The sequence below is a fragment of the Haemaphysalis longicornis genome, unplaced genomic scaffold, assembly GCF_048455015.1.
Source record: "Haemaphysalis longicornis isolate Haplotype H1 unplaced genomic scaffold, Haemaphysalis longicornis Haplotype H1 scaffold_2, whole genome shotgun sequence".
In the NCBI taxonomy this organism is placed as follows: Eukaryota; Metazoa; Arthropoda; class Arachnida; order Ixodida; family Ixodidae; genus Haemaphysalis; species Haemaphysalis longicornis.
In genome coordinates, this window is record NW_027526295.1 from 72,474,461 (window position 1) to 72,762,818 (window position 288,358).

General features: G+C 48.3%; 3 protein-coding genes across 6 annotated transcripts in view; 2 read left to right on the forward strand and 1 right to left on the reverse strand.

The window, feature by feature from the left end:
- Window positions 1-23,025: 23,025 nt before the first annotated feature.
- Window positions 23,026-196,749, reverse strand: LOC144168987 (monocarboxylate transporter 14-like). Of its 4 annotated transcripts, none has more exons than XM_077697992.1 (11): window positions 196,619-196,749; window positions 109,522-109,796; window positions 45,811-46,755; window positions 41,077-41,220; window positions 39,805-40,141; window positions 38,648-38,831; window positions 34,765-34,875; window positions 32,834-33,123; window positions 29,965-30,350; window positions 28,399-28,524; window positions 23,026-25,523 (listed from the first exon to the last, which is right to left on the reverse strand). In XM_077697992.1, exons 3-11 carry the CDS (start codon window positions 46,157-46,159, stop codon window positions 25,252-25,254), a joined length of 2,199 nt encoding a protein of 732 aa, XP_077554118.1. In that variant the 5' UTR covers window positions 46,160-46,755; window positions 109,522-109,796; window positions 196,619-196,749; the 3' UTR covers window positions 23,026-25,251. The 4 variants fall into 4 exon arrangements, with proteins under 4 accessions (XP_077554118.1, XP_077554119.1, XP_077554117.1 ...); XM_077697993.1 differs by lacking the exon at window positions 196,619-196,749 and adding an exon at window positions 159,538-159,963; XM_077697991.1 differs by lacking the exons at window positions 109,522-109,796; window positions 196,619-196,749 and adding an exon at window positions 77,487-77,913.
- Window positions 196,750-279,125: 82,376 nt separating this feature from the next.
- On the forward strand, window positions 279,126-282,652 carry LOC144168063 (carboxypeptidase D-like). Its single transcript, XM_077697148.1, has 2 exons — window positions 279,126-280,135; window positions 281,898-282,652. The coding sequence occupies exons 1-2, from the start codon at window positions 279,126-279,128 to the stop codon at window positions 282,241-282,243; spliced, it is 1,356 nt and encodes a 451-aa protein (XP_077553274.1). The 3' UTR covers window positions 282,244-282,652.
- Window positions 282,653-287,651: 4,999 nt separating this feature from the next.
- Window positions 287,652-288,358, forward strand: part of LOC144168988 (4'-phosphopantetheine phosphatase-like) — a 119,264-nt gene continuing 118,557 nt past the window's right edge. Inside the window, exon 1 of the mRNA XM_077697995.1 lies at window positions 287,652-288,158. Within this exon, the coding sequence (XP_077554121.1) occupies window positions 287,987-288,158 (172 nt within the window). The 5' untranslated portion in view covers window positions 287,652-287,986. The remainder of the gene's footprint in view (window positions 288,159-288,358) is intronic.

The window sequence follows — 288,358 nt, forward strand, 5'->3', positions numbered from 1 at the left end:
TCATCAACGGAACAAGCCGAAACTGAAAAACCATAGTTAACAGCAGGAGGTTTTGATTGAGTGATTGTTGATGGTACCATTTTGTAATGGGGTGATGACGTGCCACTTCACCAAAGAGTCTGACATGTCTATGTTGTACTCTTCGTTTTATTCCAGCGTTCCTCTTAGGGCAGGGTCAAAATATATTTTTCCTGGTACAAGCGGTAGATTTCCAGGGCAATACTGCCATATGCTCATCTTTCGTCAGCATTCTAATCTTCTTTTAGTCATTTCTATAGGCTCGAAGTTTTACTCGCATTTTGCTCCGCTAAATCGTACGGCTTCCGAAGCCGAATATTTCACTCAGCCAGCAAAGTGAGTGAAGCTACCTGGCGGGCTACCCAAGCAGCACTATTCGAATATAGATCTTTTTGTTTTCTCGAATTCTCTAAAGTTCAAAAAGTTGGACTTAAAATTGTTTGAACACTGAAATGTGCTAACACAGGCTCTATGATCTGCTTAAAAATTTCCCGCTAGACGCACAATTTCTACGATATCCAAATATAACAAAATTTAGAGGAAAAACAGGAAACCAATCCCATTTCAGACGACCAAGCCACGTCACACTTCCTCTTCTCTCCATCCTCTACCCCTCACACTCGCCTCCACCCCTCTCAACTTTTCTTAATCCCCCTACTGACCCTCTCCCGTCATACCGATACTACCCCCCTGACTAAATCGTACCTTTCCTTCCTCTTCGACCCTTCTCTTCAAAACTTCCCACCCCGTCACTCTCAAATGCGCCTCCTACTTGCTATTCAATTTTTTTTGTTTCACTTATCTTATGCTCCTCCACGTTTTCCTCCTTCTTGTTCTCCCTCTCTCCTCCCTCTTATTGTCCTCCCCTATTTCCAACCTCCTCTCAGTCTTACATTTACTCTTCCCCAAATCTTTCTCCCTCTATGATACTCTCCTCCTCCTTCCTTCCCCTCCTACAATGTCACCCTTCACGATACACTCGATCCTCTCGCCCATACTCGCATTTCACCCTCATCCTCATATTACCCCTACCTTCTTATATTTTCGAAATCATTACTCCTTCCACCTATATCCTACCTCCCTCCACCTGTATCGATCTTCCCTTTCCATCTTTTGTTTTTCGTCCGTCACCCTCAACCACCTTGAGTCGCTCCTCCACCCACCCACCCGTCAATTTTACAGTAGCCATTCGGCCTTGTTAATATCTACCTCATCAACTATAAACTCTGACTCCCCTCTTCCACCACATTTTTTTCACTCTTTCGCCTTCTCTCTTCATAGTTTCCAATGTTCTTTTTCCCCTCTCGCTACGTTCTTCCTCTTCCAATATCTAATCAGATCGATATCTCCCGGCCCGACTCCCCCTCCAGTAATATTCCACCTCTTCAATCGCATCCTTCCCCTCCTCTTCCCCTCCGAGCGTTCCCCTCTTTTTCCCCTTCTCGCCACTCTTCTTCCTATCCTTCTCCATCCTCTCCTATTCCTTTTCCGAGCATCCTCTCTCCCTAGGCTTTTAGAATTCTCTTCTCCCCGACACTTGCCTTCTCCCTCCCTCTGTCTCATCTCCCCGTACCCATTCGAGAATCTTCTTCTAATCCCATTGCCAACTCTGATTCTCCGTGACTCTTCCGACGCCTACCCTTCAGGTTTGCCAATTACCAATCGCAATCCTCACCTTGAACTTCACTGCACCCTTCCGAGCCCTTCCCTCGCCATCCCTTCCCGCCGCAGCCTTTTTTTATCCCCTTCTCCATCTCCCCCTATATTCTCACCATTTTTCATACCCCACTTACCTTCCTCTCTTTATCTTCCTCATTCACTCCCCCTCTCACCCATTCCCAGCGGGCTCACCGGCCACGCCTTACGTCTATTTACGAATACCAAAATTTTCGCGTTAACGTAGTCCAAGAGAGACTATCACTTTCGGTGGCCTTTAAACTGCAGTCTTTAAAATTATACAGGCGTCTTCTCGCTGCCCTCGGACGCAACCCGCGTAAAATTGGGAAAACTGCAAAGTCAAGGCAAAGAAACGTATATCCACGGACGCGGTGAATATAAGACCCCAGCGTCGTTTAAGGGGGCATGGATAGTGGACGTAGGTGTCCAACTACTTCTACGGCTAACTTGGCTGCTTTTAAAGCAATCGGCGTGCATTTTTATATGTGTAATAAATATCTACTAATCACGTCCCGAATATCACACAAAAATTTTCAATAGTTTAAAAAATAAAATTGGAGTTTTTCGCTTTTTCCCCCGTAAAAGAACATTTTCAGAAATGTTTCACATGCACAGAGCTGAAACACTTTCCGTATATGCTAAATACCTGAGGCTTCCATCTAAACCAGAATAATAAAGGTGGAAATGACGGCTCATTTTTCTTTAAAAAATTTTAGATAGCACGAACTTTCATCATTTGCACAGAAGAAGTGCGAATAAAAATTTTTTTTTGTGAGAACACGCTTCTGCTGGTTCTGAATGTGGGTATAGCAATGCCAGACAACTGTAAGAAAATGGTATTGAGAACTCAAATAATTAAAGAAAAAATGTTACTTTTCTCAGCGGAAATGTTGTTTCAAAAATACAACTTTAAAGTATTTGTTTCCTTTTTTCAAACTGTCGCTTCTTGCGCGTATTCTAAGAAAAGCGAGGCAATCCTACTAGCGCAGTGGACTTCAGGCATAGATGGTTGCTCAGATCCGTCGAAAATGAAACGACTTACGTGCGCGCAAGCAGAATGATACACGACCGACCAGACGTTAACAGGTTTTTGAATGCATGCGCAATGTTATGATGGTGGTGGTGATGATGATGACTAGTGGGCCTCCCTTTGTGTCGGGATGTCGGTTTTCAGCAACCGATTATGTCAACAAACGCAGCGCCATCGCGGCATATACTGAACCACAGAAAAATGCAAGTAACTATCAGTGTTGCACACGTTCCTCTAAAACAGGAACGAAAGTTCGTTCCTCGTTCCTTCCCAATTTTGAAACGAGTTCCCGTTACAAGTTCCTTTATTGCGAAAGGAACGCGTCCCAGTTTCACTTCGAACATTATAACGTCTCGTTACATTAACGTTACATTTCATTTTTAAAATTAAAATATGGTGTCGGATTGTGAGGCGAAATAAAGTGAGAAATTTAAGACTCACAACAAACTAATATTAATAGGAACACCGAATAGGAACACCGCTGGCAGCAGATTACCTGAAGATAAAAAGAATCCAAATGAACGCTCCTAGACGAATTTTTTCATGGAGCACTGGACAAACTACAAACATATCTAAATTCAATTTTGTGCTCGTTTATTATGGGTGCAACACATATGACACTTTCCACTTCGGTCTAACCAATGCGCACTTAGGTAAGTGCGCTTCAGATGTGCAGATAGAAAGTTACTCCCATGCCGGAACATCAATAAATTTCTTGCTTATGAAACTGTGTCGAAAGGAACAGTACTTAGCCGTTTAATGAATGATTATTCAATACTGCAGGTTATTTAAAATACTTTACAGGCCCTTTGCAGGGAATTGAGTAAGTGAGGGTGTAGGCCCGTTCGTCACATGGCGTTTCGTCATAGGCCGGTTTGTAATAGGCCGTTTGGTCACATAGGTTAACAGGCTAGTTTGTCACTTAGCAAAGTTCGTCACAGGAACGGTAAAATAAAACTTTGACGTAAGGGGCATAAGGCATCCTTCATTATCGTTTGTACATGTTGCATAATGGTTTCTGAGTAAGGTGATTTGCAAGCGTTCTTCTCACCATAATTGGTGAGAAAAAATGTTACTTTTAATTAAAGTAATCACGATTTTAAAAGATCGTGATTCTCACAATCTTTTTTCAGCAATGCGGAGTTAAGAAGTTTTGTACTATATCTTTCCGTACCCGTGTGTGCATTTGTTTTTGAAGGTGAAGCAAGATAAGAAAGAGATCGCTTGTTAAACCAAAAAAATTAATTTCAACCACCACCTGCAAAGCAGCAAAGGGGAAGGCCAACCCACCAACTGTGAAAGAATCAACCTGTCACGAATTATCAGAGTTGAAGCCACAACAGCCCCCCCTCTCGAAATCCGCACAAAATGAAACTTCCAGACGAGATTTTCAAGAATGAGAGGGTCGGTGCTGCCACTTTGCCTATTACAGGACCACTTAGAACTAGATGGCTCTTTGACCAGTTTTCCCATGACGAGTCGGCTGGGACGAGTAGGCCTGTTTCCATGGAGGGTGCCCAAGCCGGCCTGAACACTGAAAAAGGGGCGCGCGTTCTTTGTATCCCGTCTTCCAAGAACTTTATTAGGCTACGTGCCTGCCTCACTTTTCTGTCTAGGGCTGTTGAAATCGTATCGATATTCTTGATCAACCCTGGTCACCCTACTTGCCCACTCTGGCTTGCGTTCTTCGCTGAACTTTGCCAGATGTTCGGCCGAAAAAAGAGAAAAAAAGAAAACATGTCTCGCTTCCCTCTTTTTAGTCGAACCATTCTTACTTACTTCTCTGAGACCCACATGCGTACAAAAAAAGCACGTGGACATTCGTTTTGTGCGCCTATGACGAACTTTCCCATTTATCGAACCGGCCTATGACGAATGACCCTATGTGACCAAACGGCCTATTACGAACCGGTCTACGACAAAACGCCATGTGACGAACCGGCCGTATCCCCAAAAGTGAAGATTTGCGCATCATACAGCACAAATTTGCGAGTAACAAAACACAGCAGAACAAGTGATGGCTACAAGGTCCGCAATTCTAGTTTAAGTCGGAAGACGATACCAACAAGAAAAAGTAAAAGTCAAAAGCGTAGTCACACATTACATTTACGCGCAAGAATTACAAAGTATACCGAAAAAAATCTGCGTAGTAGATAAAGGAAACAACCACAGATAGCCAAATATGTGGACGCGGCGCACAAATCAGTTGCTGTGGTGACAAATACGCGTAAGGGAAAAGCACAATAAATAACGGGGAGCCTAATCATGGGCGTAAAAAAACATTTACACCATAAAAAAATCAAAACAAAGGTTGAAAACGACACACCAAAGAAACTCTGCACGCTGGCCGTCCACGTTCGGGCGGCCTCTTTCAGGGGTTGTCCACATGGCACGCGTCGAAATAATGTCCAACAATGACGAAATTCCTGTCCTTTGTCAACACCACGCGTCCAATACAAAAGGAAGTCGCACTCCCGTCGACCCATTCCCGCCAGATCGGCGACAGACCGCGCCGTGACGAACTGCGTGCGTACTGTGTAACTTCAAACAGTCCAGCATCCCGAGACACTGCTGCGCTCCCAGCCCTATTGATAGCCGGTGACCCTTCGAATGACCTCACCGCGAGCGCAACTCTCAAGACAGCAACGCACCCGCGCCTCGCGCGCACTAATGCGGTAATTAACCTTGACAATATACAGATGTGGTTGTTTCATAAGGGACCTGCAGCGCCACCCCGCAGGGAAGAATTCTATTGTCCAGACGCGCATCCTGGCCTCTCCAGACAAACGATGAAAGGTGAAAAGCATTCTCGCGGCTGCGCTATTGACCCGTCGCACGCCGCGTAAGCTCAACCGACATGAAAGCAAGCACAAGCTGCGGCCCTGTGCGTGGTGATTCTTCCGCCTTAGACTTTCGAGGAAGCACGTTCCGCTAAAGGGCGAGGGCAAATTGGCTAGCTTGTAGGAAGAGAAACTCAGTAGCGACTTAGAGATTTTTATACTCGAGCCTTGGCATCAAAAACAGCCAAATCTTAGCAATGTAACGTTTGCAGAAGGAACGCCGTTGCTGCCGTTACTTCATAAACCTAACGAGTTACCGTTACAGTTCCACCGACCCTTAATGAAACTCTTTTCCTTTCCTAGTTCCTTTTTGGAGGTACTCCGTTCCTCCAAAAAGGAACTAGTTCTAGGGACGCCGTTCCTTGGAACGCCGTTCCGTACAACACTGGTAGCTATGCGCTATATTTGCAAGTAAAAATGAACGTTATTATGACTTTTTTGTAGAAAAATAACAAAGTGAATATCACTGTGAGTCAAACAAAACATGCTGTGACTAGGCGGGACCGCATAGAGGCGCGTTTGGTGCCATTTTTGAATGACTACCTGTGCGCGTATGGGGATTACATTGTTGAGGACGTTATAGAATAATTTTAGAATATTTGGCACTAAAAAAAATGCTCCATTTTAAGTCGGTTTTACCGTTCATCCCTCCAAAACGCCCAGCCTGAGCGCATTCCTTCTATAGCTCTTGAATACGTACAGCGCGATGCAATGGTGTAGATGATCATTTGTGCAGTTTGAATATTGCACCCTGAGAGTGGTTGGCAGAGACAGGCATGTTGTATCAGGTGGGATTTGCGGTCCCTCAACCAAAGCTTTCATTCTAAACACAAAAAGGCTTTAACGACGTGTATGTACGAGATGCGTGGCGAGGGATTGCTGTGACTGCATACGAGTATGCTTGTGTGTGCGCGTGAGTGTGTGTATGGGCGTGCGTGCGCGCGCGCACGTGGGTGTGTGTGTGTGCGTGAGTGAGCGTGTGTAGAATGTAGCACTGAACCCTTCGCGGTGGCATCCTACACGGGGTACACTCGAAAAACCTCTCCTTTAACCTTCCCATACCACCTCGACTCTCTGACGATAAGAAGAGTAAGCGAAACACGTGATTTGGGCGTTCTGATGGATTCGAAACTACGATTCACACCGCATGTTAACTACCTCGCACGCTCATCTCTTCGGACTTTGGGCGCTATCTCTCGTGCAACAAGGGACTTCTCAGGAGGTTCGTGTTTCCTTGCTCTGTACAAAGCCCTTGTACTCCCAAAGCTGGAGTTTGCATCGGCAGTCTGGAACTGCATGAGTGCGTCGTCGTCTTTGCGCTTGGAAAGGGTTCAGAAAAGGTTCACGCGCATCTTCTCTCGCCGCTACACCCTACACGAGAAATACGCTTACAAGGATGTCATCAAGCGGCTGAAGCTCGAAGAACTGCAATCTAGACGCACAAACCGCGATTTAGTGTTTTTGTTCAAGTGTATCCACTCCAGATTCGACAGCCCGAAATTAGTGAGCTCTGTTCGGCTAAGGGCACCGATTCGAGCTCTCCGCCCCCACCTTTGCTTTGATGTGACCACCTCAGAGATGCTGTCTCCAGTGTGCCGTGTGCAACGTGTGTACAATGATGACTTTCGTGCATCTTTGGACGTCTTTTCCGGCAATGTTAACTCTTTTAAACGCGCCCTGAAAAACGCATGCATTTGAAGCCGCTGTTGCCCATTCAGTATGGTATAGAAGTTATCTCGTGTTCGTGTTTTCCGTTCCCTTCCCATTTTCTACACTTGCACCGTTTGCCGTACACATACTCCCGTGTACCTATGTATGTGTGTCCGCACGTGTGTGTGCATGCATGCACGTGCGCATTTGCCTGCACTTGTTCACCTTCACATACCCGCGTGGGCATGCGTGTATGTATGTTTTGTTTGCACTCACGAGCGTATGTGCCGTGCATACATATAAATTTTGCTTTATATGTACTTATTTCCAGTATCCATGTTCCCCAGTAAGTTACGACGGTGGATTGTACTGAACTTGCGTGTATGCCAATGTACTTTGTAGTATACCTTGTCACAAGCCCTGTCTCGGCGCGTGTTAATGTACCTGACTGTAATCTTAATTCCTTAAATGTATAAATTGAGTGTGTGTGTGTGTGTGTGTGTGTGTGTGTGTGTGTGTGTGTGTGTGTGTGTGTGTGTGTGTGTGTGTGTGTGTGTGTGTGTGTGTGTGTGTGTGTGCGTGTGTGTGTGTGTGTGTGTGTGCATGCGCGCATGCGTGCGTGCTTACGTGTGTGTGAGTGCGTGTGCGTGCATGCGAGCACGCGCGTGTGCGGTGGTACTATGTACTTTGCGACCCCTGCACTTCATAACCAGTCTCCATATTTTACCGTTTGTTTATCTGTGTGTCGCCCTGTCCTTTTTGTGTGCACCACCCAAGAAGGCCTAGTGCTGTTGGTGGGCACCAACCAATAAACAACAATAAACAAGGGTTGCTCGGTTAGATAAGAAGCGTCTTCGGACCACATGCAACCAGCCGCGTGGCGGAGGACAGCGTCTCGGCGCAGTCTTAGCGGCAATTGGACCTCCTTGCTTGCGAACTATGCCGGGACAAACTTCAACCAACTTGAATCCAGTGATGGCTGCGCCCGCATCCTTTTTTTGTATCTGAATTTTCGGGCAGTAACATGCCTCTCAAAAACAACCCACGGACAAATCATTGTGCAGCTTTCCCGCTCATGGCAGTCATTTCAACAGTGATTACTCTGAAATTTTTTAGCGAAATGAAAAATTCTTTTGCACAGCTAATATTTGGGGTGAATGCTTGCTTTGTGCACAGTTTCAAGTCGCGCACGTTGCGCGACTGGGTTCCTGAGCCATGGGAACTATCCCATAGAAATGCATGGGGAGTTAGATTTGACAGCAAGTTACACAAAAACAAATATTCAGAAACCTGAAATGTTTTTTTAGTGTTTTAATCTTCACGTTGACTTCTAGCTTTATGCCAAATATCATTTTCCTAAAGTGATTTTTCTAGGTTCCCGAGAGGTTGTAATTTTGAGCGAGAAAGCGGGGTATCAGTGGCAGTTCGTGATATCTACATCTGTCGGAGAGGAGTGATAGGAGTCACGCTTACCCTAAGCTACCGGGTAACGAAGGGGAATGATGGAGTCCCACTATATTTGTTAAACCACTTTTTGCGGCTGTCATGTCCTCATTTTTTTACCGGTTTCTTGCAATATCGCCTTTTTTTTTCTTTGCCGTTTAGTCTCAATAACTTAGGGTTTTAGTATTATGTGCATTTTCTGTCAATAAATTGGTGTATTTTCAGTTATTAGACTTGGTTTGTCTCGTTCTACGTTTGACTTTGTTACGCCATTGGCTGACCAGTACTTTTGTGAATGCTTTACTGTGGTATTTTTTTTTCGCACCACTGTATTGATTGCTGTATTTATTGCATTGACTGTCTCTTTCCGCCGAGCTATTCCGACGCTGCTGAGCGATGCCACCTGTGGGAGCGTGGGGCTTTGTCTAGGTGTCCTTGAGACAGCTTATTCCTCGCGCTTCCAGTGTCATATGAACTGATTATAATATGACATAAACAAAACCAACTTCAACTTCAACTACAGTAGTGACGTAATATCACCAATTCATTCAGCGTAAGAATAATGCACAACTATTTCAGACCTCACCCAGCGAATTTTGTAATGCACATGACTTTCTGCGATCGTCCTCGTCGTTTTAGTCCTCTCGGTTATTTTTCAGAGAAGGTTGACTTTCACATTCTTGCGTTATTGGAGTTGAGAAAAGCTTGCCCCTGTCTCCTTACACATTTTGTCCACGCTGGTTACATCTGTATAAGGTGCTTGGCTTAACTCGCACGTTCTGCCTGAGACGGTTCAGCTGGCAATTGATTCCATCGCAGATTTCCTGCAAATCCCTACGCGTTCCTGCAGCGCCCCTCCAACGGCTTCAAATTTTCGTCAGTGAGTTCTCAGCGGGTCCTTTGGACGTCTCAGCTCACACTGCTATGGAAATCCCCATACCACATATCCCAACCCTAAATTTCTCGGTGACACTTTTATGTGATGTTTGAGCTGATCGAACCCGGTTCGTAGTTTGAGAGAATACTGAGGTAGTGAGAGTGAATGCGCTTTGCTCGCTTTTCCGGTTGCGTAACATGCTTCATGAGTTCGCTACACTACCAACAACCTGATTTCTTCCCACTCTGGGCAGTATATCTCACCTCTCTGGCAAGCATGCAGGCACAGATGCTCAAATTTTCGTCCGCTTCACCAACAAAACGACTGCAGCGGTACGGGCGCGTTTCGCCCATTTTGTTTCGCCAGACGCTAGCGAGGACATCCTCTCACTACAATGGTTTCTTATGAAGTGCATGATGTTCCAACCTTATACCGCCAGACTCCAGCGGCTCCTTCAGACCTGTATACATTGCTCACTTTTATTGAAAGGGCCCTAAATAGGCTTCCTAAGATCGCGATTTCAAGTGTGAAGTCGCTAGATTACGTGTTCACGACAACCTATACCAAATATTGCACCTCTGCGTAAAGCAGAGGCCGCACAAACACGCAGAAAGATCTTACGTTTTTCCTTGTTTACCTGTCAATCCTCGTCGCCATTCTGCCAGACTCGGATGTAAATTGCAGACTGACGCAGCTTCTATGACTCAGCTGACGCTGAAGACTACGGCGCCACTATTGGCGGGTTCTCTTAAATGCTGCAGCCAATCCCGGCTGGGGGTAAACACGGTGCACGTTTTGGCGGCCTTGGCGAACGGCACTCCGGCACCGCGTATCTTTGAAAGAACGAATGTCGATCGTCATCCATCACACGAGCTTAGCTGAGACAACGCCGCCTGTATAAACATTGCCTAACGCGTGAGCGAAAAATGGCCAAACAGCCACTCTCCTGTTGCTCTCTCCTACTCTTCCCCGCTCCGTAGCCTTCCAGCGTGCTTTCGTGTCCGCCAGCCAGCGCCGCTTCTCGGAAACTATGCAAAATAGTGGAAAGTTTGTTTAGCGTTCCCGAGGCGGCGCTCCTACGCCTTCTTGTTTTTCACCATGCCTATCTGTCTTGGTCTGTCACTGATAAAACTTTCTTTGTCACGAAGCAAAATCCCTTGCGCTGCCGCAGGCTGATGCCGGCTTTGCGCGCTTATCTACTCGGATCACAGGCCCTTAAATTCCTGAGTGGGGCATCCCACCTCTATCCCCTCCGCATTTAGGTATTGTTTTGACCCCGCTGTTCGCACTCCGCATCGGTACGCACTTCTAAAATTGAGGACTGTACTGTAGAAGCGCCCGGACAGCGTGGCGGGATCCCAGCTGCTTATCCTTTTGTTTCCTATGATTTCCTGAAGTTTACAAGCACGTGATATTATTGGAAAGTAATCGCAGAAGTGAGCGCCTGAACAAAAAACGTGCACGCAATTTTTTCTTCTCTAAATACTCCAGAAAGAAAAATATCAGTAAAATAATGGCTGCCCCATCCGAAAATATCGTTTTTCTGTTAGCTATATGTCTACCCGACAATCAGTATGTTCTTACAATATTTCAGTCCGCCTCCGTCTTTATCTTTGGAAAAATGCAGCAAGTATGAAGCGAGCGATACGTTGAACGAGATCCCCAGTGCGCCACAGAACTAGCGCCCCGTCGCGGCTAAGATGTAAGCGAAACGGCCCTTGAAGCCCAACAGGCAAGCTGACAGACACACGTCGTAGAAGTGGGTGCAGCGTTCGCGACTGGCGAGCAGTGACGTAAGGCGAGATGTCCGCCGGCACGCGCCACATAGCGGATTAGTGCCTGAACTAAGCGTCCCTACCCTTCCCATTGAAAAGCGCGCGACGCGTCAGGCAATGTTAATACAGGCGGCGTTGGCTGAGATTGAACGTCGTTTACGAAGTATGAGAAACGCTGGAAAACACGGGGCATATCTGCACGCAGAAACGCCGCTACACGCGCGACCGTGGCAAAAAGCATCTGCCTGCACGGCCGACAAGGGGATCACTGTGCGGGGTATGCAACCATTCGGCATACACCGCAGCATCTAAAAATTGTCACCGCTTGCCATAACGGGACTATTACTGAAAATAAGCTCATAAATGCGTGAACGGAACAGTGCAGTGAAAGATTGCACTGGTGTTCGTCGGCACAGTTTGGTAAAGCGGTGACTGAATAACTGCGGCGACGCTAAGCTTTTTCTGCTAGACCCAGCCACGCCACGACGTAACCTAATGCGGAAACGCTAGCTGGCCGCTGTAGTCGTCGGCAGTAGCCAGGCGGGGGGGGGGGGGGGGGGGGCACACCGGGCCCGTGCCCCCCCTCCCGAAATGTTTCGTGCTAGGCTGGGGTGTGGTTTAAGTAGCCTGAAGAACCGTCTGAAGTCGCCTGCAGGCGCGGAACCTTCAGTTTTAAGGACATTCTTGCTTATATAAACCTGAAAACAAGGGCTACGTCAACGTCTGTTCCCTGTGCCCGCTCCAGATGCTGTACATTTCAACGTATGCAGCCCGGCTGCATTTCGCGCCGGATACAACGAGCAGCGCCGCGAACCTTCCGCGAGCCGATTGAAACAGCCCCGCTGTTTCGCTAGCGGAACAGAACGGCCGGGAAATGGCGGAACAGCAGGAAAAGCCTCATATAGGCATACGTGTGGTCTGCACTTTAGCGTGTCATTTCTTGTCTTAACACTGGTACGAAGTATAATCCCATGACCAAGCATGTCACTGTATTTTGTTCAGTCAACTATCAATCCTTGATATGCTTATTTTTCTACCGACATCGCATTTTATTGACTATTGCAGTTCCATAATTTCTGCTGTATGAAAAGCATTGCTCTGCTCATCTTGTATTTCCTCCACCCCAACAAAACGGTTTGTCTTTTGTCACTATTCCATTGTTTCCTTCACCTCCCTTGTGGTTATAATCAGCATTCTGTATTTGTTTACCCGGAATTTTACTGAAGCATGGCTGTTCGATTTAACGGATAGAAATAGAATTAAATTCAAGAAACGTGCAACAAGCTCAACATTTAACAGCAGTACAATAAGGTGTTCCGCTAAGCGGAAGTTTACTATTCACGTTACAAGCACAAAAAATAACAAAAATTACACCATCTCCCCGAAGGGAACTATGTGGTGACGCAAACAGAATTGTTGGGGTCCATTCAGCTCATCGGACGGTGCACCATGTCTCAACCGAAGCAGCAACTGAGGAAGCGGGGCGCGGACCGGGTTTATTATATAGAGCAGATGGAGTGGAGAGGAGGAGCTGAGAGAGGAGACGCGCATAACGCTTATCGCGCAGCTAGCTGGGGTGTTCCCGTTATGTTGAGTGATCTGGCGTTTAGTAGCGAAAGAGGGAATTCCACGTCCGGGTCCACACCGGTGGAAAAGGCACGCAAGAACTGTTGTGTTACGGTGAGTAGGCGGCGGTGCTCGAGGCGTCGAAATTCGTCCATCACGTTCTTGTCGATGTTGTCGTCTCTGTGGTAGAATCGGTAGTCTCCGTCAACGTTGGTGAGGAAAAGGTTGTTGACGTTGGTGCACCGGCTGAGAGCAACGTACACGCCCTCGTTGTTGTTGTTGTTGTTGTTGCGCCTTTAGCTATGGCACATACCCAATCAGGGGATCGGCCAATCAACAGAGGATGGTTAAAATGAATGGAATTCTTTTCTAATCACGCGACTTTTAGGAAAGATAATTTAGACCGGTTTGAAAAATTTTTGAGGGAAAAGGAAAAAAATAGAAAAAAAAAAAACCCTGAAAAATCAAAGCGAGGGTGACCAATCGCAATCATAAAGAGAATCGTTTTGAATTTTCAATGTAGCGCAGGAGGGCAGAGCATACATCCCGGCGGCAGAACCCCGTTTCGGATGCCCCGAACGATAGAATAGCCGGCACTGTTAGGGATATCCCCAAACTGTTAAGCGGCACCTCCAGGGACTGACGTCTGACTCGGGAAAAACGTCGGCATGTCAAAAGGAAGTGATCGACAGACTCGTCTTCGTTGCAATAGCTGCACAGAGCTGTTGGCGCCAGACGAGACCTGTGCAAATACCTGTTTAACTTGGGTACTCGACAACGTAAGGCTGTAATAATCACCTCTAAGTTGCGTGAAGGGCACCATTCAGGTTTCCATGAAAATTTAAGATGATTGAAATCCCTTAATGATAATAAAACCGATTCTTGCTGTACTTGGAGTTTCAGCATCCTACGGTACCTAGCTGCTGTTATTAAAGGTGTCGGCTCTACGACGTCTACTACAGGCCCAGAAAGTGCTACCCTTGCTAGCGTCTTCGCAGCTTTGTCTTCTTCTCCTTCTTCTTCTTCAGCGGTTTCCCTACGGGAACATGACAACGATGGTGGTTGAACGCGAAGCTATCTCGTGATGGATTCTTTGGTTGGCCAATCCCTAGGGGCATCATGCCAAAATCATCATCAGAAGCGCTGCGGACGGGGCGAGAGCAACGTACACGCCCTCCTCTTCGCAGCTTTCTCTTCTTCTCCTTCTTCGTCTTCAGCGGTTCCCCTACGGGAAGATGACGACAGTGGTTGAATGCGACGCTATCTCGTGATGGATTCTTTGGTTGGACAGTCCCTAGGGGCATCCTGCCACAATCATAATCAGAGCGCTGCGGACGGGGCACGAACGCGGGACATCCCCCCGAGCAAGAGTCACTAACATCCTCCTCTAAAGTTTTCAGTTCGTCGTTTCTGTTGACGTTCAGCTTCGCGTGCCTTCGTTGTATCAGTAGCTTCTTGACGTTGTTTGAATGAGTCAAGAACATAATGCGCGTTCGTAGTTCTTGCTCCTGTCTCGGTTTTGTAGCGCAGTGTGAAGAGCGCCGCGTACCTCCCGTTTCGGCCAGAGAGTCGTGGGATCGAAACGGGGCGCCGCTAACTATTTCTTTTTTTTTAAGTGTAGGGAGAGAGGTGCGGACAACAGACGGACGCCGAACATAGCCCCGAGAAGAGATGCTTTGCATCTAAAAGGCGATTACTTAAGGACGAAGACGCACGTTTGCTAGCTTCACCACCATAATATACGCATTAGCCGCACGTACAGTCCACTGGTTTCGTTATCGTCGGCGTAGAAAAAAGCAACCAAGTCTGTGCTTGATAACATCGAATGTAAAGCTTGAAACCCAAAGGCAAGTTAGTCAAGTCAGTCATGCGGGCCATTGTTGCAGCATGTAACAGCCAACAAGAGAGAGAACAGTGGGAAATCTTGATTTTCATGGTTCCGAAAAGAAACTGTAGAACAGTGGCAGGCGTGACCGATCGATCCTGGCGCGATAACCTTCAAATCGTGCTCGACTGTACTTCAAAGCTGATAAGAAGACTTATTAGTCCCCTTACTAAAGAAAATCTAAAACACGCGAATCTTGTGTTGGCCTCCACTTCCGCCTGACGAACTTCGGTGACCGCGCGCCACTCACGAGCACACTCATGATCACGCTTACGAGCGCGTGCCCGCATAACCGGCTGCTCTACGGACGAACCAATCACCCGTGGCCTACCCATAGACCGGCGAACGGGAATTTATGTCATCATAATTATCATCATCATCGTCATCTAAGCTCCTTAATGGGTGCTTTACTGTTAGCATTCAGCGTACCGAGATCGCATGTTAAAGTCAGATATTTCAAGCTTCGTTTAAAAAACAACGCGCAACAAGCCGGGCCTACATATTTCCCCGTCCCATCTTTGGTCGACCATGGGCCCCCCCGAAAAAAATTCTGGCTACGCGCCTGGTCGTAGGTGGAAATCTTTAATTACTGTCGTGGCCGACCATGTTGTGTTTGGGACCCTGCAATCGTGACTTCAAACCCTCGTTTCCCCTGTTCTAAAACTTACGTGCCGACGCGAGGAGCCCGGCCAACCACCGACCGGCCCCGCTCGGCAGTAGCAGGCGGAGCATGCTCGTCGGCTGCAAAAAAAAAAAAAAAGCGTGACGTACCACCGAGCGGAGCCAATGGCAGCGCGTATCTGGAAGCGGCAAGCGCCTTTTCCTGTTTCTCTGTTGGTCTTGCGCCGGGTCGGTGACATCATAGCTTCCACACTGCTTCGGAGGCGCGATAAGAGCGTGAAAGCACCAGGCCTTACTGCTGGCCCCTTTTAATGAACGATAACTCGGCTAATAACTAACCCTTTAAACCCTTTCTGCGGCAGGCAGTTCCTTGGAAAGTGGCTCCAGTGATTGCGCACATAAAATCGCAACCTTTGGAGCCCTGTTGAGGGCCCCTTAAAGGAACCATGAAGACAGAATACAAGTTTGATTTATATCAAACGTTTTATAGTGCCCCCAGCGCTTGTCCGGCCGCAAATGACGCCGTATTCACTGAGAAATCGATCAATTTACGCTAAAATTTTGATTCTCCCGCCAAATCGTGGGTTTTCGTAATGTCAGCAATGACGTCAGAAGCGTGTGTATTGAAGCGAACTTCCACTGCGTCATTCAGGTTTGCGGCCTTGCTGTCCGTCAGCCCTCCCAGATTGCGCTGCTATAGTCATCCACGAACCGTTGTCCGCCGTTGCTTTGTTTTTAGATGCAACGCATCTCTTTAACTCGCCTTGTCGCGCGTTGTCGCGGCGTAGTCCGCATCCCTCCCCCATTTTCCTCGCCGCGGCAGCTGCGCGCTCCGCCGCTCTCACCGCAGCGCCATCTGTGCGTCAGCGCGGTCAGCGCGCAGCTTGCGCTCGGCTGCGCTCGTTCCCTTCGCCGTGCCAGCTGTTCTTTAGCGCGCAGCTTGCGCTCGGTTAAAAATTTACACCATCTTCCCGCGAGGGGAACCATGGGGTAGATGCGACGCATCGGGGGTGAACATGCTGCGTAAATAGGATACCCAACAACAGCAATCCCACGCTGACATCGCTAACATAACGGAAACGCAACGGCAACCCCTGATGCGTCGCATCCATGGTTCCCCTCGCGGGAAGATGGTGTAAATTTTTTGAGCGTATTTGCAAATGGCTTGTTTTTGTTACTCTAAGAAGTGATCCTCTCGTGTAACCTGGGATATGCTCGACAAACAGGGTCACGTAACACAACGCCGCTTACGCCAATCGGTCAGTGTCCTGTAAAACAACTTCAAAGCGGCGGAGTGCTGTGCAGCTAAAACAAGCATAGTGCGTCCAGTACCAACACCAGTGCGCATCGGTACTTTATGCTTACGTGCGTTTTCATAACTTTCATTGTTTACCGCACCATTCGTACTGCTGTAAAATGAATATGCGTTACACTTAAGCGCAAATAGTTCGTCCGGAAAGCCTTCAAGCCGTGCCTGATTTGGGTTTGCTTTTTTCGTCCCAAGCCAATCGCACCGCTAAGCTCATATGACATCATAGGTTCTGTTGCGGGAAATGAGATAGTGGGTCGCATGGCCATTCCGTTTTTTTCCCAGTTATGTACCTTATTTGAGCGAAGTTTGCGTTAACAGTGGTGTCCGTATGATTCTATCGAGGCAATCTTTCGAATGAACCGAACTTGTTTTTTGTCCTCATGGCTCCTTTAAAGATGTTCTATAATTATGAAAACGGCGAAAGTCCCTCCTTCCAAAAAAAAGGCGAAATTTCCTCCTTCTTCCTTAAGATTACTTAATTTAGAATTCACATACAATAAGTACTGCGACCACACCCGCATTAACACCTACGCCTGTGTATATAGCACTGCCTGTCAATCCTTTCTTTTTCCAACGGACCGCCAGAGACGCCTGGCTTGGTCGGTCATGCGCGGAGTGATTCGCTTCAGTTGGAGTCCCGCATTACGTCACTGACCGGCAAGGAACGCTCAAGGAAAGCGCCCGTGTGTTAGAGAGTTCGGCGCACGTGATAAAGATCTCCAGGTGGTCAAAATTAGTCTGGAGCCCTCCACTACGGCGCGCCTCATCGCCTGCGTTGCGTCGGCGCGTTAAACCCTCAAATTATTCAAGAAACGTTCAAGCTATTTTTCTGCTGCCCCTAAGCTTCGGCGGTGTGCCCCAGGACTACGCGCGACCACGCCAAGCCGCGGAAAGCTTAGCCACGGGGGATATCAGAAGAGGCTTACATGAAAATAGTTTCGCCATTTCCAGCTCACCCGACAGGCAACTCACCTCTTCCGCGAACATGTGGCGTTACTTGTGCTGACAGCTCTGTTTGAGCAAGGTGCTCTATTGGTATTTAGATTTCGTACCGCACTTCCCTGACCTTCAAACTCATTCCTGCTACGACCTCTGTGGTCGCCTTAATAGCAGCATTGCACGCTGCTTTCGACTTAATGAAGCAGCCAGCCGGCACGGGGGTTATATTCGCCGACTTGCGGCTTTCTCGCATAAAAAAATCCTCCTCTAAACTGCACGTGCACTTTGTCCCTCAAGGATCACTAATAATTCAAAAAATCGATTTTGTAGAATTCAAATTTGGCGCCCTTGGAAGACCGCCTCATAGTCTCTATAATGGCAGAAAGAGGGAGCCAGGAGTCCGCTAGAAGTAGGAGTTCCTGTATAAACATCCCCCTCGCGAGGGGCACGATCAAATGCAGAGCATTTTCGGGGGCGCACGACGTTAAGTAGTTTGCGTTACGTTAATGTTGTTGCACTTGTGGCAACTGCTGACGAGAGAGCGCTCGTCAGCAGTAATTTGAATGAGTCAACGATATAAGGCGCGTTAGAAGCGTCGCATTCTGTGTCGGCTAAGCTAGCGTTTTTTTTTTATCTGTTGCACGTTTTTGTGATGTCTGAAACCGGTAATAAAAAAAATTGTGGCGCAGTGGGTAGAGCACCATGTACATTGCGTTCCGCCCGCAGGGTCGAGGGATCGAAACCTGGCGCCGGATAGTATTTTCTCTTTTATATAGTAGGGACAACGACGGTGCGGACTACGGACGTCAACGCGGGTGACATCGTGAATTACTGAAATGCTCTGCATTTAAAACAGGTCAGCATCAGCTGCTCAAGATCGCAGCAGATCACATGATTTTTTAATGCAATTTAAAACAGAAGATGTTTCTTCCATCTAGTGATGCGTGATAGATACAATCCAACATTCCATAGTGGCCCATCCGTCGGAGCAGTACATGCTGCTTCAGTGCATCAACTCTGCAGGTTGAAGATGCATCTTGTGGTAACCAATGCCACGAAGCCGTGACTCAACGACTATATATCAATGCTGTCTATGGACAATACACGACGTCCTCATTTTAAAATTCAGCGGAAAAAAAGTTACCGCTTTAGACTACTTGCGCTGGGCTGCATGGTGTCTAATATACCAAGTGCGTCTGTACACAGCATGTCACTAGGATACTCAGAGCATTTCTGGTCCATGGACACACCTCAAACGTCGCGTTGAGCTACGCACTCGGCCTGTGATGGTGTATTATTTCACTGTGCTTTCCTTGTGAAGTTAAAGCAAACCAGGACAGAAAGGACGAGTTACCCTCATTTCAAACATCACCATGGGAGACCAATTACGGCAATGCGCAAACCGCTAACAATTACGTACACAATAACTACAAACAGAAAAGATTGATGTTCTACCAGCAAATTTCTTTCACTTACCCTATACTTTTCTACACTGGCGACCAACTGTATTGGCTAGCTCCAGTAAACACGATTGTGCGATTTCCGAAGCATCTGGTTGGGTTTGCCCTCTCCTCTGAATGGAAGCATGTACTCGCACCCTGAATACGCCCGTTTAGTATTTCACGAGAAACGGCACCACAGACACCCTGCAACGGGAAGTTTGACAGTTTGCAATTAGGAAACATCTGCCTGAGCCAGGATGGCTTCGAGTGAGTAGTCAATCGAATTTGCTTCAAACAGATCAAGGTTGTGTGTTGTCTACAGTCTCTTTATTAAAGAATGCGCGAAAGTCCTTTTCCGCCAATTATATTCCTGCTGACTTCGCTACCCGCCTGCGAAGCATGCGATGCGGCAGAAATCGAAAGTTAGCATCACGTGTGTGTGGCTCTTTAATGTATGATGCTTCCCTTTTCATGACATTTCAAAACGATTTGCTTCATTCACGTCTGGCGATCAAATCAATTGAACATCGCCAGCATCATTACAAGGCATTTTCTCACTCTCATTTTCCTCATATTCGAGAACCTCTACCAGCACTGCAAGTGCGTCCATTCCGACTCTCTGATCCCCTCTTCCCACCCCTGAGCTGTGGCAGAATCTGGTGGCCAGCGGCCATCTGGACGTCCAGCAGCTCCTGGCACCCAGAGCGAAGGCTTTCTGCTCACCTCATGGGTTCCTGGATTGGGAAACCACTTCCACTTCAGCAAGCTCAAATAAACATTCTCTCTCCCTTTTTTTACTCTCTGTCTCCCTCTCTCTGTATCTATCTATCTATCTATCTATCTATCTATCTATCTATCTATCTATCTATCTATCTATCTATCTATCTATCTATCTATCTATCTATCCATCCATCCATCCATCCATCCATCCATCCATCCATCCATCCATCCATCCATCCATACTCTCTCTCTCTCTCTCTCTCTCTCTCTCTCTCTCTCTCTCTCTCTCTCTCTCTCTCTCTCTCTCTCTATCTATCTATCTATCTATCTATCTATCTCTCTATCTATCTCTCCTGTTCCACTCGCATGCGACAGGCCTACCATGTGACCTAACCAGCCGGGAACTATAGTCGCGGTCTTGTCAGTCAACCCGGGGCCTACAGTTCACTACGTTGTTTAAATTACTGTTACTGCCGGTGGGCAGTCAAACCTCTTCTTTCGGAAGCAATTGTTGCACCCCCGTGGTGTTTCTAACCGGCTCCACCTCAGCCCTTGTGCAGCTTAGAACGGCCGCACCGTCTTCACGGGTGACGCGACCCGCAAAAATGCGTCATCTGAGCTTTTAAAGGGACACTGAAGTGAATTTGTCAAGCTCCCGTTTTTGCTTGCACTGCGTAGACTGGCTCAAATTAGCACACTTTTCATCGTTTATCCGGTTGACGAATCGGTAATTATTTTACAAAGCGCGAAAGAAGAAAAACTACCATGCGCGGTTTGCGGCGGCCGCACCAACTAAGGCTGTGACGTTGAGAGGAGGGGCGCCGTGATTGGACGATGCCCAAAGTTAGCAATCACACAAGTTTCGGTTTCGGTTGCGGTTCTGTAAAACATAACCAATGGCTTTGTTGGATGGGCATTCTCATTATCTCAGTAATCATCGTACCGCGCTTCTGCCATGTTGTCGGCTGTAAAATGCACAAGATAAGCCTCCCAGGACGGCTTGTAGTCGTAGCATTCACTAGCTGAGACCTACGCAGTGCATGAACGCCCTCCGCGTACCCGCAGACGCCCAAATGTCATGCGCTTTTCCCCCATATTTGGAGCTTGCCTCCCTCATGCCTGTATCGTAAAAAGCGTGTTCGCACCAGGCCAAGGGTCTGTTCATTCTGGCCTGTGCCCACTGCCTGCAAGCAGTCGGTGCTTATGGCAACAGCACGCCAACGAGAACTCGCTAGCGCGCCAGTGCCAGCCTGCGCGCGTTTTGTGAACTAGTTCGTGTAGCCATGAACGTTGCGGCCCCAAAAAAGGTGAACTCAATATACAAAACATCGGCGGAAAACAAAAAAGTTAATTTACAAAAAAAAAAAGCACGTACCCGCGGGTATTCGAACTCATGACTCGCAAAACATTTGCAATGAATTCCTAGCGCCTCAGACTGCTAGGCTACGAAGCGGGACGCGAAGGCCTTGCTAATATAGGGTATATATTGTACAACCGGTTTACACTTTTATTTAGTTTTGGCATTTCAAGCCGCTTAGGTGACTATTTGTTGTACTGCGATCGTGCAGTAAGCGTCGCCAGAGTTTCCACAGTAGCTCACGTCTAGCAATTGCATTTCGTAGACGGAAAAGCGTTCGCAGATGCGTAGTCGTGCTGCTGACCGCTGTGCTTGTTCGCCCAGCGCAAAAAAGTGCTTCCCGCGACCTAGTTTTACGTTGTACGGTAAAAATATCAGTTGATTTTATTTGCTTAGTACCTATATTGACTTCGCTGACTCTTCTCCCGCCTTCAAGAGGCCTTATATTTTCCTACTGGCGTACCAGCCAGCGAAGCGTCGCATGTGCAGCGCTTGTGTGAAGCGACCTTGACTTGGAGCTAGATACAGTGCACAAACAAACCAAGTAAAGAAAGGCACATTCTTCCATTCACAAACGTGTCCTGGCTTCGTTTCAACTAAGCGAACGAATTGCGACCAAGCAATTTTTTTTTAACCTCCTTGATTGCGACGACCCGCCGGCGGCCGGCGGACGAAACGCTGGGCCGACTGACTCTGTCGGCCGGGGAGCCGTGCAGTAGCGCAGCCGTGGCGCAGCCAATTGCCAGCTCATCCCCTCCTGACGTCACACGAAAACGCCACAGAAAATGGGCGAGCGTAAAGAGAGGAGGACAGCGTTTTCGAATTAGTTTTTCTACTGAATAAAATCGCGTAAACGCGCCTAGAGTTATCGAAACATGGCCTGGGGACTCCGGACTACAATTTGCGCTAGTAATCCCGCAATGTTTACATATCACTTCAGTGTCCCTTTAATAACAGGTGCGGATGCCTAATTTTTCGTGCTTAGAAAGGCAGTCCACTCCTAATATTTATATTTTCTCTGCCATTATCCGGCATAATCGTGCCATTAGCACTTACGGCAATGGTCAATTAGTGTTGCATCATGGCCGCCATGGTAGCAGTCGTAGTTTTATTTCACCCAACCGGACCAACCGCTTAGGCTCACTGACAAGCCAGAGTCGCTGTTATATTGATAGTGACGTTGGCTAGCCAGTGAGCGGAAGCGGTTTGTCTGGTTCGATAAAATCAAGAGACTGATCACTTGCAGTTGCGAAACGACAGCAGCGAGGATTGCTGTACTGGATGGGACAGTGTTTCTTGATTTTTACCGAACCCGCTAAACAGCTTCCACTCACTGACTAGTCAGCGTCACTATCAACAATAAACAATGACTCTGGCTAATCAGTGAGCGGAAGCGGTTGGTCCGGGTGGGTGATATCAACTACGACTGCTCCCATGGCGACCATGATGCAACACTAATTAGACCATTGCCAGAACTTGTATTGTTGAGTAAAATGTTTCCTGCATTCATTGATCATTGATTGTAGGGTTTAACGCGCCGACGCAGCGCAGGCGATGAGTCGGGGCGTAGTGGAGGGCTCCTGATTAATTTCGACCACCTGGGGATCCTTAACGTGCGCGGAAATCTCGAACACACGGGCGCTTTTGCTTTTCACCTCCATCAGAAAAGCGGCCACCGCGGCCGGGAATCGAACCCGCGACCTGGTTCTCAGCAGCGCAACGCCTTAGCCAGTCAGTCACCGCGGCGGGTTGTTTCCTGCATTCACACATACTTAAACCAGAAGCCTGAGTGCAGGAAAGAGTACTTCCTGTGGACGGTGGTGCCAACGCTTCAGAAGGCAATTAAGGAAACAGACACGATGGATTGCGGGTGAACTCTTTCAAAGTGGTTTAATAAGGCGCGTGAATACTATCCTCTCGCGCACAGCACACAAAAAGAGACAGGCGACAATGTCCTGCAGCTGCTCGAAGACACGCGTTCAAGGCAACAATCACCCGGCGAACATTTTTTTACGTTATCTTTTGTACATACCACAGTCCCTTACATCACGTTTCACCCCGTGGGCGAAAATAAAAACAAACAGAAAAACAAGAAGCGTTCACTGTGGCCACTGCTAGTGTGGTTGCATCCGCACTTTGGCTCGAGTAGCACCGCACACTGCCGAGGCTCCTGCTGTTCGACCTCACTACACCACAAGAGCACATTACTGGTCTATACACAGTGAAGCGAGCCGTTTGGTCAGGGGGGTCGCGGGCTCCACAGAGGGCCGCAAAACACGCATTGTCCTTGCAGGCGTTGGCATGCGAAGCGTGGTTGAGGCGGACACGTCCTTTGGTGGTCGAAAGGTCACTTGAGGCTTTCTATCAGGAGTGACGCTTGCATATTATCACACTGCACGTTATCACGCATGACACTAGGTGGTCTATCCGATGAGACCGAAATGGCACAAAGATAATGAGGGGATATTGGAGGTGTTGACGGGAAATGGAAATATGGGAGCGTAAGCATTGTCGAATTTTAAACATGAGGCGTATAAAAATAGCGAGAATAGAACTTATGAAGTTCAGAAATCCGCTAGCATTGAAACTAGCTCAGAGAAGAGTTAGAGCGACGTTTCCGGGCCTATTCCGGGCCTATTCAGGAGCCGTACTTTGTGTATGTGGCTATTAGGCTCCTATTAGAAGAAACCCACTGCACACCATCCTTGCCATAAAATATCTTCACGACAGCCAAACTCAGGAAAGCGGGGGAGTAAGGCAGTCGTTCTGGCGTATTGATGTACATGAGCCCGGAGGCCCTGGAAAACACTATGTGGACTCAACTGATCCACAGCTATACTCTTGCAAGCCATGCGCGAACAAAACAAATACTATTAGTACAACGCGGGGATTATGTTCAGCTCGCGGTAAAATAATTATCTAATAGCATGTTTTCCCGACGTGGCTGTCAAACGAAATACTGTCCCAGCCTCTTCCTCACTTAGCAGGGCGGGAGGTGGTCGGAGCTCGAAATGCGTGAAATGGGTGAAAAAGCCCGGGAAACGCAGAAAACATACGTGGTTTGGCGAAACGGCTATTCTGTCTTGCGGATAGAGGGTACAAAGGCGAGAAATGTTCGGAGATTGCTCCGCACACCGCCCGCCCAGATGTCAACGTCTGCCTTCTAGGGCACGTCTCCTAAGGTGCGTGACTTTAAGAGGCCCTGAAACTTGGTTGTATCGACATAAGTAATAGGGAACTGGAAAAAAAGATGTGACGTAGATGGTTTGTGATGATAACACCGTTTCTCGACGTAATTTTCTAATATAGACACCACACGACCAACGCACAGGCGCGGCCATGCAATTTAATACTTTATATTTCAATATGGTGCCGTTTAGAATATGATTAAGTGCTTCCACAGAGCCCCACAGCAGAGGCACTTCTGTCGACTGCAGCACACGCACGGCGAAAGACAGACCACGCAATCTGCCGAACAGCCCGACTCCCTTCTTCTAATGCCTGTTAAATAAACGGCGAAAGACGACGGCCAGCTCAGCAAACTTCACGGCCCTCGAGAGTTGCAGGCTGTAACGTTGTCATGAACTAAGCCCGACCCTCTCCGTCGCGGAGAAACCGTTGGAGCCTCGCCGCGTGTTTCCAATGGTCGGGCTGCAGTTCCTGAAAGCTCCTTGGCCCGTTTTCACTGTCAGCCTTCGGGTGTCTCGCTGGTGGAAGGGCAGCCTGCCACTTTTTAAGCGTTAGTCTCTCCACAAAAAGGCCACCAGGAAGCCGTCCAGCACCACTGCTTTCGCGCCCTTCATGAACATTAAGGATGCGGTTCCCAGTTGAGGGAAACAGGATCTTCTAGAGCTGTCCTCATGCAGCAGGTGGTATGCACATCTGTCGGATTTCCTCTTCTCTGGGATGCTTTCCCGCTCTTTCGCGTCTTTCAGCAACGCGGCCTGCTGCCCGGCGGAACTCACACCCAACCGACGAAACGTTGCAGCTCAAAAAGGTCGGTGACCGCTCACTACCAGGGAACGCCGCGGCGCTAGCCCCACCACGTCGCTTTCGCCCGCTCCAGAGTCGGGAGCGGGGCGGAATGCAGATGGTGGCGTTACACGTTGTGCGGACCGTTCAGCGACGAGCCGACGGTCAGGGAGCGGTCAATGCTCGAGTCGGCCGTGGTCTCCTCATGGGAAGAAGAGGTACCCGACTTCGTCCCGGTCGTTGTGCTGGCCGTGGTTGTGGCGGTGGTAGCGGTTGCCTTCTGCTCCTCGCAACTCTGGACGCACGGGATGAGGAACAGCATGACGCCGCCAAAAGCGATCATGGCTCCAGACAGAAAGAAGCCCGGGTCGTACGAGCCGCTGTAGTCGTACAGCCAACCTGCACAAGAGAACAATGGGGTTGTAAGGTAGGCGTTTAATAAACATGATACATAGACATAAACAGGATACTGAATACGCCGTATCATGAAAAACCGTCAGAAGATATAATGGCTGACGGAGACGTTAAAAGTCGTGTGTCTTTCGACGCCTGTTATGCAGAATTGTCTGTTGAAAAGTGCGACGTGTAGCCACCAGGATCCCATGCCAGGTAAGCAATATCAGGAAAGGCACGGCAGCTTAACGAAGGGGATGGCACTCGCAGGTAACCGGAAAAGCTGCGCCTCCAGCAAGACACTAGGGAGGAATCGGCTTAAAAAGTTCACAATTCCCGTGGTTGCAGAATACGCGCGTTATGCTGCTGGCTTCCGCAGCTATAGCATCGTTGAAGACCAAAGGGGAGAAATTTTTCGTAACTCCGAGTGCTTTATATTAGTCTTTCAGGCTTTCGCGGGGGTAATTCTGCCGGTTTGATGAATCTTTCTCACTCGATTTCGTGTAGGAATTACGTAAAAAAAGAATGGAAGCCAACTTGACGATGCAACCCATCCTGTAGCTGAGTGCAAATCGACAGTACTTTTATCTAGCTGCATCTTTTCACAAAGCCTCGCTTATGTTGTTTCCTAACCGACGCTTCAATGGTCCGTGCTTTCCCTTGGGAAAATTCAAGCTACTGCCGGCCTACAAGCTAAGTGCCCATTAACAGTGAGTTCGATAGAAACATTTGATTCAAACAGAACACCTAAGTGCCAAAAATTTGCCTCTAAAAACGATGATTTACATGTGCATGCGTCAAAGTGAGGGCATTTGAAGCTTCGGCTTGAGTTCACGTCTCGCATTTCTGCCAGAAAAACTCCTAAGTTTTCACTCGTGCCGGTGAAAACACGAAGATGAAATTCATCTCAGGACTTCTTTCGTTATGCAAAGGCGTTAAATGGTCCATTGAACAAAAAAATTAAAGCAGTTCCACTCAATCTGAAAGCTGTCCGTAAGGGCGGAGCCCGGCAAGAGGGGGCTGTGGAGCGCAATCTTGACTAGTTTTAGTATCAGCGTGACGTTGATACCGAAAGTAAAGGGCGCCGCAGCCCCATAAAAAAACCTATAAGGAGACACTCGATTGACTTCTCATAAATTTGGAGTAATGAATGCATTATTTCATAATTTTTGCTTATTTTATACTATTGTGTACTTATTTGCGGCCTAGCAACGGCAGCGTCCATGAAAATGGCGCCGCGCAAAGATCACCCCCTACACTTTGCATATGAGCGTGTGTCTCTGTAGCGCAACGGGATTGCAATCGGCTTCGCAACGCTAGGGACCCAGGCTCGATCCCGACCAGGGGAAGTGGTTTTGTAGCGTAAGCTACACTGGCTGAGGTTGAGCAGTTTCGCGTGGGCCGTTAAGGGCCGTACTGCGCAAGCGCGAAGAGCATGAGATTGGATTGGATTGGCTTGGATTGGCTTGGATTAAAATTTGGATTGGATTGGATTGGATTAAACTGGATTGTATTGTAAATCCAATCCAATTGTAGTACGGGTGTGTAGATAATTGGGTCTCCACATTCGCCAGCCTGCGCATTCCGGAGGAGTGACGTCATAGCCGCGGCAGGCGCACTGGAGCCGGTGCGTGCCCCGCTGTCGGCTCCGTTGCACAGTAGCCAAGTCTGTCACTGCACCGGGGCCGCTTGATAGCCGTTTCGCGTGGCTCCTGGAGAGCCGTGCTGCTCATGTGGGAGGAGCATCGAATGGATTGGACTGGACTGGATTGAATTGGATTTGAAATCGTTTTAGCGGCAGTAAGCATGATAATCAGCTAATCCTAGACAACCAGGAAACCTAAGAATAACCAGATGAACTTTAGCTCACGCTACGTGTATCCTGGCATAGCCAAATAAGCCACTGCTAATTATTCTTTACGAAGCGTCTGTTTGGGTGCTTGACGCCGGGCGAGCGACGATGACAAGCCGGGTTCCTTAAGTGTTCCGCGCTTAAAAGCCGGCGTTGGCGTCGGCTTCCACGTCGGAAGCAGCGAAACGTCTACTGCATAGCTGGAAGCCTTCCACAGTGGGAACTAAGACTGGGCAACAGTGTAAGTGGCCACCTACACCACTACACCGCAGATGAATTATGAGGGCAGGAACACGCAGTCAAGTGAACGCACAGACAGGCAGCCAAATCTGCCTTCGCCGATTCTTCCAATATACGGCAGCAAGGACGAGCAGCGGTGCAATCGACCAGGAGGTGGAACGAAGTTTTCCGAAAGAAGCGGATCGCGAAGCGTAGCATCTCAAGCGCCAAGAGAACGAAACCTTTCGAGAACGCGAGGCGGAAGCACAGGCTCTCAGGAATTCAATATAGGATTAATACCTCCGCACGTAAAACGCACAAGATGAGCTTAGCTTCCCTCGTAAATCTCTATGCTTCGTAGTGCAATTGTTTTCTCCACCCGCTTTTCCATTTGTGATACTACTAGGCGAAGAAATTTTCAGAAACAGCTACCATTCAGAGCATTTCTAATCTGATGGTCTGGGTAAAATCATTGATTACTCTCTACACAATGCTCTTCGCAGTTTTGCAGAAGTTACGGGGCAGAAAACACATTTTGCCTTTTCCGAAAAGCAATGAAAAATTAATGCCTCATCATGAAGTAGGCTCTTGTTTGCAGACAAATCTCTCCCAGTGTTTCCAGATATTTCTTGACTAGAAAATTGCATGCTCGCACTTTTTATCCGAAGCAGCGTCTCAAAAAGAACGGCTGCCAAGCCATGTACACCCCTGGTGTGGACATTTAGCGGTTGTTCCACAATCAGGAACAAAGGGAACATCTTCCCTGCGCGCACACCTCACGAAGCCCCATGACACCCGGAGCGCTCTCACCTGTCACAGGGGGTCCTACGAGCGAGGCCACACCCTCGAAAAGGAGCAGAAGCCCGAAGGCGTTGGTCAGGCGCTCGATTCCAAGGATGTCCACCAAGATCACCGATGTAAGGCTTACGAAGGCACCTGGAGAACGCAGAGGGCGAGCCAGAGATCAAAAGCTGGTAACTGCTGCTGAGGACGGCGGCTATCGCCACAAGTTAGCCCCGATTACATGGGCGCGATAGGAGCGCAGCCAATCCAGTTTCTGCCACACCGATGTCATTTAAATGACAGGATTCATTCGAAACGAACAGCAAAGTCCCTGCACCGGCAGGCTGGGACGCGCTTCCTTGCAGCGTGCTAGCTCGCTGCCATACTTTTTTGTACAACGATGTAATCGCAATGAATTTTGCTCTGCGTCTGGATGAAGTTTAAGACTATCTGCCCTGTTGAAGCAACACGTAAGTGTAGCAACATGGTAACACATACTATGCTGTCGCAATGTCTGATGATGATTGCGTTGTTTAATGACGCAGGGTTTACTACGGCAAAGAGCGCGAAGAAAATAGTGTTGTGTCTGGATAATTCTCTAAATTAACTGTCTAGATTATTGCAGGTTTCATTTCTGCCAAGTTCTGGGTGTGTATTTGCATTAGAAAGAAAAGAAAGTCGATTTCGATTCCGCGCTCGGCCCTGTCTTTCAGTTCAATGAACCTAATACAACTTGCCGGAACAATGCGCCCCAACCCCCTTGCATTCCCACTTACAGTTCGTGCAAGTACGGATGCACACATCAACCTCCTTGCTCGCTTCGGGCTAGCAATACATAGTTTTTTTAACAATAAGCAAGCTGATATGATCTTTTTACTTCTTGATTATTCCAATCGCATTACGTTTCTTAAATTTATATCTATGACCTCACAGCAAACGTGGGCCACTCCGCACAAGATAATACTACAAAGAATACGTTGCGGAACAAGTTGGTACTCAACTGCAACACATAAGAGCCGGCAAGGTGGGCCAATTAAGACTTCATTAAAACAAGCTGTTCGGCAAGTTGGTGCACATGAATAAAAAATTATAGGGCGACTCAGACAACGACGCACGGGAGAACTACGGGGCAGGTTCCTACGCGCAACTAATTTTTATTGAAACATCGTCTCGCATTTATACAGGCATGATGACTGGAATCATGAACCCTGGAATAAATTATGCATAAAGAAACAAATAAATGATAGCCACCATCAAAGGGAATTTTGCTAGAATTCTGCATGCCACTGAGTTTGAATTCTCGGAAACTTTACTTTGATTGTGGCTATCATTTGTTTTCTTCTTTATGCATAGTTTATTCCAGCGTTCATGCTTCCAGTCATCATACCTGTATGAATACGAGACGACGCTTCAATAAAAATTAGTTGCGGGCGGGCACATGCCCCATCGTTCTTCCGTGCGTCGTTGTCTGAGTCGCCCTATAATTTTTTATCAGAATTAATACTTTCAGACATCCTAGAAAAACGCTGTCTGGTCCACCTTTCGCGCTGCTAAGTGTTGTGTTAATGACAGCAAGAGTGCGAGGTCACCCACCAGAAGTGGCTCCAAAGATGACGCAGTACACGGCCATGGAGACCACACTTTGGGCCGCGTAGCTGAACGCCGTGGCCAGCCCGCAGATGGTGAGGTTGGCGTTGTAGAGCCACAAGCGGTTCACGCACGATTTGTCGCTCAGGTAGCCGAGAAGCACGCGGCCCAGCGTGTTGGACAGGCCTATGCAGGAGAGCAGCAGGCTGCCGGTCTCCTCGGGAATGTGCAGCTCCTCGACGGCGCGGTCCTTGGTGTACACGTAGGGCACGTTGAAGCCCACGCTGGTGAAGAAGTTCGACACGGCGAAAAGCAGGAACACGGGAGACTTGAGCAGCGCGAAATTGACCATCTCGCGCAGGGCAGCCTCCATCTCGCTCGAGCAGAGGAACCTGCGCGGGGCCACAGTCTTCTTAGCGTGTGGGCAGGGTGTAGGTCAATTCCCTTCTGGCGTTTGACAGCGATAGTCTGCCAAGATAGGGCATTCGGAAGCTTCCAAGCAATCAAATTAAACACTACAAAATAATGTCCACGACCACATTCAGAGCGCAATCGTTCTGGCTCGGAAAAGTGTTGTGGTATATTACGCCACGTCTGATATAATTTTGATGGAATACGGGAACAATGTACAGTGCCATGGCTCCGACACCGTTTTCAAGGCCGCTCGCGTCCCGCTCCGAGAAGGAACCAAGGGGAAGTACTGTCCGAAGAAGGATATCAGAAACAAATAATCATTGACTGGCCAAGCCTGTAAATAGCTTGGCATCTTCGATAACACGTTGGAAGTCATTCAATGGAAAAGATACCTGCATGAATTCTCCAAGGGTTTTGCCGTCTTAGATAGTTTCAAAGCCAGCATGCCATCTGTGGAAACGATGGAAAAAGAATGTGGTAGGGCCCTCCCCCATAACAAGATGCCCACTTTTGTCTGCGTGACAGAACTCCGCTGAGGTTACGACGTGCGAGTTGCAATCAAATGTGCAAGGCGTCTTGCTGCAAGTCCTGGATCCTGCAAAAATCTATCGTTACTGCCAAGCGTGTTGCTATAGGGACCGGTCACTGTTCAGAAGGCGCGACGAATAAACACACCCAGCGCCGCCCCGTGGAAGCTTAAGCAAACTTTGGGTCGGTGAGAGACAGACGGCGGCCTCGCGTTCGTATTTTCTACAACTCTTGGTTGTTTGTTTTTGTAATTCTGCAATTGTTTTAAAAGCTATCCCGTGCTTGAAAACTGCTCCGGCGAATAGCTTCCCCATGTCTCAAGTGCTTCTGTGAGGTTTCCGGACAATTATGGGGCTGGACTACTACTTGCGGCCTCGCGTACGCGAGAACTTAGATATTGTACGTTGCCGGGCACGCATACGCCGTGAAAGAAATTGACAGGACAGACATCGTTGCGAAGTGCCCATCTCAGCAAGGGAAAAGCGTATCTACGGCGCTTCTCTCCAGGTCAGTACCAATTATTTTGTGTATCGCGGCCTAATAAAATGACTCCAGCGTATACAACGGCGCCCCCAACAGCGACGTATTTGTGTTGTTTTCTCTGTTCGCGCGCCATCACACCACAGTTGCTTTTTCTCTGGCCCTTCTTCAACTCGGTTGGTGTAGTCACTCACTAACAACGCATTCTAAACGTTATTAGCTGACGACAAAGTAACCAAAACCAAGTTCCACCCAGTGTGAAATCTGCTGATACAGCGGATTGATCTGCGGGTTGTTTACGAAGATTACGTTTAGTTTCGACTTCTTTCTAGTGAGTAATGTTAGAGTCGTCTCAGCGGATAATTGTGATACAATTTGCTCAGGCCGTTCATGATTCTTTATAAAAGTATTTCATCCTCTTCCCTCTACTCTGGTTTAAAAAATAATAACGTCAACTTTCAGAGTACGCAAAACGCATTGAAGGAGTCAAATAACGCGTGTGAATGCCACCTTACTTTTGATATCTTGCCGCGGTATCGTTCGAAATGGCCGAACTATGTACACTTCGGGGAACAAATTAGGGCAGTAGGCGGGATGCGTCTTGACATTCTTTTTGGCACCACCCCCGAAGTGCAAGAGCATATTCTTGTGCTGCTTTTTGGCGTCTCTTCGGTGCCGTGAATGTCGCTTAAAAAAGATTACTGTCGATAAAACAGTAGTTGCAGAAACGTTAATACCTTGTGTTATGCAAATACTACTACGGCATGCGATTCACAAATATCGCAGTCGGCGATTTTGCATGAAACACTTGTAGCAAATGTTTTAGTTTTACAGTACTTCGCGTGTGCGCTGCACATAAACGGTAATCGTACTCACCATTTCAGTCCTACCACTGGCAAAAAAGGTCATGGCTTTCTTACTTGCTTAACTATTAGTACTGCATAAATCCATTTCTTGTGACGCTCCTTCTCCCACGGCTGCCGGGGAAACCAGTACAAAACGATGCCAGGCTGACCTTCGCGATTGTGGCAGTCCTTCACGCAGCAGAAGCGGCACTGCCAAAATTATTTCCTGCAGTATTTTGATCCTTTCGGACACTACGACTTGCCATTATAACCATGTTTCTAAAAAACTTCCGCCACGCAGCGTCGAACTACGCGCAGCGCGCGTGTTTTCACCTCCGCTGAACGGTCGGTCGCGACATCCACCGACCCAAAGTTGTTAAGCGCCGGCGAGAGGCGGCGCTGCAGTCGCGGGCAAACTTTAGTGTCATGTGCCTATATTCATGCGGCAGGTAAACCCATGTTTACCGCACAAAGCCAGTCAGTTGAAATAGTAAAGCAGTGCCAGATGCGACTAGGTAGCATGGGTGGTCCGAACGACATGTAGGCACGAAAACGAAGAGAACGCCAATCGCGCTCAACATAGTGCCCACTAAAGAATGTGGCAATACCTGTGTATCCTGCTGCGCTCTTCCGAGGTGGGCACAGTGACAGACTTGATGGTTCGGAGCGAGGCAGCGCTGAGCGAGAGCTCGCGCGACAAGAAGGACGACGAGCCGCGGTATTCGGGCGGCAGGTTCTGCATGCTGCCGCTGTAGAAGATGTCCTTTCGCACCAACAGGCTGCGGGAGGGATGCGCGGCTATCGGCTGGGCTGAATGCGGCGCCGATGGGGCCGTCGGGCTAGGCGGCGTCGAGCCGGCAATGTGCACGCACGACATGGACGTCTTCTCGTCCTCGAGCTGCGAACAAGTCAAACTTAACATGAGACTTGGAACAGCGCGCAACCCTGCACACTTCTATTGAAATTAATTTGGGGTACAAGTACTAGAGAACAATGGGCCTTCTTGATTATCAGCAAGGGGGCCAGTTTTACATTGAATGGCTAGCGGTCAGCGAGTTAATTTGATGGCTTGTGGCTGGAAAAAAAAACCGTGGCAAAAATAACTGCTCAGCCACCACACTAAAACCTACCTGTCGGATTTTACTTCAGAATATGCGGAGACGACACGTCAGTACAACGCCCATTTCCCTGAAATACTCGCCGGAGCGGTTGAATGTGTATATTTATGATTTCCACCATCCACAATGCAGTATTCAAAAGCACTAGTAATGTTTCAGACTTCCTTCTGTGAGCCTCGTGTTGGACTCCAACCACGCACCGTATTTGTTTTTGCTGATAATTTTATTTTGTTACTGCAATCCACCGCGGTGGCTCAGTGGCTAAGGCGTTGTGCTACTGAGCACGAGGACGCCGGTTCGATTACCGGCCGCGGCGGCCGCTTTTCTGATGGAAGCGAAAATAAAAAACGCTCGTGTGTACGAGATTTTGGCGCACGTTAAAGATCCCCGGGTGGCCAAAATTAACCCGGATTCCTCCACTATGGCGCGCCTCATCGCCTGCGTTAGTCGGCGGGTTAAACCTTACAATCAATCTTGTTACTGCAACCCATTACGTCGCCATTGTGCGCGCACTTTACACGCAATTGCGTGACTTAGCGGTCGGTAGCACACCTCCATTTTACGCATCAAACAGGGGTACAACTATTACCACTGATTAGTGTGCCGGAAATTTCTTCACGAAATTAGTTTTTCCTTTCTTGCTATATCTCTAAATATTTCTCATCTAACCATTCTGGATTACTAGTTGCTTCACATGTGTATTAACACAACAGCTATAGGTGGAGAGCATAGACATAATGACCATGTATAATCTGTAGTACAAAGAACTGTACTGTGAATGTACTACGAAACTGCGAGTGGCCGAGTTAGGGATTAATTGGTGGTTTTACGGTGGTAGTATAGGTAATATTTCGTAGAACTCTCGCCAAGTTTTCATCTGATACCTGTCTACATCTTATAAATCCGTCTGCACGTGAACGTAATCGAGGTGCAATAGGTACTGTTCTTGGCGTTTACTGCCTAATTGTCTAATGTCGCGTGTGGACAAATGTTCTTTTTTTATTTTTATCGTATGTCACAGACAGAACTATGATTCAAAGCGGAAGAGGAAAACCATTGAACATATATTACGGCGACAAGAGTAAGTAAATAAATTTTTAAATCCTAACTATTAAAGCAAATCAGCAACCTATTAGCGTATTTGGGGGATCAGTGGTCCAACGATTACGAATTACGAATTAATGTGCTCTAAAACAAATGAGAGGCTGAATTAGTAAATTATGAGGGACCCGCTGGGTAGAGTTGCCGAGAAGCGAATTAAAACCACGCATGTACGGCATTATAAATGAATGAGTGCATGAATTGTAGTTAGCATTTCTTCCAACTGGTTGCATTGACAGTTTCAGCTGTCAGCGTGCTGGGAGCGTGAGTAGGGGGCTGGTCTTCGGACGTGCGACGCGTGCATCCACCAGTATACCTACCACGAGGCAGAGTGGCCCGCGGTCTGGCGCAGAGCGCCCCGCCATGCCGTCTGGCCAGACAGGCGTCCATGTATGGCCTCTGTTAACACAGTATTTATACGTGGGATACATCTGAAAATACAGTCATGATGTCACAACTCTGCAGCTTTTCACCTGCGCCGTCGCTGCCTGGGTAACAGAATAACGGGTAGGGACGCAAAGGGCAAATGTTATTTCTCCAGGATACCACGACTTAGTATTGTCACTGCATTCATCCACACAGTTTGTTTTTGAGCATTCTTTGAGCAGACAGACAAGGAAGCTTACATCTAAAGGCTACTTAGCCTGGAAGTGTGGGAGGTCATCGTGTTCGTCATGCGCAGCATGAACAAAACCATTCATTGCTGCTGGCACGGGCTTACATGAGGTTTGGAATCAAAAGAGCGGAAGGGTAATGTTAGATGTCCTTCTGTAGCCACCATATCAACATCGACGAAGCCGTTTGGCCCCACAGGCTTGGCTATGAGCCTATCCCTGCCATTCGTCAGAGCAGTGTATGGCGTGTCTCGTTAGCACAGGGGCTGTTTTCGATCTTCCTATTTCGTGACCTCTTGAGCCCGTAAGCTTTGTTGCATGCGTTGCTTGGGACCTCTACTGCTGTGTGTGGGCAGCGGCGGTAGGGAGCTCAGAATGGGAGCTGAGAATAGGAAGGAATATTCCTCTGACTCCATGTTGTATATGATGCTTACTTCTGGGTTGGCGGCTTCTCCCTGTAGTCACCAAGAACTCTTTTGGTAGTGCGCCATGACAACGCGATGTGGCTGTTAACCAGCATTGTATCAGGACTCTCTCAATTCCTTTCCACGCCAGGTTCTTCGTCAGTGGCCGACGTAGCTTCCTCATAAGCTTCTTGTACCTGCGTGTCTTGACTCATCCCTGTTCGTTCCTATTTTACTTTGTATGCCCGTAGCAGACGCACCGGTGGCGTGCTATATATGACATCTTGATGTACGTGTGTGCCTTCGTTTCTCGAAATTTCTAATATATACCTAGAACATAGCGCCCAAGCTCTCTAAAGAAGGTAAGTCCAAACATTGCCAAAATCATCCAGTTCTTTCGAAGTTTTAAAAATGTTCGCTCCAGAAATTAGCGTCCTTGTCTCTACCAACAAAAATTGGCTGCTTTAAAGTACCTCCAATAGGCAGAGGTATGGCGGTAAACGTATTCCATTTTTTAGCAAGATGCATGGCACATGGTTCAATGAAAACCTTTTCATCAAATATGCATTTAGTCAGCTGTTCCTTCACTTCTTCTACCCCATTTGTTTTCTGATCCTTACGAGACATATTTTCCGACTATCCAGCTGTGCAGCCACTCAGGCATTTCATATGGTATTTGATTAGCATGCATAAACCGCATAGCTGTGGCATAACGTTCCGAAGCTGTACGGCAGCAACGAGATCCTTGGGTTCCTTTCGTGTGCGGATATCTCGCGTACACATGCATTTTGTAGATTATATTCCCGAGAAAATCATTTTCTACTTCAACGCAACCGTTTACAATGTGTACGATATGCACAGAGAGGTTTATGTCCCCTCGACATCCGCTTAGGATCATCGTCATGTCGCTTTGTGTCGTTTTCGCCCCGCGAGTGCTGCTTGGCGCAGTGTTCGACCTTTTGCCCTGGGCAAGGCGCCCCTCCTAACCGAATCGGTGTCCCGTCTAGTTCACGCACATGGCTTCTTTCGGATGACTAACGCACGCGGTAAGGTGCTGTCAGTCCCTACACTGGTCTAGGAACCGCCAGCCGGGCGCTCGGTTCCGCACGCACCAAAACCGCCAAGTCCATAGACGTGCCTCGAACGTAGACATCGAGTGCTCATCGAGAGTTCAGTCGCCATGACAACACAGTTCACCGTTGCTTGGCCTGAGGACCACCAGCGAAAATGCCGCAAAATGCAAAAAACACATGCAACGGTTGGCAAATAAATGAGTTTGGATCCTCGGAATTAGTAACATGATGATTTATACACAGAGCGGCAGGTTGATCCACACATCTGGACAACGCGCACGCTTCATTTTAAGGCTATAGCTTATAACTTGTAGAAACCATTGGACTGGCGGCGCTGGTCGTCATTGATTCGACGTCTCATCAAAGGTGCATACGTAAGATTAGAAATCACCTCTAGCGACAGTCACTAAGGCCCGAAGAGCCTCTTGTCATCAACCAGGTCTCAGTAGCCCATACTTGACTCAGCGGAATTCCCTGGCGCAAGAATGCCGCATGCAAGGTATCTAGACCCGTATCCGCTCGCCAGTAACGAGGAGTCCTTGCTGGCGCCACTTCATAGGTGCACTTCAGTATCGAATATTTGTTGGTCTTCCATACAGAATGCTCCGCCGCATCCGCTGTATCGTTACTTCGGCTGCTTTTTGAAGCAACTAGCAGCTGAAAGAAGGCAACAGACTGCTTCCATACCAATTGCAGAGTCCTTCATGTTTTATGCACACTGGAAAACCCTGTAAGCATTAGGGAGCCAAATTTCTACACATTCTGAGCCCCTCCCTGTTGTATATTGGTAGCACAGTCAGTCTAAACTCCATTGACCGAATCCCCGCACTTTTGGCAATCACCGTCTTATCGACGCTATTCATTAGCGACGTCCGCGCCACTGAACATCTTTACTGTCAACACGTGAAGCATGTCTACACCGAGTTCTGGTGTGCGGGGAAGCGAATAGCTTGAATGCGCTCCCTTCCGTGCGAAACCACAATGTGGCAGACACTGCGATCTCACAGGTTGGTCCGTTTTTTCGCGTCTCTTTTGCCCTTTTGTGCAGTTTGGCCAACGCGCTTGAATAACTACCGCCTGTCGGCAGCTCTACATATATCATCTAAAAAGGCACATGAGGCAAGCATTTTGTGCACCGGCCGCGACGTTGGGAACAAAGATGTCTAAAAAGTGTGCAGAAGGAAAATAAACAAAGCTCTGTAAAACGCACAATCTATAAATGCGTCGCCGCGTGGTAAAATCATAAACGGAAAACAATGCCTTTCAATATTGAAAACGTCTTTTTTGTTCAGGTGAGACGTTTCCCAGGCAGAATTTACTGCATACAGGTGGAAAACCATTCGTATGTACATACAAACTGTCACAACGTAGGTCAAGGACTGGACAATGGTTTTGTTTGAAGCAATGGAATGTTTTAAGCCCCAATTCTAGCAGTGGGCAACGAGTAGGTTCGATTTTGGAGAAGAAAATTGTTCATCATTGCAAGATTGCAAAATTTCATAAATCAATCTCGCGGTTTTGCAGAGTCGTACCCCGCAACGTGTAACCACAAGAATCTGAACAAACTTGCGCTGCTACAGCGTATAGCCACAGACAAAAGTGTCATCAAGGGCTGCAGCATTCCAAAGACCTGCATGTAGCTGCAATTAACTTCCTTCGCCCTCTCAAAACATGTGCGCGTCCCTGCAAAACCCGCAATATTTTGGTTAGACGTTCAGCTATATCCTCTGAAGTTTAGGCTAAGGATTCGTGGCCGCGTTACTTTGGCGGTATACTTTTGAACGTTAGTCGTACTTTAAATGAACCTATCTATTCAAAGGCGCTTCTACTGCAAAAACGTTCGTTAACAGCCGGCGTGTGAAACCTTGCCTTTACTTTAATGGACTAACTTGTGAACAGGATTAAAGCAAGTTCGCAAGTGTAGAATCAATCGAGTCGGCGCTGCGTTTCTGTTAAAGTGAGAGCGAAATCCAAGGACCCGGTTTAACTCACAGTAATGAGCCTGCGAAGATTTCGATTGAGTGCGTTGAATTGTAAGATTCAATTTTACGACTTATTTTTAATGTAAGGCAGCCTTTAAACGATTGGTGCGTTCCTTGTCCTCCTCCTCACCGTGAGTAACGGCAGTGCGGCGCCCGTCCTTCCAAACAGCGCCGAGCGGGGCCTGCGATTGCGGCGTGGGTCGGGGTCCTCTGTCGCCTGCAGCGCTGCCATGGCCGCGATGGTGCCCGTGGACAGCGAGAGCTCGCGCGACGCCGTGCACGAGCTCAGGCCGTTCCTCTGGGGGAAGCCGTCCCTGCGGGGGGGAAGGCGGCACTTGTCATCACGCAGCTGCACCTTCAACTCCTGCCACAAAATGTCTCACGGCTCTGTAGGCAGTACAGCTTGACGTTGGGCTAGTTGGGTGCACATGACAGCTTAGGAAACAGCGCGGAAAACTAGGACAAAGAGAAGGGACAGCGCTCGTCTCTGTTTGCCTTGTCTTTGTCCGAGTTTTCCGCGCTGTTTCCTAAGGTGTCATGTGTAGGCGAAGAAGCTTCTAGCACTGCAAGTATGACTCCAGTGGCCATTCAAACATTAGTGCTAGGAACAACGGTCATAGATCACTCCAACGTGGGATTCGGAGAGACGAAGAAAACTCGGTACAAGGTGCAGTACCAGCTCGCAAGGCAGGTGGGGTGGAGGGGTTGATGAAGAATAACGGAGTGGATACCAATAGGAACAGTTAGTGTTACGAACAACGCCTTCCAGAGGTTATAGTAAAGGACATTAAGAGTGGAGTTCAGGTAATCAATATAGATGCGGGTTAGGTCCCCCTGCGCAATAAAGTTCTTGAGAGACGTCTGGGAATAGTTCGATAACACTTCTTACGCCTCTAGAGGCAAGGTTATTTCCCAAATCACCAGTCACAGGCCACAATTTCAGCTAAAATAACGGTTACCAGACGCCGTTTTGCGGGGATATTTACAGGATCAAGGGGACATGTGACGTGCACAAAGATTGGCTGCTTATGACTTTAACGTACTATACTATAGATTTCGCACCATATAGAACAAGGTTACAGAAAGCGGGTGAAACAGCAAAATATACAAAACTCTAGCTTACTGATCATGTTCAGGATTTTCACGCGTGAAAATATGGCAAACGTTAGCAGTGTAGCTACCCAAGATCCAAATGATGTGGATGTCAGTGAGGCTGAGAGCAAGGCACCGCAGGTTGAGTGTGCTCACAAACAGCTGATTGGGGAGAACACAGATGCTTGGACGTACATTTCGTGGTAAGCATTTCCGTTGATCTCCGGCAGAGGTTCTTTGTCGGTGTGCTGGGATGGCGCGCCGTGTGCCATGGCCGCCTCTATGACGGCCGCCTGCGGGAGCGGCCTGAGCAGGGCGCCGAAGACGCAGCAGTTGAGCACCATGCCGGCGGTGCAGAGCAGGGCGCCCTGCCAGCCGTACACGTGCACCAGCCACTCGATGAAGGGCGCCAGGGCGAAGGTCCCGAATCCCGAGCCGCACACCGCGATGCCCGTGGCGAATGCCCGCTTCTTCTCGAAGTACATGGTCACCGACACGATGGCCGGAAGGTACATCAGGCCGAAGCCCGCGCCTGCATCGCCAACACCGAGACGGCGTCGTACGGTAACTGAACAAAATCTCACTCAAATTGGTCATCCACCGCGGAAGCGGAGGATTTTATGCAGGGCAGTTCTGACACAAAACAAACTTCCCACATCATCACCAAACATAATGAAAACCATTCGTAACAGATCTTAAGCAGTTTAATAGAAACAGGTTCTTGGAGGAAATGAATGGGGAAAGACAGATATCTTTAAAGCGTAGCGTATTAAGCAGTTTAATAGAAACAGGTTCTTAGAGGAAATAAATCGGGAAAGATATTTTTAAAGCGTAGCGTATAGACAGGAATAGTTACGACAGATATATGACGGATATTAGGCCTGTAAACTTATGGAACAGCAATTTTCTTTGTAGAGCTGTCACTCCGCAAAGCACACTTTGGACCACATAACGTGCACGGCTAAATGGCAGACATCTTTGGTTCAATCAAACTCCTCGCCCTCTATTTCTTGCTATCCTATACCCGAAAATCTCAATAGACATTCCAAGTAATTCAGTTGTAAACCTTTGCTATCAGTACTCATGGGACTAAATCTATTTCAGTACGATGCCTTTAAAACAAATTCTTCAACTAAAGCTTTCTACAAGACTGATGTGTTCTAACAGGACTTCAAAGTACTCACTACCAGACTGTAACAATGGAAACAATGACTGGAACGCCAGAAATACTGAAATCACGTACAAGCTTATGAAGTTTTTCCAGAAACAGCCAGGGAGGCCCAGTTTGACTGTAGTTATTTCAATTTACTGCACATGTAAGGAATACTTCTATGTGTGCAACCCGCAGTGTGTTCTTTTCCGCAATGTTTGCCGCGGTTGTCCACTGGCCTTGTGACGACTGAAGGTTTTTCGTAGATCGACAGGCAGTCAGCATCCTCACTGCTTCCGGTCTCTAGGCACACGCACCCGTGCAGAGGCCGATGGTGAAGAACAGGTAGGTGACGTTGGGCGCCACCACGCTGACCACCAGGCCCACTGTTGAGAGCAGCGAGCCCGCGATGGTTACTGTCCGGCAGCCGTACTTGGTCGTCAGGCCGCTCGCCACGGGGCCTGCAGCCAGAATCGACGTTTAAAGTTGGAGTGACTGGAAACGGCAAAGCACTTTTTCTGCTTATAAGTTCAATTGGGCCTCTATGAAATGCCACTTGTTAAAATTGAGCGCAACACTACAAAATACAGAGGCCAAGACCTCACGATTATGCGGTATACATAGCTTGCACTGACGTCGTTGTAGCTGCCATGTTGCACCACTGCTCGCACGGCGGAGGGCCGTGAACTTGTCTGATTCTGGCATCTCGAGCAGTGCCGACAAAGCTAAAATCCGTGCGCCATAAGTATCTCTCGTGACGTTACATGCAAACTACGTACACACAAAGAACAAAATGTGATCTCGGGCAGATGGAGTGGCGTGAGCCTTCGTGGGACTAACACAAATGTAGGCAAAATGAGGGAGCGATTGCCTTTTAAAAGAGGCCTGCTGAAACTAGAAGGCTGCCTTTGCTGTTAGCGCTGTCGGAAGCTCCGAATACAAATCGTCCACGCGCACTTCGTGTGCCTCCAAAACGTCCACTTCCAAAAATATATTTCGCTCAGAACGATGGCGGATAGCTCTCACCAAAGACAGGTTTAGTTCAAAATTCAACGCTTTCTATTCATTCCGTCTTACTGCACGCTTGAAAGCCCCAATTGGAAGTTTCCGGCTTACTCTACAGTATACCTTAGAACCTTTAACGTGCGGAAAAACTGCAACACCCTTAGGCGTTTTTGGCTTTCTCTCAGTACCAGCATAATAGATGAGGATAGTTATTTTTTGTGAGCGTGAGGTAGGGCGTTGGGATGATCATCACCACGTCACTTTACTTTCTTTATTTTCCTGAGATTTATTTCTTGTGGGTAGAGTCCACGAGAAGAAGTTATAGCATATAGCGTCTCTCGCTTACGCGGCTTTGTATTCGCTTGATTCACCGGCGCGGTCACATAGGATCAAACTAAGGAGCAAGAGTGCGAAATACCGGTGTTGGTGCTCAGCTGCTAGAAATGCTAATAATAGAAAACACGCCAACGAGAGTCCGGACCGCCGCCGCAGCTGAAACAATGAGCCGGCGCCAAGGCAACATCACATAAAAGAGCGCGCTGGTCGTCGCACAGTCCCTGATTGTCCGGTTCCATAAGGATTGCTCTCTTGCACAGACTAGTTGTCGATTTTAAACAGAAAGTCCTTCCCGTGATCCTCCGATCGGACGGAAAGAAGGCAATGCATAGGAATTGGTTTAGAGCTGGTCCTGAAAACAAACAAGCTTGAAGGTAGCATGCAGCCAAAAGGATGTCACCAGTGCAGGAGCCAAAGCCATGTCATTCGAAAACTGCCTCGGCACCCTTGTTGGCGTGCCTGACATCACAAGTACGGCTCTTGGCGATGCGATACTCAAATTACGCACGAAGTGCCTGCGACTTCGTAGCAGAATGTCTCAAGATCAGTGCGTAACCTGCCGAGGACAAACAGAGAAGACTGAACAGGTGCTCCCTTCCAAGACAAACTACCTTCACGTTTCGCCTTTGGTAGACATTCAGCGAAAAAAAATTGCTCAGACTTAACATTTTTAAACCTAAGTATCACGAGCGAAAGCAAAGGCTATGCACGCAGTGTTTCGCGAAAGTTTGCCTTTCCTTGAGACTTCGCAGCCTGCCGACTAGCTGTACCTACTGGATGCGCGCAAAGACTTGCAAGACGGCGCGCCATGAATGGCGAGATTGAGGGAACATGCGACGGCGAAGCAGATGCCAAACCCTAGCTTAGTCACGTGGTTCGTTTGCGCTGAAACACACACACAGACGGTTCACACGGCGCTGAGGGATCGAGCGCTGGCCAACCAGCTGTTTCACCATCGGCAAATCACGTGTACCGACGAAGCCAGACTCCGAGCGAGTGAAGCGATCAGAAAGAAAGGCGTAGTCGGAGCGCTGGTGGCTCAAGGTCACTTGCTACGCCATCAATGGCTTTCAAAGATGTAGCGTAGCAGACCTTTCGCTCTAGAATGCTGGCAAACGTTTTTCTTCCCTTCATTTTCTGTTGAAAACGCGATGGTATCTGGTATCCTGCAATAGGCGCCAGTAAAATGCTGCACCAAAGAGTAGAAGTTCGACATGCACATGCTATGGTACACGCAAAACTGCTAACAGCGCGAGCCCGGCGTTCAAATAACTTGCTGCAAGCACTCAGCAACAAGTGGGACTTCTATGCTGCATTATCTATGAGTAGACCGACGGTGTCATGATCTTCCACCGTTGAATACAATGAATGTCTTTCAAAAAGGCCTAGCAACGAAACTGATTGCTTGTGGGGGACGGCCTCAACACTGCATGCGGCTGTTGCGGGCTGGCTGCCAGGGGCCACGCAAATATCATCTGGGGTGCTCGGCCAGCGACCTTTCTCCGGACGTGTTGTTCTCGGCCGAAACATCGGGATGTTTTTCGAGCTGCGCCAGGAGAGGAGAAACACTGCACCCCGTTCTTGCTTTCTCAGCTCTTTTCAGCAACACTCCGGGCCGCTACTCTAAAGACGGCACCGCTTCGCAATGCCCCGTGCCAAGGGCGCCGCAAATAAATAAGGAACCGTCTGCTGTCATTTCGCAATATCATCAGAGAGCGTGATGTATGCCTCTCTGAGCTGCAGAAACCTCAACTTTCTTCCCCTCGGTGCATTCTCCTCAGTACCGTCATGTTTAAGAGCAGGCTGTGGACGTCTGTAGCGGCTCCACAACTTTTTTTATTAATTCCGCTGATGCCATTTGTAAACTTGTTCTTGACGAATGAATAAACGGTCCTCCTGTGTAGCCAGGAGTAGCGGGGTTTCCGCGTGACTCATGAGGGCTATCTGTCTTTCGGCACTTGGGTCGGTCGGGTAGTCGTTTTAAGAGGGAGGGGTAGACGCGAGAACGTAGACAGTCCCATCTCGCCACGAGGTGATTCAATTAGTCACAGAACTCCCCTTTCTGCTATGCGGGAATCCACCCCAAGTTTCTCTAATGGCTAGGGAATGACAAAATTGTGGACAACCAGTGGTAACTGCTGCGGTGATTTTCAGCGAAGTAGTGCTCTGACTTATCCATACCCTTTTTAGACCCTCACATAACATCTTCTCTCGCCCATCGCGCAAGGTTGAACCGAAACTCCTGAAAATTGAGGCAGTGGCACATATGGGTTAGTGGCCGTCAAAGATAGTATAGGCGACGGATACTTCACTCTTGCATCTACTTACTTTCTCTCTAACGCCTTTTTACACGTTATTGTGGATACCCCGAGGCCTCCCTATATTGCTGGGCCCGGAGCCAGGCATGCATATTTGTGATATACAAGCCAGATAATGTTATTTCCCGGAGCTGATTACATCCAAATCCAGTTAAATGTGTCGCCTTATGTGTAAGAAAGTGTAAGGATAAGACTTTAAGACTTGTACGCTCGGCTTTGTAGCAACAGTGCCCTCCAAACATTAGCAGCCGGCGCCTATCCGACAACCTTCTACTATTGACGGAACGTCTCACACATATACACAAGACGCGCATGCGGGTTTCGCTCTAAATATGACTTGTTGCACTGTGAATACATGCATCGCCTCACCTTCGTACCAGTCTATCTATCAGGGGCAATCTACCAATAAAGATATCTCCAAACAAATCAACTGGGGAAGTGTTTGCTGGGTATGAAAAAAAGTCTGAGTTAAGCGAATTAGTTTCTGTTGGAGCGACAAACTCCTTAAAAATGAAAAGCTCCAAGAATACTTAAACAGAAACCAGGCGATGAAATTATGGAAAAGGTGTGATTTAAGGAAAATGCATTCCTTCCTAGCCACCAAGGTAGCGATAACTAAGCTCCGAGCATTCGCATGCTTTTCGGTTTATGTATCCGGAAACTATTCAGTTCTTCAGTAGCAGACTGCAAGGAGAAGACATAGGTCCCCTCTGGTATGATGACCAAATGTCTAGGTTCAGTTGCGCTGGCAACAGAAACTTCCATTCAATGAGTATAAAAACAGCAATTTCTTGGACACGTAAGATGTGTTGCTGCCATTTTGAAGGTAATCTAAAGTGTACTCAAAACTTGGCTTTCTAATACATTTCAAATTTATTCAACGATACATCGACATAAATTCCTTTTTATTTAGCCAAAAAACAATGAACTTAAGTATTTTTAAATGCTGTCATAGGGCGTAATGAACTTCAATATCGCACTGCTTGACAAACCTGTAATAGCAAACCTGTCAGCTTCCAGAAATTTTGATTCCGTCGCTTTTTTATGAAATCTTGAATTTCGTTGTTCCGCTTAGATGTGTCGGCTATATCTGTTCAACTGATACTGCTTGTCATATTTTTGTACGAATCTGCGTGTTGAAAGTTTGTCGCTGTCACTCGGCTACGATCCCACATGATTTGGTTACCATTTTTTATAAACAAAATAAAATGACTGCAATACGGATTGAAGACGGCACAGTTGGTACGTAACTGCGCTATAAAACAGGGCGGGAAACGAGACTATCCAGAAAAGGCAAACACACAGGATGCTGTCTATGCTTAAATTGTGCTTTGACATCATGATTTGCGCTGCTTGAACAGAGAAGCGTGGTCATCGTCTCCATGCACTCACCGATGCAGAAGGTGGTTCCGACCATGATGGAGGCAATCCAGGCCGTCTTGCCCTTGGACTCCTGGAAGTGCTTGAGGAACTCGAGATAGAAGATGCCGAAGGTGTACGTGACGCCGTCGGCAATCACGTGGATCATGAAGGACGAGAAGACCACCACCCAGCCCCAACCGCCGTCCGGAGGCTGCGCCAGTGCCGCGGCCGACGCCGCCGACGTCGCAAGCGGGCCGCTCTCCGGAGAGCTCGTGGTCGTCGGACCGCTGGGAGACGTGGTCACGCCACCACTCGAGGGAGTCGACTTGGCCGCCGTGGTGTGGGAACTGCGTCCGTTGCTGCTCTTCTGCTCGCCCATCTTTGATGTATCTGAGTTTTTTTTTCTTCTTTTTACTTGTTTAGATTTCACCAGCTCAGTTTGATTTGACCACTCTCAATCCACCCAGTAACTCGTTTCTCAGAGCCACTATCTTCCCGGGACCTCGTAAGGCCAAATTAGTCGCGCGTGGAGCGTTCGGTGAGACGCTCGTTTTCCTAAGGGAATTAGTAAGTACTGGCCTACCAAGGCCAGAGATCTTTGTTCGCAGCTAGTCTGACTAAGCACGGAGTCAGTCAGCGGTAGTAGCCGTTAATGAGCTGAGATAACGGACGTAGAATGCAAAGAGAAGGCGTTTTAGACGTGCTAGCAAGCGCCTCGAGCTCCCTCCTTCGTTCTTCCTGTTACGACTGGTGTGCGTCGTCGGTTGAGTAATGCCCCCGCTGAGATGACGTCCCGCGATGGAGCTATCTTAGAGAAGCACTTCCGCTTTTGTTCCTCGCCGCCTTCTGTCACCTCCTTCCGCCGTTCGGCTCGGGACACTTGCCAGGAGGCGCTGCGGCCGTTTGTGGAATGATGCCCCTTCCGCGTGGAAGGCTCAACGCAGTCTGTGGTCTTGTCGTCTATCTTTTAGCTCCCTGGAACGAGAGGGGAAATGAGAGAGAAGAGTGTCAAAAAAATTGTAATATCTTCACAATAAATTAACTTTTCGGAAGCGAAAGCACTTGGTTTCAGCAAAATAAGAAAGGAGACAGCAATAGGGGTAATTTTGTGCTCCCTCTAGTGAATATTAGGAACAACACTCACTAATTTTTATCCTGTCTTCCTATGACCTCATATCGTTTCTTAGTGCATAGCAGGGAAGCGGCGTTTTTCCACATCTAAAAATCTGTTGAAACTACCCCGGTAATGTTCTTTGGGACTAGTCGGGAAAACGTCCGCCGAAATAAAAAAGGTTAAGCTGTTTGGCCTTTTCGTAGGGTACCTGTGGTCACATGCTTAGGATTCAAGGCAAATTATATACAAGCCTTTTACTCAACTTTAACATCCTAAACATTCATTACTAGGTGTACAAAATGCAGGTAAACAAACTGCTAGTTTCACTATTACCGAACGTGTGCTCCCGTAGCACGCTTTTTTTTAATTGATATTTAACGACAAAATACACATTACAGCTGCTCATCAGTGTCGTTGACCCGCGGTGTCGTTGTACCCCTGGTTAAGCCCTGCCATTTTTATTTCTTACTCTCCAGTGCGTTTTTACGGCTTATTTGAAGTGTTAGACCAGTACTAAACGTAGGTGCCGATGGCCTACCGTGAAATCACCGCGTCTGCCTTCTTCATGGCAATGAAAATGGAGGAAAGAGCTTGTCCAGCTTTTCGTATAGAACGTTGTTTTTTCTTTTGTCACCTCATGCTCTGCTCGCACCATAATAAGAAAAATTACGAATACATTCAGTGGAGTATATACATTGAACGAAAATAAATGAGAATGAGTACCTTTGGAGGTAGTCCAGTTATATACGCACTCGAACTTCAAAGGCATACATCCTGGCAGTAATGGGGAATGTACCGCAGATTTTAGAGTGCAGCTTTTAGGCGCCCATTCCTTCCTTACGCAGCGTTGTAACCGGAGAAGGATGAATGGTGCTAACAAAGGGAGAGCGCGGAGGAAAGCAAAGTGAAAGCGTACAGCTGTTCATCCTGCTGCTTGCTGCTGGTGCTATCGTGGAGCCGACCCCTTTACCGCGTTCCTAACTATGGTTGCGAGTAGAGCACAAGCTAAAGAGGTTGTCGAGGAGGGTTTCGTCGTCATAGTGCCGGGGTTGCGAATGTGGCCCAGCGCGGCGAAGGAGGCGTCGGGAGTATGTCAGCGTGTGAGCGCCGCTGGACCACTTGTCCCGGGTGTTGCAGAAATTGGTCGTTCCGATAGGGCATGTGGCAAGGCGGTAATTCAACAGCACGTTAGGATTCTCATTGGGATTTGAGGTTATCATTGTGATTATTTGGCTCAGGGATGATTTGAAGGCGTATATCATCGCAAATCGATATAAAGAACTAGTAGTCCGAATAAATGCGGAAATTTCCACGCCAACCTCCTTGTAGGGCCTTCTAACATCGTCGCACTAAACCTGAGTCTTAAGTCTACGTGAGTGTACTAAAAGCGGCATGAAAGGAGCTGGCAGTGAATGACGGCGCTAACAATAGGACGTATGCGTGTATGCCATCATCATCATCATCAGCCTACCACACCCACTGCCGTTCAAAGGCCTCTATTATAGATCTTCAATTATCCCGGTCGTGTGTATGTATGCGTGTATGTATGTGTGTTTAAAAGTGGGCATGTATGCACGTACTTGTATGTATATGTATGACTGTAGGTATGCGAACGCATGTAGTTATCTATGCAAGCATGTTTGTTTATATGCATTGCTACGTGCGTATGTATGTATGCGTGTATGTATGTATGTATGTATGTATGCGTGTATGTATGTGTGTGTGTATGTATGTATGTATGTATGTATGTATGTATGTATGTATGTATGTATGTATGTATGTATGTATGTATGTATGTATGTATGTATGTTTAAAAGTGCGTGTGTATGCGCGTACGTACATATGTCTGACTATGTATGTGCGTATGCGTATACGGGTGTACGTGTACACACATACACAGGCTCATTTTAGTGTACATGCATCCACCAATCGATGTCCCGGGAACGTCGAGTTTCTATCGAAAAGACGGCGACGCATCGATCCATCGCCCCTTGCTCTTTGCTCCTTCCGGCCCGAAGCCAATTGAATCCGTACTTTCTCGCAGACGTATTAGTGCTCAAGGACATTGCCCTCCCGTGTTTTCACCGATCTCAAGCCGCACACCAGAACGCTGCGCTGATTCGAAAGAGGAACACCCACCCACTAATCATGGAGTACGAGCTTCAACGTTCACATCCGTCACGCCAGTACGGCGTGCCGTGTGCCGTGGAAGCAAAAGCACGAAAACCCGCGTTTTACGAGAAATACTTCGCTGCGCCTTAAGGGCTTTGGCCCTTTCATACATGGTAATGGGTTTGGTTTAAGTACTCGCTATCTTTAAGAAAATAAGCGGAGATCCCTGTGAAGAATGACCAAAATATAAAAATAAAGGCGCGACTCTTGAGCTCCCATTATCAGACGTTAACCTTTCGTAAAGGGCTTTGTAATAAGTTCCGGCAGGATTGGAAAAGTGACCCAGGAGACCGGTAGAGGCAGAGTTGAGCAGTTCATAGCGCCACAAAGCGTCTACTGCTTTGGACTGCCAGACGGGTTTCACCAAGATAGCGCGCCGACGCAGAGATGGGGACAATACATGCGGGAGGTGCTGAATGCACTCATTTTCTAAGTGGATTAAGTGTACCTGTCATTCAGTTAGCCTAATGATACTAAAAAAAACAGGCAGTGTTGTCGCTGTGGGAAAACATGGCGTTATTTACGCTAAAATACTTGCGAATGAAAACTCAATACCGGGCTCTAGATCGTGAAGAGACATTCACAAATACCGTAGCGACAAGAAAGCGCGTAGAACGCGCACGCAGGGATGAGTATGTTAATGCTACGGTACGTATCCGGGCGCAGAACTTCGGCGGATTTCGTCTCTCGGTTTCGCGGTTCCGTTCGGCTTCCTTTTTTCTTGCACCCTGACATCACCTGGGCCGCCAATAAAAAAATTCACCGCTCATTAGTAAGATCAACCTGTTTCAAATTCATTTCCCGGAATTACAGTGGATCATTCGGCTAAACCTGCTCTCGCATTAGCATCGACGCCTTGTCCGCATCTCTGTGCAAACTAAAAAAAAAAACAGCGCTGGTTTGACATAAGGTTGTTATAATATTAGGTAATTATAATCTCAATGAAACAAAAAATGATTCAAAATTCTCCTCCGAGTAATCAGCCAACACGGGAAGATTCCCTCAAGTCCGGTTCCAGGCAGGCCTATAAGGTGAAAGATTCGGTTCTCTACAGAGCTCGCCTTGTAAGTGCAGAGCACTTTAGGGCCGCGCCTTGTCGTCGTAGCTCGCTTGCTGGACCCAAGTAGAGTCTGCGTTCCTGCGTGGCCGCTGGCATCGCGGCGTAACCCATAGGCTTCGAAAGCCAAGCGGTTTATATTGTCATAAGCGTTCGAAACTCGTGAGCCGCTGGCTCTTGTAATATATGTCCCCGTTGTTTATCGCAAAGAAAACGTGGGTACATCTGAGGCAAAATGTACGTAATTAACCGTCAGCGTCCGCGTTCATTCAGTTACGAATGCTCGTTGGGTTGTTGGGTTGGTTTTTGCGATAGTAAGCGAAAAAAAAGTGGCATTGCAACAGCGGCACGTGCGGGAGAAGAAGAAAGCACAAAAAGAACAGAACTCCCCCTGCCAAACTTTCAGGCAGGGGGCGCGCGAGCACTGTGAAGGCGGGAAATTTGATTTGCATTGGGCAGTAGCAGTGAGCGGATAACGGCCATACAGCCCATTATGGCGAATCACTGCTCTGCACTTCCGACAGCTTTCACATTGAGTGGAACGGCTTCAATTTTTCATTCTGTGTTTCTTTAATTTAACCCTTTCAGTCACCGTGTCTCCATATGGAGACGCCACTTTCTTCGTCGTTTTCCACGTGAAAAAGAAAAGAGTTAATGCTGCAGATCGGTGCGGCTGATGTTCGAAACCTGCGGAAGTGAAAGGTAGCACAATGGGATGTGGAATGCCGGAACCGCACTCATAAACATCATTTCAAAATGGACGCCACCAAGTTTTGTGGGAGCTCCGGTGTGTTGCCGTCCTAAGTTCTCTTTTACTGCGGCTTAAATCATTTATAAAGGCTAAAAACACCTCTTTCATGCGCAGAAATTATTATTCCACCTCCTTGTTTCTAAACTGCCTCAGGATCTCAGGATATTTATTATTTTTTTATAGGGAAAAGCAGTTTTGAGGAACGGTGTCTCCATATGAGGACGCGACGCCATTTGCGTAATAAGTATTCTAGAGAGACTGAACTTTTTTTTCTTACCTCTACACACTTGACACTGCTAAACCTTCAAGTCTGGAATTTTTCTGCACTGAATATAATAATTCGTGACGAAAGGGTTAAGCTTATTTCAGCTATTAAATTTTTAGTTCGTGCTTGTGTCGTAATCACTGCCGTAAGCACCACTGCGATGCTTCATTAAGCGTCGACTTAACTCCGCAGCGTGCCACCCATTAAATGAGCGCTACGCCACGCCCGTCCAGGGATGAGACGAGCTCCGGACACGCTTTTCGCACACGTCGAGTCGCGCCCACCGGCTGCGGACGTATGAATGTGCGCATCTTCTAATGCATCACCTATAATAAACTCCACACTCGCTGGGAGCCGGGTGCGAAAGCTATTGTTCTCGCAAGGCCTAACCAGCGCCAATAACAAGGAAGAGCTTTTCGGCTCGGTCCGCTGTGAGCGCCCCCGCTGGCATTCGCCATTATGACGCGACCTCTTTCCTCACCGGCCAAGGTCAGCCCCGCATTTCGGGTCCAGGGAAGTGAAATCCGTCCAATATTTTAGTGAATAGAGCCATTACTGGGAAAAGAGATTGCGACACTGCTCAAAAGCGATGAGCTGAGATCGTTTCATCATAGACATTACGGGGAGGAAGGTGATGTAAGTGCCGCACTTATCTAAATGCACTGCAGGCGTAACCAAGAATTCAGCCGTTGCATTTCTTGCACATTTTTGACGGAGATTCATATAGTCCTTGGTTAAACAAACAAAGCGAAAAATTTTAGGACCCTTGATGACCAACGCCTATGCGAACACCGATCCGAAGAACACTTCGTTGTTTAATGCAAAAGTTTTCTTGGTATGACCGACAGCATCCTGTCAAAAAAAAAAAAAAAACTAATACATTTCCCCATAGACAGGTTGGTCGACCGAAAAGCCCCGATAGAGTCTCTAGACACACGGCGCATGCGTGAAACCGGGATTACAATGTGTGAAAACGGTTACTTGACGATCGCAAGAAAGGAACGGTTCTGGATAAGACGATACATGCATAGATCACGAAGGAGTGCAATAGTGTATACATTTATTTCACAAACTACGTATTGGTATACGTTTAGATCGCTCGTAGATGTGTTTACGTAGTGAGCAAAAAATCGTCGCGTCGGTTCGTTCTTCGTTTGTGGTTTGGGCCTTTGAAGGTTTGGCGACCGACTGGACGCCCTTTCAGCGAAGGCTGTATGCGCTTTTAGAGAAGTTTTTGACGCCCTTTTCACTTAGTTTTGATGGTACACTCGGTACAACTCAAGAACGGTGCCACCGCATGTAGTGTATCACTCCGCCAAAGCGCCGGACCTGTGACATCAGTGCGCGCGCGTTTTGAAAGGGGTTTGCTATGAATGCGTGATATCGTCTGCCTTGTCTCACGCAGTTTCTTTGTCGTCACTGGAGTCGTTTATAAGCTAAGTCCAAAAAATCACGGGAACGGCTCACGCCATGTTCAAAATATTCCCAGTAACGCCCTACTTGCGCCGCGCGGAGAAACATCCGGCTACGGCGATAAGGCGCAGCGGCAACTTCCGGTGCCGTTCTTAAAGGGGTCCTGAAATACCTTCCGCCGATGCGTGGATGTACATGTAACCAAATAAAGCAATGTATTAGCAATCTCCTCCCGCAAGAATTTTGTTGAAGCGATGAGTATTAGCTGAGAAATCGGAAATCAAAAACCGCGCATTATCGTCGCGCCGCGTTTCCTCCTCCTTTCGACTTACTCTCCGCTGTTGACGGCGAGCGAGCCTTCCCTCCCATGATGCTGCGCTCCCCGGCGGTGACGTACTTCCGCTATTGCGCTGCACACACAGCCGTCTGCTACGGGCAAGCTTTGTTGACACCATGAATCTCGCACTCCGCTCAAGGCTGGAAAAGCGAACGAAAAATCTGGCCCCATGTGTGCGGCGGCCTGGCCTTGCCCTTTCGCGGTGTATGTTGCTGCAGAACTTTGCTATCGGCGGCACGCGACTTATTATCGGCGGCGAACTCGCAGCCGCACGGGGAAGATCCTGCCCTCGCTCCCTTGGATGCACAGCGCACTGTTTATCCAAAAAGCGCCGTATCAGATGTGGCCCCGCTGGTGCCCGGTCTTATTTTGTGGCGGTGGTAATTCCTGCCGGCGGCATGTGAAAAAGACATTTTAAACCGATACATAACCCGTGCTCAAAACGCCAGTTCAGCTTGGGGAGACGCGTGGGGGAGAGCGGCAACGTTGGCAAAACATGCTCCACCGCGGCTCTGAGCTTTCTAGCGCTGGAGCGAGCACCATTTCTTTGACAATATCAAACATCGGTTGCCCTGGCGGCAACAAGGCACAAACCGCTCTAGAAGTCAGTTACGGTTGCGTGATCCCGGTTCAGCTTGGGGCCCCACCTCGCGGCATATGGGCACTGCAGGCATACTACTCACTCCTATTTGGAAGTGCGAGATGCGTTTGGCATTACAGGAGGCGATGGTGTGTGTGTTGTGGACGCCTTTGTTTCGCGATGAAATGCGACGCTGTGCTTCTGCGGGTGGATAGTGCTTCCCATGGTCTGGATTATCTTTCTCAAGCGGCGTACGACTCAACCTCGCATGGGGTATGTGCAGTGTGCGTGGCTAAAAGCCATCTCGGCTTGTGCGCCAGAGTTAGGTGACTTGCTGTTCGTCCCCGCAAACCGCGCGTGAGGTGAGTGCCGAATTTACGAGGGCCAGGAGGAGGCAACCCATCCATCGTCTGTCAATCGCGGTTCGGACTTGCAATTGCAACGCATGTTGTGGCGTTGTGTTCGTTCGAAACGCATCTCTGGATTGTTTGGAAGTTGAATAAAATGTATGCGTCAAACCCGGGCATTCGGCTCAGGGCGTTCGCTGCGATTGCAAGAAAGAAGTGCCACGGGGCTTCAACGCTTTCTTTATGGAACGTACTCAAGTAAGAGAATATTCATGTCGTGTTATGACCCTGTTGCATTCAATACAAACGGTTAAGCGTTTGCTTACACTTGTTTCGTTTGTCGTAAAATGTCCAAGCACTCCGGCACTCCGCTGGCAGATCAGCCGGCGAGCCGACGCTGAGCAGACGACTCATCTCTTTGCCGGAAGTGCGTGAAAACGCCGCCCAATAGCAGGATGTCTAGCTCATGACGAACATCTGGGAATCGATGATGTAGACATGTGAGATGGCGGCGTCCAAAAGCACGAAGGAAAGGGTGAGAAAAAAGCGACAAACTTTGCAACAAAAGTGTGAGCTTTCCGCTGCGCGTAAAAGAGTAATACTTGGCACAGATGATGTTGACGACCCAATCTAACGATTGCGCTAGTCAATTTGGTGTGCTCAAAACGCCTATCAGGGCCCCTTTAAGTTGACATCGAGTATAGAAAGCTTTCCCGCTTCTCTCATCTGTCTTTAAGAAGTGATGGTAAGGTTTTTTTTAAGAAGCGGCATGCGCCTCGTTTGATAATCTGATAGGGAATTTAAATTTAGCGGCGTTAGTTACATATGTAAAAGGGCGGTGTTTCACACACTTGACCAAGATCCACACGTTCCTGCCTCCCCTAAATTAGCGTTTTTCGATTAAAATAATGTGGGTGCCTGAGTGACAATGTAAATAGTGTCTTCGTCAATCCGCATGAACTAGTGCGTGTGTCCGGGAGGACAGCCTCATGCGGCGGAGTAACCCCGAACACGTATTTGAAGAGCGAAGATAAATCAAGAAATAAATTAATTTGATCTTGCTTTAAACAATAACAACCCCTCTCGAATTCGAGTAATTGCATCACCGAAATACCTACTCCGTAATGAGGAGATTTATAAGCCCCCCCCCCCCCCCCCTCCCGAATTCCATTTCCGTTTAGCTTTAGCATGTGCTGCTTAGCAAAAAACGTTTTCTTCTTTGCGACATACCAGGCATTCGCGGTCCGCATTTCATATTTCTGTACGCACTTAAGGTTATACAAATCACTTACAATTGTTTTCTTTTTTTATCTGATTATCTCGCTTAATGATTATATTCCTTCTTAGGTTAGTCGCCTATATCACTATACTTTTTTGCAATACCTTCAGTGACATCTATTTCTATGAGTTTGTTTAGTAATATCAGAGTCATTCAATATTGAAGGACTCTGGTAATATCGACGACATATTCAAAACGGGCTACTTTTGGATACAAGAGGGCTTGCAATGCTAATTACAAGCGCTGCTTTCGGGCCCGACCCTACTTATAGTCACGTGTGAAGGCTGGCAGTAATCTCCAAATAATTTTTTTTAATCAATTCCTCGTGAAACTGAAACTGAGAGTTTCTCTTAGGAAGTACGAACAAAATGCTATCTTGGGCTGCACAGTTAAAGCTGAGCACCCGCGAAGACCTTGCGCCATTAAAGGAGCCATGAAGAGAAAATACAACTTCGTTTAATTTGAAAGAACTAGGATTCCGTATCTCACTCAGCTCCGTTACAGCTCCAAAAGATGGTTTTTTAACGAAAAAAAGCAAGAAGTATTTAAAAACTTTCAAATTTTGCGCCAGAGTGACCTGTTATGAGCAAGAATTACGTCATACCGGCCAACAGTAAAACATAATTTTCAGTGCGTTAACTGCACGTTAGCATTCAAGTGATGCAGTCAAATGGAACTAGAGGCCCCATTACAGACGTCCTGTCATGTGTCATCGCGACAGCTCAGTTCAGCTCAGGCTCAGGCCGCCAGGACAGCTCAGGCCGCCAATCGCACAAACAAGGTTCCGTGACGTCAAAGAAAAGTTGCGGGAAATTGGCTAGGGGGTCGCGACTGCTTCACACGTTTTCTCTAACATCTCCGTTATTTTTTCGAAGATTGCGATGATATTGGTATCATTGTTATCGGGGCTAAGCAGTCTTTCTAATAAACCCAACTTGTATTTTGTCTTCATGGCTCCTTTAACATCCAAACATGATCATCATCAATCAGCACGCGCGAAGACAGCGTTACCGTGCCGGCAAGCCTTGTACACGTGCATAAATGAGACCTCAGTAATGACGCGACGAACGGCTCAAGCCTTTCTAGCTCGCAAGCACGTGGCTTCCACGTGCGAGCACCGGTTATATATCGGCGCCAACGAAAAGAGCGACCTTAAGCCTGGCAGCCGTGGAGTTGGGACACCGAACTACGACGGCCTCGGTGTGTCAACGCCAGCTTTCCTTTCAGCGAACCGCCCCTACATTACGCACCAACAGCTGCGGGAGAGCGAACGAATTCCGTCGCGTTCGGAAAACTGCGCCGTCATTTGATTATCTAGGTTGGCCGGTTACTATGCACGCAGATTTCGACCTCCGACCCAACCACTCAAGACGTTGCCTGTAATTTATAAAGAAATGGTAGCAGAGCTGCAGGAGATGCACGCGAAGAAGCACTTTGCGACGCGTTGCCGATGTGGCGCGGCTGGAGTCCGTGTTGCGAAACGCGCCGCCCGGGGACCCTTCTTTCCGGGCCGCGCTTGCAATGCAACGCGCCGCTGTGCAGCGGTGTGTCCTCGGGCCCGCAACCGGGCCACCGCTGACGACACCGGGAACACCCCCCAGCGCGCTGTTGCCGGGGGGTGCCCTGCCAGCCGCCCGTGGTTCTCATGGCGCTGGTTTTCGAACGCCACGTGCTGCAACGCTGGGCAGTGGTTGGGCAGAAAGGAAGCATGCGCCCCATCGCTGCTTCTGCGGGTTTTCTGGAGGCTTTTTTAAAGGACGATAGTCTTTCTTGGTCCATTTACATGCGAAAATATTGGTCTCTCTGTCTGTCTGTCTGTCTGTCTGTCTGTCTGTCTGTCTGTCTGTCTGTCTGTCTGTCTGTCTGTCTGTCTGTCTGTCTGTCTGTCTGTCTGTCTGTCTGTTCCTCGATTCAGCCGCCGGGCCAAAAATTGAAATTGTCAATTGAACTAGAAATTTATATAGAAAAAATCTTCCCAAACACCTCAATCAGTACCATAATTCATAATGGTCGACGTTCTTCAACAAAAAGAAAAACTTGGGCACATACGAAGTAAAATGTAAGTACATAACTACCCGCCGCGGTGGCTCAGTGGCTAAGGCGTTGCGCTGCTGAGCACGAGGTCGCGGGTTCGATTCCCGGCAGCGGTGGCCGCTTTTCTGATGGAGGCGAAAAGCAAAAACGCCCGTGTGTATACGGTATTTCGGCGCACGATAAAGATCCCCAGGTGGTCAAAATTAATCCGGAGCCCTCCACTACGGCGCGCCACATCGCCTGCGTTGCGTCGGCGCGTTAAACCCCACAATCAATCAATCAAACCAAGTACATAACTGATACAAGTACAACAATTTTAATTAAAGATAGACCTGAAGTAATTCTGGCTTTAACACAAAAAAGTAAAGATATTTGGCTGATAATTACGATACCCACTCATGCGAAATTTGTGCGCAGGGCGAACTGCATGCAGTCTTCTGGGTGACAGCGCACACCTGCTGCGTCTCACGAAGTGATCGCCGCCTCAACGAGCGTATGAAGGCGCGATATACTCATTGTTTCGTAGCACATCACCGCGGGGGACCTTGTCCCGCACCTTTCGCCACCGAAGTGGGCGCTTAGGTGCTGCGTAATAAAATATTGGCTTCGTGACAATATTTTAACCATACATTACAAGAATGGCTCGCCCGCAAGACTGGTGCTCGTGGCTCAAGTGCAGTGCCAAACAAACAATATGTCCCAACACAAGGCGTGCCAGCAGATCTATCGCGGGAAAATTGAATTGAATTCAGCAAACCCCTATTGTATGTCATATTGTATGCCCTATGCCAGCACAGGAGGGCATACAGTGAGAGGTGGGCGGGGGAGAAAAAGGCGGTTACCTGTCTGTGGCGGCAGACGATTATAGTCTTTCAACAACATTTGCAGCGAAGCCAGCAGATACGTACGTGGACGATTTTTTCTACTTTTCTTTTTCTCCTTTTTATTTCCCGCATATACCGCCTCCGTCTTTTAAATGTGTTTGAACAGGGACACGGTCTCGCTAAACCTAAACGTATTGACGTTCGTTTGTCAAGAATGACTTGCGTGTCACTTTTCAGAAAACTGTGTAATAAGCACTTGTCAACTTGGGTGGGTTCCCCCATTTGCGTGCGTGTCTGCTTCTGCGCTGCTATCATACGCTGGTATGAACGTATGCGTTTGCTCCTTCGCCCTCTACATGACAGCGCGCCATGATTGCTGCTCCTTGCCCTAGCTCTGCAAATCTTCCTTGCATCCCTCGACTCCATCTTTTAAGGGGAAATATGAAGCGCAAGAATATGACGACAGACGAATTTCTCCGGCTTGCCAGAAGAGAAATAAAACTAACATTATTTAAATCAGATCATGTGATAGGTCGCATGATTGGCGTTCTTTGAGTGAACGCACGAAATGAACTGCCATTCTGGTTCGATGTGGGCAAGGAAGCCCATGGCAGTTCCTTACAGAAAGATGGAATAAGAGACCGCTATTGTTTGTGTACAAAAAGAAAAAAAAAAGAAAAGTCGGAGCAGATACTACACGCCAAGTTGTGGTTTTCGTGCTGCCAAATTTTACTGTATTGTCGTGCATTTTTTTAGATAACGGGCTTTTGAAGCGGTGCGTGAATGTGGCCCCTATCTTTCCAACACTTGCAGTGGCAATCAAAGCGATTAATGCATCGTAAATTATTTTTCTGCACATCGTGAAGCACTAACAGGGCATACCCTCCGTTTAAGTTGATAGCCTCAAGGTATGCTGCCGCGGTTACCGTCAGCAGAATTATACTGGGAAATTTGAAACAGACGCTGCCTGGTGAGGCTTCATTGGAAAGAAACCGAAGGATGGCGGTGTCACGTTTACAGGCTTCTACGGCTTTTTCCAATCAGTTTCCGCGCGCGGGTTTCTGCGGCAAAGCCAAGAACACGCGCCGCATACTCAAGGGTATTGGATGTCCTGTTTTTTCGACAGTTGAAAGGGAAGCAACAGCGAAACGCTGCGCCCTACCAGAGGCTTCTGCTCCCCGCAAACTTCAGAATATAGCAGTGCAGTTTTTACAAAGCGCAGTACCACCTCAACTTAGTAATTTCGGTTTGCGTAAATCCTACACTGTTCACAAAATCACAATTTTCACTGAGAACGTGAAAGTAAAGAATATCCAACTGAAACATCGCGCAACATTTTTCATGCACTTATAGGACGGTTCCTTGCTGCAGTCCCGGTGTATTTCAGTGCCATCCAGACATCCGGAAATCCGCATTCTGTCTGGAGTAATTAGACACTGTCTTCAGTAATTTTCTGAGTCCACCACGCAGGGAGTACTCAGTCATTGTCTAAGGTGCATACTGCTTTATTTGTAACATGTTTCAATGATAAACTTGACGTACACTAACAGGGTTCATTGAATAGATTTAAGCATACAGTATCCTTTCGTGGCAACTTTCAAGAACTCCGAGTGAATTGTTTCCAGTATAATATATCTTGTGTAATTTAGAGTGCACGTAGTGCCAAATACTAACGACAGATGGTAGAATCTGCATTAAAATAGCGTGTAATACACTATGTCTTAGCCCTAGCAGGATGAGCGAATTAAGCTTGTTTAGGCAACTAGAACTCCCCCTCAGTTCATAACCAAATTTTTCAACTTGTGCATTCGAGATTGAATTACCTATAAATCAAGTACTATATAGAAAATTATGGGCCTCTACTTCCTCTATATAACAATTTTGAAACAGTACCGTTATCCGATAACGTGCATTTATTGGTTTAATAATATCTTGGTTAATTGACATTTACTAAAAGGTTATTCATTCCAACCAATTATGCGGAATGCACAGTTAGTTAACCGTATACGCTCAGTTCAGAAAGTGGTTTTGAGGAAACGAACACATTCGTATCATCCGCATGCATAAATAACCGCGGAAAGTTAGATTTCGCGGACAAGTCATTTCCGTATAAGTTAACGAGCAAGGGGCCAAGCACTGACCCTTAGGAAGTCCCATTTTCTACTTCATATTTAGAGGATGCCGTTGTATGTATTGACACATACTGACGTTGGCACATGTTGACATGTTTACGATCTGGACTCTAGATATCTTCGTAAAAGTTTTAAAGCAGTTCCACGCAATCTATAGTGATGAGTTTTTTCTCACAGAATTTTGTGGCTCATATATCTAAATATCTCGCGAATGTCCAGAAGCAGCCCGGATGTACATGTTTTGCTTTATTTTTCTGTTGCAAATTATTTTCTGATCACCACGAACACTTCAACATGGAAAAAAATAGTTTATGACACGACGAAGTTGCGCGTGGGCTATATGATAAGCACGAGAAGATGCCTTCCCAGTACGAAATGTCCTGACTAGGTGACAAAGAAAAACCGCAGAACGCCGTGCAGGCCCTGTATTCACCTATTCTTCTCTTTCGTCTCGTTTGCTTTATTATTTCCCAAATCATGCTTCCTCGAGAGTAAATTTTTATACATTCAAGTATAGTTGAGACAAACTGTGTGTTCACGTTTTTAGTAATTCTTTTTTCTATTTGACTTGTTCGACCTGTTTTCAGATCACAGACTAGCCACCTCGCACCACGTATCGGCTCTCACGGCATCTTGCCAAACTTGTTAGAAACATGACTTAGCAGGACTCTGGTGCGAGTTAGGTGGTTCATGTTCATGAAAAAACCCAAACAGCGCGAACGAAACAGGACTGAGGAAAGAAACACGTAGAACACAGACGGGCGCTGTGTTCTCAGCGCCCGTTTATGTTCTACGTGTTTCTTTCCTCGGTCCTGTTTCATTCGCGCTGTTTGGGTTTTTTCATGTTGTTAGAAACAGTTCTGCCGACCCATTCTAATACGGGGTGAACTTGCTCAGAAATTCATGTGCCAAGTCAAAAGAGCCTTCTGCAATGATAATTGCGCTGAAACAAAGAACACTAGCGGCGGCACTTATTGCATAATACGAAGGGCCTGCTAGGGTACTTACTAGAACACTGCAAAGTGCGCTCTAGAATTGAGCCAAAGAAAAACCAACCTGTGCCAAATTTCCCGATTATTAAGCAGGGATTTTCGCAGAAATCACAAATGGCAAAAGCTTGACGCAGTGGTGAAGAAAAATAACATCCGCTGAGCTATATTAGGGAGCTTTTAAAAACAGGCACAGCGTATATAGGGGGAACTGTTTCCATCCGCGCCCCAGTACGCCTATGCGTGGCCAAGAGAACAAAGATGCCGCTTTCGCGCTTAACGTTTGTTTGTAGCGTCGAACTTGGGCGGTTGCCAACGTGACTCGCTCCTGTGACCTTTTCTAGGTACTGGTGCACCCTTCATTCCACAAAGCGCGGCGCGGTTTAATGAGAGTATCTGGCGTGCGGCCAGTCTTGCGGTAATGTTGAGTTATCCCCATGAATACGTTCAGGCGCATTTGCTCAAGCAAACTTTTATATGCGAGTGACATCTTCTCACTCACTCCCGCAGAATTTTGGGGGATAAATTCCCTGGTGCCCTATTTTTAAGTCAGTTTCAGTTCACTGGCACCGTGCGAGTGCAAAATGAATTTCTGCGGCAAAGTTGTATGCACGTATGCGCACTAACTGTCAGACAGTGTTGCCAGATGGAGAACTTCGGCACCAAATTGTAAAAATCTGGCGAAATTTGGGGGTTGCTGGCGTTGAGGTGCCTCTGCGGGCAACAGAAGACAATATGTGGTGAAAAGTGAGGCCGAAAAAATCTCGGGCCATCTCCACTAACGTGAAACCTAGAGAGGGGCGAAGCATGCAGTATATAAGTGTATTCTTGGCGCCTTGGCGTTTTTGCCCACGGAGATGAAACCGCTGGAGTGCAAAGGCATCCAGCTTTGCTGTAAAAGTCTCTTGTGTTTGAAGCACGAATCGTTCTAGCGCGAGGCGTTGGAAAACGAGTGCCCCGGTGTGTTCTATTGGTAGGCGTTTTTGCCTACGGAGATAAAACGTTCTAGCGCGAGGCATTGGAAAACGAGTGTCCCTGTGTGTTCTTTTAGCACGCGTTTTATTCTAGCGCGAGGGGTTAGAAAACGAGTGTCCCAGTGTTTTAGTACCGTGACTACGTGAAACGACGACGACGACAGGAGACGCCGACCGCCTGAGTCTCTAAGGGGCTACGCTCCTAAAATTGTTACGGCTTTGAACCATGGTTGTCTCTCCCGGAACGGAGGCTTTTTAAGGCCCAACACACCAAGAGCCACCCACATTGTGCTCGATACGTATTTCGTGTTTTCACCACTCCTTAAAAGTAATTAAAACTGAAATGTGACATTTTGTATTGCAAGCAAACCACAGTACATAACATACTCCAAAACAGTTTATGTACGTTCCGAGCTCTCTAGTAATTTTGACTTACTTGTGAGAGCTACAAAAGATTTTTGTGACACGGTTATTGTACAATAACAAGCAAAGTGCTACGTGCTCACATACCTGGCAGAAATAAACGTTGCAACAGATAAGGCGTTTGAATGTTAACATAGGTGGAAACCACAGCGAGCGCAGCAATTTCGTTTAAATTTTGAAATGGGCACTGTGACAGATACACGTAAGAAGTTTAATTTAGCTCCTCTCAAAAGTACTTTGCTAATTATAGAGTTAATCGAGTCCCCCCTTCCATAATAGGATGCACTGATAGAAGCGGCAAAAACAACATATTAAAGGCTATGTTCTGTCAAGCTGCACGCACTTCTGTGCGTGCAGTTTACCAGATGTAGTAGTGACCGGGAAGATGTAGTGACCGGGAAAGCGCTATTAGCGGCCGTATTTTCGAGCTGGTGAAACCTGGTGAAATTTTTACTAGGCGCCCGTGTTGAAGCCTGTTTTCAATCTGGTAACGCTGGTGTCCCATCATTCAAACGCTGTCGTCGGCGAACAAGCTAGCGCTTTTCTACGCACGAAAAACCCACAGAACGTGCAAGTCAAGATATGTTTGCACGACTCTGTTGAGAATACACCTGTTAATTATAGACGCATTGCGCTGGTTTTACTAATGACCACGGGGAATTCACGCAACGTCCAATAACCAATGTGTGCACTTCGATGTTACAAACCGCGACGCGCGATAGGACAAGTCGAGTTGGTCACTCATTCACCCATGGCTCTGCATAAAGTTTGTTAACCCCACCTTTAAAACTTTAACGATTGCCGTATCTCGCGTTCGTCCATGCTTTATGTCTCAAGCAGAAGAGCACAGTAAGGAGACGGCCTGGCTCTACGATAGCCTTCATCTGTGCGAGGAACACATAGGGAGCAGGAGCAAGTAGAAAGCAAGGCACACATAGCTGTCTCCTTAGAAATGACCCGAACGGGAAGATCTACCAAGAAGTTTATTGTATGAGGCAAAAAAATTGATATGAGGCCAACCACTTGTTGATTCATAAGTCACGACTCGATTTCTCCGTGTCCCCTTTAGAGGACCCATGGTAAGCCCACAGGTAAAAGCGAGACAGCGAATATTAATTACAGCGAGAAACGAGCAGTCTACGATGTGACACCCCCTTACCCCATCGAGGACGCCAAGCTGCTGACCACACCCATAGTTCCTTACCTACTGAGACAACAATAAAGGTCTATTCTATTCTATTCTATTCTATTCTATTCTATTCTATTATATTATATTCTAGTTAGCTATACAGGCTGCATACCGTGACTCTTTATGAAGTGAGACAGTGCTAAAACCAAAATAGAGATAGGAACGAAACCGCGCCAATTTCAGATCTGGGAGTCTCGTAAAGACCCGGAGATTACGAAAAATCGATGTGATTAATAATCCCTTGTTCTCGAGGATATTCGCCGTCAATTCTTACGTTAATCTCGAGCATCCCTAGTTAAAGAAAACAGCGACAATCTAAGTTAAAAAAACATATTGATCACACATTATTGCGAAATCGGGCAATAATTCATTCGACATGAGCGAGTTCAAAGTTACATCAAAAGCTGCTGCTCGCACCCGAAGGTGCCTAGATTAGCACGTTTCTCGGCTTTAGCAGGTTACACCCTGTCTTTCCTGTAGCCCGACCAATGTACTCAATCCAGCAAAAAAGCTACTATAATAATAACTGATGACTGGGTTTAGCACGTTTCTCGGCTTCAGCAGGTTGCGGCCTGTTTTTCCCGTAGCACAACAAATGTCTTCATCCAGCCTGCAGGATGACGTGGGCCCGTAAAGAGCTCTGCACCGCCGCTCCTTGGGAAGTTATTTCCGAACACAAGGGTCCACTTCTGTACACATGTCGACCTTGCCGTACTCGACCCCACTGAAGGATTCTGGCTTCGGACATATTTACGAGGCGACGCGGCTTCCAGCTGAAAGAAGCCGCGTTGCACGATTTCGCAACGCTTTGCTGTTTACACCCGCAAAGTTTGCCGCCCTTCGTCACCCGACAGCTAACGTTTAGTGTTTAGCTGACGCCGCTAAAAATACGGGCGCTGCGGCAGCGAACGCAAACAAAGCCATGCAAACGAGCCAACACAAACACACTTCCGTTTGCGTATTTACGTGTTGTGGAAACAGACGGCAGACTTGTTTTTCCTGTTCGGAAGGCAGGGAGAATACAAAGAAACAGTCGACGGCCGGCCGACATTGAGCATCGAAAGACTGTTCCAGAGGCAACACACCAGCTTGACGGCCAAGGCCGTTTGCTAGCGCGCAATATCCATTGGTATTACCCCCCGGATCCCGGGTCTAAAAGTGTCCTTGGAGCGTGCGTTGTTTCCGCTGAGTCTAGACATTAGATCCCTGGTTCCTATAGGACGTTATAAGCTTGCACCAAGACGACATCATGCCTTCAGCTTTATCGAGCGCCTCTCATCACCGATCAGCCTAGTGGCGCCCCCAGTGCAAACGAAGCTCCCCACTGGTGAGAGAGCTCCCTGTTGCGCATATACACACCGAACGAGCGGCGCTGTGAAGGAGGATGGGACCTTATTAAGCTGGCATAAATCTATCTTTTTGTACATTCTTCCTTCATTTATTTGCTTATTTATAAAAATGCAAAATAAGCAGAATTCGAAGCAGCACAACTGAATAACGCCGCAGAACCAGGACGAAGGGTGATCAACGCATCTTTCCCCCCGTTCCGCATCTTTTACTCGCAGCTTTACAAGGTTAAGTATTTATCCAAAGGTGCTATCGCTTTTGTTTATTTAAATTTTGTGTTTTAAAACAGCTACAGCTGTTTTCCGGAACCACGCTTCCTCCCTAGAATCCGATGTGCTTGATTGTATTTATTTATTTATTTATTTATTTATTTATTTATTTATTTATTTATTTATTTATTTATTTATTTATTTATTTACAATACTGCCAGTCTCCACAGAGACCACAGACGGGTGGGCACCACAATTTACAGTTACAAAGAACACTTAGCACTTTAAGGATCGAGAAATGGGTAAAAATGAAAATCAGCAACTTTGAAGTTTACAAACAGCAGCAATTATGCACACGAAACAAAGTGCTACAAGTCCATGCTAATTTTCATGAAAGCAATAAAAATGGTAATTTACCATTATGCACTATATGCGCGACTATCTGCACAAAGTACAACTGCATGAATATAAGCATGATTAAACGAGAGGGGACGGTCAGCGTCTGTCAGTGCGCACCTTTTCTTCGCATACAAAAGCAAACACAGTAAACCCTCGTGTAACGAAATCACTTCATCCAGAATTTAGCTGTATTCGAAGTGCTTCGCGATCTCCACAATAAGGCACTGAGAGCCAAATCGTATTTTCTTTTAACAAAATACCGCTTACAGCGAATGAGTTAGTTGTAATGAGGATTTACTGTCTTTGAAAGATTAGTGTGGAACTGTTTTTCGTCGTGGCTGCTCTTTATTTGTACTCCAGAACATAGGGCGCTATATAGATATAGGTTGGTATAAATTAAACGTCGTATGCGAAGTCGGGCGCTGTGACATCAAAGGAAGTTTTCGTCAACATACAAATCAAAATACCTCCGATGCGCCGGCTCAGTCTCATAAAGTGTATTCGCTGTGAGTGAGCGTTCGAAACGACACGACTCTGTATAGCATCTCCAGGCGAAATGACCACGAAAAACAGTTCTAGACTAATCTTTCAAAGGCATTAAACCGTCATTAAAACAAAATCAATCGTTGTAAGCGGTATTTTGTTAAAACCGAATACAATTTGCTCTTTGTACTGCTGTGGAGGCCGTGAAGCACATCGAATAAAGCAACATTTTGAATAAAGTGATTTCGTTACGCGAGGGTTTGCTGTATTCGCTTCTGTATGGGAGGAAAAGGTCAAGGCTGCTCGTTAATTGTACTCCAGAACGTGCTGTATAGATATAGGCTCGTATAAATTAAACGTCGTATGCGAAGCCCGGCGCTGTGACATCAAAGGAAGTTTTCGTCAACATACAAATCAAAATACCTCCGAAGCGCCGACTCAATCTCATAAAATGTATTCGCCGTGAGTGAGCGTTCCAAACGACACGACTCTGTCTAGCATGTCCACCAGCCCCTGTTTATTTTTATTACCACGAGTGCGCGGACTCTTCACCGCTTTTCTCCTCCCGAGGAAAACATCCGCTGCCGTCACGACGCAGCTGCCCGACGCGAAATGAGCGCCATTTTTCAAAGCAGCCAATAATGGCCTGTCTCGCCTACGCGCCTTATTGAAATATTTCTTGCTTATGGATCAGCGTTCGAGGTTCGAACGTGCCGTAATTTCCTCGTTGAGTGGGCGCATTGAAAGGACGGTGATGGCGATTTTAGGGCGCCGTTTATCTTTCTCCACACGACAAAACGTAGTGGAAGGCATGTGCGTGTGTGTAAAAAGCGACGCAAAGCGAGTGTTATAACAATTTGATTGAACAAATAAATAAAGAACCCATCCTAATGATGTTTTTACATGGGCATATAATATTCTTGGCGCTAAAACGCGCCGTGGGCTGCTTGACGTACAGTTTTCTTAGAAGTTCAGTTACAGTTTTCTTTGGAAACAATGCCCGGTCACAGTCCGGTTAGCGATGAGAACGGAAGACTTGACGTCATTGTTCAAAACATAGATGCATTGTTTGCCAGTTATTTTGGGCTCGGTGCGATACGTGGAATATAACATAACATAACAATATTAGAGAGGATGGACACGTCGGTCCACTTGGGAATGAGGGAAGTTGGGGAGGTGTGTGTGTGGGGGGGGGGGGGGGGGGGGGTATATTTCACGTGCGGCACGGGGAGTATACGCCTCGAGATTCGCGATCGCTGCGCCGCCTGCCGCCGCTTCTCCGCGGCGTTTGCGGGATTAGCGCTGCGTGTCTGATAGGTGGTCATGCAGTGTTTTGGTTCTCTTTCGCTTATCTTTGCCTTTCCGCGCACTAAAACACTTGTTATGGTGACGTCTGTAAGCAAACTGCACGTTTAGGGCACTTAAAAAAAAAACAGCTGCGTCTTGGTAGAGCGCTCTAACGCCAACAAGAGCTGCCCGGGGAGGCGGTTCTGCGCGCTTCTTGGACGTTCTTGCGGGCGTCGGCGACGGCAGCAGCATATCACCGCTGTCACCTTCGAACACGTCAGCACAAGTGAATTCTATTTGTTGTCGCCTCGTTTAGACCTGATATTGGCACTGTAAGAGGTTGATTCGTTTTGCAGCGCAGACAACAAATGCGGCTTTGCTTCGAATATGTACGCCGTAGAAAAACATGTTTCGGGGATGTGATAACCCAATAGCTGACAAAAACTTGTGCCTTTAATGGGAGTATAAGCCTCGCGAAAATGTTAAGTACACTCGAAGGCCATGCGTTGTCAAATATGTGCCCAATGAAGCTTTATAGCAAGCACCAAGATAAAAGTTAATGAAACCACGGGAAAATGAATGGTCCGCAAGTCAGGAATAAATAGAATAGTCGTACGGGAATAAAAAAAAAAAAAAAAAACGAGTGCAGCCTGTGAAATACTAAAGACGTTTGTTTGAGCAGTTTGAGCAAGGTAGTATTCACCAGACCAACTAGATGCGAAATGCACTATTTCGCTAGACATTCGGAAGGGGGGGGGGGGGGGGGGGGCTGAGGAGGAGGACGCTCAACTATCGTTGTTTACAAATGCGGAGCGAAATCAACGAATGAACGTTTTAGTAATCACACACACAAGCTGCGTGTTCACTTTTCGTTTGTTTTTCGCCTTCAACGAACGGCTGATCACTCGGCGGACGCATTTTTTGAAGAATACAGGGTAGGCAGTTCACAAGCGATACGAGGTGTCGTTGGAAGAGTTGATTGATTGATTGCAGGGTTTAACGCGCCGACGAAACGGAGGCGATGAGGCACGCCGTAGTGGAGGGCTCCGGATTAATTTTGACCACCTGGAGATCCTTAACGTGCGCCGAAATCTCGTACACACGGGCTCGTTGGAAGAGTGTCGTATCTGATAAGGGTCTCTGATTTCGGTTTATGCTAGATTCTGCAGTCTCCCTGTGTCATATGACGATGTTTCGAAGAAGAGTTTGGTCACGGACGCGGATTACTCTACAAGCCCATCTTCACGCTTCTGCGGAGGATAAATGTAACAGATGAATCTTTGCGCGCGCTCACCTCGGGACAAGAAGACACAGCATTAAATTTGTCGTCGTGTGCTGACTCCGGAGTGTAATTTTGCATTATCCATCGTACTTCTTTGGTACAATGTTTGTGAAATTTATGCCGCATTGGCTTGTTCATGGTACTGATCAATATCTGATTTGTGATATTGGCAGGCGTAACTTGCGTGCTGTCAGGTATGAGTGTTCCGCTGGATTTTCTAAGTGCACAAAGTCGATTTACATCATAGTGTGTATGGCCGCTACATGACCATCGGAGGAAACACTGCTTACGGAGACACTGCCACTAAATTTCAGGGCAGCGGAATTGCAATCAGCTGCATGCAAATGCTGGCTTCGGGAAGCCGGCCTGTGACACACGCCCGGCGCTCATATACATCTCACTGAGATCGCGTCATAAACGTTTATACTCCCGTGAACACACCACGCTTGCAAACAGAGTGCCTGCTCCACGTTATTCGGTATTTCGAACGCGGACAAACGGTAAATCGCTGTCTTGAACGAGCCCCAAAAGCAACGGCGACAGGGGGGAGCGGGCCGGGGACTCCCGCGCCTGCTTTCGAAACGGGCCGCTAGGGGGATTTCAGTGGCGCCCCTACAGGCCGCGCTCGAGGCGTATAACCGTCAACTAAGGTAAACCAGCAAACCAGCTCTGATGTCGCTTGCGACTAACCTCAATGCCTCCTCTCCTCATTCTTCAATCGTACCACTTCGGGCTCTAGACTTTCGCGGCAGGCATTGCATGACTTAAAATACACAGCAGCGATAAAGGAGGTTTCAGCAATCTCTCTCCGGTGGTCTCTTAAGGCTTCACACGTGCCTGAAGCCTTTTGTGCGTTGAAAGAGAAGTTCATATGTACCAATTTCCTTCACACACTTTGCGCTTATTTCGCAATATAATATAAAACGGGGGGGGGGGTACATTCTGTTACATTACATTGCCGTTAGATTACATTGAAGTTAAGGCGACATCAAGAGCACAACTCCTAAAAAAACGACGTCAAAATGCGTGCGTAAGTTCGTCTAAATAACCTCTCGATAAAAGTTCGGTTCATGCAGACCGAAACTTTCAATCGGTATCCACGCTTCATTCGCGTACTTCCTGTATGAGTGGGACATGCTGAGGATTCGTGAATATTTATGCCAGGATGCCTGTTATACGTTGGATTTTTGCGTTCAAGGGACAGCGCTATTTCTGTTCGAAAAGTTAAAAACTAACGTAACCATAACTTGAAAACAAAAACCACCTAAAACAAAAATAGAACGAGTTTATAGCAATAAAAATAATGTTTAATTGTCCGTGTGTGTACAAATAAAACAAATTATCAAGCTCGCATAAGGCCACATACTCATGTGCGTAGCTGGGTAGCCTCAGCACTACACGTAGGCGAAACAGATGCCCTAGCACCTTTAAAAAAAATCGGACAGGCAGGCAAAACATCAAAATGAACATCAAAATGTGTCGGTGTGTCAACTACAAGATTACAGAAATTGTATCATCTCGACATAAAACGACAAACAAAGAAAAGTCTGATTACAGAACAGCCAGAATTTCCCGGTAAATACATACTGTAAAAAATTGACTAAAGGTGCGGCCCTTAATTATGAGTACTAACACAAGAATTACTTCAGGCATCAAACACATATTCAACGTAATTTAATTGGCAGATGAGCGATGTGCAGAGAATGGCGCCAAATTCTTCAATCTAAATTTTTTCCCCATGACCGGATAAATACTGAAGCCTGTTTGTAGGATGTGATGGTGGAATTGGGCGAAAGCTTATTAAAATGAAACGGTACATTAAAAGTTCGTGTCCTTTTGCCGTAACTTGTGTTTGCTGCCTCGACATTTCTTCAAATCAATCCCCCGAACCCGCCAGGCTTCCGTCAAATGGCGCATTTGTATCCGAGCAGACAAGGCCGGGACTGCTGCCAAACTCCCGCACAGCCGGATCACCATCCGTTTCCACGGATGAGTCAAGCGCGCGAGGTTCAGCGCGCCCGGTGCGAGCAACGTCCGCTCACCGGGGTCGCCGTTTCTGACTCAGTTCTTCTTGCACGTGCGCGTAAGGCACGGCAGTGTGCAGTGGCATCGAGCCCGAAGTCCGGTAGCTGGAGAGCCCCAGAACCGTTTGGTATATCGTCGCGAGACATAGTCATGAAACCGACAAGGTCTGACGTTCAAGTTGTTAAAGCGGAAGCCTTAGATCGCTCACCAAACGCAAAAAGTGACCGTAGTCATGGCAGTGAACAGGAATAAAGAAAAAAAATAGGTTGGGTTGGTGAGGGATACGAGCCCTGGTTGCCAGGGTAGCCGCCAAGTGCTCAAACCACAGCGCTGACACGGCACCCCGGGAGGATAGAGCAATAATAAGCCTGATGGGTGCGCTGTGGTCGGTGCACGTGGCGGCGCGTGCGTAAAAGGCCTGCACGCCCAGGAGAGCGCCACTAATTTGCATCAACAGACAAAAAAGAAAATCCCGGGCCATCTACACTAACGCGAAACGTGGGGAGGGGCGGAGCATGCAGTGTGCAAGTGTATTGTTGGCGCTTTGGCGTTTTTGGCAACGGATATTAAACCGTTCGGGGGCATAGGTACACAGCTTTGCTATAAAAGTCTCGTATCTTTGAAGGACGAAGCTCTCCAGCGCGAAACGCAAACGAGTGTATCGGTGCTTTTTTAGTACGCGTTACGTTCTAGCGCGAGGCGTAAACGAGTTTCCCGGTGCTTTAGTACTGTGACTGCATGAGACGATTACGACGACGACGACAGGAGACGCCAACAGCCCCAGCCCCTAAGGGGCTTTGCCCCTAAAAGAAGAAGGAGGCGCAAACACGATGTCGCAGTAACGGTGTCTTTGATAATCGCTAGGCTTTTGTCTTCAAACCGCGTAAGCCGACTTAAGTGCTCTAAGAAATTTCGCCGATGTATACAAAGCATTTCCTTACTAGGTATACTACTAAGTATTTACGATTCCGAACAAAGCCTGCACGCCTGTAATCAAAAGGGCCAGTTATTTCCCTAGTGAATTGGCCGTGAGGAAGTTAACCAAATTCTCCCCGGCATTTATGGCCCGCGGGCCACATAAGGCTATGTTCAGACTACCGACGCAAAAGCGATATCGTGATGTATGGGCGTAAAAAAAAACGGCGTGTCGCGCAGTTAGGTTGGCTGAGCCGTACAATGACGTCATTCTTTAAAGTTATTACGACAGTTGCGGCAACAGTCTGGACCTAGCCTAAACTTATATCGTTTTTGAATCTCGTATACCGCTGTCGTGCCCCCCAGCAACAGAGGCGCGCGCAGCTGCACGGACAACATCCCGGGTTCCATCCGGCTCACTCGGAAATCGGGAGGCCGCGAAAGGCAATAGGAGAAGCGACGAGGAAGTGAGGCGCGTCGCTGGCTGCACATATCGTCTTTCCAATACAAGGAAACTGCCTTACACAGATTCGGGTATTTGCTCAAGAAACCGTAATGCAGCAACGTTCCTTCACAAAGTAAATCCTATCTGCCCGTCTTCAGCTCACGGAGGCTAATTTCCGATAGCTTGCTAGCGCGGCTGGACAGAAAATAGGCCTTATGAAAACGTCGTGATCTTGTTTCGCCTTACTTTGGGTGATCACATTACTTATTTCGAAGAGCGAACAGGCAGAACTAGACAAGCTTCAACAGGCTACCGTCAGAGAACATTTCCAAGCATTGGCACAAAATATGCATTGAACCATCGGCTACTTTGTGTGTCATTCATCCGCCAGATTGTATGCCGTGTGAGTGCCAGGGACGCCAGATTGCCTATACCCACCCAGTTAACTAATAATTCCGCTTTAATATGCAAGGCTTGGTCAGTTCGACCCACGCTGGCATTTTAATGCGAAAGCAATTAGTGGCCCGTTGACCGAAATTCCCGCGTCGGCGGAGTATGAGGCTGCAAAACGGCTCTTAAATTCACGTGACTACGATGCGTTCTATACCGCGTGCTTTTTGCTATTAAAACACAAGAGAATGACCCCGTCGCTAGCTACCCCTGCGCAAGCGCACAGCCACGTCGAAAGTGTAGAGCGCAGTGGTGGCTGCGGCCGCCGCAGCAACACGTCAACACGCACGTGGTACTGAACTAACCCGGCGGCGCAACAGTCATCAGCGGGCCGGGCTGCTCTGCCTGGCAGCAGAAGTCTATCCAACAGCGTCAGGAACCATTGCCAAATCAATAACGAAACGGCACGATGTAGCCCGCATCAAAGCTTGAAACCACTTTTGACCATGTTGCTGCTTTCAGCATCTCTTTGAAGGCCTATTGTTTACCTGGTGCCGACGTTATGCTCACAAGTCCGGCAGTATTCATTCGACCTAATAGCAAACACCTGTGGCCAACAGTAGAGTTTCTAGTGCATAAACCCCACAACATCAACTTCACTTCCGCTATGCCCCAGAACCGCATCCCTTTCGTCCAGCTCAAAAAAAAAAGAAAAAGAAAAACTCTAATGCGAAGTAAACTTTATTCGGCACGTGTTAAGTTCGGGCTCCGCATGTAATTAATGAAGGCCGCCGGTGGCCCATGTATTGGCGTCGCCTCCGCTGGTGGCTACTTTCCCGTGTCCCTTTCATGTAGCCGCGCGGACGCCAAGTTCGGAGCCGCGGAGAGCTGTTGTGCCCGTCCTTTTGTGTGTCAAAGGATGGGGGCGATTAGCCTGAGTGCCTCTGTCGCGTCGAGGGTGGCAGGGTCATTCGGCATAACAGGCTGACGGGCGGCCGGATGATCGTATCTCTTGGTGTTGAAAGCGCGCGCGGTGTAAGTTTGGAGAATCTTAGACTCCGGCGGCGGGCGCTCTTCGTCGACGGGTCGTTCGCCTCGACGATGGTCGCCTCGGCTGGCAGCGTCTCTCCCCGTGGTCTGTTCAGGTGGCCGGCGGCGCCCCTTTAGTCTGGGAGGGAATTAGCAACCCTCATTGTCACGCCGCGCGTGCAGACGCCCCACGTCGTGGGAGGCGTCGCGCGGAGGGAGGTCAGCCGCGCGGGGACCGCTCCGGGCCCTGGGCTTGGCTGTTGTTTGTGCGGATGCCGCCCGCTGAACGTAATGGATGGTTCACTTTAGGCCGCAGATGTCCTGTATTTTCTGGCCGGGTGCAACAGCGTGCGTAGGAAACGCACTTTGAGTGCATAAGAGAGAGGGTTGGGTCACGTGACCGCAGGTGGGGACATGTGTGTGATTGGCTGATTCCTGTGGCCAATCAATGGTTTGTAATAATTGTTTTGAAAGGTTTTTCTCTCTTTCTTGAACGCCCCCTTTTTGGAGGCGGGGTTTTTGCTATCAAAACCGGCGTGTTGCGTTTTGTCGAGGGTCGGTCGAGAGGGGATCTAGTTTAGTATAGATCTCGGCCGAACAGGCTGCTGCTGTCAGAGTGACAATGTAACCGTCACTCTGACCTGATGTAAAGTTGGAGTTTTGTAAATAATGTAAATAAACCTAATATCCAGCAAGGAAGGCAGTCCTCATCCCTCACCCGCTCCAAGCATCGGTCGTCGGTCATCGGAGCGAGTCGAGATCGTCCTCTCGGCTCGCGCATCAAAAGAACATCCCTATTTCGCCTCCATCAGTTCGCCAAGAAGATGGAGAGGCGAAATTTAACTGCACGGGTAGTTAAATCACATCCGCTTGTATTATACTACTTTGATACTTGCCCACACGTAATGGGTGCGGCAAAAAACGCATGTGAGCAGTGTGCGTCACTTTCACATGTAGATCTGCTCGGCTCTCAGGAGCAATAAAAATACCCCTCCGTAGCTCGGAAGCAGTGTCATGGGGGTTTGTGATTTGGTGTCCAGAAAGCCCGCTATAGTTCAGAACTATCGCCGAAGGCATCGGCACGCATGCGCATCATCACTGTCATCATCAGCCTGGTTGTGTCCCCTGCAGGATGACGGCCTCTCCGAAAGATCGCCAGGCACGTCTATCGTGTGGTCCGCCCATTCACGTCCAATTTTCGCAGTCCATCTCTCCATCGAGCCCTTTGCCGACCCGTATTGCGTTTACAGTCTATCGGCAGCCACTCTGTTAAACGGATGGTCCACTTGCTGTCCCTCATACGCATCACGCGACCTGCCCATGCCTATTTTCTTCGCTTAATTTCAACTAGAATGTCCTCCACACCAGTCTGTTCCCATATCCTGGTGGGCTGCCTTTGGTAAGAATTCAGATATCCTGACTAGTAAGCTTCCTCTGTCACTCAAATAGCTGGTATTTAATTAATGCATTCTTCCAGTAATGACGTACGGGGCAGAAACTCAGGGTCTCACTAAACCTAAACTTGTTCCCTGAGCGGAGTGGGTCAGGGGACATATTTGTAGAAATTAAGAAGAAGAAATGGACGCGGGCAGGGCATGTAATGCGAAGGCAAGATAACCGCTGGTCATTAAGGGTAACAGAGTGGATCCCCAGAGAAAGCGAGCGTGGCAGGGGGCGGCAGAAAGTTTGATGGGCAGATGAGATCGAGAAGCTAGCGGGGATAAATCGGTCGCAGGTAGCACAGGACCGGGGTAATTGGAGATTAATGGGAGAGGCCTTTGCCCTGCAGTGGGCGTAGACAGGCTGGTGATGATGATGATAATTATGATGATGGTGATTATGATGATGACGATGATTATGGTGATGATGGTGATTATGATTATTATTATTAATAGTATTACGGTGACGACGACGACGACGACGACGATGATGATGATGACGACGACGATGACGACGACGACGATGATGATGATGATGTTGATGATGATGACGACGATGATGATGATGATGACGACGATGATGATGATGAAGCGACTTGAACGGAAACTTTGATCAGGCCAACTGGCTATGGAAAGGAGGTTGTTATAGTGGTCACGCCAGATGATAGGAAACAGACGCGTGTATTACGTATGTATGCATGCTAACTCGCGTTCAATTCGAAACGCAGCTCGTTGAAATTTTAATTACGCACGAATGTGTGCCAACGTAAAAGCACATCGCTTGAAAATGATCGACCTCACGCTCTCTCCGGTGAAGTGCCCTTACGCAGAGTTCACTTTGGGGAAGAGAAGGGGTAATGAAACGCGATCACATGCCTTCCTGCGGACAGACGCAATGCAATTTTCGTGTAACGGCTTAATTGAGCAACACGGGGAGGAAATAGACGGCAGAACCATACGTGGTTTTTTAGACGCGCGAGTGTAAATTCTACAATACCATAGAGTAGAGCCTGTTCAAATAGTTTTCTTTATTGAACCGCGAAGAAAAAAAATAGTTGTAAAAAAAGCGCACTAAGCCAGCTTCTCAACAAAAAAATGTAGTGATACCAATCTTTCACAACGTAAGCGCCCGCAAAACGCAATAGCTGGAAAAAACTAGATTGGCTGTTGCAGTAGGTTGTAGTAGGACGAATACGCCGCATTGCAAAAGTTAGGGGCATGTGTTTGACCAGATTGCGCAAAGCGGTACAAAGCAATGAATGGTTATATCACGAGGGGGAACTTCCGGCGATATGGGTTCTCGGTCATCCGGGTTCGTATGCGTGGGAAGTATGTCAGCCTTTTCGGAGTCTTCGGAGAATTCATCAGCGCCGATGCATGAAAAGCCAAGCATATCAGCATGAAGCTGTGCAAACGGGCCCGAAGAATTATAGCCGCGACCACAACTTCCAGCCGTTGGAACGTAAACCGTCGCCAACTGCCGTACTGTCAACGCTGTCACCGGGTTCCTCGGGAGGGACGCCACAAGCCGTCCCGAGGAACCGAGGCGCTGCCAATGTCGATCTATAAGTACAAGTGCGTGTGGTCCGTATTTCAGTCTCGCTGGAGTGCTGCGTGTACTTTGTGCCGGCGGTTCGCCGTCCCACGCCCGCGCAGCACGACAGAACGTTGCCAACGCTCTCTCTCCTATCTTCACATTGTACAGTTAGCGTTATGAAATTATTCCCATCATTAAACACTTTATGTTCACAAAGCAAAATCAAGCCTCATTTTTAAAATATCAACTCGTTAACACGTATAATAGCGAAAACTGCTTGCAGCACTGCAGCAGAACTGCTGTCCCGTTGATAGTCTAAAGCGATCAGTTTACCTGCCACGAAGATTGTCACCTTCATTATTGTTGTGCCTTCCAAAACCCGCTCCTAAGAAGCTGAACCCTTTCCGCGGCTTTCAGCCGGGCGGGAAACTAGAACGCAATGGGTGCAGACAGACGCAACTACGGGAGGCCCTTGACAACAGTGTCATTAATTCTCACCTCCTCGACAAGATTTTTCCCTTGACTCAAACCCACGTGCCTGCCGCAAGGAAGTGTCATCATTGAAAACGGACCGCGTCCAGGGCCAGATACACTCGCCGTCAAACTCTGGCCGTCAAACTCGCCTCACCGCACAACCGCGGTGCCACAAAGGTCCACGTTCTGAACCCCTCTCCTCAGCGCAAACGTGTCACCACACGACCATCAGGTAATCCGCGTTGTCACCGCATTTGCGTCACGTGAGAGAATTTCTACTCCTGGTAAAGGCGCCGATGGCGGGCTCTTTGTTGTTCGCAGTCAGAACTCCGCACACAAGACGCTACCTTCTCAAGCAAAAGAAGACTCTTCAAACGTCATACAACTACAAAGGTGCCTGCGAAGGACTTGGCGTAGCGGCTTCGCGCACAAGACGCCCCTAATCGGCTCGCCTTATTCCGGGACCTGGTGGTGGAAAACAGCCAGGCGGACCCAGGTGAGACACTTGTCTATCAAGCGCGATCGGATGGCCCCGACCCTCAGGAAGGATTGAGAGGCTGCGTACCTTTCTCGCGGTCTCCTCTCCGTGAAACCAACTGCCCGGGGAAGCGGGAGTCGGAGAAAACGGAGTCAGCCGGGTAGCGATGCATCCGCAGCCCACAACAGCTCCGCTACCCACGTGACTCCCGCTAGAGTGTCGATGCCGAAGGACTATCGCCGCGCGGACGGCGCGGTTTGCAGTGCTTCGTCACTCCCGCACTGTCGCTGCACTGTTTCAACGATTCCGCATCACTGTTCGGCGCGGCGCAGCTTCCGCAGCGCGCCACGGCTCCTCCTCGCAAGAGCGGAGGGAAGTGGAGGAGCAGCCATACCGCGCGCCCGTGACGCAAGACGCCGGTCGCGCGACTCGGCTCTCAGCTGTGAGCCGCGGGCCACGAGTAAACAGCTGTTTGGAGCGCGGCCAGAAGAGAGCTCTGCTCCTCCCTCCCTCCTCCCGCAGCCTCTTCCTGCATGAACTCCGCGTGTTCCCATGCAGCAGCCGCCCGCTGCGTTGGGAGTCAGTCTCGAGATAAGGTGCCTTCTAGGAAGCTCGCTAACGCAACCGCTTCGCGTCTCTCTTCCCCTCGCGTCTTCGCCCTCTTCGGCCGGGGAGTATCGTTAGCTCCGCTTGCCTCACCAAATGCGTATTTGACCTCTCCATTTGCAAGGCCGTGGCCCTATGACGTACCCGCAGCTGGCGGGGAGGGCATTCGCGAACGCTTCTGGCCTTCGACGAAACAGATACCGCAGGGCTGCGTGGTTGGGAGGTCATGTTCGTACCTCGACACGAACACGGCGATGCTTGCTTCGTGAGAAAGCACAATGTAACCAGATTGTAAATCCATCCACTGAATTTCGGTCCCCAGGTCGTTGTGCTCGCTGGTCGGGAGGAGGGCCACCACGCCCGGGCTTTTTGGAGCAACCCAAAGTGTGATAGCACGCTACGGCTAGAGACGCGAGCAACTACGAATGGCAATGATGGGAATGACGGTCATTCCAGCATTACTCAGGTAAGACGAGAGCCCAGGTTGACTTCTGTAGTTTCGAATGCAACCGCGGGATTCGCAGATTTTGCTCATCTGGCATAGCCTGGTGAGTACATGCACGTGCGATCCGCGAACATTCACGAGAGATGATACATGAATTCTCTACCTCATCACCATCAGCATATCTACGCCCACTGCAGGGCAAAGGTCTCTCCCATTAATCTCCAATTATCCCGGTCCTGTGCTAACTGCGACCAATTTATCCCCTCAAACTTCTTGATCTCATCAGGCCGTCTAACTTTCTGAGGCCCCCTACCACGCCTGCCTGCTCTAGGAATCCACTCTGTTGCCCGTAATAGCCAACGGTTATCTTGCCATCGCATTACATGCCCTGCCCACGTTCATTTCTTCTTAATTTCTACTGATATGTCCTTAACACGCGTTTGTTCCCTGATCTACTTCGTTCTCTTCTTGTCCCTTAATGTCACACCTATCATTTGTCGTTCCATTGCTCACTGAGTCGTCCTCAATTTAAGTTGAACCCTTTTAGTAAGCCCCCAAGTTTCTGCCCCCTAAGTGAATACCGGTAAGATGCAGCTGTCATACACTTTCTTCTTCAGGGACAATGCATCCTGCTGCCATTCATGCCTGCTGAATGCCCTCCACCCCATTCTTATCCTTCTAATTATCTCTGCATCATGGTTGGGATCCGGGGTCACAACTTGGCCTAAGTAGACATATTCAAATAGTTGGGGTCGAGCGGTTAGATCCATGATTTCTGCCGTCTCTAATATTCCCCAGAAAACAAATTTCGCTTGGGGCCGCTTTGGCGTGGTAATGTGGTTCATTTATCACAGGGATGCTGCTCATCACGCTGCGATTTACTGATCTACTGCGTGCAGATATGATTCAACCACTATCGTAAAGGGGCGGAATGGAGTAAAAACGTACTCTTGTGCATGGCTGGCCAGCGCTGTACGGGGTCGAAACTAATACCGCTTCGACTGATAACAACGTTGGTTGAATCGCTCAGCTTTCCGGTGAGGGATTCGTTCGCTGCCATTGGGGTTGTAGCGGTTCTCAGTTTCGGTGACAGAACGCTCGCCATCAGTGAGACCGATAAAGTTTCGCTTTAAATCCAAGTTGTTTTCGATCGTGTCCGAACGGTGCAATAACATTGGCGTCGACATCATAACGCGAGAGATAGAAGTTCGATTAATACCCCGGGAGTCCTTTCAATCTTGAGGCGCTTGATGTGCAATCGCTTATCCTCTTCATAGTTTTGTGAAACCCATTGCATGAAGTTGGCTTTCCTGCAGTGCGTCTTTATGACGGGAAGGTCGCCATGAGTGAGGCATATCGAGCTTCGCTTTAAAAAGGGTTGAATCAGAGTACCTGAGCATGTTGCGAGCGAGGTCACCATATCCAGAGTTCCGATATTCTCCAAAACGGGAGCAAAATTTCATTATTTCGTCTTTCGTGGTTCTTCAAAATTTCATCATGTTGAAACATGAAAACGTATCTCGTATTTGCGCGCCCCAGTTCCGTTCCGTGGTATGCCAACGATGCACAAAACAGATAATATGAATTGCGGCGCAACACGCTTGCGGCACTCCCACCGTACAGCTGTTCCTCGCTCTCGCGCCTACATTTTTTTTGTTGTGGCGTACTTCGTTGCAGCGCACTTCGTTTTGTTCCAGTGTTATTTTTGTTGCAGAATTGCAGTGCATAATCGTACTTGTGCCCTCAAATCAGGACAATGCGCAAGTGGGACAAAACAACTGTCTCGACACGCTGGGTTTTTGTCCCAAAAAAACTAAGGTGGCAAAATCGTACCTTTGCAGTTCAAAGGTTGCGGTCAGAAATTGCCGCATCGTGGAGGGGATCCCAACGAAGCTGATCAATCATTTGCAGCGACAGCCAGGCTTACACAAGCTTTGATATGAGTATTGAGGCATCACGGGGGATGTTTCCCCTGGAGGCTCTTTTGAAATCCAGCTGTTTGAACTTGCAACTGATATTCATGACTCCCTTCATCAACTTGAGCAGACGGATGCCATATTCATCGATTTCGAAAAAGCATTCGATCGTGTCCCCCATAATCTAATAATTCATAAAATGGAAAATATTAAAATAGAACGCAATGTTATCAGGTGGGTTAGGTTTATCTTCGGAATATCTTCGTAATAGGCAACAGGCAGTTATTATAGATGATGTACAGTCTTCATTTCATCTAGTCAAATTAGGGGTTCCTCAGGGGTGTGTGCTCGGTCCCACTCTCTTCTTAATTTACATAAATGACATCTGCGCTGGCAATAATTATTCTCTTAGGTTATTCGCAGACGATTGTGTACTTTATCGGGGTGTATCAAACCCTTCTAGTTGTGCTAAACTTCCAACCGACTTGTGTAGATTGGAAAAGTGGTGCGCCGACTGGCAAATGAACATTAATGTTAAAAAAACTAGACTTATGCGCTTCACCACACGCAAAGAAGTTGTTTCATTTGCTTATACACTGAATAGCGCGACTGTTGAACCCGTCAATTCGTTTAAATACCCAGGATCCCACCTCACAAGCAGCCTGTTTTGGAAAGTTCATATAGATTCAATTTTAGGTGACAGTTATAAGAACCTTGGTTTTATTCGTCGTTCGTTACGTCAAGCCAATAAAGATACCAAACTGCTCGCATTTACCTCCTTTATAAGATCAAAAGCTCAATACACTGGAATATTCTGGAATCCTTATCAACATCAATAATACTTGGCCACAAAAATAGAATCGTTGCAAAACAAGAGCGCCCGCTTCATATCAGGACAATACACGCCCCATTCAAGCATTACATTGATAAAAAGAAATCTCGGTCTTCAATCGCTGGGAACAAGACGCAAAATTTCCAGGCTTACATTTTCTTCATCAGCTCTACCATCACCCTAACAACCTCCCTACCTCAAGAATAAAACCAGCGCAATATATTTCCACACGTGTTTCCGCACCCTAACAAAGTGCAGTCTGAATTTTCGCGTACCGACCTGCACCGCCTTTCTTTCCTTCCCTTAGCCTTCCTTCCATTCCTTCCTTTCCTTCTATTCAGGTGGATGTCCAACTTTCCTTTGCAGAAACTTACTCCACCTCGGGGATTTCCCCTAAATATGGTCGATTCCCTTAGCCATTAGTGAATGGAATGCCCTCCCAGAGCGTATTGCCACAATTACTAACCACGAAAAATTCACCGAGGAAATTGTTCAACTGTTTCAGTGTGTGCAATAAAAAATAGATTGTTCCCGTTTGTTGCCTAGGTCCTACTTTTGACCGGATCTACCCCGTGTATTTAGTTTGGCATTTGTTCTGTTAATCGGAGTTGTAATACTTCCGCTTTTTTTGTATGCGGTTTTACGTGTTTATTGTAATCTTCTGTGTACTTATTTTAACACTTTTACTGAATGCAGTTTCTGCTGCTTAGAGTGCATTGTGCAAATATGTTGTTCACCCCCTATGTAATGCCCGCAAGGGCCTTTAGAGTAATAAATAAAAAACAAAATGAAAATGAAAAAAAAAGTCTTGTAACCACGTAATACCGCGAGTACGTCATGCTGTATGTGCATGCAAAATTGAAAGTTGTTGTTAACAATACTTGCCCAATGAGTTATAATATTACTGTGACATCAACCATTAAGCCAGAAAACGGTGTTATTTCCCATATAGCGGTAAAAAAAATCGCGCCAATCCACCCCGTGAATGTGGTTGGAAAGCAAAGCTGTAAACGGCACCCATAACGATTACTCATGTGACGTCACTTACAATCACTCACATTGCTCTACAAATAGTAAAACCAGAGAGAAGTGCACTTAACCACACCATTTATTACTTCAAAGAGATATTCTCGGTAAGGTTAACTCAATGCATGATGCATGAACGGTGTTTGGTTGAGTTGTATTGGTGTAGCACAAGAGTGGAAACTTTTTTTTATAAAATCAAAGTAAGCTCCAACCCGGTGTTAGACGATCTGACTTCTCCGTCTCTGCGCCGCGGACGTAGGCGACGAGACTTGCGGCTGAGAAGGAGGAGGAAGAAATACTGCTGTTCAGATTTCTGAACGGCCCAGAGTGCAGCTCTGGGGAGTGATTCCTTCTTCTGTGGGGCCCATATGCAGTCCGCGCGGCCTGTGTTCTGTCCACCCGCTGAAGCTGGGTAGGTAGAGAGGGCCTGGACAGCAGCATGTCCCATTGCTCTTGTTGGGTAGTTGACGGAAAGAGAGGAGGGTGCTCAGGGCTAAAGTCGCGCACCCCGATTACGGGGCGGGGTGTTCCTACTTCTGAGCAAAATTTACATTCAGCGTCGTAGCGTTTCGGGTGCATTAAGTGAATACGCGTAGGCTGTGGGAAGGAGCCCGGATTATATGAGCCGTAGGGTAGTTTGTTGTTCTCTGGAAAGGTCAGGGTAAGGAGAAGGTACGGTCTGTCTCAGAAGGCGATAATGCTGGATTATCTCCCTGGACGTGACAAGCGGGTGACTGTCCTCGTGCAGCTCCATAGCACGGGAGGTAAAAGCGCAGGCTTGTTGGGTGGGCGTATTTGTTGCCCTCCATTGAAGCGTGAGGGGGTGTCCAGATGAGCTGAATGGAACCGTTTGGGGAGTGGTTTTTTAGAACGCACAGTGCAGGTCAGGACACCCAACCCGACTGGTAATTCCAGTAGGATTGCTGGGAATCGGTGACTACCCTCCGGACCCCTGGTTGAGTGAGAGCCAAGGTGATGGCTGCCTCTTCTGCTGCCGTCATTTGTTGGGTCCTAAGCGAGGTACACGCAAGGAGGCTGGTTCTGGAGGTAGCCACGGTGATGGCGTGTTGCTGCCCTCAATGTTTGGAGAAGTTTCTGTAGATAACTGCATGAGCCCCACCGAAGGTGGTGTTTAGCGCTTGAGCCCGTGCTTTTCGGTGACCCTCTTCATGTGAGGGGTTCATATTTCTAAGCAAAGGGAGCATCTTTAGTTTTAGTCACCAAGAGTCTGGGAGTATGTCAAGCGGAGTGACATTCTGGGCTGCCCAGCCAATCTGGTGAAGCATGCGGTTACCCACCGCAGTTCTGAGTCGGACCTCCTGGTTAGAAAGATGGCCTTCTATCAGCTCTTCCACCGTGTTGTGGAGCCCGTACTAAGCAGCCTCAGTGTGGACGCACTCATGAGAAGACCAATGGCCTGCTCAACCGCCTTTCTAATCATTATATAAAGCATCTCTATGTCTTCCTCGTCGAGAAGAAGACAGGGGGTTGACGTAAGTGACTCTCGAGAGGACAAAAGCTTCAATTAATCGAAAGCTACCAGATTCCTTTAGGCCTCGCTTCTTGGTGGCAACTCGCCTGATCATGTGTATGATCTGATTAATGCTGTTTTTAGACGCTACAAGGAGACGTCACTCTTGGTGTTATCCTCGAGATGTAGGTTCAGGATCTTGATTCTGGGGCTTGGAGTGATGGCCTGGTCATCAAGGAGTATTTGAATGTATTCCTTGATTTGGCGTGAGGGCGGACGACAAGAAGCTGGAATTTTTTACGTGAATACTGGAGGCCACAGGCTTTAGCACATTGGCGTACTAAAAGGGAGATTCCATGGATTGGTGCGAGATTCCTTTAATTTTTGTAACTCTCAGCACATGAGCAAGGTGCGCACAGGGCCGCTAGACGGGCGTGAGGGGTCGTGTGACGCTTTCACGTGGCATTCAGCGAGAAGGCAGGGGGTAAACCCGTAGATGTGATTGGTGAGTACACCATTTGTCTTCCCGTGTTCGCGTGGGCTCGTAGCTAAATCGGTAAGACAACGGGCTCTCGCTTTGTTAGTCTATTAGTTCCAGGTTCGATTTCCGGCGGTGCCAGTAAATTCTTTTATTTGTTCGCTGGAGTTTTCTGGTGACACCAACGGTAGCGAAAGAACCCTTGGGGGGTAGAGGTTGAAAGCTTTGCTTTAATAAGGGTACAATACTGCAAGAACTCGCAACGCTGGTCAGCACCCTTCCCGACCAATGCCGTTCTTGGTTTGGTATCGTGAATTTATCAAGGGCAGCCGGAAAGCACGGTTTCTCTGCGGCAGCATGCCTGATTATCTCTATGACCAGGACAGTACGGTTTTTGAAGGGGTACAGCAGCAACCGGATCAACTCATCACAGTTACACGTGGGAAAAAATGGCAAAACAGAGCAGAAAATAGTTGTTATCGGGAAGAACAGATGCTACCCAATCAGCTCAGCGCAACCCAGGTATTAAAGCACTTCTAAACCAGAGTCTACCATAGCGACGAATGCTGCGATTCACACGTTCTTTCAAATCGTCAAATTCGCAGTCCTGCGTCAAAGAGCACAGTGCTTCAGCAAAGGTCGACGGGAGTCTGTGAAAGCATAAAAGCAGCGCAGGTGTGGAACCCGCGCATAGGAACAGCACGGCGTGTTGGCATCTGAGGCCAGCACGCTCATCGGAAGTATTGCGGGCCTCTGTGTCCGGTGAAGAAAACCGCGCGTCATCAGGCCTATCATCACCATCGCGTCAACCGTGCCCGCAAGTGTCTCATGTCCCTCTCCACCCGCCGACGACTTTGCGCCAGACGGTGGCGCAATGCGTGACTGGCGGGAAAAAGAAAAGCAGAAAGAAAGGCTGGGAGGAAGCGTGAACTTGGCCCGGCTTGGTGGAGGGCCAAGACCTCGTTCCCGTCTGCTGCTTTCTATGCCAGCTTCGTCGAGCCTCGGACGAGCTCGGACGGCCGCTTTTAATGAGCTCCCCAAAGTGTGCGGCTCCCAGGGGTGGGCTTGGAGCTGTCTAGGTTCGTGCCTCGGGCGATAAAACCCCGAAGGTTTTTTTCTTGTTTTGTCACCATCCGTCGGTCGAGATCGCTGGCGAGTTGCATCTCTGTGCGGCCTCCCTTCATGCTGAAGAGGCGTGCTGTTTTGGCAGGACAAAAGTGCTGCGCACACATTATAGATGCGAAGGTGCAGGACGTCACGCTCCTTTACAAGTGGGATTGAAGGTTGCCGTCGTAATACAACTTTTGGAGAAATTAATTGCACTCGAAGGGCAATACTCGCCCAAAACATAGAGCGGGACGTGCTTGCTTCTGAAGACGTTTGGTAATTTCCCGAGCTCCTGTTGCGGCTGCAGATTATTTTAATAGTGTGGTTGTCAAAAGGAGTAGTGTCAGAGTGGGAAAATACCCAAGGATGCACAAAGCGTAGCGCGCCGAAGGGGGCTTAGGCGCTGGGTTTCCGATGAGACTACCATAGCTGAAAGTGGGAGTCCAGGACCGTAACTCGTATTTGCAAATGCATCCTAGGAAGTCTGCAACTCATTCGCGGTGTCCCTGTCAGAGTAAATAGGCCGGATTGGGCCCCACAGCACGTTTTCGTAATCAAGATTGTTTTATATAAGGATTAGATTTCATTATCTGATTTCATAATCACACACACGCACACGCCCACGCACGCACGCACACACGCACACACGCACGTGCACACGCACGCACACGCACACGCACGCACGCACGCACACGCACACACACACGCACGCACAGACACACAAATAATGGAGTTTTCATAAACATTATTTTCTAATTAGATACTTTAAGGCTCATAAGACGTAGAAAACGAGGACTTCGGGAACATGCATGGAGAGGTTTTCTTTGCCATAATTCATCACACAAATGTGGATTCTTGAAAGCTAATAGCAATAGTGCGCTTTGAAATTGAGCGCGCAACTTCGGTGGCATCAGTGGCAGGGGAAGGCAGCTTCCCTGGACGCTTGTTTTGGGAAATGAGAATTTGTTGTTGGCCGGAAGAGGTGTAAAAACGTCAAAATTACCAATAAATCCCACAAAATACTTCAGAAAGCGCCGATAGGCTACCAGCCAGCCTCACAGTGCAAGAATAGTCCGGAAGTGGGAAAAACATGCGGGCGAGCATAAACGTTAGCGTGACAAGATGTCACTTCGACTTTCCAACTATGGCCAATTCTATATGACACCCGTCAAGGAGGAGTCGAACTGCATCTGTCAGAGGAGCACCGGGACAGTAAAATTTACGGAATAAAAACAAACCGTGGGCATGTACGGATGAGGATAAGGTTTCTTTTTTTTTTAGGTTAGTGTCAAGACAGGAATATTATCAGATAAAACGAGCACGGCGGTTTTGGTCAATTTCGACATCGAGAATAAAAATGGCTTGGACGAAAACATGCACGTTTGCTTTACTCGAAAGACCAGGCACGTCATGCTTCCCAACGAATCTGCTCGACGGAAAAGGGTGCTTTGACAGGACAGCGATATTGACTGTGTAAAGTAGGAAATAGACCCATTTCCAATTACATTCTTCTTTAAGAGTATGACGTTTCAAAAGTCCACGTGCTCCAAGAAATGTGCAGTTGGTATTGATGACTCCGTCTCGATAGTGGAGGCGGAAACCAGTCTGCCATCGTTCAGTCTACCGAACAAATCAGAGGACATTTAATAGCGTGGTCATGGGCTGTGCGCCTTTTGCGGATAATGAGTTTATATTTGAGCATCCCCACACCACCTAGTCCTATTCGACTTAATACTCCTGCGAGAAAACGGGAGAACTGAGCTTCTGTTATCTTGGTGGTGTCGTGGTGTTACAAAAACCACAAAGACCTGCCCCCATCTACATAGGTATATCTTCTGGGAATTTAGCCATTGTTTGATTCCTACGACTTTTTTCACCGTAACCACCGTTTATTTTTTTAATGCTAAAAGACACATCTACTGTAAATTTTATACAGATTTCTCTTTCAAGTTGGACGTCCATAACCGGATCAAATTACCGCCTACAGCCTCAACCAATACGCACAGGCCGCCCTTGAACATCTTTGGCTCGGCGCTGGAGAGTGCCTTTTTGCGCGCCCACGTTTTATTCAGGCTTCCCACTTACCTGCTTATTTTCAGTTTGCGTTAAACGTGACTTATGTTGCCATGGCAATCTTTCTACGTAAGGGGACACGGAGACCTCCACAGCAATCTTTTTATTCGCTTTATTAAAATAACTGCTTTGTCGCGATAACAATGGTGCCAATTTTATCTAGAACTTCAAACAACTAAGCTAGATATTAAATAAAACAGGTTAAGCAGTGGCGACTGCCCGGCCACTTTCTAGCTGTTTTTCCATGACGTCACGAATCTTGTTGATGACGTCACAGAATTGGCGGCCACCGGCCCAAGTTACCGCCAAAAAACAAAGAAACAGGATTGAGAGAATTTAGTGAGGTCTCCTCTACTTGCATTAGCACTGGGCTTCCTCGATTACCGTAATTACCCGATTCTAACGCACCCCCGATTCTAACGCGCACTTGATTTTCCAGGCAAAAAACCGAAAAAACTAGCACCTCTGTTTGTAACGCGCAAGGAACTTTGTGGGCAAGAAAAACGAATGCGAGAGAAACGGGCGATTTATTCCCCGAAGTAGTCTCACTCATCTCACTCCTCGTCGCTCTCCGAGAGCTCCTTGTCGCCTTCCGCTGACCGCAACGTCTGGTCATTGGTGCCGTCAAGCGCGTTCGCGATGCCACACTTCTGAACGAACGTTCAACCATGTTCGATGGGATCGTGGCCCACGCCTCGCATGCCCATCCCGCGAGCTTCTCCAGATGCATACGCTTCAGCCAACCACTCGTTGTGAACGCGTGGGAGTCGCTCGTAAGCCACGGAAGCGGCGCACCTTCGTTGCCGCTGCTGTCATTGCTGTTATCAAGTACGCAAGTGGAATAATTTGACGATTTGTGTGAACGCCGAAAGAAAAGTCTAGGCGCCTAGATCCGAAAAATTGTTGCTAAAAGCTTTGGCGCCATCTTGAGATGGCGATGGCGATGGGTGGAACGAAATTTCAGCTGTTTCGGCAGTTTCGGTTTCGTATCCGATTCTAACGCGCATGCAATTTTTCGGCCTATCTTTGCGGAAAAAAGGTGCGCGTTAGAATCGGGTAAATACGGTATCAGTCCCGGATCGTCCGCGGGCTGCCCAGGACGCGATCCGGCGCTCGATTTTCCCGTGTATTCGTATAGAACTTCCTGTCCCAGGGCAGTCCTCGGACTCCCCGCGGGCCGTCCAGGACGGGCAAATCGAGAATGCCCACTATCACTTGAATGCTAACGTTCAGTTAACACACCGAAACCTATGTGTGTAGAGGTGACCCATGTTACGTCATTCCTGGTGATAGCGCGAAATTTGAGTTTTTGAAAATTTCGTGCGTGTTTGTTCTGGAGGGTGATTAAAACAACGTCTTTCATGGCTCTAATGAAGATGAATGAGCTGCCAAAGGCCCGTTCTTTTAATCTTAACGAAATTCCATTTTGTCTTCATGTTCGCTTTAAGCAAAGTTTTGCGCTGTCCTCACAACCCTTCTACGCTTTCTACCACAGCGCACACAGGTGCCGCTTTTCCGCCGCTCCGCCACAAATGTCTCTGCCACCACTATTTGGTATCAAAGCCGTGACAAGCGGTAGAAGGCTGTCAAGCAGATGCAGGATGTAGTATTAACAGCTGTGGCTGCGGACCCGCCGCGTTGACAGGACGCAATTTATAGTTGCTGCCGCATCGCCCCACTTGCCGGTGAGCTGTCTGCTCAGGCGGTGACATCGCTGCCTCGTGCCCGCTGGCTAGCGTGCGTGGTGTTGTCTGACGTCCCCCGCAAGCGTGGTTGGCAAACCTGCTCCCATAGACGCACCCTCAATAACGCTTCTGCTGGTTTGCTTTGGGAACCTCCCACTATTCGCGCGAACGACTGCTCTTTCCTGTCCGGCCCGAGTGGCCTGGTACAGTAAATGTTCACTATGTAACAAACCGGAGACCGTGGAGCACATTTTCACGGGACCCGCCACGGTGGCTCAGTGCCTAAGTCATTGCGCTGCTGAGCCCGAGATTGCGGGTTCAATTCCCGGCCGCAGAGGCCGCTTTTCTGATGGAGGCGAAAATCAAAAACGTCCGTGTGTACGAGATCTCGGCGCACGTTAAGGATACCCAGGTGGTCAAAATCAGTCCAGAGCCCTCCACTACGGCGCGCCTGATCGCCTGCGTTGCGTCGGCAGTTTAAAACCCTACAATCAGTCAAGCAATTAATCAATCAAACAAACATTTTCATGAAGTGCTGAGATGCCATCTTCTTCTGAGATGTCTGCAAATAAATCTGAAGAAAGAATTGTCTGTAACACCGCATGGCGCACGGGATCTGACAGTTGAGTGTTGTGATAGTGTGCGTGTGTTCTTATAAAGGCTGTAGGATTGCATTCGATTTTGAGGCCATGTATGGCTTCACGCCATGCTGATGTACACGCACGAACTGTGAGCTGGTATATACCCAAAAGCATATCCTTGATGTACGACATGGCTACAACCAAGGGTCTAGAACTGGAATGGATAATAATTCTGGAGCAGTTGGGCACTTTTGATGTTTAATCTGGATCTTTCCGCCAAACAAAGCATGATCGGCGACTTTTAACCTCCCATTGACGATTTTTTTGTCGTGGACTTTATACACGCAATAAAGGGTTTTCACGCTGAAAACCAGGGTTCGAGCCGCAGTGCTGCTGCAATTTTTTTTTCGGGAGACAATATCTCTCAGGTAAGCTGGACGCATTCTTTTTGAAGAGCACTCTTTTGAGGAGTACTTTGGTATTTCTAGGACGGTTTTGCCTACCAGCACGTTTATAAGTTCGGCGATTCTTCCAGTACGACGCCGGAAAGACGCGCATGGGGGTGCGCCTAGGCGGCCACGTTTGTCAAATACGCTCCCCGGAATCGGCGCGCAGTGATCATACTCCGGCCGGTCGGTGCGTTTCCATACTGCGGCCGCGGCTGTAGCCACCGAACCAGAGCAGCAAGCCCGTAATCGTCGCAGTGCTAAAAATAGCCTATTGATTTTGTTCTAAAACGCGCACGATGCAGGAGTGGCCTCAGTGGTGTAGTGGTATAACAGAAAGACTCACTGAACGATGGATTTTCGCGTCTTGAAGGTTACTGGGAGCTTTAATGAAATTTCACTATTACTACTAGTACTCTATTGTGCTATGCGTATTGCTAATAGGAGTAGAATGCTTGTACAATGTCATACCGGAATTTAACATGACTCCTCAATATTTTAGCAATAATTTGAGAAGTGCAGTGAAATTCCATTGCAGTTTGTACTTTAACAGTTGTTGTGCAGGCGCCAAGAGCAAGTTTTCGTCATTCTTCGGGATGCGACGGCCCTCCGCTTTCTCCGATAGCGTGCGTCGTTCGCCCCATTGAGTTACCCACTAATATGCACTAGAGGGAAACCTGCCGCTGCAATACCGTGCCGTCGTGGGCGCCGCCATAGCAGCTGTCAACATTTTTCCCCTACTTGGCTCGGCTATCCAGGTGGCTTGTTTTCGCATCCTGAAGCCAAAATCAACAAATAATGTTATTCTGTTCATCCCGCAAATAGCTTCTAACTGTTTCCTAAAAATAAATTTCTCGAGGCTCCACTTCTATATATGTATACATTACTAAAACAACTTTCAAAGATATTTCGCAATAATGATTGTTCTTGGTTATTTTCTTATTTTTAGCCACAGCCAACTGTTGAACTTCCTGGCAAGCCATGTCCAGGACAAGTGGAACGTTCTTACCCGGTACATGACGCCACGCTCGCTTAAGTGTGGCTCGCCGAGACAGTACCACAATATTACCCCCTAGTATATATTAGTATGAAACGATTGAGAGACGACGTAACGTCGGGCGAGACCCTTTATTTTAAAACTCGGGCGAAGGAACCACACAGGCGGTGGTGATGATTATGTACAAGAGACGATGATACCGGAGCCATCGGGGCTAGCAGTGATTATAGTGGCGGGATTATGATGAAATGCCGGTAACATAACCAGTAGCACTGGAAGCGTAGTCCACAGAGCTCACACTGGTTCACCCAAGACGGTTGACTTCTTTCCTGACTTTTGTTGGATTCTTTGTGAAGCCAAAGCAGAGCGGGGAAGACTTACACATAGGCGTAGAGGGGGCGTGGGATTCTGGAGCTTGTCCCTTTTGAAAAGGTCCGTTTTGCGTCAGGTTGATCGCGACGTGCTTCCGGTTGTAGGCGGGCTTTGGGTTGGCTTTTGCACAACCACTATTGTAAATGCATTTTATACAAATAAGCCTATTTTAAATTATCTTTTGTTTGTTTATTTGAACATATTTTGAACACCTAAGCCTAATAAGATATTTATATAACGCAGTTGAAAATTTTCACCACTAGGCAACGAATGTCGAAAGATGGCAGCTACAACCAGCTGTTTCCTGTGGCAGTAAAGCTGCGGTCACTAGAATATCCAGTATATTATAGGAACCGACGACTTCTCAGTTTTTCGCGCTTGGACAACGATTTTTATATCGGTGACAATGACTGTGTTTCAAGATAGTAACCTGCTAAGTATGTCACCATCGACGCACTTGCGGCATGCTCACCCGAGCTTTTCCAAGCGCCTCGAATGGTTCGTTGCGGTGCTGTCTCCGAGTGAAAAGATGTGTCAGTGGTCGGGATTTTCGTTTCTTAATTGCGTGTCTGCCTCGCGTCAAGTCTATGAACGTTAAACTGGTATGTGTATTCGTAAAGTGCCAATATTTTGGTCGTCTACTCGTCAGCCTATCGAGCTCGCAGACAACCGTTTATTCAACTGAGTGATGAAGACGGCGTAGATGCACCGGTTCACGGAGGTCTGTGGCAGGGATATCGTTTCTTCGTTACCGATCGCTGACTGAAACCACCGGTAGCGAAGAAACGAAGGGCGCATATCTCTTCGTCCTCAACACTGAGCCCTCGGTGCTGCCGGCGAAGTTCGTCTCGCAGCTCGTCGCACAGTCCTATTCGCGAGGCGGAATGGTTCTGCAGACATTTCGAACGGGACCACGGGTCAACATTACATATTCACCTCCTGTTCCGCTAGCGAGACAAGGCGTTAAAAAATCGTCTTCTACGAGAAGCCGCGGCTCAACGTAGTAGCTACGCCGTGCCTGGATCACACCCGGTTCGCTTTTAGCCAATCAGGGCTCGCTCAAAGCGCACACTTTTGAAACGGACGCAAAACGGACAAAACGTCAGAACACCACCCCAGATCCTCTTATTGCCGTAACAGAGACGCGACTTCTTTTCTTTCCATCTCTACGAGCCTGAGCTGTACGGCAGCTAATGTTCACAGAGTTCATTTTGCAAGGAATGGAATCAAACATGCTATGAAGGTGGCTTCACGACACTGCGTCGACGTCGCTTAACGAAGAAATGTAAGCAGCGGCGGCTGAAGTAGCTCGCCGAACGATTACCGGGGAACTTGCGCACTTGCGCGCCCGATCCGTCGTCTAAACCCGTCGGGGCACGTGCCCTGAAAGAGACTGCGGCCGCTTGTGGCGGAAGCCGCGGGTCGCGTGCGCCCTCGGCGTGCGTGCACCCTTCCCGCATGACGTCAAAATGACGCACGCCGGTCACGTGCACTCTCCTGGGCGAGCAAATGCCAGCTGACAGACGCTGCTCCCCACCGGCGCTGGCCCGGCCGCAACTTGGCGCAGTGCTTACGATGGATGGCCGATGCTCAAAAGTGCCGCACAAAGAAGACACATAGTGCGCTTGTGTGTCTTCTTTGTGTTTCGGTCCCCAGTATTTGTGCAGCGCTTCTAAACATCGGCGCTCACGTACCAACTCGCCCTAACCTGAACTTACGATGCAAGGGAACTTGCGATTACCGCAATCTGACCGCCGCGAATGGCGTAGGAACGCTGCCTTAATGAACTCCGAGTCGATTTCGTCCGGACCCACCTCGTCTGGAGGCTGGTTTCTTCCGTGCGCTGAATCTGGATTGAGTTCGACTTGGTCGGGTCCGCGCAATTTATTTGGGCGGAAAAACTAATCTACCTTGAGGAGAAAACCGAGGTCAGGAACGTAGGAAGGGTCCCTATGTATGAAAATTGTGCACTTTTAAGGAGTTCTTTTATACGCCTCGAGATTCGCGATCGCTGCGCCGCCTGCCGCCGCTTCTCCGCGGCGTTGACGGGATTTGCGCTGCGTGGCTGATAGGGGCTCGTACAGTGTTTTGGTTCTGTTTTGCTTCTTTTCTCCTTTCCGCGCCCTAAAAAAACTTGTTATGGTGACGTCTATAGGCAAAGAGTACGTTTAGGTCACTTAAAAAGCAGCTGCGTCTTCGTAGAGTACGCGATCGCCTGCAAGAGCTACCCGGGGACGCGGTTCTGCGCGCTTCGTCGCCGCTCTTCCGGGCGTCGGCGACGGTTGCAGCATATCACCGCTGTCACCTCTAAATACGTCAGGCACAAATAAATTCTACTGTCGCCTCATTTAGACCTGATACTGGCACAGTGAGAGAGTGGCTTCACATTTTGCAGCGTGGACAACGAATGCGGCTTCGTTTCGAATATATACGTCGCAGTAAAATATGTTTCGGGGATGTGGTACCTTATCCCGGACTACCAACCCCGAGTGATGTGATTACTTATGCCTTTTATAAGAATATAAACCACGCAAAATGTTAAGTATATTCCAAGCCTGTGCGTCGTTATATATTTGACCACACACGCCTTATAGCAAGAACCAAGGCAAGCTAATGAAACCACGGAAAAATAAATGCTGTGAAAGTGCGGAAGAAACACAATAGCTCTAACGGAAATGAAAAAAAAAAAAAAACAGTGCAGCTTCTGACCTGCTAAAGACGTTCGTCGAAACTTAAGCCAGGTAGGGTTCATCAGACCAACTATACGCGAATCGCTCTGCTATTTCGTGAGAGATCGGTGGGGGGGATTGGAGGGGGACGCTGTGTACAAATGCGGAGCGGAATCAAGCAATGAACGTTTTAGTATAATCACACACACAAATCTTGCGTTCACTTTCCTTTTGTTTTTCGACTTCGACGGACAGCTGATCGTACGGCGGACGCATTTTTGGAAGTATATAGGGTAGGCACAGTAGACAGTTCAAGCGATGAAAGCTGTCGTTGGAAGAGTGTGGCATGTGATAAGGCCCTTTGGTTTCAGTTTCTGCTTTATTCTACAGGCTCCCTGAGCCATATGACGATATTTCGAAGAAGCATTTAGTCGCGGACGCGGATTACATTGTAAGCCCGTCTCCGCGCTGCTCGCAGAGGATATATGTAGCAGATAAAAGTCTGCGGGCGCGCACCTCACGACAAGACCACTCTGTAGTGTGCTGATCCCTGAGTATAATTATGCATTGTCCATCGTACTTTTGTTGAATATTCCCGTCTTTAACACAGACTGCCTTGTAAATGGTGGTGATCAATATCTGAGCTATAATACTGGCAAACGTAACTGGTGTGCTGTCAGGTATGAGTGCTCCGCTGATTATGTAAGCGCACAAAACTGATTTACATCGTAGTGTACAGTCGTAGCATGAACATCTGAGGAACCGGTGGTTAGGAAGACAATGCTAGTAGATTTCAGGGCAATGTAACTACAATTGGCTCCATCATACGTCGGTTCCGCGACGCTGGCCTTTGACACGCTCCTGGCGCTTATACAGACCGAATATACCACACTAAGATCGCGTCAGATTCATTTACACTCTCGTAAACACACCCCATTTGCGAACAGAGTGAATGCTCCACGTAAACGTGGATTTCAAACGCCCGCAAACGGTAAATCTCGGTTGTGAACGTGCCGCAAAAGCAGCGGCGACAGTGGGGAGCGGGACGCGGACTCCCGCGGCTGCTTTCGAAACGGGCCGCTAGGGGGATTTCAGTGGCGCCCCTACAGGCCGCGCTCGAGGCGTATATATACGGATAGGGGTTCGTGCATTTTTCGTGTGCATGAGCAACGTTGCGGAGAACCCAACTTTATCGGGAATGCCCAGCAGAAAACGGCTGTAACTCCTAGTTATCAAAACTTCCTCCCCCCCTCCTGGAAATTTTATTACAGTTAGCCTCTAAGACGAGTCAATTACTGCGCCGAATTTTATTTACTTGTCGTCATCAGTTCATTCGGGGTGAAGTTGTAAACGTTGCAGAATTCCCGCCTGCTGGCAATACGCGGGTACCTACGGTGGTAATATGATTACAGAAAAGGGCTGCAGCTCTTGTTTTATTACAATTAGCCGATAAGACGGCTCTATCGACACACCCAGTTTCATTTACTCATTATTAGTTCACAATGAATAAGTTTGTGCCTGTGTTCAAAATTCAGTGTCACCTATGTGTCGCGTGCAAAACAACATTGCTGGTCATCCACCTTCGCAAGGGGGAATCGCTCATGATATTTTTAACAAAATATGAAGGGCGGATGTCCTGTTGAAAGTGGGCTGCTTTTTGACGTCCAAATTCTTTTCCGGTCCATGTTCAACAAAAGAAACAATGCGACCGATGCTGGAACAAAAAGGGGACGCAGTGGAGACGTTCGGCTAATAATGAAAGCGTATTGATGATCATCTGTGCCAATAACTACCGCTTCCAAAGGAAAAGAAGGAAAGATGCAAATGTTGAAAGAAGGTAAAATTCTACCACGTATGGTGCTTGTTGGGCTAGTGGTATCTAAAGGCCAGATGTCCAGAGCTGTAAACAAAGAGACAAGTGTGAAACACGACCCGTGCTTTATACTTTCGAATGCATGGCAATCGCCTCGACATTATTGTCAACATCCCACTGATCTCCGATATAGGGTGTTTTTCGTGTGACGTCATGGACTCCTGCGTATCCTTTTTTGAGAACCTGCATTCTCTGCTCAATCCTACGCGCACCGCTTATGATTTCACGTTCGTAAAGTCTGGCAGGAAGAGCACCCCACTTATTAATGCGTCAGAGAACCACGAAATGGCTACTAAGGGATCCTCGAAAATGAATTTGCACCTTCTTCGAATACACCTGTTTGTGTAGCCAACATAATTTCCCTGCACGAGAATGGGGAGTTGCAGGCGATCAGAGCATAAGAATTGAAATTCTTTCTGGAAATTATGTATATCTACACACAATCTTTCATATGTTCTGAGTATGTCCTGATATAAAAGCGATTGCGCTTAAAGGGAAGGAAAAGGCTGAAACATTTTTGGTTTTCACTTGAAGATGACTCCTTGCAAAGCTAGTGGGGTTTTGTTATGTGAAAAACGATGGTTCTTCTTCAGACATAAATGGCTTAGATTGGCATTCTTCTATTCAGCTTGTCTTGAAACTTCAGTCAGAGGCTGAGGCAGCATCAAAATCATGCCAAAAAGACAATAACACCATCGAATGTTCTTGCATAGGGCACCGATTCTAGAAGATCACACAAGATCACAAGATCATGGCCAGAAAAGGAACTGCAAATCGCGCCATTATTTCGACTCCCTCGTAATACAAGTAATACGTCACACGCTTAGTCTAAATGAAGGAACCCTTCCTCCGGTGCACACAGGCAGTGCTTACGTCACGTACTGGATAATCACAAGCCAGCACGAACCCTTATTCGCCCCATCGTGAATAAGGCTTCCGTTGCGAAGCCGCAACGTCCTTTGTTTTTTTAGACTACAAACGTGTAGGAAACTTTATTTTAATGCTTTCAATTTTTTCGAGGATATAGAGCTTTAGGTGGTTTATTTGGTCGGTGTCTCCCTTTTTCCGCAACTGTCTTTAATTCGCTTAGTGGTTACAAAACGTGCGTACTTACTGCCTGCCAGCAAACTGCGCGAACCCAGTGTGCTCCTGTCACCTACAAGAACGCCCACAAACCACCGCTGCCATTCCCCAGCATGGCGACTATAGGTGACCGGTAAGAAGCGCTAAGCCTCATGGGGAAGTTGTCTGCTCCGCGGACCCCGCCACTTCCGGTTCGAGAGCTCTCCTGGCCTCCCGTACGCCGGCGGCTTTCACGCGCGTATGCGCGTGTTGTTTGTCTTCCACCGAAAATAAAACGCTCATGCATCGCGCATTCAATGAATGACAACGATTAATACTAGTGGCTTCTCTGAAAGGCACGCACTCTGTGACAAATAAACACCACGCACACACGCGCGTTAAAGCCGCCAGCGTACGGGAGGGAAGGAGAAGTATCGAACCGGAAGTGGCGGTAACAGGCGACGTACCCATAAGCATTGGCGCTTTTTAGCGGTCACCTATAGGTGACCGCTAAAAAGCGCAAAGGCTCATGGGTACATTGTTTTCTCCTGCGGGGTGCCGCCACTTCCGGTTCGGGAGTTCTCCTGGCCTCCCGTACGCCGTCAGCTTTCACGCTCGAGTGTGCTTGTTGCTTTTCTGTTTCCACCGAGGGAAAAAACGCTCACGCATCGGAAAGTCCATAAATAACAACGACCGACCCTACTAGGGGTTTATCTGACAGGTAAGCACCCTGTGACAAATAAACAACACGCACACACGCATCTGAAAGCCGCCCGCCTACGGGAGGGCAGGAGAGATCTCGAACCGGAAGTCACGGTAGCAGACTACGTACCCGTGAGCCTTTGCGCTTTTTACCAGTCACCTATACTCGGGTACAACTTCAGAACGGCAACGATTGATTGATTGATTGATTGATTGATTGATTGATTGATTGATTGATTGATTGATTGATCGATCGATTGATTGATTGGTTGATTGATTGATATTGGTTTCCCCTTTGTAGCGGGGTGATGACATGTCATCTTACCAAAAAGAATTAACTCTTGGTTTAATACTAGCGCTGCTTAGGGCAGGCACAAAAAACTTATTAGGCACAAAATACTTTTTTTTCTGTTACAGGTGGTAACTGTCCTAGGCAATTGTCCCCTCTCTGCTTTTCGTCCACCAGGATTCTAATCTTCTTTTCGTCGCCTCGACAGCCTTGAAGTTAACTTCATCTGTGCTACCCTTAAATCCTAGGGATTCTGGAACCCGAATATTTCCCTCATATAGATTTGGATAGATACCCTCGCATTCTTACACTATGTGCCGCATAGGTTCTGTTTCTTTTCCGCAGACCACGCATACCCCATCATTTTGTGAATATTTCCCCACAAACCTCTTCGTTCGCAAGCAACCTGCTCTGCGTCAAAAAACAAAGCACTGCACCGGGAATTATCGTAGAAGTTTTCCTTTCCGATGTTCAATTTTTCAGCCCTGTACATCTCTAACGACGTTTTAGCTTCCGTTTTTTCTCTCCATTTATTCGTTTCAATCTGGCTTGTCCCTTTTTTGGTTACCTTGGCTGTTTTGGATTCTCCACTGTTCTTTCCGTATTTCATCGTTAGCCTTCTAGTCTTCCTTAATGCGTGTCCACGCTATATAGGCACCTAAAAACCTTAGCTGCCCACCGTCCTTGATCTATTGCTCTCAACCTCATCTCAAAACATATTTTACTCTGTGCTTCTCGAACTTCAAATGACGTCCAGCCCATATCCCCCTGTACTGCTTCGTTAGTTGTTTTTCCATGCGCACCTAAGGCCAAACGGCCTACGGTTCTCTGGTTCACTTCAAGGCATGATAGAACGTCTGATTTTAAGCAGCGTACAGCATTCGCAAATGTGACACCCGGAACCATTACTCCTTTCCGCATTCCTCTCACTACTTCACATTTGTTACACCCCACAGAGCTCTATGCTTCATTATAGCTGCGTTTCGCTTTCCCTTACTTATAAGTTGCTCCTCGCGAGTTCTTAAGCAGTTATCCCCTTCGTTTATCCGCACTCCCAAATATTTATCTTCCTTAACTCTGGGTAATTCGCCTTGCTGGATAGACACTGCGTCAGTGGTAGCATCATTGAAAACCAATAATCCCGATTTTTCTGCGCTAAAATTTGACCCTATAGGGTCGGTGGCTTCCTGGCCGGTAACATGTCGGTCTGGTTATCAGCTAAAAGAACAATGTCGTCTGCGTATAACATTGATTGATTGATTGTAGGGTTTAGCACGCCGACGCAACGCAGGCGATGAGGCGCGCCGTAGTGGAGGGCTCCGGATTAATTTTGACCACCTGGGGTTGTTTAACGTGCGCCGAAATCTCGTACACACGGGCGTTTTTGCTTTTTGCCTCCATCAGAAAAGCGGCCGCCACGGCCGGGAATCGAACCCGCGACCTTGTGCTCAGCAGCGCAACGCCTTAGCCACTGAGCCACCGCGGCGGGTCATAACATTCCCGGAACACGCTGTTGTACCACTTCACCTTGCAGCATATGGGTTAGGCTGAACCCTACTTGACTTTCTTCCAGTTTCTTTTCTAACCCTGTCATGTAGACCATAAACAGTATTGGGCTCAAAGCTTGTCCTATTTCAGTCCCCGATGGGTGTTGACCTGCTGGGCGCATTTCCGTCCTTCCCATGTAAGGTGCACTCTATTGGCTTTATAGATTGCTATAAGGAACAGTATTAACTCGTCATCTAATCCCTGGACTTTCAGCATTCTCCACAGCAGTTCTCTGTTTACGTTGTCATATGCCCTCTAATGTCCAAGATCGTAATCCATAACGGTCTATTCCGCGCTTTCGCGCTTTTGCAAGATTCTTGCAACTGCAACAACGGAAGTTGCGGCTGTGCCTCATCTCCGTAGCCGGATGTTACTCCGCGCGACGTAAGTAGTGCGTTAATGGGAATGTTTTGAACATGGCACAAGCATTTTTCATGATTTCTTGGACTTAATATGCTTATAATCTACTACAGCGACGACAAGCGAACTACGTGAGAAAAGGCAGACGATATAACGCATTCATATAGCGATCTCCTTTCAAAACGCGCGCGCCCGTTGACATCCGGGTCCGCCGCATAGGCGGAGGGATACCGTGCATGAGCTGTTGCCGTTCTTAACTTATTCCCGAGTATAGCAACGCTGGTGGTTGTAGCAGCCACATATATCCAACTGCGGCGCCAAATACCCGACTTTGTTCGGTAGCGACAAAAGTGGTTATGCTTTCCGCGTTCACCGGCGTAAAACTTGGACCATGGCCAGGAGGCGAAGAAAGTATAGGAGTCTTGTGACAGTTCCGAAGTGGCGAGTGAAGTGCCTTGGGCGTTTTCCAGAATAAAAGAAAGACAACTGAACGATACGGACAATTAGGCGATGACGACGGTTGGCGCGCAGCGCGTTTTAAGCGAACCCCATAGCAACTGCAGGAGCGGAGAAAAGGTCAATGCCCTCCGCGACCCTGGGACCTCCCATTAGCTTGCCCTACACGGCGGGCATTTGTCATTCTTCCTGTACTCTCGAGCGTACTGGCGTGTACGGCTTTGCATATACCGACCCGACGCACTCGCCTCTGACGTCATGCGTCGATGGCTTTGCGCGCAGAAAGCTCAACGGGAGTGAAGTTTAAGCCGCCGAAAAAAAGCAATGGTGAGAAGAGCAGACCGCGATAGGGCGTGATCGATGTTCATTCCGGAAATAAACGCGCAAGCAAAATAGGTGCAGGGCCCCGCGGGTCCCACAGCCGAGCCCAGGGCTAAGATTCCCGACGTCTCCGTTGGTAAGGTTACGCTCGCCCCTATAGAAAAGTCAGGCACGACTTAATGGACGCCCCGCAGCGTGGTTTACTTCGCTAGTTACACACTCATTATTACCGCCACTTCCCTAAGATAGGCCCTGTTTGAGGCGTGATTGGTGGCGCTGAAAGCGCGGACGGAGAGGAAACGTGTTAAAATAAGCGTGCAGATAGCGAGCAGGAAATAAAATGAAGCATACGATGCACGATTCCCTCGCACCCTGCTTTTCGTCGTCTTCATGCCACGCAAGACTAGCCTCCCCATTCTGAGCTGGCGTGCTTACTCGAGCTTCTGTCAGCCCAGCAGGCCTAATGGGCTGATGTGCATTGAGAATCTTGAGACCTGCTGGACCATAGATGGTGCCAGTAGAGGCTGGTTCCACAGCAAAATTCCGAACGTTCTTCTTTAGCCAAATCAAGTGCGCTCAAACACGAACCTTAAACCCGCGCGCATCACCCAGCAAGCAAAGATGGGAGCAGTTTTACTGCTACTCTTGTATACAGCACTGTTAGACGTAGCCTATAAATGTGCGTATATAAGTGGTTATTATTATCTACAGCGGGAACACTGCACCCTGCTTGTGTTTATATGGAGCGTTGAAACATCAATCAAATATTCAACGAAGAACCAAGAACAGTGAGAGTTGAATTCCTACCGCTTTAATCTTTGTGGAATGAGACAGCAGAATATGGCCAATCAACGCCGTCGAAACGACGGCTTACCAACCTGGCGGCGAGAAAAGAAATTCAAGGCCACTCGGTCCACAGAATATGGAAGACCTGCAGCTTTAGATGTAACCTCGTGGTCACTTAGTTGGGATGGTGGTAATGGCGTCGTTGTCGCTGCGATACACACTGGTCGGCTTTCTTGCAACCGAATACGCATTCTTCGATGACGTCAAATCAATGCAACTATGCTGATGGTTGGTCGGTCTGGCCGGATTGGCACGGCATCGCAAGCCAAATGTTTTCAACAAAACACGTCCGCATCCACATTGGAGTAACCGACTACATCGAAAGTGGTAAGATTACATTTAAGCCGCCCTTGAGGGCTCTGAACGCGAAAGCATTGTGTGCACTTCAACGCCTAAGATGCTTTCCTTCCGCACCGAGTTATCGAATAGTTTCGTACTCTTGCCGTTTGACCCAATTTGGTCGGCTATCCACCGCCGCCTCACGGTTTTGAATGCCTTCTTTTTCCGCCATCTACGTATAGAGCCACTGCCCGATTTCTTTCACTACTGGCGGATTAAAGCGTGTACTGTGGAACGCCAGGCGTTCTAGGCACACGGGGAGAATCGGGAGTTTTAGCTGCCTCTAAGCAAGCAAGCACGCATACGATTAAAGGCGTATGGGAATGCGAATTTCAGTCTGTTTAAAGCTGGAAGCGTTACGGTATACCTGTGAAAGAGAGCTAGGTTTCCCTCAGCGTGGGTGGCATCGGCAGTTGCCATGATCTGGGTCGCATGTTCCATCTATTGTCTCCGAGTTCCACCTACCGAGGGGTGCGGGGACGCAATTATGTCTGCTGTGGAGCGGGACTGCGCCACTATTTCCTTTTCAATGGTAGCGAGGAACAAGATGACCACCACTCACGTGTAAAATGCTTCGAACATCGAACAAAGTTCGTCTATCGGATTCCACACGTTACTCAGGAATGTTTCATCTTCACGCTGCAAAAACTGGATGCATAATGCCTGCTCTGAGTGAGGTGACGTAACTAATGCAGGCAGAAAGGTTTCTTTCTGTCCTGGTACGGCTGTTTAAAATGAAAGAGTTTTCTTCAGGAACATATATAACAGTCATGTAACAGAACTCTAAACCGTACGATGGAAAGAATTGGTTTTGATACATTACGCGGAAAAGGCTGTGTCGCCGCCCTTTACAGCGCCTTTGTTTCATAAACCTCAACAGTGTTTATCACGGCGGCCCTTTTCTGATGAAGCCGAAAAGCAAAAACGACCGTGTGTACGAGATTTCGGCGCACGTGAAAGATCCCCAGGTGGTCAAAATTAATCTGGAGCCTTCCACTTCGGCGCGCCTCATCGCCTGCATTGCGCCGGCGCATTAAACCAATCAATCAATCAATCAATCAATCAATCAATCAAATCAATCAATCAAATCAATCAAGCAATCAAATCAATCAATCAATCAATAGTGTTCAATGATTCTTGAAATCCGCAGTTACGTGTCAGTAGGAGGGTGTATCAAGAAGAATGGTGTTGTGGAGGGAGGGTCTTCTTGACTTTTGCACGTTCGGGCAATTTATCCGGAGCCTGGGATAAAAGAACACGAAAGAAGTCGGCATTTGGTGCGAGTGGAGCCGCTTCAAAAAATGATCATGCCATTCATAAAATGACGCCTTCTGATGGCTGGAATTGGGGTATCGCTGCAGGACAAAGCAAAAAGTGGGTCCTGCGAGGAATTGCTTCCTATCCTTCTGTGCCCCCGAAAGCCCGGTCTGGCGCCAGACCAGCGCTGCCTGTCCCGGGCAGTCAACTGTCAGCTATGATGTCACCACTGGTGCGGTGAGCAGCCTCCTCTCCAACCAGCTGGTGAGCTTAGAAAGTGCTCACCGCGCAGCCAACAGAGACTCTCCCAGGGCACACAGCGCCTGGCAATCGGGCGAAAGCATGGCCATGACCTGCACGCCCCTTCCGTGGGCAAGGCCAACTGCGGCCCGCAAGATCCCACCGACAACGAGTCCGATCCTAGTCCCGTAGATAGGGCTGGGATGCGAACCCACCGCCTAGCATTCACGATCACAAGAACGACGGTCCTCGCGATCGTCCTGTTGGTGGTAACTGTTGTGAGGCACCCTATATAGTAACCACGCTTGTTGCGGAGGAGGGCCGGTTGGCAGGATTGGTCAGTCCTGTCTCCGCCTGATTTCCAGCGACGTCTATCGTGTGCTAGCCGAGTTCACCTTTTCCCCAGAAATTTCCTGGTTCGTTACTTCATCGAGTCAACACAATCAGGTCTACTGATGCTGATTGCGCCTCAATCATCGAGAACAAGTGGGCCAGAACCGGCACATCGTAAGCCTGGTGGTTGCTCAGACAGCACCAGAATCGGTGGGTGGAGTGACCAGTATTGCGTAACATAGCAGAAAATGGGCATGCCCATTTCGGTGGCAACGGGAGCTCAATCGGGCTTATAGGTGAAAGGGTGCAACCCAATATGGTGAAAATGCGCACACGTCTCTAAATTTTCGCCCTAATGTTCGATGGCGAGCGTCCCCGTCTTCCTAAACTCTGAGCTGGCAGCCGGTTCGTGCTTCCATCGATATCGCGATATGGTGCATAGAGCGCACCTGGGCCCCTAAAGGAAAGGACCAAATTTTTTCTTCTGTCGCTGCTGCCCATATATAGAAGTCCCATGCTCCATTGTCATCGTAGTCGTTTCCAGGAAAGGAAAACTAGCGTATTTTCGTGCGTATAACCCGCACCAAAAATTCACGAAATTTCAGTGGTGAAGTAGAGGTGTGTATTATATGGGAGGTATTTTCTTTCGTACTGCTTCACCGCAATGCACGTTGGGCCGTGATGGCCATAACTACACTGTACCATAACGTAGTAATAGCGGCTATGCCATCGTTATCCCATTGACAGTGCCTATTTTGCACGCACAGCTCATCAATACACCAACTGAAAAAATGTATGCGGCAAGTCATCTAGTTACGTAGTCAGCTAGGTAAGTTCCTTTGCGTAAATAAATGTGCAGTATTGCTTGAGTAGTAGCTTTGCTCCATCCTTTTGCGTATGAAATATGCGGGCAATCCTCGGGGATGTATGTGTCTTTATTCGTCGACGGAAAGTGGGGTGCGGGTTACATGCACGGGCGGGTTACACGCGCGAAAATACCGTACGTTTGGAGATCGACCGTACGCTGCCACACCGTTTCGCCACGAAACACTTTCTGGTGTTGCCTACGATCACGTTGACGAGACGACGGCGGGCGAAGGAAATTATACTTACGCCTACACCCAGGGAGCTTGAGATTAAGTCAGCCATACCACTTTGCTCGCACTCACTAAACGTTGTTCCCTTCTTTCCGCAGCACAGTCCCGGATCTGATGGGAGCGTTGAGGAACCCTGTTTGTACTAAGGTTTCGCCTTCTATTGAAAAGTGTGTTGGTGACAGTTGAGAACCTCTGAGTGACATCTGTGCCGCTAGTTGTGCCAAAATAAAATGTAGAAGTATCCTGCGATTGCGACAGAATCCAGCTTCCCCGACTGGAGCACGTCACCACAAAATCTGCGAACTAACCCGAGGAGCGTAGGAAAAAATGAAAGCCCCTTTCTTAAGAGAAAGGTGGTTAAAACAGGAACCTTTCTCCAATTCAACCTGAATCTAAGCCAAAGTCCAAAATCCAAACTGCCAAACTCCAAAGCCAAAATCCACTGAAACTCAACCAAAGTCCAAAGCCAATATTCAGCCCCAGACCACCGAAGTCCAATGCCTAAGCTCAGCCCTGCTTCGTCGTCGACGCCGTAGCCCACAGCAATCTTTTTCGGGCGATGCGAAACGTTATGCACGTAAGGCATCGACGTTGTGTTTACGGCTCGGGACAAGCTTGGGAGGATCTGCGGAAGCGTAGCCAAGAGGATAGGTGGCGAGTGCAGAGATTCTGACGAATGCGTTGTCAAGCGCCGGGGTCTGTATGTAGAATGCAAAAAAAGGTGTTGCGCTAACTTTACGTTGGCATGCGGGAAGCACTACATCGGTCGAACTACATCGGTCGCTGCTTGGATGTGAGACTGCGCGAGCGTGAGAAGTCCACGAAAGGAACGCCGAAGTCGAATCTCGCAGTTCACTGTAAAGCGTGCAAAGGGTGCCAGCCAGCTTTTGGGAGTGCGACAGCATAATATGCGCACAAGGATGAGATGTGCCAACTTGTACTGGAAGCCAACACAATAGGCATATATTAGAAAGTGCGTCGTCCGGCCGTCGGCAACCCTACAGGCCAATGAAATTTAAGTTTTTGGAGGCAAAGCAAAGCTGTTTGCATGTGCTTCGTGCATTTGTTGTCAACAAAGGATCAGGTATGAAGGTGTGTGTGTGTATTTTCATAAAGCAAATGATAGAAGGGGCTCGTGTTGTCTTCGTCTTCTGTATCGTATCTCTGCCCTTTATATATGAATCCGGTCCAAGTAATTGATTGATTGTGGGGTTTGACGCGCCAATGCAACGAAGGCGATGAGGCGTGCCGTAGTGGAGGGCTCCGGATTAATTTTGACCACCTGGAAATCTTTAACGTGCGCCGAAATCTTGTACACACAGGCGTTTTTGCTTATAGCCTCCATCAGAAAAGAATCCAATCCAAGTAGCTGAACGTTCCGTTCCAATGGTCTTTAATAGCTCGTTTTTGTCACTTTTGCCGTAAGGTTAAGGGCATTTACTTGTAACTCAAGCTTTTATGTATTAAGGCGAACGCCTTATATATCTCACCAAACGCGAGAAGCAAACAAGAGAAGGAACCGTTGTCGTGTTCAGCGTCAACGAGTTGATACAAAAAGTCACGTGATTACAGTGGCGGGAATGGCTCAGCACAGGAACGTCGTGGTGCTGTAGCTCCGTAGATCGGCTTTCGCATTCCTACAGGTAAGCAGTCTTAAGTGACTCAACCAAATGTTTTGCGTCTCATTGATGCAGCACTTCTGACTCTCATTTGGAGTTGGGATTACAACCATCTTGCTCAGACAACGAACGTCGCAGAGCATACCTCAGCGTCCCTTGTGATGCTTGACAGACACGACAACCGCGCCCGGAAATAGCCCAGTAAATGCTCCTAGTTGCTCGCGCATTCGAGTAGGAGAGCGTGATGGAATCCCGCATGGTATGGATACAACCGCTTAAATGAAAGACACCGAAGAAATGCGCAAGAACGGAAGGACTCGGACGTTACAAGACAGTTCGCCTCATTTCCCTCTCCGTTTTGTCATCGTAAGGCGAACTGCGACAGCGCGGAAATTTGGGAACGGTTCAGGTGGTGGTCAAGAAAAAGCACGTACACGCTGTCTAGCTTGTCACGGTGGCGATTTGGCAAGCGTGGCAGTTATTAGTTTTGACGAAGGCTCCAGCCGGCTGACGCCAAGTGGGACTCTCTCCGATCGACAAACACGAGGCTCGCCCTACGTTGTTTAGAGCACAGCTCGCTTTATTTTCCTTCCTGAAATCTCCAAAACGCTTTTTCATTTGTGGAAATGTTATGCCGTCACTTACACCAAGGCATCTTCAAAAAACAACTGGAACAAGTGGTCGTACATAAGAGTGAATCTTTTACAAAAGGACTGTGGCAGATATGGTAAGCCATCACGCGGTACACAAGTGCAGAGGGATTTGGAGGAAGTACGTAAGGGGTAGTGGACAGCTATCCTCAAACCCTAACCAGCTATCCTCCAATCCAACCCTCCTCTACTGGGAACATGGATGTGATCGCAGCTTGTTCAACCCTGTGAAACCGTTAACCAATCCCTTGTGAATTTCATGCAAAAGCAAACGCCCAATCTTTGGTCAACCGCAACCAAACCCTCGACCAGTATCAAGCCAACCCTATTTCTACGTGTGGCGGGTCGCGGTCGAGTGATTGACATGTTTGCCTGTGTGTGTGCTCGTTCGCGTGGTGCCACGTGCGATCTTCGTCGTGAAGCACTTGGCGGAGGCCTGACGGCGGGTGTTTTACTTTTCCGAGCGTACTTTTTGTTAATTAGGTCCTTTTGTACGCGTGGTTTTTTATTTCCTCCGTTATTTAGCTCCGTCAAAGCTGACGATGGAGGCTACTAGCTTGTTTTTGTTTACTTTATCTAATTTGTTGCCATTTTTTTCTGTCAATTGAATTGGCGCAGCTTCCAGTGGTGGTACAAGGCTGGAGATACAGCAGAGCTGGGGGTCGACCTATAGCTTCTTCTGGTTCTGTTAGCTTTCCTAATTTTGTTCGGCTTTACTAAATTTCGTTAGATTTTACGATTTTTTATCAGGCTATAGGCTCAGCGTTGAGGGGGGAGGCCACATTTAGCCGGCTTTTACAAGACCGTTGCGGTCGGTCCCCTATACTGACAGCGGATCCTAGGGGCGAAGAAGCTGGGTCGACCCCTTGCTCCGCTCTATTTCTAGCCTTGCATCACTAGTGTGAGCTGTGTTCATTTTTAGGGGCGTTTAGAAGCGCAAGAAAGGCCATCACTTTAAAATGGTAGAGTAAGGGGTGCATATGTGCATATGCTCCTTGTGCTCACACTCAAGCAGGCGCGATAGACGTCTTCACTGTTACGATACCCTATCTGTGGGCGTGCACCCTTTACAGACGGCATGGGTTGTTTTTTGTAGCGTAAGCTACACTGGCCGAGGTTGAGCCGTTTCGCGTGTGCCGTGAAGTGCCGTTCTGCGCCGTCGCGAGGAGTATTGGATTGGATTAAATTGGATTGGATTGGATTGGCTTGGCTAGGCTAGGCTAGGCTAGGCTAGGCTAGGCTAGGCTACGATGGATTGGATGGATTGGCTTGGCTAGGATAGAATTGGATTGGCTTTGGATTGGATTGGATTGGATTGGATTGGATTAAAGTTGATTGTGTTGGATTGTGTTGCGTTATAACCGCGTCAGACGCAGTGGCGCCGGCGCGTGCCCAGGTGTGCGCCTCAATTGCGCAGTAGTCAAGTATGACGCTGCGCCGGAGCCGCTTGATAGCCGTTTCGCGTGGCTTGTGAAGAGCCGTGCTGAGCATGCGCGAGGAGCAGTGACTGGACAGGACTGCACTGGGCTGGATTAGACTGGACTGGACTGGATTGGACTGGATTGGACTGGATTGCTGAACCTTAGCTCACGCTACGTAGATCCTGGAATAGCAGAGCTAAGCCACTACTCATTTTTTTGCTGTTGGTATTCTTTTTTACTAACGCCACCGAGTCAAGCTCAAGCTTAAACAGCTCCGCTGTTAAAACGCGCACTAAGTGCAGTGCCGGCCTTGGGCACACGGGACCGCCAACTGCGGACGAGGAGGGTTTTGGCGTATACGGCACCAACAGCAACAGCGACGGTGACGCGAGTCAGCCAATACGAGCTTCGCTTGAAAAGCAGCGCAACACTAATAGGACGTAAAGAGAGCAGAGGGCTGAAGAACCGCTTCAAATGCAGCTTCACTCGGTGGTTTCAATCAATGAGGCAGTGTTTCTTGCCACTCTTGACGCGAGCTCTCCGAGCATGGATCTTCAAAGTGAACTGAAATAGCGTAGAAAAACGGGCTCGTTGGTACAGATTCATGTTCACAGCACAAAAATAACGGGACAAAGGGGGAGGAAAAATATTAGACAAGCGCTTATCGAGTGTTTTTCCTCCCATTTGTCCTGTTATTTTTGCGCTGTGAAAATGAGTTCTCCGAAGACTATGCTTGCAGGTAATGCTGGTGGAAGTAGCTGTGCAGAAAACCGCGCGGTCTTGTCATCCCAATAACTACCTATTCTCTCAAGGGTTGCTGTAGGGAAGAGTCGCAGTTTTTGAGAGGCCCGTTGTTTCTTGTTTAATACGCACCAAAAATACACGGGCCTATCGCCTCCACGCGTAGACATAGCTTGTTAGATCAAGATCAACTGCTAATCGCCGCGAACACAGTGACATACCACGACTGGCGGTTCTCGAGCCCGTTTCGTCGTCACTACTCACCCTTCGGCGCCGTCGTAGCGCTGCCACCGCGTCGGCTCGAGCAGCGCCGCCTCGCCGTCGTCAGTGGCGCGGCGTAGCCTGAGGGTGGGCGTGAGTGGCGGCGGGGCAGCGACGCCGTGCCTCGCGTCCCGAGGGGGCCCACGAGCCGGGCACGGGCAGCGACCACAGCTCCGCGACGACGACGACGACGGCCTGGTCCTAGGGCCGACACGCATAGGACCGGCCCGCTCGGCTCGGTCCGGGTCGGTAGCGCTCAGGCCCCGGGGGCGCCCAGCCTGCGCAAACCAGAAGGCCGTGTAGATTCCTTGGATCAGTAAGGGGTAGCCTACACATCCCGTTGGCACAGGTCGAGGACAAAGCAAGGTACAGCATAATACTTTCTAGAAGGTTGATGACAATTAAAACAGTGAGGGCGAGACGCACAGAAACACCCGAAGCCTTTACTGACGTAATGAAGAAACAAGGTGAAATGCACCGCACATCTTTGGTGTCTCGTAACATGGCTAACCATGTGACGGTGTACCCACTGAAGAAACGTTATTTGTCTCGATCATAATGTCTAAAAATACCCCGCTGTGTCGCGAGACCGCGAGGCCCACAAATTCATAAGCACTTTATATGGACATAGTTTCGCTTTCTAGTGCAAACAGTACGGACACACTAGAATGCAACAGGAACGAGGAGCTTCTGTAAACGCGGTGACGCGCAGTCGACATTCTAGGGCAAATACTGCGTTGGAGAACACCGGTTAGCATAATTATGCTACTGCTCCTCCTCTGTTACTGTTCTTTGTACGACGTTCTTGTTGATACTGACGGGTAATCAAAATGCGGGAAATATATTCAGCGATGATAGGAGCGCGGATCATGAAACATTGAGAGCGGGTGGAAGTAAAGAAACGCCTCGGCAGCGGTGGATGTGGCATAACACTAGTAAGCTCACATTGTTTTGCCTATCTAATATATTTGTTAAAATATTTGGAAAATATTACAATACGCGATAATCACAAAATTTATCTAGAATTTTTTTAGTTTTTACAGAACTTGGTACACGCTTTTTGTGTTCTCACCGTTCTTTTGAGGACGACCTCCACGCATGTAATTTAAAAATGTGTCTTCTCATAATTGACAACCTGCGTCGCATTATATTGTAACTTCTAGGTTCACCTTTTGTTCTTGAATGTGTTATGAACTGTTTTATGAACTGTTGAATGTTTTATGAACTGCTCTCCGGTTCCGGGTAGCTTCGTGCGTTGTAGAGGTGCATCAGGGATCGGTGATAAATGCACCAGGCACATCCATTGCTCTCCTCCATTTGTAACCACAATTCCTGTCTACGCGCAACGTAAGCGACACAGGACGAGGCAGACTGGGTTGCTCCGAAGCACTTCTACAGCGAAACTGCATATTGCTACGTTCCAAATACATTTCTGGTCCCTCAACAGTAACGCACTCGCCCTCCCTTTGATTAAAAGGCGCCATCTCAACAGCCTTCTTTCCCTCGATTCTTCCTGCCTGTGGGGATCCTCGCGGGTCGCTATCATGTTTCAGAGGGGCCAGGATGTTCGTTTTCTTCACGCGAGGAGCCCGCACCCTGGGCTTGAGCTCGGCCTACACACCGAATGCGTTAAAAACCATTTCTTTCATTGATGCTACCTGAATAACATTATGCTGGGATCCCAGTTGTGGTCGGACATCGGCTACGGTCCCATTCCATGCATTTGTGTCCTTTGTGTGCAAGAACGCCTTGCGGCAAAGCCAACTTTATCGCGAATGCGCAGCAGAAAACAGCTGTAGCTCTTGTTTTATCAAACCTTTCGCAAAAACAATGACATGAACATTGGCCGCTTAGTCGACTATAGCCTTACGGCGAATTTATTTTATTTCTCATGACTAGTTCACAGTAATGATGCTGAGGTTGTGGAGTTCGCATCTGCTCCCAACACACGGGTTTCTACGGAAAGGAAACGGGCTTCCGTGTGCTTTCCCGCTAAGATAAAACTCTCGTCCCTCCAAGTTTTGTTAGGTACCGTATTTTCTCGCGTATAACCCGCCCCTGCATATGATCCGCACCCCCTCTTTCAGCCCGCCAGAAAAGAAAAAAATCCTCGCGTATTTCCCGCACATAAAGGCTGCTCAAGCAACACATCACATACTATGTAGAACGAAAAAGCGTATGTTTCGCAAGTAGAATACACTGACTGCCAGGCGAAAGTCACAATTCACTCAGTATCACTTCTCTCGCTACAGTTATCACTTGAGCCGCAGTACTCACTGTTGTACACAATTTCATCTTCACGGCACAAAGCGTAGTGCAGCTTCACGGCACAACCCGCATTGCCGTGAAGCTGCCCTAAAGAAAGGAACCCGCGTATTACATGCACCCTACTTTGCCACTGAAATTTTTGCATTTTTGGTGCGGGCTATACGCGCCATAATACGGTAATAACACAGCCATAGTCTCGATTATTTGCAAAAGGCGAAAAAAATAAATACATGTACGTTCTCTGGCTTAGTGTGCGATGGGTATTTCATTCAGATTCACTGGTCATTCGCATTCACAGAAGGGAGTGACTTTTCTGTTTGCCTGTGTGACGGAGGTATTACAGACGCTCATCAAGACAACAAGAGACCTACGGTCAATGAAGAAAGACTCTCGCTTCACGACCTTCTCTGTCACGCTTCCCTCACTCCTTTGATTCGACACCAGAAGTTTCCCGAAAAGCAGTGACACACACATTGCGCGCGCAACTCGCAATGGGCTACTACCTTTTCTTTACCACGGCCTACTTCCGCTCAGAAAATGGTGGCACCCATGCAGACGCCCGGCACGACTCCCTGAAACGCATGCGGCCATCAACGAGAAAGACACACGCGGCTTTCATTGCTACAGCAATGCCTTCGTTACGTAATTTAGCACGCACGCGATAAAATCGTCGCAGAGCTGAGTGCCATTAACTTCGGCAAGAGAAGAGCTGCATGGCAGCCTGGTGCGCCCTACAAGGATCACGAGTGCTTCGAAGACAGACGTTAGCGTGGCTGCCATTGGCCAACCTCCAGTACACAAAACCTCGGCAACGCGACTGACAACACGGTACGGACGACAGGTATCACGGCGGAAAAACCACGGCTGATTTTGAGCGCGATGCGTACAGGTATAGGGCACCGAGCCTACCTTTTGTCCCAAAGCAGGAGCGACTAAAAGTGCTTGCGCAAGCTCGGTTCCACGAGCAGTTCGTCGACGCTTCGGAATAGCTGCCGCCGCCAGCAATGTCGGTTTCGAAGGTCCTTTATGCTATCACCTCGCTCACCGCAGCTGCTAGCCCGACTACAACTCCTCGCCTTCTCTTTGTCGACGTCGTGTGAATTGGCCGTTATTCCCATCTGGGGATTGACCTCACCGGGGCGAGTGCTCGCGCAAGGAAAAAAGCAGTACGAATGCAGGCAGGCCCATTTTTTTCATTTCCTCGTGAAACATTGAACTTGGGAATCAATGGCTTCTCACTAAATACGAGGTGCGTGCATGGATTCATGGCGTGGGTGACTAGTAATGTCACATATGCCACCCGTTCTCGGCTACATGTAAAGAACGGGGTCGGCCCAGCTCTCCTCTAATCTTTCTAGGATCGAGGAAGTTTCTCTCAGGAGGCTTCGTGCTAAGATGGCCCTCACACAGACCAAGGAGCTTGTCCCAAGTGTCCTGCTTCAGCGACTGAAGCTGATGATGTGCACGGGAACAAGGACACAACCGCTGCAGCGGCTGATTGCCAAATGCGTTGTGCTACTGAGCAGGAGGACGCACCTTCAATTTCCGGCCGCGGCGGCCGATTTTCTGGTGGAGACGAAAAGCCAAAACGCCCGTGTGTACGAGATTTCGGCCCACGTTAAAGATCCCCAGGCGGTGAAAAGTAATCCGGAGCCCTCCACCGCGGCGCGCCTCATCGCCTGTGTAGCATCGGCGCCTTAAACGCTACAATCAATCAATCAATCAATCAATCAATCAATCAATCAATCAATCAACCTTAACAAGGACACCTCGGAGCGACGCGCTGAGAGAGGTGGTGGTCTCCGGTGGGATAAACCGCACGACTTCAACCGATGGGTGCTTGCAAACAGATACTGCATGCATTTTACTGGACTGTATGCCTACCTGTAGACTCGACCACAGTTATCGGTTTCCTGACTGTCTGTGATTTTTGTATCCCCCTTCTTTCTCTATTTCCTCCTTTCTTCTCTCTTGCCACCTTTAAACCTCCCCTTATATGCCGCGTGGCAACAATACGGAGCAAAAACAAAAACTGCTCGGATTTTCTCTTTTTCGATTGTGCGAACATTTGAAAGGTGGATGTCTTGAGCGAATGTCATTTACGAGAGTTTCACGGATTAATTTATGACCAGCCTGGAAATACTTCATAAAATTACTTGATCAGCTCAAGCACTAAAGAAGATGATGAAGATGATGCTGATCGTCCCTATAATGGTGAGGATAACGATGAAGACATTTTTTTATACTTACGTCGACCAATTGTCTTGTTATAGAATTTTGAAGCCGTTTAATAGTTCCTAAAGCATGAACCCTACGTTTGCCCATTCTTTGATTGGGTTAATTCCCATTCGATGAGGGGTATCACTCATTATTGCGTTAATTGCATGGAACAGGGGTGGGGGAGCTGTGTGCACAACGGCAGTGCAGCGATGTGTTTTCTGTATGCGTAGCTTAACCCGTCGTAAAGTATCAAGGCACCGTTATTAACAAAAACATATTTCGCTGTAATCTAGGCAAAATATTTTAAATAAAAAAAAGATTGGTGACCAGTAAAAAAAATTTACTGATTTCTCGCGGACTAGATCCCGTTCTAACAGCGCTGACCTGTAAGCCAAAATATCCCAACAGCGACATTTTTATAAAGTTTCAATGATAATATTGGCTCTGCCAAACGCGAACCACTACATGGCGCTGCTTCACAACACGTCAATAATCCCTGGAAAAAACGTTGCGCACAGACAATTTATACTGCGCAGCAATAGAATGCGACTGAAACGTTCTCGGTAAACGCTGTGACAGGGCGCATTTGCCATAGAGTTTCATACTAATATATGCTAGAGGGAAATCTGGCGCCATTTTCTACAGGAGCTGCGCTTCGGCGAGCGTTCCGTCATGTACCGGGCAGGCACGTTCCACTTGTCATTGGCATGGTCCAAGAACAGGCTGAGAAGTTGTGTCAGGTTGCAAAAAAAGCAAAAATATTACTATAAAACATTTGTCATATTTGTTTCGGTATTATAAAGTTGAAGATCCAAAAAGACAGTTTTATCAGGGATTATTTGGAAGCTTCAATCACGATGAACAACAAAACAATGTTACCCTTTTTTGTTGATTTTGGCTTCGAGACAAAAAAGAAGCCGTATGGCTAGGTAAGCCAAGCAGGCGAGGAACGTCGCTAGCTGCATTGATTTCCCTCTATTGTATGTTAGTATGAAACTGTATGGCCTTTGCGGTGCGATATTCTGCTTGCAGATAGGTACAAGCCGAAGCTGCCTGAATAAAGCTAGTTGAACGAGAGGTGCCATCGCAGTGAGTGGTCGCCGAATAGCCTTCTTTCGGTCCTGATCAGACCCGCTTGAGCAGCCGCTGCCGCATCCACTAAAAAGAAACCTCTGCTCCTCAATTCAACTCTGTGTGTATGCACTGGCATTGCATGAAAACTTGAAGGTGCGCGCTCTAGTTCCTTCTATTTTATATCTGAAAGCTTCAAATCACCTGGGCGCTGTACAAGGGTCCCTAAATGAGAATTCACTGCGCCCCCCAAGCACACGTACCCCTGAAATTCTCTGAAGAGGGATATCGACATGAACCAGGCGTTGAAACTATCCGCCCACGCTACCACCGCACCCTAACCTATACTACAGCATCCTACACCATGTAAGTGCGCTTTCAAGCCCAGCACCATATCGTCTTCGGTAGTGCTTTATTTTTTCCTCGAGGTATAATCAATCATCACAAAACGAAAATATGCTTTCGCAGATTTGATTACAACTTCGTTCTCCCCTTCATTCTCCGGATTAGGACGCTTTAAAGCCTTGTTTAGTGAGGCAAAAAACAGAAACACACGCTTCATGTTGATGCCACTTAAACCTTGTGAGGCGTATCTTCTTGGCTGCTTTGAAAGTTTCTCTGCGAAAGCAAAAAAGTGGGTCCTGCGAGGAATTGCTTCCCATTTTTTTTTCTTTTTCTTCCGTGCTCCCGAAAGCCTGGTCTGGCGCCAGACCAGCGCTGCCTGTCCCGGGCAGTCAACTGTCAGCTATGATGTCACCACTGGTGCGGTGAGCAGCCTCCTCTCCAACCAGTGGGCGAGCTTAGAAACTGCTCACCGCACGGCCAACAGAGACTCTCCCGGTGCGGACAGCGCCTGGCAATCGGGCGAAAGCATGGCCATGACCTGTGAGCCCCTTCCGTGGGCGAGGCCGACTGCGGCCCGCAAGACCCCACCGACAACGAGTCCTATCCTAGTCTCGTAGATAGGGCTGGGATGCGAACCCATCGCCTAGCATTCACGATGACGAGAACCGAAGTCTTCGAGATCGTCCTGTTGGTGGTAACTGTTGTGAGGTACCCTATATAGTAACCATGCCTGTTGCGGAGGAGGGCCGGTTGGCAGGAATGGTCAAACAGGTCTCCTCCTGCTCCTCCACCTCCTCCACCTCCTTCTCCTCCTCCTCAGCATCATCATCATCATCTACCTGGTTTATCCCAGTGCAGGACGAAGGCCCCTCGCAAATATTTCCGGCGACGTCTGTCTAGTGCTAGCCGAGTTCCCCTTTTCCCCAAAAAATTTCGTAGTCCGTCTTTCCATCGAGCCCTCGACAGTAAACCCAATCAGGTCTACTGATTCCGATTGCGCGTCATTCGTCGAGAACAGGTGGGCCAGAACTGGCACATCGTAAGCCTGATGGTTGCTCAGACCGCAGCAGAATCGGTGGGCGGGGTGACCAGTATTGCGTAACATCGCAGAAAACGGGCATACCTATTTCGTGGGAACGGGAGCTCAGTCGTGCTTATAGGTGAAATGGTGCAACCCAATGTGGTGAAACTGCGCACACGTCTCTAAATCTGCGCCCCACTGTTAGACGACGAGCGTCCCCGTCTCCCTATAATTTCAGCCGGCAGCCGGTTCGTGATTCCATTTACATCGCGATGTGATGCATAGAGCGCACCTGTGATCATTAGTTCTGTGCCCTGTAAGATGCTGCTATTACTAAGGATCATCAGTTATCTTGGCGCACGTTTGCTTGGCCTGCCGGAGCTGGTTGACAACGTTAGACCTGAAAGCAAGACGTCGGTTGTGCCCACGGAATAAGATACGTGGCCATCGTACACCCGTGAAACCCTCGCCCCCTGGTGTGCATCAAGCTTTCCGCATGCAAGCTATAAACAGAGAATTCGGGAGGTTTATGAATAACGCTGCACGGTTTTGCCGTTAAACTGGCAGAGGCAAGCTAACCGTTGTTTCGTGCGGAGGAATAGCGCGAAAGAAAATTGGCAGACGGCGTGGCTGCGAAGCAGATATTACAGTAAAAGCTCGTTAATTCGAACTCGAAGGGGACCATAAATTGTTCAAATTAAGCGGAGTTCGAATTAGCGGGAGGGCGCTAGAATGAATGGACATCGCGCCACACTGCGAGGGCAGAACACAAAAAAGCCACCTCTGGACTTGTTATAGCCAATTAGACACTACTACACGTTTGTGGCAGGTGATCTTTTAAATAATGTTCGTCGAGGTTGAGCAGCGAACGAAATAACGGATAAGTCAGTTATACGCCCAAAACAGGCACTGGCATTCCATTTGTGTGAGCAGTGAGCCGCGCTGTCAAAATAATTACGCTGTCTATGCGCGAAAACAGGTTTATAGGCAGGTCGAGGAGATCAAAATCGTACGTAATCGGTAATATGCATTTCCTTGCGTTTCTTATGTCACGACTCCATGAATATCTCTTCGAACTTGCGGAAGAGCTCTGGCGCAGCGTTGGAATTCCCTTAAGCAATGGAAGTGTTTGGACCTGTTGGTTTCCCAACAGGCCCACCTGCTGAGAAATAACGGGCTGCAGCATCCAGCTTCGACGATGATTTGTTGCATACATCTCTAGTAAATATCGTTTGGTTTGGATTTCCAACACAGTGTAATCACTCTGGGCCGACTTCTGCGAGTAGCGACAGAAAGCAGTGGATCCCAGTCCGAATTAACCGTTCTGGACACTGAGGCGTTCGAATTATAGGGAGTTTTCCCCCATTGAAATAGACATGGTTGTGCCAAGACCAGGCCGTCAGTTCGAATTAACTGTAAGTTCGAATTAACCGAGTTCCAATTAACGAGCTTTACTGTAAATAGTTTCAGTACAGCGTTTTCAGCCTAAGCAAAGTGTTAGCGTTCGCTATTCCCTTGCGTCGTCCGCACTGCGCATGCGCAATGCGCAAAGCTGGTTATGAGCTTAGCGGCTTTAGACGACGCACGCTGTCTCAACAAAGTAACGTGCGTACGCTACGGCCCTAGCGCGTGCGCCTTGAGTATCCGTGTGTTCATAACATGGCGGCAAGTGGAACGGAGCACCTCAACTCTCACGCTCTTTTGTGACCAGTGATTTGCATCTTATAGAAGTTTTTTCTCCATAGGGCTTAAATAGGTCGCGTGGTCTACACGCTGCTCTAGCGGTGAGCGAAACTAGCGTGAAATTGCTGATTGGCCAAACGAAACTCCTGCAGGCCATCCTACGACGCTGTGTGTGTGCTGTTGACGCGTTCGCTTTACGTGGAATGCGGTTGTGTGTTCCTGCGGGAGGACTGTTGGGAATTAGTTATCACTAGCGGCTGCAAAACCCGTTGACTTCGGGTAAAAGCCTTCTTTGCTCGCGCCAGAGTGAAGTGACATGCTTTTCGATCGACGCCGCCAATCGCGGGACGTAAGTGCAATCTTTAAGGCCCGTTCACACTTGCGACTGGAGCAACTAAAGCGAACGCTGCGATGGGAGCGACTTCCACATTCTCTATTAACATTAGCACGCGACGAGGGCAACCGCAACGACTTACTTCGGATGTTTTGTTGTAAACAGCGAAGCTGATGAGGAAATCGTTCATGTGTGGTGTCCGCAGTTTTAAAAATTCCCCGCATTTCCCCGAGGGGAAGAATGTGAAAGTGTGAATGCACGAGTTGAATTTGCGCGGTTCGGTAATGTTCGCGAAAGAGAGATCACACACACACACACACACAACTACAAAGAAAGAAAGATGCATTTATTCACAGACACCTATTTGTGTTGTCGTTGTACTTGATTGCTAGAGCGGATCTCAGCTTTGAAATTTCGTGTCAGTACTCCTTTAAGCAGGTGCATTAGCCCTTCTCACGCCCGATTCTTGGCCAATTCCCCACGTGGGTATGTGCCATGTCAGCGGTCAGGCAGCGCGCGCCCATCTCCCCCCGTTGCCAAGGAAGACGAGGAGATTCCTGGCCAATCCCCCACGTGGGTATGTGCTATGTCAGCGGCCAGGCTGCGCGCGCCCATCTCCACGTGCGCGGACATCGCCGGTGGACGCAGGTTCAGGGTCGCTTAAGAAGTGCATTGCACTTAAAATATTCGTACGAGTAGGATGCTAGAACCATGGTCTATTTCCAGGTATTTACAGTAGGCACGGAGGGAGAGTCACAACAAGCCGAGCAAGGCTGCTGCTGTAGGAGCAAGAGCGAATCCTCGTCTTCTTCGCCGTTCGCTGCAAGTGCAAGGAACATGGCTGGCATGGCCCAGGCACATGGCCCCGTAATCTTTCATGCGCTGAGCTTGTGGTCGTGCTCCATCTTACTCCTAGCTTTTCTCGGAACAATACCAAGAAAATGCTGAGCGCTCGTGCACGCGTGCCTCGAGCGCACGTTCCTTAAGCTAAGCATGCCCACTTAGGGAGACTGGCCAACATTGGCTACAAAAACAACAAAAAAAACTCCAGCGTTCGCTGTATCATGGCAACACTTGCTCAGAACGAGAAAGACACGTCGTAGCGCACGCCCCTCGTTCGTACGTCCTCGTATCGTCGTGTGCATGTGCTCTGTACAGTAGAAGAGTAAAGCTGTACACTGGGCTAGTTGGTAATTCATAGTGATCAAATGTAGCGCAGAAGAAACACACGGGACGGAAAGAATACACACGGACGAGCGCTCGTCCGTGTGTATTCTTTCCGTCCCGTGTGTTTCTTCTGCGCTACATTTGATCACAGCAGAAGAGCCGCGACTTGAATGTAGGAGCTACTGTAGGAGATCATCGGCTCCACATGGCCCGGCCGTGGATAGTTCGCATGGCCGAAGAAGAGGCCGTGCTTCGAGGGGCTCATCATTCAAAGCATCCATTAGAGACGATAAGTCACGCTTGCAGAGTGGCGTACGAAAACGTCTACCAAAACGACGAGCTCACCCTGACCTTGCTCAACATAGGGTCATTGAAATGCCATGCCGCCGACGTCAACCATGACACCACAAAGATGCTAAGACTCAACTTTGTGTCTTGCAATGATCGCCCACAACAGCTTCGCCGTTCAAGCCTTGCGCGTGAGTACAAGCTGAATTCCCTGAATATTTTAGGGGTGAAGCTCCTCTTGCTCGGGGCAAGTCCCTCGGCGCGCCGTGTCCACCAGTTCTCGAGGCGACCGCTAGAGGCGCAGCTGTGTAATAGTTCATAGGTCGCCCGCTAGATGGTACACCTGTACTCCTCCGTCTCCGCTGCATACTCGGACGCGCGCGCTAAGTGTATATATAGAGTGTATATACAATCACCCCTATAACAATATGTCGAGTCTTTATATGATGTGTGGGCGAATGTTTCATGGTTTTACGGATAACCATTGGAGCTTCGCCCCACTCATCATCATTCACTTCGTGGAGATGGCGGGATTTTTGTGTCTCGCATGGTGAGGGACTTTACGGGAGTTTTAGTTTCGACATAGCACAGTGCGTATACTATGGTAGGATATGACGTCAGAAACTCTCGCCTCATCCTTCTGAGTCAAGAGCGACGAATCGACGGCGGCGACAAGAATTAGTCGAGCCCACGGAGCAAAATAAATAGTACTCCGTGGTCGAGACCAGTAGCTCTTGTGGCGCGACCACAGCGGTGCCGGGCGACAAGAGCGAACGAAATCGCGTCGCTTTTATTACTTTTGGTAGCTCCATCCGGTGGGCCATCCAGCAGGTCTTCACTGCACTCGAAAAGCACTGACTCCGTAAAGGAGCCTGAGCCTAGTAGGGTAGCGAAGGTGCGACGACGAGCCGCGTCGGGACGGGGGTACTTACAAACCCCACCCACTGCAGGATCGATATGAATAAAGTCCTGTTCGGTACATTCCAGTAGCTCCAGCCGCAAGTGTGAACGGGCATTTCGACCGGCAGATGGCAAAAAATCGCATAGTATTCTTGTGCTTCGGCCTCGCAGTGAAAGCAGTTACGTCGTAAGATTGCGTTTGTTCGAAACGGATTTCTGGATTGTTTTCGAGTCAAACAAAATGTATTAGCCAAAACCTGCCTTTTGGCTCTGCGTGTTGTGTGCGACTGCCAATACAACTAACCCTGGGGATTCAAAGCTTCCACTATGTAGTATACTTAGGAGAATGTTCGTATTATGTTGCGCACGTTTGGCATTCAATGTTTATACGGGAAGGCGTTGGTCTGATCGTTGGGTAGCCGTGAAAAATTCCAAGCGCTCATTCGGCCAGTCGAGTGAGTCGCTTCGCATTCGGTTGATGGCGCAGTAAGTGCTTGCGTGTCGCAACGCAAAACCTACGAAACGCTGTACTGAATCTCTCCTCACGATTCCGACGTAGCGTTGCCCCAAAATTTAACGTTTAGCGTACGTAAAGGCAGCAAACACTATATACTAAAACTCTCTATTACTCCTTGTCCGATGCGCCCAACGGGTAAGTGCAGATAAGTGAAAAAAGTGTACCGGATGTGTGTGGGGTCTTTGAGAGGAGGAAAGGAAAACGAATTGTACGTGTATGTAGAAGGGCGGAAATGAGAAGTAAGAAATATGAGAGGGGGGTGGGGTTAAGGAGGTCAGGAAGGAGAATAGATGGTGATGGAGGGACAGCATGTAAGAGGAGTTCTTAAGGGAAGAGGAGGGATGGACTAGAAGGAAGAGATGGCATGGTGAGAGGGAGCAGGGAGTAACGAAATGTATTGGCCTAATTGGTGAGACAGAAAGGGGATGAAGAGGAATAGGTTTAGATGAAGAGGATAAGGAGAAGAGGTTTAGATGAAAAGGAATAGGAGAGGCAGGAAAGGGGGAATGGACGCACGAAGCGAAGGGAAGGAAATAAAAAGGGACTGGAGATGAATGTTCGGAGCGGAGGGGGAGATTAGGGAGGGAGTAAGGATCGAGGGAGAGAAGGTTGAAGAAGGAGGATGAGCCAGAAATTTGGGTTATGCGGGGAGAGAAAGAGGAAGGGGAGCAGAGAGTGAAAGGGAGGAAAATCGGAGGAGAGTTGGAGTGATATTTCTCTCCGAGATCGTTACAAGCCAGGCACTTCTGGTGCGATGCGGAACTTGAATTGAACTTGTTGCTATGCATTGTATCTCCCGTAAAGAGACCTAAAATACAGCAAACTAGCCTTACTTACGAAAATAGGGCCCACAATTGAGCCAATATAACATTTTATAATAAAAGAATGACGTGCTTTGTAAAAAAATTTTCTCTGCTGGGCGCTCGAACCCAGGCCCTTATTTCCAAAACCCCTTGGTTCTACCTCTCAGTTTATTCAGGCCGAACAGCCGGAGCACTTCTAGCAGTTAGTAAAAACCTAAGCATGAGTGTTCGAAGTGAAGGAGTGGGTTTTTTTGGGTGCGTAAAGGAACTAGCAGGCATGTAACCGCAAGGGTATGAAATCTCGCATCGCGGAACAGCAGGAGCGGAGGGGGAAGGTACGGTTGAGTTAAGAGTAGCAAAGGGAGAAGGGGAAGGGAGAGTTCTAGGAGTATGAGATAGGAGGTGGGGTTACATGACAGCAGTATAGCCAAAACATCAGCATCCTTCATCTGCTGCGAAGCAATTACACACGTGGCCATTTTTTTCTCATTAACTTCGGATGTACATGCATGGGGCGAGGGTTCCGAAGGCACGTGGCCGTAGAGCTTGCTGACGAGACGTGACTTCTCGCTTGAGCAACCCGCTTCCACGTATTGGGTTGGGCTGAAATATAAGGGTTAGCTACATGCGGATCCTTCATGCAGTTAGCCTAATTGCGCAAAATGGAACCCGGAGACACGTGCAGTCGGCGAAATTGTTGCGATGTCGACCTGGGGTATACGTGCGCGTTCCGTACAATTATTTTCCCATCATTTCTAGCTATTCAAGCACATGCTTCTGTGCGGTCTTTTTAGTTGTAAAGATAAAGACGTTCTTGGAAATGCCTTCAATACTTTCCGAAGACAATATGTAGAATCGGTAAGTATAGCCGGTATTCTCGTTTTCAGAAACTGTGGGCAGGCTTCAGGCATACACTGAGGAAGGTGCAAGCACGAGGTGCAAGCACGAGGTTCCCCAAGCTTGCAAGGCATCCTGCTCTCACCACGACCATTTAGCTATTTGGCAGTGCGCCTGTGGCAAAAAAAAAAGGAGGGAAACCACCTGAGCGTTTGTAGCGCACCCACCACACCGAAATTATTGTTTGTGTTGGGAATATATTTTACGGTTTATTTTTACTGCGCCCTTTGTCTTCTCCTTTGTTTCATTTTTTTTTCCATTTCCCGCGGGAAGAATAAGTGTGCTCCTTTCGGTTTGTTGGCCCTCTCAAATCTCGCGGTACAGTGTGCCAAGCGTGGCACAGAAATTGCAGTGAAAGAGGTGTCGGGTCGCGTTAATCGCACGGAGTACGGTGCTATGGGGGTGTATATTCCTCGGCAGAATTCGAAGGGCATCTGCTCTGGTTTACTGGGCCTCCGCAGTCGGGAATTCCTTACTGCCTTTGTAGCATAGCTGCCAAGATGCTCTCTCTTGGAATCCGCAAAGGTGTCCGTCCTCATCGGGTAACGATTCGGTGCATAAGTTTGCGGGCAGCGGCTTGACTCACCTCAATACCCTCAACGGAATCGTTATCGGGTATCAGGACGAGCTGCGCCTCGGCCATCCCCGGAACGTTCTTGGGGATGTCAAAGTGCAGCCGTACCGATGCGACCTCGTTGGTAAAACCTGCATGTCGCCTGGAAATCTCTGATACTTTGGATCGCACCTTTTCTTTTCGGGATGCCAATAGCGGCATCTTTGGTGGCTTCTGTAAATGTAGTGTCGGTCGTATCTTGTCCTGCGGCGTTGGTGACGCATGTCAAGTGCGCTGACGCAGCATTGCTGCATGGAGACGCGCCCATATATCTTGTCGTTGGGTCGGCGACGTGTTTGGTGCTCATGGCTCCTACGCTTGTTAAGCATGAGGCCTTGTTGTGTACTGGACATACACACACATAAAAGCTAGACACATACGTGACCTTGATGTGACTCTGTCCCAAAGGGACTGTACTTACGCCTGTATTGGAAGTTTCGCTGTGGTAAGTTTCTCTGTCAAAGCGAAAAGAGAGTGGGTACTGCGAGGAATCGATTCCCACCCATCCTTCCGAAAGTCCAGTCAGATGCCGGTCGAGAGCTGCCCTTCCGACGCGGTAGTCTGTATGCTAAGACGTCACCACTGTCGCGATAAGCAGCCTCCACCCGAACAGGCGCAACTTGTGTGAGCATAGAAACCAGTACCGCGCAGCTGACATGGACTGTCCCGCTCCAAACAGCGCCTGGCAATCAGGTGAAAGAATGACCTTGACCTGTGGGCCCCTTCCGTGGGCAAATCTTAGTACGGCCACAAGGTGCCACCGACAAGTCCGACCCTCGTGCCCCGCAGATGATGTGCACTTATGAACGACATACCTTAGCAGGGCAGCGATGCAAACCCACTGCGTAGCATTTTAACAGCGAATCTGTTTAGCAAATCGTAATTTTTTGTGTCCGTAGTTAAAAATACCAAGAAAATGCCGAGCGTGCGCACGTGAGCGCGGGCCTCGCGGTGAATGCCCCGCAGTTAACAAAATCAAAAAAATGCCGAGTCGTGTGTGCATGCCTCGCGTCGATCACCCTGCGTTCCCGGCGCATGTTTGACAAGCCAAGCATTCCCACTTAGGGAGAATGGCCAACATTAGCGAACATCAACAACCACAAAAAAAAAAAATTGGCCGCGTATCTGCTCCTTTCGTTCCAAATGTCGTCAAAAGACGATAGTCTTTGTAGACATTTGCCAAGGAAATGCCCCCCTTTGCTTTCCCGCTCCCCTCTCATGCTGTTCCTGTACCGTCGCGCTCATTCCAAGGTAAACACACTAAAGGTTTGCGCAAGGCGATTTGAATTTACCGCGTTCCACTGCTATAACGGGTTCCTCGATGCAAGTGCTGCATTACGGCGGTGACGCGCGTGAATGGAGGCGGCCGACTAGAAGGTTTATAGAGCCGCGTGGCCGTGCTTCACGTGCGTTCCAAGCAGAACGTGGAACCTAGCTAGTGGAACCTTTCGTTGCTGTTGCCGTGTCATTTTTCATATGCCGCCAGGAGGCAGCGGTTTTCTGCAGTAAATGTAGAATATCATTTGTTATGGAAAAACCAAGCATCCATGAATTTTTTTAATAAAGGAACACTGTAAATATCCCTTGCGCACTAATTTCCTGTCTTATATTTGCGTAATGTCTTGTTCTTGTTCAACAAAGTTGACAAGTATGAACATATAAACCGGGCTTAGACGTTTACATGTGGCTGTGAGTATATAAGACCATTGCGCAATATCAATTTTACTTTGGCCGGGCGGCTGAGACGAGTCACAGACAGACAGACGGACAGACGTACAGACAGACCAAAATTTCTGGCTTTAAGTAGCCCAAGAAAGACTGTCGTCTTTAAAAAACTCCAGCGTTTGCTGTAATCGTGGCAGCACTTGCTCGGAACAAGAGAGAGTGTAGCGTTCACCGCAATCGCGGCATTACCTGTTAGGAACAAGTAAACACGTGATTGCGTACGCCCCTCCAAGATGAGGACCAATGATTATCACTTCCAAAAAAAAAAAAAAAAAACGAAGGAAGCTCACACGTATAGCAACAATGATGGAGTAAAGGTCAACGCGGCCGCGAAGGGGAAAATCGGCTGCAATCGTGGACTTTCTGGATGGTCGTGAAGGTTGCGTACAGCTTCGCTACCTTCAAGTGCTACCCGTGAGGCTTCCTTCATTTTGCCTAGCAAACTCCAGAACAGGGGACGGCTGTCACCAGCAGCAAAGGTTGTGACCGCTGACTGCAGCCCACGGACTGCGCACGCGAACCGCGTGACTAGGACAAGGTTTAACTACTTATAGATTAAAACACCGTGCTGACGGGGTTTACAGGAACGAAGGCTGGCGAAGCACACGATGCGCGCACACGAAAGTGCTGCTTTGCCGGCCACGTTTTTCGGTGCCTGGTTCTTCAGTCTCCCAGGCCGCTCACTTTCAGGGCCGTATGCGCGTACCCTTCAACTGAATCGAAAGGCTGAATACAATCATCCAGTAGACATAGCTACGCGGCACACTGCGAAATCTCGAGTGGAGGCCAACTTTCACGAAACAATGTGTGCATAGTCTTTCGTTTTCGCTCGTGATAAGTAGTTCTAGAAGTGCTCAATCAGCCATTTTGTATGGAGGGGAAAAGCGAGAACGCCTGTGCATCTAGATTTCGACGCATGTTAAACATCCTAAGGTGGTGTAAATTGATCTTTAACCCTTCACTACGGCGGGCCTCCTGGACCACATGCAGCTTGTGTGTGTTGAACCCACATTATAGGCAATATGAAAGGTAATAATGCGCCAGGGGGTAAAGGGCATAAAAGCCCATACAACTTTTATGTGATGATGTAAGATGGCTCATACTTCGTATTTTCTCAGTTATAATATCTTCCTAACAATGCGTTTGTGCAAAGTAATAAAGGCGACTTTTAAGTGCCGGTGTATAGCAGTGTGGCTTACGTCCTTATACGACAATTTTAACTTCGGGCTTAGGAAGTGAGTAAAACATGTATTCGAGCCGAAGAAAATAAAACAGGGCAATTCAAAGACATCTAACCGCTTTTTATTGGTGGTGAAAGAATGAATTCCCATTTGAACCCGGAGCCGCCTTGCTTGCGCCTTTCTGTCTGTGCTGCTTTTCTTTGCGATCCGTCTGGAGGAATTCAAATAGCTTTGCCCTGCTGACTATGAGTTGCGCCGCTACTCCTTCCTCGCCACCGTGTACTTGGAGAGTTGACGGCGGGGAATTTCCCTGCTTCTTCCTCTGCTGCTGCGTTCTACTGTCGTGAGCGAATACCTCTCGCTACACACGGTGTTGAACATCGTGTGTTATAGGACGCCTCCGAAACAGCCATTTCTGTTATGGACGCAGGCTTTTTTGCTCAAAAAAACATTGAAGGATTTCGCCGTAAAAGTCAACACATCAGCGCTGAGGCGCTTTCCCCTTTTCTTTTTCTTTTCAGGTGGGCACAGCCAGACCGTGTCTCCTGTCCATATGATGATATTTTTTATAGTTTAGTTACATCCATGCTTTTTTCATTCACAACCCAGAAGAAGTGCTTAGGCGTCCTCGCACTTTTATGTGCTTTTTTGGCGTCCCTATTATTGTTTCGCCGACGTGGTAAACCATTGCTGGAAATACTAAATTAGGTGGGTACGTGCCCTGGAGGTATAAAAAAATGAAAAAGGATGCGGAATAGCAGGGGCCGCATTGAAACCGGTACAAAACTTGAAGTAGTGGACCAAATCACCTCTAATTTCGAAGTGTTTGTTGAAAGGTCTGTTGAAAGTTGGGCGTCCAACGCTCGCAGCGGCGACTGCACGCCCCCCCCCCCCCCCCCCCCCCCCCCCCAGGCATGGTCGTACTGAAGTAAAGCAACTTTTCGGAGCGGTAGCCTGGAAAGAATGAAGCTCTTCAGTTTGTCGCGGTGTTGTCCCATGCTTCTGAACTGCTCATAGCGGATTTCTTTTATCGAATATACGTTACAAAAACTGAAAAGGTTGGGGATAGATGGTCTGCTCAGTATAACGCCGACGCATGCAGTAGGTGTCCAGGTTGGGTTTCAGTTATTACGCTGGCTGAAAACGATCTTTTTAACGGGTCCCTGCAACACTTTTTTTCATCTTTTTCGGAAGCCCCAACTGCTTTCAGAACGTAGTCAACAAAAACATCCAGTACTTACATTGGCAGTCGCGATGTACCTATGCCGAAAATTGCTCATCAGATAACTTGGAAACTTCCTCAAAAGATTTTTCGCTTTCCCGAGTATTGGCGTTCTTCGACAACTGGATTTACGTCAATACAGCGGTGTAGCGGCTATTGGCCAGCGTTCCTTCAGTCGCAGCCATGAACGCTTTGATAGCCGCTTTAAACAGAAAGTCACACAAGCCGAGCAGAAACGGAAGGCGTGTCTGCTGCGACGAGCAAATCACACAGTGCCGCGCCGTGCTGGCGATAACTGTAGTCCTCCCAGTGCTTCCAGACGCGAAGGACAGAGAACAGCGTCTAGCGGCACTTCTGCGGAGTCCGACCAATATTTTTAGCATAAAGAAAAATTTTAAAGCATTAAACAAGTGGGCCCTACTCGACTACAGAACGGCATCTGTTTTGGCCTCTCAAGTATACGTTACCTTGGGAGCATAACACGTTACCAGACGATCAACCGACTTTGATTGATTGATTGATTGATTGATTGATTGATTGATTGATTGATTGATTGATTGATTGATTGATTGATTGATTGATTGATTGATTGATTGATTGATTGATTGATTGATTGATTGATTGATTGATTGATTGTGGGGTTTAACTCGCTGGCGCTACACGGGCAATGAGGCGCACCGCAGAGAAGGGCTCCGGATTAATAAGGACCACTTGGGGATTTTTAACGTCCGCAGAAATCTCGAACACAGGGGTGTTCTTGCTTTTCGCCACCATCAGAAAAGCGGGCGCCGCGATCAACCAGACAAGGAGATTCTACGACACTAGTATTGTAATGACACTGTTAACTAATCGTCGCACCTCATCAGGGAAAATCTGAGTGCGATCTCGTCAACGCCGTCATAATTATCTTCCAGCCGAAGTGCGACAACGAGCAGGCGTTTATAGGACGCAGCTGCTTCTGGCATGTCATTACGTGATTAAGCGCTGTTATAGGGGAACCAAACTCCGGCGTGATGCGCGCGGCGTGTACCATCGACCGCCAGCGACATAAATATCCTGGAAAAAAGCCAGCCCGCATGTAAGCCTCTATCCTTATTACGATCGAACGAAGCGACATCATTTGTAAAGTAGGAGGGCGGAAGTTTTCTCATCAAAGACAACACTGAAGTTGTTGCGCAGAGTCCCTGCCGCAGCCCTTCGATCGCCTCCCGCTTGTTAATGATCGTTGATTCAGCACCGCCTGGAGATATCTAAAATGGGGTACGGTAAACCTTCTAGGAACCGGCCGCAACCATTTATAAGCGGAACGTAGCGCACAGCAAACGGTTATTTTGGAACTCCGCTGTGCAGGGAAGCTATGCAGAGTGTTTCTCAACGCTGTAAAAATATTTTTTTTTCAAGTGTGACAACGCGTAGCATATGCGCCCGTATCGCAGCAAAGTCAGAACACGGCGCCAATGGCGTTGACCGTAAGCGAGAAATTGGGGTGAGATTGATTGATTGATTGATTGATTGATTGATTGATTGATTGATTGATTGATTGATTGATTGATTGATTGATACTCTTCGTTCAATACTAGAGCTGCTCTTAGGGTAGGCACAAAATACTTAATTTTTCTGTTACAGGTGGTAGCAGTCATAGGCAATATTGCCCTCTCTGCTTTTCAGCCACCAGAATTCCAATCTTCTTTTCGTCGCCTCGACAGCCCGGGAGTTAAATCCCTCTGTGCTACCCTTAAATCCTAGGACTTCTGGGAGCCGAATATTTCCCTCGTGTAGATTTGGAGAAATACACTCGCTATCCAACACTATGCGCCGCATAGTTTCTGTTTCATTTCCGCAGACCACGCATAAACCATCATTTTGTGTATACTCCCCCACAAAGCTCTCAGCTCGCAAGCAAGCCTGCTGTAGCCTCAAAAAGCGAAGCCCTGCCCTGGGAATTATCGCAGAAATTTTCCTTTCTGATGACCAATTTCTATGCCCTGTATATCTCTAACTTCGTTTTAGATACCCTATTTTCTCTCTATTTATTCGTTTCTATCTGCCTCGCTTCTTTTTTGGTTACCTTGGCTGTCTTGCCCGCCGCGGTGGCTCAGTGGCTAAGGCGTTGCGCTGCTGAGCACGAGGTCGCGGGTTCGATTCCCGGCCGTGGTGGCCGCTTTTCTGATGGAGGCGAAAAGCAAGAACGCCCCTGCGTACGAGATTTCGGCGCACGTTAAAGATTTCCAGGTGGTCAAAAGTAATCCGGAGCCCTCCACTGTGGCGCGCCTCATCGCCTGCGTTGCGTCGGCGCGTTAAACCCCACAATCAATCTTGGCGTTCTTCTTCACGGAACAATCACTTAGCGCCACCTTGCGGCGCCCGCTGAAACCCCCTGGATCGTAAGGCGCTGCACCAACAGATGGCGTGCGAGCGAAAGCGGAAAGGATTTCCACTGCTCGCGGGTGCCGTAGAAATAAAGGAGTCTTGTGTCGTACAATAACGTCGCTGTGGGACTCAAGAGGGCGACAAGCGAATTAAAGTGCGATGCGAACGGGGCCCAATAACGCAACTACTAGTTGCAGGCATACAGGTGAGGCGGAAGCGCCCTCCCTATTTGGCATACATGATTATGGATCGATTTTCCTCGATCTTGGTGCAGGCGTCTGCAAAACGTCATATTTAGAAAATACATAGCGTCGTTCTTCAAAAGTACGGAGCCTTGCCATTTACCACCCGCTAGGAAAACAAACAGAAACACTCATTTTACATTAATTGAGTAAACATTAGTCGGAAAGTACTATGATACCCCGAAATAGCGCTGTTACATCGCCAGGCTCTCCCCACTGGCTGCAGTTAATGAGTGACGACTGACATTGTCTCGCATCGAAGAACCCTACAATGACTGCTTACGGGCTTTGGGGAGTCAACTGTTATAAGAAAACAGCTAGGTGCAACGTCTTTAGAAAACAAATCGCCCCTTACAGGGAAGTTATAAAAGTATAGCAGGTGGCAATTTCTATACCTCGTAGCCGATATGTCTGCGCGGGCCATTTACGTCTATATTTGTTCGTCCTGACCAGCACGTGTTGGGTATATTGGAACTGGATGAATATTTGATATAGTCCTTTTTAACCCACAAATGTTCAGTTGTTTCATTTGTAAATTGTGCATTTTCTTTTATTTAGTCCTGTTGACTGCAATCACGTAAATATCATTGAAAATGTTGTCCTTGTATCCGTTTGCTTGATGCAAATGATAATTGTGTAGAAGTTGCAATTGTGCCTGCCAAAAGCGCTGTCTTATCTGTGGATATTTGTCCGGTTGCACATAATTTTACTGTAACATAACAGAAAAGGAAGCATATAATTAGTACAACCGGACAGCCTTATTTCCTGTTATGGATTACGAACCGTCACTATGCCTTGTAAGGTGCCATGGCACCGTCAGGCATATATTAGCACTTGTGCAAGAATTGTCTCGAATAAAATGAAAACAACAAAAATTGGGCCCATCTCCCCGCGAGGGGGACTCGAGTAAATGCGTCGCATAGGGGGTGGGTGCATTGCGTTAACGTTTAGTGTTTGGGGAGTTGGTGGTAGTGAATGCGTTGTATCAGCAGCTTCTTGGCGTAGTTTGAATGAGTCAAGGATATAAGGCGCGTTCGTAGCCTCCCATTCTGTGTCGGCTTTGTGGCGCAGTGGGTAGAGCACCATGTACATTGCGTTCCGCCCGCAGGGTCGAGGGATCGAAACCAGGCGCCGGATAGTATTTTTTTTTATAGAGTGTAGGGGGAGGGGTGCGGACTACGACTACGGACGTCAACGCGGGTGACATCGCGAGTTACTGAAATGCTCTGCATTTAAAACAACATTTAGAGCTCTGTTGCGGCTGTTGGGGCTCGCGCTGCGCAAAACAGCTACACTTCCCTCTTGACACGACCCTGGGCAGGTACGAAGCGCGTGCTTTCACTTCGCCGATCTGTTTCCCCTTTACAACCTGGACGTGACTGCATCCCAACCAAAACATCACGTACTTCTGTTGCCCCTTCAGTGGTCCCCGAACACCGCGAAGGACACCAGAGTTAACTGGCGCGTACATGCAAGCGACGCGATAACCCTGGCAGCGGGCAAGCAGGGTAGGAAGGTAGGAACTCGATTCCGGGTATAGGGCTGGTTGACGTAAACGTGACACGAGTACGCTGCATGAGGACCCACCATGCAGTTATGCTAATTGCACCAACGGCACGAGAGAACTCTGTGGTTGGCCGAAACGCAGTCATTTCGGAATGTAAGCCCCTTCTAGCCGACCATTCCTAGCGGACCACAGACATTATTGAGTTATGCACTTATTCAGTAGACTAGACGAAGGTGGTCTTTCCGAGAGTTCAAATTCCTTCCTAAGAAATAATTTGTAAAATCGGTAAATCTAGAACGCATTCCCCTTTTGTAAAACGATTTCGGCAGGGGATGCCAAAATGCCCGCGCATTCAAAGCACATGAGGAACCTAAGTGTGGCTGCAACAGGCTGCAAGGCCATGTACCGCTTGTTGTAGGCGGAAAGTGGTTGTTTACGACTAACTTGTCTGCCACCGCCCTTCACCGAGGTTGGATTTGCGGCCGTGTCGCGGGTTTTTTAACTCTTGGTGTGATGTCGTTCTTGCAAGAAATAACACTTGTTTTTTTCTGCGCGTAAAAACCAAAACTAAAACTTGTAGTTTTCTGGTCTCTTGCGATAGTAGTTACCATTCTGGTATTTTTCACGCAGCTGGACACCAGAAAAAAAGGTCCAGTGAAGACGGCTGGCGTCGCGGCGGGTGAACGAGCTGATGTCCTAGTTTGACGACATACGCTGTAAATCATTAAATGCCCTCACTAATAGCTCCACGATTTAAAATTTGGTACAGACGCACAAATGTTTCCGGTATATAAAAATGTTAATTGCCTGATGGCCCAATACGGCACCATATGCGTAAATCTGCCGATATTTTGTTGACACCTATATTTATGCCTTCAGGCTCATGGCGTCCAAAAATTAAAAGCAACGCAGGAACTATTTAGCTCGTACTAAAATTTCCGCGGGTGAAGGCTGAAGTCGATGGCGCGTGGAATTTTGGGAGCCAATACAAGGCCACGTTTTTCGCCTCATAGAGCACATAACGGTTTCGCATTAGAAAAGCAGGTCATGAGGGGAATGTCTTCCCATCCGTCCTCCCAAAAGCCCGGTCCGGCGCCGGACCAGCGCTGCTTGCCCGAAGCACAAGTATACAAGCTATGACGTCACCACTGGTGCAATGAGAAGCGTCCGAACTAACCAGTACACGTGTAATTCTGGCGATCGGATAAAACCGCTCACCCCACAGCCGACATGGACTCTCCCGGTGCAGATAGCGCCTGGCAATCAAGCGAGAGCATGGCCATGACCTGTACGCCCCTTCCGTGGGCAAGGCCGACTGCGGCCCACAAGATCCAACCAACAACGAGTTCGACCCTCGTACCGTAGAGGATGTTTTCGCGAAGGACACACCTCAACGGGGCTAGGGTGGGAAGCCACTGTCTAGCAATTTCCATGCCCGGGGCCCGCGGGCCTCGCGAATGTTCTGTTAATTAAAAAGGTGTGTCCAGTGCGCTTCATGGTTAGCCCAGTTCTTGAGACCGAGGGACCGTAGACCTGAAAGGTGTCCCACGTCGCGGGACTCGGATCGGTCTTCAGTCGTTGAGGCCAGAAGAGGAGAAACAGGCTCAGCGCCGGAATACCGAGTGCTCAAACAGACACATCATAGAAAGACCAGACTGAATTTTTATGAATGCAAAGCCCGGAAAGTCACCCCCTGACGACAGGCCTCACTCGTGCTTGGCGCGTAGTGCAATTTGCTAAAAGCGCACCAACGTCGATAAATTTCGACGCTAATGTTCGGCAGTGAGCGGCTTGTGGCGACATGACGCTGTTGTGCATTAGGTATCGTTAGACAGAGTTATATGTCCCCGTAAATTTTTATTTTATTTAGATTGTTGGCTTCCACGAGCAACCCGCACCCTCTTTGCTCATGTTCTCGGCCTCGTCAAGGCAGAAAGGCGCGGTTTTTTAAACCCACCGCCGTTGGTCTCAGCGTGAATAATCCGTATAAATGAATCGTACAGCTTACAACGTACAGAGACACTAAAGCCGCATCCCATCGCCGCATCCCATCGCCAAACACCACGAGACGAGCCCCTCTGAAAAAGTTAGGCTACGCGACACACCCCTAAAAGAAAAGAATGGACAAGTACCCGTATGGCTGGACAAGCGATTAATGTAGCCCAGATTCCCAAGTACCTTCGCCCAGTTTACAACAAGACTTTATAGAGCAGAAGCCGTGAGCAGGAAATACGGCAACAACCCAACTTCAAGATACACCGATGCGCCCCCTATCAGCATAAGCCAAACCATGCTGTATGTGTAGCCAACGTAGCAGGGCAGGAGATGATGGCTGTCACCGATCACAAGTCTACAGAAACTGCCGAGGATATTGCAACTGGTTTACCTGCCACGAAAGCCATTGATGCCATAACGGTGCTCAAAGATGCATAGGCAGCCTGGCGTAATTACGTACACGTGCGCACCTCTAAAACAGTGATTTGCATCAACTGTCTGTTTATTCCTCGGTTTGTTTATGTTCTGGGCACCCGTACATGCATCCATCGAAGTTAAGGAGGCGGCAAATGCCGCTGCCTGCACGCATACACACATGGCCACTACAAAGGAAGGAACAACTTCACTTGCTACTCCCACGGCTGACCCACAGATCAAGTTTGCCGATATCCTTGCCGCACACCTTGTCGGTGAAAGAAACTACCCGGCACCACACCCACTACAATACAATCCAGAGATGGAGTCACCACCTTCCAGCGACTACAAAAAATACGTATCCTCACACCACCCTTTTTTAAGCCTTCTAGCGCACCCAACACCCCGTCACGTGTAGGGTCTACATGTCATTCTCCCGCCACACTGTACCATCAGATATGAGAGTGTCGACAAACCGACCGCACTCCCAATCCTACCCCAACCTACGAGCAGTGGGTGACTTGCCCGTCAAGCCCGGACACTGTGATCCAGCAAATCCCAGTGTCGAGGGCCCCGATAGCCAGCCGCGGCCAGGGTATCCTGGATTGCCATCCACCGGGTGGATGCCCTGACATCTGCACCTGGTGCTCGCTCAACTGATCACTCAGTCACCTGGCCACATCTGCACCGCTTTCTCGAAGCCCTTTTATTAAATGTTTCCATTGGAGCTATCGTGCATCCCCCAGCACGAAACGCGGTTGTCCGCAAACAAACCCATACATCAAGGAATACTGGCAGCATATAACTTATATTAGACGCTCTTATTCACCGAAAGTCCACCACATCACTACATTTTCCCCTAACCCCGAGATCACATCGATATCACCTGGCTGTTAGCCTCTGTTTATACCCGTGGTTACCTTAAAGAGACCCTGCAACACTTTTTTCAACTTTTTTTGAAATCTTAATTTCTTGCAGCACGTAGTCACCCCACACACCCAGTACTTAGACTGGGGGGTCGCAAAGTACCCCAGCCCGAAATTACGGCTCTATGCCCATCAGATAACTTGAAAACTCGCTCAACAGATTTTAGTCTCTTTCCCGGCCTTGACGTTCTTCGACGGCTCGAACAACGTCACTAAGGCCATGTAGCGGCTGTTGGCCGGTTTTTCTTCAATTGCAGCAATGAAAGCTTTTCGATAGCAAATAAAAAAGCCACAAAAACAAACGGTAATGGAAGGCGTATCTGGTGCGATGAACAGATCATGCAGTGCCGCTCCGTGCTGGCGATAACTATAGCTTTCGCAGTGGTTCCAGGCGCGAAGGAAAGAGTGAAAGCGCTTTTGAAAGTGTTGGGGGTCCCTATTATATGTAAGTGTTCTTAGGCCTCGCTAACACCAGCGCTATTCGCATTGCGTCACGTCGATTTTTTATCGATGAGTGAAAGCACTTACAAAGTCCAAGTCCCACAATATACAATCAATGTAGGGAGCATCAATCAATGCCCGATTTCAAATTGTATACTAATTATGTTCATTATGTACCATGCGAAAGGCCGCTAAGAAATCTGCGTGGATAACAAAAAGTTCGGTCACGCTATTTGTGAAAAGGAAAAGCATACGGTCAAAATTTTTTCTCAATGTTCTCCGTGGTACTGGCAAGTCATTGTGGCTCACAAGCCAGATTTTCCCCCAAGGTGCTACGCTCCTTCGCTTTCAGTCTTTCGCCAATGCACAATCTTCAGAAGATTTTGTGAAGTAATTTTTAAGTATTTGCACAACGCTAGTGCTCCAGACAAAATCAAACCCCCATGGAATTAGCGTCGTCAAAGAATTAAAAGTTCACACAATTTAATTGTTTCAATATTCGGACGCACCGACATCGGAGAACGGCTAGAGTCCGTGTCGGCAGCAGCCCCCATTCTTCCCTCGAACGGCAGCGGCGGTGTTTGTACAAGGGCTTTGATTCCGGGGATTAACAAGCCGTGGCCCGCCCTGCGGATTAGCCCTCAGGTCACCTCGGTTTATCGCCGTGGCGCCATTCGCACACTGTTCTTGACAAACAAGCCACGGCCCAAGGGCTCATCCGGCCAGCGGATTAAAGTCCGCCGAAAGAACGTGGCGAGAAAACAGGACTCTTTGTGGGGCGCCTTTGAACCCTTATAGAACACCAAGGTTCGCGAGTCAACCCTGGACTCAAATGCGTGGCTCGTCTAGTCGGTGTGGCTACGCTCCGATACAAGAAGCACGCAGGGAGAAGGTTTCATTTAAGATGTCGTTTGTATGACCATGGTTAATAACAGGTGTGCAAAAGCGCTGATGCTCAGCACTTTCAGTACCTTCAAACGCAGTACTTTCAGGTACTGCGACTGCAAAGTTGGAGAAGGAAAAGAGTATGGAATAGTAATCCTGGCCATGTGTAAATAGAGGTGTTGGTCTCCTCCACCCCAATCGTCCACCTACTGCATGTTCTGAGTCGTGCTTTTCAATTTGCATGTCGTTTCTCGGTTGTTAGTATTCTGTCGGGCTTTTTTGGTTGTTTGTTTGTTTCTGCGCAGCGGGCTATAACCGAGGACTGCGTAATTACCCGGAGTAACGATCCTTCTCTAAAAGAAGAAATGGAGGCCTTGACTTCCCTGTGTCGCTAATATGCACACCGTATCTCCCGGAGCAGCCGTCCTCGTTTTCTCCGCCGTTACATCCTTACGGGAAGAAAAACCTTATCTAGTAGTGTACATTTTATGCATGGAGCGCCTTCAGCTATCCAAATGCTTATGCGTGCGTGCGTGTGCGGTCACTTTTAGCACACATTTGAAAACAAGGAACACTTTTGCCGGGGAAAAAGAGCCAACACATGCCCGGCGAGTTTAGAAACAGGCATAATCACCTCTGTTCCACAGTTCTCTTTATGGTATGAATGGAGAATGGGGGCTCTTTGCGCAAGTATTATGTCATTATGAAGTCCAGGCGGCTCACATAATTTCCCTCGTATGCAAGCAGAAACGGCAGAAATATAAGCCATCGCAATAAAAAAAGGTTCATTGTGTGTCAGACATAATTGCCCCTGGCCCGTGCATACACACTGACGGCTCATTCGCGGAGACCTTGAGGGCTATGTGGTCTCAAAAAGACAGAACTGTTTCGCATCGTCTGGTGTATAAAATATAGAGCTGCTGCGCAAGAGTTTGCACCATACCTACGTGCATGATTTGAAGAAACTAGATCTAAACAAGGACACCGCCCGCGAATCACGAATGAAGGCCTCCTGTTTGTTCGCGTGCCGGCTTGCTAGGGCGGAGGCTCCACTACAATCTTAATAAAAAAGGTCGTGAAAGGGTTGTAACGGCCGTATTTACTTACTCCTTACTAACCTTACTACCCCGCGGTACGGTCGGCTCTGCCACTAGGAATTGTATGGTTAAGAAATTAACTGGGTTTAGGAAGCAGTATGCACTAGATTAAGGTCTTGCTTATGACTAGGCTATGCATGGCCTGTTAGCAAGCGCGTGTAGCTCGGAAGGGTCTCATCGCTCCGACTTTACTAGTGAAGGTAGTGGTGCGTACTGCCTACTTCAGTTATTAACCCTGCTTAGTGCTGCATTTACTGCCTCCAGTTACTAAGTACCTAGTGTACACTGGGACAAGTAACTTGTTAGTGTTCCGTTGGTGAATGCCACAATCTGTTTTAAGAGTGTACGATACATCATCCCATGCCATTCGTCGCGTCACAACGGACCTTCACCCGCCTGCGCACAAACAGCGCTTTTCTTGCTTATTTCTTCTCTCTCTAGGAGCCTCGCCGCTGCGTACCACGTGACTAGGGGAGGGGGAAAGGGCTGTTTCACTTGCGCTTGATCGCTCAGTGCCGGCTGGCCCATCTGCGCGTGCGCGTCAGCGAAAGCGAACCACGTGACTAGGCGAGGGTTTAGCAGGCGCTTCGCCAGCGCTTGGTCCCTCAGTCTCGCCCTGAATGGCGCGCCGGCGGGGACGTAGTGCGTACCCTTCAGCGCAAGCGAAAGAATTAAATCAATCATCCAGAAGATATAGCTCGATGGCAGACTGCGAAATCTTAAGCAAAGGCAAACTTTCACGAAACACTGCGTGCACAATCTTTGGTTTCGCTCGCGATAAGTAAGTTCAACTGTGTTAAACCTGCGACACTTTTTGCGTGCTGGCACCTCAGGGAGACACTTTCATGTTCATACTTTAGGCACCAGACAGCTGTTCCTTAAAGGGATAACTGTAATATTTTCACCTATGTTTACACTTAAAAAAGACAACAGATGCAGAGCCACGAGTTATGACAGGCAGTGGGATCCGCAAAGTATACACCTCGCTTGAGACTGTGATGCCACGCCTTCAGAAGCCCAGGCGCATCTCTGAGTACGCCACACGACATTTCGCAAAACAGCTCTCATGTTTTGCGAATTTCTTTTGTAATACCCGTCACGTGAAGTTTCTACGTTGTAGCTGCTGCAGTGTCACTACGGAACGCACTTCTCTGATTTCAAATGCAAGTAAATAGGCTGAAAAAACGCGGAACATACCTCGAATCCTGGTCTTAAATTTTTAATGCTAATTAGACAATGTTTGCAGCTAGTTTCAGCGTTCTCTCGAAAGTGGAACAAGCAACGGCAAGGAATATCTGTAAAAACTTACAGCAACCATCTCCCGACATTTCAAACATGGTGTCAGCCTTCCCGCTCCCTGTGGAAACCCACTCGCGCCTGCTTACTCCTTTGAGTAGGCTCGTTGCGACGCTGACCAGAACTGTTGCAAGACACCGAGCACCATAGCGAGGTTGCACGCCGATTCATTTAACAGGCGCGCTGTTAGCTGGACACCCCGTCAGTGTGGCTCGTTCGGGGAAGCTCCTGGTGAAAATACGCAGCCGCACGCGTTTGCGACTTCCGCTTTAAGCTACAGGCCGTTGCGGTAAATATGTGGATAGCCATATGGAAGCCACGAAAGCAGTTACCGACTCCCATACGCCGGTAGCGAATTTCATTTCGTGTACCGTACAGGACAGGCCCTTTCTGCACGGCGCGAAGTTTCAGTTGAGCAGAGTAATGGGATCCACATTACCCAACGCAATCTTCAACACACCGAACTCCTATTATGGGGAAAATGGGTAGAGGCATGGATTTAGAACATTCCTACCCAGAAATTTCATCTCTGGAAAAACACCGTGGCGCAGCTTGCACTAGTGGTTGCAAAGCTGGAGAAACAGCGGAGCTGGAGGTCGACCTAGCTTCTTCCGGTTGTGCAAAGTTTTCCTAGGTTTCGCTAGGATTAGGCGCGATACTCGGGCTAATTGTATATCGCAACCGTCTCACATTTTCGCGCTACGTTTATCCCATCGACCCATGTATGGCGGGAGTGTGCGCGGATTCACGAGACGTTGCATGATTCCAACGCTTAATTTGTGAAACGAAGATGCCGCGTCGGCGCAGTGACGTCTTAGAAAACGAAGCTTCGCTCCGAGTACGCAGCTGCGCGAAAGTCGTCCTGGGTGCCTCGCACCGGAGAATTTTTTTTCTTGTTTTTTTTTTTCGCTAACACCAGCGGACAAGTCTTAAGGTTAACCAGTTCAGCTGTTAACAACACAGGATCGTGAGATCCCTAACCCAGGCTGTTACAACAACAGCCAAGTACTTTACCTCAAAGCCACCGATATCGAACGGGGGGAGAAGTCGTTCAAACGCATGTCGTTTGTGTTGAAAGAGGCTTAGTATATTTCTGTACACTATAGGAAAGGGAAGGACGCAACCCTGCACTACAACACAAGCGCTCCAGCTACATGACCACACACACCAGTGGTGTCGCTATCGCTGCTGCGCTCACTCAGTGCCAAAAAAACCTCTATGTCGTTGTGTAGGCGAGGCGAACACTTGCCAACGCCGAACGCAACTGAACGAGAATGTCTGGCCATACTTCGACCTTACATTTCGCCCCTACCTCTGTGGCTTTCCTCCTTTGTGTGGGCTGGTTGTCCCCCCTCAAAGATCCCAAGGCGCGTCGTGCTGGGAAAACTGTAAAGTTTTACAACTCCAAGATTTTAACGTGATTGACAAAAAATTCGCATCCCAGACACGGCACCAAGCGCTCACTATAGCATGGTTCACCAATAGACTTAAAATTGGCGAACTTTGCGAACGTGTTCAAGTACAAGCATTACAAAACGAAAATTGCGATGTGTAGAAGGGCTTCTTAGACTTCGATAACGTTAACAAATGCAGTGGGTATATAAATAAAAATCAACATGCACCCATCCACTCTGTACAGATGGTGAACCAGCAAAGCTCTAACCTGCGGCCGGTGTACACCCGCATCATTTTCATTTTCTCTCATATTTTTATCGGTTATGCGAAGCCAGGTAATAGCCCGAAAGTAAAGTCTGCTTTGCTGTAACGTCCGTACGTTTGAGAAAAATTGAGACCGTGTCGCGAATGACGTGCTGGCACATGCATACGAGGGATTGAAGAAAGGAGGGGGGGGGGGTGTAGTGGCAAAGAATAAAAAAATCGGCGGGCAACGGGCCAAAAATTCCGACTTGTTGGCTCTCTTGTTTATTATTCAAAAGTTCATATCGGAATTTCATGTACTTGCCAACTTTCCACTACAAGTGGAATGCCGTTTTTGTGGACTATGTACGTTTTGCGTTTGCATTAGTGTACATGTGTAGGTATACCCGTCATATCAGCGTAGGCAGGTGCGTTCTTTTCTGTGTTCACGTTTGCTTATGCAGGAGCCTATGTGGGAAGATGTTTAAGTGCGTGCATGCGCGCATTTTTGCGTTCGACTAAGCTCCTGGGTGTTCGTCCATGTGCCCGCGAATACGCGCCGTGAGCGTCGCGTATACAAATCAGCGTTCGCATATGCAAAATATGCGTGGGTGTGTGCTCCTTTATTTGTGCGTTTGGGTGCGTGTGTATATGTTTCTGCCCATTTTCTGTTTTTGTCCGTGTGTGCATTTTGCAGTACACGTGCTCGGGCGGTATGGTTCTTTGTGTTATCAATGTTTTGGGTGAGTCACTTTTTGGTATGCACGTGCAAGCGCCTGCGTTTCGGTCCGTGTGGGTTTACTCGAAGGACACATGACTGTTTGTCCATATCCGCTGCGGTGGTCCACTGGCGAAAGTGGAATGACCTTGTAACATGGTTTCACTTGTTCGACTCACGGCCACGGGGGCTATTTTAAGTGCAATGCACTTCTTAAGCGACCCTGAACCTGCGTCCACCGGCGATATCCGCATCACATACCCACGTGGGGGATTGGCCAGGAATCTCCTCGTCTTCCTTGGCAACGGGGGGAGATGGGCGCGCGCTGCCTGGCCGCTGACATGGCCCATACCCACGTGGGGGATTGGCCAGGAATCGGGCGTGAGAAGGGCTAATGCACCCGCTTAAAGGAGTACTGACACGAAATTTCAAAGCTGAGATCCGCTCTAGCAATGAAGTACAATGACAACACAAATAGGTGTCTGTGAATAAATGCATCTTTCTTTCTTTGTAGTTGTGTGTGTGTGTGTGTGTTCTCTCTTTCGCGAACATTACCGAACCGCGCAAATTCAACTCGTGCATTCGCACTTTCACATTCTTCCCCTCGAGGAAATGCGGGGAATTTTTTTCTGATGGTAACGACAGACAGAACCACCTGTAAGCCTGGAATATGGGTGCCTGCTACAGAAACCCAAGCAGATGATATTCAACCGCAGCCCTCCGCAACATCACGCCTCATCTCCCAAGCGTGGGTTAAACTTGAATATAACCTGTTTAACTTCTAAGCTTCAACCCGTGTCTGTACTAGGGCGTATTCTTATCGGTACACCTGTGCGCTCATTCCATTGCTCAACACCTTTGAGCTTACCGTTTTCTTGTTTTCTTGGAATAACAGCTAAGCTCGGATATTTGTGCTTGCCGGAATAATGAACTCACCGCTTTTATTCCCACATGTACCACAGAGATAACATCGGCCAGCGGGGAAGTTATGCAGCAGCGGTGAATAAATCAAAAGCTTATGTAACAAATGCCTCAGGAGGTAGACAGCTCTCTTTGCGTGACTTCGCTACAGCGAGCAATCTCCTTTCTCGAGCAGAACATTTCTTGTTGTGTGCCAGTTTTATCCTGGGCCCCCGACTCCAAGCTCTGACATCTGATCCGTCATATCTTATTCAGTGCCGAGCACGAACACGGCATCGGGCTCAGCGCAACCTTGGCTTGTCTTAGTGCAAGACGTGTGCGCCTATTGGCTGCGCTTCGATCGCCCCTTGACACGCATTCCAAGCACGAGGGAATATCTGGGTCACGACACGCCCGGCTCTTCCCACCCGCCCACGGCTGCCAAGCCACCGTTGTGAGAGAAGGGCGTCTGGAAGCAGAGGAACAGCAAAATATCCCCTAAAGCGCAATGTTCGAGTGTGCCGAGGCTCCAGGAGAAAAGGGTACGGGATGGCCTGGTACCGTGGACCTTGCAAAAGCCTATAGATTAGATTCGTTACGAGCACGTCTTTCCGCCACCGAGACGTAAAAGATGTCCGGAGTAAAGGTGTATTTCGTTTGTTTCTATGTAAAACGGATATATGAAAGGATATGTGTCCATTCCCAACATCTGGAACTTACTGAAACCATAGAAGAAAATTTTCGTTGCCTCTAGCAGTTGCGAAATGTCGAAGCACCATACAATTGCGTTATAAAGAACCTCCCGGGATCGATGTGAGTTTCACGCTTCCTTCCCCGTTCCTTCCTTGTTCTCTTTTCTGATGGATGCGAAAAGCGAGAACGCCCGCGTGTACGAGATTGTGGCGCGCGTTAAAGATCCCCAGGTGGTCCAAAACTAATCCGGAGCCCTCCACTCCGGCGCGCCTCATCGCCTGCGTTGCGTCGGCGCGTTAAACCCTACAATTAATCAATTCCTTGCTCTCGTATTGCATGTTTTCTGAGCACGACTTCGAAAGGTCACGATTTAGTGACGCCCACTTTGTGGAGCGCTTCTAAGCCCACTCTCGGTGCACGTGTATTAGAGGAAGGCATACAACATTCTGGCCGAAGAGATAACTCTAAAATTCTAGTTTCCTGTAAGTTAAACGGACTCTGCAACATTTCCGATAAACGATTTTACTATTTTCTTCGCGTCTGGAAGCATTGTCAAAGCTATAGTTATCAACACCACGGAGCGGCACTGCGTGATTTGCTCGTCCCCACAGAACTGCCCGCCTTCCATTTTTACGTTTCTTTGTGCATTTTTCCTAAAGTGGCTTTAAGATGCGTTAACTGCCACAACAGAAAGGCAGCGGATAATAGCCGCTACATCGCTGCAATGACGTAACTGGAGCGCTCAAAGATCGCCAACACTCGGGAAAGAGGAAAATCTTCTGGGAAAGTTTTCAAGTTACTTGATGGGCATAGAGCAGTGATTTTTGGCTGAGTAACTTTGTGACTACCTGTTCTAAGCACTGGATGTGTTTGTTGACTACGCTCTGAAATCATTTAAAATTTAGAAAAAAGTTGAACAAAGTTTTGCATGGTCCCTTTAAGTTAAGATGAAAGTTGTAAATGTTTATAAATGCCCAAATGCTCCCTGTTATCAGACCCATTCGTTTCTATTACATCAGAGTGGTGTCCGGATGATTATTTTCACTCACGTTATTCCACATGTGCAGCTCACCAATTGTTCACAAGCATCACGCCAGGGTCTAACGGCCCGTATTCCAGCAGCTAATTACGGCAGGGCGCAGCACAGCCGACGTGCTCGCAGGGAGCTGAGACAAGCACGACCGCTTTCTTGGTAAGGTAATTGGGCACGCGTGTTTCATTGTCGTCCATTTCACTGCTGCATACACCTTGATAAGACGCTCAAATGCAGTAATAAAACCCGCTGAAAACTTCGTGATAAGCAGTGTTTCGAGTTAAGCGAAATACCGAAAATCTGTGGCCAGATAGATCACTGAGGTAAGAGCTTGACTTGGAGGCCTAGACAAAAGCTCCACTGCACAGGGGAGCTTTCGTCATAAAGGCCAACAAATTCGCAAGAAAAACGAATGAATATTATCGCGGAAGAAAAACCCGCTCGATGCTCGCCTGTTCCGCGTTCGCATCTGCCAGAAAAGCGTTCTCGAGCTGCCGAATGCATCGCATCAATTGGTGGGCGCCACCGCTATACAATCTTTGTTGCGGAGCAGGCGCAGCATATTTGTTTGTTTCTGTCGTTGTAGGCACATCTCGAGGATCCTCTTCGTCCTCGTGATAGGCTGCGTCGTCCATAGCTACCTGGACGATGGAGGCGTCAGAAGCATTCCAGTAACAAAAACATCGGCCTCGTACAGTGTAAATTTGCCGTTCACGACCATGTTCGGCACGTTGGGAGCTGAGCGTTAGAACAGAGACCTTCTGTCTGTAGCGGACTTTGCCATGCGTCCTCTCTGAAACATTTTGAGACATTCACAGTCCTCGAAAAGAACGTTTTGAGTCAAAGGAGGGCAAATACATGGAGCCTATGGGAGGTAAATTCACGGCATAATAAAGTTTCTCCTTGACCGATCTTTCGAGATATCCGAGTTCGAGTTAACGAGTGATTACTGTACCAGCTAGCTGACACTCCAGTCCCCTGGTAGTGCGCGGGTAGTCCAAACTTGCCTTACCATAGGAGTGTATATATAAAAAAAAAACGAAAACGAATCGAGTCTTTAAGATATCCCTGTTAATCTGAGGCAAGTAATCGCACAGAACATCTGCTTATGCATTGGAAAGCGGTACTAGAACATAAGTAGCATGACGTGAGATCGCTACGAAGCCTCTATTGCAGTGACAAATTATATCACACGATAGTCACTGATAATATTTTTGAAACAACTTCGCCTACCGCCACGAGGGTTTCGAACAACGGCTACGACAGGAACTGTAATGTTAATTTTCTGAATTATTACACCAACTTTGTCAGCTGAAAAATAAATATTTATTACCGCGCGAACTTTCATTATCCTAAGCATATTACGTTTCAGTGTTGTACCTTTAGCGCTTTGTAACATAATAATGCCCTCATATGCCGATTCAACCGATATTTTAAGAGCGAATGCTCTTTATAAGCGACCCCAAACCATCCACCGCCGGCGTCGGCGGCGGCGGCGCCGGCGTCCGCAGTGCTCTTTAAAGAAAAAACAGCATCCGGCGCCAGGTTTCGATCCGAGGACTTTGCGGGCCGCAGCGCGACGCGCTACCGACCAAGCCACGGACTTTTTTTTCTTTATTGCCCATCTCGGACAGCAACACAAGGTACCAGGTACAATGACAAAGAAAAAAATCACAGTAATGCCGCCATGCCCCCCAGGGCCGGTGTTGTCATTTAAAATTCCCTAAGCGTAGTAAGGGGTTCAATTTTTGACAACCACTCTGGCGGAGAGTTCTTCGCTCTCTGAACTTCAACAAACTGTGACACACTTTCCCTAAAATACTGTCTCGTTGGTCGCGCGTCGACATCGCAATGCAGCCAAGCCATGCGAGAACGCCAAATGCTGTGCAGACCTAACAACATGACACTGTCAAATGGTACACCATCCTCTCTATCAATGCACAAAAAACGAATACCGTGTGGACTAAGTGGAAAATCTTTCTGGAGTGACCGTTGGAGGACATCCCAAAGGAACACTGCGGCCCAACAATGAAGAAAAACATGCTCCACAGTTTCGGGTTGTTTGCAAATGGGGCAGTCGGTTCCCCATGGAACCGAGAGCCCTCTTTCATTCATCCAAGTAGCGACTGAAAGTGTACCCGTGTGCAATTTAAAAAAGAAAGTCTTTGCCCCAGGTGACACTTCCATTCGCTTGACTCTTTTTAACACATCTTGTCCTGGACCATTGCTGTACAGAGCTCTATACAGTGGCACTGGGAAGACTACGTCACATACATCCTTATATAATTTTTTCCTAGTTACACTGGCCAGATATTGCATCGAAAAACGCGTTGTTAAAAATCGGAATGACAAAACAATTTCTTTAAAATATCCATGGACACCACCTGGCATGCAACTTGAAGAAACCACAAATTCTGGCAAAGCACGCATTAACCGAACTTGGATTACAGTGCGCAGAAAAGGGTCCTGTACATCGCGTAGAAATAAAAATCGATTTACGAGTTGCCGTACGTACAGATGAGTCAGTCCTAATCCGCCTTCACGGATTCGCCGAAACAAATTCGTCCTACTGCTCCTTTCCCACGTGGACCCCCACACAAAAACAGCAAATACGCGATGCAGCTTCTGGACATTCAAACGCGAACAATGCAGCACTTGCATAACGAACCAAATCTTTGCCACGAAGAAAATATTACAAGTCGTGGCTCTCGCGAACACTGACAGCCCAGTTGCTTTCATTTTTTCCGCTTTCTCTTTCAGTGATTGCACCTGCCCCCGCCAGTAGGGCTCACTGTCGCGATAGTATTCCAGAGGGGTTCCCAAGTACTTTACTGGGGTGGTTACCCAAGCTACATTAGCAAAGATCGCTGGCGTTGACCTCCATTCACCGTGCCAAAACCCCAGGCATTTTCCCCAATTTACCAGACTCCCCGTGACCTCCCCAAAATGCTTCACTGTTTCCACGGCGAACATCACGCTTTCTTTGTTCGAGCAAACAACGGCAATGTCGTCAGCATAGGCGAGAAGTTTGACCTCTGTCTCCTGTAATTTAAATCCGCTTATTTTAGCATTATGAATGATGCTGAGGCACAGCGCTTCTATGTATACACAAAACAATAAAGGACTTAGGGGGCAACCCTGGCGCACCGAACGCTGCACCTCGATGACCGCTCCCAATTCCTTATTCACTATCAACCGTGTAGTGCAGTTCCGGTACGCCATCGCCACTCCCCGTACAATGACAGAACCAAGGTTGATGTGCTCTAAAACATAAAACAGGATCTTGTGGGAGACGCAGTCAAAGGCTTTCTCCAGGTCGAGCTGGAGAATCGCCACGCCCGAGCCCATTGCATCGCAACATTCCAGTACGCTCCTCGCCTTGTGGATATTCGTAAATATGTTACGACCCCTGATGCCACACGTCTGATGTGGACCTACAATTTTCTGGATTACCATTTGTAACCTTTTCCCCAGAACCTTCATAAAAATTTTGTAATCAACGTTTGTCAGTGAGATTGGTCGGTATGCTTTAACATTGGGCTCGGTCAGTACTTGGGAGGGAGACCAAGCCACGGACGCGACGGTGATATCAGTGTTAGACGCGCCTTATATCTTTAACGCATTCAAACTACGTCGTCAGCGGCGTGCGTTGGCGACTCAGCGGCGTTATAGCGGCTTGATAACTGCGTGGTGTACACGTGATACTACAAACCCGATGGAAGAGATGGAAGAGAAGGCGGCAAGGCGGTGGGCTGCGGGGGCCGAGCGCAAGCGCCGCAAGCGGGCCGACAACCGTGCATTCGCACTTTCACATTCTCCCCCTCGGGGAAATGCGGGGGAATTTTTTATCATCGAGTGCACAACGAAACTTGAGTTTTCCCTAGACGAAATCACAGGTACTCAGGTAAAACACGAGATCAAACTTCGTGTACCTCCGTCTACTCACTGTGCCGACTCATCCGGGCATTCCTGCCCCTGCCATCTTGGAAGCGGTTCGCGACAGTCCCAAGCGGTCAAAGGCGCTCTCACATCGGCGCCGACTCATTTTAGCTTCCGGTTTCGGTGTCTTCATTGTATTCCATCCATTATTCATCGCAGCGGGATCCAGAAAGTGAATATCGAGTGATCAGTGCTTACCGGCGAGCCGCATTTGCTTCGCAACGTTTGAACGGCCACATCTGGAAGCTCTTACAAGTTGTTTTTCAATGGAAGGTTCAGTGTAAATGCAAAAAAAGAAGAAGTGTGAGGAATTTTTCCTGCGAAGGAGAAGTCCACGTTTCCTTTCAAAACCAATTAGTTTATTTTGTTTAAAATAAATATAACATAAATAAAATTATTTTTAAAAGCAATTGTTTTAGCGAGTGGCTCACTGAAAGTGTTCAACTTAAATTGAAGACGACTCATCGAACAATGGAATGGAAGATGATAGGTGTAACGTTAAGGGACTAGAAGAGAGCGGAGTGGGTCAGGGAACAAACGCGTGTTAAGGACATGTTAGTAGAAATTAAGAATAAGAAATGGGCGTGGGCAGGGCATGTAATGCGAAGGCAAGACAACCGTTGGTCATTAAGGGTAACAGAGTGGATCCCTAGAGAAGGCTAGCGTGACAGGGGGAGGCAGGAAGTTAGGTGGGCAGATGAGAGCAAGAAGTTTGCGGGGATATATTGGTCGCAGTTAGCAGAGGACCGAGATAACTGGAGATTAATGGGAGAGGCATTTAGCCTGCATTGGTCGTAGACGGGGTCATGATGATGATGGTGGTGGTGATGATTTTATTAATTCGCACTTGGTGCCACAGTAACGAGCAGGTGACGAGGCAAAGCTGGGCAAGCTGGGAATAATTCTGAAAAAGCGATCAGACGCACGGACCGAAAGGGTTATCCAAATACATATTGTTTGTCTACACACGCGTGTTCATGAAAAATTATATACTTCGCGAATAGTGTAGTATAGCTGGCATGTGGAAGCGTGAGCCACTCACTACGAAGTTCGTATGCTGCTACAGGTATAGACGTTGAATTGAAGTACAGAAATTAAGGCACGCTCTGAAGACTTTGGTTAACCCCTCTCGTACACATTTCTGAAAAAATATAAAATTGACTGTAATTACAATTAAATGATTAACAAAGAAATTTAATGCTCCTACAAATTACGCCTTGTGTAAAAAACGCAACCAATACCGGAATGCCATCGTTCTGCATCTCAGTACTATTTTCAGAATTTAATTCGGCAACTTGAATGTACACTAAGCATGGTGAGCATGTTCTTCACACCCTCCGTAGCAGTCGTTCTTCAAAGTGTATTCCCGTAGTTGTGCCGCCTTTGCTCTACGAGGGTTTCGAGTAAGCCGTGGAGGGCTTGTCGGGCCAGCGTGATGTATTTGTTCCTGCTGCGTACGAAAGCCTTTCCATAATTATCTACAAAGCACCGCTCTGTGTCTTTCCGCTCACTATGATTGCAAGTTAATACTGTGTGCGTACCGTTTTTTAAACAACACTATAGCCTCGATATGCCAAGTCAACGCTAAAATTTAGGTCTGCCTTCGTCTTCATCACCCCGCAATCAGCCACAAAAAAATATCCTGGCCATCTTCGCTAACGTGAAATCTGAGGAGGGGCGAGACATGCAGTGTAGAAGCGTATTCTTGGCGCCTTGGCGTTTTTGCCCACGGAGATGAAACCGGTAGGAGTAGAGGTGTACAGCTTGGCTGTAAAGGTCTCTTTGAAGAACGAAGCTCTCTAGCGCGAAGTGTAAACGAGTGTCCCGGTGTTTTTTTAATACACGTTACGAAGCGCACCAGAACGATGCATAAACGAGTCTCTCGGTTTTTTTTTAGCGCGCCTTACGTTCTAGCGCGAGGCGTAAACGACTTTCTCGATGTTTTAGTACCGTGACTACATGAGACAACGATTACAACGACGACGGACGACGACAGGGGACGCCAGCAATTCTTTAGGGGTGGAGCCCCTAAGGGGCTCCACCCCTAAAGAATTGTTCAATTCTGTTTAGAACCACGCACATTCTGCCACATGGTGTGTGAGTGCCGCCACACACCATCCCTAGCCCCAAATCCAAATCCCTCATTTGAGCAGTAGGACGGTCGGTTCACCAGTTCCAACCCGGATCAACAACATTCGGTAGACCGGGGAGACAGGCAGCCAAGGCCTAGGGCTACTAGGTAGGTTCCAAACCTAGCGGCCAACCCATCCACATTTACCGCTCTATTAAACGTTTATGCCTCCTCCTCCAGCCACTGCTTCTTCTTGCTGGTACGGCGCTGACTCACTGGTACGCCACTGTGACCCAGCAGCGGGCCGCGAGTGATCCACAAGTGAGTCACTCATATACCTGACTCACGCGTGGGTCACTCGCCGTGCGCTAGTGTGCCGCTGTTGGGTCACTGTTGAGAAACCAGTTGAGAAGCCACTGGGAAAACTGTTGAGAAGCCACTGGGAAAACGGCGCACATAGGCACACGCATCGTTGAACGATTAAACGTGAGGAAGAAGCGCGAACAATGGAAGGAAGACTTGGGAGACACAACTGTGTTTGTGTCTCCAAAGTCTACGTGCCGTTTTTCGTGCTTTTTCCTTGCGTTCAAGCATGCTCCAACCAGCACACTTGCCTCGTGTTCTTCCACTGAGTCATAGGTCGGCAAAACAGAAAGAACTCACTCAAACTCAATCACAATTTTTTTCATTAACGCTGTACTCAATCAAACTCAGACTCAAAAAGTTCGTCTGTTCACAAAATCACTCGTACTCACTCATCAAATACTCATTTGTAATCGTACTCACTTGTACTCAAACTCATTTTCCTCACGAGTATTCGTACTCAATCTGTACTCATGAGTACTGAATCTGTACTCATGAGTACTCACTCTGTACTCATGAGTACTGAATCTGTACTCATGGGTACTCAATGAGTACTACTGCTCATGAGTACTACTCATGAGTACTACTCATTCTGCACTCATGAGTACTCAATCTGTACTCATGAGTACTGAATTTGTATTACTCTGCACTGTTAGCTAAGTCGTAGCTCGAATGAAAAACTAAGTAGAAAAAATAAATTCTTTAATTGATTAGAAAAACACAGGTTGCACATAAATCAGGACAGAGGAAGAAAACGTCTGACGCGGTGCACTGTCGTTGGGCGACTTACTGCGCGAAGGCAAGTACATGTGAGAAAGCGAAACGGAACGTAAGCAATCGCGTTGCGTCTGGCGTCTCCTCTTGTTCTCAGGCCGGGTCGGACTCAGGGGAGCTCGGGGCTTGCCGGTGCAGCCGTGGCCGTAAACTGCGTTTTTCTGCGTGTCTTCGGGTGGCAGCTTTTGTCGTCCGTTTTCTTGTTTGCACTACTGTTTGCACTACTGTACTCAGGAGTGCATATACTCAAGAGTGCAAGCACTCGCAAAAACAGTATTCATGAGTATTGTACTCATGAGTGCTGTGTACTCATGAGTGCTGTGTACTCATGATTACTGTGTACTCATGAGTACTCATACTCATGAGTACTCAAACTCATGAGTACTCATACTCATGAATACTGTACTCATAAGTTCTCATACTCATGAGTAGTGTACTCATGAGTACTGTACTCACGAGTAGTGGACTTACCCCTGTACTCACTCGTCATCGTACTCACTGTTTTTTTCTGGGTCTGTGAGCACTCATCATCGTACTCACTCGTGAGTTTGAGTACAAATGAGTACAAATGAGTGTACTCACGAGTGAGTACGCCGACCTATGCACTGAGTCTACCACACCTGCGCCTTGCCCACAACTCCCAGGGCGTTGTAGTAGATCAGTGGTGTTCCCTGAGGCGATTGGTTGATCGATTGTAGTGTTTAACGCGTCGACGCAACGCAGGCGATGAGGCGCGCCGTAGTGGAGGGCTCCGGATTAATTTTGACCACCCGGGGATCTTTAACGTGCGCCGAAATGTCATACCCACGGGCGTTTTAGATGCGAAGCATCTCATGCTCGGGGCTGTGTCCCTCCCTCCCTTGTTGTGGACCACAACAAGGGAGGGAGGGACACAGCCCCGAGCATGAGATGCTGCACATGAGATGCTGCACATGAGCATGAGATGCCTCGTGTTGAGCTGCACAACGCCCACTGAGCCACCGCGGCGGGTGTGTTCACTGAAACAGCAAGCTTGAAGTTCATTCTAAATTACCGAATAATCTGCGCAAGTGGAAATGGACATCTGCTTTTCATCGAGAGGCCGTGTCCCAAGGAAAGAATAGGGTATTTAGGTGGCCGCGAAAGAGACAACACCGGGTTTCCACGTCGTTTCTAGCAGGACAAGTAAATACGCGGCTACTTCTTTTTCCGACATCAATGGTCGAAAAATGGGGGTGCCCTTCAATTCCAGTCCCCCGAGAGCATTTTCACGGAATCCACTCAGCACTTTTAGTTTTTTTTTTCCTTTCCGCCAGAACTTTCCGACGAAAGAGAATGCTGTTGCCGCATGGCAGGTAATTTTTTAGTACGATCCACCCAAATTCTGCCTCAAAGTTGTTGTTTTTTTTCTGCGTCAGATTATGCACTCAGGAGAGCCTCGCACACGCCATGGGGTCATAATACGGGCTTGTCGTGAAGGAGGCTTCAGCTGTCCACGCAAATTGTTGGGAAGTACGCCGCGGGTTTACGTCTCCTGCGCTGCACCCCGGTGTTCCCTTCACTTATTCAATCGCAGTGACAGTCCCCCAAGCAGTCGTGGTTGAAAACCACAAGTATAATATCAGTGTGCCTATCTAGAAGTAAAAAATAAGCAACGCTAGAGACGAAAAAAAAAGAAAGCGGGTACCAGCTGGCTATGACGATGGTACACAAAAATTTTGACCGCCTGGGTACGTCTAACGTGCATCGAAATGGCAGAAAGGGACGCAAGAAAGATGTTGCAGTACAGTAGTCTGAGTAGATCACCAGGAAAAGCCATAATGCTTTCTGAACAGTCGAGCGCGAACGATAGACAGGGAGTGAAGAAAGGGGCACATAGACTAGCGACACAAAATCGCTAGACAAGAAAACGGAGCAAAGGCTCTATAGATTGCGCTAGAAAAGGCGCAAAGAAAAGGTGTCCCTTTTTTTCAGTCCTTGCCGCTCAATTTTTTCCTCTCAACGGTTCAGAAGAGTGGAATGCCAACTAGGCCAATCGTTCCCGTTGCTAAATGCTTTTTTCTTTCAAAGCAAGTAAGCAGACATAAGTGCTCGAGAAATTTTCCTACGTGTGCGCGTGTCGTCGCCCTGCGTGGGTCGCTTGGCCGTGAACTCAGTTACGAACTAGTGTATTACCCAAATGCACAACACGCACCGGACACAAAACAAAGCTATTTTTTTCATGCCATCATCACCACTGGAGTTCCAAATAAGCGTTAGATCAACATATGACTACGACCATGCTTTGGAACCCTTCAGTCACCCAGTCGTGACGGTATAACGGGAACGTAGTCCGAATTTCAGCAACGTTTTGCAACTCTCACTGATAGTTTCTTCACACAGTCTGCGAATTCCTAGTGTTGTGACTTCCTCGTATTCCCCCCTCCTAGCAGACGACGCTGATCATCATCATTTTCATCATGCTCTTCACGAGCTGCCGCACGCTCTCGTGGCTGCGTCGGCTCGCGCCACTTCTTTCTCCTAGATTCCATTAAAGCCTCATCCTCTTCCCTCCCAAGTACTGACCGAGCCATTAAAGGCATTCCTCCTTCTCCTCCTCATCCTCTTCAGACGTGTCGCTCCCCTTCCTGAGCATCGCGCCGAAGCTGAAGGACCTAGAGGTCCAACACCTAGCATTATCCAGCATAAACTGAATGCTAAGTCGGGTGGTATTTATTTTTCTCTAGTTCATGTTTCTGTCTTTTTTTTTTATTTTTTCATTCACCCTAAGGGTCCGGCTGCACAAGGAGTGAGCCCGGGTCCTGCACTGGAACATTGCGCTCGGCAACCGAGCGCCTCGATCGATGGCAGCAGCGGTGGGCTCGCTCATCCTTGACCTAGAAAGCGGTCGCCCCAGGGGCCGGGGGTCGGAGGAACGGGATTCCGAAAACGTGCCGCAGCTCGAGAGGCGCGCACACCGGGCGGTCTCTGATTTGCACCGCTTGTTGAGACCGTGGGGGACGGGCTCGCTTTTTCTTAGGTGATTCGGGTGAAAAAGGAAAAGGAAGTGCACTGGGGATATTATTGAGCCCAACGGGGGCTCACCTGCATACAACACAGTGCGGTATGGGGGGGGGGGGGGGGGGAGGAGGAGGGGGATATAAAGATTAGAGAGGTTGCGCCATTGAGCTTGCGCCATTGGCCATGGACGCTTTTGCTCCTCCGCGCTCTGGCCGCCTCTCCCGCTAAACACGTCTTCCCCGGGAACACGAAAGAAACGAAAAGACCGCTGGCGGGTGTCTCTGTGATGATAGCCTAAACTGCGCTGGCTTCCTCCGAAAAAGAGACTACAGCTATGAACAAACGAAATACCAACACGAAAATGTGAACCATAACAGGAAAAATTGAAAAAAATCACGGGCCATCTCGACTAACGTGAAACCTGGGGAGGAACGAAGCATGCAATGCATAAGTGCATTCTTTGCGCCTTGGCGCTTTTGCCTACGGAGATGAAACCGTGGGGAGTTGAGGTATACACCTTTGATGTAAGTCTCGTATCTTTGAAATACGAAGCGTTGTAGCGCGAGGCGTCGCAAAAAGAGTGTCCCGGTGTTTTAGTACCGTAATACTACGGCGACATGAGACGACGACGACATGAGAAGCGGACAGCCCGAGCCCCGTTGGGGCTTCGCCCTAAAATCCTGTTCGTTGAGGTCCACTAATGGCGCGCTGTTGGATTATTTGGAAAGCCACAATTCCCAACTCTGTTTTTGTAACTAAGCCACGTGTCATTTTGACTTTCATTGAAAGAAATCGCGCTATTTGTGTGTTTTCGTTCATATTGTGACGTTCGCGTTTTATTTGTCCGTGACTACGCCTTAGTCCAAATAGCATGTAGCGGTGTGTCGGCCCGTGAGGAAAACAAGCTCGCTTTCGCGGCGAGTCAGCAGGCCACAGACCGGCGACTTTCACACCACCCCAGTCATAACAAAAATGCTACTAAAAAGGTAGTAACGGGTTGTATTTACTAACTCCTTACAACCTTTACTACCCTCAGAACGGTACGTAGACCCCTGCCACTAGGTACGGAACCTTAATGCAACCGTTACTACTCTACACCGTGCCCTTAGTAATTGCTGCTTGTTTGATAATAACATTCACTGATAGTAACATGAATTATTGAACATAATAACTGCAGCACTTTCCCCACTCCAAATCGCGATTAAAACGTTTTTTTTTTTTTTTTCAAATCCACATGCTGACTTGTATGTGTTCACATTACAATGCATAATTCGAAAATTATCGCTAAAATGTTTCATTTTTCCGACAAGCCCACTGACTCTACCAATGGACTTTCGGATGCTGGCTATAAAAGCAAGAAGACCAAATGTGTTTCTAAGGTAACTAAGTTATACTCGCTCTCCGCGCGAATCCCGTTGGTTTTCTTGGTGTGTTTATTTGTTGTGTAAGTGTGATATGTGCCTCTTGAATGTGTCTATGCCGCTTAGCCGATTCACATTGTCACGCGTAGCTTTTTACTAGGTAATGCATGGCCAGTTAGTAAAAGCACAAAATACATAGTGGATGCTGCGACAAGTAGCTGGTCAGTGTTCTGTTAGTAGGTGGCATGACCTTTTTTTTTTTAGAGTGCCCGGTTTCATGGCGTGAACGCGCCGGTGCTATATCTCCAAACGATTCGAGAAATCTGCAGACGACGCTCGAATCACGTGCGCATGGTGTGGTGACAGACGTGCGACCACGATCTCGCGCCGCTTTGCGTCCAGGAGGACCGAAAGCGCCACAGCAGAAAGACGTCTTGTAGTCAGCAGGAAGACGTTTTGTAGGGCTAAGGGTGCGACGTTTACAGACGTCCCTTTCTTGGGATGCATAAAAGCGAAAATTTTCAGCTTCTGTCCTGAAGCTTCGAAAGTGTTTTGAAGGTGGGATGGGCTCAGGATGACTGCTCATGATGATGATGATGAGAGAAGAAGAAGAAGAAGAACAAGAAGAAGATGATGATGATGATGATTTTGTTCTTTTTTAAGGTTACATATACCTGTCCCTAAAGATTAATTTTCCCGCTGTTGATATTTTATGCGCTCCAGCATTTTTCCTCTTTTTTCATTTTGCGGTTCTAGAAACCGAGAATGATTTTTTCTTTAAGGTCCAGCCTGGCTTTTCGTACTGAGCCTTTAATCAAACACCATTTGTTTTATGTAACATCCCTTTCTAGGCCAGCTAGTTACAGAACAGTCCTCGTATTCCCTGCAAGGCACTCGAAATGCACTTTCAAGCGCGTGATACAATCGACATCAAGAATTACATTTGGGTAAGGAATTCATTTCTTCTCGCTTACAGGATCACCAAACACTAATAGTAGTAGTTATGGCCCAGTTTTGAAGTTATGAGAAGGGGATAAACATGGCGAATGGGTAATTAAGTAACTGTTAGCCCTGGTAGAAAGTACTTGTGTTCTGGAATATTACTCACTTGTACTGTGCTTCGCGCTTTAGACCGCTTAAACGAGTCTTCTTAGCAACTATACCCCTTCTTTTTGACAACAGGTGGGGCAGGGGGGGCTGGAGAACCCCCCCCCCCCCCCCCCCCTGTGACCCTCACCTTCCGAAGTCTGTCTGTCAGGATGCTTCAACCCCAAGTTTATATACACAAGACCGTTCTAAACTACTAATACTGCTACCATGACTTGTACCATGGCGATCATCAAGATAGTTTTTCTAAAAAGGGAATGGATACCGTATTTGCACGATTCTAACGCGCACCTTTTTTTCGCTAAAAGTTAGCTAAAAATTTGCGCGCGCCTTCCAATCGGACTCAAAATCGAAATAGGCTTGCTTGCTTGATTGATTACGGGGTTTAATGCGCGGAAACTTCACAGGTTATGAAGCGCGCCGTAATGGAGGGGTTCCGGATTAATTTTGACCACTAGGGGATCTTTAACGTGCGTGCCAATATGGAACACCGAAATCGGCTTTCAGCGTTCCCCTTTCCAGTTTTGATGCCAGCCTGAGCTGGATAAGCAAGTTTGTGATGCACAAGGAATGTTTATGCCACATTTGCGTACTTGAAATAAAATGTCGGCCAGGTACATGGTGTCATGTCTTTTACACCTGTGCTGTAGAATCGGCCTCAAATTATTTTTTTTTGCGAATTTTCGTGAGCAATCTTTGATTGCGCGTTACAGCTGGGGGCGCGTTAGAATCGTACAAGTACATTAACGGCGTACTCACCTGTTAGCGTTCCTATGAGACTCACTACTTCATAACACACTGACTTAAAAACCATCCTGCACCAATACGAAAAACTTTACAAATGTATATGAATGTTCACAACGGCCTAGTTTGCCTATTTTAGAGACATATCACTTCTGTACTGAAATAAAAAAATAAAACCCTTGCCTGCTAGGCAGCTAGCACCATCTAGTGAAAAGTGGATAAACCAAAATGTGTTTCTTGTTTAATTTTAGATGCGAAGCCGCTTATGGTCGAGCCTGTTCCCTCCGCCGTTGTGTGGGCGCCGTTGTGCGGCGTCCACACTCCAACTGCGCATGCCTGGCCAGGCACCGCTGATGATGATTATGGCAGGATGACCCTAGGGATTGGCGAACCAAAGAATCCATCACCAGATAGCTTCGCGTTCAACCACCGTCGTCATCTTCCCGTAGGGGAACCCTGAGTAGTCTGCCAGGCATTCCTCCTCTTCTCTCCGACGCTCCTCTCCTCTCCGGCATTCCTCCTCTCCTCTCCGAAGCTCCTCTCCTCTCCGAGATTGCGCAACATATGGCAACACCTGCGGCTCCGCGCGTGAATATTGCGAAGCAGCTCAGGGTTAGAGACGCGACGGTAGCCGCTGCATACTCCGCTTGGGGCGCCACTGTAGCTCTGAGGTATAAATGATGCGCGCGCCCGCTCCGCTCCCCTCATTCTCCTCCGGCAACGCCGCGATCGAACTGAAAACTAATGGGAACTTGAGTCGACCGCATGGCTGCTTCGCATACACTCTTAGGGTTCTCCTACGGGAAGATGGTGAAATTTTTTTATCTCAGTAAAAAAGGGATATATTTCTAAACGAAGTAAACTAGGCCGTTAAGAATATTTCTATGAGTTTGTAAACCATTCGTATTGGTACACGATGCTTTTTAAAGCCGTGGGTCATGGTCAGTCTCCCTCAAGCCATGGTAGCGTAATCATGTGTAAGACATTGCAGTGCACACAAAAGGGTGGGTGAGGTGGTTCGGGAAAGCGGAACATGTGTTTTTTGTAAGTTTGTAAGGCAAACCGATGTACGTGCCAGATTAAAAACAACGTAGCCGTTTGGAATACCGCGCTCTGGTTCAGCTTCCAAGTGGGAAAAGACATTATTAATGCTTGCTTACAAACTCGTCTGTTTACAAACTGCTTACAAATTTACCGCGCAGTATGTTGCCCGCTATTCCTCAACCAAACAGCTAACTGAAAAACAGATATAAAATGTCAGACTTACTTCAAACCGCCTGCCTACGTATCAAAAAGTGGTGGCAATAGCAAGAGGTCAGGGAAATTCATTGCCGAACTTCGCTCTTTAAATCTTATTTTTTCCGCGCACAATTGGCTATTTCAATAGGCTGCGAGAAAACGTTGCGCATGTAGTGTTTGATTTGACACCGCTCTAAAGCGTTATCCGCGTGGCGACGTTGAAAACAGTGTTACTTGAATTCCCGTGATCTTGTTCCTGTCTGTTTTTTCTATCGCATTATTGCTGCTGCGTAGTGCTGCTCATTGCAATATTTGATGCCCGCTGTGACTCGTCTCATAGGATTGCCGTCTTTTTCTCATTTTGCCTTTTGACTTGCATTCCTTTTTCTATATTCCAATGCAAATTAACGACGGCGCTCATTAACCTTGTCGAGCTGTTGGCGAAGCTCGTCTACGACGCTACTTCAATCCCTAATTAAAAACTGTCTGAATGCATGTCTTGTGTTTCTCGGCAACGGTGCCGGAAAACCGCCCTTTATGGCCACCGTCTGACGCCGACTCTAATTGGCCAGACTATAATGAATGCCTCCCTCGCGAATGTCTCGGCACCGATTGAATGGCGGGGGCAAATGCTTCAATGCGACTCCAGCGATCGGAACGAAAAGACGCCTCGCTCACTGACGGCGTCTAAACACGAAGGAAGTTTTGAGGTGAACAAGAGCAATTCAGTGCCATAAATTGAAGTTGTCTCCGAGAGGTGGCGGCGTAACTCCAAATTACTGAATGTAACTAAAATATGCCAGACTTCTGTTGCATTCATCTAAAAGTAACTCATACAGGTTTAAAACGCCTTCTATGTTCAAAACAAGACCTCTCGCGGCACTGTCCTTTAACATGCGTACGGGCGTCTGGACGCGGCGGGTGTTGGGGATTCTGTCCCTTGCGAGAATATAGCCCGCAAGAGCGGCGTTCCAGAGCATGGGGTAGTCACGCCGCGGGAAGACTTTAGAAATAAATAACAGTGATGCTCACCGGATGGGTGCCAGACTGTGCCAGAAAATGCGAAGTAGCAGTCTTCTACCAGGGAAATGGCAGCCAGTCCGTACGTTCGCGAACAGGTGGCATGCAGAAACGCGTTGTCGACCACTTCTAAAGCGAGAGTATCACTCTTGCGACGCAGCTATGACGCCCTGCTCTTCAAGAGGTGCTGTGCGAACGACCGACCCAGCAACGGCACTCTGCCTGATACTGCATTAGGTGAGAAAAGGCGTTGGCAATGCGTCGACACTCTCCAGCAGCCTTATCGCACACGCCGTGAATCGGAACACGTACCGCTAAAGACGCCTCTATACTACGACTTCATAAAGCATACTAGAAAAGTATTACCAGCTTGTGGATGGGTACTATATACGTTTCCACTCAGCCTTAGTGCACTCGGGCTTTGTTGAGAACTTACTAACAGCCCTCACTGCTTCAATCTTTCGAGGATACTTTAATACAGCTCGGAATAAGAGCCACGTAAGCGGTCTTGCGTTCGAAGAAAGAGAGGGTTGAAGCCGCCGCTCGGCTTTCAAAGGACGCGCCGAAGGTGCGTACACCCACGTGGAGCGCTTCATATCGCCGTGTATAAGTATTCATCGATAAGCGGCTGCGTCTTCCCACGTGAGAGGGGCGCTCCTTAATGCCTAATCCACGTTATCGCAGGCCCACCCCGTATCATACCGTGGCCTGCGTAAAGGAGCCTAATCTAATCGCTGTTCCCGTCGATGACAGTCAGGAGCCCCTCTGACTGATATTGCGAGACAGCTGTGCCGATATCGTGAGGCCGAAACGCGGTGGAGTTATCGGAGTACTCTTCATGGATGAATACTTCCTACAGCTAGTGTCGAGTGTGAGGGGCCGGTTATCAGAAGCTGAGCACGACGAAATGTTAGCGGTACTGGGGTATGGAGAACGCGTTTGTGCGATACTTATTCGCCAACAAGCAAGGAGTTTTGGACGGTTCCGTGACGGGAAAAAATTATAAGCACGAATGAAGTAGCATGCAGGCAACGACGTGTGGCCAAATAGGGCATCCCTTGTGGCACACACCTGCATTACCCTCCAAGCCGAATGAGTATCCTCTACAGGAGTGTCGCTTCATTAAACAAGATAGTTTAACAAAGGACTATGTTTGAAACACAATTGAGAGTTGGGCGAGTTGGTGATACATTCCGGGAATAAGCGCGAAAAACGACGACACGTGTTCTTTTCTTCGTGTCGTCGTTTTTCGCGCTTATTTCCAAAAGGTGACAAATATCAAGAAATTTATAGCGTTCCCTGCATGGCGCTGTTATATAGAGAAGAAGACGGACGAAGGCGAACACATTCTTCCGCCTTCGTCAAGCTCCGCTGTGTTCGCGGCTGCCCAGACACGAATTTGATGCTTACTTTTGGGGGCTTGTGATGTATACTTATGCCACGTGACTAGAACAGCCACACGCCCCTTTTTACTTAAGGAATGTTGATTTGTCTTGTCTTGAAAAATGTAAAAGCTGTAAAAAATTTGAACTCGATTACGTAATTATTTAGTTTTTCGGCGAGTAGGCTAATCGTTACTGTATCATTACAAAATGACATTTCTTTCGCTGTGTCATGGAGCAACGGTTTCCTCCATGCGCCTACTACACAGCCGCACCATTAAACTCAATGGCATAATCCCCTAATGTCATTCCCTTTGAATACCGTTACATTTTCCACGTGGCATGTGTATTAAATGCCCTCCTTAGCTGGTGACAAAAAAGAAAACGTGCACGCAGGGCCAACGAATAACAATGAAGTTCTGGTGAGTCATTACTAGAGACCGGAAGCTTAGGCAAAATGCGTATTTTTTTCTTGGGTCCGTATCAAGTCTATCTGACATATCCCCGATTTTGAATGTTATGCTTCATTTTCACGCCGTATATTCGCCTAGGCATTAGGTGTCAACCAGCCCCTTGCTTTTCCTTCTGGATCTCACTGCACGCACCGGGTTGTCGATCTTCTTCATATCGTGGAACTCCGCCTTCCTTCAAACTAAATTAACTGTCTCGTACCTTGTTGCCACAAATCATAGGACGTAGCGGCGATCTTGTGCGTACCAACACCGAGTATGCGTGCTTGTAGCAACGAAATATTGAATAGGGTTTTCATTTAACCCGATGGTCACGAAGAGAATTTCCGCGGAGAAAAGGGAGAAATAAATAATTTGGAACAGATCCGCTCAACAGAAACCTCTGTCATTGTGGCCAGCGCTGGTGGAACGACCGAGCTGCTTAGCAAAATGCCCGAGCCCCAGAACAGCCCTGAAGGTTAACAATGTCCCTGCTTTGTAAATTAGGAACGTTGGTTTCACAGCTACAGGAAACAAACCGTACCAAACAAGGTTCGAAGATGCTTCTTAACAACGAAAGTCTGCCACGTGCATGCACCGAAGCAGCGCTCCTACGAAACGAATGCAGATCACAGAGTAAAAGATGCCCATCATCGGGGCCCTTTAATTAGAGCACCACGTGCGCATTTCTAATAGGTATTTTGTAATAGGCATATAAAAGATGTGCCCTTATAATAGACACGAACACAAAAAAGTGCCCACGGGCGCGAAATTAATCCCAAAAAGAAGCTCCTCGGATTTTATCAGACACTGTTTATATGCGGATAAAATTACTCCGCTAGGTCGTCACCTGAACAACATGTATCCGAGAATTAAAATGTGTCGAACCCATATCGAAGCAACACACAGAACACTTTATACGTTGTTCTTGGATAAAGAAATAAGGGGTTTGTTTTGCCTCCGAAATTATGCCTAACCTTTCAGCACTTGAGCCTAAAGAGGCTATTACTAGACAAATAGCGCCCAGCATATATAAACGGGCGGTCGTAACGTTTCATTCGTCCCTTGGTTGAGATCCCTGATAAAAATTCCCCCGCATTTCCCCGAGGGGGAGAATGTGAAAGTGCGCATGCACGGTTGTCGGCCCGCTTGCGGCGCTTGCGCTCGGCCCCCGCAGCCCACCGCCTCGCCGCCTTCTCTTCCATCTCTTCCATCGGGTTTGTAGTATCACGTGTACACCACGCAGTTATCAAGCCGCTATAACGCCGCTGAGTCGCCAACGCACGCCGCTGACGACGTAGTTTGAATGCGTTAAAGATATAAGGCGCGTCACTAACACTGATATCAGCGTCGCGTCCGTGGCTTGGTCGGTAGAGCGTCGCGCTGCGGCCGCAAAGTCCTCGGATCGAAACCTGGCGCCGGATGCTGTTTCTTTTTTAAATATAGAGGAGCACTGCGGACGCCGCCGCCGCCGCCGGCGGTGGATGGTTTGGTGTCGCTAATAAAGTAATACACTTTATTAGCGACCCCAAACCATCCACCGCCGGCGGCGGCGGCGGCGTCCGCAGTGCTCCTCTATATTTAAAAAAGGATGGTTTGGGGTCGCTAATAAAGTGCGAATGCACTTTATTAGCGACCCCAAACCATCCACCGCCGGCGGCGGCGGCGGCGTCCGCAGTGCTCCTCTATATTTAAAAAAGAAACAGCATCCGGCGCCAGGTTTCGATCCGAGGACTTTGCGGCCGCAGCGCGACGCTCTACCGACCAAGCCACGGACGCGACGCTGATATCAGTGTTAGTGACGCGCCTTATATCTTTAACGCATTCAAACTACGTCGTCAGCGGCGTGCGTTGGCGACTCAGCGGCGTTATAGCGGCTTGATAACTGCGTGGTGTACACGTGAAACTACAAACACGATGGAAGAGATGGAAGAGAAGGCGGCGAGGCGGTGGGCTGCGGGGGCCGAGCGCAAGCGCCGCAAGCGGGCCGACAACCGTGCATTCGCACTTTCACATTCTCCCCCTCGGGGAAATGCGGGGAATTTTTTTAAATATATAGGAGCACTGCGGACGCCGCCGCCGCCGCCGCCGCCGCCGCCGCCGGCGGTGGATGGTTTGGGGTCGCTTATAAAGTGCATTCGCACTTAAAAAAAGGAGGCGCTTCTTTATGTATGTGTGGAACGCTGTTGGCGTGTTTAGTGTGCTTCAATTTGTGTGGTGTTTCATTTAACCATCAGGCGAGTAATGTGGCAATCATTATTGCTGGCTGTATACCTTCTGTCAGAGTTAGTATACACCAGTTGAAAAACTCCCTTTTAGAGTCCGGGCGGTGAGGGCCCCTGCTTCGTTCAGGATGCGGGGCAAGAGCACTGGCGCTCTACCTAGCGGACAAAAACTGGACTTTGCTAAACATTTACTAAAAAGCACAACTTAATAAATAAGCCTTTCTTTTTCAAATTGGAAGTCATAAATTAGACAATTTCTGCTTATATTTCCACGTTTTTTTCTTTTATAACCTGCGGCAGCAGCCGCACGCTCTTCAGTACTAGTTCAACTTTATGCCTGCAGATGACAGGCTCGTCAACTTTTTCCGTGCAACTGAGAGACATGGAAGGCGGCCCTGGTCAGCTCGTCAGTTCATGATCAACGCTCACTGATTGAGAGGGCGACGGCGGGAGCCATTGCGTCTGGAGCCAGGACGTCGGGTTCAACCTTTCAACTCTCTTTTTCTCCCCATTCCACTCCTTCTTTCACTCTCTAATAAGCGTTTTTCCATCCATTCATCCCCATGCTTTCCCCTGTTCGCTCTCAGCCCAGGGGGTCCAACCGCGGCCAGGCTTTTCACACATGGGGCCTATGAAGGGTCCCGCTACTGGTGTGTATTGAGTAACTCTGGCTTCTGTAGCTTCACTCGACGCTGATGTGGCTCTCTATACGCACTTGTACGTTCCCTCCGCGCTCAAGCCAGTTCGCATTTGTACGAAAGGAGGGCGCTGCTATCCTTGATACCGCAATTTCGCGAAAATGTTTCCTTGAGCTGTTTATGCACCACGGGAGGAAGAAAGTGCATGCGAATAGGAGCTTCAATTTTAGCTTCGGCCGTGACATTCAAAGCCGCTTGTCTGCAGGGGACCGCGCGGGTCTTTAATGCCATGGTAACCGGGATTCCCTTCCATGGTTTAACGGAGCGCTGCTCCATTTTACTCTGATGCAAGAGCCGGCGCCAATGATTTAGAATCGCTCTTTGTTTTTAACCTGATGGTCTCAACAGTATATCGTCCATTTTTATCTCTGACCGGTAGAGTTCCGCTTAATAATAAAAACAAAAAATCAGAGAACACATAAGCACTTCTTATAAGTATTCAGTCAATCAATCCATCCATCCATCAATCAATCAATCAATCAATCAATCAATCAATCAATCAATCAATCAATCAATCAATCAATCAATCTTTTAATTTTAACAACATCTGTGTTGGGGACCGTGAACAACATCCGTGGGGACCGTGAACAAAAAGCTGCCAAACTTGCTTGACAGGATCCACGGCCCCGTGTAAAAGGCAACCGGCAGAAGCGGCTTGCTGCCACCATAAGCATGCACATACTTTAACACATGCGAAGTTAAAATACACCGATATTAAAACACAAATCCCATCGCCAGAAGATATGCGTACGCGTAGCAACAAACTATAACAACAAGACGAAGCAAAACGTCACCCCAGTTGTCTAAGATAAAAGAAGAAAAAAAAATGAATTCATAATTTCATAATTCATAATTTCCATACAGACCTTTGCGTTATAAGCTCTGTATTTCTACCTTGTTTTTTTTTTCTCTCAAGTGAATGCTGTACGTGCTGGTAATGAAGAAATCATTTGTATATTTTTTTTCGACTGTCTATAACGTTTTCATCAGTTGCCATTTGCTTCCACTGATAGAAGGCACCAACGGGCCACTAAGGCCTCTTTGATGCAGCTTTCTTCCACGGTTCCCGCTCATGTACTGTAGGGGCAAATAAATAAATGTTCATATGTTCAATTAATGAATGCTAAAGCACTGATATTCAATTCGACGCTGCTGATTTTCAATCATCATATATCTATAAGGTGCACTCGCTTCTGTGTTGGTTCGTTTTGTGTTGGACTTGATTTTGGAAAGCTTCGTGTTCCCCCATTGTTGTTGTTTTTTCGACATAGGGGTAGTTGATTTGCGCTCAATAAGCCATTCGATGCTTCTGTATTAAAAACGGAAGGCGGTTTGGTGGGAGGGCACAGATAAATTGTTCGGCCTGTCTGCGGACAGTTTTTGTGAGAACTAACGTAGATGTGTACATGCAAAAGCAGAAAGCAGAAAAAACTGGAAGAATGAGATTGCTTGATTGATTGATTGATTGATTGGTTGATTGATAGAAAGATCGATCGATCGATCGATGATTGATTGATTGATTGATTGGTTTATTGGTTGATTGATAGATCGATCGATCGATCGATCGATGATTGATTGATTGATTGATTGATTGATTGATTGATTGATTGATTGATTGATTGATTGATTGATTGATTGATTGATTGATTGATTGATTGATTGAAACGTTGCGCATCCTTGAGCCGAAATGAGTACCTGCGGATGACACGGCAGCGGCCACTGCGCTTTTCAGGCAAAGAAGAACGTGTGCAAAGCAGCACAGTAGCCTGATAATACTCGGCAGTTACACCTGTCCCACTCGTGCCTTATCTATTACTCGGCAAGTGGTGCATGAAGCAGACTGCAGTATTGCTCTTCTCTGGATCTGCATTTCTGGCGGTTATCAGTAGCTGAGTCTCTTGAGTTGCTTTGGAAGACGCCTGAGTTATCATCTGAAAGAGAGACCTTCCCAACTTTCGCTTTTCCTATCTAGGAAACCGACATTTCTGCTCACAACTGCACGTGCAGGGGCGGTTACTTGCCGTTCTGCGAACACCTACTGCCTCACAACAGCGAGGAAAATTGAACCAAATGCAGCCTAGAAAATGGGTGTTGCGAAAACCGGTAATGTATTTAACTAAAGAAAAGTGATTTCGATATTCGTAATCAGTGTCCTGTCGTGCCCGCCGTCAAACTGGACAGTTATAACATGGCGTCTGACGAGGCGCGAGAAATCCACTGGTGTTTTTATATGCCAACTATCTCGAAATATTATCGCAGGCTGTTACGAGGGCTTCTGTAAATTCCAGTAAAAATAGTGACCTGTTGCACCTAAGAACACCTGCATCTATAAGTGTGTCCATTATTGTAGCTCTTGTAGTCAATGAATTCGGCACTATAACGATTTCTTCAATGACAGCTGCTTCCTATTTCTCCCAGTCTGTGAGACGTCAACATAAAGCGCAGGCAGCAGTCGCGACCCAGGAAGCCTTGCTCGAGTTCCAGCTCTAATCTTCACGAGATCTGCGCAGAAGACCACTATCCGGACAGAAAAGCAGACAAGGGCTTCTGTGAAGACGTGAAAATGTCGCTATAGGTACAGACCACGCGAGGTTTAGGAAGACCCCGGGAGCTGACGTCAGCGAGCTTACTGCGTACTTTGACGTCCCTCTAAAAGCGCAAAATTTTAAAACATACTGGCTACCAATGCTTAGACGGAAGTAGAAGGCACGAGAAAACTACGAGTGTTCCTACTTTCCTCATAATTTGAGTAAAACCGCAGCATGTTATCTTAACAGATAAAGGTTAGCAACTTGTTTATCGTCTTTAACAAAACGTTCGAACACAATGCTTAAAGCCAGGCACATCGAGTGTGATGACGAAAAAATCTCGGACAGGGGATTAGCGGAAATGTTTCTGCTACTTCGCCTCCTGCCTCACGCGTTGGAACTTCGAACAGAACTAACGGCAGTCTGCCGATGTTGAAAACCGCGAACATATTGTGCGCGACGTCACAGTGTAATGATCCCGACGACTTCTGGGTCACATGGAAGGCCAGCATGACTCCGACTACCGAGGTGCAGAAACCTTGCTTAGGCGAGAAAGCAGGAAAGACAACAAAACCTGCTTCGAGGTGGTGTAACTTTCAATTTGCAGGGTTCAAAAGCGGTTATTTCGAACGTTTGCGTGGATTTCGGCATCTCCCGAGCTAACGGACACGGACACTGGTCCTGCATGACATCCCCCTTATGCTGTAACGCATCTTCACGTGGCGCGCCAAAATGTATTAACTTCTATTACGCGATGCCGAAAGACAGAAGCTCACAACGATGCGCATACAATTAGAAGCTGTATTTGTGCAGCAGTTTTGATGCAATGAAATTCCTGCTCCTTACCCCACAAGCCTCATGTACTTTGTGCGTGCCTCATCTCGCTGCTCTCCCTGACCATGGCACTCGGCTCTGGGACACGAGCTGCAAGGCATTGCTGTTTTTTCTGCGCTAATGGTGCTTGGACATAACTGTGAACTCTCTACATCAAAAAAATTGGCCGCGTATCTGCTCCTGTCGTTGCAAATGTCGTCAAAAGACGATAGTCTTTGTAGATATTTGCCAAGGCAATGCCCCCTTTTGCTTTTTCGCTCACCTCTCATGCTGTTCCTGTACCGTCGCGCTCATTCCAAGGTCAACACACTAAAGTTTTGCGCAAGGCGATTTGAATTTTCCGCGTTCCACTATTACAGGCGGGGTTCTTCGATGCCAGCGCTGCAGTACGGCGGAGACTGGCGTGAAGGGAGGCGGCCGACTAGAATATTTATAGAGCCGCGCGGCCGTTCTCCACGTGCGTTCCAAGCAGAACATGGAACCTAGCTAGTGGAACCTTTCGTTGCTGTTGCCGCGTGATTTTTCATATGCCGCCAGGAGGCGGCGGTTTTCTGCAGTAGATGTGGAATATCATTTGCTATCGAAAAACCAAGCATACATAAATTTTTAATAAACGAACACTACATATTCCTTGTGTACTAATTTCCTGTCTTATATTTGCGTAACGTCTTGTTCTTGTTCAATAAAGTTGACAAGTATGAACATATAAACCGGGCTTAGACGTTTACATGTGGCTGTGAGTATATAAGACTATTGCGCAATATTAATTTTACTTTGGTCGGGTGGCTGAATCAAGTCACAGACAGACAGACGGACAGACATACAGACAGACCAAAAGTTTAAGTAGCCCAATAAATACTATCGTCTTTAATAGATACCATGTCTGTGCTAACTGGGCGCTACTGCGTTTTTTTTTTCGTGATTGTGTGCGCTTTGTGCTCTTTTTTTGTATTCGCGCGTTCCCCCTCTTTCGCTCTTTTCCTTTCCATATAGAGTAGCAACCCAAGATCAGTGCTAGGCTTATTCTTTGTGGTTAAAATTATTTATCTCTCTCCCCCTATATACAAACCGAATCGGACAATTTTTATTACCAGGGATGGCTCGAGGCAGCATGGGGAAAGGAAGGGGTGGATCGAAAGAAGGAACACGTGAATAGTGCCCTGTAGTGTATCATACAGGCTCAACTCCTATACATGATGAGCTGTGCAAACGCAGCCCCAACACTGCAAGGAGTCAACTGAAAATCTGCAATCCATCTTAGCTAGCAATACGAAACAAATCAGTTGAAACGTGAGTATTTGCAATGCAAGCGGTGCGGCTTATAACCAGTTACAGGGGTATCCCCCCGTCGCTCCTGAAGGGATGCTCTTTCGCTCAATCGTGCAAATGTTCCTCGCGTAAAGGGGTCCTCGGTTTGCCTCGTTCCAAACAAAGGCAGTTCACACATCTACTACAACCTGAGCTTCCGGCGCCCGAGAGATCTCCACAAGCATCTCCACAAAGCTTCCGCGCTCCCTGCGAAAGAAAACGGCGCCTTCAAATATGCGGCTAAGGGTAGTTCTAACGTAGCAAGAATAATGCGATTACGCATTCGTGCGGACCCTTTATAGCTTACAGGGGCCATGTAGACAAAACACAAGTTTGGTTCCTTCTGAAGATTCCCTCGCCAGAATCATACTTACCCCACTTTTAACGTAAACTTGCGTCAAATAAGCTACATAATTAGGAAAAAAGAAAATGGCCATGCAATCCCCTATCTCATTTCCGGCAACAGAACCTATGATGTCATCATATGCGCCAGCTCTGCGATTAGCTGAGGCCGGCGAAAGAAAACGCAAATTAGGCACGGCTTATACGCTTGCCGAACGAGCTATTTTCGATTACATTTAGGGCACATTCTTTTTATGTCAGTAAGAATGGTGGGGTAAACAGTGGAAGTTACGAAAGTACGTGTAAACATAGCAGTACCGATGCGTACTGCTGTTGGTACTGCGTACACTATGCTTGTTTTAGCTGCACAGCACTGCGGCGCTTTGGGGTTGTCTCAGACGACACTGGCCGATTGACGCAAGCGACGGGGTTTTACGTGACCATATTCATCTAGCGAACACCATGTTTCACGAAACGATTATCTTCTACCTTAACGAAAACAAGCCAGGTAGAAATGCCGTAAAAAGCAAAGCAAAGGCAGAAAACAGCTCTTCGCGGTATGGTGGCGTCATCTAGGTTGACTAAAGGTAAACAGGGCTCTCCCGCACGCATGATGTCATTGTAGACGTCACGAAAACACACGATTTGGTGGGAGAATCAAATTTTAACTTAAATTGCTTAATTTTTCAGTGAATAAAGCATCGTTTGCTTCCGGACAAGCGCTGGGGACACTACAAAAAACAAAATCTTTCGAATAAAACAAACTTGCATTTCGTCTACATGGCCCCTTTAAGGAAGTACGCAACATGCTTACAATAGCGGCGTCAGAACGGAAGTTATGAGTTTTGTTCATCAAGTTCATCAATGCCAAGTTGGGATTTAAGGGTATCCGCTGCTGTGTTGCTGATCCCCAAGTCGCGGTTTCGATCCCGGCCGTCGTGGCTTCTTTTCAAATGAAGTCTAAAAGCAAAAATTGCGCCCACCTCCCCGCGAGGGGAACCCTGTGTAGATGCGACGCATCGTGGGGTTCACTTGGTGTTTTCGTTGGATTGATTCTGAAATCTCGTGAAACGTGTCGGGAACGCGTATGATTGTTATGTTTTATGATTATTATGATGTTTTATTGGCCAATCTTGGTCAATCTCTCTAAGTGGTATGCTTGGGGCTTCGCTGTCGCAACGACCTTTACTCCATCATTGTTGCTGTAAGTGGGAGCTTCTTTTCTTTTATTGCAAGTATTAATCATTGCCCCATCATGCGTTGTATCAGTAGCATCTTGACGTAGTTTGAATGAGTCAAGGATATAAGGCGCGTTCGTAGCATTTGATCCTGTCTCGGTTTTGTGGTGTAGTGGGAAGAGCACCATGTACCTCGCGTTCCGCCCACAGGGTCGTGTGATCGAAACCGGGTGCCGCTAACTATTATTTTTTTTTATAGTGTAGGGGGAGGGGCGGACGACAACAACGCCGACGCCGCTGCATGGACAAGGCGAGTGAATGAGATGCAGTCGCATCTAAAAATGCCCACGTGTCGATATTTCGGCGCACGTTAAGGATCCGCAGGTGGCCAAAATTAATCCGGAGCTCTCCACTACGGCGCGCCTCATAGCACAGGTGTAGCTTGGGTGTGTTAAAACCCCAAAATTTAGAACTAGGTGGTACTGATATATAATTGCCTGCGCTGAGGGGTTATGAAGGGGAAGAAAACGCAGAAGACACAATTCTTGCGCAAACTACCAAATGATTTGTTCATAAAATACAAATGTGTTATATGAGCAGTGGTGAAGGTCAAGCCCGGAGGGCAACAATAAAGTAACGTACAGCTGCCCCAAAAAGTAAACGGACCATGGCTTCATGAATTTAGAAAAACTTTTTTATGCAGCTTCCAGCATAAATAGAATACGTGCGGTCCGATTTTATTTTCGAATGACTTTCTCGAGAAGTCACTTAGAGATTGCTGGCTAGGCACATGACGGAGTAATCCCCCTCAACATCTCGGACACGTGCTCCGTTTACTTTTTGAGGCGCCTGTACATCTACACGTGCGACCATTCATTTGATGCTGTCGTCAACACCCTTCATCTCATCCTTTTTTGAACTATGTACGGTGCACGCTCGCGAATTCATCCGGTTGGGAAAATACGTTGTAAGCTTTTATATTTCTCTTCCTATCGTACGGCTCTGTCAACACGTGTGCGTTGTTAAGCCATGGCGTGCATTTGCATTCCTTGAACAAGGCCGCGAGGGTTCGTTGCGCCTGTCACTGCTCGCATGCGTGACCATGACCGCTTAATCTTTTATTTAAACATCGGCCTGTTCAGACAATGTGTGCCTTGCCAAATGAAAGGAAGAAAGGGCCTCTAGCCAGCACTCGGCGAATTTAGTTTGGTACTTAATCCTGCATTTCTGACTTGGATCTCTTTGCGGAAGGTTTGTTACTTCCTGGCGCGCACTTTTTAACTTCAACGAGGCCCCGTGGCAAATCATGCATTCCCCAAACAGGCCCATGTTTGAATCAAACGCTTATAGCGCGCCTAATGCCAGCAATATTGTCACGAAGCCAAGGACGACGCAGTTGTGTTGAAGGAGAAACAAGTTTATTGGAGCGAACTTGTGCTCCCCTAACAACTCAAAAGAATACAGAGGCGGCGAAGCAGCGGTCAACAAAGTGACTTGCGTCGGCGAGCGTCGCAGAATCGAATGCCGCGGCGTCTGCTGTGCAGGCTTTTATCTTTCGGCGCGAGAGTTTCTGGAACCGTCGATTCACATCCAGAACATTGTAGATCACAGAAGATTATTCTGGGCTAGCGGCGTTAGGGCGAAACACTCTGCTTATCTGAATGCGATAGCCCGTGCGGCATAAAACTAAAGAATGGAACACGCGCTTGGCATGGGACACAGATAACAGAGCCGGGCGCGGCCGGGCATTAAAAACAAACAATAAATAAGCAAACCCGTATATGGTTCGCGGCATTACCCCCCCCCCCTCTAAGAATGCATCCACCCGATGCTAAAATAAAACGATAGTCCGAACAAATAGCAACAACAAAACAACAACAAAAAAGTTCGTCATCTTGCGAAGTACGGTTTTAGGCGAACCATGTGGTCGGGTCGCGTGCGTCGTCGTGATGTGCCGGAATCACCACTGGGGATCACTTCGTAGTTTAATTGGCCAACACGTCGTAGAGTCTGGTAGGGTCCGAAATGCTGCCGCAGAAACTTTTCACTGAGTCCGCGTCGTCGAATGGGAGTCCAAACCCACACACGGTCCCCTGGTTGGTACTCGGTGTCTCGGCGTCGGAGGTTGTAGCGGCCGGCATCCACCAGCTGCTGGTCCGTTATACGAACTCGAGCGAGCTGGCGGGCCTCCTCCGCACGTTGAAGGTATCCTTGGACGTCGGCGTTGAGGTCGTCGTCTTCTACATGCGGAAGCATGGCGTCGAGCATCGTAGTCCGCCGTCTTCCGTAGACAAGCTCGAACGGTGTCATCTGCGTAGTTTCCGGCGTCGCTGTATTGTACGCAAACATGACATACGGGAGGACTTCGTCTCAAGTCTTATGTTCAACGTCGACGTACATGGACAGCATATCCGCAATCGTCTTGTTCAGACGTTCCGTTAGTCCGTTCGTTTGGGGGTGGTACGCCGTCGTTCTTCGGTGATCCGTAATGCTGTAGCGTAAGATTCCTTGCATCAGCTCCGCGGTAAAGACCGTTCCGCGGTCCGTGATTAGGACTTCAGGGGCTCCATGTCGCAGCACAACTTGGTTTATAAAGAACTTGGCGACTTCTTGTGCAGTCCCCCGCGGAAGAGCGGCGGTCTCTGCGTAGCGCGTCATGTAGTCTGTCGCTACGACAATCCACTTGTTCTCTGATCGTGACGGAGGGAACGGGCCTAGAAGGTCCATTCCAAATTGTTGAAAGGGCCTCGACGGGACGGCGATCAGTTGCAGAAATCCGGCGGGTCTTGTCGGCGGCGTTTTTCGTCGCTGGCAGTCACGGCAACTCCGAACGTAGTGGGTGGCGTTGGATGTAAGGCGGGGCCAGAAGTACTTCGCCTTAATTTTTGCAATAGTGCGAGCTGTTCCAAGATGTCCGGAAGACGGGTCGTCGTGGGACGCTTCCAAAATTTCGTCACGAAGGTCTGCGGGGATGACAAGAAGATAATTCGTTCCCGTGCCGGGGCTGAAATTCTTCTTCACGAGGACGGCGTTTTTGAGGCTGAATGCTGGTAAGTTCCGCTTGAACGCTCTAGGCACGGCGACGTTTCGTCCTTTGAGGTAGTCGATCATTACGCGCAAGTCGGGGTCGGCACGCTGCTGGGCGGCTAGGTCGCTCTCCGTAACAACCCCGAAGAACGCGCTGTCTTCATCGGAGTCTTGTGGTGGTGGGTCGACAGGGGCGCGGGACAGGCAGTCGGCGTCGGAGTGTTTCCTGCCGGATTTGTAGGCGATTGTAACGTCGAACTCTTGCAGGCACAAACTCCACCGCCCAAGACGGCCAGAGGGGTCCTTCAAATTGGCGAGCCAACACAGCGCATGGTGGTCTGTCACAACCTTGGACGGTCTAGCATACACGTATGGGCGAAATTTTGAAATGGCCCATATGATTGCCAGGCACTCTTTTTCGGAGGCAGAGTAGTTTTTCTCCTCCTTCGACAGACCACGGCTTGCATAGGCGATTACCTTTTCGCACCCGCTTTGCTTTTAGACTAGGACGGCCCCCAAACCTATATCGCTGGCGTCCGTGTGCATTTCTGTTTCGGCGTTTTCGTCGAAATGAGCGAGCACGGGCGGGTTTTGCAGGCGCTGTTTTAGCTCGCAGAATGCTTTTAAATGCAGAGCATTTCTTTCACTCACGATGTTATGCGTCCGTAACTCGGCGTCCGCACCACGGCAGCTGCGCCCTCTCCCCCACTCCTCCTCGCCCTCAACACGCTTGCAACAACACAGGTGCAGCGCGCGCTCCGGCGTTGCAAGCACCGTAGCAACAGCAGGTGCGGGCGCGTCGTGGCGTGACGGTGGCGTGACGGTGGCGTGATAGCGCGCTCTCTCTCCGCCTCCTCTCCCTCTACTGCGTTCGTTGGGAATATAAACCCGGGTGTCGGCGCGTCAGCCGCACTCCAGTTCTGCTTCGCTCTCTTCTCGTCGCGGTTGACGCAGTTGCTAAGCGATGGAAGCAAGACCTTCAACTAGTACCGCGACGCAATCCAACTTCAGCGTCGTGGCACAAGTTCAAGACAGAAGAGAAGAAAGAATAACAAGAAGAAGAACAACAACAACAATGCAACAATAACAACAAAGATCTAATCCACCCATCAATCTTACCGCAAATAAATAATAATAATAACACTTGACGTTACCTAATACTCGTCTCGTTCTCTTTCTTCCCAATCATACCAACAACAACAACAACCCTACCACCACCATTACAGCACCCATCGCCACCGCCACGCGCGTAACGCCGCTGATGCTCTGCATTTACTCGTGCCCCTTCCGTGGGGGCATGTGGGGGCTTTTTTCTTGAGCGTTTTCCCTGGCGAAAGGGGTGCTATCTTTCGTCAGGCGCGTGAGTGGCTCTGCGATGCGTGCGAAGCTTGAGACGAAGCGCCGGTAGTATGCGCACAGTCCGAGAAATCTTCGCACGCTCTTTTTGTCTTTCGGTATTGGGAAGTTCGCTATGGCTGATGTTTTCGCTGGGTCAGGCAGGACTCCCCCGGTGTTGACGACGTATCCCAAAAACTTGAGTTCCTCGTAAGCGAATCGGCACTTTTCGGGCTTCAGCGTTAACCCCGACGAGCGAATAGCCTCGAGTACAGACTCCAACCTTGCAAGGTGTTCATCGAAAGTCCGGGCGAATACCACAACGTCGTCGAGGTAGACGAGACAGGTGTGCCACTTCAGGCCAGCTAGCACAGTGTCCATGACTCTTTGAAACGCTGCTGGCGCCGTGCACAGCCCAAACGGCATCACCTTGAACTCGTACAGACCGTCCGGGGTTATAAATGCAGTCTTCTCTCGGTCTCTCTCGTCCACTTCAATTTGCCAGTAGCCGGTCTTCAGATCCATCGATGAGAAGTTCTTCGCGTGGCAGAGGTGGTCGAGGGCGTCGTCGATTCGTGGCAGGGGATACACGTCCTTTTTGGTGATTTTGTTCAGTCTCCGGTAGTCAACGCAGAACCTTAAAGTGCCGTCCTTTTTCTTCACGAGTACGACCGGCGCAGCCCACGGACTTTTCGATGGCTGTATAATCTCGTCGCTGAGCATGTCGTCGACTTGAGTCCGGATGGCTTCCCGCTCGTGGGAAGAGACGCGGTACGGTGACTGTCGGGTAGGTCGGGCTCCATCTTCGGTTATTATACGGTGCTTCACTAGAGGTGTCTGACGTAGTTTCGAGTTCGACGAAAAACACTCGCTGTAGCGACGCAGCAAAGCCAATAGTTTGTTCCGTTGTTCTTGCGGTAGCGCCGGATTCACGTCGAAGGAATGCGGAAACTTGAAGGTATCTTCGGGTGCGCGTTCAAAGTCGGCGACTCGATCCCGTCACTTGCTTGTTGCGTTTCTTCGAGAAATGCAATTGCAGCGCCCTTGTTTAAATGCTGGTACTCCTCGGTGAAATTGGTGACCAAAACGTGGGATTTGCGTTGCTTAAACCGCACAATGCCTCTTGCGACAGACACACCGCGGTCGAGAAGCAACCTTTGGTCACTCTCCACGATAGCGTCGGCATCAGGAGCAGCACCTTGACAGTAGACGGTGATCATCAAGCTTGCGCGGGATGGCAGGGTGACATGATCATCGGCGATCCTTACAGCTGCACCGTGTTCGGCGTTCGGTTCCGGTGTCATAGAGTGATCGGAGGAAAACGTTATCGACTTGGTCTGCAGATCAATTATTGCGCCGTTGTCTGTCAAAAAGTCCATTCCGAGAATTACGTCGCGGGAGCAGTTGGGCAAAACGACGAACACTGCAGGGTACGTCGTGCTGTCTATGGTGACGCGCGATGTGCACGTTCCACTTGGCGTCACGAGGTGGCCTCGTGCTGTGCGTACAAACGGATCAATACAATTTTAAACGACAACTCACCCACCAAGGCGTGCTCCTCACCGCGTGGGATCAACGAAGCAATATTCCCTTACCTAATTTTCCAGCCCCAATACCCCCATGGCAGCGGCCCCACTTCACTCAATCCGTCACCTCTCAACCCGTCGCACGCAGGAAGCCCGAGCTTCGACAGCAACGCTGCCGACGTCTTGCCTCAATCAAACGACCGGGTGAAACTGACGTCTACACCGACGCTAGCCACATAAACCCACACGTCGGCACAGCATGGATCAGCCCGGACAATTTATCCATCATTTGAGCCCAATATCACCGTATTCCCAATATTACTTCAACGGACGCGGAGCTCATCGCTATCCACGATTCTCTCGACTACTTTATGTACGATTACCATCTCCCCATTCCCCCCAACCTTCGCATCCTAACAGACTCATATGAAGCTCTCCAAGAACTTTGTCATCCCATGTCCACCCACCCTTCTGTCCACCACATTATTCATCAAATCACTGCGCTCCAAACATCAGGCTGCCAAGTCCGAATCGACTGGACCCCCGGTCATGAACCAGCCGCTCCTGGGAACCAAGCAGCTCACGTGGCTGCACAGGAGGCCCTTCTCACAATAGCCTCCGATGGACCCCCGGCGCCGCCCTTCTCGGACCACCCCTGGCCCAACTGCCCTGACGATGACCCCACTCTCGCTCCCGCAATCAGGCTCCGTAGATTCAAGCAGCTGAAACAACAACGCCTCAAGTCACTCACTCCTTCAGGCCACCTCACCTCCTTCCCCACCCTAACTCGAGCACAAGAGATCTTGAACAAGTTCCTGACCAACACCTGTACGGCACCAGAGACCATTCGACAATGGTATTATCCCCAGCACGCCCCCCCGATGTCCCTACTGCTACCACTCCATCGCAGCCGATCTCCACCACCTCATCTGGCACTGCCCCAAGTTTTCTCGATTTCGTACATTCACTCCCCCACACCACGACACCTATACCTACATCGACCCAACATCCCTCTCACACGACACACTCTTCGAAATCGCCATTTATGCCACAAAGAGCGGCCTAGTACGGGCAATATAGCAGTGGTCTGCACGACTCCTGAAGAGAACCCTTGAAGCCGGCATTATAAGAACAGTGCTCCGTCCTCCCTTCCCTTCCCCCCCCCCCCACCCCCACCTGGCCTTTGGCCATCCTATCTAATAAAGTTTGCAACAACATGGGCGGAACGTCCCATCTGGTCATAACTTTCTTCAGCTTAGACGCAAATTGTCCGCTCATCACGGATTAGTCGGCTCCCGTGTCTACCAGGGCGACTACATCAAAGCCGTCGATGGACACCTTGACGTCGGATGCCGCCTTCCTCGAGTTCCGGGTGCGTCGGGGCGTCGCATCTCGGCTTGTGCGATCACGTCGGTAAGGGTAGCGACTTGGGGCTGTGGCGGCGTGCGGAGAAATTTCCGCAGCTCCTCTCTCACTACTGCGCGGATGGTCTCGCGTAGGCTTTCAGCCGGAATCCACATGTTGTCGATGTAGTTCGCATTAGCCGCGCCAACAAAGTTCCGCTCGTACTGCTTAGCACGCATTTCGAGGGCCTTCTCAATTGTAGTGGATTCGGTCAGGAATTCGGCGACAGTTTTGGGCGGGTTTCGGACAAGTCCAGCAAACAGTTCCTCCTTTACACCGCGCATTAAGAAGCGTAGCTTCTTTTCTTCCGTCATATCGGGGTCCGCGCGGCGAAATAGTTGCTTCATCTCCTCAACGAAGATCACAAACCCTTCGTTGGGGTGTTGCGTGCGCGTTTCCAACAAGAGGGCGGCTCGTTCTTTTCGCACGACGGTAGCGAATGTTTTGAGGAATTCGCCCTTAAAGAGAGTCCAGTTGGTTAGGGAGCTTTCATAGTTCTCAAAGCACGTTCGGGCCGTATCTTCTAGATAGAAGAAAACATGGCGGAAGGTTTCTTCGTCATCCCACCTGTTAAAGATGCGGACGCGCTCCACTTTCTCCAACCAGTCCTCAGGATCTTCTCCGGGGGATCCGCGGAACGATGGTGGTTCCCGGGGCTGCTGCAGGACGATTGGCGACGCTCGTTCTTGCACCATGGTGTTGGTTGCAGCGTTCCTTCTTTTGGGCCCTTCTGGCAGAAGACCGAGCTCGGGTGGCAATCCTTGCAGTCGGAGGCTGGCTCTAGTTGGACTGGGCTGGCGGCTTGCAGAGGTCGTCATAAAGGGTGCGTACCCAGCAACTCCACCAGATGTCATGAAGCCAAGGACGACGCAGTCGTCTTGAAGGAGAAACAAGTTGATTGGAGCGAACTTGTGCTCCCCTAACAACTCAAAATAATACAGAGGCGGCGAAGCAGCGGTCAACAAAGTGACTTGCGTCGGCGAGCGTCGCAGAATCGAATGCCGCGGCGTCTGCTGTGCAGGCTTTTATCTTTCGGCGCGAGAGTTTCTGGAACCGTCGATTCACATCCAGAACATTGTGGATCACAGAAGATTATTCTGGGCTAGAGGCGTTAGGGCGAAACACTCTGCTTATCTGAATGAGATAGCCCGTGCGGCATAAAAATAAATAATGGAACACGCGCTTCGCGTGGGACATAGATAACAGATCCGGGCGCGGCCGGGAATTAAAAATAAACAATAAATAAACAAACCCGTATATGGTTCGCGGCAATATATTACAGGCTCAACGAGCGCTTGCTGCGCGTTGCAACTTTATGCAAATGCACGTCATTGCCTGACAACGCGAACGTGTTGGTGGAGGCGAAAGACTCAATAAAAAAGTAAATATTTAAAGCTTACCTAATATTTTTAATATGGCGAATGCTTTAGAACACCCTCTACCACTTCAAAAAAAAAAAACACCGAGACAAGATTTGTACAATTTGTACATACGAGCGAACTGCAATCATCGACTACAAGGCGTACAAGACACAAAGGTATTGCCAGGCATGGTCACAGTGCGTACGGTAGGTAACGTGACGATTAAATTTCTCATGATAGGTTCTTATCTGTACACATTGAAATGGTATTTATTTACCACCCAGTTGTAGAAGTGATAGGCGGGTAACAGCACGGTCGGTCCAAAGTGAACCTGCCGGGGCGTGTCCTTTGTAGCCACACAGGCACACACAGATGGGATAGCTGTACCTCCACTACGAATCCCCACGCGGATATTCGACAATCAGGCTCGAAGCATTCTTCTGCCCTACAATATATTGCAAAATTAAAGCCAAGCTTTCCGTGCCTCACAAGACGCTATAGGAAAGTCAACTTTACGCAGGCGCCTCAACAAAAATCGCTTGTCGTGATAGGAACCGAACCTGGGTCCCTCAAGTCATGAAGGCGACGCGTCTATCCTATTGCACCATTCTGATGCGGCTGCCGCGTAGGATAATTTTAAAGCGAAGCTCTGTTGGTCGCACTGATGACGTTCGGCGCACGACAAAACTGTGGAGAACAATGGGAATTCCACAAGGCACGCCAATTATATCACACACCCACAATACAACAATGGGCAGAGAAGACACACAATGCCCGTAACGGCATAGCACTAGAATCCACATTAGGAGTGCTGTAAAACTTACTCATAAGAACGTGTAAAGGACGAAAACTTCTCGATTCAAAAAAGACAATCCCTTTAACGCATGACCTGCTTCAACTTAACGATTACGTACAGCCCTGCGCGATCACTTCACTACATTGATTGTTGCTTTTCCTTTTGCGCTTGGCCAATGTAATCGCAGGAAAGAAAGCTTTGCGTTTCAGCCATCGTCGTCGTTAGACGGAGGGGTGTTTGAATATTACGAAATTACATAATTTAGGTCAAGTCAGCAGCCTGAGTAATCTCTGAGGCTGCAAACTTGTCCAAAGTTTTGTATTTTCCTGCTACCCCTCTCTCTCTCTGTCTCTCTCTCTCTCTCTCTCTCTCTCTCTCTCTCTCTCTCTCTCTCACTCACTAACACACACACGCACGCACTCACTCACCCACTCACTAAGTCTCTCTCTCCCTCCCCCTCTCTCTCTTCATATATACAATCAGAATGGCAAATAAAGGTCTCGTTGAATGAAGACAGAAATAATAGCCAGTCAGTTAAGAACGCCAGGTAAGGCAAAGGGGAGAAGGTGGTAAGTCACTTATTTTCCTTTAAACAGATATAGTACTTTTTGAAATGTTTAGAAGAAAGGGGACAGAAACACGCTCCCTGGTGGGACCCGGGGAGCATGCTTTTAAGGTTGCTCAATTGTATACATTTCTACTTTTCACAGACATTTTACAACAACTTCAATCGACAAATATATAACGATATAAGGATGTGTATGTTTTACAGAATCTAATTCCTTTTCCTCCACAATCCCCTTTTGGGCGCCTAGGCTCTAGCACCTGCCCTTGGTTGAAACCGAGTCGAACCCTGTTGGGGACCGGGGCTGTCCTGCTGGGATGTTGTCTGAAAGCGTCCTTGGCTAGCGGGCTCATCGCACACAAAACGATACTAACACACTTGGTAGCACAATGTCGGCCGGCAGGAGGTTTGGACCGTCCAGGAAGCGAAACAGAAAAGAAACCGGTTGATTACTTGCATGTCCTAAGATGCGTTGTTGGTGCAATTTATTGTTTTTGTTTTTCTTGCGCCTCTCTTCCTCCTTCCATTTCTTCATTTCGTTTGCGCTTAATCTGGGACAGAGAGGATAGACATGTTATCGTAACGAACAAGACTGGTGGTAGCCCTTTGTAGGCGTCCTTAGCGCGGTTGGCCTCGTCCTGGCTGGCTGCCCTGGCTTTTAATTTCCCCAGAGGCGCCGTCGAGAAGGTCAAGGCCAGCCTCTGTCGTCTAGGAACTCCACGCACCCTTTGCCTTGGTGTAAGGCGTTCCATTGTTCGCAGGCAGTGTCTTTTTCAGCTCGCCGTTAATTGCTGTAGCGCAGTTGTGCGGCGGCCATTACGCGGAATTCCCCCGCGGCTACCGTGCAGAGAATAAAAAAATGAAAGGGAAATAAAGCCGCATCGTCTTCTGGGTAAAAACACTGTGTGCCTGGTTAGTGCGTGGTGTAATGCGTAAGTTTCTGCAACCACATTTCATTTGACAAGATGCGTGCGGCAACCAGGATGCTACATTGTTGCCAACAATCCGCCCGATGAGCACACCTAACGCGCCGCGGTGGAGGCGTTGGAGGATTGCGGTTCCCCGTTCCAAGCTGCACCAACGCCGACTGCCACTTTTCCGCACGGTGGTTTAGACGGGCTCATCTGACGGATTGTTGGCAGCAATGTAGCATGCTTCGTACATCCATTATAGGCAACAAAAAAAAAAGAAAAAGATTATTTAAACCACTTCCACTTTAACAAAACTACATCTAACCACATCTGAAGCCCAGAAGCTACGTACTGTTTTGAACTTCGCATCAGTTGATGAGGCGATCTTGAAGCATATCGAAAGCATCTTGAAACATATCGATAAGCAAAAAAGCTCGTGTGTTCGAGATTTCGGTGCACGCCAAAGATCCCCAGGTGGTCAAAATTAATCCGGAGCCCTCCACTACGGCGCGCCTCATCGCCTGTGTAGCGGCAGCGCGTTAAAACCCTACAATCAATCAATCAATCAATCAATCAATCATGAAGCATCTAAGAGCGCTGGTAAACACAAGAACGCGCCGCCAAAAAAGACTACAATCAATCAATCAATCAATCAATCAATCAATCAATCAATCAATCAATCAATCAATCAATCAATCAATCAGTCAATCAATCAATCAATCAATCAATCAATCAATCAATCGACCAATCAATCAATCAACCAATCCTGAAGCATATAAGAGCACTGGTAAACATAAGAACGCGCCGCCAAAAAAAAAGACGAGGATGTTTACACGAAAGGGCAAACTAACCACTCCTTATTAAGGAAAAGAAGCTTTATATATAATGTATGACATCAAGAAGAAACTCACTTTGCGATAAAAGCAAGGCGTGGCCAGCAACCTACGCCTCCGACAGGGAACTAACTCACCGCAGCCAAAGTGCAAGTAATAATGGGGCCCTGACATGCACTCCACTCACTTCCTTGATAACATTGCGAACGCTTCCCGTAGAGCACGAGTTGTCTTGCCAGTTTAAGGAAACGAGATTGTGGGAGTACTTGAATATTCTTGCCACCATCCGCATCTCGTAACAAGCGCGGCGAAATTTCCGCATCGCAATTTGTTCGCAACAGTTGTGGCGCACCCGTGATATGCCGCTTTGGGCTGACTGACTCTCGTTGCACTTGCAGCGCGTGAGGGGGATCTTCTAGAGAATTCCTTGTTCACAGTTTACAAGGCTGCGCACGCGTGGTGTGTCCTACTTGTGTTCCTCTTTCTTATTGTTAAGGCTCGAGCCTTAAGCACCCCGTTGGGCGAAAAAGCGTTGTTTTAGTTGTTGTAGTAGCAGTAGTAGTAGCAGGGAACCTTTATTGGAAAAGGGGAACCTGAGTAAGAGAAAATAAACAGATGCTAGCAGTTTCTAAAGCATCGGTTGATTGAATGAATGGGCCGGTTCTTAAAATGTGCAGTTAATGTGCCAGGTCATGGTAACCCCAATACAGCGAGTAGTCTGTACAGGTTCGCCAGTTCGATCGGTGGAGGACCCACTCAAGCAACCCGTGCTAGACCGCTTTTTATTGAGTAAATTGTAATTTCAGATAATAGTTGCGCACCAATTTGTCGTGAATCGAGGCGTGGTTGGGGGATTTAAATGATTTAAATGTACGGTGTCTGACAAAGGCTGGGCACCACCAAACAAGGTGTGCAACGTTCGATGGAGTGGTGGTATGGCAGTAAGAACATGTGGGGGGAGGGGGGGTAGTGACAGTAGTTGAAACGGTTGTCGCTGTAGATTCAGTGAAGGCCTGATGTGGGTTCGTGTGTAAATTGAACTCGAACTTCAGAGTACGGCCTCATGCGTTACGGTCGCGCAACCTCCGCAAGTTTTCGGCTGCGGAATGTTCAAAGCTAGTGCGTTCCACTTCACTGGTGAACCTGTGGGCCAGTGGGTATAAGAGGTGCAGCCCAGCCGCACAGATCTGTGATTCTGGGGAGGTCAATCAGACAGTCAGCAAACTTGATTTGAGAAATTCAGGGAAATGGGAGAGAGCGAGAAATAAAGATACTACGGGTGCAGCATTATGTCGAAGCCCTAAATACAACTGCTCATGTTCTAGCTTCTCCTGGAACAGCATGGTCCTGTAAGAATAAGCTGTTCATGGGGCTGCCTCCATGAATGATTCCAGTAGGGATGCGTTTCAAATGTCGCTTGGAGGAGGCCAAATGATGCGGCATCTTCCTCTTGCGCGAGGGTGTGAATTCTTCTGCTCATGTCTTGCAGTAACATTCATTTGTATTTTTAGGGGATATAAGCGGCAGTCTAGATTTGTGGGCCTTGTCCCTCCATACGGCGTTGTTGTTGTCCGTCCACACCCCTCCCCCATTCTCCTCGCCGCGCGAGCTGCGCTCTCCGCCGCTCACCCCCCTCCTCTCCGATAGCGAACACTCTCTCGCGAGGGGCATAAGATTGGATTCGATTGAATTGGCTTGGCTTAGCTTAGCGTGGCGTGGCTTGGCTTGGCTTGGCTTGGCTTGGCTTGGATTGGATTGGATCGGATTGGATTAAAGTGGATTGTGTTGGATTGTGTTGCGTCGTAGCCGCGCCACGTTGCGTCATAGGCGCGGTCGTTCCAGCACCGGCGTTCCGATTTCGGGCACGTGCATAGACTTGATCTTCGCTGCAAATTGAACGGTGGTCCCGTTACTTCACCATCCACTGCCCGTACACTTCAGCGACCACAAGGCCGTCATCGTTAACGTTACGCCGCATGGTAAATAAGGAATACATCATACGCGTTCCTCACACGTTTCACGCAATTAGAGAATCAATCCAACGGAAACACCAAGTGAACCCCCAAGATGCGTCGCATCTCCGCGGGGTTCCCCTCGCGGGAAGGTGGGGTGATTTTTTTAAACTTATTAAAACCCACAAAATTTGGTCTGTCTGGCCGTTCCTTGATTCAGCCGCCCGGGCAAAAGTTAAAAGAATACTTGAACGAGATGTTTCTATAGACAAGACATTTTGAAACAACTAAATCTGGTAGCGATGTTCATACTTGTCAACACTGTTCAACAAAATGAAAACATTAGACATATCCGAGGCAAGACGTCACTACTTAAGTGTTGTTTTCCGTACTCTTCTAAATAGAAATACACGGCTACTTGACTTTTGCGAGCGCATATAACAAAATATGCGTTGAAAATTGTTTTTTAGGAAAATACCGAAAAGGTGTAGCGTGCGAGCTGCACCTAGTGGTGGCATTCCACAAGGTCCAACACTAACGCAAGGTTATAGTAGGCGGTGCACGAGCAGTGGAACGCGGGAGATTCGAATTAACTTCAGCAAACATCCACTGCGTTTATCTTGGGAGAAGCGCGTGAGAGCAGGGGAAGAGCGTGCGGGGTGGGGAGCAAGAGAAGAAGGGCATGTACACTCTTTGTCAAAATTTTGTGGGCCAATACTAAGCCTTCTCAACCACAAAGAATTCAAAGAATCGGCTTTACATTTAAATGTGACAAAAATATTTTCAGGCAGTAAGAAAGAAAGGTGTTTTCTCTACCTTTCCTGCATAAAAAGTTTCAGCCTCGCTCGGGACGTGAGCTTGTACTTTTTTGCAGCCTGCGCGTTCCCGGCTTGGTCCGCAGAATTTTGACAAAGGCTGTTTGTGGTAGAAGTGGCAAAAGACTATCGTGTGCCGACGACAGTTGTAGCGAACTGAGCAGACACGCAAACAAATTTTTTGTTAGTCACAGTGTTTGCGAATTACAGGTGTCAAGTTCTTTGTGGAAGGTGGGGAACTTCTTTCTGATCAGTCTGTGTTCGTGGAGCCTCTCTCAAAAAGTTTCGAAATGCGGGAGGTGGTTCTTTCCAAGATACAAATTTTGTCCGCCTCCCTTCGCCCTGTACCACGTGGAATTGGAATGCTCCCACGCGCCATCTTTGTCTCCTTTCACAAACCTTACCCGGGAGCATTGTGAAGGCCAGCTGATCCGCTGAAACCTGGAGGATCAGCTTGAACTAATGGCCTGGGCACAGCTGGCTTGCTCAAGATGCGAGCAGCATCGTCCACGCGAGCTATTGCCTCTAGAACCTTCCGTTTTGCACTTTGAATAAACGTTCATTTATACTCCTCCACCTCCTTTCGTAACCAGTAGCTATAGTCGGGAGCAAGTTAACAACGGCAACAGCTCATATCGTGTATCACTCCGCCGAAATGACGGACCCGGATGTAAACGCGCGCGCGCGTTTTTGAAATGAGACTGCGCTTAAGACGTACCATCCTCTTCTTTTCCACGCCTAGTCTTTTTGCAGTCGCTGCAGGAATTTAAAAGAAGATAAAGTCCAAGAAATCACGAGAACGCCTCGAGTCACGTTCAAAATACTCGCAGTAAGGCACTTTTTTGCGCCGCGCGGAGTAACAGCCGGCTGAGGTGATGAGGCGCAGGGGCAACAAACCCTAGGGTTTAGGGTTTAAAGCCCTAGGATTTAAAGGTATCACAGAGGAAGTTAACTTCAAGGCTGTCGAGGGGACGAAAAGAAGATTAGAATGCTGGTGGACGAAAAGCAGAGAGGGGAATATTGCCTAGGACAGTTACCACTTGTAACAGAAAAAAAAAAAGTATCTTTGCCTAATAAGCTTTTTGTGCCTGCCCTAAGCAGCGCTAGTATTGAACCAAAAGTGTAAAACATAGGTATATTAGTCTTTTTTGGTAAGATGACATGTCATCACCCCGATACAAAGGGGAAACCAATAGAAATCATCATCATCATCATCATCATCATCATCATCATCACCGTTCTTAAGTTGTCCCGGAGTATAGGGTGTATTACAGCTTGGCCTTTGTATGACATAAACGTAGAAAGCGCGTGATGTCTGCATCCCCGCACAGCCCCGACAAAGCCGCATCCTGCTTGTATCCATGGTAACCCTGTGGGAGCCGACGCCCTTGCTGTGGCGAGTGTCGTTTCGTTATCGACTCATCCTTATTTAAAGAGACCACTCTGCCAACTTCGCTGTCCGCACCGGGCAGAAGCCGACTAAGTTCTCTCAGAACGGCCACTGCGGTGCGTTCTATTTCCCCTTTGTCTATTCGCCTTTCGGTCGTAGTCAATCATCACGGTCCCATGGCAACTGATAATGAGGGCCTCAGACTCAGCCGCTCATTGAAAGGAACGATTGTGCGGGTCGCGATTCGGTTCGATGGCGACGACACGCTTGGTTCTCAGAAGCATCGCCGGTTGCTAGCCCCGAGTTCCCGGCAGCGCGTCGTCGATCAAACCACCGGCCAGCGCGTCCATCTCTCAACCCTGCCCTTCTCCGCTGTCCGTGCCGCCTGCCGCGTGGGCATTTTATTTTAACGTGGTTTTTGCTTCCCACTGCATTCTTACCCTGCGCCATCAACAAAACGTTTCGAGCATTTTTTCTCCTTATGTTATTAGCTTTTGTGGTTCTGCCCTGAGTTTCCAGGTAGGGCCCGGTAATCAAGCTGTGCCTGGGCGCACACGCTCAAATTAGTTTCTTTTTTGATCTTGGTTGGTTTGCTTAGGCGTGATTAGCATTTCATCAGGGCGGTCTCGTCTGTGCTCCAACCGTTTTCACTGCTCGGTATATGTGGTCGATAAAGCTGTTAATGCATGGCCGCTTAGTTCGTGACTCCCCCGATAACTTTCTTTCGGTAGTACAATCGCGAGGCTTGCCATCAACCCCAGAGGAAGCCGTCGTCTGAATCTGAATCAATTTCTCCTTTCTCTTTCAACAAAGCAACACACGACCGCTAGCTCATCCTTCATCTGCTTTACACCAAGCTATTCAAGTACATTGCATGCTCCTTTCACGACCCCTTCGTAGCCGTCATCGTTGATTTAAGCCGGAAAAAGAAATTTTGCACTCCCTTCGGTCAGTCAATCAGTTCGTCACAGAGGAGAAGCAAGACAATGGAGCGTTCATCATCATAACCATTATCATCATCATCATCAGCAGCAGCAGCAGCAGCATACTCAGGTTCACTGCAGGACGAATGCTTCTCCCATTTACCTCCAACCACTCCTGTCCTGCGCTCCTCGAGTCCCCAGTCAACCCCCAAATTTCTTTATTTCCTCCCGCCATAGGGTTAATGGCCTTCCCCTTTTTCTAGAACCATCTCTTGGTATCCACTCTGTTAGCCCAATTGTCCACCGGTTATCGGTTCGTCTCACTACATTGGCAGCCCAAGTGCATTTCTTTTTCTTTATTAAAACCCTGATACCTTCTACCCTAGTTTCTTCTCTGATCGAGGTAGCTCGTTTCCTGTCCCTGAGTGTTATTCCTAAGATTATTCGTTCCATGGCCCGTTGAGCCGACCTAAGTTTGCTTTCTAGTTGTTTAGATAGGGTGCCAAGTTTCAGCTCCGTATGTTGATTGACTGTATACGGTTTAACGCGCCAACGCAACACAGGCGATGAGGCGCACCGTAGTGGAGGGCTCCGGATTGATTGTGACCACCTGGGGATCTTTAACGTGCGCCGAAATCTCGTACATACGGGCATTTTAGCTTTTCGCCTCCATCAGGAAAGCGGCCGCCGCGGACGGGAATCGAACCCGCGTTCTCGTGCTGCTGAGCAGCAGAACGCCTTAGCCACTGAGCCACCGCGGCGGGTAGCTCCGTATATCATCACCGGCAGAACGCACTGGTTGAATATTTTTCTTTTGAGTAACAGAGGCTGCCTAGTTTTTATTATTTGGGAATGCTTGCCTAGCGTTCCCCAAACCACACCTATTCTGCGCCGAATTTCTCTCTCGTGGTTGGGGTCAGCACTAACCATCTGTACGATGTAGTTATGTTTTCCTTCCTCTAGCGCTTCGTTCCCTAAACTGTAGAGGACGTGCCATGCTTACTTCTGATTACTTTATATTCTTTCGTATTTAGTTTTAGCCCCACGTCCATGCTTTCTGATTGTAGTTCCTTTGCATGTGTTCTGCAGCCTTACTCAGCAACACTATGCCGTCCGCAATCCTCAAATGGCTCAAGTATTCCCCATTTATCTTTAATCCTGTGTTTTCCCAGTTAAGCTTTCTAAATTCTAAATTCTTTCTAAATTCTATATTCAGGCTTTCTAAACCCTCCGCAGTAGGGTTATTATTGCCCCTCACGCGGAGGAACCGAATGGCATTAGTGGTGTGCGGAATCAGTGTCACTTCCTCTAACGGTCTCCTCATTGAAATATTTGCATACTTCGATGACAAAAATTGGCGCAGGTTGCAGTAGTAGTGCAAAGATGGAGAAATAGCCGAGCTGTGGATTGACCATAGCTTCTCCCCACACTGACAGCGTATCCCAGGTGAGAGGGGGCAGTCGGACCGCAGCAGTGTAAAGCTGTTTTGGACGGCACCGCAAAGCAAACACCATTATGTATGTACAGTGCTTTATTCAGTAGCAATCGTCGACGTCCCTTTAGTCGTCTTCCGACGGCACAGCCGCGTAGGACAAATCCTCTCGTAGCGCGTCCTGGCTAAGTATTACCCCACTTCTTCGTCAGCTGGTCTGGTGGCCGTCTCCACGTGTGGATTTGAAGGGATGGCGTGACAGATTCGTCGTCATCGTCTTCAGCGCACCGGTTGCTACACGACGACGACGACGAAGGCGGGAGCTCCTCATGTGACGTAAGCCCACGCGCAAACCTGGACTACGCCGAGAGGTCGCCGCGAGGCAGGCGCTCACGTGCGCTCGGGGTCGTCTGTCTATGCCGGATGGATTTGTGTCGGCCTAAACAGCTCTCCTGTTAATAATGCTACAGTGAAACAGCCCAATAAGGTGCTTATTGAGAGCCACTTTTGTTTGAACTTCCAAAGTACGTGTGCGATGTCTAAGGGAAGAGACGGTGTATTGTGAAAAAAAATGCCGCTTTCTCATTTTTTTTTCCGAGTATCAAAGAAACTGAACAAAAAACAGTACATTTTTTTTGTGAGATTTGTGAGCTAGACCGTTTGTAGCAACAGCTGTCTATCGCATATGTACCGTTAAGCTAGTTGGAGTTTTCAACAACACTGCTACAACTGCGTAAGGTAATCATCAAGGCAAGAAAAGAACAGACGAGACAGCAACCGAGACCAACAAGCGACGCATTGTTGGAGGGTCTGCCAAGGTATTGAGCCTTCCAGAAAAAAAAAAAAAAAAACAAGGAAGAAGCGAAAGTGTTCATCAACCGGCAACCGCTTTTCCTAAAGGGATATATATTGTCACGAAGCCAAAAACGACGCAGTTGTCTTCAAGGAAAATAAGTTTATTGGAGCGAACTTGTGCTCCCCTAACAACTCAAAGAATACACAGGCGGTGAAGCAGCAGTCAACAAAGTGACGTGCGCATGCGAGCGACGGCGAGTCCAATGCCGCGGCGTCTGCTCTGAAGCCATTTATCTTTGGGCGCGAGTGTTCCTCGAACAGTCGAAGTACATAAAGAAGTAGATCAAAGAAGATTATTCTGGGCTGTTGACGCTATAGTTCAAACCGCTCTCCCTATCAAAAGAGATAACACTAGAAGCATAAAAATTAAGAATTAAACACGCGCTTTCCTTGGCACACAGACAAAAGATAACACAGCCCAGCGCAGCCGGCCAGCAGAAACAAAACAATAGATGGTTCACGGCAATACACATGGAGACAAAATACACCATCACTTCATTCGCAGTTTTTCAATTGCGGAATAACAAATCTACCAAATTCTGCGTAAACTGCGGTAAAAATTACCTTCAATAGTAGGGAAAGCCATACACAGATAAGGCGGAGGGCTCCACACCTGGAAGATTTACCACCACTCAAAGCACCAAAGAACGAAGTAATCTGGCGACGTCACCCGCGTGCTTGTGCGGACCGGTTGATACCGTCCTCAACGAAACTCAATCACGTGGCGCCATCTCTGCCTGGCTGTTGTAACAGAGCGACACGGAAGCGCCACCCGCTCAATCCTGGACATGTGCCCTAAAAATCGGCATGAAATGCAGGAACGCGGGACGAACCTTTTCTTGTTGGAGCATCGAAAGTTCAGTGGGGCTCTGCTTACCGCTTTTAATAAAATGTAAACCTAAGCTGTACGTTGGTCGCCAGACCCAAAAGCAGTGTATACCCGCGGCCCCGACGTCTATGATGTAAACGCTCCCCTAGGCTGTCCTCGGTTTAACGGGCGTTTAAAAGACGAAATAAAATCTTGACATTTTATTTCTTTTTTTTTTTTCATGTCTCTTTCCTTCTCTTGCCTTAGTTTTTCGTGTATATTTTCCCTGCGAAATAAAATCGCACAGTTGTTCGTCAGCGCTTGTGTCGTCTGTTACTTCCTTAGTCCCGTCTTCCGCGCTGTTTTTAAACGGTATGATGTACCAAAAAGCCCTTCAGTTCACCCTTTTGCAAGACAGTCTAAGGATTTAGTAATTCCCCGTACTGCACAAACTAATTTTAGCACGTATCATTTAGGGAAGTAAGCTATCATTTCGAAATCGGTCATTTTCGCTGAAATTTGGAAGCATACTTTTCTCGTGTAACGAAATTACCGCATTTACGCGATTCTAACGCTCACCTTTTTTTCACTAAAAGGAGTCTTCCATTTTGTGTGCGCCTTATACAAACGGGCTGGAAACCGGAATAGGCTTCAAAGCGCCCAGCGGCGTCGGCACGGACGCAAGCTTCTCCCACAATCTAACTCAATCCAATTCAAAACAATCCGTCAACATCACGCGAGTACATTTTGATCTTAACAAGCTGTTGCGCATTTATTTTAAAACATTTTCTCAGGTTCAGTTATTTTTTGAAATTTCCAAGAGGAAACGTACCTGCGCGTTCCAATCGGGGGCGCGTTAGAATCGTATAAATGCGGTACCTTAAGGTACGAGTCATTGAGTTCCTTTTATTGGGGAGCAATCAAGCGCTGGCATGAATACGAAGCGCGTGCGTACGTCCGTGCCGTTGTGGGTATTGAAGAAAAGACGACAAATTCGCACAAGCTTCGTAACTGGCCAGTCTTATAACGTTTTATGCAATGTGAAAACGCATTCGGTGCGTCAAAAGCGCTTACACAAGTGCCTACTTACGTGGGTGTAGGAAGCGAAAACGCACTGCAGCATTGTGAAACAGAACTGATGCGCATCTCGTTCTGTCTCTTTTTTTTTTTTTATGCTACGATTATATCACGATACTGTCGGACTATGTCAGCTGTTACAAATAACACATAACCTTCGAAATACACCACAAGGCTCATTTCAATAACCTCAGCGCTATTATAGCAGGATAACTTACCATAGAGCCCGTAGAAGTTGTACGCGTCCAAGAAAACATCTTCGCCGCGCTGAAATTTACCTAACAGGCACGCAGATCGTAATATCTGCGTCAGTGGGGTTGACCGCAGTGTAGATGTTCTTTTTTTTTTCGTACGTACGTGACACCCTCGGCCCTACGCAAAACACAGAACATTAATGGATTGCGTGCCACCCACCCCGCGGTTCGAGTTCCCGTTTGGACCCAATTTTGCTATGAGCAGAAGCTGTCACCTGTGACGTCTGCGTTTTGATAAATAACACCATGAAACCTCCGTGAACTTCTCGCGGAGACTTCCTTTCTCCCTCTGGTCAAGCTCACTCATGGCACCAAGGGGGCGACGTCCTTTCGAAACCAAGGTTAATGCCAACAAAGAGGTTATCCGGTATGTTCTTCCTCAGTTGGCCGCAAAGTGGCCCATTTCCTCAGACTCAGAGACAGCTCCTGAAGGCCTACGCCACGCTAGCTGCATTGGTAGGCATGTATACCCCGTCACGTCATTCGCCTACCCCATCTATCCAATGCCACTGGTCTCCGAATAAAGTTCCAATGGCTTGCTTGGCAGTGTGTTATTTTAGAAAACCTACTCGCTGCGGTGGCTCACTGGCTAAGGCGTTGTGCTGCTGAGCACGAGGACGCGGGTTCGATTCCCGGCTGCGGCAGGCGCTTTTCTGAGGGAGGCGAAAAGCAAGAACGCCGGTGTGTTCGAGATTTCGGTGCACGTTAAAGATCCCCAGGTGGTCAAAATTAATACGGAGCCTCAACTACGGCGCGCCTCATCGCCTGCGTTGCGTTGGCGCGGTAAACTCTACAATCAATGAATCAATTAAGTAATTAATTAATTAATTAATTAATTCAATCGATCAATCTTTTTGGGAAAACCTGCAAGCTCGCAGGTCGCCACAGACCTGTGATACGAGGAAGACATCCTTTTCAAAAGGTGACACCTCAGATACACACGAAGCACTTATTTGGAAGAGTGATCCAGACTTCGCAACATTGAAACCTCTACATCTTTACTTTTGGACAACCTCTGAAACCACAATTACTCTGCATATAGCATCGCTTTCGTCTGTATACCGCGCTCACAACGCCGTACTTTTTCGCCTTGGCCACACCACCAACTTTTACTGTGACCACTGCGGAGGCACTGTCTGCTAGAGCACCCTGCTTGCATAGAATTAAGATGCCGCCTTGTGCAGTCATTATCGTTCCTTCATCCTGGAAGGGTGCCGTAAATATTAGCCTGGAAACATATGTCTTTCTCCTGCGTCTGAGTGCAATACCCTAGCTGCCTAATTTCTATACCACCAACGTATCTGGATACGCCTTGACCCAGAAGTGTAAATCCTTTTTATCTCCGGATTATCACCCGGCTTCATGTGTACATGGTGTCCTCCAACTAAACGTTGACAACTTGTCCTCTCCTTCTGCCTAGTCGCCTCCATAGCCTATTCCCAATATCCCCACCTCGAACATCGGCATGTCACCGAACCCATGCTGCCAGACGTCTAATTCCGCGTCCAATAAAAAGGATCCCTGCCTCTTCTGCTTACGCAATGTCCTGGAATGAAAGATCGAAGTCTTATGCAATATCGATCCTTTTATCCAACTACTGGTGAGAACGGGGCTTTATTACGTCCACTCTCCCTCCGAGTTCTGCAAGGAGCCCGAAAAGCAGTAAGTCGCAGCCCGATAACTAACCAAACCCATAAAAGGTGACGCTAATTATCCCTTACGTAATGCCCTTAGGCCTTTAAGGGTCCATAAATGAAATGAAACAAATGCTTCTTACTCAAATTCATTTCAAAAGTTGTTTTGTCCCCTTCAGTACTCCGCTGAATTTTCAGATAATTGGTGCCTGGTTGCGTAAAAATTCCCTACACCGAGCTACTTGAAAGATATACCCAAATTTTTGTAACTGGCCAGGATTCATGATATTCATGAGGGACAGGTAACACAATAGTTTTTCTCGTTTTATAACTTCCTTCTTCCGAGATAAGCGGATGGTTTACAGGAACCAAGCTTTGTGGTTCGAAAAAAAAAACCCAGCCATCTCCACTAACGTGAAACCTGGGAGGGGTGGAGCATGCAGTGCATAAGTGTATTTTGGCGCCTTGGCGTTCTTGCCAACGGAGATGAAACAGTTTGGAGGGGGGGGGGGGGTAGAGGGATACAGATTTATTGCAAAAGTATCTTGTCTTTAAAGCACGAGGCTCTCTAGCGCAAGGCGTAAACGAGTGTCACTGCTTTTTTAGTTCGCGTTACAAAGCCCTCCAGCGCGAGGCGTAAACGAGTGTACCGGTGTTTTTTTTAGTACGCGCTACGTTCTAGCGCGAGGCGTAAGCGAGTTTCCCGGTGTTTTAGTACCGTGACTACATGAGACGAACGACAATTACGACGACGACGACGACGACGACGTCAGGAGGCGCCAACAGCACCAGCCCCTAAGAGGCTTAGCCCATAAAAGAAATTCTAGGACACCTACGCACTCCTTATGATGTAGTGAATGCGGAAGCATTAGTGCTGGCTTGTAGAACGTATATGCAGCCACTGTGTGCACCGTCATGCTTCGCAAGTGCTGTTGATGTAGACTGCTCGGAGTTCTGCACCGCTTACAGCACGCCCGGTGAAGTTTGGAGAACTAGTGTCTCGCGAAAGGTGGTGTGTATATGCACGGCAGTACGCGGGGCCAACAGTGACACGTGTCAGGCTATACGACGTCTTCTTTCCTTTTGGTTACTATGACTGGGGAGCTCAGTTATTCGCACTTGTGAGCCATACATATACGCTATTAGCGTGAATGGGCTTTGCTACTTGCCTTACTCCTTCTTGCGTTATTAGCATGCTGAAATTTCTCCTACAGTGCTGAGTGCATGTGTCTAAGTTCTAACACACGTCCCAAAGTCGAAGGCCCCAATCCTTTTCGCTAGGCTAACATTAAGCTGGGTGGAATCACCGAGCTGTGGTGGTGCTCGTCTCGCATTCCGATGGACTTTGGTTCGAGTACAGGTAAGCGTGGAATGGACTTAATTTTCTTTTCAACCGAATTACAAACTTTCTTTATTGGAGTTTCCCTGAGAAATATTGTGGGCACGGAATCGTAGGCCAACTTAGTTAAGTAATATTCGCATTAATATAACGGGAATGGTGGAATGGTGCATCCACAAAGTTGATTTTGTTGTTTTCTTTGAAAAAGGCTAAAAATCATACATGCCATGCTCAAAAACCGATAGGTACCATTACTGCTTCTGTGTACTCATGTGTAAATGTCCACATGAAAACGTAGTGCTGCTGTCCGTTTTGGGAAGCAGGTTTGACATGCTGCGAAAAAATGCATAGTACTCTTATTCTTTACCTATGAAAAAAAACTAATATGACGTAAGCTCATTGAGTAATTGGTTACCGACCTATACACCCTGGGGATATGCATGCAACCGAACACATATAGAAATGGAGCAACTATACCCCAATAATGTCTGCCGATGTGTGCCAATTTAATGTGTACCAATCTATTTCTATCCGTCGAGTGTTTTCAGGGAATAAAGCGTAACAAGCGTCGTGTTGGCCCCAGACTACAGACCGAACAGTGAAACCTGCATTGATTGGTCTAGCGAGGAAGAACATATCAGCAAAAACTGCTCTGGCGAGTACGTTTGCCACACTGCAGGAATGGGAAATAGCACTCTCCTGCAGCGCTATAAACACATATAGCATGAATTGGAATGATTCCGTAATCGGTCATCGGTACGCAGAATGCGAAACATATATGGAGCTAGAGCAACGCGATGGCAATGAACGTACGCCATGCACATTCAGACTTTATTTTGGGCGCTTTCAAGGATCCCATGGCAACAAGCGCACCTTGTCGTGGTGGCCAGCGAGAAGAGAACGGCCGCTGCCTTCTGCGCTAATATTTATTTAACGAGCAAGAACGCTCACCCACGCTATAGCTGGGGAACAATGCAACAGGTAAAACGTGACGAGATTCCACACTTCCTGCTGAACCTACAGGAAGCGAACGTCACGGCCTTGAGTTGGACCCGCATGCAGCCGGCCTCTTTTGATCGATGATAGCCATGAGTCGTCGCAGCACTTAAGTGACATCTCCAGACAAGCCTTCGACCGTGGCACATTCACGTTCATTGTGGTATGCCTACAACTTATGCAACACGCATACCGTTCTGCGTGCAGAAGGCTTTTCAAATCTGGTGAGAATGAACGGTTTGTGTCGTTTTAATTGAACCGACGAGAACGTTGCGCCTGCGGAAGCCGTGGTGGTCAACTCGAAGGATGCCTCCACAAATAAACGCGGAAACTTCCTACTAACGTGCTCGTGTCGATGTCCGGCATTGGTACTTCAATGGCATTTCAATGGTACTTAAATGGCACTTCAATCAATGGTATTTGAACATCCCCACCGTTAATCCCAGAATCAATTTTTCGCTTGAGTACAAAGGACTTCGCCACCTACAAAAACCCCGATTTCGTACCACCGTTGTAGCTCTGACACTGCCGTTTATCGCAGGGTTTGTGCGAGGCTGTAGGCATCCAGGGCAAATACAAGTCGATGACACGTCAAATACCAAAACGTCATCCCACAAACAGACCTCAAACTTCTCGCGGAGCAGTGGTGTTAATAGTTAATGGTCAAGCCGTGGCCAGTGGCAGCTGTCGAGGTCAAGTTCAAAGAGCGGGTTCCTCGCGACCGGCCCTGACCATTCGGAGTGCTTGGGAGAAGCGATCTCTCTATTTCGTGCGCTCCCCTTCACCGACCCATCACCTCCCGCACTTCCTTTTTGCTCTCTCACTACTTTGCAACACGCGCGGCTAGGGAAACGCCGAGCTGAGAGGGTGCTGCTTTCTTGCGAAACGGTGGTTAAGAGCAGGTAAAGAGGCTTACGCTGACGGAGCGACGACCAGCAGCCAGTGTTTCCGCCGTTTTTGCAGAGCGGCCAGGCCGGGCTCAGGCGATCAGCTGTCCCTGGCCGGTCCCCGACGGCGGCAGCTCGGCGCAACGGCACTTCAGCTCCTCCACCAAATGAGCGCAGGCATCGAGGGAAACGTGGGGACAGAAAGGAAAGCGAAAAGGGAGAGTGGGACTACAGCTTTCTCCCCCGCACTGCGCACGCGCGGGCGAGCAGCGGAACGTTCCCGCGAGATCTCGCGGGAAGGTCCAGGCGAATCGACAGGGCGGAAACCCCGCTTCCCCTCCTGCTTTTCCGGTGGCAATGCGCCGTCCGCAGCAGACGGCTAGCAGACGACGCTCGTTTTGGCGTGGCCTGCGGTGGCGGCAGGTGACAACGTATATCGAACCACTCCTGTTTTTTTTAAAGAAAAGTAAAGGAAGCAAGAACGAACGGGTCAATGAAGCATAGGCAGGAATGCTGGTGTCAATGACTGTAAGCGCTATCTTTCGTGATGCTTATACATTGTGGAGTTGAAGCAGGCCCTTAAAAAAATTGTCTCTTCTGCTAACCCGAATTTGCCAGAGCTCCTACTAGTCGCCCTTCTGTACGTTTTTGGCATGTTTCTGGCAGGTTTCTGGGTATTGATTTCTTGAAGACGATACGACATTGCCGGAACTGTTCGTGGATAAGAAACATTGCTCCAAATGACACTGTGCATGAAGAAGAGGTATAAGTAGGCACATAACTTTAACAATGCTACCGTCATTCTTGCAAGCGATCGTTTATTAGCCCAGAAAAAACTGTTGGAAAATTTTAATCTCAGCATATCTACTTATCCGGAAGAAGCAGTATTTATATATTCAAAATACGCATTCAACTGTTCCTTAACGAAAGCAGAAGACAACCGTCGTACCTTGGACAAAAAGCTCTTGAAGAAAAAGGAAGGTAACTGTACAAAAAATGCTGTCACAAAAGTACGCACATGCATTGCGTATTTCTGTTCATTTGTAGAGACGGCGATTTTTTTTTTGCCAACGCACGCACGCACACACACACACACACACACACACACACACACACACACACACACACACACACACACACACACACACGACACGCACGCGCGTACACATTGGACAATTCGATGCATAGGGGATCACGGTTATTTTTTCCCTTCTGTTTCGCTCTGATACTTGAAGGCTGTCCTGCGTGTTTCTATTTAATTTCTGCAGAAACGATTCCACTTCTTCAAATTTAAGAGCAAAACAAAAGCCAAAAAATAACCCTGATTTCCTACACGCATCGAATTGCATATAATTTAACAATGATGGGTAAATGCGCTAACATGAAAGTGGTCTTTTCTGCCCCGAACAAATTGTCATTCATGTGTTCACAAGTTAACAAGCACATAAATGGGTTTGTTACCTTCGGCCCCGCTGTGCTGCAGTAAAAAACATCTAATTAAATCATGAAGGTGCTTAACTGAAAGACTAAAAGAGCACCACTATAACGTACACAAGGTGATCAGTGCCCACTTGAGCATCCACTGAAGGGACTGCGGATGCAGCCCTACCTTTCCTGGCACAATTGTTATAGCAAAAAATAAGCAAAAAACTCCCTAGAGGAATAATCAAAACCGCGGAAATTGTGTGCCCAAAAAAACTGCGCTAGCATGCCCCCTGTGACCCTCTCCCAAAAACAGATACATTTTCTGACCCGAAGTTAGTGCTGCACTTGTTTGTGGTGCACAGCGGGTATTGCTGAGTGAGGAGTGTTGGTGATAAGAGACACCATCTGGTTATTCTTACTTTTCCTTGTATTTCTTTTACTGTGCGGGTACAGAAGAAACCCTACGCCCGGCCGATACCCCGCGAAGATAACTCTTCTTCAGTCATTCGACGTAACCATAGTTCCAGCAATAAAAGACTTTTCAACTTCACAAGCTCGGCGCGGACCCAAACTCACTCAAGTACTTCAAACCGTTAGAAAAAAATTATATCAGGGAAGGGTTTCTTGGTAAGAAGATGCCAAAAAATACGCACACCTGCATTAACAGTCAACTGAACCAACTGCGTGAATTCTTCCAGCAAATGCGAAATTATCTTTCTCCTGAGTCTCCGAAAGAATAACCAAAAACATCTCACCACCTAGACCGCTAACAGTTATATAGCTTCCCCTTTCACAACCTTCCGCTGAAATTGCCGAAGTTCCCTGAACCAACGCCAAATGAAGCGTAAATCTGTCTGTCTATGGCACCGATTGCGCGAAAACAAACAAGGACGAAGAACGAAACAACAAGGATGAGCGCTCGTCCTTGTCGTTTCCTTCTTCGTCCTTTTTTTTCGCGCAATCGCTGCCGTGGATAGATGCCAACTAGGCCGGCTCACGGTGTTGCTTAATCCATCTGTCTCTCCTTTATGCTTCCCAAAAACTCAACCCACTGCCGAAATTCCAGGATACAGGATGTTCACCATCCCATTTTTCCACCCAAAAAATTGGTAGCCTTGCTTCAACTAAACCAACCACATCAATAGGCTACGTTGATACTCTAATTCAGTTGTACCTGACGAGACAACGCCGATTCATTCCCTGAAAATCACCCTTCGCCATCACGAGTTTGCTGCGTTTTTTACGCGGCCTCCCGCGGGCCACAGGTTAATTGCTGTCTGGGCGTACTGCAATCCCTTAAGCCGGCTCGTTAATCGGGACAGTTCCACGTGTATCTCTGCGCATGCAAATGAACACCCGAACTCACTGATCATAGGAGCACAACTAAAAACCCCCATCTTCAATGTGGCTATGCCAAAGCCTGAGTTTGAGGCCCCACTCACGGCATTACCATTACATTAAACCATTTTTATCTTTGTAATCAACGCTTTCGTTCCACTTGAATCGGCCTGTATAGGTCTGAATCGTGCGAAAGAAAAAAATTACACCATCTTATCGTAGGGGAACACTGAATAGTATGCGAAGCAGCCATGGGGTCGACTAAAGTTCCCATTTGTTTTCAGTTCGTCTTTTCTGTTGCCGTTCAGCTTCGCGTGCCTTCGTTGTATCAGTAGCTTCTTGACGTAGCTTGAATGAGTGAAAGACATAAGGCGCGTTCGTAGCACATGCTCCCGTCTCGTTTGTAGCGCAGTGGGAAGAGCGCCACGTACATCCCGTTGCGGCCAGAGAGTCGTGGGATCGAAACCGGGCGCCACCTAACTATTTCTTTTTATAGTGGACTGCGCTGACGTCAGCCCAAACGCTGAAGACTGAAGAGACGCGCATGAAGAGACGCGAGACTGAAGAGACGGGGCTGAAGAGACGCGCATGCGCAGTAGAGTTCGGACGGCGGACAACGACCACAAAGGAGGGAGGGACACAGTCCCGAGCATGAGGTGCTTCGCATCTAAAAACCCCGGGCCATCTCCGCTAACGTGAAACATGGGGAGGGGCTAAGCATGCAGTGTACAGTCAAATCCGTTTATAGCGAACTGCAATATGCACCGCGATTAGTTCGATATATCCAATAGTTCGATATAGCCAAACCCGCCTATAACGAGCTTATTGTTACGAGTTCGCAATCCGCGGGAGCCCCCCGAACCCTCCCCAACTCCGCCATCCACGTATGCAGAAACGAACACAGTACAGTAGCCATTACCAGACCAGAATAATCCATTTATTGCAAGCTACATTCCGCCTTAACTGCCCACGTTGCAAAAAAAAAACGGTGATTTTTGTTTTCACTTTCGTTTTGGCGGCTTCAACTAGCATAGCATTCTCTACACGAAACATTGTTTGCACCAGTTCGAGTCTGCGTCCTCAAAAATCTAAGAAGCATTGGCGGAGCACATCGACTGCCTAAAGCGCTTCATTATAAGCGTCGGACGTATTTCACTGGCGACATCATCGGGAACGTTGGCGAGCTCTTCCCACGGTTAACCGATGCTGCTGTCTTGGTCCGCACTCACTGACTGGGCGGGTTCCGTCGCGAGTCCCGCGCATCGGAAACAGTTCCGGAAAGTATTGGGCGTCACGTCGCTTCGTGCGAGGCGCAATGTCTCAGTCGCGGCTCTTGCTCCGTGGTCGCGGCCAATCAACAACTCAATCGCCGCTCCGAGATCATGCATTTCGGCGGCCTTTCTAGGCGCCCAGAGTTCGATATATCGGATGCGAACTTCGTTATAAGGAATATGTTTCCCATGTATTTTCGTGACTGAAATATTTTTGATCGATATATAGCATAATTCGCTCTATCCGGGTTCGTTATAGCCGGGTTTGACTGTATAAGTGTATTCTTGGCGCCTTGGCGCTTTGGCCAACAGAGATGAAACCGTTGGGGGGTAGAGGTATACAGCTTTACTGTAAAAGTCTATTGTCTTTGAAGCACGAAGTGCTCCAGCGCGAGGCGTAAACGACTGTCCCGGTGTTCTAGTACCGGTACTACATGAGACGACGATTACGACGACGACAGGTGACGCCAACAGCCCCAGCCCCTAAGTGGCTTCGCCCCTAATACCATACTAAATCTCCCCTAGGCGACGCCCGGCCTCAACAAGGACTGGACCTTTTGTTCCACCATTCGGGGTTGTGGCCACCCTTCTTTCCCCGTGTTTTTCACCATAAAACGATTCTCTTTACAGGGCTTATCAAGGAATCGACTGAGCTCTTTTCAGGGGCACTGTTCTTCACAACGAAGAACCAGATTATCTTCAGGGCTTTGGCCATTTAATCTATGTATATGTCAAATCGGCTACTGAAGTAATCCCATCTTCGTCCGACGCACCAACAGTCATCTCATCATTATTTGGCAACGAGTGTTTTAAGTTGTAACAATTTGCAGAGGTCCTCAGTGACTGTTTAGTGTTTGTTGACAGTGAGTACTTTTCTTTTCACAGGAATGACTTCGGGTGACCGATGAAGAGCCGAATCCTGGGTGACCCCTCTGGGATGCGAGAGAGGAACACAGTAGTGGATACCATCTAGCACGAAAACACTAATCCTTCTTTCCCCAGAAATATCGCGATTTTTGTGTTGCAAAGGCCTCGCATTCGCTCAGCCAGCGGTACACTCCCCACTTCTTATCTTCACGATAAGAAGCATTCCAACCACACAGAATAACACGAAGCCACAAACATGGCGTAACCAACAGTATTATCAAGAGGAGTAGGAGGACCGTGTGAAGCAGGAGGCTCGAAATAAGGCATTGCGGCGCGCTTTGCCCCTCGAAGTTGTCCTTATTATTCCGATGGCCCCTCCTACTTGCTATCACGCCGTCTCTTTTATCCTGAGATCTTCGAATTGACTTCTCGGGCTTACCCATAGGCTTGTCATGGCTTAAACCTACAGAAAACTCATTATGACGCTAAAAAGGCAGAACGACAAACGCTCAAAAAAAAAACCACTCCAGGCTACTTTTAACCCGTTTTTGCGGAAAAAAACTGCATAAATACGTTAGGCAACACATGCCGTCTAATATGCACTAGTGACAAACTATGTGCCAACTTCAAGAAACTCACACTCTATTTAAAAGTGAAGAAGACAGCTCAATACATAAGAGCCTCGATTTTTTCGCCCACAGCTTTCCGGCGGCACTTTGCCGAAACCTTGTTATATCAAACATTGAAGGGCAACTGTGTCACCTAGAGCGTTCTGAAATGTGTCCCCCAGCACGGTTCTTTACTGCTCAGTTATGCTACCACGCTAGTGGCAAGTGCATTAACGAACACCATCTCGCACTTTCAAATAGCCATGGCTTTCTGCAATCAAGCTAAGCTGGTACTTCATTACTTACATTTTTTTTGGCGGCTTGCGCTACTTCGGTTTGCAAGCAGTTTTCGCTGCAGAAAAATCACATTGAGTGGCAATCTCTTTATAATGCGTGTTTCCTCTTTTCTGCTTATCGTTTTTCGCTTTGCTTTCTTTAAAGAATTTCTTGCCGGCGGCTTTAAACCGTCAGCAGGTTGCGTTTTATTGGTGGCCGAGGGGCTGCGTAATAGACGGCCAACACTTCGCTAATCGAGCTAGCTACCCACTGAGACCGCGTAAGCGAACGTCTTGATTGCACTGTCAAGGACGGAGGTCGCCAGCATTCTTTCTTTTTTCGCCCACACGACTACACTAAAAATTCAAAATACAATACAGTTGACTTGACGCATTCTGTTCTCGACCTTCTTGGTTCTCATAGACCAACACTGTATTTTAAGTGCAGAGCACTTTATGGGCTCGCCTTGTCGTAGCTCGCTCGCTGGACCCAAGTAGAGCCACACGTCGTTCTGTCCTCGCGGCGTCCCACAGAGGCTTCGAAAGCAAATCGGTTTATATAGTAGTCATAAGCGTTTGAAACTCGTGAGCCGCTAGCACCTGTCATACATCTCCACGTTGTTTAGCGCAAACAAAACTGTAGGTACATTTGAGGCGAAATATACGTAACTAACCGGCAGCGCTCGCTGGGTTGGTTTTTACGATAAGTAAGCGAAAAAAATTGGCAGTGCAGGAAATTGGATGAGGGAAAAGCAAGCACAAAAAGAAAAGAACAGCCCTCCCGCTGGCGCAGTTTCAGACAGGGGGCCCGCGAGCACTGTGAAGGTGAGAAATTTGAATTGCATTGGGTGGTAGCAGTTAGCGGATAACGGTGCTACAGCCCATTATGACGAATTACTGCTTTGCACTCCCGACAGCTGTGACATTGAATGGAACGGCTTTAATTTTTTGCCAGTATCTTTCGCCCCAGTCATCATTTTTTCTTTGACTCTGGTTGTGAGAAGAATGGACAAGTGCGCGTACTGCGTACGCTGTGGTGGTGAAGAGACTGCTGAGCAGTGAATACCAGCTATACTTTTGTACAGATGGTACTCACTAAAAAGCTGTCAATTTATTCGCTTGGCAACACTGGAAACGACCACGGACATGACCGAAGGGCCACATAGATAACGCGGCTTCTGCCCCTGTTCCCGCACGCCACAGAAAAAAACACCGGCGTGTGTCATCTGCTCCATTTCACCCCGATTCTCAACGGTGGTGTCAACAGAGATGTTATTTATCGCACTGACATTGGAGTCGAGGCATTACTTTGAGTTCAGTGCGGTGTGCTTCGCACACCCCATGTGCTTAGCACAGCCAAGTGCTTAGCACAGGCAAGTGCTTAGCACTAAGACCCCTGTATACAGGGACCTTACTTCGCACATGCAAGTACCGCCATACCGCGGAGCCCTAGGTGACCAATGACGGCGCCCTGACATGGTTGCCTGCATGCGTGCCTCGCCAGTGAATACAACTTGCACTTTGCCATTCCTCCAATTGCACGCTTGACAAACGCACGTCTTCCAGAGAGCTCAGCCAATTTGCGGGTGGCCATTTATACTGGACACAAAGTCGTGAGAGGGGCCCCGACCATACCTTTTACAGGAAGCAACAAAAGCTACTCGTAATTTCGACATTATCGACTTATGTGAACCATTTCCGCGGTATCCGCTCATTCGAACCGGATTAAGTTCCTGCAAACAAAGTAATTTTGACATACACCTGAAACGCATACAGTAATATGCCTACAGCGGAAAGCAAGAACCATTCCACGAGCTCACCAGCACAACTCCCTTTATTCAAAGAAGACGTCAACGGAATAGCCACAACTCTCGGATGGCGCATGCAATTGCAGCACTGGGGGAACCCGGACCTGCAGTACGCCCCCCTTTACGCTCTCGACCCGCAGTGTAGGTTTCGTATACTTCATGGTTCATCCTGGTAAACAGAGTGTGCTATACATCGACTGCGCCTCAAAGTAGCCGACACCAAAAGCTTTCTTAACAAAATCGGTCTGGTGGCATCACCTCTGTGTCCCCTTTGGGGTGTACAAGAAGATACTGAACACCTGTTCTGCGCTCGCCCACGTTTCAACTCGGCGCGAATGACAGCGCGAAGTTTACTACGGGCAAGAACTCTCAGCATGGACTTTTTAGGCCCCTGTAACAGCGAAGACAGTGCGGTGCGGGGTTTTAAAGCTCTTGTGCGTTTTCTCAGAGACTCTGGACTCGACTCCAGCCTGTGACTGCCTGTGTCGCTTTTTTTTTTTCATGTGTGAGCGTGTGTCCGTTCACTGGCGTTTCTTTCCTTTTTCCGAAAGAAGAAGAAGAAGTAAAAGGCCCGAAGCGCTCTAAACCGGCTCTGTGTATTTTTAGCCGAAAATGAGGTAATTCTTTCCACCAAAACCAAGTCCAGCGTATTCATACTCAACATATATTGTCGCCCTACTCAAAAATCACCCGACATTAAAGCCACGATAAACGAGGCCATCAAAATCGCCAAAAATAGACCTCTTTTCATTTTAGGAGATTTCAATGCCGCTCATCCTAACTGGTGCTACCACTACAAAAACCAGCGGGGCTCCATTCTGGCCAATGTTATCGACGACCTTAATCTACTGCTGCTCAACCAACGTGATTCACCAACCCGCACTGGTACAAGCGTCACCAGGGATACTACCCCGGATCTTTCATTTCTTTTGGGCTCCCTAGACGTCTCCTGGTTTCTCCCGCAGGAAAACCTTGGATCTGATCACGAGCTTATACTAATTACAATTAAAAACCACATGTATAATGCTCAGCTGGGGGTGGCACACCTTACCAACTGGGATGCCTTCAGAGAAGCAAATTCTTCCAAACCTATTGACCCCAGTCAGCCCCTATCAGCATGGATTGATGATTTACTCCAAACTGTTCACTCAACAACCAAAACCGTGGCTATCACCTACCACACCCCTGATGTCGACCCGAAACTCTTAAGGCTTTGGGAGGCACGACGGAGCCTCACCAAGCGCTGGAAGCGACAGCGGCATAACCGCAAACTGCGTCTCCGAATCGCACTTCTAAATCAACAGGCAACAGAGTACGCCAACCACCTTTCAAAAGAAAATTGGCTACAGCTGTGTGACAGCCTCCAAGGTACCCTGACAACCAAAAGAACTTGGCACCTGCTCCGGCATCTCATCGACCCCCAAACCAATAGGAGCGCTTCTCATCGAGCATTGACCCAAACTCTCCATTCTTTCGATGGCTCTTCTGAAGCCCTCATGCGTGCCTTAGAAAATAAATACCTCGACACAGCCAGAAATTTCACCCCCCCCCTCCCTACACAGGCCAGCCGAATCCGGACCTTGATCGAGATTTTCAACTTTACGAACTCCGCACATCTCTTTCCGAATGCAACAAAAACAGCACCCCGGGCCCGGATCATGTGACCTATCGTCTCTTAGCCAATTTGGATAACGCCTCAATGGAACAACTTCTGCAGCATATTAACGCCCATTGGAAATCCGGAAAACTTCCCCCCAATGGAAAACAGCAGAGATCCGCTTTATCCCGAAGCCTAACAAGTCCCCCTACCTGGACAACCTTCATCCTATTTCTTTAACATCTTGTGTGGGTAAATTGGTGGAGCGCATGTTACTCCGACGTCTACAACCCTACCTAGAAACTAAGGATCTCATCCCAACTACAATGTACGGCTTCAGAAAACATATGTGCACGCAAGACATCCTTCTTTGCATAAAGGAAGCAATTCTCATACCAGCCTCCCGAAATTCACCTCGTGCAATTCTTGCATTGGACTTAAAGGGAGCCTTCGATAACGTCTCTCATTCTGCCATCCTCTTCCGTCTCAACGAAACAGGCTGCGGCTTGCGTACTTACTCCTACATTGCCGATTTTCTCACGCAAAGACAGGCGATCCTAAAAGCAGGCGATGTGAAATCTGACCCAATCACCCTAGGAGATCGAGGCACTCCTCAAGGTTCTGTTCTTTCACCTTTGCTTTTTAATATCGCTCTCCTAGACCTCCCTCGTCAGCTTAAAGCCATTCCCCGTGTTCATCACGCATTGTATGCGGATGACATTACCATTTGGACTGACACGGGTTCTTTAGGTGAAATTCAAGATACCCTTCAAAAAGCCACTGACACTGTAAAACATTATGCCTCATCAATTGGCCTTCGGTGTTCCCCTCAAAAATCTGACCTCATCATTGTACGGAAAAGCCCCCCTGCATTCAATAAAGAATCAGTTCAAATTACCCTCGATGGTCAGCTTATACATCCCAGACCTTCACTCAAGATACTTGGTGTTACAATCCAGGCCAATACACGGAACGATCAGACATTATTCAAGCTCACCACAGTATTTACTCAAGTTACCCACATGCTTCGCCGAATCTCCAATCGACATCGCGGCATGAAGGAGGAAGACCTTCTCCGCCTTATCCGCGCCTTCCTCATATCACGGGTCATCTACATCGCCCCCTACCTAACTCTCAGCAAAACTGACACGGAAGCCATTGATGGCCTCATCCGCAAAGCTATAAAGAAAGCTCTTAATCTTCCTATGTCCACCGCGACAACCAAACTGCTCCAATTAGGAATTCCCAACTCTGTCACGGAACTCATCGAAGGGCATCTTTCCAGTCAACGCCTCCGCCTAACTCAAACACCAACAGTGCTGGCACTTTTACAGGACCTCAAAATGTCTGTTCGAAAATGTGATCTGGTTGAGAAGACGAAGACATCGAAGCCACCTCACAGGCAGCGAGGCTCGTGGCACCATCTTCTTCCTCTACCGAATTACCCCTCGAAGGTCGCATTAAACCACTGTCCTCTAACATACGTCTGCTTCCTGGTATTCAACAATTTGGTGCCGTGACCAGGATGGAAGGATTACACCGTTGAAGACCCCAACCGATGAAGCAGACCCATCGAAGAGGACGCACTGGCCAAGAACGACGCATTGCCCCAGCACCTGCCAGCGCGGCATCTCCGCGTACCGGGTACCATCATGGACCGTCTCAAAAGGAAGCGTGGTGCTCTGCGTGGCTCAACTACACGTATCATCAACGAAATGAAGGCCACAATGGAGACTAACCCGCTACCGACGGGTGAGCTGGCGGAACAGCTAAATATGCTCAAGTTAAAACAGACTCCTTTAAACGATATCGACAAAGAAATAGAGGGCCACGTCCCCGATGAGGAATTAGACGATGAGTTGGAAGCCGTAGAACAGTACCGTGACTCTATCGCACGCATGATTTTTCGCGCTGAAAAGAATCTTGCAAACGCGTGCCCTTTAACGGCGAGTAGTGCAATACAGGCTCAAACCTCACACCAAGAACGAGTTCAGGTTAGACTGCCCAAGCTTGAAATCCACCCTTTTCATGGAGAATTTATTCAGTTGCCTGCATTTTGGGACCAGTTTGAATCGACGATACATAAGAACTCATCACTAGCCAACGTTGACAAGCTAAAGTACCTGCGCAGTTATTTGAAGGGGAAAGCGGAAGGCGTAATCAACGGATTACCAACAACCAACGAGAGCTACCCCATGGCCATCGAACTGCTACAGCAGCGTTTTGGAAACGAAACCCTTTTAATCAACGAACATATGAGAAAATTGCTGAACCTTCCTAAAGTGACCTCCTGCGACGACTTGAACGGCCTCCAGACGCTCCATGAACGTATACAGACTAACGTCAGATGGCTTGAGAATCATGGTGTACACATTCAGTCCTACGGGATAATGTTGAAGACAGCGGTATTGCAGAAGATGCCCTTTGAACTCGTCCTCAAATTCAACCAGCTAACGTTAAAGCAAACGTCAACACGAGGACCCCGAGTGGAATGGCCTGACGAAGTCTCAGAGCTACTTGACCTATTGAACCTTGAAATAGCAAGTCGGGAGATGGCTTCAATGATGACGGGATCAGACGCATCTGCCAAAATAGAACCAACCAGGAACGAAGTCAAGGACAGCATTCAAGGTTCTTCTTCCACGCTAACGATCAAGATATCCCGCCATAGATGTCTTTTTTGTGAATCTGACGAACACCGCACAGATGACTGCCCGGCTGAGCTTCCGTTAGAAGAAAAGAAAGTCAAATTGCGAAAACGGGGATGTTGCTTTCGCTGCGCCAGGCCCTACCACCGCGCCAAGGAGTGCAAGAATGCAAGAAAGCTTTCATGTCGGCATTGCAATGGACGTCATGTTACTTCCTTGTGCGATCCAACCTGGAAAGGCCCATCAGAAACACTGACGACTGTGTCCAGCTCTACAGACGAACCAGAGACATCCCAGAAAACGGTTATTGGGTGGACACTGCAAGAAGACGCGAAATTTATGTCGCCAGACATCGAATTAGGAACAGCGACAACCTTGCACGTGGCAAATGAAGAGCGAGTTTCCATGCCGAAACCATTTCGGGAGCTCGACCACCAAAGACTCCGAGATAAGCGAAAACATTCCGAAGGAGATTATGAGGACTTGACAGCCTTCACTGCAATCACGTTTAAAAGGAGTGATCGTAACCTTGTTGAATTGCATAGGAGACCAACTCGTCATATGGCCGGGCATGACGAAAACACCGACGACATAAGCCATTTCGAACACGGCGAACATATCGACGACAAAGGTGCAACGTTTCGACGCCTAACTCGACGAGGAAGGAATGCTGAGGAGAGCAGGGCTTCTTTAGCTAAGGAACGTCACCGGAATGAGCGTGCTTGCCGAATTGAACAGGGACTTTTTGCCCGTTACCCAACTGCTTCCCTCGTTAGTTTATGCCCAGCTTTAGCGCTTGAATCTTCGTCAACAGAAACCTTTTGTGCGCGATGGAAACATCGAGGGCATGGATTGAGCAGTCGATGGAACAGATTGCGTACGCGTGAACACCTGCACAAGTGGCCCGCCACCCATATGACTCCAAGAAATGTTTCAGTTCCTCTCGACCTTGAAGACACCGCGCTTGTTGAACAGAAACGCGCACATCGACAAGCATCGACGAGTGACTCAGGAAGAGATGGAAAAGTTCGCGTACGTGAAGTTCGCATGCCTGCCGGAACCATTTCTAGTCGATCGATTTAGCTATGAAACTCCGACTTACCCGCAAAGAGCTCATTCCAGATCCAAGCAATTATTCAACCAGATCCATAATATTTGGCCGGCCGGAGCCTGTTGGAAAATGTGATCTGGTTGAGAAGACGAAGACATCGAAGCCACCTCACAGGCAGCGAGGCTCGTGGCACCATCTTCTTCCTCTACCGAATTACCCCTCGAAGGTCGCATTAAACCACTGTCCTCTAACATACGTCTGCTTCCTGGTATTCAACAATGTCAACTCCGCAGACCACGGACAGAAAACCTCTTCCCCATAATTGGCGTCAATCCATTCGTGTCCGCCCTCTTCCCAAAAATATGCATCCCTGTTTGCACTCCGGTCGTCGACACGCCCGTAGCCAAGCCAAAGAACAAATCTACGGAAGCAATCCTAATGTTTTGTACACAGATGCCAGCCCTTACTCTAATCCGTCCCTTCACTTAGCCATAACAACCACTAAGGACAAGATCATCACCTGCGCCTCAATCAAGACCCCATCTATCTGGGCCGCGGAAGAATTTGCTGTGGCCCTCCGCCATCACTCAAACACCCGCAACGATTCTAATTACAGACTGTCAAGCCATCTGTGGCAGCTTTTTATCAGGTTACGTGGCCTCAAGTACGTGGAACCTCCTGGCTCAACACGCCCCCAACAGGAAGATCGACATTGTGTGGAGCCCGGGACACTCCTCACTAACGGGCAATAATTTTGGCCATAGACAAGCCTGCGAACTCTCCTCCCAGGCCTCTGAGGAAACACCAAGTCTCGTTCCCCTGCTCACATTTCAAGACATCACCCAACATTACCGCACATCAAGACAACATTTCCCCCCTCCTCACCCGCAGCTTACTAAAACAGAAGTAATACTCGGAGGCTTCAAACAAACACCTTTCCTCACCCAACTTGGCTACATCGGATGTACCCCACCCAATACCCTGCCACATGTAAATTCTGCCCTAATCCATGTACCCTCATACACATGATCTCGGGGTGCGCACACAACCCAGCCCTCCCACCTTTACCCACTTCCCTTCCCCTCCCTGAGCTGTGGGAGAACCTGACGACCAGCGCCGGCTTGGATGCACAGCAACACCTGGTGTCCAGGGCTGAGACAGCGAGGTCGTCCCATGGTCTCCTGGACTGAGGAGCCACTCCCACATCACCAGGCTCACAATAAAGTTTTTCCTCCTGCTCTCCTCCTTTTTCCTTTCCTTATTCATATTATTCATGTTAGAATTTAACACTCAGTACATGTTCACCAACCAACTGAAGTAGCAAGTCCAGCATTATGCAGGGCTCTCCTCTTCGGTCTCATTAAAGAATTCTCTCTCTCTCTCTCTCTCTCTCTCTCTCTCTCTCTCTCTCTCTCTCTCTATCTCTCTCTCTCTCTCTCTCTCTCTCTCTGTCTCTCTCTCTGTCTCTCTCTCTCTCTCTCTCTCTCTCTTCCCACTTAAAGGGAACTTTGTGCGGAAGACAAAATAAGCATGCCTAGACAGTAATGCAGGAAAGAGCAAGTACCCACAAAAACATGGGGCTTATTTGAACAGAGATGACCATGTCAGCACTACAAAATTAGCATATATTCATCCCCTTTCCTAGTCGCAAGAAAGTGCAACAGTCATGGTAGATTCCCGGGGCATTTTTTGATTCCCAGTATCCGGGTGGTATGGTACCGTTCCTCGAATGTAATTTGTATGCGAAGTCGTCTTTCTCGTCAAAATAAACCTTAACTTCCTGTTGGGTGCTTCCTTTCGTTTTACGGTCTCCTCGCCATGCGTATACCGTCATATATACGCGTGGGTGTAGTCCAAACATTCGACTGGTAGTCAGCGCTGCTTTTTGTACGCTTTGGTTGTGTTCAGACTACCGACGCAAAAGCACTATCGTGGTGTTTGGACGTAGAAAAACGGCCTGTCACGCAGTTCGGTTGGCTGCTCGAGACGTGAAATTACGTCATCCTTTAAAGTTATTACGACAGTTGCGGCATCCGTCTGAACCCGGGCTTCGTCGTTCATCCGGTTTTTACGCTGCGTTGGACTACAAACATGCACTTGCTGTGATTTTCTGTTTATACAGCGTATTGTCTCTTTTTTTTTTACAATTATCATGCTTGTGCGCGCTGTTAGTACTGCCGATTTCGCCCTGAAGTGCGGTCTGCACGTCGTCAAGCTGGTTTTTAAGCCAACTTTTCTCCAGAGTCCTTCTTAATTTACGTAAAGTAAAACTAATTTGCATTTGCTTTTTTAGCGTTCAGTTGCTCATCAGTGTTTTGGTTATGTATACGCTTTGACGATCTTGTAAGCTACTCTTGTGTTTCTCTTTTATGCCTACCCCTATGCCTACCCCTGTATGGGCCTGACCAAGGCTCACAGTATCAATAAATAAATAAAATAAATAAATAAATAAATTCATTGAAATGTTTGAAATGAACTGCTTGTTTTGGGGCTGCTCTTTTCCTTGCCGCCACCGGTATTTTTTCTGCTTCATTCCTCTTCCAAAGAGTTGTCTGAAGGTCACTGTAGGCGGATCGAAGCTTACTCGCAGCAACCGCCAAAGCTTCCGGGCAGGTCGCTCAAATCACGCCTCTCAACAGCCCTCTCCGCCCCTACCCTTTGCTTATGGCGGGAGCTTGGCTCTGTGTTCATTCCGCTCCACCTTTTTTTATTTAATGCGGGGGATTCCTGAACGTTCATTCGCGCTTTCTGCGCTTTTGTCGTCAGTAAATGGCTGCTACACTGGGACGCATTCACTGATGCGCCCATCAGAGCGCTGGGTTGGTTGAGTAGGGCTAGGTTGGGTTAGCCAGCTTCAGCGGTCGTTGTTTACCGCAAGAGTCAAATGGCAGACTGCGGGCCTAAGTATAGGTTATACCACGTTAACGACAACTGCCGCCTATCGCAATCCTGCCCAGACGAGCTTCGAGGGTAGGCGCGGGAACCGGGAACTCCACGCGCCTGCAATAAAGGCTACGGCGACGCGTTAGATTAAAAGGAACGGAGGCACCCGCAGCCTTAGAAAGGCACAGTTGTTGCCTCGAACTTTTGTGCCGTAAAGTGTAGGCTACGGGAAAAGTATTCATACGCTCAGTAACCTCAAGCCTTCTACATTTATTATTTATTTACTCTCACTGTCTCTACTGAACAGCGTGGTTCTAGGCGGAACATTTGGCGTGGTCGTCAGCGCGCCCGGACGGGCACGCAACTCGCTTTCACTCTCCTTATCTACCTTTCATTCTCAACCGGTTGCTAATAACGAGTGGCCTAGGCGAGAGAGAGAGAGAGAGAGAGAGAGAGAGAGAGAGAGAGAGAAGGCTCTTTAAGTGACCTAGGCGTGCTTTTGTTTAGTTTACCAAATTCAACGACATTACCTCTTTATTTAAAAGTTCCGCAAAACACATATTTTACGGCAATGTTTTATGCAGGGATTTCAAGTCTCCCTGTGTTCTTTCCCATGTGAAAAACAATTAATGGCGTATTGCGCGAAAAACCCGGAATCGGCGTCCACAGTCCGCAGCCGAGGAACGGCTCTCTTAAGCCCCCAAGGGCACCGGCGCGATGCACGTCCTAGCAGTAGTATATTTATTTATTAATTTGTTTGTTCATTTATATTTATATTTTTTTGTTTATTACTTCATTAATTTTAATACCTCAAAGACCTAAACAGCAGGCATTATATGAAGGGTGAACTCAAAAAAAAAAAATTCCCCCGCATTTCCCCGAGGGGGAGAATGTGAAAGTGCGAATGCACGGATGTCGGCCCGCTTGCGGCGCTTGCGCTCGGCCCCCGCAGCCACCGCCTCGCCGCCTTCTCCTTCCATCTCTTCCATCGGGTTTGTAGTATCACGTGTACACCACGCAGTTATCAAGCCGCTATAACGCCGCTGAGTCGCCAACGCACGCCGCTGACGACGTAGTTTGAATGCGTTAAAGATATAAGGAGCGTTACTGACACCGATATCAGCGTCGCGTCCGTGGCTTATTCGGTAGAGCGTCGGGCTGCGGCCCGCAAAGTCCTCGGATGGAAACCTGGCGCCGGATGCTTTTATTAAATATAGAGGAGCACTGCGGACGCCGCCGCCGCCGGCGGTGGATGGTTTGGGGTCGCTTATAAAGTGCACTTAAAAAAAAAAAGATCACCGGTATAAACCACGCGAGGTATATGAATAAAGAACAAGACAAAGCATTGATTGCATTGTTGGCCAGCGTTTAAGCCGCACATACTCGCAGTGTTCGAACGCATTAAAAGGTACATTGAGGACAAAAGCGGGCGTTCCGCGTCCGTTGTTCGTAGCATCAACACGGCTGCTAACCTACCATAGGTTACCGCTAAAAGCGGAAAGGCTCATGGGTGCGTCGTCTGCTCTTGCCACTTCCGGTTCGAGATCTCACCTGGCCTCCCGTACGCCGACGGCTTTTACGCGCGCGTGTGCGGGTTGTTTATTCGTCACAGAGTGCTTACCTTTCAGAGGAGCCCCTAGTAAAATTCATCGTCGTTATTCATTGTCTGCGCTATGCATGAGCGGTTTTTTTTTTTTGTGTGTGTGTGTGTGAAAACAGACAAACAACAAGCACACGCGCGCGGGAAAGCTGCGGGCGGCGGGAGGCCAGGACAGCTCTCGAAACGAAAGTGGAAAGACTTCGCGGGAGCAAACAATGTACCCATAAGCCTTTGCGCTTTTTACCGGTCACCTATTCGCTGCTATGTGTTCCGCAGCGCCTTTTCCCCGGCCGTTCTGTTCCGCAGTAAGCTCCGTAACGCTATGGAGTTTGAAGCACCTCACTCGAGGCCGGCAGCAACTTCGCGGTAGCATATGGTGGCTGTGTACCCCAAAACACTGCAGGTACCTCGCTTGGAATATTCTAAAACGTTCTCGCGGCGCAAAACGTGCAGGAGCTCTAACGGTGTACACTTGGGCATGAATAAGAGTTTTAGTGTTCAATGATTATTTTTGTCATCGTTCTTTTGGAGTAGCTTTTTTCAAGCCGTTTTGAGCTCCTGGGGTACCGCATTCTGTTGCACAAACACTTTAGCAATAAGAGATTAAGAAGCCGAGGTATGTGTAAGCAAAAACGTTCTATACACTACCACTGGTGGCGCGGGTCATACCCACGAACATCGCTTAGCGCGAAAAGTCCTAGGTCATCTCCACTAACGCGAAACCTTGGAAGGGGCGAAGCATGGAGTATGCGCCGGTGTTTCCTACAGCCAAATCGTTGCTAATGGGCAAGCGTACACCGCAGAAAAGAGCGTTTCTGGAGCCAACGCGCAGCGTTGCCTCTCTCTTTCCACACGGCGTGCTCTGATTCGGCGCCGGAGAAGCGCGGTGGGGGGGGAGCAATCGCGCGCTTGCTGAGGCGGTGCACACCCGTTCTTGTGTTGAACCGGATTTAAACAATTAAATGAGAGACAGATTGGCCCTAATTTGTCTTCGCGTTGCATGCCGCCGCATGGTAAGAAGAATGCTTCACAGGAAAAAACCTGACATTTGAAACTGATTTCGAGACGCAATTTAACAAGTTTCTGTTATTAATGCAATTAAATCCTTATAATTCATGCATTCTAAATTAGTTTATATCATGTTAATGTATTTTGAACCTGTTTTATTCACGATGCAATTGTTTTTTAGGGGAGAATCCCCTTCGAGGCTGGGACTGTTTGGCGTCACCCTGTCGTCGTCGTCGTCGTCGTAATCGCCGTCGTAATCGCCGTTTTATGTAGCCACGGCGCTAAAACACCGGGAAACTAGTTTACGCCTCGCGCTAGAAAGCTTCGGGCTTCAAAGACAAGAGATTTTTACAGCAAAGCTGTATACCTGTACCCCCCAACTGTTACATCTTCGTTGGCAAAAATGCCAAGACGACAAAAATACACTAATACACTGCATTCTTCGCCCCTCCCCAGGTTTCGCGTTGGAGGAGATGGCCTGGGATTTTGCCCATCGTTTGACAACTTGATTTACCGTGACGATTGGAGACGGCGAGGACGGGAGACGCCGACAGCCCGAGCCCTTAAGGGACTTTGCCCCTAAAAACTGCTGGTAAAACTGAACATCCTTTTGGGCAGCGGAGTGAAAAAAGTGTGCATTACGGCTATCCTAACGAACGCATGCTGAAGCAAGGATTAAGAAAAAAAAGCAGTGTATTCACAACACTTACTTCTGAGTCAGTTGGTCTAAAGTATTAGCGAAAATTGCTGTCGCGTAACAGCCGATACACAGGAGAGATCAACGGGAAGGGTGAACCTCGTTCAGCTCTATTGTGCTTTGCCTGTTCTGCGCGAACAGTTTTTACAAAGACATAGCTCCTCTCTGATGCGCCGGCATGCAACCAGAGCTGAGCCTAAGACGATCTTCTAAGACTGCGATGTCGCCGCCGCAGCACGTCGCCCACGACTTGTACTCGGACATTGGTACTACGCTAGCCAACTGGTCACTGGTCCTGCACTCAACAGGGTGTTTGGAAAGAGTCCTTAGTGACGCAACGGACACCGCTTACAGCTACACCGAGACAGAACATAGAGCTATGCGCAGTACCGTTGGCCGGCTGGGCAGCAACACGTGTGATTGAAAGATACACGGAAACTTTGATCGAAAATCCCTGGACATCTCCACTTTTTTAAACCTCAGGAGGGGCGAAGGATGCAGTCATGCAGTATATAAGTGTGTTCTTAGCGCATCGGCGTTTTTGCCTACGGAGATGAAACCATTGGGGGTTAGAGGTGCACAGCGTTGCTGTAAAAGTCTCTTGTCTTTGAAGCACAAAGCTCTCTAGTGCGAGGCGTTGTAAAACGAGTGTCCCGGTGTTTTTTTAGCACGCGTTAGGTTCGAGCGCGAGGCGTAAAGGAGTGTCCCGGTGTTTTAGCACCGTGACTACATGAGACGACGGACGACGACAACGACGACATGAGACGCCGACAGCCCGAGGCCCTAAGGGGCTTTCCCCTAATATACTCATGGCTGTCTCTTTCGTTTTTAGAGTGACGTCTGGGCGGTATAGGTCCTCTCAGGCGGGGCTCTCATCCCCAAACACAGCAAACAAATTTCCGCAACATCTCTCCGACTCATCGTGTGTGGGAAAGCTCTTTGAGCACGTGTTAATTAGATCGGGAAGTTGGGCAAGTTGGTACTGGAATAGCTTTGGCGCGTTCCCTGTGTTCGCCCCTTTTTTTACGCTGGGAAGCATGCCTCGGGTATCTTTGAGCACATGGTTCATCAACGCCTCACCACCTACCCGGAGACTAAAATCATCTACCCCCTCATCATGTTTGGTTTCCAGCCGAAGCTCTCGAAATGGTGAGCCAGAATGTTAGAAATCTCAGACAGTGGTCCGGTGGCTTATATAACTGTCAAGTTCAAAAGCGTTTACCAAGTGAAATTAGATGCCCCACATAATGGCCCTAAATACCTATGTGTTCCAGGTCATATATTCTTGTTCGAATTTCCAGCGTTCACAAGAACCGGCCCAACGGAAGAAGAGAGAGTAAAAAAAGAGAAAGAAAAGGAGAGGTAGAGAGAGAGAGAGAGAGAGAGAGAGAGAGAGAGAGAGAGGAGGAGGAGGAGGAGGAGGAGGAGGAGGAGGAGGAGGAGGAGGAGGAGGAGGAGGAGGAGGAAGAGGGCTCTAGAGCTGTTGGGAGAAACTTTTTTTAGGATGGGGCAAGCTAAAGTGGGCTCTAAAATTGAGATGGTGTTGCTCTTGTCGTGAGTCTTCTGGGGGACGGAGCAGCAGGAGGAGTCTTGTGGGAGTATCGGAAGAGGGGAGAGACCATTCTATACTCCTCGAGCAATTTCACTTGATAGTCCAAGGAGCGCGACAAGGTAAAGGGTGGGGGTGTCCACAATGTGAGAATTTATGGCTATTGTGGGATCGTGAGGGCGGGGAGGTGGGGGGGGGGGTATATATCTGTATCAAGGTAATCTCGGGCAAAACCAAACTACATGGTGCAAGCGGGCTTCGGTAGGAGACTGGCACTGCGGGCAGCATGGTGTGTTGGTGAGCGCCTTCCATTTTCGAAGGGCTTAGAGCGCATGGCTGGCATCGGGTAAGCGCTCATTTAGGAATACCTCAGTAGCTCTTGGGAATTCAGGTAAAGCAGAGATGAACCCAGTAGTGGGGAGGATTTTGAGATGGAGCTTCTTTTATTTCTTATAGCGATGTATTGGCACAGCTGGCAAGAATGGGGCGTCGAAGTCACTGAACCTAAAGTCGTGCACGTCGTGCAACAAGAAGTCTTGTTTTCTATTAGCTATCCAGTTCTTTGTCACGTACAGTATGAGACTTCTGTCAATAACACCTCAAGCTTGTGACAGGCCCGCTCTCTCTACCCACATAAACTCTATGTAATTCAAACATCGTTTTAACCGCCTGTGGCGACAGTAGCCTGGTTCGCACGAGCACCCCTCCACACAGTCCCGCTTGCATCTTCTAGGACGCCTACGTCCGCAAACATCCTCGCCGCAATTGCTGCTTCGGCATGGGCTCCACGATTCCCTGCTGCCGCACCCTGCGATAACGAAAAGCAACATGTCAGGTTGCCAGAAGTTTCGCATTCAGAATTCTGTCAGAATTTCCTAATCGGTAAAAAATTCCGAATAACATGCTTAAAGGAACGCAGGCGTCATGATGTTAAAAACTTAACTTCATGATAACTGAGCGATAGATGCACCTACGGGCATTGTTGAGCGCCACACGATAACGAGATAAAAATGTAAACACGTCTAATAAGGAGCAGCCTATTAGGAGGCATTTTAGGAGCACTTGACATAACCATGGCCAGAACGGTAAGACGCGTGACAATATGAGCCATGCCAAAACACTACTTTGTCACGGGCCTTCATGCAAAGATATATGCTAGAAGTACGATTCCTTTTTTTGTGTGTGTGTGTGGATGCCTGCCTGGAGCACTCCCCCAACCACGCACTAAAAAACAGTATGAGGTAACATCTCCCGACATTTTTTGAAGGGACAAATTACCCACCGCGGACTTTGTGTTCTCCTCGAGGCTAAAGGCAGCGTACCCCAACACCCTGAGCAACCACCTAAAAAATCCAACACAGGATCCTGCGGGCCCAGGATCCTGCGGGAATAGAAGGGAACATACAGACGGGACGGGTAGCTCGAAGCTATACTACCAACCGAGTGCCCGAAGATTCCGACCTCGAAGAACCCACGCCAGTACCCCCAGAATACTCGGCCATATTGACATACTACATGGGTATCAGGTAAAGGTACTCTCCACCACACGAATCCCTGGCGAGAGCAGAGGACACCGACTAGAGACAGCTGCAGGCAGGCACGTTCCCAAACATAAAGGTGCTGAGCAAAAGCTATCCAACTTGATTGCAGACGCGTGCCCATTGTGCCATCAAGAACCAACCGCCCTTTACCACACCACATGGGAATGCCAAAGCACAACTGCTGCCCCCAAAATCAGAAACCCTAATGTGGAGCAATGGGAGCCACTGCTTGCCAGCGACTGCTGTGGAGACCAGATCGGTCTGATTGAGAGGGCACGCAAAGCAGCAGAGGCCGTTCGAGGCCTGGACCAACGGTACCACCTCTGCTGACACCGGCGGGAACTGTCGCACGTGGAGTGCTGCCCAACCACTAAAAATAATATAAATAAATGTTTTCCCTCCTCCCCCTCTCTATAAGAAATGCATGTTGGGAATTCGGCGGTCAAGTGTATGCAACACAATGCTGACGGGATAACCAAGATATTTCGTTCTACGTGGTACTTCCTTACCGTATTCCCAAGCCGAACTAACGGGCACGATGGATAATGTGGAGGTGTACTTCAGTTGCCTATCTTCACGCACTATCACAGGAGTTTGTTCGCAGAAACATTTTTACCCGTGCTACCCTCCGCCTCAATGATAATTGTGCCTCGCGAGAGAACTTTGTTGGTCTCGCAGTTTTTGGCGTGCCTTCGCTCATTGGTTCTCATGTTTCCTCTTAAAGCAGATCTTGACAATAATGGGTATTATGTAATGCCAGTTACATAACAATACTTATGTTTTGAGGTTCTTTGACGGAATTGAATTGTTCAACGCAAAACACGCCTATTTTATGGGCCTGCTTATGGGCCTTCAGCCGCACTCCTCTCCCCCCTCCCGTAATTTTGTTGCGCTGCCTTGCACAACGACCAGCGGAGGAAATCATCCTAGGATTTCGTGTAGAACCCTAGGAATCCTGCCTTTAAAGCTCACCTATTCTCCCTTGGTGGCCCGTTTCCCTCGTGGCATTCCTAACCCTCTGCAAGGCCTTTATCCACGGGGGTGTACTGCGAGCTCGTGCTCCGCGACGCGACGGAAAGTGGTTGTTCAGAACAAGGTAGGGGAGATTCGCGGGCGAAAGCGTAGGTCTGGCTGCCTCAGTACCTCCTTGCAATCAGGGGCGCCGCCGGACACCAGTGCGCTAACGACTTCGGACTTCGTCTCTCTCCTCCCTCCACACTCCCCCCCCCCCCCCCCCCCCCCCGCTTCTTCTACATGGTGTGAATTTACCTGAGAATTTGCTGCTGCGGCGCCGTACGTGAGGCAAAACGACCTATTGCCGCAGCGACAAAAATAGGTAATTTTGCTGCACGAGCGGCGCCGCAACAGCGACTGCGCAGGTAAATTTGCACCACGTAGAATGGGCTTTCTGTGTGAATGTACACTTTGTGGCCAGTGGCACTTTTGTTGCCCTGATCGAAGTGCAATCTTCTCTCTTTTTTTCACCACAACTGTACATTTTGACGTATTTTTTGTGTGACTAATTTTGGGGCATTATCAAAAGTACGCGAGGGCTGAGATGCTGCTCCTACGCAATATATTGGCATGAAATTACTGCTGCATGGGTGCAAGAATGAAAAAAAGAAGAGATTCTTGGATGAGGAAGTGAGAATAAAATAAAACGCCCACCCACAAGTTGCTTCTTTTCTGCCTTTCACAATTGTAATGCCCGCTCGGTGCTTTGTTAGTTTTACATGAATTAGTTCTTTATTTACGTAGTTTTTGCCTAAATGTTTTTAATCATATACGTTTACATTTGTTCTATATTTTTTTATATTTCTGTAAGTGCTATTTTTTCTTACGTAGTCAAAACAGAAAATTGCAAACCGTGATGGCAGTTCTGCCGCAATTCTCGGAACAAGGGGATAATTTTTATGAAATATTGTATTTTTTTTTTGTTCTTGACAGTTAATACTAGTTATGTATCTTCAGTTGATAGTTATAAATTTCAGTAAATAGTTACGTATATTATCAGTAAATGGTTATGTATTTGTCATAAAAATTTTATTCCCTTGAAAAATCATATGGAGGAGGTCAAGGTGCAATCTCAGCCCTCCCCCCCCCCCCCCCCCTTCCCAAGCAAAATTTTGGCTACGCCCCTGAACGCGGCGATTGCACACCAGACATGTCCGTGCAAAGACAAAGACATTTTCGTGACACGTACAGGATAAAATAATCCCGACAGACCTACCATTAGACCTAGAGAATCGCAAAGCTTAAAATAATATATACTGCTTTCTCATTCATTCAAGTGTCCCACCGCGTTTATAAATTTGTACTAAAATAGTTGATACGCACGCGCGCATAGCCATATGTGTAGTTTCACAGGGGTCCGCTAAATGAAGCTCTAAAAAGGTACGGAGTAGAAAGTCAAATCAACTTCAATGGTCAAAGTCCAGATGATTACCTGCAGAGTACGGAGATTCCATTTGCCAAGTACTTTCCTGGTCCATGAGCTGAAATGGTCCGTAATACCAGCTCATTTGACACCGCACCACACAAGCGCTAACGGCAAAAAGACATAACAGGAAAATATTTGTGACGGACGCCATGTTTTGAACTCGCTCGTGCGCTAATATACACCAGCATAACCGTCGCAATAACTGCCGGTGTTATTATGCGACCTCCAAGTGCGAAAGGCGGATGGCATTTGTCGCGACGGTATTTTGTCCACACTGCTCGAAATGGGCGCTCTGTTGCCCTCAAGCTATTTTCCGTTTAAATTGAAAGTGCCTGTAGCGTTGCATGGCTATTGTTGCAACATTTAGCCGTGTATCAAAAAACAAATGTGCGTTCAGAAACCAGAACAAAGGTCACTGTTGGGCGCAAACGTGCTGCTATTCACAGCTGCAGCAGCTGCGCTACATTTCCAAAGGATGTGGATTGCAGACGAGATCTTGGGGTTTTTGCTTATTTGAATCTTCTGCTCTTTGTATCGCTGTACACGTAATTTCGGTTTTATGGCTCCAAAAAAGAGATTGTTACAGCTTCGTAAGTGTTTCTTAAATCTGCTTAGAGGGTGATGCTACAAATTACCGGCAATATAAGCAACAATTGAATAAAATTGGTTAAATATTTTATTGGACATGTTTAATGGCTGTGTAACTGACGTATTAACCTTCATTGTTACATTATTTCTATGCTTTCCAACGCGTTCAGGTATATTGATCCAGATTTATCAGACTTTTGAAGACATTAGCAACACTTCAAAATTATTTTCACTTTTTCACTCCCTGTCCCTTGCGTCATCGCACTCTCTAGCCAAAGCATGAGAAATCGCCGTTTTGAGGGATGATATAAACGACAAACCACCCTTTAAAGGGGTATTCTTTGTGTCTTTGTAGGAGGATGTAGCGGTGTCGGATAAAATTGCAGTGGGAATTAACCTTAGGGATGAAAAACATTTTACATTGTAGAGCAAGCTGCGATTTGGTGTTTTCTAAACTAATGAATTTTAAAATAACACAGATCACCACACAAAAATTGCCACATATTGAATTTTGGCGGTGAAATTTTTAGAACCCTTCCGTCTAAATTGGTTGTGGTGGGACATCGTTGCTGCCGTATCTCTCAACGCACCCAACATAAAATGTACTACAAAATAAAACACAATACGGTAAAGATAAATACAGATACATACATAACGATTCCATAACCGGCTGAATACGTGCAACGCGGCTCTGCGTCGAGCGCTACTTGACATGTATGTCACTTGACATGCCATGTCTCACTTCGCGTCTGAGTACAGGAAATACCAAAACCAACCCTACGTTAAGGTTACCCGCTGTTTGTAGGAATAAGGAAAAAGTTAGGGCTGTGTGCGCAATTCCAAATCTTAGCAAGTTATATGTAAACCGGGCTATAATTACGCGATTTTTTTTTTCGGACCACTCCCGCCGGCACCAGGTCAGGAGGAGGACGAATAACATTTATTTTTTAAGGGAAAGGGGAGGGCGAACGGAGAGTGGGTGGTGGCCTCAGTCCAGGCCGCCGTCAGGCTCCCCAGCAGCCCTCGCCCGGGAGATCAGGTACTCCTGATCCTCGAGCTGGAAGCTGGTCAGCCTGTGCTCCCACTGCTCTAATGTAGGTGATGGAATTGGGTTTGGAATTTTATTTGTGTTTTATTTTTGCTCTGTTTAGTACCGCTCAAAGATCGAGGTTGTTTTTTTCTTCGTGTTTTAATTGTTTCTGTGATGTTCTTACCACGCCTCCTTCGACGCCATTTTTAGCACATATTTTAATTCATTTTATTTACTTTAATGTGTAGGCCAAAATTACGGCGCCCTATTCGTACAGACGGCTCTCAAAATCGCCGAAGGCTAAGAGGGCTGTTCAGCTGAGGAGAAAGTTAAGCGTGGTCGATGTGCCAAATAGGCGTCTAAGTACACGACGATTTATTCTGCCGGAATAGGCACACACCGCATTTGATTGCAATCATTAATGAATTACGCATCTCCTGAGAAGATCTCGAAAGCGGTAAAAAGAGGCGACTGCGATGGATACCAGCACACCCAGAATAGCCTCGCACCGTCCGGTTAATTGCGTCTCGTCGGCTGTGGTACTCTTTCGATCCTTGTTCTTTTTTCTTCCCCCTTCTTCCTCTTTCCTCGTCAGATTACTGGGGTCCCGCGGGCGCTAATGCAACGACGAGCGTGTCCGCTGTACCCTGTTGCTACGGCGCGTATCCTGTTGCGCGTCTCACAAAGCGAGAAGATACCGAATGGACCGACGCCGCGCTGGCCTCATTGTCGGCTAGCGTGACTCGGTTGCAACGCGAGTCGGACGTCTCACGTAAACGCCCCGCCGGAAAATATTCCGATCTCCTCCCACTCATTGTTTCACACCGTCTCACCCGGTCTTTCTGGATATGCATGGGAATGAGTGATTACTGGATGGTTTTGAAACATCAGAAATTTCAGGCGTGTGAAAAATTTTTCTTTCTCTTTTCGCGACGTCAGCTGGACCTGTTCGCATGGGCATTAAGAAATTCAACCTGGAGTAGCCTTTCAGGCTAGACCAGGCCCAGTACTAGGGCACGTGGGTTATGCTTAAGGGAACAAGGGAGCTGAGCGCATGCGTATAGCGCTGTCGTTTCCAAAAACACGCACACACGCAGAGGCGCGCACGTGCGTACACACGCGCGCACAGACACGCGCGCACACACTTACGTAATAAGTAAACATATAAGTAGGTTCAAAAGCCTATATTCTACGGTTACATTCATATATAAAACGCCTCAAAGCAGCAGCTCCTGATAAAAGAATGCACGCGTGGAATGGCCTACCCACTTGTCTTATTTTCTTTTTCCAAAGTCTTCGTAAATGTCACCCGTCGATGCTTTTTGGCTGCAATCCGTCCATTAATCCATTTTAACCAACACGGCTTTATTCCCGGCAGGTCAGGGGAGTCAAACCTTGCATGTTTTCTGAGCGACATCGGCCCTTCTTTGCTCTCAGTCCAACAGATTGACCCAGTATACCTCGACTGTAGCGTGGCCTTTGACGCTGTTAATCATAATCTACTGCTTCGCGAATTTTCCTTATGTGATCTATCCTACGAGTTTTGCCAGTGGTTTCGCAGTTACCTATAACTAATTGTGTATCTTATGAAGGCGCTACTTCCAGGCCTTTTGCGATGCTTTCAGGGATACATCAAGGATTGACGCTGAGCTCTCTTCTCCTCAATACTTTTGTTAACGACACACAGCTTGTTATTAGGCACTCTTCGATTTCCCAACGCCGATGATATGAAGCTCCATCACGCGGCTCAAATTGCAATTGAACGACATCAACGCAGTAACGGCTGGTGCGACAGCTATGATTTAAGGCTGAATCTCTCCAGAACCATCGCGATATCATATACTCGCAAGTATTGCCCGCTCATTTTTACGTACTGTTACGATCGGCGTACGGTGATGGGAAGATTGTCCTCAACGTTATCATATTCGGCCGCCCAAGCCTTCCGTCGTCCGGTTTCGCCCCTTCATCGACGGTAAGCGACCTGACTTAGGGCGCAATGACACGGCGGGGACTGACGCTGCTGCTGGACGCAAGCTGCTTTCGGCGAATTCACGGTCACCCAAGCGCCCGCTGGCGAGGGCAGCCATAATGACCGAGAGCGTCGAACCGAGGTGGTGACAAAGGCGTCGCGCGGTGCTGCCTGTTTGGCGGCAGCCTATGTTCCTGCCTTCTTCGGCAGCGAGACTCGCATCGCGGGAACCCTTTGCGCCGTATCCGAAACCCCGCTATTCAACGAGCGCCCGACGCCGGCCCAGGCGTCCTCCTGTCGCTTCAACCTCGGGTGGTCCTAAGGGATTCGACCTTAGGAAGATTGCACCACCGAAGTCAACCTGACGCTGACCTGTGCGACAGGAAAAGTGCCTTCTCTGTGTGAGTGTGTGGACGTCAATTTCAGTGCCACAGATTTTCGTGATTGGTGCTTTCCTGAAAACAGCGGAAGAAAGGGTGAAAATGGGTGGGCCCAACCTGGTTATTTAATCTCGCGCACGTAGGAGCACAGCATCATGTTTACTCAGTCAGACGCCACGTCAGTGTCTGTACATAAAGTTGCTTTCTTCGCCCTACTCGGCCGCAATGTTTTCCACAACTCAGGACCAACGCACGCCATCACCGGTCACGCTACCAGATCCGCACACTACTCTCCGCACGGTTACCCCGTAAAACACCCTGCTGTAGTGCGGGATTTCGGTATAATTCTGAATGGAAAACTCCTTTTCAAATTGCGTGTCACCTACCTAACCAACTGTTATCTCCGTACGCTTAGCGTGAATTTCCGGCTGACCAGGGAATTCACTCAGGGATCGGGATTCGTCTCACTTTTCCGCGGCAAAATTTTACCTAAGCTCGACTTTGCCAGCGACATTTAGAATTAAGCCTTTCGTCGTCTCTCACTCATTCACCACTCAGCCATTATGCGCACGGCGAGCTTCTCAAGCTTCCGAACTTGGAAGAGCTATCTACTAGGCGCTCCTGGCTTTTCTTTTTAAGTGTATTCATTCAAAGTTTGACTGCCCTTGTCTCGTCTTGCGAGCTCCCTTCACCTGTGAGTGCTCTTACGAATGGGCCAGCGCCGCGGTACTTCCCCGCATCACTCCTCGGCTGTGCGGCGAAGCCACTCGTGCGCCTTCGAAAACAGGCGCAATCATGTCGGGGACAAGTAGCGACAAGCCTCGTCAGACGCTTCGCTCTCTGCGCATTCGGCTGCCTGCGGCGGCTGAACTTCGGCGGCTGCCTGCACGGCTCGTCTCCACGCTCTTCAAGGACACAGAGGCAGGCCCCGGTGATCGCAACGGAGTCCTCCTCTCTCCCCTCTCTCGGACTCAACGTGCCCGAGGCTATGAACAGCTTACGAACTCTGGAAAGAGTGTAGTGCGTGTTCCAGCGTGTTGGCGTTTGACCGTTACCGCTTTCGGGTATAAATAGAGCTCCCAAGCGTTGTAAACCATTCCTGTTAGAGCAGCGAATCGATGTTGTCGCTCTGCTCGAGTCCTGTAGTGTAACCTTGCCCGTCGGGGCATTGTTCTTTGGCTTCGGCTCACCTCTCGCTATGAAGTAAACAGTTACGTTAGCCTACGGCTTCTGGACTTCTTCACGGCTGCAACAGCGGCTGGCCGCTCGCATCATACACGCTACCACTCGTATGTCGGAGGCCACGGAGCTCGGATCGGGTGCCCCCGCCCGGTCGCAACAGTGCCAAGCAGACCACTGCGCCCACACGGCTGCTTTCCTGTAGATAGAATACTGAGCCTAGCCACAGCTGGCCAATGACAACATGCATTTAACAGCCTGTTTTGGATCCGGTTGACAGTTTTTGTGATGACTCAATCTCATTTAGGCGCTCTTTGGAAAATACAGTGTCCTGATTACGCATGTCGGGGAGTGGCCGAATCTGCATCTCATAGCGATGGCTTGTACCTCACGCGTTCCATAAAACGTAAAGATCCAAGCGTCCACCTTAAATACTCTGGAGTACTCATAAGGGGCGGCGTGCAATTGGAGTGGGCCACAGACTCGATGGAGGGACGCACTACTGGAACTCGGAGGCAAAGGGTGGATTCAGCTCAGCCGTTAGACATGGCTGGAGGTCTTTGAGAAAGGCCTTCGTCCTGCCGTGGACACAACCAGGCTGATGATGATGATTATGACGACACATAAGGATACGCATGTGTAAGTACCCGGAAGCGTATGCGTGCTGCGGGTGCTTGCAAGATGCGTTTGCTATTTTGCCAGCCCGTTGCATGCAGGTGCCGCCGCTGCCGCCGCAGTCGACTTCCGAGAAGTCGTACGCGTGGCACTACTCAATGCGAAGAGAGAGGAGCATGCAAAGGGTGGTACGCGTGACGAAATCCCGCGTTTTATTAGCGTATAGATTTTTCCGGGCTTTTAACCGATCAATGACGTTAGGGTTGACATCGTTCTCTCCCGTTGCCGGCACCGGAATAACCCGCGCTGAAGGCTAGAGAACTCTTCGAACGCCCCCCTCGATCGTTGAACGCATGGCGTGAATAAGCCGGTTAAAAAAGGCCGCCTGAAATGGACATATGAAACATAAGGAAGGTAAACAGATCAAACATGGAACGAAGCTACGTGGAACGAATGACTAAGAAGCGCTGAGTGAGTGAAAAGCTTTATTACACCTAAGGTCATGAAGCCCTGGGGGCAGCAAGGATGAGGGGAAAATGGGAAGGTCACAACTTGCACAATGAACACAGCTGCAGTCTTGGGGTACCAATCACGAAATTAACACATCTAAGTCAGTTAGTGGCACCAAAATGCACAGTTCGCACAGTAGGCAATGCGGTTCACACTGAAGACAGTGCACGCTGCAGGCATTTCACATTGTAGACAGAACGGCGAAGTCGATCCGGCCGTTACACCAATCAATCAGGACCGTTTCCACGAGCGTACTGGGTGACTGCTTCTAGTGTGGTGGTATTGCCACGAACACTACTAATATGTTCCTGTTCAGTCGCAGAGGCGGGTCCTGGAGTTAAAAACTGGTGGCGATTACGGTCGAATAAGGGACAAAGCCGAATCAAGTGGTAAAGATTTGGGTGTGCCTTCACGACTACAGTGTGGGCATCGCCGCAATTCGGATCCTGCTGGAGCTGTCAACTTATGAATAATGGGGAAAGGGGGGGGGGGGGACGCAGCGTTCGCATAAACTTTATTGGCGAATACTTCCCCCGGACGCGAGAAGCTCTTGAGAGGGGCAAGGATGCCAACCGGAGTTTCTGCCTCTAAGCGCTTGCTGCTTTCCTTTTTTGAGGTGACGAAGCTAGAGTTGCCTGTGTGCTTGGTGAGGGGGAATGGGCGTGACGGACACCGCGGGAGGTGATTGTAGCCTCTCCCTGGCAGCGTCGTGTGCCACACGGTTGCCTTCTGCGCCTATAGTGTGTCCTGGAGTCCAAACATTGCGAACTTTGAAGCCTTCAATTTGTGCGTTTCTTGTTGGTTACCGTATTGTTCGGTGAAAACGGCTGATTTAACTATCGGGCAGCAACATGGGAATCCGTGATAATACGAAATTTCTTCGTGGATATATGGCCGGAATGGTCATAAATTTGTTGCGCGGCTCCCAGAATTCCTAGAAGTTGTACCTCTTCTACGAGGCCATATGTGTTAGAAATGTGCCGGGATTCATTCAATTGCGGCAGGTCCGCAGATGCCCACGCAATGGCCGCCGTCGTTCCATTGAGGGCCGCGTCGGTGTAGATGTCAGCTTCGTGGCCTGCCTTGCCATCTGCGAGAGCGCGAACGTATTGTTCACTTTTTAGAGTTTGGGCTAGTTTGGGCTAGTTGGTAGCGGTAATCGATGACTTCGTGTAGCGCCAAAAAAATGACAGAGGACACAGGGAGGTGACGGGCACAAGCGCAAACTTCCAACTGAGTTTTTTGAAAAAATGCGTCAATTTAAAACACTGGGGCGGTACATTATCAAAAGAAACAAAGATAGGAAATAACAGAAAAAAAAACCGGTCATGACAAAATTTGCACACGAAATAATTCGCACAATGCTGTGACGTCGAACACAAGGCAGCACGAGGCATTAACTAAGGTGGCACCCCGCCCCCCCCCCCCCCCCCCTCAGATAGTCAATCTCCTTATCGGACAAGGCCATGGATGGCGCGTACACGCAATGATCCCCCAGGCGTGCTATTTCGGCCGCCTCGATTACTTCCCTTGTCTTCTGGTTGGCGTGACGAGCGATGACGGCACAACTGTCAAAAAGGGGCGTCCAACCGCAATCGCGGCAATAAATGCCCAAGTGGCCCTTGACAACCGTATGAACTTTGCAGATGGTCGTTCAGGCACCGACCTGTTTGGCCGACATATACTTTACGGCACTTCAGGGGAATGGCGTACAAAACATTTCCCATGCATGGAACAAACGGCTTTTTGTGATTCTTGTCACACATTGGCTGCCGGGGAGCTGCGCCGTCATTTATGCGGCAAAGGCTTGATAATTTCCTTGGGGCGGAGAATACAACATTCGTCTCAGCCTTCGCACCAATCTTCTTCAGCCTGTGGTACAGGTCGGGAAAGTAGGTAATCACAGCGAGCCGTTTTTTGACAGGGCTATCAGCGCCGTTACGTGCCTCAAGCTGTGCATCTCGACCGGCGTGCTTGATAGTCCGGAGTGAGGCCTCAGCGAGAGAGGTGGCAAGCCGTGGCGCGAACCCCGCCTGTTGAAGGCGCTGCACTTCCTGCAAGAAGCTTTCTTGGATCGTGTGGGAACAAGACCTTTCCAGCGCATTAGTCAGACACAGCTTTTCCACTACCCGTTTCACCAAGCGAGAGTGCCCCGACGAGAAGGGTCGCAACGGCTTACTGGCGCGTGGCTCGTAGCTCCAGCACACATGCTCACTCGTGAAAAAGAGCTTCATGTCTAAAAACCGCAACATGCTACCTTCAGGCAGTTCGTGTGTCAGCTCAAAAGGTTTAAGGCAGCTCTTAAAAGCCGTTAGCACGTTCGTTAAATAGGACGGAAACCTTGTTTTGTCGCACTTAATAAACACAATGAAATCATCTACGTAGCCAAAGGCCCCAGCAACATGTTCTCGGTCCAGCAGTCCAGACAAACATCGATCATATTGGGCTAGTAACAAGTCACTGAGTATAGGTGCGATGCAGTATCCTATACACACCCCGCGCTTTTGGATATGTACGTGCCGTCCTCCCATTCTGCGAAGGTCGGACAAGGCCATCCCTGGCCTTGTCCGATAAGGAGATTGGCTATCTGAGTGGAGGGGGTGGGTGCCACCTTAGTTAATGCCTCGTGCTGCCTTTTGTTCAACGTCACAGCGTTGTGCGAATTATTTTGTGTGCAAATTTTGTCCTGACATGTTTTTTTAATGTTCTTTCCTATCTTTGTTTGTTTTGATAATGCTCTGCCCCAGTGTTTTAAATTCGCGCATTTTTTCAAGAAACTCAGTCGGAAGTTAGCGCTTGTACCCGTCGCCTCCCTGTGTCCTCTGTCGTTTTTTTTTTTTTTAAATGTGTATGCATTTCTTAGCCGCGGGTTGTCTTGCGTCGTTGAGCGGCGCGCGCCTAGCAACCGGAGCAGGTGCGGAGTAGCGGAGGGCAAGGGGAGAGGAGGCGCGCGCTCGGCGTGTGAGGGCGCTCGCATCGCGGAGCTCGGGGCGGAGAGAGATCTCGCGCGCGGGCTGGCGCGGGTCTCTCTCTCCTCTCCGCGTACCCCTCTCCGCTCGCTGCGCATATAAATGCAGGGAGCGCCCGCCTCTCTCCGTGACTGCTTGCCGACTGGCGCCTTGATAGCGATGGAAGTCGGTGAAGTCGAATCCCTCGCGGCAACGATACCGCAAAGAAGAATTCGGTGCACCCAATGCATTCGCATTTCCGGACGTACCCCTTCGGGGAGGTGGGGGGATTTTTTTTTTTTTTTTGACGCTGCACGAAGTCATGTATTGTTCGTGCACTTTTCTTTTATCCGGGCGGATCGGGCGTCGACGTAGAATTCCGATGGGTGGGCGTTCCCACGGAGGGAATGCTGTCGGCAAATCGGTACTGTCAGAGTTAATATTTAGGTGGTCCCGTTTCTGGAGTCTTTTTCCTTGTGGCGAATGTTCCAGATGATATTCAAAGCGTAGTTTCGTCTCTTCGATGAGGTTAGTAATAGGTGTAAGGGGAACTGCTTCGTGTGAAGTATCTACCCTGGTGAATGTGGGAGGCCACTGATCGCACGGAGAAGGTGCCGATTCATTTGGGAAGAGCATTTACATGGGAATATCGTAATTCATAAACTTGGAAGCCGTAAGTGAAGCGCCGATGTGCCACAGCACGGGAGAGCATGGTACAGGCTGCTTGGGGCGCCCTGCCAATATTTATTTGATACCGGGTAACTGGGTGTAAGGTGGAGCGCCAGGACTTCCTAACCAAGGCTATCCACTGTTTTGGGCTATTACAGCTGCTGTCGGGAACGCCCAGCAGTCGAATGGTGCCATTGCGGGATTCGAGAAGCGTGTCCCCCACTTGAAGGGGGATAAATTGTTCCTTATTTCTGTTACGTCTACCATCGACGCTGAGCAGTTCTGTCTTGGTTGGGGATAGCTGTAGCCGGAATTGGGACAGCGTATGTCCCAAGGTCAGGACTGCGGCTTGAAACTCCGTTTGTATAGTTTCCTTCGGGTCTTAGCCCTAGGCTTCTGTTCATACCGCAATATCGTCCGCATAAAGAGCGAATCGGGCGGCAGTGTCCTTTTTAAGAGTTCGGGCCACACGGTTCATGGCCAGATTAAAGAGAAGAGAAGCCAAAATTGGTCCCCGTGGGCTTCCTCTATCGAAGTAGAACGTCGTGGTCTGGTGTCCCTGAGGATTAAGACGGGTAGGCCGATGCTGAAGAAAGCCGCGTACCCAGGCCTGGGCCTTTTAGCTAGGGAAGGCGAGGGAAAGCTCTTGAAGGATACCTGACCGGCTGACATTATCAAATGCCTTGTGCAATTATAAGGTGAGGACGTAGTCCCGCAAGACCTTGCGCGAGGTTCGATTAATTACTCTCCGGAGCAGCATATAGGTGCCGTGGGTAGCAAGATTGGGGCGGAAACCAGTGAGGGCGGAGTGAAACCAATTTGTACTTTCCAAGTGGTGGACGAGTCGTTTGTTGAGCATACGCTCGATAAGCTTGCATATTACTGGGGTTAGAGCCATGGGCCGAAGATTCTGGGGATTCCGAGTATCTTTACCGGGCTTAGGTATCGGATGAATAATCGTCAACCTCAGGGTGTCAGGTATCTCGCCTGAGTCTCAAGAGTGGTAGGCCAAATGTAGCAGAGCATCGAGATGGGTGATGTTCTGCATAACGAATAAAATAGTGTTCCATATAAAAACAACTGATCTACTTAAAATCTTATTCTGCGAGGTAAAAATAATTGGAACGGCATTTTTATATGGGATTAAATAGAACTTAAATGGAATCAGATTAAGAGTGTGCCCGCGTCTCCCCGTCCAGCTGCGCGGCAGCCAGCAGTTCGGCTGGCAACGTTGACATCATGGCGGGTGCTTCTTTTCTTTGTGCTTTATTTTCATTTCTGAAGAGCGGCGCACGCTTGCCGCGGCGTGACGAGTCACATAAGTCAATAGCAGCTATTCACGCCACCGCTGGATTTTTAGATGCCACGCATCTCATTCACCCGCCTTGTCCATGCATCCGGCGTCGGCGTCGTTGTTGTCGGCGTCCACCCCTCCCCCATTCTCCTCGCCGCGCCAGCTTCGCTCTCCGCCGCTCACCCCCTCTCCTCTCCGATAGCGAGGTTAAGCGAACACTCCATGGAGGAAAGAAAAGGTTAGGAGAGGCCCTGACGTCACATTTGTGAAGCCGAGTCCCGCCATGACTTGAGCCCACGGAGCCCAGCACTCTATTCCATCATCCTTTGCTATCTCCGGTTTGATTTGACTAACATGGTGTCGCCCTGCCCTACCGCTTCGAAGCGAAAACAGCTTCGTCGCTAATTCCTTGGTGCGATGTCATGTTCTAAGCTGTTGATTTCGCCTTCTATTTGCCCATTATAACCCTCACCCAAAGTTTCAATCGAAAAACGGCCTTCGTTTTTGAGATAGAAGGACGATTTTTCAGCTCTTAAGCCTGGCAAAGTAGCGTTTGTCGTCGTCATAGCAACAGGCTCGCGGGATGGCGAACGCAGACGACGGGAGCATTGTTTGGGGTCGTACAGCACTGCGGTCTTTGCGCGCTACGTCTCAGCAGCGATAAATTTCACTTCACTTCACAACGAAGAAACACAAAGTGCGCAAAGAACGAACTGTGGCTCTCGCCAACGCATAGCGAAGGGGATTTTCCCGGCAGGTCGCCGGCGGCGGCAGCGGCTCGCTCCGCCGATCTCGACGCGACGTAAGCGCCGCGGCGGCCGGGGTACGAGTTAAGGCCGCCTCCGACGGCGGAGTTTTCAAACTGGCCTAATCTAAAAACGTTTGTCGTAGCGACTGTGCTGGTTTGCAAGCGTAGCGAGACAGCCACATACCAAGCGCCTTAAAAATTTGTCCGTTCTGTTTGCCCAAATTTGGTCGCCGCAGTTGTAAACAAGTAAGCAACATTGTCCATGGGCTCAAGAAAAATGACGCCACTTCCTCCACACTTTTCGCAGTGCATTGGGATGCTAGAGGCCTCTCCTGAGTTTCTTTCCTCCGTGGAACACTCTCTCGCGAGGGGCATTGGATTGGATTCGATTGGCTTGGCTTGGCTTGGCTTGGCTGGGATTGGATTGGATTGGATTTGGATTGGATTAAAGTGGATTGTGTTGGATTGTGTTGCGTCATAGCCGCGGCAGACGCACTGGCGCCGGCGCGTCCCCTCACCGTTATGCGCGCTATAAAACGCGGTGCCTGCGCCGCTCTGCTCCATTGTTCCAGCGCCGTTCCTCCGCTGTCCAACGCTGCAACGTGAACCCCCTATGCGTCGCATCTACACAGGGGTTCCCGCGAGGGGAGGTGGGAGTTTTTCATCGCCTGACGACGACGCCATTTTCTTTCGTTTCATAAGTCACCTACGCTTTAGCGTATAAAACTAGCCACAGGTTGCAGGAGCAGTCTGAGATAGTTTGATCAAGTTAGAAGGACAACTTTGTTCCATTGATAAAGCCAAGGACACTGTGTGCAATCGACACTAGTGGTTTGAAAAATTACGGCAGCCAAAATATGAAAACGACTGAAATTCCGATGCTTCATACCGCGAGTGAGAATGACATACCGGAGAATGACATAAGGGGTAGGCCTTCATACCAGCGGCTGCCGCACGCACTGAATCCGTAATCGAAGCAGGATGGGAGGGGTCTGAGGCAAGCCTGACCAACGACCCATTAAAGGTATCCAAAAACTGCAGTAACCGCCACCTCACAGTTGCTCTCCTGTAACCTACGTCCCCCCTCCATTTCACTCGTTTACTATCCTGCTGAATATATGTATAAAGTCAATCCATCAATTCCCTCATGTGGAGAAAATAAGGGCGAAAGAACAGCTGAGGAGTTTAGTCTACTGTTTAACCATGAAAAGTCTGAGAAAAAAATCAAAGCATGCAATATAAGTGCGGGCCACCGAGGTCATTATCATAATCGTCGTCGTCGTCGCCATCGTCGTCGTCATCATAACCGCTACATTGCCGCATGCACTAGAAGAAGCAGAAATGTCTCTCAGCACTGCATGCGCTAGTAATCTCTTTCGGTTCAACGACTGATGTTTGGCCGATCCCCTGATTGGGTATGCGCCATTAATATAAGGAACAACAACAACAACAACACTGCGCCATTTTCGCAGGACGGAACAGCACCTGCGACCACCTATTCAGCCTGTATGCAGTATGCGTTGGTAGCGCAGCGGAGCCTCCCGTCAGCGTCAACTCAGCGAGCTCGTTCCCGCGATTTGTACATAGAACCGGACGAAGAGGATGCGTTGCTGCTCCAAGCGTCAAGAAATTCGCCGATCCTGGATGTTGAATGGTACGCTGAACGCGCTTGATTTGTGGTTCCTCGTATGCCGCCATTAATTGAGAAGTTATAAAGTGGTCGAACGTTCTAGCTGAGCCTCAGCTGCACTGCTTGTACTGTGGACCGGACAACAAAATAATTTTCAGCTTTATTTTGTGGACCATACCAGAGGGTGACATTCCACTTTTAGCTACGGTTAGGTGTAGCACATCGGGTTTTGACGCTAACGGCCTGGGTACAATGCCCAGCTGCTCTGCAGATTTGTTTTTTCAAAGTGATTTTTGTACTTTAAAATGTTATCTTAAATCCCTTCCATGTATTGTTTTTGTAAGTAACGGTGTTCTCGTATCTCTTAGGTGGGTTTTGATAATATACCGTTATACAGTCCACAGAATAAAGCCTGTGGTCTGGTCCTAAATCATGTGGTCTGGTCCACAGAATAGGCACTGCATTAAGTTGTGCCTCCATTCACGGTAGTTTTACCGTTCGGTGCCAAGCGTTTGAAAAGGCAGGTAAAGCCAGTGGGGTCACGTCACAAGTCAGCCTTGAGCGCGTACCTGAAAGTCGCACGCTTAACCGCGTAGCACCCTTGAGCATGTACTCTGGAGCACAAACCTGAAACCAACGTTGACATTCTTTGCGTACTGCTAGCCGGTTTGCATTGAGTAGTGAAGCACGGTGTAACGTGCGCGCACAGTTCCCCAATCGAACAGTCCGCATAGTTCTGTACATTTGTACCAAGGTTATAATTTGCCAGCTATGGCAGGTGGCGCAGCCTAGTGATTGCTCTTCGAAATTAAGCGAGTGATGCGTCCATTCGGCACTTAGGCCTGCGGCAGGCCCTCTTCATGTCGTCTATTGTCTCTCCAATAACTGAAAAAAGATTCGTGGAGCGATCGAATCATTTGACTGGGTAAGATGCTATCGGAACAAAGCATCGGCATCTTTTTCTTTCCGTCCTAATCATTTCTCAGAGCGGCCCATACGACAGTGCCCGTAAGTGGCGAATATCTTTCCTGTTTTAGCAATAACTGCAGTACCACAAACCCAGCTAGTCCTAAAAAACTAGTTAACAAACCAAAGCTTCGCTCAGGTGTATTCATTTCTTACCGAGAATTTTCCGTTGTTTTTGTTGTCTTGGGTTTAATTAGCCGCAAAACTCCGTCGGTTATTTTTATACGTGAAGCGAATAAAATAAAATGAGAATACCAATACAGAAGTAGAGATATATATTTTTTTTATTTTGAGAGCCTAGTGCTTGGACACTACAACCTAGATAACCCAAACTATTTACAACCTAGATAACCCAACCTATAGAAAATCGCGTGCAAGAAAATTAAACTTCTTCTGGTGCCTATTGTGCCCTCGAGAAAAGGTTTGTGCCTCCAAGCTTTGTCTTTCCAGCCCCGGAAAGTTATATAAACCTCGTGCGCTTCAATGCAAGAAAATCCGCACGTTATGTGTTCGATGAGTGTCGCGAGGGCGATTAGGCCTTTCGAAATTTTAGTATGTTCCTGCAGTTCTCGAGAGAAAAATGCGCACATTGAGCAATCCTGCAGCTTGTATCGACGCCTCTCCTTTCTAGCACCATTATTGTATCCAGGACATGGTATCAATGTTTCCCTGTTGCGACGCAGGAGAACGTGTAATATATAATCATGAGGTCATTTGTAGTCAGTGAACGGCCAGTTCACGCAGCTCCCTTACGCATTTGGAGTCGACTTTTCTGTCGCTAAACCCTTCTGAGAACGCATCTTTTTTGGTCCCACACATTTTCCTATGCACCAGTCTCTCTCTCCCTATTAGAGTATGTATGTTAGTGTGTGGCAGTGTGCGTTGTGTGCGTGTGTGTGTGAGTGTGCAACTCTTTCTTAGTGTGTATACGTGTGTGCAGTGTGTGTGTCTGTGTGTGCGTTACTGGGGGCGCAAGAATCTTCGCCGTAAGTTATTTCTCCCGGCATTCGGAGCTCATGCATGCTGAAGGAAATTACGAGTCCTGAAAGAAGTAACATCCACTACACCCCTCTCCCCATCCAGCATTATTCAGAATGAAATTAACGTTCAAAGAAGTCTGAATCTTAACAGATGAACTTGTTTCTCTTTCCCTCTCTTCTTCTCCCGTCTCAGTTCAACTTCCGTGAAAGCGAAACAGCCTTGCACCAAAAATGCGGAGCCGTGAAGGGATGACTGAGGGTGAGCCTGAGCGGAACCTGGCTGACGAACCTCGAGAGTGGGCAAGCCGTTACACCAAGTCCAAACTTCAAGCACCACTCCACTGCACCGCGTCAGACGACGGGCCCTGTCACGTGGTCGAAGACCTGGAAGCCTGGAACGAATTCCTCTGTCACGCGCAGCTCGAGCTTCGCGAGTGCCGTCCCGGCAAACTGTGCCTCACTCCTCTCGACCACGGACAGTACCAACGTTCAAGCCGTCGCCGAAGGCGTAAGGCTTTAATTCTCGTCTATTGGCTGCTAGCACGGCACCGATGCCTTGTGGACGCCCACCTGGTAGCTTCGCCCGGCTTTCACGAGCACGACGCGATCATAAGTAGTGGTCTTCGGAGCGCCTCGGCGCTCAAGGCTCTGAGGATCGACTCCATGAGCCCGGAATCATGCCTGCTGCCACAGGGGCCCGCGCCAGTGACCCCTTTCCTGACTGGTCTGGAGGAACTTCAGTGCGACGTGCGCGATCCCCCACTCGGCCTGCTAGAGTCCATTTGCTCTATCCTAGAATCATCGCAATCGCTGAAGACCGTAGCGCTACCGAACTTGAGGATGAGTTCTCTTGAGGCCGGGATTCTCTGGGACGCACTGTCAAGGGGCAGCACGTTCAGTGCTCTGTTCATAAGTTCGACCGCTTTGCTTCCGACCAATGGATATCAAAGGGAGGCAATTTCGAAATTCGTCGAAACGGCCGCCACACTGAACACACTGGGCATTTCCTCGTCCGGTTACTGTACTCGTGAAGAGTTGGCTGCTGTGGTGAGATGTTTGCGACGACCGGAAATCTCCCTCTCTAGCATCTCCCTAAGGTCGTTCTCTGTGGACGACGAAGGCGGCAAGGAGATAAGACTGCTGCTTACGGAAAAAGACGCGCTCCGAATATTCAAAATGGAGGATTGCCGGTGGTACGGGGTTAAGTCCGGACTAGCTGGATTCCCTAGGTACGACATGGACGACTTCGGATCACTCACGCAGAGAATCCTTCCCTGGCTGATCATCCTGCAGAGGAACTGCACGCTGGAAGAACTGCAGCTGAAGCTGGAAGGCTTTTGTCCCGCAGAATGTGCGGCGTTCTTCCAAGCGCTCAGCAGCAATGAGAATTTGACGATGGTTACAATCGAAGATATTCACGCTTACTTTTCCGCACGTGGCCGCAGGATAGGCACAATCGACCCACCACTTGATAATTATGCAATAATATTCTCCGAGTGCCTACGACGGTGCAAATTCCGACTGTCACTTTTTCACGCGAACGATATGAACTGGTTTACAGCTACCATCCAACGACTTCAGTCCCTTGATACCATTACTAACCTAGAGTTGGACATAGGTCTACTCATGCAAGATGAATTCGTCGGATCTCTTGTTGGAGAGTATATTGAAACGACCACTTCTTTAAAAGAATTTACGCTTAATTTTCGTCTGGGCGCCACTTGGCTCACTTCGGGTGGGTCGGTCTGCAAACTTGCTATCTTGAGTGCACTGTCCCGAAATGCGAGCTTGAGAAGATCCTGTGTAAAGTTGCCTAAACTCCACGAGCCGGAAGTTCAACTCCTGGCAAGCGCTGTGAAAAGTAGCGGCAGTATGTGCAGTTTCACACTCGACACGTCCGGAGAAAGTACGGACAGTTTCGTGAAGTGCATTTTGCCCGGTTTTTCGAGGAACTTCTCGCTCGTCTCTCTGCACTTCCGCCCTGGCGTATCGCGCTTATCCCGCGAATGGCTTCACGTACGAAATGTCGTCTTACGCAATTACTGTCTCGTGACTCGAGCTGCCCACTTCGCGGCGGGAAGGAACCGTAGTAGACACTGCGCCCAAGCACTGGAACCAGTCGCTTCCAGCACAGCCCTGGTGGCCAAAGTCTCCGATATGGCTTCCGTGAGCGAAGGCGAGGCCGTGGAGATGATTCGAGAGAACTTAAGCAGCCTCCAGGGCCGCCTGGGATACCTGCGGGCAGCTGGTGTGATACGAAATACTCTCGCCTTGCATGCACGTCCGGACCAGCGCCCCCAACTGGACAGCCTTGACGATAAATCCTGGCTCTACCTTAGGCGCTATCTTTACGTTGGTGACGTCTTGAACCGTGCCTCTTAGTCATGCATGTTTCGGTGCCGATAATAACTCTGACGATAAACGACGCCATTGCTGCCATAAGGACGTTATTCCGGCCCTCTACTCAGTGGGAGCGGGAATCGATGTCTAAGGAGCATAATTTGTATTATATCCAGTAATAAACTCACTATTAGTTATGACCACGACCCGCTTTATAAATAGGAAACTGCCCTGCTCAGGCAACCACCGTATATGGGTGGGAGCAGCCCGAGAAAAAAATGGGCAAGGGCGGCGCTTGCCGCCTGCTAGCTTAAAATCCAATTTTTAATTTCGCCAGCTTCACTCAAATTCAGGCCGTGGACTGGGATTTGGAAGTCGCCATGAAGCAAAGCCTTCTGGCCACCTCACAGAGTCAAGAAGCAGCCCATCATTAATCTAACAGCTCAATGATTATTTCCAAAATAAAGTTGTTCCTCCTCCTCCTCCATCGCTCGCAGTTTGTTTATTTACTGATCCAATGGGAAGTGAGAAAGAAAATGGACGGAGGATGATGTAGGAGGCGCTCGCAGACAATGTATCTAAGCATACGGATCAGTTGAGACCCCTCTTTTAGCCGTACCGATCTCTATATAATCAAGTTTACTCCGTCTGGAAGACTAGCATATTTTAAACGTGGAGCACTTCGGCTGCTAGTACACCATTCCGTGAAGCTACGGCCAGAAAAACCGTGGGGATTTGGCTAACAGACCACGTGAGGACGCACCTGCCTGAGAACCCAACTTGTAGTGCAAGCTCTTTACCGTAAAATCCACTGCGTGAGCGCGCACGAGCGCTAGTGCAGCTCGGTAGAGAAGCAGCCGATATGATACAGGGGGCGCTGGGAACCTTTTAACCCTTTGGGTTCCCGTTGAGGGCCTTTATTTTACTGAGAAACATTCAGCTTCGTCCATGTCGCCCGTGTGCGAGAAAAAAAAAATTCACGCATCTCCACGAAGTGAATCATGACATGACGAGTGGGCGAAGCACGGGGGATCGTTCTTACACGTAAATCACCCGTGGCATAGCCCACTCGCGCATTTTAATGAGTGACAACGCGTGTGTACAGTATATACAATTCCAATCCAATCCGATCCGATACAATTCAATTTAATTCAATCCAATGCAATTCAAATCCAATCCAAACCATTACAATGCTCCTCGCGCATGCGCAACACTGTGTACACGGACGCCAAGGGACAAGCCACGGACAAAGCGAGGTCCTAAGGTGCTTCGCCCCTAAAACCTAGACTGCTCTATACCCACACAGGGGCACATGCCCGCAGTCGTTATGGGCCGACGCTGTGACGTTGGGCCTGAAGTTACGTTTTCGGGTATAACGACGCCATCACGCACCTGCAGCTATAGAAGTAGAAGGCGTTAGCTGCCCATTTAAACCTTCAAGAGCCTTACCACATAACCACAGAGGTGTATTGGACAACGCCTACCCTCCGGATTTTTCGTTCGTGCGAGTCCCCGACGGCGTGGCTGACAAACCTGGCCGCCTAGAAGCACCCCCACTAGCGCCATCTACCCTTTATTTGCTTTGTCCCCACACTCACGCACTGTTACATCACAAAACAGCGCTTGTCGGCACTGGTGCGTTGATCAACTTTTGCCACAGGGTTTTTCGAGTCTCAAATCTCACACCATGTTGCATATACCCACGGAGCAGCCAGAACATTACCCGCTGAGATGTATTGGCGTTCCCGGGATTTTTACTTCGCGCGGGTCTTTAAACTCACGAAAATTGGGCGACATATCACTAACGCATAAACACAGTAGCTAGCAGTTCGGCTCCCCTTAAACAGGTGGCGTTAGCACCGCACTCCTTCTGAACTCCCTCTCAACTTTTCACCCTGCCCCTTTCCCCTTTCTTCTCACAATGAAAGTTCTACTACTACTACTACTACTACTACTACTACTACTACTACCCGTGACAGTTTCGGCTTCCGCCATCGGCGTCCATAGTGCGATACGAAGTGCCTTGTTAGTAAAATGCGGAAGGCACCCGGGAGGAAATCATGCACCCCTTCGGGTAACGACGACGATGGTTGAACGCGACGCTTTCTCGGGATGTATTCTTTGGCTGGCCAATGCCACATTGCGAGTATGTGCGACCCTGGAAATACGCACCACTTTTCTAGAAAGCCCGCAGCCACTCTCGCGTGTGCACTCCGTAGGCCTAACGTTTGGGCTAAGGGTGTACGGTGCGAAACGGTACCTGCTGCTTGGCGTTCAGTGAGCATTTTTTTTAGTGGGTTCCGGTTCGTTTGCTTGTTTGTTTCTATAAATGTACACATGTTATGGCGGAAAATAGGGTAACAGGTGGCACTCGGCAACTTGACCATGTCCTACATCCTTCATAGAGGCAGGATAACGGGTGGGTGAGAACAAAAAAAACGCAATAGACCCTTTGCAAAATGCTCCGAGCGCGAGCGGAGGAGTGAAGCCATTCCGGCAGCACTGTGCACCGCTACCATAAAGGAAGCGAAAACAGCGCAGAGGCAGCAAACGCAGAGCAGCTAACGTCCGCCGCGGCGTAATATGGTATGCGCTTCTCGTAAAGTTGTTTTTCCCATAAATGGGTGCAAAAATACCCTTGCTGTTCTTCCTTTATTTGAATAGCAGCATATTCTGAACGTTTATTCGACAAGTAAGTCCACTGACAGACCCTACGAGAACCTATCTATTTCAACGTGGAATACCGTCGTCTGGGATGACGAATAACACCAAACAAATGTGGTATTTGTTATTAAGCACGAATAGCTTTACTGCTGCCTACTCGTTTAGTCGTCGAGTTCAAATTGTGTTTATTCGATGCGTTCTTGATCCCTTGGTAGTCGCGACTGGCCGCTCTAAAAGGACTGTGAAGGGATTGTTCTTTGCTGAGCGCTCACTTTGCCACTGCTCAAACTTTCTAAACCAGTCGTGGAAAGGACAAAAGCATTTATAAAGACACTGCTCTTGTCTCCACGAAATGTTCCGAACAAACTTTCGTTTCCTGGCAGACAGTAAAATGTTGGTCCTCATCTCTCTTGATTGCTGCGATCCATCGTTTTTTTAGTTTATGACACACATGCGTTATGACACATGCAAGAACGTTATGCAAGTTATAAACATGTGATGTGTCTTCCACCTGTACCACATAAGCAGTACGATTCGTACATTGCGTCAGGGGTTCGTACTTACATTGTGATTTATATAAAAACAGCATTCTAATTCAGTTCGAGTACGGCGTTGTCGCTGCACGGCATGCGCCGTTAACAGCACGAGAGAAGGGAATTGGCGAATGTAAATACAAAAACTGAAGTCCTAGACCACATTCCCGATCTTGCCGTTGAAATGTCAAAACAAGCAGAGGGAAACACGCCGGCAGGCTCGAATTTCGGCTGCACCGACAGAACCCTCCTGCCTGAATGTTTGCGGTAAAATTTCGGCAGTCATGATCTGCACATGAAACTGTATACCACAAAACAGTTCTCAAAAAAAAGAGGTAGACTAGCGCGTTTGCGGTTCACAGATGTCGAAAAATCCATCAGCATGGGCAGAGCAAAGCACGAATCTTGCACCGAAACAACTCTGCTGCTTAAATGTTCGGCGCTAATAATGGTGGCAGTCGTGACGGGCCTCTCTCCACCTCTCTACAGATGGAGAGAGGTGGAGAGAGGCCCTCTCTCCAGATAGTGCGTAAAAAAGACGCATTTCCCTGGAGATTGCCAAATTAAAGCGGGAGACGCTAAAGGTGCGCGTCGTACGTACCTTTCGCCTCACTGCATGTAAACGTGCCCCTTACAAAAAGGCACGCAGCAGTGCGTGGGCATCGTGCCTTATAATGCTACGAGAGCACTAGCAGCGTATACAAAAGAACAAAAAAAAATGACCCCGTATCTGCTCCTTTCGTTGCAAATGTCGACGAAAGACGATAGTCTTTGTCGACATTTGCCAAGTAAATGCCCCCCTTCGCTTTCCCGCTCACCTCTCATGTTGTTCATCTTCCTTCGCGCTCCTCCAAAGGTAAACACGCTAAAGGTTTGTTCAAGTAAATTTACGTTTACCGCGTTCCAATCCTCCAGGCCGGGTGCCTCGATGCAAGCGCTGACGTACGGCGGGGACGCGCGTGAATCGAGGCGCCCGATACTTCAACGTTTAAAGACCACGTTGCCCTAGTCCACGCGCGTTCCAAGCAGAACGTGGAGCCTATCTAGCGGAACCTTTCGTCACTGTTGCCGCTTGATTTCTTGAAATGCCGCCAGAAGCTACAGTGGCGCGGGCGACAGCAGGCGACGGAGTGAATTTTTTTTCTGGAGTGGATGTAGTATTCATTTCGCAGAAATCAAGCATCTATGATTTTTTTTATAAAGGAACACTGCGAAAATCCCTTATGTATTAATTTTGTATTATTTTTTTTGCTTTTTCCTTTGATGTACACCTTGCTCTCATTTCATGTTCTTTATAATAATTTATAAGTTCTGTGCTACTCCCGCTGCTAAACATCCTTGTTTGTTTGACTATAAACAAACATCCGACGAAGGGGCACAGACCCTCGTCAAGCCCAATCCTTTGAGGCTTTTTGTCTGTGCTCTGGACATCTGTAACAAGTCTGATGTCGAATAAAGATTCAAAGATTCAAAAAAAAAAAGATTCAAACCGACAGAAAAAATTATCTGGGTGTAAGTAGCCCAAGGAAAGTTATCGTCTTTAAAATAACTCTTTTTGATGCTGCAGAGTGGCGAAGAGATGAGCGAGAACGCGTAATCGCGCGTTTCTGCGCGGCGCTTCCTTTATCATAGCGTCGTCGTGTTAACCACCAGTATTGCCACCGCTGAATAGTGTGGCCCACCTTTTTGCAAAGGGTCTATACATAGAAACAACTTGTGGATGTGAATAAAAACTTCTAGCGCAGACATACAATATGCTCTAGAGTACAATAAGTAGTGCATCGATCAGAGCACGTAACAACGTGAACAGCGGTAGTTGTCAAAAATTAAATATATTGAACAAACCATGCAGAAAAACCACGAACTAATCGCAAAGATCATTTTCCTTCCCCACAAAGAAGCTATACAGCATAGATATAGTACACGAGTTAATATAAAATCATTAAATATTCGCTGATTCAACAACTTTTGAAGGGTATACCCAATCATCTGAAATGTGCAGTTTGTACGTGAGTGGGGAATGTGCCATTCCCATAGACAGTCAGTTCACATAGGGCGTTTGGTTAATGTGAAGATTAGCTAACAACTAAATATACTTAACGTCATGTTTGCGTTCTGGAGTACACGTGCAGGCTAAGCGGTACGTAAGTAGGTCCTCTAAACAAAGGGGCACTGAGGGCACCGTAACGTGCGTTGCATAAAACCCGAATAATTATTTTAGGGGCGAAGCTCCTTAAGGCGTGGGTCGGTCCATCCTCGACGTATGTATGTAGCCACCTCTAGTTTAGTTCTTGGATTGTTTACTAGATGTCGGTACTTGTATATGATGAAAAGATGCGCTTGGATTGTTTACTAGATGGCGTGGCTACCTCTAGTTTAGTTCTTGGATTGTTTACTAGATGGCGGGGAGCGTTGTAATAAAATCCGTTCGCTGTTGGCGCGCGCTCGGAGTCGCCCGATGGATAAGGCTGCAGATGTGCCAGCCCGCGAGGCAGAAGCGCTCCGTGAAGCTGCGCGACGCCGCCGCCAAGATCCTGCCGTACGAGAGCGGGAGGCCGAAGCGTGTCGTCTGGCTGCGCGACGACGCCGCCAAGATCCCAGCGTTCGAGAACGAGAGGCCCAAGCGTCACGGCAACGGCGCGAGGACCCTGCCGTACGCGAAGCGGCACGGCTGCGGCGCGAAGAGGATCTCCAAAACGTCAGAGAACGGGAAGCGGCGAGAAAGCGCGCGTATCGGCAGGCAGACCCCGATGCAGTGAGAGCTCGTGAGGCGTCTGCAAAACGCATCAGGCGAGCTCAGCCCCAAGGTGCCGACGCGCGGTTTAAGCGAGACTTTCTAGACGTTACGTTCGGACACAGATGTAGTGGGCGAACTTTCACTGAAGAGTCACGGTTTTACCGATGATTTCCCCTCAGGAGCTTCGCCCACTCATCATCATTCACCCCGTGGATATGCTGTAAATTTTTTTTGTAGCAAATACACGTGATTAATATTCGCTGCAGAGGTTGTGCTCCATACGAGACAGCAATGATTTAAATCACAGAAAAAAGTAATGATTTGTACAATAGTAACTTGACTTTAAAAGGACGATCGCGTACAGAATATACCATACCGACTGTGCGCGAGAGTTGCCCTGCTAGAAAATTTATGTGTGAATTACAATTCCTGTCCTGACCGAAAAAAACACCAAGAGTTTTTGCAGTCGCTACCAGTTAAAGCTTGGAGTTGTTCAATATGATATCAGCTGGTAAGTATATAATCCTGTTTCTGGATGAAAAAATCATCGCTTTCGTTTTATACACGTTAACTCTTAAGAGTGCGTGACATCGCAAGATGAAACGAGAAGAGTAACGTCTTCAGCGTAAGTTATGTATTTTGTATCAGTGTTAACGTTCACGATGTCATTCATGTAGATGTTCTAGAAGAGGGGCCCTAAAATACTGCCTTGTGGTGCACCTAAGTGTAGTTGTCTAATTTTAGAGAGGATGTTATTTATCTAGACAAATTTACTTCCGTAACCTAAGTATGATGTTATAAGTTCTAGAGCTATGCCGTGTATACCATGGCATTACAGTTTCTCAACCAGTAGTTTATGATTTATACTGTCGAGGGCTTTACTATAGTTAGAACTCGAACTCCTAACGTAAGTTGTCGATTTTCAATGTTTTTCAGAATGAATTCTTTTTGTTCAATTGAGGCTGTGTGTGTCGACCTTCGTTTTCCGAAAGCATACTGGCAATCTGATAACATTGAGTTCTTTTCAAGAAAGTTTGACAGGCTATTGAAGATCATTTTCTCCAAAGTATTAGAAAAAATAGCAGGTATTGAAATCCACCTGTAGTTGGATACCAATGCTCTATTTCTTTTTGAAGAAAGGTTCCAGTTTATAGGCATAAATTATAAACTAATACTGCTGCAAAAACACTATAACTAATGAAACTTGGCAGGTTGAATTTGCAAGCCGTCGGCATCACAGGTTTGCTAATCTCCCGGAACATACGAATTACCTCTGACTCAGTGGTAATATACAGAAAGATAGTGTCGGCATAGTTGGTCGTGGTAAAACGACTAGCGTTGAGATAGCAGTTACTGCTTCCTATACTGATGAAATGCTTGTTGACAGTGTCAGGCACTAATTGCTCGGCAATTTCAAGTCCATCTTTATGAATTCGCACAGTATGTGGTACTTCAGGTTTACCATTCAGAATTGAGTTCAGTTTATTCCAAACTCTCTTCGTATCATTCATGCAGGAGTAAAACGAGACATGACATTTCGTTCGGGCTCTACGTAGATCTTTCGTACGTTTGTTACGAAGACTCGAATATTTGTAAATCAGCTGTATCACGTGTATTTCAGAATTTTTTGACTAAGTTATACTTAGTTTTAATTGTACGAAGTAATGCCCTCGTGATCCAGGGCTTTCGTATCTTACGTGGGTGAGCTTGAGCGGTAACCGAAGGAAAGTGGGCGTCATAGGCTGTTTTATAAATCTGCGAGGAATGACTCGTAGGCTGTGTTACTATTTCGAGCGCAGTAAACTTCGCTCGAGTCAAGTTGGCATAACTGATTACAAAAATTCTCAATTCGGTTCTTCGTGATGCATTGACCTGTTCGGCACGTGTGTTTATCTTATCGATTTTCCGATTTAGGCTAAGAAATACAGGCATGTGGTCACTTATGCCTCAAGAGAAAACGCCGCTTTTAATGTAAGCAGAGTTAAAGTTAGTAAGAAAGACATCAATTTACGTGGATGTAGAACACGTTAACCGTGTTGGAGCCAAAATAACATTAGAAAGCCGCGCGTGCTTATCAGGAGACTAAAATCTCTTGAGGCAGAAGTGGTTGCTAACAAGTCGATGTTAGAAATTTCGCCTGAAATGTCCTTGTACTGATTATAACTCAATAAGTTTTCAGGGAAGCAAGAGAAAGATGCCATGCTGCCATGTGGTGGCATGGTAGAAAGCGGAATATACATAGGGTTATTCGTTTTCGGGTAAAACCGGATTTTACCTGATTTTTACACCCCGAACACCTTTCACGAGAATCGGTTTAAACCCGTTTTCTCCCCGAATGGACCTTTTGAAAGTAGCGATCTGCATAATCGTGGGTTGCCGGTCCGTCGTTACCAACCAGTACTTGCTGGAAGCAAACCCTACAAACACATCTTTCGAACGGCAGGCTGATAAATGCTGCGCTGGCATTGCTGTGCCTAGCTAACGGAAGTCCTGATGTCGAGAGAACGTTTTCCCGGCTGAGATACGTTCAACAATCGAGCAGGCCTCGAATGGAGACTGACAGGTTGCTCATGCAGATGAAGATGCATGCAAAGAAGGGTGTGTAAAAAATCGATCACCAGGTTTTTTGTGACTATAAAATGTTTCCTTTCTTCGAAGTTATCAATTATCTGCACTGTCATCATTAATGAATCATTTCCAAAGAGACACCCAATTTCTGAGAGTATTTGCAAGGAAACCCCGATGTCCCCCGGATTACCAGCTTGAAACACCAATCTTAACGTGATAGAGTTACGAAGCTCGTGATACTCCCTAATAAAACAGAGTGTATTACAAAGTAAATCTTCGTCTAGATTTAACCCGGAAAAGGCGTAATTTCGGAAAGATTTTATAAAAAAAAGACATTTCTTCCCGATTATCAGTTTAAAAACAGCACTCGATTTCTACCCCGCGAATTTAAAAAATATATAAAACCAGAAAAACAAACAACCCTAAATATGCACTTCGGGTGCAAAGTACTGTTAATACTTCGAAATCCCCAGTTGTGCAGCAAAATTGATCAATGCGATCAGCCAAAATACTCTGCTGAAAAAGCAGCGATATATTCCCCCACCTGAAAAACTGATACGTGCTGCAGTGAAACAGTGATCGTTTGGTGGGTACCAAAAAAGACTGAGTTATTATCGTACCATGGCTTCGACAACGTGATTAAATGAAACTCACGGTCAAAACTGCTAAAAAACGCATCAGTGCCGTCGCCGTTATTTTTAATTGATTGATTTCAGTTGACGTGGCATGGTAGGGTCCTAAGCAGCCGCTGAATTCAGTAGGGGAGATCAGACCAACATAAGATTCCATTTTTTCTACCAATGCGGGACATTCGGGTGATCTCGAACTTTCACTAAACATCGCACCGCCTTCAGTTTTGGGGCAGAAGGGATACATTCAACTTTATGTACCTTTATGTTTGTTTACACGCTTTTCTCGAAGATATGAAAACCCGCACAAGGGAAATTTGTTTTCGGTTGAATGAGCGCCAAAGTATAGTTCTTTAGCGTGACTTAAGGCACCGGAAATTATCTGTGGGTTCGTGTACTGATTGAGCCATTTATGCAGCATGATACTTTAGGCAGGGTGATGTGGATACTCGTTCGAAAAGCCTTGCCTAGATAACGCGGTGAAACAGGTGTTGCACAGCACAGCGCATACATAGCAAGAAAGTGTCTGAGTAGGAACCAGAGTAAACCAACGCGTCAAATACCAGTGACCGTCACAGATTGCTGAATCCTTATCAGACGTTATGTGGAGCGCCGTTACAGATTTGGAACAACATACGTGCAGAAATGTGTATGCGGTATATACATAGATAAACATTGGCAGTAAAAAAAGTCAGATCCAGATGCAAGCAACGCGGAGAATATTGCCTTAGCGAAAGTGAACGGTTCGTTACAGCCTTACGGCACGCGGAAAAACGCAATGCTCATCCAATGTCGGCTTGTGGATAACGGCTGTCGATGTTCACCTCACAACATGACGGTAGGCCTACACAAGCCGCGCCGTCGTACGCCTGCGTCACATCCTTTCTCTGCTGCAAATCACCCTTTAGCAGAGGGAGCCAAACGAAGCTGTCGCCAAGCTTCGCATGCAGAAGTTTTGATTTTTCTACACCTCAGCCACCATCATCATCATCGTCAGTGCAGGTTGGCTTTCCTTCCAGTGCGTTTCCCGTACAGACATCATCAGGGAGAGGCTAAAAGATTCTCTCTAAAACATGCGCACTAATCGGCGTACGAGCTATGTTTGGGACCTGAAAGTGGACGAAGAATCGCCATGAAAGTCTCACGGGCCGCGGCTGCACACGTCCGTGTTATCTTTGAGTGCACTGTTCAATTTTTTCTGAACTTTTTTTTTAAGTTTGACCTTTTTAACTTACCCTGACGCTGTTAACCAGATTTTAGACAAGTTGCGACGATTGGGGAAAGTTCTGTCTTTCACCCATGAGTTTCCTAACAATGACTGCTTGCAGTTTTTAGACATTGGCATCACGCTTTTATCATAGCAAGTGTGTTGGCTTTACAAACCGAAGGCGCGAAAGAGTTCTTGCTTTATCTGTCTCCGCACTCGAAGACAGCGAAAATGGCAGTTGCTTCTTTTTGTCTCCAAGGAGCACTAACAAAGTCATGCCATCACAAGATTCAGGAAGGTTTCGATGCTCAGGTTGGCCGATTGCTTGCAGCTGGGTTTCCTCAGGCGGATTGTCGCTCATCTCCGCGGGGCTGCTGCATGTCGCCATTTACACGAAACTTCGGCCGCGCGCCGTTCAACCCCCGCATCGACCATAGGTGCGGCCAGCAGGCACCGGGGAAAAAGACACGCGCAATCGTCTGCTGCCCAAGCGCTGACCCCTCGCGTGCGTGTCTCTTAATTGTTTTCCAGGAATGACCTGGGCGGCACATTCGCTTCTTGCGCCGGCCGCTTCTAGGTAGGGGGAAAGACCTGCGGCCTAAATGAGGCCGGTGGTATTCCGAATGAATGGCAGGCATGAATTCGGTGAATTTTATATTGCAGGGCTCCTCTCTCATGTTTCCCGTGTACTCTACTGGCTACGTTAGCAGGCGGCAGGAACATTTTTATTTACTACTTTTTTTTGCCGCGTGACATTTCAGAGGAGTCTTAAAGGTGGGAAGGGAGCAGAAAGTAAGAAAGCAACAGAAAGAGAAGGAAGCAGGAAAGTAAGAGAAAGAAAGGGTACAAAGATTACAGATAGTCAGAAACCCGATAACATTGGGCGAGTCTACATGCGGAAATTTCATTGGCGACCTGCAGTATCTGCCTTCTTCATTTCTTATGCACTCCCAATTCAGCCAGCTCTATCCCTTTCTCAAGATAATGATGACGAGGAAGATGATGCCGCGTAATGTGCTACCGGAAAATTTTTATAGCGAAAGCTTTTCTAGTGGCACCCACGGCGTCCTGCCAAAAAGATTAATGCGTTTCCACATACACTGGTTGGTCGACCGAAAAGCTCTGATAAGATCGCTTCACACATGGCGCGCGTGCGTGAAACCGGGATTCCACTGTCTCAATACGGTTACTTGAAAATCGCGAGAAAGGGACGGTTCTAGATAAGGCAATATACGCACCGAGCATGAAGAAGGAGTATGATAGTTTACCTTTACCTCACAAACCAAGGATCGGTGGGGTCCGGCCAGTTTATCGAACGCCATTTTATCGAACGCCGTTATATCGAACGCCGTTTTATCGAAGGACGTTTTATCGAAGCCGTTTTATCGAAAGTGTTTTTTCCGGCTTTTCTTGCAACATAATTTTCAGTGCGTTTTTTTAGTTTCCTTTTCGCTATGTAATTTGCAAATCTTTTCTCCACTGCGCGATTATTTAACACAATTTGTAGTCCTGGTTCTAGTTGTCTTTTATTTCGACCGTGCTTTCTATTGTTTTTGTGATGCGCGAACTTTGTCTCCACAATTTTTTCGTTCTTTTCATTGCGCAGATGGTACTGCCATAACGAATCTCCTTGTGTCTACATAGTCCCTCCTCTGATCCGAAACATTTTACAGCATTGTGGCGTATAGACAAGAATGCCTCGATATGCTTCGTACTTTTTTGTATATACGGCTTCCATGTCGACACACAATCTAATTATTTCGCCGCGTATGTTATACATAAGTAAAAAACTTCTTGGCGCTCGTGAGTCCAATGTCAATACCCTATCTGGAACGCTAGCAAAAGTCTACGCCGATTTCTGCATTCCTAATTCTTGATGGGGAGAGTTCAGTTACAAAGGGGTTATCAAGCCTTGTCCTACTGCTCTCGATGCCTTCCTTAGAACTAACGAGAAAAAAGTTCCTCACAAAACTATTCACCATACTGCAGGTAGGTTAGTTTTCATCTCTCCCCCCCCCCCCCCCCTCGTTGCACCCCACCATGTCTGGAGTTTTTAGCTCATACTCTTTTATTTTTTATCATAACGTATATAAAAACAGTAAGATCAAAATAGTGAACACCAAAAATAGAGACATCGTCAAGGTTTACTCAATACAGCGCCGCCACCCGATTACCTCGAAATAAAAATGTAAACTGAAAAGAAATGAATAACGAGCAAACCAAATCTAATATGGTTCGTGCGATTAGCTGAACAAAACACACAAAAAGCCAACAAAATGTGCTGTCTTGTCTGGCGTGCTTCTCCAAGCCCACCAAGGGAACTTAATGTTGGTGAATCGAAGGAGGGGCGTAAGAGTGTTGACGCATAAGTAGAGAATTATACAAAATCCTGTAAGTTTTTATTTATGCATGATTACCAAAACACGTTAATCGGGAAGCGATGGGCCACTTGTCCTAGGTTACGAGATTCCCTAGTGCGAGATGACCTATGACCACTTGCCCTACTTGACGAGTTCTGCCTAGGATGAGTTGGCTGTGATGGGTTCACTTGTGACGAGTTCTCCGAGACTCCACCACCTCTACTGGGGCCTCAATTTTACTGTAGGAACCTCCCCTGTTCAATTCATATAACACTATTCTTTCCGAAGTTCGATATTTCTACAGATGCAAACAATGTGACCGCATGGCCCGAGTAGGAGTTGCGTGCAAACCACGTGACTAGAATAATCAGGGGAGGACAACTTTCGATCACGTAATGATGAAGCATAGCGCACCAACCTAAATACACCGATACACATCTAAGGAATATTGCGCAGGGGGTTAGGGTTCCTACTGTAGTGGCAAATTCTACAATACAAACAAGGGGGACATACATGCTTAAGTGCAATCAATGAAGATGCCAAACATAAAAAAAAAATTCTAATAAAACCAATGTGATCGAAAACACGGGAAAGACGCGTCCACATATATCGGTAGGTTTTTGTATGTCATGCACGGCAGAGACAATGTAGAATTATTCTATCTGCAGATTAGGTTAGTGTGATGGCCAATTAAACAAAATAAACCCCGAAAATTACATTGAAAGCCGCAATACAACACTTTCGATAAAACGGACGTAGGTGATTTGATATAACGGCATTCGATGAAACGGCGTTCAATAAAACGGCGTTCGATAGACTGTCTGGGAACCGGATCGGTATACATTTAACTCGTTCGTAGATGCATTTACCGAGTGCGCGAAAAATCATCGCACGTGTTCGTTCTTACTTTGCAGTTTGGGGTCTTCGAAAGTTTGACGGTCGATTGGACGCACTTTCAGCGAAGGTTCCGACGCACTTTTGATGCAGTTTTGATGTGAAAAAGCTTTCGCACGCCTCTCCAATTTCGGCGTTGAATAATCTCAATTTGTCTTCTTCCCCTGGCGCTGATGGCACCACGTATTTGGCTCTACGCCACTTGGGCCCAAAAGCTCTTCATCAGCTACTCTCCGTGTACAACGAATCGTGGCAGAGAGGGCGCCTTGAGGCCAGCTGGAAAGTCGCCCGGATCATTGCGGTCCTTAAACCAGGCAAGCCGGCAACCGATATAGATTCATACCGGCCAATTGCACTTTTAAGTTGTATTGGCAAGGTGATGGAGAAGATGGTGTTGGAACGGCTTGCTTGGGACCTTGAAAATCGAGGTGTTTACCCATCGCAGATGTCTGGATTCAGGAGAGGACGAAGCAGCACGGATAGCATACTTTCCCTGGCGGTGGATATCTCGCGACAAAAAGCAGCTGGAGACATCACCATAGCTGTCTTTTTGGACGTCAAGACAGCGTTTGACAGCGTGGCACACGAAGCTATCCGAAGAGAGATGACGTTCGTAGGGCTGCGAGGGCGTATGTTCCAGTGGCTTTGCGATTACCTACTACATCGGTACGTCTATATGGTCACCAGTGATGGCGCAACGACCGAGCATCCTGTCACACATGGAGTTCCTCAAGGTGGCGTCTTGAGTCCGACTCTTTTCAGCATATGCCTTATACGCCTGCCAACGGTTCTTCCCCAAGGCGTCAATATTTCGCTGTACGCAGATGACATCTGCATCTGGGCCTTAGGCAAAAACCGCCGAAACATTCGTGCCGTACTTCAGAGAGCGATCCGGGCGATGCGAAAGTACCTGAGATGCTGCGGGTTGATCTTTTCCCCTCAGAAGTGTGCAGCGATTGCGTTCACTCGGCGTGACGTCTCACGATACACGCTCAGTGTAGAAGGTACGCAGATACCCTATGTCAAATGCCACAAATTTCTCGGCGTCGTCTTTGACCGCTCGATGTCTTGGACTCCCCATATTCGGCAGTTGAAAGAAAGGCTTTTGTCTTTTGTGCGCATCTTGCGCATGCTGAGTGGACAATCTTGGGGATGTTCCGTGTCCTCTCTTCTTGGACTCTATCAAGCCCTCTTTTTCGGCCTTTTACGCTACAGCCTGCCGGCCCTGGATCAACTGTCTTCTACAAATTTGAAGGTCATAGATTCAGTGCCGGCGAGAGCTCTACGCGTGTGCCTGGGTCTTCCCAAACGCACGTCGACAATTGGAACACTACAGGAAGCTCGGTGCCTCTCTGCGTCAGTGCTTCAACATCAAGAGTGCCTTGGAACGTCACTACGCCACGTCACTCGGTGTCATGCGCATCATCTGGCAGCCACCACTGCATCTCGTGTAAAAGACTTGCTTCCAGCAAATTTCCAGCGACCTGTGAAGCCAGCAATACCACTGTGGATACTTGCACCATGGAATATAATAACGACAATGTCCGGAATAAGCAAAAAGTCGTCCATGCCCGCACCTGCACTGAAGTTTTTCACACTTGAGTATTTATTTACCGCGTACGCAAGCCACACCCACGTTTATGCGGATGGCTCAGTGACCGAAGAATCATCTGCCATTGGCGTGCGGATTCCCTCGGTCCAGTGCACAATCAGGAAAAAACTGAGCCATAAAACATCATCCACCGCTACTGAGCTAGCGGCTGTAAGGGCTGCCCTTCATTTCATTGGTGCACATCAAGCTCGACGATGGGTGGTCTTCTTAGACTCACGGGGTGCTTTGCAAGCTCTAAGGAGGCTGTCCAACCACTGCAGTCAGCTTGTGTGTGAAATCAGTGAAATCCACACAGCGGTAGTGCGCGCGGGCCATTACATTGTGCTTCAATGGCTTCCTGGTCATTCGGGAATAGAAGGAAATATAGTATCTGATGCAGCCGCCAGCGCTGGCCACTCTATGCGTAACACGACACAGCTTCCTTTCTCTCGAGAGGATGGTTGTGCCCTTATCTATCGAACTGGTTGGAGAGAGTAAATGTTGAAGTGGCAGCACCCTCGCAGCGTATATCCACCTCTACATGGAATTGACCCTTTCTGTAAATTCCGTGTTCCACCCGACCTAAGCAAAGCGTCTTAAGGTGTACTGCATCGTTTGCGTCTCAACGTGGCTTACACCCGAAGCCTCAAGTTCAAAATAGGGTGGGAGGATTCACCACTGTGCCCCACGTGCGCTGTGCGCGAGACTACCGAGCACCTGTTGTGTATATGCCCGCGATTTTCCACTGTGCCCCACGTGCGCTGTGCGCGAGACTACCGAGCACCTGTTGTGTATATTCCCGCGATTTTCCGCTGCGCGAGTTACAGCGGCGAGCTGCCTGTCTCGTGTTCGACGCGGAGCAAGCCTTCAGTTGTGTCGCCATCATCCTGACTGACTCACGGTCTGCCCTCCTCCGTCTGCGTGCCGCCGACCAGCCAGCCAGCTCTAGCGGCTACGTTGAGCGGTCGCTGGCGGCCAAGCTTCATGCGGTGGAAGCGCAGGGGTGTCCACTGCGACTTCACTGGCTGCCATCGCACGTGAACATCACGGGCAACGAGGTTGCAGACGCCTTGGCCAAAGGTGCTGCTCGCCAGGCAGGGGTTCCAGCCTCCCGGGATGTGGTGTCATTTGACGCTGCAAGGACTATCCTGGCACGAGTGGTGGAGGCCAAGCATCCAGATGCCCGAGTAGTCAGTGGGCAGGCCCCACGGGTCTTGCCCGGACGCATTAGCAGAGACGCCCGGTCGCTCCTTCTTCGCCTGCGGCTCAATTGCTGCAACGTGGGAGCGCGCTTGCACCACCAAGGCCGCCGAGCATCCCCCACCTGCGCCGACTGCCCAGAGCCCGAGACGCTAGAGCACTTGCTGTGCTCTTGCCCGCAGCACGACACCGCAAGGACACAACTCCGGGCCGAACTCCAGCGACTCGGTGCCCCAAGCCACAAGCTAGAAGACTTCCTGTTCCCCACGGGACCGGACGCCATCCGACGGGAGGTCTTCCAGCACCTAGTCAACTTCCTGGTTACAACAGGACTAGCACTGCGTTTGTAGCCATCGAGTCATGGACTAAACGAACGCGATATAGACTATCTCCCACTCTCCTAACGCTCTCCTCTTCCCCCTTCTCTCTTCCTATCCTTTGAAGCCCCAATCCCCTTCCCTGGACTGGGTCGTATGAGGGTGAACTCCCCGTTGAGTTCAACAATATCCCCAGGCCTTTTCTCTTCCCTCCTTTGTTAATAAATCACCACCACCACCACCACTTTCTTGGACCCTGGGACAACAACAGTGACTCATATTTAGGGACAAAAATTCTTCTGCGTTTTTTGCGAGATTCAGGACTAGAAAAAACTTTGTAATTCTCCCAATGTGCGCATGGCTGCGTCTGTACGCGTTTGCGTCGTTCTGTACGCTTTGACTCCTTTTTCTTGTTAGGCGCTCTGCGCTTACTGGGCTCCATTCGCTCAATTTTTCTTTTCTTTTCCTTAACTTTATTTCGAGTTTTTTCCTTGCACTACATTGCGTGCCATTTTTATTTAACTTTTGTTTTCTCTCTATTGCTGCTTTCCCGATCTCTCACATTCACTTCACAGCATTGTAATCATCCCCATCTGGCGTAGCAAGCACTACCGCTAGCAGAGCTGACCTCTCCAGCCTACATTAAAGAGTTCTCTCTCACTCTCTCTCTCTAAAGGAAGTGATGGTTAAGTTTTTAGCTGGTAGCACTAGCCGGCCATACGTCATATTATTTCAATAAAGTAAATAATCCTTTTGCTGCGGGTATTGCGGGTTCCCAAAACATTGACACCGGCGCATCTAGATATCACTATTGCTGAAGCAGCGGCACACGCAATTTCCTGAAAGCAGTTTTAAGAAACTCTTAATTTTCTAGAACAGCAGACTAGCTATATCAGCCAATATCGCTAAAAGGAAGGGCGAGAGCACGTTGTCCGACGCATATGGGAAAACATCTGGTTACCCTCGAAATGAGTATATAGTTTAGCAGACTTGCCGCAATTTTGTACAGCCGTTTGTCCTCATATGTTTGATTAGGGTTTTGGTGTCATTAAAATGCTGCAAAAAAAATTCCCCCGCATTTCCCCGAGGGGGAGAATGTGAAAGTGCGAATGCACGGTTGTCGGCCCGCTTGCGGCGCTTGCGCTCGGCCCCCGCAGCCCACCGCCTCGCCGCCTTCTCTTCCATCTCTTCCATCGGGTTTGTAGTATCACGTGTACACCACGCAGTTATCAAGCCGCTATAACGCCGCTGAGTCGCCAACGCACGCCGCTGACGACGTAGTTTGAATGCGTTAAAGATATAAGGCGCGTCAACACTGATATCACCGTCGCGTCCGTGGCTTGATCGGTAGAGCGTCGCGCTGCGGCCGCAAAGTCCGCGGATCGAAACCTGGCGCCGGATGCTGTTTTTCTTTATAGAGGAGCACTGCGGACGCCGCCGACGCCGCCGCCGCCGCCACCGCCGCCGGCGGTGGATGGTTTGGGGTCGCTTATAAAGAGCATTCGCTCTTAAAAGTGTTGTTTCCTTGTTATCCGCCGTCCAGCTACCTGGGCGGCGGGTTGTACTGCTGAGCCAAACGACGCGGACACCATCGCGGCCGTGGCGGCCGTTTTTCTAGTGAAACGAAAAACGAAAACGGCAGTGTGTCGGTATCGTCGCACGTTATAGGTTCCCAGGTGACCGAAACTAACCCGCAGCCCTCCCCTATGGCGCACATTAAAGGCCAGGTGTGCCCTCGGCGCGTAAAGCCACAATTCTGAGAACAAAATCAAAGAAGTTTGAAAAATTCCTCGGGGCAGTTAAGTATGCCCATGGGCTCCTAAGGGGAAGGCCTGGCGACACTTATTAACTTCTTTCCTTGGTTTCTTCTTTTTTGCTTCTTTGTGTTTGGACGCGAATTAGTTCGACCGTCTTCTCTTCTGCTACACCATGTTGGAGACACTTTCGCAGCTTTAGTTTCTTCGACTTACGGCGCGAATCACGTGAGAAAGCAGACCGGCAAAAACGCCACATGTATAGCCTCCCTATAATCGGGGTTCTGAGCGGCTGGTGTGCACCTGTTCTAGTGACGTGCCAAAACTTTTCTGTGTCACGTGGCGCACACTTTCTACAGCTTTTACGATCCCAATTCACAGTTTGGGGAAATTTAAAGGGGCGCATTGGCCCCTCAAGGCTCCTGATTCCTGGCCTGTATACCCCGGGGAGTATGCGTGACAAAGAGAGGAACAGCAACAGCGCCAACTACATTTGTTTTACTGCTGGCAATGTGTGCAGATGGCGCAGTTTTAGTGCGTAGCAGGGCCAGTACGCTGTAAGATATGTTCCGGGTCTCACTCGTACAGAGACTGCATGTCACGGGCCGAACCTCGGTGCGCGAACTGTGGCGGACCGCATCCTGCGTCGTATGGAGCTTGCCCAAAGAAAAAGGCCGCCACTCTTGCTCGCCATGTAGAGCAAATTCAGGGCAAAGATTCAAGTCGACGTGACCCTCCGCCGAACCCTGATCTAGTGATGTGCAGTCGACGCATGACCCACCACTTCAAAAGGCACCTCCGAAAAAGTCCTATGTGGGAATAGTCCAAGAACAGTCGCAGACCAAAAATTCAAAAGTTCCTTCTGGTGCTAGTTCTCAGGACCAATCCTCTCCCTCGATACGGCGCTCTCGAAGAGACCACGAGGAATCAATGAGCACTACCGGCCAGAGCGACATTGTGAATCTGCTTATTCCGATGCTCTTCGCAGCCATCAAGGCACTGCTACGGACTAACTCATCCTCTCGGCGCTTCCTTGAAGTCGAGGCTGTTCTGGCTCTATCTTCACGACGCAACAGCGAGATGGCAAATCCCAACAATGACGACTCAGCCGCCATCCCCATTTCCGATAGTGTCCATAAACACCCATCTCAAAGACTGTACAATTTTTCAGTGGAACGCCCGTGGCTTGCGTTCAAAACTTGCCGACTTTCGGGAACTTTTACGTTTATACCAATTCCCATTTATTGTGATATCTGAATCTCGCGTTGGAGATCACTTCCGTTTAAAGAATTATTACATTCTTCATTCGCTACGTTTAAACGGTGTTGGCCGGCTGTTCATAGGCTTCCGCAATTATGTACCTGCTGCAGCAGTGGACGTCCCACCTCATTAAACCGAAGAGTACGTCTGTGCGAGGACTATAATTGGCACTCAACCGTTCACACTGATTGCTGCCTACCTAGAACCAGGGACCGCCTTTGATATGTCCAGGCTTGAAGGTATCATCACCAGCACTCCTACGCCCCACCTGATCTGCGGCGATTTCAATGCTCACAACGAAATTTGGGGGAGCGCACAATCAAATTCTCGCGGAGCAAGACTCGCCAAGCTGATGATGAAATACTGTATAGAGCCACTGAATGACGGCAGTGTTACGTTCCTGAAAAACGCAGCAGTCAGCAGCTGCATTGATTTTCGTTTGTGTCAATTCATTTCGTACGAAAATTTGCTTGGAGAACAGATTTAGAAACAAGAGGGAGCGATCACTATCCCGTTCTCATATCTTCTTCCAATGCGGCTGTACGTCGAGGCGGAAGGAGGATCACACTCACGGACTGGGAAGCCTACAAAGCCCACGTAAATCTCAGAATTACGGCGGCAACTCCAGACGACGACCTTATTCCAAACATGACCAACTGCTTTCAAGAGTCCTCCCGATCCACGATCGAGCGTCTCAACGTGAAGACAGACCCAGACTATAAAAGATTACGAGCCCTTCGCAGGCGTGCGGAACGAAAGGCACGACGCACTAAGAAATCAGAAGATGTTCGAGAGGCTCGCAGAATGCAGAGGCAGGTAAGACGCCATTTGTAAAAGTTAAGCAGACAGCGATGGCGGGACTTCTGCTCAAACCTGGATGTTCGCAAGCCTATACCGCGAATTTGGCGCGTCGTTAAGGGAATGCGCAGCAACGTTCAGCAGCTGTACCCATTCCGAGCGCTAGCGTTGCATGACGACATTTCACTGAAAGAGGCGGCTGAAGAGTATTGTAGGTTACTGTCTACGAGATCAGTACCTCCGACGCGCCCCACAATTGGCCCCTCTGAAGTCCCGCTTGCAGCTTGCTCCGCCATCGACCTTCCTTTTTCTAACCAAGAGCTCAACGCAGCCATTTGTCGTGCTAACAAACGCTCTTCACCGGGTCAAGACGAAATAACCTACGAGGCCATTTCTCACCTGTTCCACCACTCTCGCTTGCGTCTCCTAGAATATTATAATTCAATCTGGCTCTGTGGCATAGCACCTTCCCAATGGAAACTAGCTAAGCTAGTGGCCATACTAAAACCTGGTAAATCACCAACGATGTATGACTCTTTCCAACCAATAGCTTTGTTAAGCTGTGTCGGCAAAATTATGGAGAAAATGATATTCAGAAGAATGGTCTGGTATCTTGAGAGCAAAAAACTATCCGTCTCAAATGAACGGTTTTCGCGAAAATAGAGCAGCCATTGACAACGTGATTACACTTGTTTCATCTCTGGAAGAAGAATTACATAAGGGATACGTTCCTATTGCCGTATTTTTAGACATTAAACCGGCCTTTGATTCAGTTTTTCATGATGCCATTCTGACATCCCTTGCTGCTCTTGGATTTGGTGGAAAACTTTACGTTTAGATCTCAAGTTACCTACAAGGGCGACAACTTTTCATGTCCACGCCGGAAGGCCCAACTTCCTACTATACTACACAAAAAGGAGTACCTCAAGGAGCCGTCTTGAGCCCTCTGCTATTCAACCTCACTCTTATTCATCTGAAGCGAGTACTCCCACCTGTCGTCCACGTCACACTTTATGCGGACGATATCTGCATCTGGTGTGCGTCGTGATCTCGTAGTACCACGCAGCAAAGGCTACAGAAAGCTCTCGCAAAAATATCTGCGTATCTTACACCCAGAGGACTCCACCTACCTTCCGAGAAAAGTGTCGCCATTGCTTTTACTCGCAAGCACATGAAGCGATATCCACTGGTTCTCGGAGGCCGCACCCTATAATATGTGCGAACCCAAAGATTCCTCGGAATCTTAATAGACCGAAATCTTTCCTGGGCTCCAGAAGTGAAGAAACTACGTACAAAAATAACCGCAATGTCAAAAATCCTCGGGTATCTCGCTGGCAGTCGCTGGGGCACTGGCTGTCGCTCTATGGTACTGCTCTGCAAAGCCTATGTCGATGGTGTACTGCGTTACAGCCTCCCTGTCCTTTAGAAGCTTCCGCCCACAAGCAGATAGCAGCTAGATGCGGCCAGAAACAACTGCCTCCGCATCTGCCTCGGCCTCCCGAAAGGGTCGTCGTGCTTGGGTACGATCGCTGAAGCTGGCTTCCTACCTTTGGACATGATTCGACTGCAGCAAACTGTGCGAATTCATCTGCGCCATCATTTGCACGCCCAAATCCATACGCTAACACGCATGGCTGAAAATGGTAATTCGAGTTTCGGGCAAGCACTCAAGGCACTAAACCTTTCCGTTCCCTCCCAGGCACCAAAAGCAATGCCATCCAATTTTCCACCCTAGACCCTTTCGCCCCTACATATCAGATGCAGCATCCCCGGAATTGACTCCAAAAAGAGCATGCCTCAAAGTGGACTCCTGCATTAACACTTCACCATATCAGCTGGATGTACTCTGACACAAACCACATCTTCACAGATGGCGCTTGCACATCTGAGCGCAGTTCCTCCGGAATATTTATTCCCTCTACTGGCCACACGTTCTCCTATCGCCTCGAGCGTGCTACATCATCTATGACCGCCGAGCTTCACGCCATCAAGGAAGCTATGCGCTACATTTTACGCCAGCGGCCAAAGCCATGGGCTTTTTTCACGGACTCGAAGGCGGCTCTCCAAAGCCTGCAACGCAGCGACTGCTTCACCATTCATGAACATGCCTCTCGTGACATCACATACCTGTACCACCTTGCCAACGACGCTGGACACCGTATAACGTTTCAGTGGATTCCCGGTCACTGTGGTGTTCTAGGTAATGAGAAGGCGGATGAAGCTGCTCGCAGGGGCTTGGATATGCGCAATGTGAGGAAGATTTTCTTCACTAAGCGTGATGCCGCAACTACGGCGAAGGCGCTCGTTTTAATGGAACGGAACCGTCTCTGGTCCCTTCCAGATCACCACCATGCCTTCCTGCGCCGCATAGACCCTGAGCTCAAGATGAGGCTGCCAGAGGTACTTCCGCGCCGATTAGAGACGCTATACCACCGACTTCGCCTCAACGCAGCGCTTACGAAGTCATACCTTTTTCGGCTTGGTATCACGAAAAACACTTACTGCGACAACTGCGGATCGTTGGAAACCGTGGAGCATCTGCTGTTGGAATGCCCTGCATATATCAACGCAAGGTGCAATCTTGAGCAGGAACTACAGCGCCTCATCCCAAGACCAATTACCTTGAAAGCCCTCCTTGGTCCATGGTCATCCCCACGAGCTCAACGTGAAGTACTGTCGGCGTTGTTCGCCTATCTGGACAGGATTGGTGTCATTGCAGTGGTTTAGAGTTTAAAAAAAAACAGACTTTTCAATCACACTGACGCGAACTGAACGTCATCTTTTTGTTATTTTTCTCTTTTATTTTATTCCTTCTTCCTCTTTCTTCTGCCCTGTACTCTATCGGGCCTTTTCTTTCTGCCTTTCCCCCTTCCCCCGCCGAGTAGCATGTCGGTGCCCAAATTCCGGCAAACATCTCGGCTTTCTCCTCTAATAAAGAGCCTTCTCTCTCTCTTTTGCCAAATACCTCCACTGCTAGGACTGTGTAACGCCCTGCATTTCCACAAAAATGCAGTTATCGCTTAAGTTCCATCCATAATCGCTATAATGGCGTAAGTGCAGATAACTGGTCTGACGAAATTTCGAAAAACCAAAAAATAAGAAAAATATTAAAAGCAATTACGGAATATGGCAAAACGTATAACGCGTAGTATTTCCACAATAATTCCCATTTCTCAAAAAGTCATCGTTGTAATAGAGTAAGTGGAGATACTTTGTCAGACTAAACTTTCAGAAACCAAAAAATAAATATACATACATAAAGTGATCATGAAAAATGGCGAACCGTGTAACGCCCTCCATTTCCACAATAATGCAGATTTCGCGAAAGTTCTAAATGTAATCGTTATAATAACGTAAAGGGAGATAAAGGGAGGGCAAGCCATACAACGACCTGAATTTCCACAATATTGCAGATTTTGCGGACGTTTCATGTGTAATCGCTATAATAGCGTAAATGGCGATAATTGGTCGGACAGGATTTAGAAAATCCAAAAAATGTGGCTAGAAAAAACTCGAACTCAAGACAAGCGACATAAGAATGACGCATTAGTAGATAATTCTCTGAATTTCTGGAGAATTTTTTTAACCTTTCCTTAGTTTTTATTACCTGTTTCTGACACTGCTCCCAACACCACACAACCAGACAATATTTACAGACAAAACATGTTTGTATGTCCCCAACAAAACTTACCAATGTGTACTGACGAAACCAGCCGATTAGTGGGCCGGTTTTGCCATTAAAATTCTTGAAGTGTGGTGAGGGGTTCAGCCCTTGGGATCCATTCAGCAACGGGTTCTTTTGCTCTCGGCACTTCAAAAAACTGAGATACGCTCTTTCCGAAGCACTGTCGTGTCCTCCTCACGCCCGCATCATTGTGGAGCCAGGCGACGCCCGAACTGCAGATGCTATCAACATTACCACATCAAATGGTACATTTTCCCCCTTTTCTACACACAAGAACCTTATGTCATACAGGTGTAGCGGCAGCTTTTTATGGATCCTTCTCAGGTGGACGTCCGAAGGGGAAACTACCACCCCGCAGTCAAGAATACGTGCTCGATGGTCTCAGGCTGTTTACAAATTGAGCACTGTAATCACCATGGCAGAAACAGCCCCCTTTCATGTATCCATGTACAAACAGGCAGTGCTCCTGTGTGTAACATAAAAAAGAATGACTTCATCCCAGGGGGTACTTCTATAGGCTTCCCTCGCTTGAAGACACTTTGGCCTTGGGCAACAGAATATAAAGATCTCATATATTTTGTCTCGTTACAGTCCAATATTCGACGGAAAACCATGGAGATAAAAACTTGGTGTATATAAAAACCTCCTCCAGGTATCCGTAAATACCTCCATGCATGTTAATGCACGAATTCACCAGTTCAGGCAACGCCCGCGCTAGCCCTACCGGAAGCAGGGTTCGCAAAAAAAAAGGTCACATTGATCACGGACAAACAGAAATCGGTTTACGACCTGCCTCACGCTTCCGAGATTTCCATACCGAATTGAACTTTTTCGCCTGCACTTTTCTCTGTTATATACTCATACAAATACCGCGAGTACTCTGTGAAATATCTGTGCCTTGAGCCTAGAACCATGCAGTACTTGCATTACGTACCACAGTTTTCGCGATGAAAAATAAATTACGCGCTGTCGCCCTCGAAAAAACAGACAGATTTGCCCCTTTCCATTTATCCACTCTCTCCTTTAGAGTATGCGCTTGGCTTCGCCAGTAGGGTTCACTATCCCGTTTGTGCTCGAGTGGGGCACCCAAATTTTTTACCGGCAAGGTGACCCAACTGACGTAGGCGAGAGTCACCCGAGATGACGTCCATTCGCCGTGTCAGGATCTCTGGCATTTCGTCCAATTCATGTAACTTCCGGTAACAACACTGACCAAGCGCTCTACAGAGTTAACTATTTCCTTGTTACAACAATTTAAAAAAGCCGCGTCCTCAGCACAAGCAAGTAGTTTCACTTGGGCCTCATGTAGTTTATTCGCTCCACGGCAAAAAAAAAAAAAGATAAACTAACAAGCGAAAATAGAGCGGGGGTATCTATTAGGCTTATACTGTGAAGGAGCGATTTCATATGCCGTAAGATTCCACGTGTGTTTTCATTTATTCTTTACCGCGGCGGCCATTTCCTTGACCAAACAACAACTGCAACAACGGGGAGTTTTCGCAGAATAGGACATGTAAGGCACCCGCCTTAAAACTGTTTCCGCCAGCACGCCTCGTACACCGCAAGCACTGTGCGCATAGTAACAGCGCTTGGCTGAAGTAAAATGGGCCGAGGATGCCCAAGGTCATCGGTAGCTATGTGTATCAAGGTTATTTGCATATATCGCTGCAGCACCAGCGTGAAACCTTTTCCCGAAATTGTCTTTCCATTCAAAGTGGCAGATATGAGCAGTGCATTATCTGCGAGTCAGAAAGCACACTTTGCGAGCACAACAGCGCACGGCTTACGCAATTCACTCCATTCTGCAACCTAATGTGCGTACCGGCCTTGCAGCCGTAATATGAGCCACAATGAAGCGGCCTGCAACGCCTTCTAAGAGGGTTCTTTCCGAGCGCTCCCAAACAATAGCTTGCGACCTTAGTCAAACGTTCACGCGTTTTCCGCCGTGTTTCTTTGTTACAGCCCAATGCCCATCTTTCTTTTTTTTGTAGAGCCTCCGCTTTGCTTGGCGCACCCTTTTTTAAAAAAAGCTTACGCATGCGTACTCCGATGAACTGCCCGTCTTTCCTGGTGTGAAACTTTCCCGCTTGGTCAACCGTACAAAACGCGAGTAGTGTTTAAAGGGCGTAGGTGTGGACACGCCGTTTCTAGCCTTATGTCGTCTGTACCCTCACTGAATGAAAGAACGCTCTCGGTGTCGTATGCTGCGCATTGCGCCTTTATTGTGTGGTCGGATTCAAAAGGATATCCGCCAACGTGCAGCGTGAGTTTCCAGGCATATTACAGACCGCGATGTACAGAGCTTTCCGTGGACGTCCTTCGGCGACATTCTCAGTGGTGTTCGCCTAAAACATGCCTATTTTGCATCAATTTCAATTGTGACGTAGTGCACATGCCAGACATGAAATGGACATGACTGAGTATTCAGCCCTCGTTAAAATTCTTACCATGGTGTGCCAAGGCGAGTGATACGGCGGGAAAAATTGGCTTCCCGTGCTACCTGAGAAGAAAGGCGACCTCGCTCAAGTTTAAAAAAAAATGAATACACACATGGTGTATTATCTACGGGTGTATGGAACGTCACGAACGTGTCAGTGCCAAATCAGCTTAATTACTACGATTCCGACCATAATTTGAAAGCTTTCCGCTTTGAATTTGTGTTTATAATGACATCAGGTCTAAAACTATTTTCCCTCGCCCGGCACGATTCCTGCCGTTATACGCAGTTCCTTCTTGCTCGTTTGCTTACGCGTAGCCACGAATTGCCCGGTTCGCCAAGCTAAGACTTTTTTTAGTACAATACGCGTAAACCGAAACAAAGCACTGCTGGCTTAGAGTGGCCCTTTTGGGAGGAGCAAAATTTCGATAAATGGAAGTGGAATTCGGTCTTGCGAGGAATGAATGTGCCCGAGAACTATACAGCGGCGTACCCGAGCCCGCAGTTTTGTAGGGCAAACAAAACTGAATTCAGCGCACGAATTCTTTTAGTTCGGGTTTTCTCGCGAAAATAAGTTTAAGAGCGGTAAGGCGGAATACGTAGACGAAGGTATGAGCGTAAGCTTTAAAAAATGGAATACGGAGTAAGAAATAACGGTTCCCGATAGTTCATGCCTTTCATGTGTCACCATTGCATCTGTTTTTCTTTCTGGTTCAGATGTTTTCTGGTGTGTTTTTATGCCTTTAACATGCGCAGAGTGGTGATTACTTTTTGTATAAATAGAATGTTTGATCAATGAAATTCAGTTGGTAGTCAGAGCCTGACCTGTGTCGCTTTCTTTTGTGACTGGTCTTTTGCGCTGTGCTACACCAGGAACAGGAACTTTTCTTTGAAAACAGAACGACCTTTTTGTCCCTCCGAACGACCTCTCTCCGAAACGGAACGACCTTTTTGTGGACAACCTTGATGTGTCACATGCACATCACCACAAGGAACCAACTGTACGGGACAGGCATGTGCCATATAGCTTTGTCGGCTATATGACAGAGCGGTTCCCGCAGAAATCGTCAGAAAATAAATTGTACTAATAAGGTTGTTTATGCCCGTTGTTTGCGCATATCTACAGAAAAAAAAAATTGCTTCCCTGCAAACGTCATCGCAAGACGTCAGTCTTCTGCCCCGTTGACCACGAGATGCCCGTTCTTCCCTCCTCCGGGGATACTCACGCTGCTCGCCTGCCACGATAAATGCAATGAAGGTTTAGTTCAATTCAATTCTCCCGCGTTCGCGCTGCCTGCGTGCCATCGGTTTGGGTAGACACGTTGTTTCTTGCTTTTTTTTTTCATTTGAAATTGCGATCGATGAATGAACACACGTTTATTGAAAAGAACGACATGACCCGAGGCCTCGGTCAAGAGTGTGGGGGGGGGGGGGGTACAGAACAGGGAAAGAAATGCAGCTAAAAGCAGTGCCAGCTTTTCCAATGAAGATCCGCAGAGTGACAAGCAGGTGCTTCCTGTGAGGTGGAGCTCCAAGTGGATTGGCCCAAAGCTCGTAGTCTGCCGGTTATAGCGGGTCAAGTGTCTTCTGGCAGCGTACTCTGCAGACACTGAGCGACAAACATTCGTACACGATGTGTCGCGCACTACACAGGGCCCCGGTGCCCCATTTCTGGCAGTTGGAAGTGCTGTACGGGTTGCCGGGCCCAAAAAAGTAATGAGCCGTACTAGACGTAAGGGCCGTGTCTGTTATTACACGTCTTGGCCGTAGTTTTGCCGCAAAGGCTGGATCCGTGGTCAACGGGATGGGATCATCCGGCGCTTTCTTTTAAAGAACGGCCTTCCGATCGGCCTTCGCCAAAGCGGCACCGTGGTAAAAACCACCCTGCATGCGTTCTTAAAGGGGCCCTGCCACACTTTCTTCAACTTTTTTCTAAATCTTAAATTCTTTAGGAATGTAGTCAACAAACGCATCCAGTACTTAGAATAGGAGGTCCGAAAATATACTTCAGCCTAAAATTACTCCTACATGCATACCAGAAAACTTGGAAACCTGCTCAAATGATTTTGAGATGCGAAGCATCTCATGCTCGGGGCTGGGTCCCTCCCTCCCTCGTTGTCCGCCGTCCGCACTCTACTGCGCATGCGCCTCCCTTCAGCCCCGTCAGAGTTTGGGCTGACGTCAGCGCAGTCCACTATAAAAAGAAATAGGCGGCGCCCGGTTTCAATCCCACGACTTTCTGGCCTCAACGGGAGGTACGTGGCGTTCTTCCCACTGCGCTACAAACCGAGACGGGAGCACGTGCTACGAACGCGCCTTATGTCCTTCACTCATTTAAACTAGTACGTCAAGAAGCTACTGCTACAACGAAGGCACGCGAGGCTGAACGTCAACAGACACGACGAACTGAAAACTAATGGGAACTTCAGTCGACCCCGTGGCTGCTTCGCATACTACTCAGGGTTCCCCTACGGGAAGATGGTGTAATTTTTTTCATCTTTCCCTAGTCTTGGCGTTCTTTGAGCGCTTGAATTAAGCCATTACAGCATCGTAGCGGATATTGCCCGCTTCTTTCAGTTGCAGCAATTAACGCATTCGATAGCAACTTAAAGGGACCCTGCGAAACTTTTTTTAACTTTTTTGAAGTCTTAAATGCTTGCAGAATGTAGTCACCCAACACACCCAGTACTTAGATTAGGGGGTCGCAAAGTACCTATGCCAAAAATTGCGGCTCTGTGTCCATCAGATAACTTGTAAACTCGCTCAAGAGCTTTTTCTCTCTTTCCCGGTCTTGACGTTCTTCGACGGCTCGAATTACGTCACAGAGGCCATGTAGCGGCTGTTGGCCGGTTTTCCTCCAGTTGCAGCAATGAACGCTTTTCGATAGCACCTACAAAAATAAAGCCACAAAAACAAAGCAGAAACAGAAGGCATATCACGCAAATCACGCAGTGACGCTCCGTGCTGGCGATGACTGTATCTTTCGCTGTGTTTTCAGACGCGAAGGAAAGAGCGAAAGCGCTTATCGAAGTGTTCCAGGGTCCCTTTAAGAAAAAAAAGCCTCAAAGCAAAGCAGAAACGGAAGGCGGATAGTTCTGCTGGGACGAGCAAATAACGCTGGACCACTCCGTGCTGTTGATAACAATAGGTTTGACGATGCTTCCAGAACGCGAAGGAAAGAGTTGCAGAGTACGCTTAATTGCAGAGTGTTGCAGAGTAATTGCAGAGTGTTGCAGAGAAAGTGTTGCAGAGTACGCTTAATAAAAACGACGCTGGCATTTTTCGTTATCTACCTATATTTTGCCTCCAACACGTCTGTCGTTTCCTTTGCGCTGAATAATGTGTACGTGCATGAGTCAAGCCAGCAGTTTAGTAGGTCGGAACGGTTGTGTTTATATATACGTCGTGTTCAAGCATCATCTTACTCGCTGGTAGGGCAGCTGTTGTATGGAGTGACGGACGCATCATTTCCCGTTTAGGTGAGTTTAAGAAAAAGTGTCGTCTTTAAAGGAGTACTGACACGAAATTTCTCGCTTTCAGTTTTTATGCTGTAAAGAATACCTATGGTCCCAGTAATTACGAAAATCGAACCGAAAGGCGTCAGCCACCAACATATAATTAATTATAGCACGTTTATTGCAACCACTTTCAAATTCGGTCGCCGCGCGGGAAAATGGCCGTTCGAAGGAGAGCCTGCAAGCGGACTGCCTGACGTCACGGTCTCCGTGACGTCATGGTCTCCGTGACGTCAGGGACGTTCGCTGCATCGTCTGCTACGGATTGCACGCGGTTCACACTAAAGCGCTGGACACATGTACGATTTGTACACTCGATTCGCATGCGACTGATCGTTACGACTGTCACCACGACTAGTCGTACGCGTGAATTTGAGACACATGACCCGATGCGTGCATGCGATGCGTCGTCGGCGTCGCTCCGCCCACCGTTTTTGCTCCATGGTCAACTACGACTATCGCTGAGCTGAATTTGTAGATCCCGCGCGTTTAATCGCAAAAAATGGATAAAGCAGGCAATCGTGAAGCGTTTCCTGCCTTCGGAAACAGTTCGCGCACACGCCGGCCGCGCCTGCCAGCTCGGACACTCAGCGGCTCGATCCGGCGCAGACCACGGTAGCAAGACGGTAGCAACCGCTTGTCGCTGCTCTTCTGAATCAATCTGATCGTTAAAATGAAGTTCCACATGCGAGAAAGTAGGTGTTAGTGTGGTGAAAAATTGTGCTTGGGATTGTTATCAGGGCTTATTTTAAAAGCGGCGATCAGATATCTGCCGCGATGCAAGCGTATACGCTGACCGGCCCCCCGCGGCGCGCGGCGGGCGGTGCGCCGACCGGTCGAGAGATGGCAATACCTGCGCGGAAACGTGAAGTGCGCACTTCGCAAGCCTTGCTCACAGCAGTACCGCAGCCAAGCCAAACCTCCTATCGAAGCGAGACCGCCCACAACAACAGCGCAGGCTATCGCTTCCGGTTCCGGAAACAACTGTATGACGTCATGCTGAATCGGCCGCAAAATCGCGGATAGCCTGACGTCACACCCAAAGCGATTTCGCTAGTGCTGCCGATTTGTAATAGTTCGCGGCCAGGGCAATTAAAATCGATTTTTGATGCGTTTCCAGCCTCGGATCGCTCCAAAAATTTCTGTGGGTAATCTGTACAAACTACTGAAGCCAATTATATCGTTATTTAGGCCTCTAAATTTGGTGTCAGTACTCCTTTAAAACAGCGCAGACGGAACGAGGACAACAGGAGAAAGGCCCATACGTGCGCCGGAAGACGCGAAGAAATCTGCCATACGGACGGGTGTTTATAGTCGGCCGCAATTCGCTCTGTTCCGCTACTTTACTACTCAAGGTTGGATTTTCAAGTGGTTTTCTGTCGTGAAATCTTTTTCTTGAAGTGGTTGCTGAAAAAGATGCAGTGCTGGGGTAGGGGAATTCCCTTCTCCAATCTTCTAATTACCTAAAACAGCCCGTAAGCTAGCCCAACTTCAGCCTCGTGTTATAATAAATTGGCCCTACGTTAAGGGAGCTAAACTGGGAGCTGTTCGGATCACCCCCCATTTGATCCTGTCCATAAAATTTACCTTCAATAAAGTCTCTACGCTTTCCTTCTAGGCAATTTCGATATCTCTCTACTTCGTGTGATTCTTTTAACTTCTACAAACAACTCAAAAAAGCCCTCGCTTTTCACAAAATAACGTTAATTTAATAATTGCTCATTTAATGATGAGAAAAGCCGGACATAATGAAAACCTGAGTACGCTGTTGTGAAAGTTTCAAAGCTAAGGTGGTTTTAATGGCTGCCAATTCCATACCAAATTTCAAACACCTCCCTCAGGCAACCCGCGCAATTTAGGAGCCACGAATATTTATATACCAGGCACCAATCCTGCGTGGGAAAATGGTGCCGCTGTATTAAACACTGCCCTTTTTTGTTGTTTTTTTTTTTTCGGATGAGGAAAAATCCAGTCCGGGTGAAAAGCAGTTAGGCTGCAAAAACGTGCTTGGGAGAAGCGCTGAGAGGAAATGTTTGACAGGGAAATCTCACAACTAGTTTTCGATGCGGAGCCCCTTAGGGGCTCGGACTGTCGGCGCCTCCTGTCGTCGTCGTCGTTTCATGTAGCCGCGGTACCAAAACACCGGGACACTCATTGTCCCACGCCTCGCGCTAGAACGTAACGCGTACTAAAAGAACACACCGGGACAGTCATTTTCCAGTGCCTCGCGCTAGAACGTTTCATCTCCATGGGCGGAAACACGTACTAAAAGTTAGTTGAAGCTCTTATTTGACAGAAAGGCCAAAGCCAATGAGGGGATGGTTGGGATTGGGGGTGTAGGATCAGTTTCAGTTCTTAGTGACACTTCACAGTTTTTCAGTCAGTGTGACGGACTATGCGCTGCCCTGCTAGGCTGCACTAAATGAACAAACCGGGGCACTAGTTTTCCAACGCCTCGCGCTAGGAGGCTTCGTGCTTCAAATACACGAGACTTTTACAGAGAATCTGTATACCTCTACCACCAACGGTTTCATCTCTGTGGGCAAAAACGCCAAGGCGACAAGAACACACTTCTACACTGCATGCTTCACCCCTCCCCAGGTTTCACGTTAGCGGAGATGGGCCGGTTTTTTTTACTTTAGAACACACACCGTACGATTGCATCAATACTTTAGGTGAACTGATAATGTGTTTTCGGATGCCGACAAAAGTGAACATGTATCACAAGTTCCAAGAAGAAGCGGAAGGGTCAGAAGCTGGGTGAGTTCGAATTACATTCTTAAGCGATTTCATCTTAAAAAAAAAAAAGAACGACTGAGAAATTGTCAACTAAATAACTGAACAAAAATATATATATAACTCATATATAACTCAAATATAAATGCACCAGTGAAGGAAATTACTTTAAAAAGCTTCGATGAAACGCCTATCAACAAAACAGCATACGATGAGGCTGTATGTGATAAAATGTCGTTAAACTGTCTGTAACCGGTGAAGGCCACTTCGAGGCGGACTAAGCCTGCCGGTTGGGAGCTGAAATCTATGTTGCTGCTTCCCTACGATACAAACTTCTCTATGCCTCACAAACAGTAAAAACAATGTGCTTGTTTTGTGTCGAAACTAAGTGCTCATTGAAAAGTAATGTGATTACCTTCCAAAATATTTGTTATTCTGATGCGATCTACAATTAAAAATACTCCTATAACGTTTACTCCTAAATTCAACAACGTTGCTTCTGTTAGTTGTGCACTGACGCCTACCCGCAAACACGCCTCGAGGTATATTTCGCGTGAATAACGTGAGCAGGCATGACCAATTGCCGTGGTTTTGATGGTAAGGGTCACGGTTTTGTCTATATATACTCCTTGTTGATAGGTTTCGCCACTTTTTGACCTGGTGGCTAAGTCGAGTGACAGGCAGACAGACAGACCCAATTTTTTTTCTGTTTCGGTCTGCCGTCTTTAATAGACGACAGAATAATTTCCCTCAGATTGTAAGGCGTTATTCGTAACATATATCAAAGCCAAACGGCTCCATTCACTTGAGAATTAAATAATAGCGAAGCAAAAAAGAAATCACAGAGAACAAGAGAAGTCAAAGAATTTCCAGCAAGAAAGATGCCAAAGGGAAAACAAACAATATACAAACCTTGAAACCTTGAAATTCGTCGGGACCGTGCACTCTTAAAATTCGCCGCAGGTGGGCTTCACCGCAGCACTCCAGAACGACCAATCATCGGGACCAGAGGGGCAAATTTGCTGAATGACGAGGCCCAGCATGCGATTAGAGAAAAACGTAGTACCTACGCTGTGACAACAGCGCAGATGCACGTCTTGCGCTGTTGTCACAGCGCAGATACGACAGTTAAATTTCGGTGTAGTGTCACGGCACAAGCAAAACCAGAAGTGGATGCTACGTTAGCCTCAGAATGGTACTAGCCGCTCCTTTCATCGCCATCAAGATGAATTTCGTTTTAAGGGGATTCCAGACCCTTTCATTGCTGCTGGCTCCTCGCACTATTTAGTTCACTTCTCCGACCGATTTTTGAGTAAACATGCAAAAAGCAAGGACTGATCAGCTAGCAGGCTTCGTTACATCACGGTTAACCGCCACAATGCTTCGTTACATACATGTAAAAGTAAAAATCAGATTGTTCGCAGACGATTGTATCCTCTACCAGAGAATAGACAGCTACCAGGGTCAGTTAAAACTAGATGAGTCGCTAAAAAAGGTCGGAACCTGGGGTCGATAGTGGCAAATGGAAATAAATACGGAGAAAACTGTCGCCATGTCAATAACAAAGAAAAAAAAACGAAGGCAAATTTTTCGTATCCGCTCGGAAATGCAGCACTTCGCAACGTCGCTGCCTGCAAATATCTCGGCATCTTGATATCACCCGACCTAAATTGGACCGCGCATGTCGAACATATTACAAAGGAGGCTCTCAGCAAGTTATTTTTTCTTAAGCGAACCCTTCGTCATTCGACACCCCAAACAAAACTTCTAGCGTATATCATGCTTATCCGTCCAATCCTCGAATATGCGAATGTGGCCTGGTTCCCTTTCACAAACAAACATGTAGGCGCGCTTGAAAGAGTACAACGTAAAGCAGTTCGTTTTATCTATGACTACAAAACAAGAAACACAGGTCACTGACCAAGTCAAAAACAAATTGACGTTTCGGGAGCGCTATGGCTCCCTTGTTCACAAATCTATGATTGTTATCTGTGATTGTTATAGGCGTACCGATTCACCTACTGCTCTTTCGAAAAGAGTGAATCTTCCCACCCTGGCGAGCCGCACCGAGCTTCATAGTCTGATATTTTTGTATCGGGTGTTACGCAACTCTTTGAAAATAAATCCGGCTAGTTATGTTAGGGCTAACTGTAAGCACCAAACACGAAACAAGCATTGCCACACACTTGATGAGTATCCCTTCAAGAACAATGTTTTGGCCACTCTTTTTTTCCACGAGCCATAAGCGCCTGGAATGCACTGCACCCCACTGTGTTGACACAGCCGACAGTTAACAAATTTGTTATTAGAGCGAGTGAATCTGTGCTGACTTTTATGTAGCCGTGATTTCTTGAGTTGTCGATGTCGCAAGTTTTAACTCTATGTCTGTGCAATTACTTTTTGTATTTGTTTTTATTCTGCTTGTCATTTGCCCCAGCAATTCAACCAATGTTTTATCCATGACGATTCTTTGCCTTTCACTGCGCCGAATTTTGCACTCCTTCCGCGATATATGCTTGAAATTCCAAGTGCTTGCAACATGTATTTTTAGTCTGTGTATTGTTTGTTTTTACAATGTGACTCCACTCCTGTAATAATCCCATAACGGGATTGACAGTATCCTGAAATAAATAAATAAATAAATAAATAAATAAATAAATAAATAAATAAATAAATAAATAAATAAGTAAATAAATAAATAAATAAATAAATAAATAAATGTCGCAAACACATGGGCTTCAAATTTGGGAATTGAATAACTTCATTAAATCTAAGAATTCCTCACATAGAGGTTCGTTTGCATCCTGGCTTCACTGTATTTAAAGCGAAGATTTAGTGGGATCACTGATGGCGTTGTACGCCAATACGCCCTGCAGGAAAGCCAACCTTCCCTGACGATGATGGTGAATGATCGTGGGTGAAGGGAAAAAATAAAACGCTTCTCGTCGCCGGAAACGAACCTGGATCCCTCGCTTTATGAAGCCGGTGTCGATTGTTCCATTTCGAGATGGTCGAAGCGAACGCCAAGCAGGAGCCACCTAGTAGCTCCGTACACTACAAACAATGAGCACACCCTCTGAACATGCCCAAACATGCAAAGCACCCTGAGATCTTCCCTGCAACCATTTCCTGCCACAAAGCGCCCTACTTGGTGGGAGGCATGGGTCACACCCCCTAAGGAGCTTGGAGCGCTCTATTGGACCACACTTCTGAACCACATTAAAACACGCCAGGGCTATACACAGCCAGGATTTTAGCCTGGACAATAGTCCCTATAACTCAACCAAAAAGCCGAGCAGTCCTTTGGACACAGGTTTCAAAATAAAGTTTCTCTCTCTCTCTCTCTCTCTCTCTCTCTCTCTCTCTCTCTCTCTCTCTCTCTCTCTCTCTCTCTCTCTCTCTCTCTCTCTCTCTCTCTCTCTCTCTCTCTCTCTCTCTCTCTCTCTCTCTCTCTCTCCAAACCCGAACGTTTGGCCTACGGAGTGCACGCTCGAGAGTTGCTGTGGGTATTCTAGAAAAGTGGCGCGTACCTCGCAGTGTGGGATTGCCCAACCAAAGAATCCATCACGAGTAAGCTTCGCGTTCAACCATCGTCGCCGTTAGACGGAGGGGTGCATGATTTTTGCTGTAATCACATGCTGGACCTTGTTATTCGCCAATTTGAAGGTTTGGTCACGATGACTGGTCGTTCGGAAGCATTGTGTTGCAGCCCACCTGCTGCGAGTTTTAAGAGTGAAGAGCTACGCAAAGTTCGAGCAAGACAAAAGAAGTTTCCAAAGATCCCTAAGCATATTCGTATGAGAGGAGAGTGCGAAAGCTTTCGTTTTGTTGCTGTCCGTCGACGAGTATTCTGCTGGCATCGAATACAGCCTGCTACCTCGACATCACACTCACTGCAGCACTTTCTGTGGGATCACTGTATGGATGCTGCTACGACACTGCCTCCGAAGAAGCTGAGGACAAACTGAGACCGGGGGCGAGATTTCCGATGCACGTGCTCTGAAAGGCGTGGCAACCAAATAAATTTGAGCAGGCGTGAAGTGTTTTTTCGTGTTTTTTTGCCGGTGCACGTGCTCTGAAGCACTTCACAGCAAAAAGGGAATGAGCTTGCGTCAGAGCTAAGTGTTTTGTTAGCGCATTTTTGCAAACGCCAGTATAGTGAGTGGTTTCTCCAACCTAGCCAAGTAACCCTTTCGAAGTTACATGCTGGATACTCTATATGCTTAGGTCCCAATCTACCACCATGCCGCAGGCAGCCCACACGGACAATAACTTCCTTCGCGTGAATGGCTTCAGGCTACGTAAGGCGCAAACCGGTGGGCTCAGGGCACTGGAGGAAGGATGTGAGTAGCTTTGGCATCTCCAAGTCGTACGCAAAACGGAAAAAAACATTTTATTAAGTACAATAGACTTTCCTTCACAAGCGCCGACAGAGCGGCTCTTGGCACTCCCCCAAACTTGGCACTCCCCCATGCTTTCTTACCTCACCACGACACCACATATCCCACAGATCAAAAAACATCTCAAGGATTCTCGCCTTAACCTTACAGAGAGACGGAGGAGGCCTTGCAACCATCCAAAACGTTCAAGAAACAGTACTTCAAGTCACCCATCTCATTCGCCGCGTAAGCAACAGACGCCATGGTCTCAAAGAGCACGACACAGTACGCTTCACCCAAGCCCTAATCATCAGTAGATTATTTACGGCACTCCATACCTCAGCCTTAAGAATAGCGAGCGCGACAAACTGAATATCCTTATCCGGAAGGCCTACAAGCTTGCACTCGGTCTGCCTCCGACAACTTCTACCGACAAGCTAATAAAACTTGGTCTGCACAACACCTGGGAGGAACTCGCTGAAGCTCACAAAACCAGCCAACTCGAAGACTCAAACTCACCAAAACGGGTCATCATACGCTGCATCGCCTTGGCTACAATGCACAGGAGGCATCATATAGTAAACAGAGCATCCCCCTTGTTCTACGCCAACTTATCACCATTGTCCCATCCCCAGAAATATGCATCCCGTATACAATGCATACCGAAGAAAAGCCAGGGTCATCAACCTCAGAAAATCCTACGGAGACAACAAACCAGCGGTCCGCTACACAGGTGCTGCCCGGTACCCTCGAAAGTCTGCGCATGCCATCAGCGTTGTCAACAACCATGGCACAGAACTCACGTCGGCCACAATCCCAATCCAGGACACAGAGTCTGCAGAGGAAACCGTTATCGCCCTCGCTGCTACCACGGGCTCAGACTACCTCACTCTCATCACAGACTCCAAAACCACGTGCCACAATTACCAACTAGGTCGTGTTTCTGGTCAAGCCATCCGCATCCTGAACACTCTACAAGGCGCCCCCGAACTCCACATAGTCTGGACCCCAGGCCACGCATTCCTCGAGGGGAATGAAGCGGCCCACGCCGCTGCCCGCGGGCACACCTTCCGGACATTCCCCTCGTTGGCAGACCGATCGATGACCTCCAGCGAAGACATTCCAAGAAGATACACGAATTTCCTCGCCCATTACCGACTGCAGCGCCACATTTACCCCCCACCACACCCCAACATGACCAGAGAGGACGCCATTACCCTCAGACAGCTGCAAACTAACACCTACCCCCACGGAACACTACTCCATGTCATCTACCCAACAACATACACACTGACTTGTCAACACTGCCCCACACCCAACACTCTCTACCATATGGTATGGGAGTACCTGAAATCACCATCATTAACCCCCCTACCAAACCCAACACTGGAACAGTGGGAGGACCAGCTCACCAGCTCACGCCCTCAAGACCAGCAATGACTGGTGGACAGGGCCCCCCGGGCAGCCAAGGACCAAGGCTTCCTGGACTAAGGAGGCCTCCCACAACAGAACTAATACAGTTGAATAAATGTTTATTCCTCCTCCTCTCGACGGGGACTGTCTCTAACATCATCATTTATGCCACCAGGATCCAACGCCACGAACAGTGCCCTCTTTATTTTGCGGACAATTCAAGCTTAGGAAGCGGATGACTGACTAATTATTCGCGTAGTTCAGTCCACATGGAATCATAATAGGCAATAAATACACATCGTCACAACACAATATCTTTGACTGGTTTTAAGGTGAAGGAAGACAGAATACAACTTTGTTCAGCTTGGATGAACTAGCATTTCGTAACTCACTCAGCTCTTAAAGAATGCCAGAAATTTTGAAAACTTCAAAATTTCGCGCCACACGACGTCAGAACTGATTTGATTGAGGGAGCAGGGGTGCAATAGAGGGAACAAAAAGCGCAACTACCAATGTGTTGACTGCACGACAGCATTCAAGAGAAATTAAACAAAACTAGAATGCCTACTACAGTCACGCCGACATGTTTCCAGGAGTGGGTTTGGTCGGCCGCCGCCAATCGCGCAAACAAGATTCTGTGACGTCATAGAGGCCTCGCCTGAAAGTGGTTTGGAGTCGCCACTGCTTCACCGTTTTCTTTAATAGGTTTTCTGTAAGATTGCTATCAGCGTTATTAGGACAAAGCAATCTATCCGATGAACCAAAATTGCACCTTGTCATCACCACCCCTTCAAATAAAAACTGCCCCAGGCTCTTACTTAAGGGGAGCCCCATGCGGAGTGTTTGCCAATTGATTATCCAAAGCCAGTAGATTGCTAGGCAGATTTGGAGAGTCGTCTCCCACCACTAGTGCGCGCTGCGCCAGTTCTTTTCTTCTGCTTTCTGTACGCCGCGTTGTAATTATACTCTATCAGGCTCAGCTGCGTTTACCACAAGAACATTTTGTGCCTGTCTTGCTTGGTCTTTTAATACCGCACTATGTAACAAATAAATTGCCACCATGCCGGCAATTACGGTTCCACTACGCCGGCCTATTACGGTAATGTACAAATCATCCTTGGCCAATTTTAGCATGCGCAATCCGCGCAACCACGTAGGTAATTGTGCTGTGAGTTAGAACAAGAACATCTATCAGCACTAGTAGATGTTGTGTGCGTAAACTTTCGGATTCTTGGCCAATTCAGTACACGGGAATGTTCCATTTTATCCAGGAATGTTCCAAGGACGCTATACCAACCAGTCACGAGAAGACGACAGAGAAGAAGAGAGACCTCTGCTGGCTGGCTTCCAGAGCGGACGCACCCCGTCTTCAGCGGCATCCCCGCCCCGTCTACAGCCCGTACAGAAATGATGCGACTGGGCCTTCTCACACTACAAGTCGTGAGCGGTCTCTACGCGCTGCGTAGCGACAACGGCACCAGCGACCTGGCGTACCACAGCCGTCAGACCCAGCTCGATACCGTGCGGCGCCTGCACAGCGCGTTCCCCAACCTCAGCCGGCTCGAGGATCTGGGCAAGGTTGCCGGCAGCCCCGTGTACGTGCTCGTAATTTCGCGGAAGCCACGCCGGCAGTTCCTGGTGCCTCGGGTCTACCTGCTAGCCGATTTCCCGGCTGGCAGCGAGCTGCTCCTCAAGCTCGCCTCGCAGCTGCTGCACGAGCACGAACACGACGACTCCGCCGCGCGCATCATCAACGGCACCGAGGTCCACATCCTCTTCTGGCCCCAGCCAGAGGTCCGCGCAACCCCCAGGGACGACTGCTCGGCCGACGACAAGGGCGGTGAGCTGGCGGGCTTCCCCGACTACTTCGACGGGAAGCGCGCTCACCACCCGTCCCCGAAGGCGCAGCTGGTGGCGCACTGGCTGCGAGGGGGTCGCTTCTTGCTAGGCGTGCACGTTCGCGGCGGCGACGGCGGCACGGCCATGGCGTACGGCTTCCACAACAGCGTCCGAGACGAGGACTACGAGGCCCCGGACGAGGACGTGCTGCGGAACCTGTCCCTCAGCTACGTCCAGCGCCAACCCGAGATGAAGAAGGGTGCGAACACCTGTCCCGGGGGCCGCGTGAAGGGCTTCCCCGACGGCGTGACGAAAGCGGCTGCCTGGCACAGGAAGGCCGGCCTGGTGCAGGACTACGCGTACGTGCGCGAGGGCACGCTCGTGCTCGACCTGGCGCTGTCCTGCTGCCGAGTGCCCAGCGAGAAGACGCTGAGGAAGCTGTGGACGGACAACCGGCGCGCCATTCTCCACCTGCTGCTCCAAGCCGAGCGCGCGGTCCGTGGCTACGTGAAGGCGGACGACGGGACACACATCCCGGGGGCCCTGCTCACCATCCGCGGAAGGAACATTGGATTCAGGTGAGCAGCCCCTCATTGGTATTTTTGAGGCTTAAGCTACACTGACCAAGGTTGAGCAGTTTCGCGTGGACCCTGCAGGGCCATGCTGCGCAAGCGTGAGGAGCATTGGATTGTATTGGATTGAATTGTACTGGATTGTAAATCCAATCCAATTGGAGTACGGGTGTGTAGAGAATTGGGTCTGCGCATTCGCCGGTCTGCGCATTCCAGTGGAGTGACGTCATAGCCGCGGCCGACGCACTGGTGCCGGCGCGTGCCCAGCTGTGCGCCTCCGTTGCGCAGTAGCCAAGTCCGACGCTGCGCCGGAACCGCTTGATAGCCGTTTCGCGTGGCTCATGGAGAGCTATGCTGCGCATGCGCGAGGATCAGTGACTGGCCTGGATTGTATTGGACTGGATTGGATTCGACTGGATTGCTGAACTGTATCCTGGCATAGCCGAGCTAAGCCACTGCCAATTTTTCTTCCTTCCGGGTCGATTTTGTAAAGTTGAGCCGTCGACACTGTTGTGGACTTTGGGCACAATATCCGGTAGGCGTAGTGCCGCAGAGTTTGCTGATCGGCTCCCCTTCTGTTAGAGGTCACGTTCCGTTTGCAGGACTAGCTGAATGTCATTTCCAATCTATGAGGAGCCGCTGCTCGGCCTGTGCCTTTGAACGGCCGTACAAGGGATACATGCGGAGGGACGTTTTACTAAAAGGAACACTAGCACTCGTTTATGAGCTGCCTGGAAAAAAAATCGAGGGGAGAGGTTTGAGGGCTTTCCTCCCTAGTTTCGTCCTAGAGCGCCTGCTCTTTCGTCACCTACAATTTTATTGATTTTGAGCCATCATTATATTAAAAAAAGCAGGAGATAAGCTAAGACACTTAACAAAAAGGCCAAATAAGCCCTGCGATTAGAAATGTACGCGTTCTCAGTTTGTCTCGAACTAGCCCATAAAGCGCACGGTGCCTGCGAGATGATCCCAAATTCCACTCCAAGTTTTTTTGTAGCATAAATATCATGCATTAGATCGACCGGGCCAGAGCCAGATGCCTACACGCGTATCACGAAACCTTAACAGGCCAGGCATCATTGGCAGCCTTGAGGTTTTATTATAGGCTGCGTCTAATCTCACGGCAACCGTGGGAATTTCCCCCGGGAAATTCTCACGGCAGTTTACATAAAAGCCGGCTGGCGTAAAATGTGCTCAATAACATTACGTCCCAATGTAACCTAACATAAAATAACCACACCGATCTTAATGTAACCTAATCGAACGCGTCGTAGCCTACCAAATCCAGCCCAACTGTAACAAACCTATCTAACCCAGCCAAACGACACTGAACACAACCTATATTGAACGTAATTCAGCCCATTCTAGAAGTCCTGTGCGTCGATCTCTTGATATAGTAAAAAGCAGAGTAAAATAATTGACAAAATCACGATGAGCGAAATATTCCGTAGGCTAAAAAAAAAAGCATTGCATCTTCTGAGCATTCGCGTTTAAGACCACCACAGCGCTACGGAGGCAGCTGCAAGCGCGGCTTTTTAGGGAATGTTTATCTCATAGAATCTCCGGGTAGCGTGCTTTTCCAATGAGAGGCGACTGCCGTGAGAAATGTCTGGTGGTAATTGTCACGGTTGCCGTGATAATAGACACTACCTTTCTTATAACAGTCTTTTCGTCAACCACGCCCTTATAGAGGAGTCCCTGTAACCCTACCAGAAGCCAAGCAGTCTTTTGGACACAGGCTACAAAATAGTTTTCTCTCTCTTCACAGGTCCACCGACCAGGGCGAGTTTTGGCGGATGCTGCTGCCCGGAAGCTACACGCTCGTGGTCAGCGCCAGGGGCTACCTGCCGGCTGCGGTGAGCGTGTCGGTGCCCAAGCACGGCCACAAGATGGAGCCCGTCGTGGTGGTTCTCAGCCGGCACCTGCACCAGGTCACCATCATCGGCCTGGAGAGCTACACCACGGAAAACTCGATACCCGCGAAACGCCACGGAGGCGACGATGCGGCGTTGGCCGCCGGCCCCGTCCCGAGCCTTCTCTTGATCGCCTGTCAACTGTTCACGGGTGCCATGTACATGGTTTGGCCTAAAGACGCGGTCACATTGGGCATCTAGCTTCATTCGTGATTGTTGAACATTGAACGTTGACGACGTTGAAAAGAAATACACGAGCGATCCGACTTCTTTTCGTGATCATGCCTGCAACAATTATTGATATTATACTAATATAGCTTTTAATTCACTGATATGTTCGCCGTGCCATGCCACTATGCCTGGTTCACGCTTGTATTATGCTCTATTGAAATGTTTGTTGTAGTCACATTAGTGTCGTATTTTGTATTGGTATTAATTAGCCCTTGTATACCTGGTAATATATGTATTTGGAATACGCGGACGTGTGTTGTACTCATAGGCCTTTAAATTTTTGGACTTTGTCTTTTGCCTCTCGATGTGCCTTGCAGTTCTTGTTTTTCTTCGTAGTTTTTCTGGATACCGGCGAGGCTTTCGGGATTCTATCTCTTGTTATTGCAATTTAATACACCTATTCTCTCGCTTCTACTTCCCTTGTCGTCTGTATAACTTTCCGTATGTTTTTTTATTGTTGATGGCAACCCGGTTAATAATAATTGAATTTTAGCACCCCTCTTACTCAATGCTCTCTCTGAACCTCAAGGTGTTATAAATAAACTAATGCATGACATCGGAATCCCTGTCCCGCAGGCTAGTTGGGATTCATGCAATATAAACACCGGAGTAAAACAAAATATACACGTACAATTAAAAATATAATAGAAAACAAGCCGCGTTAGGGATAGACTAGTCATGGGAGCCATAATCAAACACACATATATAGACATATATGCATATGAGCGAATACATATATATTTCATTTCATTTCATTTATTATATCTTTACCGTACCGCCACTGCCTCAGCAAATCGCAGAGCTGGCACATATGACAACATAAGTTCTGCTGCGGGAAATGAGCTAGTGGGTCGACTGTCCATTTCATTTTTTTTTTTCTAATTATATAGCCTATTTGAGCAAATTTTACGTTAAAAGTGGGGTCAGTATGATTATAAAGAGGCAATCGTTCGAATGAACCGAACTTGTGTTTTGTCTGCACGGCCCCTTCAAAATGAGACATCCTGTTAGCTGTACAAAATTATAGTGGCGAGGAACGTAGACAGAGTGAACTAGGGAGGCAGGCCGTTCAGACGGCAATACAAGAACGAAGTTACAGGACATGCGTGGAATAGTGTAAAGGCGTGACCGATTACACGCTGCCGCCCTTCGAAATTCCGGAAACAGTTCACGGAGATTCACAGGGAGTTCCCCTTTGGTTCCCCCTCGCTACGGTCTACCCTCGCTCAAAGGGCAGCGGAAGTCGCCGGTTAGAAAGGAGGGTGAACGACATAACGACAGTGCGACCATAGTACAATGAACTAGAATAGGGGCAGTGAAACGACCGGGCCTCTCCGGTTGACGCACGCCGTGCAGCCAGTAGCTATAACGTTGCTCCGGTCGGCCCTCTCTTTCAATACCTTTCGTCGTTCTTCCACTCCTCCTCCCACGCCGTCAATGACCGCTGTCCCCTCGTGTCCGGCGGGCGCATAATGAGCCACTTAGGCTGTCACACAATGAGTTCTTCTTATCGGGGGGTTCGAATGGCGTCTCCGAGACCACACCAAGATGCCCTTTGCAAGGTGAGTCATTGGCTCTTCCCAACGCACCCATCTCTGCGCCGCTTCTCGAAATTCCCATTGCTGGCCCGGTGACGCCGTCCCCGTGTGGCGGGCTGGATCGTTTTTTGGAAGGGTCACATACCGGCGTCCCGTCGCCGATCCTTAGAAGTTCAATGCACACACGCGCACACACATACACGGCCGTGTACAAGATTAGAACCAGCGATAGTCTCTTTTAACGCCGGTTCCTGGGATTGGTGGTTCTGCCAGATGACAGTGTCCGTACCAGTATGGCACCATGCGCAGTTTCTTGAGGCCAACCACCTGCCGAAGTCTTTTCGGTGAACTCGAGCCATCACGTATAAAGAAATCCTGCAGCTTCACTATCGTTCAAGCCTTGCGCGACTTAGTTCAAGCTTCGCCAGTTGAGCTAATGGAAGCCTGCAAATGCTGAAGATGACTTTGCATCCACCACTCGCGGCGATGAAGACGACAACTTCTTCGATGCATATGGGATACGGCCCGTTCGTCCCACGGCGTTTCGTCATAGGTCGTTTAGTCACATAGGGTCATTCGTCATAGGCCGGTTCGTCAAATGGGAGAGTTCGTCGCAGGTGCACAAAGCGAGTGTCCAGGTGCTTTATTATTAATTTTTTTTTGTATGCAGTGGGTCTCAGCGAAGTAGGTAGGACGGTTCGACTCAAAAGAGAAAATCGGGGCACATGTTTTCTTTTTTTATCTCTTTTCGGCCATACATTTGGCGAAGAATGCAAGCCAGAGTGGGCAAGTAGGGTAACCTGGGTTGATCAAGAATATCGATACGATTTCAACAACCCTAGACAGAAAAGTGAGGCAGGCACGTAGCCTAATAAAGTTCTTGGAAGACGAGCTACAAAGAACGCGCGCCCCCTTTTCAGAGTTGATCGAGGCCGGCTTGGGCACCCTCCTGGGAACAGGCCCACTCTTCCCAACCGACTCATCAGGGGAAAACTGGTCAAAGAGGCATCTGGTTCCAAGTGGTCCTGTAATAGGCAAAGTAGTAGCATCCACCCTCTCGTTCTTGGAAATTTCGTCTGGAGGTTTCATTTTGTGCGGATGTCGGGAGGGAGGGGAGAGGGGGGGTAAGTGGCTTCAACTCTAATAGGTCGCACCAGGTTGACCCTTTCACAGTTGGTGGGTTGGCCTTCCCCTTTGCTTCTTTGCAGGTGGTGTTTAACAAGCTGTGTCTTTCTCATCTTGCTTCTCCTTCCAAAACAAATGTGTCACACGGGTAGGGAAAGATATAGTACAAAACTTCTAAACTTCACATTGCTGAAAAAGGATTGCGGGAATCACGTAATTTGTGAGAACAACGCGTGCAAATCAGCTATAATTACACTTTCTTACTCGGCAACCATTATTCAACATGTACAAACGATAATGAGGGATGCCTTGTAATAGGCAAAGTAATAGGCAAAGACCACTTACGTGGTAACACGCCTGGTGGTCTTGTAATAGGCAAAGACCACTTACGTCAAAAAAAAAAAAAAAAGCACTGCAAATTTTGTTTACAAACCGGCCTATGACGAAACGCCATGCCACGAACGGGCGTACACACGATGCATATGACGACGACTACTAGCACCCTACTATACAAATAAACAACGGCACTGAAACTGAACTACCTATGTGTCCGGCAATGCTCACCTACAACAGCTTCGCGCGTCAAGCCTTGCTCGTGAGTGGAAGCTTCCCTAATATTTTTATACATGCAAGTATGTCGTAGGGGTGAAGGGCGGGAACACAAATGAACTCAAGAAAACGACCTGAGCATCGGATGCACCCAATTGTATAAAGTATACATTGTATAAACAGGAGCAATACAATGTATTAGCAACGCGAATATAAACGTATCGGTAAATTAACAAGAGCATCAGATCAACACACCGAAAAATAAAAAGAGATGAATGAATAAATTACTACAAAGGAAACTTCAACAAAAGCTAGATCTTAAATTAGTATCTAAACAACGTTTAATGCATACGCGGGATAATAGCGTCCTTACAAAGAGAACTATCAAACGTACTGAAACCATTACGAAGTCATAGGTCAATTAAAGCTAGGCAATAAACAATCTCACATGTACGCACATCTAATTATAGTATTAAGTGCTGCGCTTGGCATTGTGACAAAAAATAGCAAAACGACTAAATACAACACAAGAACACGTGAACGTAGCTCAGCATGATAACCTAATCTAAAATTTACGCAGTACTCAAGACTTTAATTGTGCTTCGCTTTTTTTAATAGCAGCTCATCATTAATTAGAAATGCAATGCAAGCAGAAATGCTATGCAAGTAGAAATGCAATGCAAGTAGAAATGCAAATGAAACCCTCTCACAACCGTGCACAGACGCTGAAGAAACACAAGGTGGAGGAGCAGTTTTTTTCATCAAGTCACAAGACTCTGCTCAGCGTCATGTGCTGCGCTGACTTGCGCTTTGATGATGGGTCGGTCCAATCGAACCCCTTAATAAAAAGAATGAAGCAGTGGTTGAAACGTCGCTTCGAATGCACTGGCGCGCACTATGAGCTCTGCGCTGAATGAAAAGAAAATTAATTTCAATTTAGAATAACCCAATATAGCCGAGTATGGCACGCGTTCGAAAGACAGTTTTTTGGCGTCGTTTGCTTACAAACCGATTGTTCGCAAAAACACGAAACGATAAGAGGCACAGGGAAAGAACAGAAAGCAGGTGCGCGCGCGCATTCAGAACGTGTTGAAAACGTAAGGTGCACGCAGGCGCGACAGCAGTCCGTGAGCCAGTAAGCGGCGGAACTCGTAAGCGGTAGGAAACCGAGTTCTATGTCTGTGAAGTTCGGCATGGTTTAAAAATTACCTAGGAACATATTCGAATCCCACCAATGCACCAACACAGCCGCAAATCGCCATTTAAAATACCGCCGAATCTATGGAGTTTGGCTATATAGGGTGGCCTAGTTTGGCCAAACCACAGTGCGGACGCCTCGGTCATGGATGGCGTTCTAATGGAGTATCAGTTGAAAATGAGCCCGAATGATCAGCCTATGTAGTAGAACCAGTAGAACTAAATCGCCGGGCACTAGGCGGGAGGTCCGATGAAATTCGGTTTGGCCGCGAGGGCCTACACAACTAAATAAATAGCATTTCATAAAAATGCCAGTCACAATTGGCAAAGTGGCAGGATTTCGTAATAATGAAAATGCGTCAATTATTATTCTACACATTTTATGTTTTTGAAAAGAATGTAAATGAACTTCTAAATTAACAAAAAAAAAAAGATGTCCTCGTTCTCGTACGTGGCAAATGGGCATCACAAACCGAGGTAAGTAAGCAACAACCCCATATCTGGGCAGCAGCCATGTACAGCGGACAAGGCGGAGCTTAGTGAAAACGTTTTTGCCTTCGTTTCCTTTTTTTCTAACAGCAAAATGCACCGCAGCCTTTACGTCCTTTTAATCGAAAAAGAGCGCGCGTCGTCTGCTCCGCCGAGCGTGGCGAGCAGACGACCAGGTGACACTAGCGCAAATCACGCCGTCTTTCCGCAGCGCCAACATGCATGACTTCCGTTTTCAAAGAAAAATAAGCTCTCCTGGCAGTGTAAAAACCCTACCGTTGACACAAAGCTATCAAATTATATAGGAAAATCTTGGTTATGTGTCGCGGTGTCACCGAAAGTTAGGCATTGCGAACGTGACATAGTTTCGGTAAAATTCCGCCAGATGGCGAGAGCTGCTTCGCTGCCTCCTCGGCAAAATTCGCGATGGCGCAGCAGTCGCCTGAGAGCGCCGCGTTTCCCGAGTTCGCAGAATCAGCAACACAAACGCCGTCAGCTGTTAGACCTGCTACTTGTGCGGACAGGAGCGGCGGGTGCGTCTATAATTGCCAATGGTAGTCTGGCGGTAGTGGTGTGGCGTTGCGGTTCTCGTGCCGTGTTGTGTGTCCCCGCCGGACGAAAAGACACTGCGACGAAGTAGGAGAGAGAGGTGCACGACGCCGCCCGGATAATTTGAAACGAAGAAGCGGTGGGTCGGCGGCTAGCTCGCCGGAGCCCTTCTCGTCGACGGTGGTGTGCGGTGTGCGAGTGCTTCGAGGGCTCCGTGTTCCCTATGAGCCCTGGTGCGTGGCCCGAGTCCAGTGCCGCCGTGTCCCATGCCTTCGACCCCAGCAGCAGCGGAGACGTCCCAAATGGACGCCGACGCGGCGGCGGCGACCGCCTCTTCGACGGGAGGCACCAAAGGGCGCACCCGGAGCATCCAGCTGCCGGAGCAGCTCGCCGTGTTCAGGAACCTCAAGAACGCCAAGCGCTTTGCCATTGACATCGGTGAGTCTTCTCGCAAGTGCATGCGACGTCGCGGCGCGAGCAGGTACGTCGTCGATCGATCAGTGTGCATGAAGGTCGAGCTGCTTTGAGTCGAGAAAACGCGGACGACACAACGTGCGACTGTATCTGTCGGCGTTTTCTTCGCCTTTTACAGCCGTGTTTATCTTTTGCCCCTTCAACTGCGCAGCCAGCGAGGAACG

Bases quoted from the DNA above. Each gene is read 5' to 3' on its own strand.
- LOC144168063 (XM_077697148.1), top strand. From the start codon at position 279,126: ATGATGCGACTGGGCCTTCTCACACTACAAGTCGTGAGCGGTCTCTAC. The intron at 280,136-281,897 runs GTGAGCAGCCCC...CTCTCTTCACAG, and splicing joins GGAAGGAACATTGGATTCAG to GTCCACCGACCAGGGCGAGT.
- LOC144168987 (XM_077697992.1), bottom strand. From the start codon at position 46,159: ATGGGCGAGCAGAAGAGCAGCAACGGACGCAGTTCCCACACCACGGCG. The intron at 34,876-38,647 runs GTGAGGAGGAGG...CTGTATTTTCAG, and splicing joins CCGCACTGCCGTTACTCACG to ATGTATCCCACGTATAAATA. The intron at 33,124-34,764 runs GTAGGTATACTG...ACTTGTTCGCAG, and splicing joins GCGGGCCACTCTGCCTCGTG to CTCGAGGACGAGAAGACGTC.